This window comes from Amblyomma mixtum, chromosome 1 (assembly GCF_055824585.1).
Source record: "Amblyomma mixtum isolate Tamu chromosome 1, ASM5582458v1, whole genome shotgun sequence".
Classification (NCBI taxonomy): domain Eukaryota; kingdom Metazoa; phylum Arthropoda; class Arachnida; order Ixodida; family Ixodidae; genus Amblyomma; species Amblyomma mixtum.
The window spans coordinates 280,210,201-280,498,558 of NC_143012.1; the positions used below are offsets into that span (position 1 = coordinate 280,210,201).

General features: G+C 46.5%; 3 protein-coding genes across 7 annotated transcripts; all 3 read left to right on the top strand.

The window, feature by feature from the left end:
• The first annotated feature begins 13,699 nt into the window (after positions 1-13,699).
• LOC149371890 (uncharacterized) lies at positions 13,700-21,893 on the top strand. Its single transcript, XM_089581309.1, has 2 exons — positions 13,700-14,708; positions 18,646-21,893. Exons 1-2 carry the CDS (start codon positions 13,985-13,987, stop codon positions 21,822-21,824), a joined length of 3,903 nt encoding a protein of 1,300 aa, XP_089437435.1. The 5' UTR covers positions 13,700-13,984; the 3' UTR covers positions 21,825-21,893.
• Positions 21,894-27,740: 5,847 nt separating this feature from the next.
• Positions 27,741-224,889, top strand: LOC149371891 (uncharacterized). Of its 5 annotated transcripts, none has more exons than XR_016286939.1 (5): positions 27,745-27,976; positions 37,533-37,675; positions 45,303-45,382; positions 131,289-131,404; positions 224,720-224,889. XR_016286939.1 is itself a non-coding variant. In XM_089566209.1 (5 exons), exons 1-4 carry the CDS (start codon positions 27,942-27,944, stop codon positions 131,361-131,363), a joined length of 330 nt encoding a protein of 109 aa, XP_089422335.1. In that variant the 5' UTR covers positions 27,879-27,941; the 3' UTR covers positions 131,364-131,404; positions 224,720-224,889. The 5 variants fall into 5 exon arrangements, 4 of the variants coding, with proteins under 4 accessions (XP_089422333.1, XP_089422332.1, XP_089422334.1 ...); XM_089566209.1 differs by having other exon boundaries at positions 27,879-27,976; positions 37,536-37,675; XM_089566207.1 differs by lacking the exons at positions 131,289-131,404; positions 224,720-224,889 and adding an exon at positions 53,810-55,529 and having other exon boundaries at positions 27,741-27,976; positions 37,536-37,675.
• Positions 224,890-260,884: 35,995 nt separating this feature from the next.
• Positions 260,885-261,379, top strand: LOC149371892 (uncharacterized). Its single transcript, XM_089585422.1, has one exon. The coding sequence runs from the start codon at positions 260,885-260,887 to the stop codon at positions 261,377-261,379; it is 495 nt and encodes a 164-aa protein (XP_089441548.1).
• Positions 261,380-288,358: the final 26,979 nt, after the last annotated feature.

A 288,358-nucleotide genomic window follows, 5' to 3' on the forward strand; every position in this document is an offset into this window, starting at 1 on the left:
AAGTCATATGTGCAGAAAAATGTCTTAGAAATTCCTTCAAACACGTACTGAGATTATTTTAGAAGCCTTACAATTCCTGTGAGCGCCTTGATCATTGGAAAACAGAGCTGCTCCATCTAGAGGCTCTTGGCAGTTGTCATTTGCCATTAAGGCCCATAAACACGATGCCATAGGAAGATAAAACAGTCACATAAATGTGAAGTCTAAGGATGCCGAAAATATGGCTGCCTTGTCTCTTTCATCGTTTTAAATCCCTTAGTACCCTCGGAGCTGCATTCCACATGTTAACTAAACCATTTCATGGGCTACATTTTGTAATGATCTCTTCTTTCTTTTTTTTTTAAGACCACTCTCACTGGTTGTGGCTTTGTGGTGACTTGTGCAGTGATGACAACGTCACGCTTATATCCGCTGTGGTGATGATCAAAATGAGTTTTCCTGGTTGCCAACAAGTAACAGTATTTCAAAAGAATGTAAACTGTGGCAAAGTTGAGGCTAAAGTCACCAGCCGAGGCAGAGTTTCATCCATGGGTGCTGCTGGCCAACTGCCACCCACACTACTGAGTGGGCAAGCACGATTACACATCGTTTGGCCATGCATCAAAAAGAAAAGAAAAATTAAACTGAAGCACTGCCCTGTCCCTGGTTGTTTACACTTCCCTAACTCCCATTGCTTTCATCACAACGACACTCCTACCAAATGAAACGAAAAGTGAACAGCAACATTACAAATTGTCGCCCCATATGTCCATTTCATTGGTTTGTTTGTTTTAAGCACAACGACGCCGCTGAATACCCCGACCGCGAAGCTTTTTCGCTCGCGATTGTAAACTACTGTGGACGGCCGCTAGTTGCGTGCTCCATTCCCGTCAGATTGCCTGAAGAGGCCGAGGAGGCGGCCATAGCCTTGGCGATGGTCTCCACCTCTGTAGAAACCATCTTCAGCGACTCTAAATCGGCGATTCGTAGTTTCGCCAAAGGCCGGGTCTCCCCTGTCACCCTCTCTCTCCTCCACTCCACCAAACTTCAACTCCGCCCGATCCAATTGATCTGGGTCCCTGCGCACTCGTCGCATCCAGGCAACGAGGCGGCCCACAATTATGCCCGAGGATTCGTCGACCGGGTTGTGGTGTCGCCCGTCCTGCGGACGGCGAGGGATCGTATGGTCACATTTCATGACATAACCATGCACTACCGCTTAGGTAGACTTCTATATCCCCCCGCACATAGTTCTCTCACCAAACCCCAAGAAGTTGCGTGGAGGCAACTCCAAACGAACACCTTCCCCAACCCCGCGATATATGCCCGCATATACCCTGGGGTCTACTCCCCTTCCTGTCAAATGTGTGGCCAACATGCCACTCTATCCCACATACTCTGGGCTTTCCCTCGGGACTACCCCCCTAGAGGCTTGCAGCTCTCGAATCCAGACCAGTGGGAGGCCGCATTGCTCAGCTCCGACTCGGACACACAGATCCGGGTTGTGACAAGAGCCCTAGAAGTCGCCGAACGCCACGGGCTCGTGGCCACTTGATGGGGCTATAACCCCACACCGTCAGATACATCTGTCGACGAAAATAAAGTTTATCCTCCTCCTCCTCCTTCACTAATGTCCAGACGGACGTCCTCTCTGCCCTTGTTCGGCAACTTCTCCTGCTTTCGACACGCTAGGAGATTCGCTTTCCGGTAACTCCGCCACAATCTCAATGGGCGAGACCTCTGTTAGTGCATCGTCGGATGCTGTGACTACCTTATCCGATGGTGTAGAGGTTTTCTCAGTTGGCGAATGCGGGGCAATTCCCAATGTTACAGCAGCATTTACATCTGCCACGTACGGACTACCTTCCTCTGTGCCGCACTGGCAGCTCTGCTCTACAGCTACGCACTCTTCCTCTGCGTCACGATCTTCCGACCCTTCAGCATTTTCGAGCCACTCTAAAATGTCGGCTTTAAACTGGTACGGAAAATCGTTAAACGATGGGGTGCTATTCTCTCGCAGGTACCTTTGGCGAAGGTCCAGCGGTGACACGTTATATCTCGCCAGTAAGAAGCTTTTCAGCTCATCGTAGTCCGCCAAGCCGTCGTCCAACAGGCGCTTGACAACGTCATACGCTTCGCTGGAAAGCAGGGCTACCAACTTCTGTGCCCAACCATTCCGCTCAACGCGCTTTCTCTCGCAGACGCGCTCGAACTCCGCAAGATATTTCGCCATATCTTCGGCGATCACGAAGGGCTGCGGCCTGTCTCTCACCTGATGACCGTTGGTCTCATGCAGAGCGAACAATGTTCTATCTCTCTCATAAAAGATCTCGTGTGCTTCAAACTCCAGGTCCATCAGTTTCTTAGCGCGAGCACGTCGTTTATTCTGAAGCTGCCTCTGTTTTTCTGCCTCTTCGCGCTCAAGCTGCTCCTGTTTTTCTGCCTCCTCGCGCTCACGGCGTTTTTCGGCCTCTTCGCGCTCACGGCGTCTTTCGGCCTCCTCGCGCTCACGGCGTTCTGTGATCTCTTCCCAGGCCTCATTGGCTTCCTCAGCCGTTACATTCTCCTTTCGCATGATCTCAAGAATCGCATGCTTTCGTTTTGCGGGGCCCAAATCAATGTCCAACTCTTCACAAATTTCGATGAGTTCCTTCACTTTGAAGTTCTTCATCGCTCACAATAGCCTCTTGTAGTTTGCCCTTTTCTTAGAATTCCCTTGCCGTTCACTACTATAGCGCTACTAGTATGACACGCGCAAGTAATTCTTTCCAACACGCCTCGTTTACTCCCTCTGCACCAGCTTTCGTTTCAAAGCGCTCCGACTTGGCTCGAAACAGCAAAGCTCTCTCCAGTGCAACACACAGCCCTACTCTAAACTACAATCACGTGTGCTAGAGCAGTCTGGCGAATCGAGGGGAAAACATCAGGCACTCACCGAGCCGAGGTAGCTGACGCCGGTCGATCCCGCAGCTGCCATCCACTGTTGGGTCTTAGGCATCCCACCGCTGCCACCACTGTTGGGACTGGGAGTCCGAGCCAGGAAACGGTCGAGGCGACGGTGAGTAAAAGGACGTTTATGTACAGTATGTACAAGGGCTTTTACATGATACAAGGGCCAAGAGCACCACGGGCGAGCACAAAGAAGAAGGGCGGCCCCGGCGGCGAGCGTAGCTCCGGCGTGATGGCTCTTCTGCTGCCCGTCTGCTGCTCGGGTTGTGTTGTTGTTGTTGTGACTGAGAGAAGGATGAAGAGGAAATTGCACGGGCCTGCTACTGGCTCGAGCCAAGCCACCACCGCTGCCACGTGTAGATAGAGGAGCGTTAAAAGATCAGAGGAAAGAGAAACAGGAAAGAAAAGACGCGCGTCGCAGCAACAACTGCGTCCGCTAGAGCGGACGCTGCTCAAAAAGAAGCGGCCGAAGCCGCGCTCGCCGAAGCGAGAACAGATTTGCTCCGTTTTTATAGCCGCTGGTAACGGTTACGGCAGCCAGCCGTTCAAATCCTCCAATCACTGGCCACCGTTCAAATTAGACCAATGGTCGAGAGCCGGCGAGCGTCGGAGGAGTTCGCACCGACGGAGAGGAGGAGAGGAGGAAGGGTCCGTGTCGGTGCCGCGGCGGCGGGATGAGTCACGCTGCATGTCGCGACTTGTCCGAGAAAGTCTGGGCCTGCTTTGAGCGCCGGCGGGCGCGCAGCGCTGGTTTAGACAGGCCCGCCAGCGAAATAGGAGCTCCGGCACTACAGCACCACCGCCGCCAGACAATGCGCCACGAAGACGAGCTACTTCCGCGTGGCTCGGATGCGGGGCGCGCTCGCACGCCAGGCTCCTCCAAGTTCTCGTCCGGTGTTCAGCCGCAGGTAGCTCCAGGCTCCTTTCCATGAACAGGTCCCGCTCGTCAGGACAGGATCACTGCTCCGCAGCTTTGTCGCCCAGGTGACTGGATCAGCTTCGCTCGGTCCTTCGGAAGAGCTTGCTTCACAGCATCGGTCGTTGATCGTTCTGCAGGTTGCAAAGAACCGATCGACAACAGGCAACACCCAACACGAGCAAGTGCCTTCTGTCACCCGTCAATACACCAGACTTAAAGTCTCAAATCTCTGTTGGCTATATTTCTGTACCGTTTTTGTTCCCTTTTCTGTTGAGCGCCGGCGGGCGCGCAGCGCTGGTTTAGACAGGCCCGCCAGCGAAATAGGAGCTCCGGCACTACAGTGTGCAGATGGCCCCAAAGCACGATGTAGAGGCAGTGCCTCCTGTGTTGTTTCATTGCCTAGGAAAAGAAAAAAAAACACACAGAGCGCCACCATTGGGGCTACTACTAGGTGTCACTGCAGGGAGCTCCACCGAAACAGGGCTCTCCATTGCATATTGTGCACTTATCCATATTGTCTGCATGCAAAGCTGCATTTGTATTAGTGAGTGATGCTAGGCGTTTTGGACGTTGCTTATGCAATAATAAGGCAGAAATGGGCCCATGAATCTGTGAGGGTGAGTGGCCGTACCTAAAATTTGTTTTCTCGCTCACTGCCCGCCACCAGCGGCTGAAAATTAGAAGCTAAGCACACACATGTGCCTTGAGAAAGTTTTCATTGTAAGCACACTCTGTGCCGCAGCAAAAAAGTCCCTACGATGCTGCTGCTTCACTGTGACTCCTTGTATAAAATGGGCATACAGCATGCCTATGACACTTTCATTGTGATCCGAACAAGGAAATGCACAAGAAAATAATTTACCTTCGGCGCTTCCATGAGAATGGCTTCTTAGCAGAGTACCAATATGCTCCCTGTCTGTCGGTGATGCTGAACGCACAGTTTGCCAGAAGCAGCCTCAAGAAATTCTGAGCAATAAACTCCATCAGTGCATCTTGTCGTGATCTTCTTTGCAGTGCAATAGCTGAAACTGCATGACTAAGCAATGTTTTAAGTGGTTTTGAAGGAGTTGGATTTTCTGCAGTATTTCGTCAGAAAATTCCCTGAGAATCTTTAGAACTGACAGCATCTGCTGTGAGGGATAAAAAAGCTCGCCTCAGCCCAGGCTACATGTGAATGTTAAGAGTACTTAATTTGTCACTCAACATACCGGTGCAGTCGTCTCTGTTCATTTGTTTGCTGATGACTCTGGTAACAAAACTGCCAAAGTGTACAGCTGCTGGGATCTGTAAAGGCATGAATAAGGGCAGCATAGTTGTATCCAGCCCTTGAATCAATGAGCACCTTTTGAGAGCTGCACATCTGGGTCTGCAAGAGGCTGTATAGGAGACTATTGTTTTTATCAGTGTGGGCACCATTTGACTATATACCGGAGGCAGCTATTCCTGTCCTCAGTACGTTTTGAAACTCCGAAAGGGCAGTATGAACACCGAAGCTCTTGCTGAATCCCGACGGGGAAAAAAATGGCGCACAATTACGATTACCTGCCACCGCTGGCAGGTGGCGTGTTACGCTGCTAGCCACCCTCTTGAGATTTTCCCGTGGCAGCGACCTTCCGGCTGTCCAGTTTTTCCATCCATCCTCCACTCTTGTTGTGGCAGGTGGCGTTTCACTGTGCTACTACCTCCCATGCTTGTCAGGCGGCGTGTTACGTGGAATCCACAAACGGGCGCTGCGATTTAAAATTCGGATGCTGCCTGTTTTTCGAACTCTTCATGGCCGACGTCGGTTCGGAGAAACACGGCCTCCAGCGTATCATGGAGCCTCCCCCGACCGCGCAAGGACCGAAATGTGGACCAGAGTTTGCCAGTGCCAGTGCGCCTGGAGAACTACTCGCACTGCTCCTCTCAGCACTGGCGAGCGAATAGTTTTATGCGGCGTCGGATTCCAGCCGTTTTTTGTCGCATGCGTTCCTGTTCAGGGTAGGTGCGACCATCGGCTACGTATTTTGCTTGGAGTTCTTGCCGGACCTGCCGCACGTTAACAAGGTGACTATCAGGCGTCGGCGAGGCTATTAATAGGCCTTGATGTTACTGAGAGAAAACACATGTGGATAAAGCGTGCAGGCTGCCACAAGAACAATGCCAAACCCACAACCTAAGCAGTGGGAGGCCGTGCTGTCCAGCTCAGCCCTAGAGAGTACCAAAGGCAGCTGGTTCACCAGGCACAGCAATCGGCTAAGGCTGTAGGAGCTTTAGGCTAAGGGCCCTTCTTAGTTTTGGGGCCGCAAAGCTGTTTATTGAATGAAACATTTATCACCATGACCAGTTATGGATAAGCAGGGCAGCTTTTACGTGCCACCAGGCTTCACCATTGCTAATGCATCAACAACAACAATGCATTACGGTGTCAAAATCTAAAACACTTCCATTTAATGGCTCAAACAGCGAGATTAGCGAATTCCAGAACTGGTAGGAGTATTCTTAGGAGGCTTGGAATTAAATTTCAACCTACGAATACAGATGCCAAAGTAGGCACTCCGCGACTATAGGACGGCCCTAATAATCAAACCACTCCCCAAAAACATGCACCCCTTACACCATGAGGGTAGAAGACAAGAACGAGCCAAAGCCTCCCAGTCAAAAAAAACCATTGGAACCAATTGGATTTCCAATGGGTTCCAATTGGTTCCAATTGGACGAGTTCAGTTTCCAATTGGTTCCAATTGGAATGGTGTTCCAATTGGATGGTCCAAATGGACTAACCAATTGAACCATTTGGGTTTCCAATTGGTGAGCCCAATTGGTCTTACCCATTGCATGCAATTGGAACGCCGAACTGCACCCAATTTATCCAATGAATGTTTGCATGTTTGACGAAAAAGGTAGAACTAATATGGTACTTACAATAAGAGCTATCAACAGCTTAGCCTAATAAATTGTACTCATCACCTATATCACCACTGGAGCTGAAATTAAATTAAATATCTGCGCTCAGTTGGCAAGCGCCACCGGCCCCAGCATGAGAGCCTAATAAATTGGGTATATAAGTTGGAGCAGAAGTGTGTTCTCTGGATGTACATATTGAGCTAATGTATGCTACTAGTGCCTGAATGTGCAGTGTTGCTTGTGTGTGATGCATGTGTGTCTGTTTTGATTTCCATAAAAGCATGTTAATTTGAATTCCGTAGAAAAATGTTGATTGGTACTAGGCACAGTGTCTCCTTGCAGTCCTCATATATCAGTTTTCCTTTTGCACATTTTAAAATTGTTAAGTTGTAAAAATATTCATCCAAGATCCTAGAGCATATTATTCAAACATTTAGCTACCTTTCTCAATGAACGTGGCATATTTTGTGAATATTTTCTTGGTCAAATAACTGCCTGGCCTAATGGGTCCAATTGGCTAGTCCAGTTGGATCCAATTGGTCGGGGGCTAAAAACACAACTGGAACCAATTGGTTCCAATTGGGAAGTCCAATTGGAAGCAATGGGAGTGTCCATTTAGTTCCAATTGGAATGTCCAATTGGTTCCAATGGTTTTTTTTTACTGGGCTTACATAATAAATACAGACAGTGCGCTGGAACACTTTATGTAGATGCGGCAGAATGCAAACATACGAATGCATTTTCAATTGTGGCTGTGAACGAGAATGGTGACCACATCGTCTCGGCAACAATCAAAACGAAATCCTCTGAAACGACAGAAGAGGCGGCTATAGCCCACGCCCTAGCGCATACCCAAGCGACTCCAAAATGGGTACAAATAATTTCGCAAAAGGCCGAATTACAAACACCTCCCTTAAAATCCTTAATGCAACCAAATTCTCACCAAATTATTCCGAACTGATATGGGTCCCAGCCCATTCGGGGAATCCGGGGAACGAGGCAGCCCACAATAAAGCCCGAGGTTTCGTCGACCGGGCAGTGGTTGAGTCTGGCTCCCTGAATTTCACGAAGGACTCTATGATCACATATTATGATCATGATCTCATCAATCATTTTAAACTAGAGAGGAGAATTTTCCCCCCTCCAGACAAAAGACTTACTAAAGAACAAGAGGTTACGTGGCGTCGTCTACAGACGAGATCGATACGCACACCATCACTCCTCGCGCACATTTATCCAGATCTTAGCGACTCAAACTGTAAACACTGTAGCCAACGAGCCACCTACGATCACATCCTGTGGGACTGCAAAATAGAGCCACCTCCGGGTGATCTAGTTACAGCTCCTTCTCTCGAGCGGTGGGAGACCGTGCTGGCTAGCTCTGACCCCAGACCGCAAGTTTTGGCGGTGGAGTGGGCTGACAAAGTCGTCGAGGGCTATGTACTCTCGACCACTTAACGCGACCTCTCACCAAGCTCTTTCCGGCGAATAAAATGTTTTAAAATCAACCTCGATTTGGAATCACTTCTAAGAAATATTTCTGCTCTCAGAGCAAAGAACAACAACAACGAGTGTTGTGGATGTTCTGAGCACATTTGAGTTTTGTTGTTCGCCTCATAAAATGCCACATAGGGGTATTGACCATAACCAGGCAGTGACTACCTGTATTGCGAATTCTATGAGGCAAACATGGAATGATATAAAAAATTTGGGCTACGCAATTTCCATGACAGAGGTGGTTGAGTGTGCTAAGGGGGCCTACTAAGCTTAAAGTTATGAGGCAGTGAGTAAAAGAAAGAAAGGAAAAATTTAGCTGCGGTTCAACTGCTCTTAAACGAGGTAGAGAGCGAAAGCTATGGTGTAGCTTGGCGTTTGTAATTGTGTGTGTTCCCGACACTGGATAGGTAGCGCGCCCACCCTGCCACCCTGGCAGGTGGCAGTTAATGGTTAATCGCGAGTGTTTGCTCACACAGTGAACGCTGGGGCCTATTGCTGCAGTGGCTCGTGTCTGCTGCAACGTTGTCAACGCTAATGCATGCAGCCCACATCATTCTCTCACTACCCCACGTACCTCAAGCGCGATTAAGGCGTCCACTCACACAGGGAGGCAGCTATGCGCACTTCCGTCCCTCAAAATCATGGGATTCTAAAATGTCAACGGCATATGGCTTCAGTGCCGCGTTTCTGCCGCAAAGTTGTCAATGCCAAGAGAGAGTCGGCGTTCCTGGCCTGGTGTGCAGACGCGTGTGCGTATGGGCTCCGGCCATTTCTGCTATTTTGACCGACTTTTGACCTTCCGCCGAATCTTATTGTGTCTCCCGAAGTTCACGAAGGTTCTCGGCACCTGCCCAGCCCAATTTCGGGACCGGCACTCCGTTTTTGTGACCTGCATGGACACTTGTTTCCACCGAGTCCAGCGCCAGCCTCGCTAAGCCTACCGCCGCTGGCGATAGGCTCTGCTTCGCAGCCGGGCCCAGTGCTTCGCCAAGCATGGACGTCGTCACCGTGGAGGGGGACGATCTAGCCCCTCAAGATTATATACCCACGGACTGGACCTACGTAGCCCGCTGCTACGAACGCGGCTCCGCCGCCGCTTCATCGAAACGCACTCCCAAGCCACCGCTGACGGAGACGCCTTCCGCGTCCGCCCAGCATACCGCGTCCCAGCAGCTACCTCCCTCCACGTCACGTAAGCTACCTCGAGGTGCACCGTCACTGCCACGTCTCCCTCTTGAAGACTTTAAAGTCATCATTCGCCCTCGCGGGGGCCTCAATCTGCGTTCCTGGGGCGAGAACGCTCTTCGCAGAGCAATCACCTCAAGCCTTCGTTTGACTTACTCCGATACCGCAGAGGACCGCCTTCGGGTGAATTTCGTTCACAACACCCTCACCTTTAGCACCCCGAACCGGGACCGCGCCATCACTTACACGAAGCTACAGGAAATCATCCTGGGCCCGACAAGCTACCCAGTTGCCACCTATTTGGCCCCACCAGGCGCATACGTCCGAGGTATCATTCACCACCAGTACGTGGATGATGGTGGTGGTGGTGAAAACTTTTATTTTGTGAAAAAGAGTTTGTGAGCCACAGAGTGGCCCCGCTACATGGTCGGCGTCCCTAGTCCGGGACACCGCACGACGAGGCCCCGTCTCTCGCCCGTTTCACCAGAGCCCTTTGGGACTCAAGCGAGGAGCAGTTGAGGAGGGCAGTCTCCCATGCCTCTCTGGAAGGGGTAGGGGAAGGGGGGAGGTGGGGATTTTGAGTACATGCCCACACCATGTGGAAGATATCACAGGTCTCCCCACAGTGTGGGCATCGCCCATCCGTGTTAGGATCGTAATGTTTTATTATTGCAGGACAGAGTAGAGTACCTGTCTGCAGGCGCCTTAAAGTTCGCTCCTCCGTCTTACTCAGCCCTTTTGCAGGGGCCGGGAAAAGGCGGTGGTTGTCGCTATAATGTGTTAATATTTCCCTGAATCGCAGCAGCGGCTGGTTAGTCTCCGAGCCAGAAGAGCTGGGATGAGGAGCCCGGTGAGTAAGCGCTCGGGCAGCCGCGTCAGCGGCCTCATTACCTCGTAAGCCCTGGTGGCCAGGAGCCCAAATGATTCGTTTGGGTGTTGGATCAATGGCAGTCCGTCGTAGAATACAAGCAGCTAAGGGGGAGATCTCCCCTGCCAAGTAATGTTCACATGCTTTTCGGGAGTCCGTGATGATTATTCTCGAATTGGCGTGGGCGGCAGCAAGCGCTATCGCTACTTCCTCGGCCCGCATTGAATTCGGGGCTCGAAAGGAGAGTCCATCAACGTGCATTTCCTGGTGAACGACAGCGGCCGAGTAAAATCCCGTGGGCGATGGCCCTGCTACGTCAACGTAATATACACCGGGTCGGGAGCCGTGTTGTCTCTCAAGAGCCCGAGCCCGCGCTTGTCGTCTGTTTTCATGCATGTCGGTGTCCATGTTACGGGGGAGCGGGGAGACCCAGAGCATATGGCGCCATAGTACTGGGATACGCTCCGCCTCCTCTGGAGAGCAGTCGTGTTGGATGTGTAAGCGGTTTAGCAGGCGGCGCCCAGGAGCCGTCTGCGTGAGCCGCGTGTATTGGTTCACGAGGTGGGCCTCCCGCAGCTCCTGGTAGGAGTTTAGCACCCCCAATGCCTTGAGTTTGGTATTAGAGGTAGCCACCGGGAGATCCAGGGCTCGCTTAGTTGCCTTGCGGATGACGGCGTCTATTCGCGCTTCGTCTTGCTTAGTAGTTCGGAGATATGGCACGGCGTAGAGGATCCGGCTAGTCACGAAGGCATAGACGAGCCGAAGCGCGTCCCTGCCCCGCAGACCACCCCGCTTGTTGGAAACGCGGCGGATCATGCGCCCTACCTGTTCGCCTACTCTCTTGAGTTTCGCAATAGTGGAGTCCGGTCTGAGTCTCTGGTGAATGAAAAGGCCCAGAATACGGAGCTCCTCCACCTCTCTAATAGGACCTCCTGACAGAGAGATGTGTATTGCTGTCCTATCCTTTGGGTTCGCTCTGACATGCAGAAGCTCTGATTTCGCTGGAGCACATTGGAGCCCACAGTCATTAGCATACGCATCGACTATGGAAGCAGCCTGCTGAAGGCGGTCCTCCATGTCCCCAAGGCTCCCCTGAGTGGTCCAAATTGTAATATCATCTGCATATAACGCGTGTTGAATGCCTTCCACCTGGGCCAATTGGCTTGGGAGGCGCATCATAGCAATGTTGAACAGGAGCGGTGATAACACTGCTCCCTGAGGGGTACCCCGTGTTCCCATCATGTAAGGGCCGTATTCCTCGCCCTCAATCCGAAGAAAGGCCTGGCGATTAGACAAGAAATCTCTTACATACGCGTAGGTCCTAGCCCCACAATCGGTAGAACTCAAGTTGGCCAGGATGCTTCCGTGTTTCACATTGTCGAAAGCCCCTTTCAGATCAAGGGCGAGGATGACTTTGTCATTGTGTTGCATAGTTGTGGGTCGTATTACATCCCTGTGCAGCTGGAGAAGGACATCCTGTGCAGACATGTGAGGGCGAAACCCGAACATGGTGACTGCAAAGAAGCCCTTACTCTCCAGGTATGGAGAGAGGCGATCCCGTACCATCGTCTCCATAAGCTTGCCCGCACATGAGGTCAGTGATATGGGCCTCAGGTTGTCCGTATTCACGGCCTTAACTGTTTTAGGGTACGTGGATGAGACCCAGGAGGAAATCATGGAGTACTTGATACCCCAGAATCCAGAACACTGCATTCTCTACGCCCGCCATTTAGGGAAGACCCAATCTATTGTCATCACTTTCGCAGGGACAAAGGTCCCCCGCCAAGTCTCCTACGCAGGAAGCGCTGTGCGCTGCTACATCTTCAAGAACAAAGTGGAAGCCTGCCTTAACTGTCGCAAAACGGGACACCGAGAGGACGTTTGCCCGTCTCCCAAGCTCTCCAAGTGTCCTCACTGCGGAGTTTGCGACCCTGACGAAACCCATGAATGCACCCCCACTTGTATAGTTTGTTCTGGTCCTCACCAGACTGGTTCCTCCAAGTGTAAACGCCGCTACAAAGTGCCTGCTGCCGTACTGAAACGCCAGCTACAAGCTGACTCAGACAGTGCCTCCACCTCCCATCGTTCCCGATCCCGGACCCGTCGCCAAGGGTCTGGAAACACCTCGGCCAAAATGGATTCTAACCGCTCCTCCTCCTCTTACCGGCGCTCCAGCCGGAATCGCTCCCAGTCCTTCCCACCCCTGGACTCCAAGTCGTCTCTTCACCGAGAGCCCTCCACGAAAAACCAGGTGAGCTGGGCAGCTGCGGCTTCTCACTCTCAGCAATCTCAGACTCGTGATTCAGAGCTGCAAGCCCTGCGCGACGAGATAACAGCCCTTAAAGCTAGCAATCATAGACTCCAACAACAAAACGCTTCCTTAAAGCGTCCACCCTTTGCACCCGATCCACCACCTCAAACAAATGCCACTGTACCACTTCAACCTGTTCCTACCATCTCACCTCAGGCGCCCCCACCTACTCCCCCGCAACCTACGCAACCTACTCCCCCGCAACCCCACCTACTCCCCCGCCCCCACCTACTCCCCCGCATATTCACGCATAACATGTCTTGGTCTAAACACATTCATTACGTATGTAATAAAGCACTAAAAAAACTAGGTTATCTACGACGCACGCTACCCAATTCACCAAAAAACACAAAGCTACTGTTGTATAAATCTCTAATCCGCCCTGTTCTTGATTACGCAGCTGTAGTGTGGAACCCGTACAAGCAATTCGAAATTAACATCTTAGAAGCAGTCCAAAAGAAAGCTGTGCGTTTTATATGTCATCGTTATGATCGCGATTTCTCACCCTCTTCTACACTTCTCTCATTGAATTTAACCACGCTGACTGCCCGTCGCCACACTGAATCATTAAAATTCTTACATTGTGTTGTCAATTCCTCAGTAAGGCTCTCAGCTAACCACTACATTAACTTTGCACCATTATCATCTACAAGAAGTCATCACGAGCTTAATTTGATACCGTATTTTGCGCATGCTAATTTTTTCAAATTCAGTTTTTTTCCCCGTTCAATAGAAGCCTGGAATTCTTTACCTGGGTCCATTCGTTCTCGTCCATTTCAAAACTTTGTAACTGCCATTGAAGACGCATAATTGCTGTGTATTCTTACCCTGTTGTTAACAGTTTCTTTCTTGTTTGATATTTAATTTGTGATTTTAACTTTTGTATTTCTCACTTTGTTCATTTTGCTGCATTTTGTTTCCTTGCATTTTGTGTTTTTCCCACTCCTGCCATAGTGCATACAAATTGCGCTGCAGTATGTATAAATAAATAAAAAATAAAAATAAAAACCCAAAGATACTACCTCTAGTCCTCCCTCTAAGCGGAAAGCTACCTCCCGCTCAGAACGCTATGTTAATTTTGCCGACCTTGAGGATTTCGAGGCTCGCCTAGAGGAAAACTTACAGGCTAAAATTGATGCTAAGCTCGAAGCGAAATTTGCTGAGTTCTCCCAACAAATCCAACAGCAAATGCTCCAGTTCCAACAACAAATGCAGCAGCAAATCCAACAACAACTTAACACCCTCATGCAACAGATCCAAACACGCGTCACAGGCCTTGAAGCTAGGGGAGACGCAACGGCCGCCCTCCACACGACGCGCGTTAAACCATACGGTCGCTTGCCGCACGCTCCCACCACCCTACCCATTTTAGCTTTACCCACACTTCACCATGGCGCCCCGCCACCTACTTAATGTGTGGCAATGGAACTGCAGGGGGTTTCGCCGCAAGCGAGGCAACCTGCAGCAGTATGTCCAAAGTTCCGCCATCCCCCCTGATATCATCGCCCTTCAGGAAACTCATGGCCCAGTGAAACTATCTGGCTATAAACCATACTCCCCCCTAGATGTCACCGCTCCCGACACCGCTATTTTGGTTCAACGCAACCTGACGGCCGTCCAACACTCCTTAGACGACGTTGGGGTAGACTGCGTCTTGCTCGAACTCCTCCCTCGTAAAAGGGGCGACCAAAGCCTCTTCATTCTTAACCTTTATAGCCCTCCAAGAGACAGAAGACGCAACTTCACCACCCTTCTTTGCCGGGTCAACAGGCTTGCGCACTATTCTGGTCTCCTCATTGTAGGAGATTTCAATGCCCACCACCCCGCTTGGGGTTACCGCACCGCCAACCGAAAGGGTAACACACTGTGGTTGCGAGCACAGGAACTGGGCTTCACCCTTGTTACTGACCCTCACACTCCCACCCGCGTAGGAAACAGCGTTTCTGTTGACACTTCACCTGATCTGACATTCTGCAAAAACGTACGGTTCGATCAGTGGCTGAACACTGGGAATACCCTCGGCAGCGACCACTATCTCCTCGCGACCACCCTCAGCATGTCCCCGTTCCGCCGGAGAGGTCGCCCGTCCCTAATCACGGATTGGGACAAGTTTCGTTCCCTACGCGCTCAGAACGCCCCTACCCGGATTAATAACCTGGACGAGTGGATCTCCAAACTGCAGGCAGATGTCTCTGCTACTACTCAAGAATCACCTATCACGGCTGATCAATCCAATACAGACAGCCGTCTCCTCCACCTATGGCAGGCCCGCGAAAGCCTTCAAAACCGTTGGAAAAAACAGCGCCACAATAGAACGCTTCGGCGTAGAGTAGCTCAGATAGACAAACAGATTGAGGCGCACACTATCGCATTGACTACCCAGCAATGGGGACAAGTTTGTGACAACATGCGTGGACAGCTCGGGCTAACTCGCACCTGGCACCTTCTCCGTTACCTTTTAGACCCAGACGGTTGCAAAACATCCAAACGAGACACCATTTCCCGCATAGTCCATCAACACCCCGGCTCAGACCAGGATCTCTCGATGAACTTCGTGTACGCTATCTCAATACTACTTCCCCGGACCCTCTCCCCCCCTACATGGGCGGTGCCAACCCTGCCCTCGATCAGGAGATTTCGGAAGCTGAGGTAAGATTCGCTCTCACTCAGCTCCGTCCTAACTCTGCCCCGGGACCGGACGGCATTTCCAACAAAACTCTCCGTAATTTAGATGACCCGTCCATTGAGGCCCTCACTGCCTTTATGAATGATTGCTGGAGAGAGGGTAAAATCCCCGCAGCATGGAAACATGCACGCGTGACTTTCATACCGAAGCCAGGCAAACAACTAGCTCTCGAAAACCTCCGCCCCATCTCCCTCACTTCCTGTGCTGGGAAACTGATGGAGCACGTCATTCTCAACCGTCTCAATAATTACGTTGAAGATAACCATCTCCTACCTCGCACCATGTTTGGCTTCCGCTGAAATCTCTCTACGCAAGACATTATGATCCAGCTCTCACGAGAGATACTGTGCCCCTCTACCAGAGCGGGCACAAAGGCTATTCTAGGGCTTGATTTAACTAAAGCATTTGACAGCGTCTCGCACCGAGCTATTCTCACTAACCTCTCCCTGTTAAATCCTGGTCACCGTACCTACGAGTATATACGTACTTTCCTCTCTGGTCGTACAGCTGAACTTAGCTTTGGCTCTCTCCTCTCAGACCCTATAAACCTCGGTAGCAATGGCACCCCCCAGGGATCCGTTCTCTCCCCATTTCTTTTCAATGTCGCCTTGCTCACGCTACCTTCTAAATTAGACGCTATCCCCCGGCTATCCCATACCTTATACGCAGACGACATTACCCTCTGGGTTTCAACAGGCAACGATGCTGAGGTCGAATCCGCACTTCAACAAGCGGTCGATGTCATTGAGCGCCATGTAGCCGCAGCCGACCTCTCGTGCTCCCCTCAGAAATCCGAGCTGCTGCTCATCCGAGGTCAACCCGGCCTCCACGGCCATCCTCCCATCTGCATTACTGCTAGTGGTCAGCCCATACGCGAAGTATCCACCATTAGGGTATTGGGGCTCCTCATCCAGAGCAATCGGAAAAACACCGACACTCTAGCTAAACTTACAGTCTCTGTATCGCAGACCATTCGTCTAATTCGTCGCATTGCTAATAAACATAGAGGCATGCGGGAGGCTGACCTCCGACGTCTTGTTCAGGCGTTTGTTATCAGTCGCCTCACATATACCCTCCCTTACCTCTACCTTAGCTGCCAGGAACAGGACCGCGTTGACTGCCTTATTCGACAGGCTTACAAGGCGGGTCTTCATCTCCCCCACCGGACCCCCACGTATAAACTACTGGCATTAGAGGTCTACAACACTGTGACGGAGCTCTCGGAAGCTCATCTCACTTCTCAGTACGAGCGTCTCACTCACACCTCCACGGGACGTCACATACTCGACAAGCATGGAATACGCTTCGAAACAACCGCACCCGACAGGGTCCAGCTTCCACACCATATCCACAGTAACCTTATCGTTACCCCTCTTCCTAAAAATATGCACCCAGAGTATCATGTCGCTCGCCGCAAGCACAGGGCTAAGTCTCTGCACAAAAAATATTTAACAGATCAGACAGCAGTCTATGTCGACGCCGCTGAATACCCCGACCGCGAAGCTTTTTCGCTCGCGGTTGTAAACTACTGTGGACGGCCGCTAGTTGCGTGCTCCATTCCCGTCAGATCGCCTGAAGAGGCCGAGGAGGCGGCCATAGCCTTGGCGATGGTCTCCACCTCTGCAGAAACCATCTTCAGCGACTCTAAATCGGCGATTCGTAGTTTCGCCAAAGGCCGGGTCTCCCCTGTCACCCTCTCTCTCCTCCACTCCACCAAACTTCAACTCCGCCCGATCCAATTGATCTGGGTCCCTGCGCACTCGTCGCATCCAGGCAACGAGGCGGCCCACAATTATGCCCGAGGATTCGTCGACCGGGTTGTGGTGTCGCCCGTCCTGCGGACGGCGAGAGATCGTATGGTCACATTTCATGACATAACCATGCACTACCGCTTAGGTAGACTTCTATATCCCCCCGCACATAGTTCTCTCACCAAACCCCAAGAAGTTGCGTGGAGGCAACTCCAAACGAACACCTTCCCCAACCCCGCGATATATGCCCGCATATACCCTGGGGTCTACTCCCCTTCCTGTCAAATGTGTGGCCAACATGCCACTCTATCCCACATACTCTGGGCTTGCCCTCGGGACTACCCCCCTAGAGGCTTGCAGCTCTCGAATCCAGACCAGTGGGAGGCCGCATTGCTCAGCTCCGACTCGGACACACAGATCCGGGTTGTGACAAGAGCCCTAGAAGTCGCCGAACGCCACGGGCTCATGGCCACTTGATGGGGCTATAACCCCGCACCGTCAGATACATCTGTCGACGAAAATAAAGTTTATCCTCCTCCTCCTCCTGTCAATGCCAACGCATGCAGCGCACATCTGTCACTACCGCCACGCAGCCTAGAGCGCGACTAAGGTGTCCACTATCCCAGGGGGCCAGCTCTGCGCCTTTCCTTTGCCTTCGAAGCTCAAGGTCATTTGACGCTGAAAATAGGGGATGAACGCTGCGGCCTGTTGCTGCAGTTCCGCGTGTCTGCCGCAACGTCAACGCTAACGCAAACAGGGCACATATCTCTCACCACCCCACGTGCCTCAGAGCGCGATTAAAGCGTCCACTCACCCAGGGAGGCAGTTATGCGCACTTCCTTTCCTCAAAGATCAGAGGACTGTGCGATGTCAGTGCACGTTAAAGAACCCCAGGTGGTCGAAATTTCCGGAGCCCTTCACTACGGGGTCTCTCATAGCCTGAGTCGCTTTGGGACGTTAAACCCCATAAAGCAAACCAAACCGATTCTAAAACGTCAACGCCGACGGCCTATGGCTTCAGTGCCGCGTTTCTACCACAACATTGCCAACGCATGCAGTGCACATCTGTCATTACCGCCACGTAGATTAGAGCACAAAGGTGTCCACTGTCCCAGTGGGCCAGTTATGCGCCTTTGCTTTCGAAGCTCAAGGTCATTTGAAGCTGAAACTTTGGTCCACCGCGAAACTGACTTTACGTCGCGTAGTGAAAGTTTCGCTTGAAAAAAATTGCCGATGATTACGTTGCTTCCTAATGCGAAATTTGAGCGCAGCTCATCAGCTTTTCAAGCTTTTCGATAGATTGAGGCAAAGAATTCGAGCAAGAGTACATTTACAAAGAACTTGGTATCTTTCACATATTCCCTCTTCAAGAAACAGCAGTTCTTGATTGCCTTGAAAGAAGCTTTGTGGTCGGAGAAATAGATGGATATATGCTCGACTTGCTGCACTAATGCCTTGTTCTCAAAGACGAGGTCTGTGCATGTATTTCGCGAGGTTGTCACAGCCGTGGGAGGCGTTACGAACGACAGGAACGGGGCGTTCTCCCGCATAAGTGGCAAGAAATTCCTGTTCGTCATTATATCAAGGTCCATACCCGCTCTGCCACCTTAGCAGGTGGCAGTCAGAGCCGTCTCTGGTGGCAGTCAAAGGTTGATCGCGGGAGTTCGCTCATCGTTGTCCCGACGCACCCGACGAGAATCGGTAACTCTGTGTCCCGGGACACCACTCCGGACCTCACGTTCGTCAAGAACGACGTCCGGGGCGCGATCACCTGGCGAAACACGGGAACCGACCTCGGCAGCGACCACACCATCGTGGAAATCAGCATACCGGAACACAACGACACCAGCATCAAAACACACAGATGGGTAGACTGGGATGCCTTCCGAGACGCCAGAAGCCAGAAGACAGACGCTGACGGCGAGATCGAAGACATAGAGACGTGGACGGCCGAAATCACCAAGAGCGTACGCGACGCGACCAAAGAAATTGAAACGGACGCTGCGATTGATAAAGTGGACAGCCGGCTGGCGCATCTCATCGAAGCCAAGCAGTCGATACTCAGTCGCTGGAAGAACCAACGGCTCAACCGCAGACTCAGAAAGAAGGTGGCGGAGGTCAACCGAGCGATCGAGGAGCACTGCCGCGCTCTATGCACGCAACAGTGGAACGAGATCTGCAACGCGGCAGACGGGCAGATGCATAGCGGGAAGACGTGGAACCTGCTGCGGCACCTGCTCGACGAAACCAAGACCAAGTCGCACCAAAGGGATAGACTCGCCAAGCTCATACATCGGGCTGTCTCGGTACTGGGTGCTGATGCAGTCACCAGGCGCATCAATGACAAATACCTGCCCACTACGCCCACCGAACAACACGCGCCGTACGGCGGCCTACCCAACGCGAAGCTCGATCGTGACATCGACGTCGAGGAGGTCCGCGCGGCCCTGCACGCCCTCAACAGCCGGTCGGCAGCTGGCCCGGACCTCGTCACGAACAAGGCGCTCAAGAACCTCGACGACGGCTCGATTGAGAACCTCGCAAAATACTTCAACAAGTGCTGGAGAGCGGCCGCGCTACCAAAGCAGTGGAAGACAGCCAAGACTATCCTGATACCCAAGCCGGGGAAGCCACCGGACACGGACAACCTTCGGCCCATCTCGCTCACGTCCTGCGTGGGCAAGGTGCTGGAGCACGTCCTGCTCAACAGGTGGCAAGACTACCTGGAACGAGAGGGGCTGTATCCGGCCACGGTGATCGGCTTTAGACAGCACCTCAGCACGCAGGACGCGATGCTGCAGCTCAAATACCAAATCATAGACAATGGCGGCAGCGCCCGCGACAACAAGGCAATCCTGGGTCTCGACCTAAAGAGCGCCTTTGATAATGTGAAACACTCGGCGATTCTGTCCCAAGTCTCTAAGCTCAACATGGGCGAAAGATCCTACAACTACATCAAGGACTTCCTCACGGACAGGACCGCCCAGCTACGAGCAGGCGACCTACAAACGCAAGAGAAGAAGCTCGGGAGCACCGGCACACCGCAGGGATCGGTCATTTCGCCGATGCTGTTCAACCTGGTAATGATCGGAGTGGCCGAGAAGCTCGCGGACATCGAAGACGTCAGGCACACCATCTACGCGGACGATATCACACTGTGGGTGACCGGCGGCAGTGACGCCCACATCGAGGGCGCTCTGCAAGCAGCCGTCGACGCGATAGAAGACCACCTGGAAGGCACCGGCTTGAGATGTTCGCCGAGCAAATCGGAGCTCCTCATACTCCCACCTACCAACAATGGCAGATGCAAGACCAGACAACGCGAATGCGAAAAAATCAGAATCGTAACCAAATCCGGCAACGTGATCCCCGAGGTCAGCAAAATCAGGATCCTAGGCATGGTCATCGAAAAGCATGGAAGAAACGGCGAAACCATCGCCCGTCTCACGGCAAAAGCGGCCAACGCTATGCGACTCCTCAAAAGAGTCACTTCCCGGAAGGCTGGCATGAGAGAGGAGAGCCTAATCAGGCTCGTCCAATCCTTCATCATCAGCCACGTCGCGTACGTTGCAGCCTACCATAGATGGCTGCAACACGAACGCAACAAAATTAATGTAATCATCAGGAGAGCGTACAAGGCGGCGCTGGGCCTGTTCGAGTCCACGAGCACGACCCGCCTCTTACAACTCGGGATCCACAACACGCTCGAAGAAATAGCCGAAGCGCAACGGACCTCTCAACTGGAGCGGCTGTCCACGACCAAAGCCGGGAGGAAGATACTGGACGACCTGGGAATAGGACACTCGAACGACGCGCAGACGAAGCTCCCCATCCCCGAAGAGGTCCGACGCCAGACCAGAATCGACCCCATACCCAAGAACATGAACCCCGAGTATAACAAGGAAAGAAGAGCGGCGAGGGCCAAGGCTCTCATCGACCTGCACGCCAACGACGAGCACGCGCGGTACGTGGACGCGGCCGAATACCAACGGAACGCCTTCGCAGCGGTCGTCATACAGGCGTCGACCGGCGCCACGAGGACTGCAGCGAGCGTGAGAGGCGCCGGAGCGGAACAAGCGGAGGAGGTGGCCATCGCCCTGGCCATTGCCGACGCAGACTGCTACACGGTGCTGAGTGACTCGAGACAGGCGGTGCGAAACTTCGCCAAAGGCCAAGTCTGCAGGGAGGCCGAGCGCGTACTACGAGCGACTAAACTGCAAGACAGAAGAGTAAGAATCAAGTGGTTTCCGGCGCACGCGGGCGACGCGTCGGAACGCAGTGCGAACCACAATGAGACGGCACATGCAGCGGCGCGAGCGCTAACCAACCGCGCCCCGGCAACACACCGTCCGACGTGGTTCGGAGCCAAGGACCGCATGACCGACTACAGCGAAATCACGAAGGCCTACCGCCTGGCTCGCAGGACTCTCCCACCCCCGCACCTGAGGCTGAGTCGAGCGGAGGCGGTACTACTGAGACAGCTCCAGACCGGATCGCTACCGAGCCCGAGACTGATGCATCGCATGTACCCCGAGACCTACCCGACCGATACGTGTAGAGTCTGCCGGAGGGAGCCGGCAGATCACACGCACATCCTGTGGGACTGCATCAAAAATCCAAAGGAAGCAAGATCAGGAACAATCCCGCCGCGGCTGGAGGCAGCCGCGAAGAGCAACGACCATGACCAACACCTATGGGCCGTCCAGCAGGTCCTCGGGGCGCTCGAAAGGCAGGGATCCAGCGAGCCGGCAACGGCGAGCGGAGACCCGCGCCGAGTAACGGCAGCCTCGTAGACGACGTAGGCCCTCGTCGGGGCGCGCGAGCGTCCAACTGCAGGCACAAATAAAGTTTACTCCAATCCAATCCAATCATCGTTGTCAGCGCTAACGCATACAGCCCACACCTCTCATCTCCCCACGTACTACGTACCTAAGCGCGATTCAGGCGTCCAACCCAGGGAGCCAGTTATGCGCACTTCCTTTCCTTAAAATGATCGGAGTGTAAAACGTCAATGCCAACGTCAACGAACGCCGACGGCCTATGGTTTCAGCGCCGCGTTTCTGGCACAACGTTGTCAATGCCATCGCATCCTGCGCACATCAGTCACTACCGCCACGTAGCTTAAAGCACAATTGAGGTGTTCACAGTTCCAAGAGGACAGTTATGCGCATCCGTCTGGTTCAGGTGTCCACCGAGATGTGCGAGACAGTTACTGCTCTATTTCCTTTCCTCAAAAACACCTTTCCTCAAAAACAAATTTTCGAATTTTACCCTCTGCTTTTCAAGCTCCCGCTCTATTGGTTTCGCAGCTTAAAGCGCGTCTAAGGTGTCCACTCCTGGTTACAACGGAAAACGGCGACGCCACGAAACGCAGAAATGGGCGCCAAGGAGCTGTGCAGCTCGTTGTAGAGATTGCCGAGGTGGCAGGGTTGCAGAGTTGGGCCGACTACTAGGCCTAGCCTGGACCCATGCTAGCGGACGGAGCCGCAGCAGTGAACGCTCTCAAGACCGGAAGCCAAAGACCCTTTATTGACGCCAGCGTCTCTATTTATAGAGCTGAACCAGCGCCCTCTACATCTCCCCTTCCCGACACATTGACCCCCATCACGCACACGACAGAGCTCACTGTCACACACAGTCTGCGAGGTTCGGTCACACAGGTTCACAGGTTCAGTCTGCTCGGTGTCCTCACACGTCGGCCGGATCTTGTAGTGCGCCCAGGTGGTAACGAAGAGGGGAGAGCGTCCAGGACTTCTTCTGGCGAAGACTGAAGCATCTCACGATGAGGTGAGGGACCGTGCAACCGTCGAGGTGGTGTAGAAACAGGGCTGCTGTCAAGTGCGTTTGTCGGAGACGACAGCGTGCTTGAACCCTGAGGTTCAGTGCTTGCGCCCGAGGACTCCTCTGATGCTGCTTGAGTTTGAGTAGGCAAGGTCGAGTGCCCGTTCTCATTCCACACAAGCTCTGTCGACTGCGGAACAGAAATGTCATTGACAAAAGGCATCAAATGAATCCTGTTGCGGACTAGAACCTTAGTCGGCGTCTCCACCACATAGCAGCGCGGTCGGGCTGCTGGACTAAGTCTCGGACCCAAACACGTCTCGGACCCAAACACGATCCCCAGCTTCTAGATCTCTCTGACGACTGGCTGCATGCCTTTTGTCGTAATGCTTCTTCTGAAGCTGTCGAGCCTGCCGATCCCTGGAGTGGAAAGTCGTAGATGACGGCCATTTGAGTCTCAACTGGCACTTAGCCATTGGCAACCTTGTTCTCAATCTTCTACCTAACAATAGCTGCGCTGGGCTGTAACCAGTGACACCCGGAGTATTACGATAGGCCAACAATCCCAGAAATGGATCTGAAGACTTGGTGAAGATGTCTTTGATGGTGCGAACCATTCGCTCAACTTCACCGTTCGATTGCGGGTAATTAGGGCTTGACGTTCTATGTTCGAAACCATACTGACCCGCAAAGGAGGAAAAGAGCTTTGAAGAGAACTGAGGTCCATTGTCGCTTCTTACTAGCTTGGGTATGCCGAATCGAGCAAAGATGCTTTTGATGGCATTTATAACGTCAACAGAAGTTGTATTGTTCAGGTGAATGACATCTGGATATCTCGAGTAATAGTCGACTACCAACAGATAATCATGACCTCTGTGCTTGAACGAATCTATGCCAACCTCCTCCCATGGCATCAAAGGAGTTTTTGTAGCCATAAGTGGCTCCTGACGAGGGATTCGTGTTGAAGCACATTGTCGGCACATGAGTACCTTGTCACGGATCTGTTGAGACATGCCAAACCACCAAACAGCTTCTTGCGCCCGTTGGCGAGTTCTATTGATACCCTGGTGACCTTCATGGAGAAGTTCTAATGTCACCTTTTGGAGAGAAGCAGGGATGACAAGTCTATGGTCCTTAAAGAGAATATTATCTATGAGGGACATATCACCTCTATACTCCCAATACTTTTTCATATATTGTGGAAGCCTTTCCTTACGCGGCCAACCCTGAGTACAGTATTGAGTTAAAAGGGTACATTCTCCATCCTGCTGTTGATGGCTGCGAACATCATCAGGACTGATTAGACGAGTCTCAGTGATTGTTGAAATATGCAGCTGTAAGAATTTTTCGACCATATCCACTTGTTGGGGAGGTGAAGCTACTGGAGTGCGAGACAGCGTGTCTGCAGTAGCAAGCTGCTTGCCAGGCACATAAACAACTCGGAACTGATATCGCATCAGTTTGATACGGAACCTCTGAATCCTAGGTGGCATCATGTCAAGATCTTATTTCCCTAGAAGAGTTACTAGAGGCTGATGATCCGTTTCCACAATAAATGAGATACCACGAATGAACTGGTCAAACCGGTAAATTGCCCATGTCACTGCTAGAGCCTCTTTTTCGGTCTGGCTGTAGCGTTTTTCTGCCTCTGACAGAGCACGAGACGCAAATGCTACAGGACGTAGCTCACCAGTGGGCTGTTCTTGCAAAAGAACTGTGCCAATGCCAAAAGAGCTGGCATCACATGACAAAGTTGTGTTGTAGCTTGGATGATACTTAGCTACACACAGTGAAGACGTGAGCATTGACTTGACCTTGTTGAAAGCTAACTCTTGCATAGGACCCCAGTACCAGTCGCTATGCTTATTTAGAAGTTCTCTAATCGGTGTTGTAGCCTGTGACAGATTTGGAAGGAAGCTACCAATGTGATTCACCATACCCAGAAACCGGCGAACACTATGAACATCTGTCGGAGTTGGTAAAGAACGGATAGCTTCAAGCTTGTCAGGACTCGGAGAAATACCGTTTTCACTCACAACTACGCCTAGAAATTCTATTTGCCGTTGGCCAAAACAACATTTGTTTTTGTTCAGCTTTACACCTGCTTTGCTTAGACGATCCAGAACTTCAGATAACTTCTGGTCGTGTTCCTCTTTATCTTTCCCAAAAACCAGAATGTCATCAATCATATTAACAACATTAGATTGGCCTTCCAAGATTCTAGCCATTTCCCTTTGAAAGAATTCCGGAGCAGATGTTATTCCAAACGGTAAACGACAGTAGCAGTAACGACCAAAAGGCGTGATGAATGTAGTGAATTCCTGACAATCTTCCGAAAGACGCATTTGATGAAATCCGGCAGTGGCGTCCAGCTTTGAGAAAACTTTGGCATCACCTAGTTGTCCTAGGACCCATTCAACCGTAGGTAAAACGTGCCTTTCCCTGAGAACTTCCTTGTTAAGTTTGGTCAGATCCACACAGAGGCGGTATCCACCTGAAACTTTAGGAACTACCACCAAGCCTGCACACCATGCCGTTGGCTTGTCAATACGCCTAATAACTCCTTGTCTTTCAAGCGAGTCAAGTTCATCTTTAACCACTTTATGGAGGGGCAGGGGAATCCTACGTGGGACGCTCAAAGCAAAAGGTACAGCGTTCGGTTTTAGTCGGATAGTGTACTCCGCACCAAAAGTCCCTATGCCTTCAAAAATATCCTGCGTCGGCAACTGACCAGGAGAATGAGAAGGAGGAGCCTGACTTACTTGCGAACGTGCCAGCGTATCAATGAAATGAACAACTCCAAGAGCTGTGATGGCTGGATAACCCAGAAGTGGCGTCGACTGCGAAGGCAGGACGTAGACTCTCTGCTGCGAAGTGCGACCTTTCCATTCGAGGGTAGCTAAAAATTGACCAGCAACCCTCAACTGCCGGTTGTCTGGACCGGTGAGGCGACCCTCCGGCGCGTCCAGCCGCGACGGAATACCTGGAAAAGTGGCGGGAACCACAGTCACTTCTGCACCAGAGTCCACTTTAAATTCAAGAGGAAGTCCGTTGACCTTCACACACACGAACTTGGCGTTCTCCGTCATCTCCTTCTTGATAGGATGCACAGAAATGGAGTGCGAGTGTCTTGCGGATGAGCGTTGCTTGGAGACGCAGACGCTCTCAAAATGACCCTTCTTTTTGCAGAATCTGCATGCAGCGTTGCGCGCAGGGCAGATATCACGTGTATGAGCTTCGCGTCCGCAGAAGTTGCAGGGTTTTTCCGAAGCGTTTCGACGAGCGTCTCTCGTTATGGATTTGCGACGCGCGGTGGCGTCCACATGCACAGGCAAAGTACCGTTGTGCGCTCGTTCCTGGCTTTCCTTCTGCGCGTCCTCATACAAGCGTGCATGTAAAAGCGCCTTCTCGAGAGTCAAATCCGGCGTTCGGCAAAGCTGTTCCGAAAGCTTACTGTCGAACAGGCCAACAACGAAGCGGTCACGAACCAGCCTGTCTTCGACGCTGGAAGAGCCGTAGTTGCATTTCTTTACCATCGAACGCAGGGTGGATTAGAACGCGTCCACACTCTCGGATGGTTGTACACGCTTATGGAAGCAAAAGCTTTCATGAACTTCGTTCACAAGATGAATGAAGTGAGCCGTGAAACGTTGTTTAACTTCTGCATACGACGCGCTTTCCAGCTCGGTGAGCCCAAGAGAAGAGAGGATGCGGCGCGCTTGAACACCCATGCCATAAAGAAGTGTGCGAATCCTTACTTCGTCCGTTGCTGAAGACGCACCCGTGGCGACAGCAAAATCTTCAAATTGCTCCACCCACGATGACCAGGAGGCCGGGTCATCGAAGTCGAACGCTGGTGGTGGCGCTAGGCCAGACAAACCCGCGAATCGAGGTTGCGTCTCAGTCGAAGATGATGATGATGATGATGAAAAGCCTTTATTTAATAAAAGAGGTGAGGCTTTCTTAAAGAGCCCCGCAATGGGTGCAGTCCCTATTCCGGGACCCCATTGGTCGAAGCCGCCAGCTTAGCCCTCTTGACCAAAGCCTTTTGGGCCTGAAGGCCCGAGCAGCCAAGCAGGGCCGCCTCCCATTCCTTTCTGGTAGGGTTGGGGTGGGGGGAGAGAGCTGAGTTGCGCTGGCAAGCCCAAACCATGTGGTAGGTGTCAGCCACCTCGCCACAGTGTTTGCACCTGCCAGTGAACGCGGGATCGAAATGTTTTAATACTGCCGGGCACAGCATTGTATTAGTGAATAGTCTAAGTAGAACGCGTTCGTTTGCTTTCCCCAGTCCCTTTGCAGGGGCTGGGTACACGCGGTGCCTATCCTTATAATAAGATGTTATGTCTTTGAACGAGAGTAAAGAGCCACCTTCAGGTTTCAGGTGCTCAGGAGCCAGGAGACGACGCGTCCATGGCGCTGCAGATGGTCTTGGTCTTGAGATGGTCTTGAGATAGCCTAAAGATTTCAAAAAAAGGAAAAATCAGAATCGAAACACTTCTGACACCATGTAGAGATTGCCGAGATGGCAGGGTTGCAGAGTTGGGCCGGCTACTAGGCCTAGCCTGTACCCATGCTAGCGGACGGAGCCGCAGCAGTGAACGCTCTCAAGACCGGAAGCCAAAGACCCTTTATTGTTGTTGTTGTTGTTGTGCCTGAGAGAAGAATGAAAAGGAAATTGCATGGGCCTGCTACTGGCTCTAGCCAAGCCACCACCGCTGCCACGTGCAGATAGAGGAGAGGTAAGAGATCAGCAGAAAGTGAAAAAGGCAAGAAAAGACGCGCGTCGCAGCAACAACTGCGTCCGCCGGAGCGGACGCTGCTGAAAAAATCAGATATGCGGCCGAAGCCGCGACGCCAGCGTCTCTATTTATAGAGCTGAACCAGCGCCCTTTACACTCGTGAGTTACGTCATAATGATCACGTGTTGCTCTCTCACACGTGCCGCTGCTCCCCGCCCCACCAGTCTCGCTGAAAACTGCCACGTTGGCTGCTGCTACCTTCGTCACCAGCGCAGTATAGTGCCAGATGTTGCAGGAAGACCGAAGACATGGATTCTGAGGCCGCCGCCTCACTCCTGAAAATTAGGCTTCCCTCTCTGGCAGAGACTGAAGCGACGTCAACGCAGGCTGATGATGGCTTCGATTCCGATTTGTGTCCTGAGGAGGTGAGCTTTGACTTTCTTCCGACCACCATCAGTAATTACTGCAGACGCGATGCTTCCTGGGGGTCGCCCGGCAGCTTCTGCCAGCTAGGTTCGAAAGTAGTCACACCTGTTCCATCGGGAGCACCGATTGTGTGCAACCGCTGTGGACAAGTCAAAGACTTGTCTGAACAATTGGTTTGGTTTATTGGGGTTTAACGTCCCAAAGCAACTCGCTATGAGGGACGCCGCAGTGCTTTGGAAATTTCGACCACCTGGGGTTTCTTTAACGTGCACTGGCTTCGCACAGTACAAGGGCCTCTAGAATTTCGCCTTAATCAAAATTCCGCTGCCGCGGCGGCGTTTGAACCCGCGTCTTTCGGGTCAGCAGCCGAGCGCCGTAACCACTGAGCCACCGCGGTGCTGTCTGACCAACTACGACAGCAGCTTTGCGTTATGGGGCATGCTCGGTTGCCACGTATATTTGGCCTCTTTAGCGGATCATAGCAGATCTAGCACAGTGGTTAGGACGCTAGGCTACTGAGCCGGAGGACCTGCGTTCAATCCCGGCAGAAGCGGCCATGCTTCGATGGTGGCTAAACGCAAAACGCGTTCGTGTGCTGTGTAACGTCAGGGCACGTTAGTGGTTGAAAATCTCTGCCTCTCCCGTAACCGAGAGTAGAGTAAGCATGAAATGTTTACGGGCCTAATGTCATCTCGGTGGACACCCGAACCGCACCGTACAAGAAGGGAGGAACGCCACCACCCGTTCAGCGCGATGCCGTGCCATTTGAACGCAAGGTTTTTTGAGGAAAGGAAATGGCGCAGTAATTCTCTGCCATCTCGGTGGACACCCGAACCACACCGTAATGGAAGGGAGGAACGCCACCACCCGTTCGGCGCGATGCCTTGCCCTTTGAACGCAGCGCTTCTCCCCCGGGCCCCTGTGCGCCTGCGCGGCTTTGCTTCGATGCGCGAATCCCCTAAGAGATCACGTATGACAACGAAGTGTATCGTAGCATTTATGTGCTTTTTGCACGCGTTATTAGAAATCGGAAATATAATTCCGTGCATTATCAAACGCACAGCGACTGATATCTTCATAAACATTGAGAAGGCACTGGCAGCAGTTATTTTTTGTGACTCCTTTGGAGACCAACCGGCGCTTGCATGCCGGTCGTGTAGGAGGGCTTAGAGAGTCTCGTTAAATCTCGTTAAGTCTCGTACGGTGCCCGGATGTTCTCGTTTCAGAGCCCGGATGACTGGAATTCAGTGCCCGGATGAGTGGATTTCAGTGCCCGGATGAGTGGATTTCAGTGCCCGGATGAGTGGATTTCAATGCCCGGATGAGTGGATTTCAGTGCCCGGATGATGGCTCTCGGTCTCGGCGTGACGTCACCACACTGCCGACAACGGGGGCTAAAAGCATTTCATGCTTAAACAAACACAAACGGGAGAGAAACGAGAAACCAAAATCTCTGCCTCCCGTAACCGAGAGTAGAGTAAGCATGAAATGTTCACGGGCCTAATGTCATCTCGGTGGACACCCGAACCGCACCGTACAGGAAGGGAGGAACGCCACCACCCGTTCAGCGCGATGCCGTGCCATTTGAACGCAAGGTTTTTTGAGGAAAGGAAATGGCGCAGTAATTCTCTGCCATCTCGGTGGACACCCGAACCGCACCGTAATGGAAGGGAGGAACGCCACCACCCGTTCGGCGCGATGCTTTGCCCTTTGAACCCAGCGCTTCTCCCCCGGGCGCCTGTGCGCCTGCGCGGCTTTGCTTCGATGCGCGAAGCCCCTAAGAGATCACGTATGACAACGAAGTGTAACGTAGCATTTATGTGCTTTTTGCACGCGTTATTAGAAATCGGAACTGATAATTCCCTGCATTATCAAACGACAGCTCGACTGATATCTTGATAAACATTGAGAGGGCACTGGCAGCAGTTAGTTTTTGTGAGTCGTTTGGAGACCAACCGGCGCTTGCATGCCGGTCGCGTAGGAGGGCTTAGAGAGTCTCGTTAAATCTCGTTAAGTCTCGTACGGTGCCCGGATGTTCTCGTTTCAGAGCCCGGATGAGTGGATCTCGGTCTCGGCGTGACGTCACCACACTGCCGACAACGGGAGCTAAGAGCATTTCATGCTTAATAATCCCCAGCCCTCTATTACGGCGTTCCTCATAGCCTCAGTGGTTTCTGGGCGTTAGAACTCCGCTATTCACAGAGAGAAGCAGCAAAAAAATTTTGGAGGACGCAGTAGGACTCGGCAGCGTCTTACGGCGCTGCCAGGGAGTCCACGGGAACGCCATCGCCCGTTCGGCTCGACGGCTCTCTCGTTGGACGAATCGATTTTAAGCATGAAATGCTTTTAGCCCCCGTTGTCGGCAGTGTGGTGACGTCACGCCGAGACCGAGATCCACTCATCCGGGCATTGAAATCCACTCATCCGGGCATTGAAATCCACTCATCCGGGCATTGAAATCCACTCATCCGGGCATTGAAATCCACTCATCCGGGCACTGAAATCCAGTCATCCGGGGACTGAAATCCACTCATCCGGGCACTGAAATCCACTCATCCGGGCACTGAATTCCAGTAATCCGGGCTCTGAAACGAGAACATCCGGGCACCGTACGAGACTTAACGAGATTTAACGAGACTCTCTAAGCCCTCCTACGCGACCGGCATGCAAGCGCCGGTTGGTCTCCAAACGAGACAAAAAATAACTGCTGCCAGTGCCTTCTCAATGTTTATCAAGATATCAGTGGAGCTGTGGGTTTGATAATGCACGGAATTATAATTTCCGATTTCTAATAACGCGTGCAAAAAGCACATAAATACCACGTTACACTTCGTTCTCATACGTGATCTCTTAGGGGCTTCGCGCATCGAAGCAAAGCCGCGCAGGCGCACAGGGGCCCGGGGGAGAAGCGCTGCGTTCAATGGGCAAGACAACGCGCCGAACGGGTGGTGGCGTTCCTCCCTTCCTTTACGGTGCGGTTCGGGTGTCCACCGAGATGGCAGAGAATTACTCCGCCATTTCCTTTCCTCAAAAAAACCTTGCGTTCAAATGGCAAGGCATCGCGCCGAACGGGTGGTGGCGTTCCTCCCTTCCTGTGCGGTGCGGTTCGGGTGTCCACCGAGATGACATTAGGCCCGTAAACATTTCATGCTTACTCTACTCTCGGTTACGGGAGAGGCTAAGATTTTTTTTAAGCATGAAATGCTTTTAGCCCCCGTTGTCGGCAGTGTGGTGACGTCACGCCGAGACCGAGAGCCATCATCCGGGCACTGAAATCCGCTTATCCGGGCACTGAAATCCACTCATCCGGGCACTGAAATTCACTCATCCGGGCACTGATTTCCTGTCATCCGGGCACTGAATTCCAGTCATCCGGGCACTGAATTCCAGTCATCCGGGCTCTGAAACGAGAACATCCGGGCACCGTACGAGACTTAACGAGATTTGTTGTTGTTGTTGTGACTGAGAGAAGGATGAAGAGGAAATTGCACGGGCCTGCTACTGGCTCGAGCCAAGCCACCACCGCTGCCTCGTGCAGATAGAGGAGAGTTAAAAGATCAGAGGAAAGAGAAAAAGGACAGAAAAGACGCGCGTCGCAGCAACAACTGCGTCCGCCGGAGCGGACGCTGCTCAAAAAGAAGCGGCCGAAGCCGCGCTCGCCGAAGCGAGAACAGATACTCCTCAGGTCGAAAGCTTGAGATTTAACGAGACTCTCTAAGCCCTCCTGCGCTCTAAGCCCTCCTACGCGACCGGCATGCAAGCGCCGGTTGGTCTCCAAACGAGTCACAAAAAATTAATTACCGACGATTACGTTACTTCCTAATGCGAAATTTGAGCGCAGCAAATAAGCTGTTTCACCTTTTCGATAGATTGAGGCAAAGAAACGAGCAACACATGTATGCGCTATCACAGAATTTTTTTTTTTTCACACGTATTCCTTTAACAAAGACTCCACTAACAGTTCTTGACAGTCATGAAGGAAGCTTTGTGGTCGGAGAAATAGACTGATATATGTTCGACTTGGTACACCAATGCTTGATTCTCAAAGACGAGATCTATACAAGTGCCTCGCGAGGTTGTCACAGCCGTGGGACGCGTTACGAGCGAGAGGAACGGGATGTTCTCCCGCATAAGTGTTAGGAAATTGCTGTTTGTCTTTATGTCAACATTAAAGTCTCCCACTACTAACATCGGTGTGGATCGATGGACGGTTAATGCGAGTTGCAGGAAGTGCACGACGTCTTTCGTGAGTGCGGTAGGGGCGAAGTAGGCAGCTACTACCAGCAAGCCGTTGGGCAACTTTGCGGCGCACAGTTCGCCAACTTCATGTGACGTGCCAAACATTTCGACTGGTATTGCAGAGAGACCTGTGCGCAAGTACATAGCGACTCCCGCCGCTCTGTCGTGGTCTCTGCGAGCACCACAGCAGTATAGGAAATCTATGATTTCGAGAGGCTCTTCGGGATCCATCCAGGTTTCAGCAAAGCAAAGTACAGAGGAATGGCGCAGAATGTGATCGTGGTGTACGTCCTTGGCATGTGCGGCAAGGGAGCGTACGTTAAGAATGTGGTTGTGAATGATGAATCAAGTGCTGCCAGCGAATGACGCGTCCATTGGCTGTCTGCGTGTGTTACTGATGTGTGGTTAACATGTTAAGCTTCGCCTGTAAGAGTGGAACGCGACAGCGTCTTGCAACGCTGCCAGGGAGTCCACAGAACGCCATCGCCAATTCGGCTGTACGCCTTGCTGGACGGTAAATTTATTTTTTGAGGAAAGGAAATGTATCTCTCTCGCATATCTGGGTGGACACCTGCACCTCGCCGTAAGGGAAAGGGGGAAGATGGGAGTGAACGAAGACGCCGTATTAGCTAGACGCGCCTTTGTTCATTCCAAACCATTCAGCTGGCATTACGGAGTGGCTAGCGTGCTCGTATCGCACTCCGGAGACCCTGGTTCGATTCCCCAACTCGACCAATTTCGTTCTCGGTTTTATTGATTTATGCGGTGTAACTAGAAAGGTTAATTAGGCTATTTCATATTTATATTATTGTATTTCTATCCATCGTGTTCTGTCATTAACCTGTCAATTGTTGGAACTGTCTAGGATGTTCGACACAACGTATATGAAACGAGCAACGTCTTACTGAGTGGGGAAGTGCGTGGTGGTGGAGGGAACGCGGCTTCGTACTTATTTTTTTTTTCTGCAGCGTCTCCTTCCGCGGACGCTGTTGTCGCTGCGGCGCGCGTCTTTCTTTTCTTTTCTTTTCTTTTCTTCTGACCTCTTCATTCTCCTCTATATTAATTAGGGTAATTGATTAATTAAGCAATTAACTACACTCAGTCCAACTTAGTTGCAGCATCACTATACGATCCCTTTGATTGGTTGCATGGTTACTAGCCAAAGTACAATTGGCCCCATTTGAAATTCGCGCACTGTGACGTCACGAGCATTTCGACCAATTGAAATGCGTGACATTGGGGGCGGAGCTGGTTACGAGGCCGACGCCGACGCCGACGACGACGCGAAACCCAGGAACGGACGCCAAAGAGCTGCGCTCTAAAAATAACTGCTGCCAGTGCCTTCTCGATGTTTATCAAGATATCAGTCGCGCTGTGCGTTTGATGCTGCACGGAATTATAATTTCCGATTTCTAATAACGCGTGCAAAAAATCTCTGCCTCTCCCGTAACCGAGAGTAGAGTAAGCATGAAATGTTTACGGGCCTAATGTCATCTCGGTGGACACCCGAACCGCACCGTACAGGAAGGGAGGAACGGAGGAACGCCACCACCCGTTCGGCACGATGCCTTGCCCTTTGAACGCAGCGCTTCTCCCCCGGATCACGTACGACAACGAAGTGCAACATGCAATTTATGTGGTTTTTGCACGCGTTATTAGAAATCGGAAATTATAATTCCGTGCGTTATCAAACCCACAGCTCCACTGATATCTTGATAAACATTGAGAAGGCACTGGCAGCAGTTATTTTTTGTCTCGTTTGGAGACCAACCAGCGCTTGCATGCCGGTCGCGTAGGAGGGCTTACGGAGTCTCGTTAAATCTCGCTAAGTCTCGTACGGTGCCCGGATGTTCTCGTTTCAGAGCCCGGATGACTGGAATTCAGTGCCCGGATGAGTGGATTTCAGTGCCCGGATGACTGGATTTCAGTGCCCGGATGACTGGATTTCAGTGCCCGGATGACTGGAATTCAGCGCCCGGATGACTGGATTTCAGTGCCCGGATGACTGGATTTCAGTGCCCGGATATCTGGATTTCAGTGCCCGGATGACTGGATTTCAGTGCCCGGATGATGGCTCTCAGTCTCGGCGTGACGTCACCACACTGCCGACAACGGGGGCTAAAAGCATTTCATGCTTAAAAACACATACATTCCACAAATTTACTGTCCTCAAAAAACGTTGCGTTCAAAGGGCAAGGCATCGCGCCGAATGGGTGGTGGCGTTCCTACCTTCCTGTAAGGTGCGGCTCGGGTGTCCACCGAGATGGCAGAGAATTACTGCGTAATTTCCTTTCCTCAAAAAGCGTCGCGTTCAAAGGACAAGGCATCACGCCGAACGGATGGTGGCGTTCCGCGGACTGCCTGGCAGCGCTACAACACGCTGTCGCGTTCCACTCCTAAAGGCGAAGCTTAAGCGTCATTAATTAGCAGTTTATTATTATTTAGTCATTAATCAGTCATTACACACAAATCAGTAATTTGTCATTACTTCGTCATGAATTATGTGTGACATAATCCAGTGGTAACATCACCAGTGTCACATACGCAAAGTGGTGCTGAAAACGCTTTCGCCTCTACGCACTTCGCACAGTTTCGAACGCGCTGCATACTAGTATACATTCTTGTCAGGCCTGCGTCTCGTCGTGTCCGCGTGCGCTTCGCATTATGCCCGTAAACATTTCATGCTTACTCTACTCTCGGTTACGGGAGAGGCAGAGTTTTTTTTGGTGTGTGGAAAGGAAATTAAGCTCGAACCACGCATTATACGCAGCCGCTGATTATAGGTCGCCTGTTCGAATACCTGCCGCGACTTAGGCTCTAACAAACATTTATGCTGCACGAAACGCTGAATCGTATGACACCATCCGGAACATTCTGCGGTGAACGGTTGGCATGATACGATTTTTTTCCGACTCGTGGTGCTCACAAGTAAAAATACGACGCCGACGGCTTTTCGACCGAACGAGCACACAGTGTGCAACGAACAAGATTGGCAGGTGTGCTTGACATATATTTAGAGAGACGCTGGTGCTATAATGGGTTGAGATGTGCTTTTGCGAGATACATTGCGGTACAGGATTTGAGAGGCACTCAGACATGTTTGTAAGGGATGCTGTTACAGAATCTTTTATTGAGAAATTTTTTTAGTACGTATTAGACTTCCACCCCACAAAATCCGCATGTGGACGTGAAACCTACCGCCGCGGTGTCTCAGCGGTTAGTGCGCTCGGCTACTGAGCCGGAGTTCCCGGGTTCGAACCCGGCCACGGCTGCTCCGTTTCGATAGAGGCGAAACGCGAAGCTGCCCGTGTGCTGTGCGATGTCAGTGCTCGCTAAAAAGATCCCCAGGTGGCCGAAATTATTCCGGAACCGTCCACTACGGCACCTCTTTCTCTCTGCGCTATGTAAGTGCACGTTAGAGAACCCCAGAAGGTCGAAATTTCCTGAGCCCTACACTACGGCGTCCCTTATAGCCATAGCCGCTTTGGGACGTTAAACTCCCATGAATCAAATCAAATTTTATTTCCACCATGTGCTACAGATGGGAGTGCTACGGAAAAAAAAGCTGTCACTTGGCGGCTTGAAGAGTCCACAGCCCCATTTATAAGGCAGCGTCTAGACAGCACCAAAGAATTCACCGATAAACAAATCAAGACACTTGATGAATGCAGAAGAAAAATGAAGAGACTTGAGCAAGATAAAACAAAAACCACAATTAAAAAAAAATCAGGTTAGTCAACCAAAAAGGATGTCTTCAAGTTTAGCATTAGAACAACTAAATAAATCAACCTTTAGTGACTGATATTAGTTTAAAAGTGATGGCAGAGAATAACAAAAATGCTCCATACCATAATCCAAGCATGGAACAGCAGCCTTCTAGTTGTCTGCACGTCTAGTAGTATAACATTTCTCATTTTGTTCTAAATGTGCCGAGGCATCCAGGCTATGAAAACTATTTTTAACTTAAATTTTAAACCGAGCACTGAAACGGTAACGGTATAGCTTGTGAGCTGTAATAACATGACAACTGTAAAAAAAAAAAAAGAAATCTCCAGTGGTTGCATTATAACCATCATTGCACCCGTGGCGTAGATATCGCTTTGCATATGATATATTTTGTTTTAGAGAATGTAGTCTTGCCTCAGACAAGCTGGCAGTAGTTGACGTGTGAATAGAAAAGAGAATTATAGAGCATGTTTTAGCACAAAACATGTATCGGAGATGACCAGTTACACCTGTTATTCGAGCAAGTTTGGTTAATACTAAATAATCATAAACCTCTTAATACCACCACCAACCGCCGCAGTGGCTCAGTGGTTACGGCGCTCGCTGCTGACCCTAAAGACGCGGGTTCGATCCCTGCCGCGGCGGCCGAATTTCGATGGAAGCGAAATTCTAGAGGCCCGTGTACTGTGCGATGTCAGTGCACGTTAAAGAACCCCAGGTGGTCGAACTTTCCGGAGCCCTTCACTACGGCGTCTCTCATAGCCTGAGTCGCTTTGCTACGTTAAACCCTAAAAAATTTAGAGGGCACTGCTTAAACCGCATTGGAGTAATGCGAAAGCATTGACGCCTCCTCGCCGCCTCGGAGTACAACTTGCGATTTCACTGTGGATGAGACAACGACCTTCAGTACCTCACAAGGTCAAGCCGAACTCAATTGCGTGGTGGTATGGTCCAAGGCAGCGTGACAACATGAGCATATGACTGACCATCGACTACCTGACCTTGACCGTTGACCTTTCTTGATTTTGGCATTGACATTTGAATTTAGGCAGTGGGCGCCACGTCGACAATGACCTTCAGTTTCTCACAAAGTCAAACGGAACTTAACCGCGTGGTGGTATGGCCCAAGCTGTGGTAGCATGACCGCGTGATCATATGACTATGACCATTGGGTACTTTACCTTGACTTTGACATTTGATTTGAGACAGTGGAGACCATGCTTAACATAGCTTCCGCTCATATAATTAGGTTCAAGCCACGTTAAAGCCCAGCAATTTTATTTGGTCGACGTTTTTTTTTTGTGATTAGGCATGGTACCTCATAGATACAGACCAACTTCTCTTTGTCCCCAGTGTGCTTTCATTTAAGGACCGGAGCTCTCTATCACAGAGGCTATGCGCGGAACATAAGAAACTGGGTCGTCGTGCCATTATAGGGGAGAAAAAAAAATTGTTCCGACTAGTTATCGATGTGATCAAAAAGGTGGTACCGTTGAAAACAACGGTGATAGAAAGCTGGGGTGATTGGTTTGCGAATGAAAGCTGCCATAGGGCCGTACTTACCAACCAACCCTCTTTCTTACCATGCAGCAGTGTCACTTATTCCAACATCGATGGCGGCTCCAGTACGTCCGGCCGGTGCTGGAAGACACCATTCACGAATGCTGGGATTCCCGAGGTTACTTCGATCTGCCCAGCATACTTACAGCCCACGATTTTTTCAAGCATGACCGGTACGACTCCTCCCGGTTCTCCACCCTTGCATGTCGCGTGTGCCCCTGCGGGAGCCAGTCTACCATGGCTCTACACCTAGCCACGCACATCGGGGAAAGGCTCTGCACGAAGTGTGGGGCAGAATTCGCCAGTGCATACGTTGTCGCCGCCGACAAGTGATTTCACAGGACCGGCGGCAACTTTCAGTGCGGCTTCTGCCAAATGCTCTTCGCGCACAAGAGCGACAGCAACCAATAGATCTGCCTGGAGCTCTCCCGTCAGCCCCGTCTTGAGCGCCCGCGCTGTCCTACTACGATGCGCGGGGAATGTTAATATCGCGCCATATTTCGCTCCTTACAAATAGTGGTACGGAGCGAATTTTTTTGGTTTTTGGAATAAAAATTTAATTCTGATTACGCACTTAGTAATGCCGATGATCAGCTCTGGCTACTCCACATTGTGCTTTAGCATTTTGGCGCATTCGCTTTGAATATTGCTAACAGGCATGAGTTTTTGGTACTGGCAGGGTTACGGGTGCTTTCATCATCATCAGTCTGACTACAACCTGTGTAGGACAAAGGCCTCTCACATATCTCTCCAATTAACCCTGTCCTGTGCCAGCTGCATGCCGGCAAACTTCTTAATCTCATCCGCCTCCCTAACCGTCTACCGGCCCCTGCTACGCTTGCCTTCTCTCGGAATGCACTCCGTTACCCTTAAGGACCAGCGGTTATCTTGCCTTCGCATTACATGCCCTGTCCAAGCCGATTTCTTTCTCTTGATTTCGAATAGGATGTCATAACTCGCGTTCCCTGACATACACTGCCCGCGTCCGGTCTTTTAACGTTACACCTATCATTTTTCTTTCCATAGCTCGCTGCGTTGTCCATAAGCTGAACCCTTTTCGTCAACCTCCACGTTAACGGTGCCCCATAAGTGAGTACCGGTATGGCGCAGCTGTTGTATACTTTTGAGGGATATAGGTAAACTGCCATGAATGATCTGAGAACCGCCGTTCCCGGGTTCGAACCCGGCCGCGGAGGCCGCGTTTCGATGGAGGCGAAACGCAAAGACGCCCGTGTGCTGTGCGATGCCAGTGCACATTAAAGATCCCAGATGGGCGAAATCAGACCGGAGCCCTCCACTACACCTTTTTCTCTCCGTTCACTTCCACCTCCTCCTTCCCTTATGGCGCGGTTTAGTTGTCCACCGATATGCGAGAAAAAATGAACCACTTTTCAATTTTTTTTGAACATCTTATTTAGTGGCGCCTCCAGCACAGAGTGCAGCCAGACCTTCACGACACCCTTGAACACACTGCGGCGAAGCGCAATCGGTGGACGACTAGTGGAGGTTGCGCTTTTAGTTGGCGATGATTTGGTCTACCTACTGGGCAGCGGCGTTGCACAAGCGAAGCGAAACGGGTGCATAAAGGTTTGTTTACTAACAACGCTCGGTGTCTAAATATGGCAAGAAAATGCGGCGCAGAATGTATACAGGGCCCGAGCTGCCGCGGAAGCCACAGGGGTCCCGGACTAGACACCCCTCCTAGCTTCTAGCTTTTGTAAGCTTAAGGCATGCCCCACCACTTTTCTTTCATGTAAATAGTATTAAATACGTTTTTCACCACCGCCACTACCAAACGCCTTATAACACCGCATCTTGAGATGATTGCACGGCACTTTTTTACCCTGCACGCCTTCGCAGTAGCAGCATCTTTAGCAGTTATAAATCTGTTACAGGTGATGTCGCACATCAGTCGCTTTACGAGAGGGCCATGGATGTATGCAAGAAACGGAGCGGCGGGCTGTCAGTGAACGCTGTCATTACATATGTGGGACACAAGCCCGCCGCATTGGCGATTGTGGCTTTGGCGTTCGGCCGCATTTCGATCGAGAATGGAAAAATTTGCGGTCTCGTCGATGCCTAACTACCCCGCTGCAGTTACTCGTGTTAATTAATGTGTGACCAAATAAAAAAAAAGTGGAGCCTAGAAAAGTAGATGAAGAGAAGAGCGTGAGCAATGATACAGCAGCGTGTGTATGGGACAGCGTAAGAAATCAACCCTGTTAGCCGGTTAATTATGACGAAATAAGTTGTCTCCCAATAACTGGTCTTTCCTTGATGTACACACGCCAAACGTCCACGGAAAAGAACAGAATGCTCAAAGAGACTAAGTTGCTTTGCTACTGCTAATGAATTCTGAGCTTTCATTGCATCTAAACGCCGACCTACGCGAGAAAATTATTTTTTCTTCTCTTGGTTTTATTCCCCGTGCATGAAGGTTCTGCTGAATTTACAAACGCAGTCGATTGGGCTAGCCTTCCAATAACGTATTCAGGGAGATTGCGAGAAATAGAGTTGCTGCTGTGCTTATGGAAACGCTTTTTTCTTTTCACGCCCAAATTACTCTCTATCTCGGCTCATCGACTTGTGGGATTTCTGTCGGTGAAGTTTTACATTTGTAAGGTTTACGTTTCCCATGAGCTGAGTCGATCAATGAGTGGGACTAATTACTACGCAAGCGGAGATGATGACTAACACACTTTCATTTTTTTTTTAAACCTTGTTATCTCACGCGAACTTTGTCGCGAACGCAGAAAGCAGCTTCGGGCCGCTCGATGTCAGCATATGATCAACTTATAGTTAAATGTCTTATAAACACCTTTACATGCTCAGTTACGACCACTATGTTAACTGCTGTGACAAAGGGTGTACTGCCAACAAAAAATAATGGCCGAAATCGTGTCGCTTTGATCTGGAGCGCAGCATCTTAAGCGCGTACTGCTGCCATACCAGTGAAAATTTAACTCACAGCCACTGTATAAAGTTACTGCTCAGCACGTCAGGTTCTTAGGTCGATTAAATATTTAAGGACGTTTTTTTGTCTGCGGGGACTTTGTTTATGATTAGGTGCCAGAGTTGATGAAAGAAAACAAAACCTTATTTGTTTGCTAGAGCAACTTATATGGGTAATATTCACTGTGCAGCAAGCATTCGAAGTATTTTCGGTGTTTTGTTTTTTCCCACGTGTTGGCGCCACCTACTTTTTTTTGGTCACGTAGTGGACGCTGGTCAAGCGGGTCTCTATCGCTTTAAGGGCTGCTGAGGCATTCAGGCGCTTCCCTTTTCCTGATAGGCAGCGCGTTCAACTTGTGCCATTGGATTTGTAAGGTCCATCTCGCTATTTGCCTTAACGCTCGTTCGCTTTTCAGCGGCCCTCGCCGCGGTAGCTTAATGCTTAGTGCGCTCGGCTGCTGACCATGAGAGGCCACGTTTCAATGGAGCCGAAATGAGAAAAACATCCTTGTGTGGTGGGGTATTATTGCAGAGAACCCCAGCTGAACCAAAATATTTCGCAGCCTTCCACTCGGAACTTCTCTCTTCCTGCCTCCTCCACTCCCATACTTCTCTATCTTCAATGTGCGTTTGAAATGCACGCTGGGAAGAAAGACATTTACTGCACCTTTCCTTCCTAAAAAACGCTTTTTTTTCTTAGCGACCTTCGCTAATATTCGTGGTGGAGACAAAAGGATTAGAGGTGGTTAAGACGACGACCGGCACGAGCAAAGCAAAGTTGTCTCTACTTTTCAGAGCGAAAGCTGTACTTCACGACCGAAGCTGCGAAAGCCAGGGCCATTGCTGAAGCTTTTGCCTTGAATGAATGAATGAATTAATTAACTAATTACTGAAGGAATAAATAAATGAATAAATATATAAATATTGGCGTGACTGAGATACGAAACCGCAGCGGCGCGAACAGATCAGCTTCCTGACCACGGCACGAGAGCAGTATGCCACCGCATTTTTGTCTATTTTTTTTCAGCATGGTATTTATTACACATGTTTGTATGCAGGAGAGAGCTATATACATTATTTACAAAGTAATGAGGCAGTAGCCGAGCAAGTTGTGTGATGTGGTTTCTCTGCTATCGCCGCATTTTTTTTTTCTTTCATTATGCAGCCGATCATACCTCATGCTAAACTGCAACACACTCTCGCGCTTTACATTGCACGTTGTTGTCTTCATCAACTTCCATCGGTACGAACAGGTCAGATCAGCTTAACCTTGATCAGCACTTAACTTGCGTCGAATATCATTGCCAGACGTGCCGACGACCGAGCGAAGCAAAACCATGAGCCGGTCAGGCTAAACGCATGCTTTCACACGTATACTCGGTTTAACTACATTAAAACCAGACGATTTTTAAATTTTTTTTCTGAACTTTGCGGCACGGCTCCTCTTCTGTTGCTATGGAGGCCATTTCATAAGCGCCGAGAAATCTTTCGCGCGCATCACAGGTCGCCGCTGCCTTTGAGCGAATGAGACATCGGCACATCGGTCTGCTTTTTAATTGGTCGCGGTGGCTCATTACGCATCGTAAATTAGGCACCCATGCCTGACAGAACGGTCTCTGAGCGGCACCACGCGACCTGCAGGTCGTCGGAGCCGAGAGCTTTAATGTGCTCTTCACTGGTGTCCACGCGGGGCGCGCGTGCCTAATTGCGGAACGAGACTAATTAATTTCGCACTATCCTCCCCCCCCCCCCTCTCTTTACCCCTCTCCCCTCACCTCGAGGGAACACGCTGCCCCGCCAGAAAACCGTGCTCGCCACCGCACTACGGCAGTCACTTATGATAGCTGCTGTCGATTGCGCTCGCGCCATACTTCGGTAGATTGCGCCAAGGCGGCTCGTCCGCTCTTTGCGAGATGTTTTTGGACTGCGAACTAATGCCTAGCATAAAGTTTTTTCTGCCATAGTTTTTTATGCATAAAGACCTTTATGTATAAGAGTTTTTCTGTGCAGGGAAGTAGGAAGCAGTAGCCGTCGTCTTTGGTAGGGGGGCTTAATTTTGCCGCGCACTGAGCAAAGCAGAAATACCTCACACGTAGCGGTCATTGCCATTCTAATTCATATTATGCGTCATGCTGGCTAGTGTTACCAACCAATCATGCAATAAAGCCCCGCCTCGGTCGAGTGTAATCAGTACGGAAATCGCTTGACATCGCCAGAATGAGTTACTGACATCAGACTGACAATACTTAAACTTCAGAGCTCTGAAGCCGGAGAGCGAAGTGATACTAACACAAGTAGCGTCCTCTTCGATAAAGCTAAGGAAGCGTCCCTGCTCGGCATTTCTCTTGACCATGCGCATTTATCCGGATCCAAACAACATTCCAGTGAGAGATGCGAAGCTTGAGAATTCGCTTCATAGGACAATAAAGCAAGTTGAATATTGGTTTCTTTTTTTTTTCTTGGAAGGATGACTGCAAGCTATGGGTCTTGGTTAAGAAATGTCAAGGGCTAGTTCTAGTAATGATTTGGAGACTACGCGTAAACACATTGAAACTTATAGTCCGACGAGAGCGGCGAGATTAAATTTCGCTGCTAGAATGTTAGCAATGCACCGTGCTCGTTACCTTACGGGGTTGCGGTTAACAAGATAACATGTTTGCTTACTAACCATATAAAACAACAGCATTATTGATTTCATTGCAGTAATGAAACTTCCTACTGGACTTTTCATTCCCAGCTCCCTGCGATTTGATGATGATGAAATCGGTTGTCTTGATGGTTGATGGTTCGGACTCGCAAACAATCGCATTACTCGACGGCGGGACAAGAAGTTAAGTATATATTAACACATAAATAAACAAGAAGAAGCAAGCAAGGAGAAAAGTATTTACAAGATGACTGAACCATTGATTACACGTTTTCTTTTCTTCTTAACACAAGGTGTTATCGTCATAAATGTGACCAGATTCCACGTTGCCCTATCGGCTTCTGGGTTCCGATTCTAATACGGCGCAGAAATCACGCAATTTCGGTTTTGGAGGCACTTGTGCTTAGGCTAAACGAAACGTATTTTAAAGCGCGCGCAACCTATCGTCTTATATACGATATAAAGGCACGTCGAAATGAAACATAGAAAATGGTTCCGAATAAATCAGTTAAAAGAAGCAGTCCTTACCTGTATAATACTTCCGAAGCCGCAAAGGAGAGGTGCGATTTGAAGTTCTCAAAAATTAAAAGAAAAGTGCTAAAAAAAATTAACTCACAGAAAAAAAGACCAGAATTACTTTCCTCTTGACAAGACCAGAATTACATTCCTCTTGACATCCTGCACTACTCTCTCATTTTTGAAAACTTATTTTCATTCAAACCACTTTTTGAACCATTCAGTTTGCCCTGGTGTGCGCACTTAATTAGGCGAGTGTCGGCGACATCTGTCGGTGACTGTAGCCGAACCGCAGGCGTGACCATAGAACTTCCCCGTACAAACAGCTCTGTATTGATCGTCGCACTCTTCAGGCATTCTGGAAGGAGATAGGGATGTATCTGGCGAAAGGCGTAGTCGCGCTGCTGGTCCGTGAGCCTCCCCATCGAGACCTGCTTTAAGAAGTCGGGCTCTTAATGGACCCGACGCATCAGCACCCTTGACGGCAACTGGGCAGGCTTGCGTGAGAAATGAAAGGCGGTGTTGGTCTAACACGATGCCTCGTCGCGATCATGAAAGGAAGGCGCCTTTCATCGCACTACGGCTGGCGCAGTTATCTGCTTGGCCGTTCGCTTTTTCTTCCTATCTGAAACCGACGCCCTCCTTCACTATATTTTTTTGCGGTTGGAATCATGTTTGTACGGGTGATGTCAAGGTGTATGCTTACGACTCTCTGCGTCGTAGGTAGGCCCTTGCCTTGTATGCCTCGTACGCCATTGTGTAGTTCGAAGTGTTCAGCTGCAGATTATTGCTAAACCTTGTTTCCTTGTAGGCGACGCAAATAGCAATCTTCACCGCCTAATTTTTCTATAACACATCGGAGTCGAATATGATTGTTAACACGAACGGTATTACACTGGCTCAATCTGGTGGTGTAATAAGGGAGTAATTACTCATTGGCTTCCACCAAAGCGCAGCCATACGTCTGCAAAGGAAAGCTATACAACTTTCTCAGAAACTTCGCAGTTAAAGAGAAATTTGTCCTTTTCTGGGGTTTGAATTCGGGACCGCCGCTTCGCCGGAGCAACCAGGACTTTTTTTTCTTTCATAGTATTTATTCTACATGGCTATGAAGAGAAAGTACACATATATATATACACACACAAAAGGCGGGGCGAGAGCGAATTGATCAATGACTCGAAGTGAGAACAGTGTTACTCAAATGTTTAGCGGGTGTTTCTGAACAATGTGTCATGAAGAAACTCTTGAAATGACTTCAGACTGCATTTTCGCATCGTTTATCTTTAGATTGAAAACATATTTATTTGCTGAATATTCTTGGAACATGTGGGTGGGCCGCCTAGTCCGGTAGTCCACTGGTTATTGCTGCTGCGCTGGACCTCCCCACCAGCCAGCGCTGACGGTAAGGATCATCGCTGAGCAGAATAGCCTCCCACTGCTCCTCTTAGGGGTTTGGAATGGGGTCAACTAAGGGATTAAATTGACATGCCCACATCATGTGGTAGAGGTTAGCTACCTCTCCACAGTGTGGGCACTGCGGAGAGTATCTTTAGTTTTTTGAGCCTGTCCTTGATTAAAATGCATCATTTCCTTTTTTCTTGCATACATTTATTCAATTCCAGCTGCCCAGAAATCAACGTGGTGAAAAGTTTTCGTTATTTATCAAACTGTTTTTTTTTTTTCAGACCTCCTGGAGCTCAACGCGAACTTTGCTTGCAGTTCAAAGGATCACAGTCGGACAGCCAAGCAGTATGCGGGAACCTGGGTTAGTACCGCAGGCGGCCCGGTCACCACCTTCGTCGAACGCTTAGTTACCGTCTATCAATTCCTTCGCTGTCGATAGGACTGAGAGCAGCGAAAAGGAGCTTGCAGTGAATCATTCCGACGTTAGTGACGCCAACCACGACTAGGGATAACAAACTCAACGCTTGGCGAACGCTCGCTATCTTAGGAAGCACCACCGCATACCAGATTGTTTAGTCGGCTGGGGTCGGGTGGACCGGTCGGCCAGACGAACCCGACTCTGCCTCGGCGTCAGCCTCTTGGTAGCGACATCAGCGGTGATAGAAGTCAGAGCACTTCCTGTCTTCTCTTCTGTGTCTCGCCAACTCGGACTTTTTTTTTCTTTTCTTGCACCCGCTCGTGCTTGTCTTACGTACTGCTTCAGCCGTGCGGGGTCGCCGGAGGCCGCCGAAGGATACTGTCACATACGAGCTAATTTCTGGCCTAAGTTATCTCAAATAGGCAGGGTCGTTAATTGCGACAAACGGATTGTGAGAAGACTGCTTTCCTTTCGGCCGTGTCGTCTGTCTTGTAGGCTGAGCTGCGCTTCTTGAGCGTAGTTGTGTCGCTGAGCTTGTTAGTTAGATTAGTGGCTACAGACGCTTATTTTGTTCCTTTTACGCCCTCATCTTTTGCGCCAGGGAGCGCCCAGCCCAAAGCTGATATGTAATCCTCTTAAAGAATCTGTCTTTGTAATCCGTCTTTGGCTTTCATATGCGCACAGCTTTAGTAAAAATAAAATGGCTCTACTTTCACGCGTGTCCCTCGATGACCAAAATATGGAGCGTTGATTCAACTTGACTGCAGGTGAAGATCGTGGGTCTGAAGAAAAGATATCGACAAGAAAGCTGTTTGCGATTGAAAGTGTGTCCGCCTATTCGCATAGAACGCTACGTCAGGCAGCACTGCGCAAAATTTGAAAATATTACTCAGAAGCTGGAATTGCTTCCAAAGCTCCCAAAAGTTATTTCGGGAAATGAAATGAAACGTATAAAGAATGTTATTTTAAAAGAAAAAAATGACAATGCGACTGAAGCATCAAACGCAACGACAAAGTGCTTGACATATTAAATGCTTATGTATGCGCCGGTGACTTTGCGTATATTCTGTGCTTGTTCTGTTTAATCACCCTACTTCTTTTATATTCTTGTGGAAATGTGTTCCTTGCACTGCAATATTTGTTACCGTGTTATTTGTTTGCATTGCATTGAGCTTGATGCCCCTCCCTCCGCCTTCCTCCTGCAATGCTGAAAGGAGCAATTTTCGCTTTCTAAAATAAAAAAAAATATATATATATGCGCGTTTGCAGCGATTAACATGTATAGCTGAGTATTGACGGTTTCTCCGGCAGCGATTTTCGGAATTAAGGTAGTTGAACACTGTAGGTGTTCCCACATTATGGGACAGACGATGAGCATTGTGAGTACCACACCAGAATGCAAGGTATGCGAGAAAAGAACCTAGGATGCAGGATTTGCGGCCATTTGAGAGAAGAAAACCGACATACCTAAACAATGATAAACAGAAAGGGCAAGCGCGCGACACCCATTGCAACAGCAGTGTACAGGACGATTGCAAAATATACCTGCTGACTAGATGGTTGACTTGTTACATAGTTGAAGTTCTCACGTCGAACTACAATCTTGTAGCGAAATTCGCGTCATGGACCATTTCTAAGAAGGAAGTTGTTTTTCTGTGGCATAGGTTGCTGTCTAGTGCTTGCCACAGTTTGCGCTAGATTGTATAATTCTAAATATTTGTATAATTCGCGAAATATTCCTCTGAACCTGTCAACGCGAAGAACTTCAGAGTTATTTATTTCATTAAAAATCACCGACAAGAAAAAGTAAAGGATAAAACTGCACAAAATAGCGGTTTCTATGCCGCGTTTATGCAGAGGTAAATGAAACTTCTCTTTTTTGTGCGCAAAGTGAATTTATTTCAGTAAGGTAATGCAGAAATCAATCTTAGATTACGTTGCAGAACAGGACTTCAAATTTTGGGTACTAATAATTTTACCGTATTTTAACTTTCGCATTTTTTTTAAACCTTTAAAACTTTTTAAACCTTTTTTTAAAAGAGAATTTTAAACCTTCCGGTAACATAACATCATTGTGTCAAATCCTTGATTTTATTACACTGTAAGCAACAGCCGTATCACACCTCTTGAAAAATCGCTGCAGGGGGGGCAGGTGGGGAAAAACAAGGAAAATACTATGAAAAGTGCATACAGAACAACAAAAAAACGCGTGGCGGCCAAACCTCAGAAAACAGCGACATGAACAAATATCACCAATTCCTTTGTCACGGCCAGCCTCTCTACAAGCGTTATTTGAGCCCTGCCGGCATTATTATCTTCTTCCTATCTTACTGGTCTAATGGGAAGATGATGACCGATACATAGTAACTGCAGGCCTGGAAGTGGACGTGAGTAAAGATCCCAAACCAGTGTCAGAAATAACGAGCACTCTGCCTGCTCAGTGTTTCGCGTGATGTACGGAAGGCAGAGCGAAGTAGTATGATTCGGCGCTCAACGGAAGATGCCCGATGCGTGGCTGACTGGACGCAGTCGGGGGAAAAGCAGTGATGAGAACGACACGTGGGAGGCGCGGGAGCAGTTTAACGATCGTGCTGTTCGCAGCACGTGCCATTTCAGTCGAGGGGCGCAGTGCGATTGCCCCATAATCAAGTGTCATTGTGAGCCCAAGTCGTAGAGCTCTTCATTCCTGTCCAAGATTAACAGCTGACTGGAGGGAGGCCAACCCTACGTTGGCACGACACGCATTCTTTTAGTTTTTGCTCGTCCGCGTATAGCCTCCAAATTGCCCTGGCTATTGGGACACCTTGAGCCACAGTGCTCGGAACTGGTATGTGTCGAGACTTGCCACCCAAAGAGCCCTAAGAGGGTGACGCCAATCCTGCTGACGCGGTGTCATTACTCCTATTGCGAGATGAATGTTCCGGAGGTATCTTAAGCTGACGCAGTATAGGCGAGAGGTACTGAACAAACGTACGCGTCGTTTGCAGTAAGTTGACCATGAAGGTGAGCGAAGGCCTGATGTTATAATAGCAAGAAACTTTCAAATGCCTATATGGAGTGGTGTGCCTGTTTTGACAATAACATAATACACATATTCCTAGAGGCGGCTCCTGTTGACCCTGTATTAGGTGCGGACAATTTTGTGTTTTTTGTCACTGAGAACACGCGTTCTGAACATCCGTCCTACAAGAGCGAGGCGTGGATGACGGAGATGCGTTCGTCGTCCACGCCTTGCGCTAGTAGTGCGCAGAATTTCAGTGTTGAAAATGTGCATTATATGGCCACCTTTGATTTCCTTAAACAAAGTCTCAAATCAAGAGAGGGGGCAAAGATCATTTTTCCTGTTTAGAAATTTTTAAACTTACATTAAAGAACAAAAAAGGGCGTCTAAGGCATACAAATACTTTAAAAACAAAATAGTGGAAATAAAGGCGTCAGATTAAGGGAGATGATAAGTAGTGATAGTTTCTTTGTTATTCGGCGGTCTAGGGTCCGCTTTGCGTATAACAGCGCCTAGGTTCTGCTTACATGCATGCCCTTGCATGCAGAATTGGTTATTCTCTACAATCATAGATCGTGGGTGTGGCTTGTAATTAAAGGGTTTTAACGTTCCAATGTGACTCACGCTATGAAGGACGCCGTAGCGGAGGGTTCCGAAAAATTTCGACCACCTGTGGTTCTTGAAGGTGCACTGACACCACAGAGTGCACACGCCTCTAGCATTTCGCCTCCGTTGAAATGCTACCACCGCGGCAAGGATCGAACCCGCGCATTTCGGGTCAGCAGCCGAAAACCACAACCACTGAGCCACAGCGGCGGCTTGTTCATAGATCGTCGGGAGGCTTCATGCCACTACAGGCCCAGTGGCGTGTTGCAGCGGTTAAGCGATCCGGCTCGGTCCCAGCAAGTGGCTGTTTCAAAACACAGCCACCAGCGGTGCTTAGGAGACAGTTTTTTTTTTTCGAGCGACCTCTCTCGAGCAATCAATAATAATGAACTTTGCGACAAACCGAAAACCTCGTCAACGCTCGTGTCTGATCATACTTTTTGTGCCAGTCTTTTTTTCGCGGTGAATTTTCCAAACTTGAATCAATCATTTAACTGCCGCCTGCCATGGTGGGCAGTTTTCTCACAATGTGATGGGCAGGTCGCCACCTGCTACGGTAAGCAGGTTGTGTTGACGTCACAACTTCATGTGACCTAACTGCCACCTGCTCTTTCGTTCATAATGCCACCCACGACGCCGACGATGACAGAACGGGAGCCTTAAAGTTATCACTTAAAAAGTGTACGAACATGGCATTCTCCGGACGTCAGTTCAAAGGAACCCTTCGAACCCTTTCGATTCGAGCCCTTTCAACAAGTTCGGCCTGAAATGACACAGCTTGCGCAACTTGGTGCGGTCCGGCTGCCGCGTTTGTTTCTGAACCGTGTGATCTAAATCCTAATTGCCAGTACGGAATGTCTTCGCAAGCCATGGCTGAGCTATCTGCGTAAAGTCGCGCAGTCGACGCGAGCAAATCTCGTTAGTTCTTGGGAAGAATTTCGGGATCCTGCTACAACCCATGTTGGCCCGTAATGGGCTTTCTTCTTTCAAAGCAGGCGGTAATATCAGAAGAGCGGCGCTACTCGGATTACCGAGAAGGCTGATTAGCAGCACGTCGATCCGGCCCAATCGGTAACCTCGAACTCAAACTGGAGAGCTCGAATGAGGCTTGATGAAAGGGGTTAGTCGTTGGCGCCGTGACGACATGGAATGCCGTTCTCAGATTCGGTGCTCGTTCGAGTAGGGCTGAGGCTGTACAGGAGGGGCTTTGATATTTGGTGAATGACTGTTCGCCTTAATCAAATGTCGCTCCTTGTTTCTAACCTTTGGCAGCAGAAGGTATTTGCTTCGTCTTCGGCTGATACTCGACCATCGACGATGTAAGGCGTTTCAACGCACGTGTTCTTTTTCCCATTGCAGGCTGTGCACTGACCAAAGTGCCACACCCCATTCAGGAACAAAAAACAAGTTTGCTTGCTCAGATTGACGTAGTGGCTTATATAAGCGCGACATTCAAGACTTACGAGTTAGAAACAAAAACGAAGTGCGGAACTTTTGTGTAGCTTTTTTTGTAGATTTTTAGCCTCCACTGAAGAAATTCGTAGGATGAATTCGCGCCTCCAACGTGCCAACTTTGCTTCATTGGCAGAATCTAAGCGAGGTTAAGCTTGAGTGCAGCCATAGATTTCACGAGAAGCAAGCTGAGGGTCTCGTTTTGGTTTAGGTTTATTGTGGTTTAAAGTCCCGAAGCAACTCAGGCTGTGAGGAACGCCATTGTGAAGGGCTCCGGAAATTTCTACCACCTGGGGTTCTTTAACATGCACTGACATCACACCGCACACGGGCCTCTAGAATTTCGCCTTCATCGAAATTCGGCTGCCGCGGCCGGGATCGAACCCTCGTCTTTCGGGTCAGCAGCCGAGTGCCGTAACCATTGAGCCACCGCGGCGGGTGTGTCTCGTTTTCAAAAACCTTGCCCTTTCCGCCACATCTTCGCGCTCGCCATCTAGGTCTATTTGACTTGTAAACTCTGCCTATGAGAAGAAAAACGCAGGCACATCATTGAAGAAAAAAACACGACTTACTAAGTGTATGCACAGTTGAAAAATGTTGAAACCAACACATCGCTTGAGCTCATATTAAGTGCCTCTTGGCTTCCGTCTGGCTAAGCGGTTGTGTGTTGTGTGGTAGTTTTGCCAGAATTTTAAACTGAATAGAACCTTTATCGATGGAGTTTAAAAGACTAGGCTTTCTTCGTTTTATATAGTCTGGAAACTGAAAAACTCCAGAGAGGAAGACGTGGAAGTCAAAAGAGACTTATAGAACAGGATGATCCTATCGGCTAGAGGCATAGGGGGGATAGAGGGGCGCTAGTGCTCATGCGCATGACAATAAACGGAGGGACATTATTAGAGAGTTTCAGTATAGTGGACTTTGCGTGATTGCGAGCATTGTGAAATAGCGGGCCCAGAGTGCGCGCACCTAGAACGGTAACGAGGAATATTGTCCTGCGCCTGCCTACTGGCGTTCCGATCTTCCCCTATGCCCATAACCGATAGGGTCACCCTATTCTAAAAGTCTCTAAAAATTTTATTGTTCCATAGTCCGTTGCATGGAGCGTATTTTTTTATGACTGTGGCAGTTTCGATAAACAAAACAGCCGCTTTCATAAATGATTTTGTGGCTGAAGGACTTGCCGAATTTTTCCTTACTGACTGCTGTATTCGTTCACCTCTCCCTGAGGCTCGTTTTGTTCTTATTTTTTTGGTTGTTGAGAAAAGAGCTAAAAACATTCTCCTCCACTTCGAATATCTTGCTCCACGAGCATCTACCAAGCCATATTCCACCCGGCTGCTTAATTTTTTGGCAGATATGTGTAGAATGAAGTGGTAAGTCAAGTATACGACAGAAATTTTACCACCACCGTGATCATGGTTTCTAATAATAAAGAACGGGCCGAGCCACTGTAATTATTGATTGCAGTGCCACTATAGTAATACTAAATGTGTAGTGTTAATATATTGTGAATGCATTCTATAATCTAATTATTGTATTTGTCCTCCGTCATTTACATAGTCTTTAATCTTCGGTGGCTAGGCTCATATGTCCAGTTCTTACCTTAATTAATTCATGTGTAGTGTGCCAACTGTGACAGGTTCCGCTACCGCCATGCGCCGACACTGCGCTGCGCCTGACGACGACGAAGCTATGCGCCGACACTACGCTGCGCCTGACGACGACGAAGTTGCCCCGCTCTCTTGGTGCTGGCTACGCCCGTCTACGCTGCCAGATCCTGCACGACACGGCGAATGGTAGGAGCCAAAGACGGGGTCGAGTCAGGAACTTGGCGGGCGGGGTCTTGAAAATGGGATATGAGGGACAGCTGGCGAGCGACCTCTTCACGAACGAAGGCTTTGATTTGGTTGAGAAGAGGGGAGTCCTCAGGAGTAGTACCGCCCAGGGCCGGTGTGGAGAGGGCTTCGTCGCAGACACCGGCACGCCGTGTAGAAGCGCGCTGCTTGCGGAGCTCGTCGTAGCTCTGGAAAAGCTTAATAACCTCACTGACGGTGGTGGGATTCTTCGCGAGGAGCATCTGAAATGCGTCGTCAGCGATGCCTTTGAGGATATGGTGGATTCTGTCCGCTTCTGGCATGGCGGCGTTGACACGTTTGCAGAGGTCAACGATGTCCTCAATGCAACTTGTGAAGGTCTCGTCGGTGTGTTGAGCGCGGTCCCGTAAGCGCTGTTCGGCATGGAGCTTGCGCACCGCAGGGCGGCCAAACACTTCCGCAAAGCTCTTCTTAAATACGGGCCAAGTGGGTAGGTCCGCCTCATGGTTTCGAAACCAGAGGCTCGCCACGTCCGTGAGATAAAAGATGACGTTACTCAGCTTGATAGTGTCATCCCACTTGTTATAGCTGCTCACTCACTCATACGATGATAACCAGTCGTCAACATCTTGGTCGGCAGTCCCACTGAAGAGGGCAGGGTCACGCTGCCGGATGGCGCCAGAACAAATGACGGTGGTTGAACTGGCCGCCGGTGTTGGGGCAGTCTCATCTGGCATGGTTGACACAGGCGGCAGCGTACGGCTCCGGAGTTCCAGGTTGGTAGGGGACGTACCCAGCACCTGCACCAATTGTAGGGGTGCGTTTATTAGGCGTCCTCAAGAGAAGACCGAACCGCCGTGCAGGATCTGGCAGCGTAGACGGGCGTTGCCAGCACCAAGAGAGCGGGGCAACTTCGTCGTCGTCAGGAGCAGCGTAGTGTCGGCGCATAGCTTCGTCGTCGTCAGGCGCAGCGCAGTGTCGGCGCATGGCGGTAGCGGAACCTGTCACAGTTGGCACACTACACATCTAATAAATTTCATTTTAATGGCTACAGCCTATGACACCAAGGGCGTTTTGTACTGAAATTTATGCGAACTACCATATTATTTGCGTTTGTTCCCTAAACAGATCATTGGCGACTGCGTGTGCTTGCTGCATGTTGCCATGTACAGGTGGCCAGAGACTCCGTGAAGCCCATTTTGACACTTTTTGTCTACGGTCCTCAACGTCAGTGCATTTGAAATGAACTGGCTGAATTCAGCTCAAGCTGAAATCTATGTGCGCACATTTTGGTCGAATTTCTGCATGAAAAAGATAACTTCGCCAAAAAATATAAAACAAGAATGCTCACGTACATTCACTCTTGTATTAAACCCCTCGGTCCCTTCGTTCGTAACTCAAAGTGGGGAAGGAGCCCACTGTTTACTCTAGGAATTATTTTAAGGTCACAGCCGCTGATCAGATTCAGCGAAGGCCGCGCACGTTCTCTTTCAGGAAACGCTACGCGCCAGAGCTGTCGATCGATGGAGTGCGGCCGGCTGTGTGAGTTGGGGTGCATGGGAGGACGGTGAATCCTTTCCCGTCCCAGAAATATCGTACGAACAAACTGTCATGCCTTCCGAGGAGTTATCCAGGACACAAGTGTCTCCGGGAGAGAGTTATGTAAATCGACGTCGAGGCATGCGCGTCATTCTGGGACAGTTTGGACCAACTGGTTTTAGGAACGTGGGAGATGAACCGATTTTATTCGATCTAGATTACCAAAAAATAGGAGGAAGGTTCAAAATTTGAAATATGCCTTTAATTTTCGCCCATTGGCAACTCTGGACAAAAGAGGATATAAGGAGAGAAACGGCTCCACATAGTTAGAAAAGAAGCTACTCGAGAAGAAATAAAGGCTTATTGTAGTTATGTCTCACGTGTAAAGAAAAAACGCGTATAGAATAGAGATTAGAAAATAATCAATCAGGTAATTTGATTGAGTTAAAAAAGGATATCCATGAAACGGTCATAAAAAAGGGAGGGTAGAAATGTTTTCTACCGACTGCACGACTATCAAAAAATCTAAACAGTCTTGGTCAAATTTCACAGTAAGCAAAGAAAGCAAGTAAACAAGAAATGACAATGTAGGAAAGCCAGCATGAGCTAATTATAATTTTGACATATTAATCCTTTTCGTGCGTGGATGGCTAGGTACTATGCAGAAAACTTCAAATCTCATTGCAGCATGCTTGAATGTGAATGGCATCCATGCTTGTTTGTTCAGTAAAAAGAAACATTCTTTATAATTTCTATTTGATGGGTCGCACTCAGAAACCTGCTTTTAGGCCGAACAAATTATGCAATTCTTGCTAAAGTTCTCCGCACTCGAATTCTATTAAGGCGAAAGCCTTTAATGCCTCATACTCTCAAGAACAAGACGTTAGCAAATGTGTCCGCGTTTCGGATGCATGCCTTATATGGGTATATGTCAATCAATAGCCAATGGATACTTAATCGGGTGCAATCGAAAGACATCGGAACATGATATAAAGGGATTTCATGATTATATCATTATACTTAAAAACTAAATGACTAATTGGTAATTAGTAGTAGTTAAGAAGTGGCATGTGGGACTGTGCACTGCGCCTGTACCTTGACTAACAATAATTAATCAATGCACGAGTTAAGGTCTCGTTAACTATTACTAACCGTGCATTAACTAGTATCACGAAATGTGCAAGTCATATTTAACTATCATTAACCATCGTTAATAAATGGACAATATAAGACATTGTGTCGAACATTCTAGAGAGTTCCATCACTTGAAAGGTGAGTGACAGGACATGATGCATGGCATTAGAACAATGGTAAAGAGCAAATAGCCTAATTAACATTTCTAGTCAGGCCACATAAATAAATAAAACCGATTAGGAAATTGGTCGAGTTGGGGAATCGAACCAGGGTCTCTGGAGTGCGAGACGAGCACGCTAACCACTTCGCCATGCCAGCTGGATGGTTTGGAATGAACAAAAGCGCGTCTAGCTAATACGGCGTCTTCGTTCACTCCCAACTTCCTCCCTTCCCTTACGGCGAGGTTCAGTTCTCCATCGAGATATGCGAGAGAGATACATTACCTTTCCTAAAAAACTAATTTACCGTCGAGCAAGGCGTAGAGCCGAATTGGCGATGGCGTTCTGTGGACTCCCTGGCAGCGTTGCAAGACGCTGTCGCGTTCCACTCTTAGAGGCAAAGCTGTACTATCGCGCTCAATATGAGTTGCAACGCGCGGTCATCTACCGGGGCTCGTTCCGTGGTGTGCCTCCTCCAAACAGTCGCTGAAATTCTGGGAGAAACTGCTGTTCCAGGAAACAACAGCACCCCCGCTCAGGAAAAAGTTTCTCCCAGAATTCCGAGCGACTGTTTGGAGGAGGCACACCACGAAACGAGCCCCGGTCGAGGACCGCGCGTTGCAACTCATATTGAGCGCGATAGTACATCTTAACCACACATCCGTGACACAAGCAGCAACACTGCGCTTAAGGCTTTCGCCTCACCGCACTTTAGGTCAACAAAGTGCCCCCTGAATTTTTAAGCACAGCGGCCTGCGATATGATAGGGTAAGCGAATCAGCTTTGTCCTGGCTTGAACGACTCCTTCCAACACGGAGGCTGGCTTTAAACAACCTCGCAGCGGGCGTTCAGTCAGTCTTTCCAGAGACTTCAGAGAGAGCACCTCCCAGAAATAGAGGCCGTGACAGTGTCATCGATTCCAGCGCACTTGAAGTTAATAGAAGTTAACGCTCACAGCGCCTTAATGACGTACCTCGGCGGGCGGACTTCTAAGAACCCTTTCAGCACTTGGCTCGCAAACAATGTGAGCTGCCGCCTTTCTTTGAAGAAGCTACGCTCGTGCAGGCATTTCCTTACCAACAAAGGTGCCCTCTTCGGGCGTATTCACTCGCTTCATTGGTTTCGCTGAAGCTCGCAGCTGCCACTGCCTAAGCGTAGTTAAATGCCGTGTTGACCCGCATTGTTAGCAGCACCTTGTGAAGCTAAGAACTACTGTTAGGAGCGTCTCCAGGTTTCAGAAAGGGCCCTTTGTTTGTTTGCCCAGAACGTCCCTTTCTGTAACTTTGAAAGGAGCCTGTAATCAATTTTTGGCCTCTTCGTCCGTTGTGCCTTTTTTTTCCCCCATAGTAAATTTAGTTCCCTGTTTCTTTGTGCCCTTCTTGTCTATAGCCGGCGCGGTCCTGCTGGAGCATCTTTCGCGTCTCTGGGTATTAAATAAGAAAGGCACACATTGCGAAAGCTGTCTTGTACAGCCCACGAATTCTAACCATGCAAGCAGAAAAAAAAATGCCGCCTTTGTTATTGTCAATGACTAAAATATTAATTAGAAGTTGGAAGCGCTGTCGTAGGAGACTTCAAAGAATTAGTTGATCTGGAATAATGAAACAGCTTACGGGTCGAACTGTAGGCGGTGAGCAGCCGTCTCCTGAAACTCAAACAAAAAGCCCTGGCCGCAGGCTGCCTTATAGAAAAGGTACTCGGGCTTCACCTTGCCCGAAGCCATACTCGAACACAGCCTCGTAAGGAAGTCTTACAGAGACGCATTTAATTTAGTGCCTGGGTCGAAAAGCGACAGTGCTGTGAGGTTTCGACTGCGTAGGCAGTTGAGTAAACAATTTATATACTCTCCACGACGAAACGGAAGATTGCGAAATTGTTTCTGCCTACAACACCTAGTTTTTTTCCTCATTGTTTGTGGTGAGTCCTGGTTCGTTAATTGACAATAACACCAGTTAGTGCTTAGTCAGTGTCTCTCGTGTCCATTTATTAACCGAGTCGAGAGTCAAACCTACCTAAATAATTTTTTACTAAGCATATCAAGAGAGAGAGAGAGACTCTTTAATGAAATACAGAGAATTTATCCGGCGTTTAAAAATCGCTGGCGCTGGCATGCTACTCTGCGTAGGGAGGGGAATTTGGGAGATTAAGACAGAAGGAGAGCAGTGTGGAAGAGGTAAAAAAAAAGATAAAATGCGGCCATGAAATGGGTACTAAGGATGCAATGGCGAGTACTGATGTAACCTATGGAATGATGGAGCGCATAGTCCGACAAATGGGCTGACGAAGTTCACTGCATGAAGTGAATTTAAAGCTTATCGAGATGTCCAATGTCTTTTAAATATGTAAATAGAAAGTTCATTGCAAGTCTCTGTTGCCTAAGGCAGGCTACGGGACCTAAAACTTTGTCCATTGTTAGGGGCACTGGGCAGAGCTTCCGCATGCAATGTTCATAGTACGCACGCTCGTTAGCATACGCAGGGCACTTAAGCAAGATATGTTCCAGAGTTTCTATCGAGGCACAGTTGTCACAATGCTGACTGTTCATTTGTCCAAAACGGTATCGCAAGGCGTTTGTATATGCCGCATTCAGACGAAGTCGATGATAAAGTGTTTCCTGATGTCGAGGAATTCTGGGTGAGAGTCTTGATCTAAGATGTGGGTCGATTGAGTGAAGAAATTGGTACTGATGTGTCGGAAAACTCCAAAGCCGATACGTTTCTTCGGAAGCAAAACTTTTAGCCATTTGGGACGCATCAGACTTCGTGAAAAAGTTCGAATGTATCTCCGATGTTGATGGCCCTTACGGGCCGCTTCATCTGCTTTTTCATTAGCCTGAATGCCACAGTGAGCAGGTACCCACTGAAATGTTATGCAGTGGCCTGCCGCAATAGCTAAATGATGTAGATACCCGATGTCCAGAGAAACTGGCTGGTGATTCGTTTTCTTCAGCAGGTTGGCCAGGATATTCAGAGGTGCTTTTGAATCGGTGAAGATAACCCAACGGCCGGCGGATCGGCGCAGGATGTAAGAAACAGCTTCCTTAATGCCGTGAAGCTCAGCTGTCGTAGAGGATGTCCTCCGCTGCAGCCGGTAAGAAATGGCATGGCCTGTTGAGGGCACATAAAGGCCACAAGAAGAGGTTTCTTTAGTAGTTGAACCATCGGTGAAGATATGGGTGTGCTGCCTATATTCCTCCGTTAAGTAGGCGAGAGTAGCTTGCAGAAGCGCTGCCTGTGGCATGCGGCTCTTTGCATTCAGACCTGGAACAAACTTCTTCACCTTTAGAGGAGAGAGTGTCCATGGAGGTAAAGGCCAGAGGTAGCAGTTTCTATGGGTGATTAATAGTAGGGAGGGGCAGGAGCTGCACGGCCTGGCCAAAGCTAGATTTGCTGTGAGTTAGGTGGACACGGTGCAGGAAGTGCTTCTTCCCTTGCTGGACATGGCGGAGATGGGTACGCATGGTTTCCTGGGCGGCAATCACCTCTAGTGGGAGACATCCTGCCTCCGCTACTGTTGCTGATGCAGACGAACCCTTTGGGAGGCCAAGGCGCATTCGCAGGCAGTTTTTACGTGCGGCAACGAGAGTCTTATTGCTTATCAACGAAACAACCTGTATCATTAGAAACAATGAGCTAAAAAGTCTGCTCGTTAACTTCCTCTTTGCAACCATGGGACACCTCGTTTCAGAGGCAGTACTTAATGGCGGTAGGATGACGTCATGACCCCGTAGACCAGTCAGGGATTGTGTAGAGACGTCATTCCTATTGTACTGGGTGTTCGTTGTGGGTTGCTTGAATGACCCCCGCGAGGCCATGCGGCTGTGACGCTATCTAAGGACGAAAATTTTGCGACACGACCAGATTTTTCGTCGAGTCGGACATACACTTTCGCGTTAACATTTTATTCTCATACCTGCAGGGGTTTGCGGGAAGTCTACTCTGTATGATGAAGTCGGTGCTACATGAAACACTGTCGCTGATCCTCTCCTAGGAATAAAATTTAAATCATGGGTTTTCTATTTGATTTTTAAAGACATATTTATATCTTTTAGAGGAAATAGGAATTTTGGAAACAACCTTCTGGACCGCATTCTGTGATTGGTGCTCATGAATACCCCAGCAGCAGATTCGAAATTTAATTCCTCGGGTAGGTTCTCTTTCCATCACACCTTTTTCATGAATATTTAGGTCTCAGCCGTCCACAGATAACATATTACTCGACGGAGGCGATATGCTAGAGACCTGTGTACTGTGCGGTGCGATGTCAGTGCACGTTAAAGAACCTCAGTGTGTCGAAATTATCCGGAGTCATCCACTTCACCGTCCCTGAAAGCTTGAGTCGCTTTTGGACGTCAAACCATTAAACCAACCTTTACCGGAAATGATGTCAGTTCCGGATGGAGACGTCACTTCTTTCCAGCCAATTGCAATTAGGTTCTCGTCTTGCAAAAACCATCGGGTTTCTTCGTAACGAAGTTCTTTGTTTCCTCGAGAGGGTCGTGACGTCATCAGCACCGCGGATTTTGAAAACCCGAGGATTGAAGTTGGTTTCTGGAAGAAGTTTTCTCGGCGCTACAAAAACGAGGACACAGAAAGAAGTGCACAGGACAGCGCCCGTCCTGTATACTTCTTTCGGTGTCCTCGTTTTTGTAGTGCTGAAAAAACTTCAAGAAACCATGCTTCACCAGCTTGCCTCACAACGTGTTTAGTCGAGGAGTGAACGTTAGAGTACCTTCCATTGGATTATCATACAGAATTGTACTAACCCGACCCACTAATCCCCACAGATTCACCTAATTCAGCCCACTAATCCTCAACAATATACACTAATCCACCAACTAATTCCCACTGCACAAATTATTCCACCCATTTATCCTACTAATTCACAGTAATCCATTTACAACTTCCCACTAATTCACACATTTCATTTTATGAGGTCGGACAACTCAAATGTTGTCGTACTTTCTTCTTTAAGATCGTGGTTAAGGACGCCCCAGTTTTTTTTTTATTGCATCTTCATTGCATCTGCAAGTGAACCTTTTGCGGCCACGATTATGCTACAAGTAGACGTATGCATAATTCCAGAATGCAGAATGTTTATGGACCTTTGTTGTTCAGAAAAGAGGAAAAAGCATGGACACTAAATTATTCAGTCTTAGTTTTACTTAATAAGTGTCCTCTCGAAGGCTGAAGTTCTAGAATTCTGTTCATGATAGACAGAGTTCTGTGGAATTGTCGTTTTCTAGAAGGAAAAGCTAGCTGCTGTAAGTAAACGTAAAAAAATCTCTGCCTCTCCCGTAAACGAGAGTAGAGTAAGCATGAAATGTTTACGGGCCTAATGTCATCTCGGTGGACACCCGAACCGCACCGTACAGGAAGGGAGGAACGCCACCACCCGTTCAGCGCGATGCCTTGCCATTTGACCGCAAGGTTTTTTGAGGAAAGGAAATGGCGCAGTAATTCTCTGCCATCTCGGTGGACACCCGAACCGCACCGTAAAGGAAGGGAGGAACGCCACCACCCGTTCAGCGCGATGCCTTGCCATTTGACCGCAAGGTTTTTTGAGGAAAGGAAATGGCGCAGTAATTCTCTGCCATCTCGGTGGACACCCGAACCGCACCGTAAAGGAAGGGAGGAACGCCACCACCCGTTCGGCGCGATGCCTTGCCCTTTGAACACAGCGCTTCTCCCCCGGGCCCCTGTGCGCCTGCGCGGCTTTGCTTCGATGCGCGAAGCCCCTAAGAGATCACGTATGACAACGAAGTGTAACGTGGCATTTATGTGCTTTTTGCACGCGTTATTAGAAATCGGAAATTATAATTCCGTGCATTATCAAACCCACAGCTCCACTGATATCTTGATAAACATTGAGAAGGCACTGGCAGCAGTTATTTTTTGTCTCGTTTGGAGACCAACCGGCGCTTGCATGCCGGTCGCGTAGGAGGGCTTAGAGAGTCTCGTTAAATCTCGTTAAGTCTCGTACGGTGCCCGGATGTTCTCGTTTCAGAGCCCGGATGACTGGAATTCAGTGCCCGGATGAGTGGATTTCAGTGCCCGGATGAGTGGATTTCAGTGCCCGGATGAGTAGATTTCAGTGCCCGGATGACTGGATTTCAGTGCCCGGATGAGTGGATTTCAGTGCCCGGATGATGGCTCTCGGTCTCGGCGTGACGTCACCACACTGCCGACAACGGGGGCTAAAAGCATTTCATGCTTAAAATATTCCTGTGGGTTGCCGGTGGGGTACAGATATGTGAGTCTCCTGTATTTTTCGTTGACTGCTTGCTGTACATGGTGCCATTCTTTTGAAGCAAGCGCAGGAATTGACCAGAAAATAAGCAATAATAATAAGCTCCGATATCGTAAGATAAGACGTTAGAAAAATCTCTCTACTCTGCCTATAATATCGTCCACAATGCTGAGAACAAAACGTGAGTGTGAGAGCAGATATAAAAAAAAAGCACCAAAATACGCTGGAATCTCCCAAAACCGCCACTGAACATCAAGCTTGCTTTTCGTGCAGACAGACTGTGAACTGTAGCAGCAACTTTGGGGAACAATCCCTGCGTGGCTAATAAGTGTTATCGCGTCAGCGACTGCGGGGGCACGGGCATTGTTACCATTAGAGCACCCGCTGGGGAACTAACCACTCCGCCGAGGCTGCAGGCGCTGCGTAGCTAACTGCGAGACAGGCACATTGTGTAACGAGATTGCCACGGGTTTTTCTGCTGCTATAAATTTGCTTGCCTTTCTTGACTTCATTGTTTCTTGCGCTGGGCAGTAAAGATAACACTCCTAACGAATGTCGTGTTAGAAGGGGAGCTGGCTGAGAACAGGAATGGGCTGCAAAAAAGATTTTACCGGTAAAAACTGCTTCACCCGGACACTGACCACTGGTTACGTTATCTACCTTCTTTTGTTTTTTAGTTGGGCAGCACCAAGTAAACAGCAGCAGAAAGGTAGCATAATAGTTTTGTGCTCGAAGTCTGTGCTTTGTATTTTTTTTTTTTTGCACAAAGGCAGTCAGGACCACGCACATAGCTGTATTTCTACAAAATGAGGGATCTTGTTGCGAACAAGTTGCATCAGACCGTTACAAGGAGGCGGGTTATGGGCTGCGGTGCGCTGAGGCTGCACGCGGGTTATGAGAGAAATCGTAGAGCGGAAGGCTCCGAAATAAATTTGACTACATGGAGTTCTTTATTATGCACTAACATCGCACGGCAGACGGGTGTCCTTGCATTTTATCGCCATGGAAGTGCGGCCACTGCCATTATCTTCCGTTCCTCATAGGAATCGAAGGCCACAGCTTGAAACTTGTTTTGCACACTGACACTTTTGGTCCTCACGCTGTCAAGGCGGCACTTAATTAGAATAAAGCCTATGTTGAGCCTCACGCAATCAAGAAAAAGGCTGTTAGATCTCCTCAATTTTCCGGGAGACTAAACCAACATAGTACCTGTCCTATCATGCCAGCACTCTTGAACACGTTCACTGGGGAAAAGCAATTAGGCGACGCATTGGTTGGTATAAATTTGGATGACTGAATTTTTTTTCTCCTAATATAGTTTCGTTTACTGCTAATATCAGCTGCGACGCCTGGGCGATGAAAGCAACATCCTTGCTTAGTCCAGGAAAACTCTCTTCTCCATCGAAAACGCCGGGTACGTATCTCCCAGGGGCTTAGCGAGGCAGGTTCACTGTCAGGCCGGCTATTTTAATGGAATCCTGCAACGGACGGGCGGCCACTGGCAGGGTTGCGCTGTCATTGATCGGACCCTGTGAAATTCAGGGCTGTCCGCATGTCTTCGGTGGACTGGCCCAGCTGCCCCTTTCACCGAAGCCCCCGTGGCAGAATTAATCTAGCCGGAAGGCACGTTCTTTCACGCACGTTCTGGGCTTGGAATTTCGTGAGATATTGTCGCAGCTTGGGATTAAGCAGCGGTGCGTGGCAGCATCAAGAATGCGGGGCTTCCATCAGACTCCTTCTCATTACAAAACGACGGGTCTGTGTATTTAGGCTTGCGAGGCTGGCACTTAACAGGGGTTGTCACGTCGTACTGCTCACTTAAACACTATTACGTTTTTTTTTTCTTTAAAGCAGTATTTATATAAAGTTACAGGAAACTATGCCCAGTTCACAGGGATAACTTCCGTGAAAAACGGACTTCTGTTTTGTGTAGCTAATGTCGTAGGGATATTTTCGAAAGGCCGGTGTTAGTCATCAAAATTTCTATTTATATAGTAGGCTTATGGAATGCTGAGGAAGTCTTGGGTACGCCATAAAAAATTTTATTTCGAGCTCCTTCTTTGCATTGTTTACTACTTTTCTTTTTAGACCTACGTTGGATTCACACGTTGAAATACACACAGGAAACGGAAGGAAAGGATTGGGTGTTTTTTTTTTTTTTTTACTGTTCTCACAGTGATGCGGAAAAAAAAGCGCAACTAATTTTCGCCTGGAATATAGACTCAATACAAAACGGACGACACCTCACCTTTCTGGCAGCACAACACCGCTTGTCGTGTTGCCTTTGAATACATTGAACGCATGTCGTCGGCCTTGGTCGGCCTTGAACGTCCCGACGACACGGCTCAAGTAATAATGCAAGCTCTCAGCATATACAAGTCGACGGAAATGCTATATGGCCTCAAAGTGTAAAACTATTTCCCACAGGTGTCACTGAACAGGTCTACTGCAGTGGCAAATAGGCGGTGAAAAGAATAGTGGATCATACATTTTTGGTCTATAGAATCAAGGTTACTTGTTTATTTATTGTTGGATGTAAGCATAGGAACTGCGCATAGTCTTACCAAGTATTTTGTACGGATTCTTAAATTTCCGATTAAAATAAACTTGAAGTCAGACGATGCTACTCCTGCTTTTTTCGTGTGGCGAATAAAAATATCATGACAAAAGCATCCGCTCTCAAGCTTCACTGTAGCTTCGGGCCGACCGACAGCCGTGCTGGGCTAGCTCTAAAAATGTTTCATCAGAAACAGCGTTTTGTCGAAGCGCCATTTCTTATGGTTAGAGATGCACAAAAAAATTGGTGCCGAACCCAAGTTTGCAGCGCCTTTTTCTTCAGTTTTCCATTGACCAAACAATCAGAAAGAAAGCATGGGCGCGTCTTCAGCGCTCGTGTATTTCGAGCGCTTCGAGGATGTCCAGTAAGTTGCATTTCTCAAATTTCTGTTAGCATATGTGAAAAGAGCGTTTATTCGAACGTTGATATGATTCGAATCCACCGGATTCGCACGGGAAAAACTTTTTAAAATTTTAAATTGCAAGCTTCCTTTCTTTAAATACGTTCAACTCAGATGGAAATTTTTCTGTGGTTCTGCTCACTAAATGAAGGTGAAAGTTGGTGTAATCGAAAAAATTGCGCTGCCTGGTTACCGTGTCATTGCGCGCTGGGATTGTATATTTGAATGATATACCAGTTGGGAATGTTTTGGCTGATACCAAGCATGCAGACACGGCCTTTGCGCTTCTCAAGCGCTAAGACAGGAACAACAATAAAGAAAAACGACGCTCTTAAGTTTTGAGGATGATGCGACAGAAACTAGGCACATATTTATTTTTTGTTGGAAGGAAAGCGGGTGCACTTAAGGAATGGTGGGAAAAAGAAATGATTGCGGTGATAAAAAAAATTTTTCCAAGAAAACAAAGTAAAGAGAAAGAACGCAACGACTAGTGACAACATAGGAAGTTTAGAAACACACTTTGGAGTAGAATTTAACCAGCTCTAGCCAGGCGGTGATCACCTTTGAGACCGCGGTACCGCAAGTGAAGAAGGCTGCTCACTGAAATAAAGATAACACAGCGCTGCGTTGCATCATCCGACCAATTGAATATTGAGTGGAATACCAAACAAGAACGAGGCTGGGTTTTCACCTTCCAATATGACGAACTTTTGAGCACAGCTATCAAACGAATAATTAGCGATTTATAAGGAATGAAATGGAGATGAATGTGGGTGTACTGGGGCATGCATGCATGGAGCTATCGCCGGGTTGCCTTCGATCAGAGAGTTTGTTTACTTATTAATTACTGTAACTGTTTTTGCTCTTGAGAGTTTTTCAAAATACATATATTGGAGTGCTTGATCTGAGTTATTTATCCCTCCTGAAAGATCAGGAGCCGCAACGACCTTGCAAGGATGAACCTGCTTTCCTCTGCCTTCTGCATGACTGAAGTTTACTATCTTCGAAAGAGGGGCGGGAAACATTGCTTAGCGTTTATATTTTGCGCAGTTTCCTGTCTCGCTTGCTTGTAGTCGCTTGCACGAGAAGCCGCAGCACTTCGATCCACTCGAAGATCTAGCCGAAATGCAGGTTATGTAAATATGCGAGCAGGCATGCATACTTGTAATCTGGCCCTGGAAAAATAAAGTGAAATGTGTGGTCAACAGCAGGCCGCAACGCCAAAAGTTTGGTTTGTGGTGCTTGGCATCTAAGAGCTGCTCTCGGCTCCGAGAAGCTGGGAGACAGCAAAGCGAGCAGCGTCTTTTTGAAGTGAGACTCACGCTGGAAGAGAACCGAAAAAAGCCGTGAGAAGACTCAAAAACAACTGCCACGCGCTTGCGGGGAGAGCATTTTTTGCGTGTCAGACCGGGGCGTCGACATTTTCAGGTCGCGAGGAGCATCAAGCGGATGGCAAGTTCTTGCCATCCGCTTGCTTGCACCCGTCAGTTTGCGCTTTTTGCATGAAGAATGGTCCGCCACCGCTTTCCTTTGTGTTCACTGCAAATCTACTTGCACGAGAAAGGCTTAGTATCTGTGGTCGGCAGTAGTTGTGGCGGGCAAGTTCTCACTCCCTAATGAAGCGAATGTTAAACTTCTTACGTGGAGGACTATAAAAGAAAAGTAGCATAAAAATCAAGCCATAAAAAAAACGTTATTTTTCACCGAGTGTGTGAGTGAAAGAGCGCATAATAAAAATCAAGCCATAAAAAGACGTTCTTTTTCAACGAGTGCGTGAGGGAAGAGCGCATAATAATATGACAAAACAAGCTTTTTATTAGGATATAAGTAAAATAAAAAAGCAAACACTCCTTGCAACTAATAAGCAGGGGAAAGGGGAATCTTATTTTAATGCGATGGCAGTGAACTCCTAATAAAATGAAATAAAATTCTCCCATTGGCAGGAGGGAAGCAACGTCTCCTAACCGGAAGTGACGGCAGCAGACCTTACGTGACGTCGCTTCCGGTGAAGGCATCAGCAGCTTATAATGCTTTCGCTTTGCAACGTATATGGTAATTAGGTGTCCCTGTGAATTTTGTAAGGTGGGGTTAATTACGCAAGAAAAGAATTAACTGAGGTGGTCGTTTTAGGGGGGACATTGTACTACGCATCGTAGATGACAGAAGCCAACAGCCACAGAAACCAAGGGGCACAGGGGATTTTTTTTAATTAATTTATTTATTTTGTGGTGTTGATCAATTTAGAATATTACTGAATATGTTATCGCTTAAAGATAATTGATTAGAAAAGCAGAAGAAAAAACAACCACATGCCGCCGGTGGGATCCGAACCCACGACCTCCGAATTACGCGTCCGGTGCTCTACCTCTGAGCTACGGCGACGGCTGTCAATTATTCTGCTTTCGGGGGTATTTATGTTTTACAAGTAACCTAACCTTGAGAGTGTTCACCAGCGCCACCCACGTTCATAAGCGGCGGACGTAGAACGTCCTGAGTTACCGCAGCTGTGACGTAGAACGTCATCGAACGGAGAGGGTGGAAGCTGCGTGAGAACCCTCTTATGCTTCCTATGGCGTCAAGGCTGCCAGAATCGAGGCCCTCGCTAAGCAATTAAGCAAACAAGGGAAGGGTAATGAGGGGCTCGTTATAAATATGACAGAAGCCAACAGCCACAGAAATCAAGGGGCACAGGGGATTTTTTTTAATTAGTTTATTTATTTTGTGGTGTTGATCAATTTAGAATATTACTGAATATGTTATCGCTTAAAGATAATTGATTAGAAAAGCAGAAGAAAAAAACATGCGTAGAGAAAGAGACAAAAACATGCCGGCGGTGGGAGCCGTACTCACGTCCTGTACATGCAGAATGGGATTCTCTCACCAAGTGACAACGGCGGTGCGCTCTGGCCTTTTGGTTTTGAAGGTACAATGCGAAGGCTGTTTTCTGGTTTTTGAACACCCTGGAGAAAAAGCAAAGCTTGTATTGTCTTGATAGGCGAAAAAGGTTTCCCAGTGCATCTATTACGATATGTTACACCATCACACTTGCAAGCATTAAAACATTACAGGAAAAAATTGCCGAAAAGGTGGCTAAAATAAGTGTTGAATGCGACAGATAACAAATGCAGCTGTTTTGAGGCTCGGAACCACCTTAGCGACTTCATTGCGAACGCAGGACTGGGGCGTTGTCAATGAATACAAAGTTCAGAGGTGATGAATATTCACAGATGAAGATGAAGTTTACGCTCTGTGCTTACACCTCCCACTGAAAGGAAGTTACAATGGAGGGAGGAAAAGAACTCAGGAGAGACCGTGCATCACTTTTTTCGAAGCTCCCCCTCCCCTATCCCTACTTGGCCGCCGCCTCGGCACGCTTGCGCATGCGCAACAGACAATGTAGCAGACGACGCCGCTGCGCACAGCGTTACCATGTGCGGCGCCGTCAGCCAAAGACTCTCAGTAGTCCTTGCGAAAGCACGTGACTTAAGGTCCGGCACACTTTTTGGCGTGCAGCTCGGACAGCGAGGGTCTCTCCTGAGCTTCCATTCCTCCATGAAAGTGACTTTCCTGGTCACAGGTTTCAGTAGCTTAAACTTGGGATTAACGCCTCAAAGCTACTTAAGCTCTGAGGGACGCCGTAGAGGAGGGCTCCAGATATTTTAGACCACCAGAGGTTATTTAACGCGCACTGACATCGAACAGTGTAAGAGCGTCTATCATTTTGCCTCCAGCGAAATGCGACCGCAACGGGCGCGGTCAGATTCCAGTGATGAAGGGCCACAGGCAAAGGTTTTCAAGCGCATCACGTGCTGTATCAAGGGGCCACGATAGCGATCGTCATCAACAACAGCAGCAAGGGCGAGACGGTAGTTCATCGGCGATGTTTAATTGTTCCAGCACTGTGCAATATTTTCGCATTAGCCTGCTGTGCACACGGGTGTCCAGAGCAAAAGTTCATCGCCAAGGCTGAAATACCTGTGCAGTGGGTGGCCGGGCCAATCACCGGGTCAGTGTTTAACCGGGCCAGAGATTACTAAAACATATTGTTTTCTGAATATTGCCGCGAATCATTGCAGTGTTAGTTCATTCTTCAAAGCTACTGGCATACCGCTTTGTCGCTTTGTTTGTTTGGTGTTTGGTTTGGTTTATTGGGGTTTACTGTCCCAAAGCGAATCTGGCTGTGAGGGACGCCGTAGTGAAGGGCTCCGGAAATTTCGACCACCTGGTGTTCGTTAACGTGCACTGACATCGCACAGTACACGGACCTCTAGAATTTCGCCTCCATCGAAATTCAGCCGCAGCAGCTGGGATCAAACCGGCGTCTTTTGGGCCAGCAGCCGAGCGACGGCTGCTGAGCCACCACGGCGGGGCCGTTTGAGCCGCTTGTTAAGCATATTTAGTTCTTGTGTTACAAAGCAGTCGACTGCTTGTTTTGGCTTCTGGTATGTTTAATCAGAGATGAATACAAGACCGCCTTGAAACATCTCTATTGTGATGCCATATATACATGGTGGTGTAATATATAATATATTGTCATGCGTCTTTGTTTTGGATGCAAGATGGGACCAGATTTACCTCGATTGATCGCATCCAGGCGGAGCCGCTTCTACGTTGTTCTAGAATGTTCTAGTAACTTTGTGCGCTTTTTCTCGAAAGTTCGCCATTAGCTTGAAATTGTGCACGGCCGAGAGCGGCGGGCATTCGGTTCGACGACCACAGAGCACGTTTGTTTCTACGCTCCCACCGAGCCATACAGTTCTTTAGCGGGCGGTAATCAGCCGAAATGAAGATTTATATTTAGAAGCCATTTTCGCTGTCTTCCTGCTCTCCGGACTGCATCCACCGCACCATGACAGTATCTTCTGGTTCAAGCTGATTGTAACAAAGCTTGCGTGAGGCTTGGGCAGCATAATTTTTTATATGAAACGAAAGGTGGTTTTATTATTATTATTATTATTATTATTATTATTATTATTATTATTATTATTATTATTATTATTATTATTATTATTATTATTATTATTATTATTATTATTATTTTCGGATACTGTTAATCCTTTTAGGGATTTTTACAGGAGTTGATAGAACTACTCCTAGCACAAGTAGACAAGTAGATGTAACTAGCTTCCAAACACTTGATTTAGGAAGATTTTATTTGATAAATGATTTGTCTCGTATTCTTCTCAAGCACTTTTGTGTTTGTTGTTAATGAATGTAAACAGCTGCAATGAACGAATGTAGGTCATCATTCTTATTAGTACACCAAAATATTTTCAAGCAGCAGCGTTCTCACTACGCTTCGCAAAGAATGTTGCGCTGAGAGTTTTTGCTTAGGGCGATTCTTCTGTGTTGCATTTAATATTTTAGTCTGGCTCTTTCTCAGCAGGAAAATATTGGGACTCCAATGCAACTCCACTGTAGGTGTCTTTTTCTTTCTTGTTATGAAGCGCCTCAGTGGGAAGAACCGTCTACCTCTCTCTTCTCCATGGTTAATTAGCTCATAAACAGGCAGCACAAGAAGATGTTGGCACGCCCGACGACGTCATAGAATTGCCACGCAAGGCTGTAAGTTTTAATCAGCTGAGGAGATATGCAGTAAGAAAATTGTTGTTACCACCATTTGGACTCCGTCCTCATCGTGCCGTGGGGCACGCACGCAGTTAACAGTGCGGCGCATGAAACACTTTATTTTGATTAGAAAAAGCACCCATTTCTGCACTGCGCACCTCACACCGGAAGTAAGGAAGCGAGAACCGCGCCTTCAGGCGAATGCTGCTGCGCGCAAGTGTATGTTCATGGTTGTTTAACGCAGAGGGCAAGACCGTGCAATCTTGCTCTCCCGTTACTGAGGAACAGCGTTTCCCAGCAATTGCCAACATAGAAAGAGGGAGTCAAGGACATCCAGAGAGCTGATGGCACCCTTTAAAAAGGAACAACAGGGGGTTCTCTTGGCACGTATTACGAGCATAGGTTAAAAGGCTGCTAAATAGTGTTTTCAGAAAATAATTTCTGGATGATACCAGCCTTTGCTTGTTGAGTTTAAAAAGAAAGACATCTGCTGCGTAGCTCTCGTAAAAAGTCAGTGTGAACAAGTTTCAATACGTACACTCTTTTAAGCTGTCAGGGTCTAAATGAAATTAAGTGTTATCGGCGAACAAAGCACAACAGTACGAAAGACGGCCTCGACGCATGAACCTTCAGATTAAGGGATGCACTGTCGCAGAAAATCTCTGTAATATTTCAGAGAAGTTCATGAGCAGTGGATACCCTTGTTTTTTGAGGACAAAACATCTCATAGAATTTTTTTTTATAAATAATATAATCATATAATCATAAAGTCAATTTTTTCTCGTCTGTGTAGTTTCTTGATTGCAAATCACCTCCTTTAAGTCATAAGCACTCCTTATCCATGTTTACAAAAATAAGGTAAATGTTAAATAATTTTGAGGAAAATTCAAGAAACATAAGCGACACTCAGAAAGCCATTGATGAAGTAGGAAGCTGAATGAAAGACTCCTTCTAAATGTATATTTTCGGGCCGTGGTCGGTTACTTTGTATGCATCACTCAGAATCGATGATCGACATTTTACAGGATTAGCCGAGAAAGCGATCACTGACCGCCACGGTGGCTCAGTGGTTAGAGTGCTCGGCAGCTGAGCCGAAACATCGTGGCCTGCCGGTAGATTGGTCGTCCCGTAGGGCGTAGAGTACGTGTACCATCTCGTTGGCACCCCGTGATCTCATCGGCATTTTCCGGCCTCTTCACCGGCGTCGTTTCGGGAATTCCCTGCGGGGCCTCTCTGCGTGAAATCGCTGGTTGAATTCGCTGCCAGGACTCTGCGGAACTGCTTCAACTTCATCGCGGATCTTCTGCTTGCGTTTTTGTTCCAGCGGCGGCCGCATCCGTGCGCTTACTTCTTCCCGAGTTCCTGGCGTCCATTCTCAAGCCGTCCGTTCTCCTGTCTCGCCGCCCCGGCGAGATCACTTAAGGTGATGCTCGGGTGGCTGTCGGTTGATCACGCGGTGCCCAAACAACCTGGTCATGTAGCGCACCATCCGTTTCCCTTGCTTTCTAGCTGGTCGCGCGGGGTCTCCGGCGTGACCAAATAAGGAGGCGCCGAAACCATCACGGGATTCAGTGACGAGCGGGAAGTCATGCGATGAAGCCGCCGTACACGCTTGTAGCTGCTGAACAAACCTGGATGTTACGCGTCTGCAGCTAACATGTGTTGGAGTTCGGTATTTTGTTTGTGTATCTGTTTATGTCATTTACTGGCGCAAATGGCGTACAGTTCGTGTACCAGTGGATACTGTACGACGTCTCTTTACATGGCTCTTGTTCATGTGAAGCGCTTGAGTAGTCCCCCTCTTTCATGCTTTAAATCTAACGAAACGTAAAATTATTGCTATATTATGGACCTTTTAGGAGCAGATATGCACAGAAAGGGGAACTCAGTAAATATGCAACGAATTTGGGAGCTCCCGGCTCCTACGCAACGAAGCCTTCGGAGGGGCATAAAGTTGAGAAAATGCGTCAATCGAACATTTTCTTTCTTCAGCGCCGCAGAGATTTACGGCATCAGACGGTGTGGTCCCGAGAAATCGCTGGAACGACCAGTCGTAAACAGTGGACTGCGAAACTGCGGCTTCCTGAAAGACAGCCAAGTGCTTCCCTAGTTGGGAAAGGCTTTGCACTGCACGCGTCTTCGGAGGAGAAGAGGCAGCTGCTTTGAGTGTGAAAACTTCGGTGACATTGCCGGCAGAAGGAGTCACTTTTCCGAAGCTGTAAACACAGAGCTTTTTACGATACGGTGTAGGTATCCCCTAAAAACCAAACTCCCATTCTTCGATTTCAGGCTTTTGCCAACATATAAACTCGCAGTCGCGATTTAGGGTGGACTCACAGGAAGTTTAGGAGAGCAGTAGATAGTGAGGGTAAGCTGAGTGTCACATTTGCGCTGTGCAAAAACGCAGGCATTTTACCTAGCTGGAAACCACCAAGACCCCTTACGGAGTGGTTAAACCTATATCTCCCACATAAGGTAGCAACAATGACGCAGACTGCCAGTTGTGAGCTGTTAAGTTCGTGAATGCTTAAAGCGCGAGTTCTGTTGCCGAGAACAGCTATGTAAACACGCACTTCTGCTCATCCCAACGCATGTCTGGAATACCTGAGCAGCTCCTAATCGTACACATTAGCAGTTCGAAGAGCGGCTAAGCCGTAGGACTTAGTTCAAGTTTAAACATAAACGTATATGAGCACCGCTGAAGACTACGGGGTGACGACCCTCAAAAAAAAAAAAGTTTACAGTGCGGACCGTTTCCAGTTCCTTTAGGGTGCTAGTTAGTACATGTGACCCGATTTCGTTTCAAATCCAGGAACAGCCTACGTTTGCTGAGGCAGCATCGTATTGTGCGAGTTCGTTTTCCTTGTTAGTGCAATGGTTGCCATGCGGCGCTTTCATGCCGATACGAGAGTCATCTGACACCGTTTAGGAGACCTGCTTACGCTTTGTGTACATGGGATATATGTGCATTGTAATTGCTCTAAAAAACCCACTACTGAAGCTATGGCACAGAATTTTCAGGTCACGTTTTTAACTGACAACGACACGATTAGGCTCAGAAATCACTGACGTAGAGATGACATGTGTAGAGTATTTTCAATAAATCATTAGGGCGGCTGTTTTTCGCATAGAGGATATGTTCTGGTCTCCGAGAGCTGTGGCGTGGAAGGTCGACACACAAGACAGCTACTGCTCACGTGACCGTCTAGAATAACAGTGGATTCGCTGCACTGTGGCCTGCTGCAATCGCATGGAGCTTCCAGTGGTTTGGTATAGTTGCCTTCCATCTGAGGTCCAGCGTAAACCAAAGCAGGGAATCTATTTGAAAAACAGGCAGAAAGAGCTCAGCAATAATAAAGTTGCTCGAGCTGTGTTTCTAGATATTCAGAGGGCTTTTGTCTGCCTCAACAATTGATTACTTCACCAGCAGGCATCTTGCTATGAGTGTGTCTGGCGCAAAATCCTATGTAAAGCTTTTGGGCAGAGTTCACTGCTTTATTTTTAAAAAGATGAAAGTGCTCATTGCAGTTGCGCTGTTTATTAGGGCTAGTCAAATCGCCAGGCTTACTATTTTTACTCCTCGAAAGTAAGAGCCTTGAACTCTTATATGAAACAGCGCAAGTTGAAGTGAGACTAATGGCCGTTTGCTTGAAGGACACTCAAGGCACAAGAGCATTCTGCTGTCCTTCTCATGGGAATCAAGAGTTGGAGATATATATTTCTAATGGATATAAAAATTCCTGTGTGAGGCTCATTTTACTTGTTACTTTCTGTAGTTTCCAGTAGCGATCATATTTCAAAGTGTAGGAAGCACTGCCCCCCCCCCCCCCCCCCCCCCTTTATTTTCTCAAAGAAAGCAGTTCCTTGGGAAGCGTGCGCCAGGTTTTCTATTTTGTTTCAATGTTGAAGTTCCCTGGAGTTTGCCACTACTGGCACCATCGTTTCCGCTTCTGTCTAAACCTTTGAGCAAACAAGTTGAGAGCGATGTTGACGGCTAAGAAAACGTACTATTTCAGAAACGCCAGCGTTGGTCATCACCTTGAAATTCACCCATGAGAGCAGCAAAGTTCGTCGGGATTCAATTTACGGAGCACTGGCATTTACCGTGAAAACGCATTTCTTTAAGGACAAAAAGCAGTACACGAAAAGCCTTTTAGAGGCATTGATGGACCACTGTTCTGGTAGGTACGTCAGGTACGTCAAAACATGCGAAGTGGAAAATATTTTCCTGTGCTTTTCAGCTCAGAACTGCGTGAGCGAACGGTAGCTTTTTCTTCTACCTGAATATGGCTGCTGTCAATTTTTAGCGTTCCAAATAGGAGGGAAGGGCAGAAGCTTCGAATATCACTTAGGGTTCGAAGGAATAAGCAGGAACGTAATTTTCGTCTTTCGAACCAAGTACGCGTCTAAAATATTCCCTTAAAGCACAGACAGCTTTAATGCACATCAAAAATTACGACTGGTTGGTTAGCCTTTATTATTTATTTACTTATTAGTACCTCACAGGCCCCGCAGAGCATTGATTAAGGGGGGGGGGGGGGAATCGAAAAAAGGAATATACAGAAGGAAAAAAACCATAATATCGGTACAAGAACGCGGTACAAGTCAAGTACATGAAAGGAACACGAAATTTATACAAAACGGAGTTAAAATAACATCAGACATGAAAATAGAAAGAAAAAAAAGCGAAACACGAATATGAGAAAAAAAAAGCAACCAGGGGCAACAGAAGAAGTGGTAAATGTGAAAACAACGTTAAGAACAAATGAAACTGTCGTACATTTCGAACATCACCAGGGCAATAAATGTTTGGTTTGGTTTGGTTTGGTTTATGGGGTTTAACGTCCCAAAGCGACTAAGGCTATGAGAGACGCCGTAGTGGAGGGCTCCGGAAATTTCGACCACCTGGAGATCTTTAACGTGCACTGACATCGCACAGTACACGGGTCTCTAGAATTTCTCCTCCAAAGAAATTCAACCGTCACGGCTGGGATCGAACCCGCGTCTTTCGGGTCAGCAGCCGAGCACCATAACCACTGAGCCACCGCGGCGGGGCGTGAGTGAAAGTGTTCGAGCACTGATCAGTGTTGAAGGCAGTGATAAATGTATACATAGATGTTTTCTTAAACTCACCAGGATCAATAAAAGAGATTATGTTGCCAGGAAGATCATTCCAGAGTTTTATTGCTCTAGGTAATGTAGAGGAATTAAATGACAGGGTCTTCCTATATATCCGGTTGAAGCTGAGTTGATTATGTAAGCGTTGTGAAGAGCGGAAAGGAAATTGCAGAGGTAACAACGAAGGACGGGTGTGAAAATATTTATGGAACAAACACAGAAGTGAAATGGAGCGACGAATTTTAAGCATCTGTATGTCATTAAGGTTTTTAAGCTGGGATACACTTGCGAGGGGACTATAATTGCTAAAAGTGTACCGGGCAGCTCTGCTTTGAATGGACTCGAGCATATCTAGGAGATATATTTGATGGGGAGACCATATAGGTGAGATGAATTCCAGCTGTGGGCGAACAAAATCACATCATCACATCAAAAAGAAACATCATAAAATATGTTTCTTTTTTTCTTTTTGCTTAAAACTAACTCAACTTTACGATAAATTTGGATCCGTTGGGGACTTCTATCTTCTTGTTAAGCCTAAACGATTATAACTGACGGTGCCTTTGCTTGCTGTTTCTGTGCGAAATACTGTTTAGAAATAACGTTTCCATGCTACAGAGGGTGACTTTTCTTAACGTGTACTGATTGTATTTTAAAAACTGCAATGATAGTATGGTGCAGTCTCTGCAGGTTGATTTTACAGCAGGGCGAGCAATATGTACATAGTAGAGTTCAGTTATTGTGTTTATATAGTTAACTATAATTAGCTAATAAACTTTTTGTTACAATTTTTTGTTTGGGAAAATTATATTGAGAAATTGAAGGGCGTCAAAATGAAGGCAGCGTCTACTTTGCAACGATTGTTTATTGACAATGCGTTTCGAAGTGACGAATGTCAAAGTAACGTGTTTCAAAGCTTGTTCTCTTGGCTTTCCCATCTTGCAAAATAGTGTCGCTGCGCAGTGTCGTCGTCGAAATTATGTTGACTGCTTGTACGTCATGAGATGCACAAAAACCGCCTGCATTTGCTGAATTAGAAATGCGAAGTACACGACATTATAAATATGTAACGCACGGAAGCGAATTAGATCAATTTTCGAATGCGTAATTTTGACAATCTATATCTCGGACCGCATTGCAGTTAAGCAGAATTTAAAACTGGGCTCACCTTCAGTGTTGACGGCCTATAAATTCGCGATACAATCTTGCAGATAAAATCAAAAATAGAAAATTATTACTGATATTTAATAATTATTTGTTTAATATTGAACTCTATCATGCACATAATGTCCGCTTTCCTTCACGATCTACCTGGAAATACCCTACCGATGTAACTCTGAAAGTGCGAAAAATACAATTCAATAAATATCGAAAAGAGTTATCCGGTATAAATTGCTTATATACGACCTCCACGCAAAATTCTCAGCTCTGCAGCCCATATCGCGCCAACGCTACACGCATGCGTGCACACCGTAAATATGTTTCAAGATAAAGGAGGAAAAATACAAATACAAAAATTGTGGCGCTGCAGGTGCGGAATCTCAGGTATCTGCGCACCGGGCCTAATAGTTGTGCAAGCCTACGTCGTTAAAAACATGATTTCTTGCTCCAGCGCATCTGGTGCCCATATGAATGTTATACACGGTGTCTGCCTAAAACTTTACATAATTTTAAAAATAGGCTTTTTGAGTTAGAGGAGTGCTGTTTTAGTCGATAGCATTGTTAGCGGTGTACTACATCAGCATACAACCAAGACGTGCTAATTAGCAGGCTGGTTAACTAAACTGGTGTAGTTAACTTTCTAATCATCACTCTTAGGCTCCTTAATTATTAAGAGGCCTATAGCACGCCGCAAGTAATATTCATATCAGTTTTTAGCACTTCATAAACGTGGTTACTAGGCGCTGTGGAATTTTGGCTATTCCGACGAGTTATGAGCACTGCAGAGTTGATTTGCCTGCAAGCTCCTCGAAAGTGCATGCATTTTTTGCGCGATGTAGCCAAAGTTTGACGGGACACAGCCCGAGGATAATCGCGTCGTTGAAATTCTAAAAACCGATATAAATATTACTTACTCTGGACTACACGCCTCTCAGTAATTAAGGAGCCTAAAAGTAATAGTTAAAAAGTTAACTTTTCGATATAACAGTAATAGTTAAAAAGTTAACTTTCCGATACTAGTTAACCATACAGCTAAATAGCACGTCTTAGCTGTATTTTGAGGTACTACAGCGCTGACAATGATATGCCGGGGAAAGCGCTCTTCTAGCTCAAAACAGCCTATTTAAAAAATTGTGGAAAGTCTCAGGTGAAACACCCTGTTTATACCAGGAGTAGAAAAGGGCGCGCAGACAGAGGGCACACACAAGAAGAGGTGGTTAGCGCGCACGCACTGTTTTCTCATCATGTGCCCCCCAGTCACAATGACTCGGGGTCACCCGCGGGGTGGGTGGCAGAAACGCTGCTAGCATATCAGGTTACCAGAGAAGTACAAAATTCGTGATATCTTAATTGCAAGTAAATCTGCTCCCTATAACGAGGGCTGAAAGCACTGGCGGAACAACACGTAATGCGCTCACGCTTCTTGCAGTGGGGGTGTAAAGAAAAAAAAAACCTACCCGCTACCACGCCAACGCAGTGGGAAAAAATAAATAAATCGAAGCATTGGAGATCTCCGCTCGTTGCGCAGTGTTGCGCATATTTAAGGCATTGTACAATAAAATGGACTGCGTTCGATTGCCATTGTGATGAAACTAATATTCCAGATTGTAGGCCCAGCGGCTTCAGACTTGCGATATGGCGCAATACTAAAATTTGGCGCAACACCGCTTGCGAAAGAGGTAATTTATATAAAATTCTGCAGTCATATGCGTCAATGTCTCTAATAGCAAGTTTCTGATGGAACCTGTGCAGAAGAAGACTTTCGTTCCACACGGTATATGGGCTTTTCATGGTAAAGCGTTATCAAAAAGACAGTTCATTGGAACCATTTAATGGCTTATAGCCATCCTAACGGAGCCAGTAGCCCTTTGCGAAAGCATCCTGCATAATTAGACATTTTATTCTCTATCAGTTATGAGGCAGCTGGCTTACAGCACCTCAATTTATGTTGTTCCTTGTTATTTATTCTCTTCTACATCTAGCTTCGATGTAATTTTTTCCGTTAGAATTTGACCGTAAGCTGCGCGAAGCATTGTAAATAAATGAATAAAAATGTTAAAGAACATAACTTTTTTTGTTTTTGTCTGGCATCAAAATGTGTTTTCTGATTTCTTTTTACTAGATATGATTTGCCTACTTGTTACCATTCTAATAACTTAAGTAGATTTTAGTACGCAAGAAGACAAAATAAAAACATGCGCTCATGAACCTCCCCCCACAAGGAGAGGGTTTATGAATGCAGAGAACCGGAATCAGGGGTAAGCGATTCCTTACCCAGAAGCCTGTGTAGCTCCCGGCGACCCTATAAAGCGCCGGCGCTGAGATTGGCGTTACAGCGCGCGCTAGAAGAAAATAAAGATGGACAGCGCGTGCTCGGAGCGCACGCCCGGCACGGGCAGTTCGGAACTAGAAGCCTGCCACGCTGGTCGTCTCTCTCTGGTGCTCCGCTGCGACCCCGTAAATCTTCAACAGTGGTGACCCGGACGTGATTCGAACACGCAACCTTCTGATCTGGAGTCAGATCCTGTTTCTTCAACACCTGTTTCTTCCTCTTGTGCGGACAAATTTTGTGCTCTTCAAATATTGCTAGATGACGAAACGGGTTTACAAAACTATGTTTAAGACGTTCTTCAGAAAAGCAGTGTAGGCGTGAATTTATCGGACCCTGTAAGTGCTTCAAAAAATTTTTTTTTCGCAAAAGACGTGCCCCCAATAAGTCATGATGATGATGTCTCAGGCTTAATGGCACATACCCACGGTGGGTATACAATTGCGGCCTCTACTTTTCCGCTCACAGAGTTGTCTCCTTCTTTATAATAACCACTTCCGGCTCAAGACCATTTTACATTTGGTGGAATGTGTATTCATGCAATTACTATATTCTTTTTTTGCCTTTTAATGATTTGGCATTCTAGCTTTCGCTCACATGGTTGATTTCCTGCTGGTTTCTGCCTCGTGATTATAATAATTTATTCTGTACTGAAAATTAATTTCCTCACACTTGGCAATGTTTCGGTTCGCTGTCTCAGAAAAGGCTTTCCCAGAAAAGGCTCTGCCAGTCAGTTTATACGTTGCCACTTTTGTAGATCAATAAAACAAAAAAAACTTGAATGCTTAGTTACATCCCAAAGTTAAGCTTATCGTCTTTTTACGATGGCAACTGTATGAAGAATCTTTTGCGAGGCCGCCTATCGTTTGCTGAGGCTGAGATCGGTCACCTGATTCGCAGTTTTTCCGGTACTGTTCTGCGGTTGAACCTAATATACAGCAAATGCTTAAACATAATATCGTTCTATAGCGAGCTAAGTACTTCCTCCACGTGCACTTTTCGGAGATGGCTACGCAGTCAATCGCCATCGTAAACATCTACATTATGCATGCCTGCCACCCTAATATAATATGCCAAAAAATGCCGAGTTGCCACGGGAACGTTGTTAATCTCTCCTCGCTTCTCGTTGGCTTTAGAAAGGAATGAATCAAAATTCGAGTTCAAGCTTCCCACATCGTCGCATAAAAGTTTGACGCCGAAACTCGTGCGTCTGCCATGAGTTCGGGTCAGGTCACGTTAGGTTCATGTGGAAACCGCAGCGACGCGTAAACTTTTGATCGCTTGAAGAGGCCTGCGTTGTGCCCGCGGCTATTTCTGTCCTTTCGGTGTAGGGCGAATCAAAGCCTCGTGCTAGCAGTGCGTGGCAGGACGCTGTACTGCTGAATAATAAAGGACGAGAATGTATTCGCAAGCAAGGTGACACTGCTTAAGTGAAAAAGAGCGAGAGAGAGAGAGATACAGAGAAGCGGAAAGGCAGGGATGTTAACGAGAAAGGTTTCCGGTTGGCTACCCTGCACAGGGGAAGGGAATGAGGGGAATTAAAGAGGAAAGAGAGAAGGAACGAGAGACAAAGTCACAATCTATCAATCAAGGCAGTCTCTCGGAAAAAAAAAAAAAAACTGCCTTGTGAGCCTTGATGGTAGCAGACTGTTGTGGCCACGGACCGAGGATCTTGGCCTCTGTGAAAGGGCGAGGATCAAGGCGGTTCACAGCACAACGCAGCTTACGTCTTTCGTTAACGAAAACAGCGCACTCACACAAAAGAGTAAAAAAGAAAAATACGAGAGGCACGAATGAAGTCAGCCAGGTTTCGGCTTCGGAAATCTTGTTTGATATAACTCTCCTTTTTGTAACAGCGAGAGTGCCTGTCGTCTACGCCTGTTTCACTTGCTTTTCTCGTCCTGGAATTGTGGAAACTTTGTCATGTACTGCTCACAAGTAAACTACGTTTCAAAGTAGCACGCGGAATATCTAAAGTTCTGTGTTATGCAGAAGGATCAAGAAGTTAGCGTCCTGTCTCTCGGGTACGTGACAGAAATCCGGAAATAAGTAGTAGCATTTTCAGAAGTGCGAATCGGCGCTCTTAGAACTGCATTGCCTGGCGTACATCCAGACATATAGGCTAAAGCGCACTAGAATTCGACGCCCTGTGAGATTTTTTTTTCTCTTTTCATGAACAATAGTATGCAGCTCTGAAAGCACTCAAATAGCATCTTGTATTTCTTTCAGAAATGCATTTCTTCTTCTTCAAAAAAAAACATTCCATGTAGTTTCGAGGAATGGAGGTCGGAGTGCGCGGGATGCTTCGGAAGTCTCGTCGCAGAGCAAAGAGTTGCGTATATTTTATTCCAAGCAAGCAAAAACACTCTTTGAAACGGCACTACGCTGCTGTTTCTTAAATATACGTTCTAGACAGAAGTCTTCCAATGTCTATGTAAAAATTATGGCAGCGGCAAAAAAATTTGATAATTGTAGCACGTGATGAAAACATGTAGAATAAAAAGGCGATCTCGAGATAGAAAACTTTACGTAGCACTTGAGTAAAGTAAACTATCGACTATAAAACACGTAACACACCCTCAATGCATAACAAAAACATGATTGCATTATGACTATACATTAGATTAAGGGTTTAAAATTTTCCGGGTCACATTCAGCGATGAAGCTCTGGATATTGACGAAAACCATCGATTGGTAGGTCATGAATGAAGGAAGTATATTTTGCTCATTTACCGCTTTGGCGAAAACAAAGACACCCATTTGCTAACTTAAGTGATTTAGTTGCTTTATGTGCAGGGTGTCGAAAAGCGAACATAAATTTATCGGAATACAGAGACTCAGGCTGTATTGTCTGCCTGTAGTGTGAAAATACAAGATAAAAAACACTTCTGTGTACACATCTTTCGAACACCGTTTTTCTACCATGAGTCATATATTCTTTTTAGTCATGATGGGAATTTTGTTTCTCAAATGAAGGCATACGCAGCTAAGGGCTATGTTTTCTGCTCGTCCCAGTTTTTCATCAAGTATATTTTTAGCATTATATTCTGACCAATATTACCACAAGAATCCACAGACAGGAAGACTACTGCTTCAGTCCGAGTGAGCGTGACCAACTTCTACTTGCGCCTTTCACAAGGCATGTGTCACATCGTACCTGCTATGTGGGAAAAGTGCGCTGAAGTTTGCCGTATCGATCGCAGTGCCGTAACACGCAACCTAGCGAAAGGAGCAAGCAGTTTTTGGCGCACTCGTGCTTTTCCACGCTGACTTCCTGGGCTTATTGGCATTAGATTCCGTGCTCTGTCGAAGACACACAAGGCATGCGTCACCTGTCTGGACTATGTCGAGAGAACCTAGACAGGGAATCTTATCAACTGAACTGGGGCCTATAATAGATCAGAATGCGCTCTCGCTCTCGGGTTTCCATGACCAGTTGTTCATGGGAACCATGACGAAGAGCAGATTGTAAGGCTTGGAGGGCTGCTTTTGAATCAGTGAAAACAGACCTTTCCTGGGGTGTTTCCTTACGAATATGCTCAATGGTGACACGGATACCGGTAAGTTCTGCGCCAGTCGATGAAGTGTGGTGCGATGTTTTCACTTTCTTAAATATGGCTCTTACGGGGTTGACCACGGAGCCCGAGGAATTGGAGGGGGTCACTGAGCCGTCGGTGTATACGTGCAGTCTGAAATATTCAAGGCTGGTCTGTTTCAATGTTGCCGGCGATATATCGGTCGACTTTCTGATGCTTGGTGTGCAAAGAAGCACACGAGGTTGGTGTGGGCTCCAGAATGAAGAGGACGGTCTAGAGGCTGATGCGAATTGGGAGGGAAGAAAGTCGCGATGGGCATTAATAATTTTCGCAAAGGACGTACGCGCCGGTTAGTGGCTCAAGCAGCTGAGAGCATCAGTTTTCATTCGCCCATTAGAACACTTGTGTGCCGCCTGGGCAGTGCAGGTTACCTATAGCATCACCGTGATGCAGCCTGCTTCCGCCAGAACAGAGACGTGAGCTTAAGGTTACAAAGGAGTTAGGCGCGAGGATCACAACGAGCAATAGTGCAGCAGCCAGCTACAAGTTCAATATGTCCGTCCCTCTTGGTAGGGCTTCGCCCGAAGAATGAACGTGCACGACCGTTGCAGGGTTCATTCCATGAAATGAACGGGTTACACTGACGGGCAAAGCTACGTACCCTTTTTGCAAAAAGTAATCAAGCTACGGGGTTTATTTTGTAACCATGACACGGAGCACTGATGGGCTTCCTTTAAGCTCTAAATGTGTAAGATAAGCAAAAACTCTTGTCTTCGCCTTTCGATATCTTTGGTTCTTAGGAGTGCCGTAAGGGTTTCACAGTACGGCGGAGAAGCAAACCGCGTTGCCTGGTTACTTTTGGCAAAGGCTGTACGTCACAGCACTGATGTGGCAAACAGTCTCGTAGTATAGTAGTAACGGAGTATCGACGCAGCAATGTTTTAGAAAGTTCGCGGCTATGAAGTGGCGTCCAAATCCAAGCTTAGTCGGCTGAGTAGTAACTTATGAATCCTCGTCCGAGATAATAGCCACTCGCGTCAACCTTCTGATGACGGTAAATTGACTGGTCTTGCAAACTGCGACGCTTCTTGAGCACGCTGACTAAAGATGTCGAAGTACGTCAACAAGCAATATAGCATCCAGCGGCGTATACTTTGGTCGTCAGGTTTTTGAAACTTGACGTGCGAAGACGATTTGGAAGGGCGTTTGTCACGTCGTCTGCTGGAGCTGGAGGTGTCTGCGCTGACACGCATGCACCTGCAAATTTTGCATGTTGTTCTGCTCGCATCGATGGCTCCACAACAATGGGTAAGCCAAGGTTATACCGTGGCGTTGTCGCGAAGCGCATTGTTTGGAAGCATGGGTAGCACAATCCTGGGTAGCAACTAATTCAGCACAGAGAAGCCACGCACATCACCAGTGCAAATAGTCGCCTCACACACTGCCGTGCTCGGAGTAGAGTTGGCCAAGCACATTCGTTACTAAAGGCTGGCAGCGGGTTGGTAGTACCATATGATATTCTTTATTCATGTTGTCATATGTACCTTTTACGAGGGTGCCTGAAGGAAGGTGATTTTTTTGTAAAGTAGTGCGCCTGCCTAGTGTGAACGTATTCATGTCAAAATCATGCGCCGACCGTGAAGTATCTGGCCAAAAGCTTTTTTTTAAGTAGTGTGTCGCTGCGTCTCTTCTCAGTTCGCTCTCTCCCTCCGCTTTACTCACTGTCTTTTATGCCATTGATTTTTCCCTCTTTCCGAGTCGCACGTCCATTCGAGTTATTGGTCAAGTTAGGACCATTGACTTGAGGTGGTGCTTTACAAATAATGGGTCCTGTACTTCATCGCTATTCTCAATTTTTTTCTTTTAGTCGGAATTGTAATGTAAACACCTGTTCTTCAATTTGTCAACCCCTCTAACTATAAAGAACGCAAAATTGTGTCGATGGCAATTTGTGGAGAGCGGCGGTGTTCGCTAACTCAGGCTATAGCTGGCAGTAGCACATACTTTAGAAGTTTAGCTATCTATCGTCATTTCTTTGACAGCGACGTTCCATAGTATTGTATAAGACATCGGCAGTAGTTTTCAATCCTGAAATAAGAATCTATTTGATCTCTTCTAGAGGCTGTCTACTTTTACGCTGTCGTCTCTCTTAGGGCTAAAAGTGATCAGTCCACGTCTTTCTGTTCTTCTGGAAATTTCAGCAGCCGCTTTGAGCCACAGTTGAAAGTAAAACAGCAGCTGTCGAAAATAATGAAAGAAACCGGCTTATATTATCCTTTGTGACAGTCAAATGTAACTACTCAGTTGGCGAACAGTGCAACCCACAATAGCCAAAAGAAGGTTTCGATAAGTCAATGTGTAAAATACCAGTATTTTGAAAGTGGAAGATTGCCTTTTATATCAGAATACATTGCAGCGCTTCCTTAGACGTTGTAATAAGGGAGTAATTACTCATTGGCATCCACCCGAGCGCAGCCATACGGCTACAAAGGAAAGCTATACAGCTTTCTCAGAAACTTCGTAGTTAAAGAAAAATTCGTCCTGGTCCGGGGTTCGAACCCAGGACCTTTAGACGTTCCTTGCTTTTTTTGTTATATACAACTAAAATATGTTACAGTTGTTTGTACGCACTCTTAGTGCAAAATCTTTCTTCGGACATAATTCTAAAAAGCAGTGAGTGCTAAATTATTCTTAGAATTGGCGCATCAGAGTAAAGCAGCTGTATTTAAAAGTATTTCAAAGTACTTGATATTCTCTTTGGCAGCAGTTTTATTTATGGCAAGGGCGAAATTTCTTCCACTGATGCCGTTGTGGTGTGCGCCGGATGCAATGCATCTGTGCACGGGACATTCTTGTGCATTAGTCGCCACTGCAGCAGTGAGGAGATATATTATAACCGGTGTCTGCATTAGTGATCGCCTGAAATAAGCGAATACATTTTTTTTCATCCTTACAATAGTTTGCGCCTATAAATGCAGTGAATGTTGAACCAGCAACCTACCACAGTTACTGTGGTCTGCAGGCGTTTCATAAGATGTACAAGTCCAGGATTTGTGGGCATCAGATTCAATCGTGAGGCAACTGTGGAATATTGTAAGGTACAGTTTTATAGATACTGAACGTAATGACCCATTATTCAGATGAGTAGCAAAATTTTTATTTTAAACTTTGTCTATCGCTCACATCTAACAATTAAGGCTGCCATAGAAAATCAATGGTTAGCATTTTTTACGATAGCGAAAACGTTAACAGAAAAAAAAAATCAAGGCTGCCGAGGAGAGGTTAGTGGATGTATTGATTTTTATACTGGAATCCTACAATATATGAAAAAGTACGTTCATGAATGCGTTTGTCCAGAATATCTTGTTAGGAGAGAAAGCAATTGTATAAAAATTTTCTAGATACGGCGCTGAATTTTTCTGCGCTTAAGCTTAAAAATATTTCATATTCGCAAAAAAAACCCTCACAAAAATGAATAAAAAATAAGAAAGTTGGTTTTCAAAGCCGCGGCTCCTCATAAGCTTACTTGTTTTCTCATGCGTCTTGGCGGGACTATTGATAAACCATTTTAAATATGTATACATTTAGAAAGTGCGCTAAATGCTACGATGGGTACTCCGTGAAACTGAATACAATTTTCCGAGCTTTTTCCTTTTCAGTTGGGGAAAGGAAAACACTAAAAACCACAATTACTTATGTAGCGTTTTGCGCGTCTTACCCATTGTGTGAGAAACAAAGTGTTGAAGGAAACTCTGCGTGTGTCGATTCAGGTTACAAAAACAAGAAGCAGCTTTTGTCGCCTAGGCAGTGCAGCGAAGTCTGTCATCTCATCTTGGGTATCTTGAACATATACCATAATGGCAACGTCGATGCCCGCCTTAGAGTAGGACTGAAGCAGGTTAGCTAGAAGCATATGCGTTGGCGGAAGTTGAAAGTCTCCAATTGAGAGTTACAGCTTTGGGCAAAAATTTTTCTAGCCAGGGCGTCGACAAATAGATGTGCTGTTGTAAGAAAGAGAAAGGCAAGCAGTCAGATACGAGTGCTTTTTTCTTTGCTCTAAATCGTAATTCTCGCCCCCGCGCATAGGTGAAAAGTACGATCTTCAAGTCACGAAAAAAAAACATCGAGTCTTGAACAACCCAAGTAGTGCATATGTTGGGAATAATTTTGTGTAGGTTTACTTTGCCTTCGGAGGAATGTAGTGTAACAAGTCATAAAATGAATTGCTGAACAGGAAGAGAAAACGCCTGTCTTACCTAGATTTTAATGATTACTTGGATAACAAAAATAATGAACTGGGGAAAGCGAATACAGTAATCTGAAGGCAGCAGCTTATGCCGCAAGTGTTCTTTGGATTTATGAAAGAAAATTAGTTCCTTTTTCAGCTATCTGCGACAGTTCATACCACAATATAACTATCGTCATAGATGCTCAGCGACCATAATTCTGCACAAACTGCGGGCTTAGGACATCATTATAATTTAGGAAGCACGAAAAGATTAAGCAGGTACTGTCGAGGAAAAATGAGCGAGCACTGAAGACTTTGAGCATTGATGGAACAGCGCTAATAAGTGGCATGTTACGACGGAGCATTTACTAGGGGACAAATACAGTCGGGGACAAAAGTGTGTGGGACACGTGTTCCTCGAACGAAGCCGATAGCTGTATTTTAACCGGTGGCTAGAAACCACACTTGTGGAGAAGAAATAACAAAATTTTGACTTTCACCTCCATAAATGTGGTCGCCACTCCAGCCGCTAGCGGATAGCAGAGCTATCGGCTTCGTTTGAGGAACGCCTGGTCCACAGACTTTTGTCCCTGATTGTACCTACACTACACCACGTTCAGCAGTGCTGCCGGTGTTCTGACTACGAGCAGAGACACCGTTTGATTCGAGCGATCGTCCTCATTACTGAAAAGAATACATGCATGTTCTTCTTCGTCAAGAGATCTTTTACTTTAGCAGTAGATACAGAATACCGACAACTACCTGAAGCTTGAAATTTAGCAAGAAAGACTCCTCACAAAGCAGGGAGTTTACAGGGCATTGAAGCTCAAAAAGTTTTAAAGGCGCGATTGTGTTACTCTTCCTTTCTTTTCTCTGTCTTTGCCTTGAGCGTTATTTTTTTCTTTGGGGGGGGGGGGGGGGGGGGGGAGGGGAGAGAACAGCGATGGCATACGAAACGATCGTGCAAGAAAGACACGGTGCAAGTTTATGGCGAGCAGAAATTGGAGTAATGTGCTGTGCTTTTGCGCCATGCGGAAGTTTTCTGGGCAGCCTAGGAAAGGAATGCGCCGTTGAAAGTGGTCCTCTTGCTAGCGGCAAAAGGAAGCGCCGTAAAAACACCCGTAAATCACTGACCCCCCCCCCCCCCCCCCCCCCCCTACGGCGTACCTACTCCTCCTTGCACATTGTTGTGAGCAGCGCGCAGTGATAAAAGGCCACCTCGGGAGGAATGTTTCAGCAGCATTTTTATAGATAGACCTTTCTTATTTTGGTGATCTCTATCGTAGCGGATAACGGCAAAAAGTACACTAGATATGTATGAAGGACACAAAGAGTTAGCTTCAGTCATATCTGACACCTTCTTCTTGCCCATTGTAATTTATTTTCGGTCATTTTCGTCACAGTAAGGTAGTGAGTGTGTACTCAATGACCACAGTCACCTCAAGCCTGCAATATAAAACATTCGCACCAGCGGTTGGCAGGTTACGACATGCTGGCTATTCTATAGTCTTGCGTTTGTCTCTTGCAGCGGGTTCTGGAAGACAAAGTATACATTGAGCTGATAACATCTGAACCCCATTTCCCATGTGCAATTTATAAAACATAAAAAGTTTAGGTAATCACAGGCGCTTTAACGAAGGTCTAATTCAGGCAGCCTGAGCACGTATAGTTTTCGAATTGTACTTGCTCATTCCACTTTAATAACACGACCGTCATATATTACCACACTGTTAGCAAAAAACACCCAAAAGGGAGTAAATGCACTTTAACCAAAAATATACCCAAAAGGGGGTAAAAATGGTGGCGGCCACCCTTTTTACTCCACTTGTGAAAACATTTACTCCGTGAGTGGGGAGTAAAAAGGTGGACTGTCCTCCATTTTACTCCCATGAGGGAATAATGGAGTAAAAATAAGGATTTACCAGCATTTACTCCAGCCTAGCAAGGGAGTTAATTGTGCCAAATACTCCACCAGTGCCGAAATGGAGTAAAAAAACACCACTTTGTGTAATCCGCCCCGCCGCCTAGCGTCTCGTCTGCTTCTGGTCAGTTGTCGGATAATGGCGCTGAGTGACGACCGCCTGGTTACCATCGTCGCTGGATCTGTGCTGACTTCTGCTCCTTCACGGGCGCCTGCCGCGGTACAAGATATCGACTTGTCGCCGTTTTCCGCTATAGTACGTTACATAATTGAATTACTCCTGTGAAGCCTCCAGTGCTCTAACGATACCTGACTTTCCTTTGTGTCGCCACCCCGTTACAGCCCCTGCTTAGGCCTAATTCTCACAGGCTTTTTTCAGTGTGGTTCTCGCAATGTGTTGCAGCAGATTATGTGTTGCATGAACATGGAACTGTGATAGATCATAGTGTCAACGATGAGCTCTTGATTCAGCTCATGTGGCCACATTTTTCCTCCGCCATGTTTAAAATCCAAGCCTTAATGAAGTGAATATAAAAGCAAATACTGCCATTCCAAACTATCATCAGGTGTATTTCTATTTTTTTTTGCTCTGGTTTTCAGTCAAGTATAGCGTGGCGCATGACTCCCTTTATCTATGAACATGGCCAACTAAACGAGCTCGTAGAGCAAAAGGAGACGACAGGCAGACGATTCCTGCCGCGTACGCCACCGATGGGCTAGCAGACGGCGCAAAGAATGCGTTGCCGGCGGCCCGCAGAGCTACTGCCTGTTTCCGCTGCTGTCACTGCTGTAAGAATGAGCCTGAATAAGGATAAATAAACATGACGCCATTTTTGGGCTCCATCTCTGTGGGTAGTAAAAAATTTACACCCTTTTCACTCCAAAATAACTCCCTTTATACTCCAAAATAACTCCCTTATATAAGGGAGTAAATAAAAACACCATACGTTAGGAGTAAAAAAACTCCTTTTGGGTGTGCATTAGAGGAGAAGCCATTTACTCCCTTTTGGGTGTTTTTTTGCTAACAGTGTGGCTTGTCCTCTAACGCACACCCAAAAGGAGGTTTTTTTTCCTCCATATGTGTGGTGTTTTTTATTTACTCCCTTATATAAGGTAGTTATTAAGGAGTGAAAAGGGTGTAAATTTTTTACTCCCTTATAGAAATGGAGCCCGAAAATGGCATGATGTTTACAGTTTATTGATCCTCATTCAGGCTCATTCTTAGAGTGACAGCGGTGGAAACGGGCAGTAGCTATGCGGGCCGCCGGCAACACAACTTGGGAAACTGCGCTGCCCTAATGTAACTCCTCGTCCCGCATTCTATTCGCCGTCTGCAAGCCCAGCGGCAGCGTAGGCGGAAGAAGTCGTCTGCTTGTCATCTCCCTTTGCTATAAGAGCTCGTTTGGCTGGCCGTGTTTGTAGATAAAGGGATGTAACATTATAATCAATAGTTCAAAACTGATAAGGAGTCCCTGGGTAGTTTTCACGGTCATGCACCACGCTATATTTGACTAAAAACCAGAGCAGAAAAGTTGAAAACACACCTCATAATAGTTTGAAATGGCAGTGTTTCCTTCCATATTCACTTCATTAAGGCTTGGCTTTTCAATATGACTGAGGAAAAATGTAGCCTCATGAGCTCAATCAAGAGATCCGGGTTGACACTATGTTCTATCACAGTTCCATGTTCATGAAACACATAATCTGCTGCAATACATTGCGAGGACCACACTGAAAAAACCTGTGAGAATTAGGCCTAAGTGGGGGCTGTAACGGGGTGGCGACACAAACAAAGGAAAGTTAGGTATGGTTAGAGCACTGGAAGCTTCACAGGAGTAATTCAATTATGTAACGTACTATAGCGGAAAACGGCGACAAGTCGATATCTTGTACCGCGGCAGGCGCCCGTGAAGGAGCAGAAGTCAGCAGAGATCCAGCGACGATGGTAACCAGGCGGTCGTCACTCACCGCCATTATCCGCCAACTGACCAGAAGCAGACGAGACGCTAGGCGGCGGGGCGGATTACACAAAGTGGTGTTTTTTTACTCCATTTCGGCACTGGTGGAGTATTTGGCACAATTAACTGCCTTTCTAGACTGTAGTAAATGCTGGTAAATCCTCATTTTAACTCCATTATTCCCTCATGGGAGTAGAATGGAGGAGAGACCACCTTTTTACTCCCCAGTCATGGTGTAAATGTTTTTACAAATGGAGTAAAAAGGGTGGCCGCCACCATTTTTACTCCCTTTTGGGTATATTTTTGTTTACAGCGCAGTTGGTTTAAACATGACAGCTGTGCACAGCTGTTTGTTGGTGGTATAGCTTCAAATAAAGATAAAAATAAGCAAGAATGATGTAACTAACAGGACAGCAAACTTGTATGCTTCGATTTTAGGCCAGAAGGCTTGTTCAACGCTTTTGTCAGTCAATCTGTTCATATTCAGTTATCACCCGCATCTGACATTTTTTTGGGTTTACATTATCACTAAGTTTTGCTGCTCCGTACAAAAAAAGCTTCCACGTTAATATAAGAGATCACTCTTCCCTGAACGAAAATAACAGCTGCAGATATTCATTGATCGTTTAAATTTTAAGACACTGCTCCCCAAAAGCCATACATTCTTCCCTGCATCCTGACCCTATTTAGTCGAGCTTCAAATCAGTCATGGTGCATGAGAATGTGAGGACACAAAATCTAATTCATATGTTTAGCTGCGCAGCGCCCATCGCTGCCCTCCTCTGGAAAGCGTGTCAGGAAGAAAAATAGCTGCATGTCCAATTGTAACTGGAGTGCAGCTTCAGAGAAACTGCGTGCGTAGCTCCGCCATACCCTGCACCATAAACTATTTTGAGACGTTTGCATGCGGAGCATGCTGCATGTTTTTTATACTGCTTTTCTTTTTTATTCAGCTTTTCATTCTTCTGCATGTTGAAGCTAAAAGGAGCGGACACGCCTCTCTGCATGAGGAAGAGGCGCCGAAAAGATATCTCTTGGAAGGCGCTGACAAGGGCGCAGTAAAAAGAGAGGTGCACAAGAGTTCAATGTGGACAGTATTTACGGATACAGAAGCCTGCATCATTTGCGTCTTAAGAAGAAATGAGATGACAAAGTAGGCCTCATATTGTGTCTGCACGTGTTTACAAGCAACGCCTAACATCCCATGGTAACAAATATGCGACAACAGACTTGACAATAAAAACGCATGATATGCGTACCAAGAAAAAATACAATTCGAAGCCACCGATCGAGGAATACGCTTGAGAATTGAAACTCCTTCTTCAGTAAAGCGCTAGGAGGCACAAAAACAGCACGATTTAAAAACCATTCTTGTCGCGCCTCTAAACCGTCACCAATTTTCTCGCACTTGTGCCACATCCCCTGCTATCAATATGCAAGAAGGTGTTGTCAAATCTCAAGGAAGAGTGGTCGAAGCAGGATGCAGTGCAATGTAACCCACGTCAGAAGCGACTTCGCGGAGCCCCGAATTTCCTCGTATTTTTACCTAGTTGGCAATTGCGGCTTAACCTTTCTTAGCATAACAAAAAAGTTAATCCAAACATCATACTCGGTCCACGAAAAAGTTGTTACAGGACGCATGTGGTTTTGTTACGAAACTGGATTGCTACAACAACCATCGAGAGGTCTCAAGAAGGAATTACTGCCATGGGTAAGAATAAAACTTTAAGAACCACTGTGCTGGCGCTCCGCGCGCCTTAAAGATTAATCGAAAGCAAACACACCGAAGCTGTCTCTTCCTCAGAAGTGCCTAGAAGCGAGTGCTATGTGCCGTGATGCAAGCACTCTTGAAAAAATAACCCGCGCAATTTTTGGAAGGTAAGTCTCTTCTCCTTTTGATATATATTTCTTAGCACGCTAACCCGCTAACTTTACGTGGAGGCAATGTGGCGAAAAAACAAAGGCTCACTCGTTCACGAAGACACGTTATTAAAGTAACCAGGATAGTAGAGGAAGCACTGGGATGAGTTATGAGAAGAAGCGCATTGTTTTCATTTCTTTTCTGTTGTTTGTTTGTTTGTCTAAGTAGCAATGCCCTTGGGTAGCTGCGGCGCGCTGACAGCTGTTTATCATTGCTGTAATGGATGGGGCAGCGCTGGTGGCACGTGACAACGTCCTAATGGCTTAATTAGCTACCTCCGGCGCAAACGACCTAGGAGGACTCTCGTGGGAAGATAGGCGCAGAACGTGGAGCGGACGGGCGTATCACCCACGATAAAATGGGAGGCCAAGCGAGGCGTGCAGAGTGAAGCGCGGAAATGAGATAGATAAAAAGCGTAATCGGTGTCAGGCACAAAACAAGCACTACACCGGTGCTGGCACTCTGAGCAAAGGAAGTGGGCCGCTAATGCCACTTGGGTGTCCTTATTTATCCTTGAGCGAAAACAAAACTTTTGATTCCTTTCACGTACTTGTGTGCTTCCATGCTCGATATCAAGTGCCATTATAAAGCATGACGTCATTAGAGAGCCATAAGATTTGTAAAACCCGCGAGCGCTCCACCCTTGTTTCCGTTTCCCATAGAATGAAGTAGTTTGTTAGGGATGCCTTCTCCTGGCCAACCAGTCCCCCTATCCGTGTTGCTAAACTTGACCTTCTTGCCCTTATAGCCACTTTTAATATCACGGAAATGAAATCGGTGACCGACCTGTTTTCAGTTATCAGGCATGCCGAATATCAGGTCTTAGCGCTCTACACACTAATTCAGTAAAGTATTTCGCTATGTAAATGGCCTCCATAAGGTAAAATGGTTGCTGCATATGTGTGCCACAGTTGCAGTATGGGTTGAGCCACAATGAACAGCTCGAGATCTGTCTTCCAACCTCCGGGTGTTCTTTGACGCCTTCCGTAGTCTTACTTCAACGAGGGTTATAACTAGGGCCCGGAAATTTAGCCACTAAAGAACCCCGAAATAGGCAGGCATCTAGGCTCTAAAAAATATTGAAATAGGCGCTATAAAGCAAAAATAGGCGCTTTGAATAATACTCTTTATTCATATGTACAAGATTTATAAGTCAAACAGGAAGCGCACGCAGTCCTCAACTGAAGCAATAAAGCGCATTCTCAGGTTCTCGAACTTGAAGCTCCTTCGGCTTTCTCTAAGCATAGCTTTGTACTTTAAAAGGCTTCTTTTGACACCACATGAAGTTAGTGGCGCGAACCTAAAACATGAGAGCTGATAAAGGTTTAGGCCTTCAGGTGATGTGGCCGTATCGTCTCCGCGTAGAAAGTCTCTGATTAGGGACATTATTTCTAGGCATCTATTTTTTTTATACCAATTGTTGCAGCTTCGTAGAAGCATTAGATCCCTTTCCTTCCAGTCCCCGAAGTGCTGCTGGTACTTCTGCCACTACCTTCAACGATTCATCTATTGAGAGTCCAGCCTTTTCCAACTTTTTCATCTTTTCCGTCAATTTTGGGAAGTTTGCACTAATGTATGTGAGGTCTCTTTCCAAACTCGTCTCTTGCTGCACTTCGAGATAAACAGTTCGTTGCACTGCGTTCGAATTACAATTCGAGAAAAACGTTCGGCGAGACCCGCGCCTTTTGTGCGTGCATCGGCGCGCGCCTTTCACCGCACATAGACAGATGACTCAAAATTGAAAAACGGCACCGAGGACCAGAGTGCCGGATTTAGGCATTTATAGGCAAAAAATGCGGTTAAATAGGTAGTATTTACTAAAAAATGACAAAAAGGCAGGCAAGTGCAAAGATCTCCCGATTAGGCATTTATAAGCATGTTTAGGCAAATGCCTAAATTTCCGGGCCCTAGTTATAACACTTGGCGTCCTTGAAAAACTGGCAGTGTGAATGACACACAGGTTGAGGCCTCGGGATCAGCATTAAAAGCCGTAGGCGGTCTCTTTAAAGGACTTGCAGTTCTTTTATTATTGTGAGAGCGGTACCGTGTGGTTCTTAGGGAAGAATACTTAATTTTCTTCCGTGCAATAACCGAAGGAGGCTGTTAGGTGACCTGTAGTATTACTGTACAGTCACTGTGGCGCTAAAATGGGCCAAGTATTAGGCAACAAATAATATTCATGTCTTGCACCGTGACTACAACAAAGACGGAATGTTTCGGACACGTCTGATATGCTTTCGCTAAAATTGAAAGCCACCACTCCGTCCGGCACATGTACTTTGGTGTTATTCAAGCCGGATGCGTGCAGTGCTCGTCTCCTTGATGACTGTAGACCCGGGGCGAGTGACCCATTCATCTTAAATAAGTTTTATGAATGCTGAAATCAGGAAAAAATGAGTAACACTCGAGGTGCGTTCGGCACGGGTGAAATCATTCTACTACTATCTCATGAGAAAACAAAACGCTATTAGAGACGCTTTTCAAATGTAAACTGCGCCATAGGTGAAGCAAAAGAACAAGGTGCCGTTAGGCTCCACTTGCAGCAAAGGCGGTTATTATCTTTAATAGTTATTTCACAATGGACATCTTTCACACAGGGCTGCAAGCTTGAGGAACATGTACGCGGATTGTAATCATCTGGAATTTTTTGCTGAATGAATACAGGTTCGGCAGCTAGAAGAAGGCCCCGGAAGGCCCAGGTTCGATTCCCGGCGTCGGAACCTCCTTTTGCCTCGGATATACGGACAGGATGTACCCCTTCTCTGATTCTGTCTAAAATAAATGAAGGAATGAATAAATTTTACAGCAATGATGGTTGGTTGGTTTATGGGGTTTAACGTCCCAAAGCGACTAAGGCTATGAGAGACGCCGTAGTGGAGGGCTCCGGAAATTTCGACCACCTGGGGTTCTTTAACGTGCACTGACATCGCACAGTACACGGGCCTCTAGAATTTCTCCTCCAAAGAAATTCCAGCCGCCGCGGCCGGGATCGAACCCGCGTCTTTTGGGTCAGCAGCCGACCACCATAGCCACTGAGCCACCGCGGTGGCATTTTACAGCAATGAATAAAAAAAAATACCGACGATTACGTTACTTCCTAATGCGAAATTTGAGCGCAGCAAATAAGCTGTTTCACCTTTTCGATAGATTGAGGCAAAGAAATCGAGCAACACATGTATGCGCTATCACGGAATTAAGTTCGAGCCGGCGCTTTGACAACCGGAGACTCGCAGGAAGAGGGGGGAGGGGGGCGGCGTGTACACCCAGCGGTAAACGATGGGGGCAGAAGCGCGCGCAGCAAGCGGACAACACGATAAAGGGAGAAGGGAAGAGATAGCAGCGACTGACTGATGCCGCTGACGCCGATAGTGAGTCAACCCCAGCTGCGGAGTTGGTTTCAGGGACAACGCCGCCGATGCCGACACAAACAATATGATACCCTCGCTTCCGCAGCGCTAAGAACCAGGTCTAGCCGTGGGAAGGTGGTCACGTATTCGTCGACGTGCCGGGGCCTACGTGAAATAACCGGCGCGTCGGCAACTGAAGAGCACCCTATCCGCCACACAAGAACAGGGGGGGGGGGGGGGGACCCTTTCCTCCTCTTTCTGCATGACGGCGACGGTGTTCTATGCAGTCACGTTATCTTGACTATCTAGCGGCGTCAGCGGCATCCAGCGGTATCAGTCGGTCGCTGCTAGAGCTGGGGGGATGAAAGGGGGGCGGAGCTGGTTACGAGGCCGACGACGACGCGAAACCCAGGAACGGACGCCAAAGAGCTGCGCTCTAAAAGGCGGGCTGCATACGAGAAATAATATTCAGTTCGTGTGTATCAGTTACTACACAAAAGCATGCCCACCTATCAACGTCGCGGAGATGAGTAGTAGTTGTTGAAGTCAGTCATGATCTTACAGCATTCCTGCATGTCTGTGTCTGTCTTTCAGTCGCTATACAAAGAAACAGCGTCAAACTTCCTGTGATATCAAGCAAGAGTTAAAATGTCGAACAGTTGTCATTGCCAACCTTATTTCGCTTTCTGAAAGGAGAGGCATTGTCCGCTAATATCTGTATTCTCTTCAGTATGCAGTATATCACCAGGAAAAACAGCGCAAACTTCACAAAGGGCACAGAAAAGAAAAACTATACTCTGGCGCTAACAGTGTCTGACATATTTCTGTTATGGTAACGTAACAATTACTCACTCTTCATAGACTCCTCCAGCGCTCGTTTATTCTCTGTTCAAAATAGACTAGATTGCACGAGATGTTTCGAAATTTGGAACGTAATATTTTTTTAGAAACTTTGGCACATGTTACGCCTAAGTGTGCCTTCAACAATTTAAGTGGAAGTTTTTGACTTTACCGCAAACTCAATGACCAGTACTATTTTTCAAACAAAAGTGATTTTTCCCCAACTGCCCCTATAAAAGGACATCAACGAGCAGTCACATTCAGGCCATGATACAATGTATGTGATGCAGGTGCAAAGGGGACCTCCAAAGCTGTCGGAGCTTGTGGTATACAAGTGTCTTTAATGCGAGACAATGAGCATATAGGCGCCGGATCACACTGAACATGCGTAAGCGCAGCAAGTTTCGTTCCGGCGCTCCCGTAGATTTGAAAAGGGAAGAGACGCGGCGGATACAAAGCTGTGTTGTCCGTGCGCGTCCAAATGTAATTCTTGGCCTCGGTAACAGTGGCTTTCAGGCACAAAGAAACAAAGAAACACCGCACAAAGGAACATGCTAGGGTGCATTAAACCGTCCACGGGGGTAGAAAGACATGTACGGCGATGCGAGACGCTTAGTTCCTTCTTTGATCTAGGCAGATTCTTTACTGCTGGAGCAAGACGCTGTCGTAACACCTTGGCTTTGTCAGCGAACATTTTTGCCTCACGTGAGTTGCCATTGAAACAGCCAGCCGAACAAGGTGCCGGCGGCCCAGGAGTGACCTTGGATGTCTCGTGGTTCTAAATTTACACGATCTTTGCTGCGTATTCACGGTCTAGTGTCTATGCTAACGTACCAGTTACTTTCCATCTGTCGTACCCATGATTGGCACGTGCCGAGACATTTTGTTTTCCACTCTTTTTGATGTGCCAGCATAATATTTTTTTCATACCCACCTTGACAGCTATTTCTATTATTTTATTTCGATAGCAGTACGAATGACACATGCGAAAAATGCCACGTCCTCTGTCTGAAGCATCGGCTAAATCAGCCTCCTCACACCAGAAGTGCCACCTACCTCCCACCCAAACTTCACTCTCCATAAGCATCCCCGTCCCATCAGCTTCCACCCTCCACAAGGTCCGTTCCCACCAGGAGCCAACGCAGCAGCGGAAAAAAAAAAGCGACGGTGGTATCGAATTCAAAGACGCAATTAGATAGCTAGCTGCCGCTCTCGAGAAGCATCCCCTACTAGCCGCTCCTCTACCCCACCTCCCCTCGCTTCGTCCCTGAAAGCAGCTAAGAACAAACCGCACTTTTTTCTCGAGATAATGAGTATCTGTCTTTCTACAAAACACAGTAAAGCAAACGTTGCTGCCTTTTCAGCTATAACAAGCGTTATCGCGTGCCAACAGTATACTCTTCTTTATATAAACGTCGTTGCATAGCACGCTACTGGAGAGGAAAAGAACAGTATTTAACTTGCACTTTGGCGCGAGTTCGGGGTGTTCTAAGTGGTGATTGTTCCTCCGGGCTAGGCACGCTTTTGTCACGCTGAACCAGGAAGGGTTAGGAGTCGCACAACTGGCTCACAGACAGCGCGATCGCTCTGCCAGCCTCATAATGCTTCCAAACCAACTAAACCTTACATACCATACCATACCATACCATACCATACCATACCATACCATACCATACCATACCATACCATACCATACCATACCATACCATACCATACCATACCATACCATACCATACCATGCCATGCCATGCCATGCCATGCCATGCCATGCCATACCATACCATACCATACCATACATACCATACCATACCATACCATACCATACCATACCATACCATACCATACCATACCATACCATACCATACCATACCATACCATACCATACCATACCATACCATGATATGATGAGTGCAATTCTGACGTACAACGTGCAGCTTCAGTGGTTCAGGCCGGATCAGGTGCCGATAAGCCAATTATACATGCCGCAATGCCTTTGGCCGGGCATTGTCATGTGCGTCATCATGTCATGTGCGTCATCATGTGCGTCTTCATCATGTGCGTCAGAATGGCGGCTGCTGTCGTTTGAGAGCATACTCTCCGTTCGACAAAAAAAGATGGGGCGTCCCTTAAAACGAAGTGTGAGCATTCTTGTCTGCTAGTAGGCACGAAGCGAGCCTCAGTGAGACCGCAATTGAAACATTAAATCGTTAGGCTGCACCATAGTCCTTCAATGCTTTTATGGTCATGAAACTCCTCCGTAACACTATGGGAGAGCTTCACATGTTGACCGCGCCTTCCACGAGGCAGCGCTAAGAGTGCTATGGGGGCAACGACGCGAGGAAGCGGGCGTCTCTACGGCCGCGAGTCTACGGGCGGTGCGGTGCGGTGCGGCAGCAACTATTTTCTCTTTTCACTTTGCCTTCGTTTGCAAAACAAGTACAGTGCACGTGACGCGCAAGCCTGTGATGCTGAATACTTGCTGTCTGACGGGTTGCCGCTCCGGCTACGGAGGTACGCAGGAAAAGGCCTCGCTGTTCTGTGTGCCGAGCAGCGTAAAATATGGAAGCGGGCGATACCCCGAAAGGAAAGCGGTGGATTTAGCTTCGACTCCAAGCATGTCCGTTTCTGCGAGATGCATTTTACTCGAAAATATAAAAACAGTGGCGACGAAAAACACACACACACAGCTCAAGAACGGCTTCGTTCTTGAGCTGTGTGTGCGTGTTGTTCGGCGCTACTGTTTTTCCATTTTTGAGTACAATGAACCATCTAGCCAAAATAGAAGTTCTTCTAAACTAGAGGCATTTTGCTCCGAGGATTTAATTCAGCCTCACGACTTTAGGTTCAACGGAGAAGCAGTGTCGCCGCAAACGCGAGAAGCTGAAACTCATGCCCGGCGCCGTCCCACGGATATTCGAAGGCCTACCAGCGTACTTGAGCACGAATCTGTGACGATGTTGCGTTTCAAGCAGGCAGCTGTAGTTTTCAATGTGTTTATGGCTTTTAGTGCGAAAGCACTACTTCACGGGGTCAAATCCAACCAAGAATCCTGTGGCGTCTCTTAATTTAAGGGTGAAGAAATAAAATAAATATTGCCGCGACTGGAAATTTCGAACTCCCCATTGGCGCGAACGGATCAGCTTTGCTGGCCACTGCACGAGAGCACTGTGCTACCGCAGCAGCCGATCACGCCTCTTGTTGCTGTTGTTGTTGTTGTCTCAAAAACGATGGCACATACACATGGTGGGAGATTGGCTAGGGTTGCGTGCAACCCCAAACAGGAAAAAAACTAAACTGCAACACACTTTCGCGCTGCGCGCATTGTACACCGTCGTCTTCATCAACTTCCTCCTTCGGAACGAACAAATCAAGCCAACTTAACCCCGATCAGAGGTTAACTTGTCTAATATCGTCGCCAGACGTGCCAACTACCCAGCGAACTAAAACCATGAGCCAAACAGGCTAAACACATTCGTTGGCACGTATGCTCGGTTTATCCCCGTTAAACATCTAGCGCTTTTTATTTTTTGTACATGTTTCTCCGTGATTTCTATCATTGATCATTTTCGGTTTCTTGCGTGGCCGCTCACAGCTTGTCTCTTACTTTGGTAGCGCGAAACCAGCACATGGGCAATGAACAGCAAAAATTCACAATTTCCTTGCACTCGCCAGTGCCTCCGTAGTCACAGCGTGACAAAGTGTAAATAAATGGCTTATGTAGCAAGAGTCTTCAGCAGCTGGCTTTGCCATCTCCGAAAGTATTAGCAAAGAAAAAAAAAGAGATAGCACCATTAAACTGCCGGTGCGTTCGTCATGTGATCGCTTTTGTAGCGCTCACTCCAGCTCTTAAAATGCCGCCATAACATCTTGTTTTCAGCATCATTGAGACTGCAGTATATCTCACAAGGTAAACGCCAGCCTTAAGCAGTCTTACGCACTTAAATGAAAGCGAGGACTCGGCCGAGACAGGCACAACCCACACACATATACTACATGTTTTACTGGTCACTACACTAGATCTTCCAGACTTACATTGCAGGGACGTTGCGGTGAAAATGAATGCGCAGGCTGGACCAGTCTACAAAGATAAATTTTTTTTTTGTAAAAAGCAACGAGAGAAAGTAAGCGGATTAATTGTTTGTCAGAAAACAGCCGCTAACAAGGTTTACTAGCGGCCGTCGTCGATAGCACATGGTTTTTAGTGTCTTGATGTTGCAGCCAAGCTTTCAGGCGATAACCAGTAAAGTGGCGTCCATCCTAAGCCCAAATACCGATCCGCAAAAAGCACAGCTACCAAGCGAATATCAGCCTGTTCGCCGGAAAACAGCCGCTGCGAGCAGGGCTCGCGCAGCGACTTGTGCCCCCTCGCCGACAGCCACGCCACGAGCGGCGCGCGCTGTCCCCATATGAAACTTTGGCCGGAGTTTGGTGACCAGAAAAAAACATAAGGACTATGGCTGCACGTTACGACAGTTCTACTTTAAGCAGATATGTGTAAATCTCGACCTTAATTTTTAAAGAACATTTTTGAATCTGCACACACGATTCTTGAGCTTCTCTTCATTATTACATGCAAGCCTTTTTTTTGTCTCTTAAGACGGTTAAATAAACTTTTTGGGTTCCTGATGCAAAGCTGCTTTTTTCTCGCTTACATTTACGTATACCTTAGCAAAGTTTCTGAACAATAACGATGTCCACAGAAGGTTTCCCCTGAGAAAACATATAGGGACTAAGAAAACATATAGGGACTAAGAAAACATATAGGGATAATACTACTGCAATTTCAAGAACTCAGCGCCACCATTCACGTTAATTACCTAAGCATTAATTATTCAGTACAGACTTGTTTATTGACTCAACACAGTGAAGGACGGAGCGATATTGGCCGCTTCTCAGCTGCTCAGGAAGAAAACCAGGCATGCGCACTCAGCCACGGCTGCTCTGGTTCCTCTATTTATACTGCGAGCTGTTTCGGTTTGCACTGCGTCTTCAGTTCAGCATATTTCCGTTTCTCACACGCAAAAACAAACAGCCTGTTATTGGGCGAGTGGTGCCAGAACAGTGTCATTTGTACGGTAGATTAGAACTAAAGTCCTTTTTCTAAGTCCTAATGAAACACACGCGTTTCTTTATTCTATACGACGCATCAGCCGAGCAAAACAAATGTTTCCGCAATATCCAAGCTCTATGCGCAGTTTAGCAGTAAAACAGCCAGTGGCTGAAACGAGGAAAGTTTTGTTTCATGACATAGATGCACAATACTGTACAGCCGCTAGGCATAGGCACGCTACACTTGCACAAAAACGCGTGTCCCAAAGGAAAACCGCACCGGAAGGTTAAAGATACGTAGATTCGATTACTTTACTAAAATTAAACGTATCAAGACGTGGAGAGGCCAATGACGGTACAGGTTGCTGTTGCTCTCGTTGTTGCGACTGAAGGAAGGATGAAAAGGAAATTGCATGTGCCTGCCTACTGGCTTGTGCTGATCTACAACCACTGCCACTGGCAGATAGAGGAGGGTTCAAAGATATAAGAGGGAAGAGTGAAAGAACAGAGGCGCGTCACAACAACAGCGTCCGCCGCAGCGACGATGGTGGCTGTAGCAGATATCCCTATCCCTCAATCCCCCGTCTTGTGTCGACGGTACTGGGACCTGAAATGTATTATTTTACATTTGGTGCCTTCAATCTTTTTTCACATTTTCACGGTACAGGGACCTGAAATGTGAGAAAAAATTGAAGGCAGCAAAAGTAAAATATAACAAAGAAACAGCGAAGCGAAGAGAGGCGAGAAGAAGCATAGAGATGGAAATGAAGGAAGAAGGAAGGAAAATAAAAGAGGAAACAAAGTAATACAACAAGAAGGAAAGGAAAGCAGGGAAAGGAAAGAGGGAGAGGGAGAGAAACGAAGGAGAACTTGGGACTGTTAGAGATGGTGGTGGTGGTGAAAACATTTATTTAGAAGGGCCATGGATGAAATTGTACGCTCCTTCAGTTTGTTTGTCTCTCTTCGGCAGCACGGAAAAAATAAGGAAAATTAAAGGGATCGCTTCCGAATTCGAAATTTAGGCTCTTCTGAAAGGCCACTCTCTTTTTCACTACGGTTCAAAGAACTTTACAAGTGTGTGAAAGATAAACATCTGTACCCGGAATGACGTCGCTCGAGGAACTTTTTCCTTTTTGAGAACCTGCCACTCGAAGCTTTGAATCTACTGAGCTGCTTTTATCCCTATGAGGGTAAACACTTTCGACCTGGTAGAGCCACTTACTTTTAGTGCACTTAACATGTTTTTCTTGCGCACAATTTGATCCTTGGTGTTTCGATGGAGGCGAAACGCAAGAGGCGCCCGTGTGCTGATCGATGTCAGTGCGCGTTAAATATCCCCAGGTGGTCGAAATTATTCCGGAGACCTTCTCTACGACACTCCTTTCTCTCTTTATCCTTTCACTCCCACCTTATTTCCTTCCCTTATGGCGCGGTTCAGGTGTCCGCCGGGATATGTGAGACAGATACTGCGCCATTTCCTTTCCTGGGAAACAGTTTACCTATTTATTTTATTTATGTTTTTTGTAGCGTCACGGCGCTTTACTTTTTATTGCCTGTTTTTTTATTAATAATGGCACCGAAGCTTTTGACGAAACGAAACAAAATCTCTTTCTGGACCGGCCTACATTAACGGATGGCTTTGGCACACGATGCCTAAAATCTAATCGTAAGCAACGAACCATTGTTTTCATTTGTTTTCTCCTCGCCAGTTTTTAAATAATTCTTCCTATAACTTGAAAAAAAAAAAACAACAACTAAAGGTACTGTTTTGAAAGCCGAAAATAGGTGCTGTTTCGGAGACGGCATGCCGCACGGGAAGTCGTTATTCTCGCGTTGAAAACCTAGATGCAGATATTACCCACGGTCAGGTATAGTCTCCATGAGCTCATTTCCGATTTGTAGTCTCGTTTTCAGTGTCCTGTCTTGTTGTGAAAAGAATTTGAAGAGCTGCGATTAGGGCTAAAGTTCAACGTTCCTAATCCTATTGGATTCACCATGAGTGCTTCACTCCTTTGAATTTATTTCAGACCTCAGACGCGATATGTCTTTTGAACGACAATTCCGAATAAACGCTTACTGAAGTCTACACCTTGTGTTTATTTTTTTTTGGTGTCCTTTTATTAGTATACATTCATACATTTATTTTATTTTATTTCTTGAATCGACGTCCTCTCACTTTACGCTGAAGCGGATTTACTTTCTGCGGTAAGTTGTTGTGTGGGATCTAAAGTCAAGACCCTAATTGCTTGAGTATTTCTTTCCAGAATTTTGCAAAGATCTTTCTAATAGTCGAGCAAGTGGATCAATTATTTGACAACTGAAGACTTTTAGAAGTTCCAGTTGAAAGGTTCTTCTTCATTTGAGTTGACGGTATTGATCTCCAAGCAGATCTATAGTACTGTCTCGGAGAAAAAAAAAACTTTTATTGCGAAAGCAATACTAGTTGCACTTTTAGCCCGGCGCGTAGCAAGGCCGGTAGCTACCAAATTAGCATATTGGATTAGATTGGATTTAATTGTATTGTATAACCGATGCATCACCAAAAGTCTAACCACAAGCACCACCACCAGCTACACTACCAGCTGAACCATGGCGTAGCTACGGATATTGCTTTCGCAATTACCGGGCTTAACCAAGCTAAGTCACAGCCATTTTTTTGACGCAGTTACCAGCAAGTCAGTGAGGCGTGACTAGCCCGTCACATCTAGCAAGAAAATGTTCTCATTACGCTTCCTGTAATAGCAAGTTTGAAACCAGCATGTTGTGCAGCTTCAAAATGACAGCAAAGCGCCATGAGATAATATGGCCTCTAAGGCATTTAGGTAGACCGAAACTCGAAGCTTAGTGATGTCGCCATGGAGTTCAATGCACAGATCTGTCCGCGTTTTTTCTCCAGAAAGATGTCGTCAGAATGGTATGGAAAACTAACCTAATGCGTGTTATATTGATCGCGGCATGCTTTACGCCCTTCCATCGCAGCAGTTATTGCTTCACATTGCAAATTACCTTCCACATTTTAAAGGCTTACCTGAACACTTTTTCCTTCCTATTGGTCTGGGCCTTATGAAATAAAGCTTTTTGACTGCAAAGTAAGCGCTCGAATTCAAGGAACCTTGAAGCTTCCAGATGAAAAAAGTCGCTCGCGTCGAATGGCGCAACTCTAACTACTGCGTTATCTGTCAATGCCCACTCCTAATTTGCCGAATATTTCTTGCAGTCAGGAGAGAAGTCGCGCTCTCACAGACGGTTTGCGAAACCAGCAATTCGAAGTAAAATTTATGCATCCGAATACTTCTAGTCTTTGATTCTTAGACGAACGTAGCAGCCTTTTCATTGCCGTTTCTTCTCCGAAACATTGATGTCTAAGTTCGCGAGTGCTACAGTCGGACAAACGGCATGGCAGACCTTCCCAGAGGGGAATATTTCATATCAGGCAATTTACAATAAGCGAACTCAGTACGAGAGCCTTTGCATTTAGTGTCCCTTCGAAATACAGTCACCGCTATTTCTTGCTCCCCAGGAGAATTTCATAGCGCTTCAGACGATTTCAACGGCAACCTATGCGCCTTTGGTTTTCTATGGCTAAAAACGTGCGACAAACAGGTTTTGAAAAGTTCGTAATAAGTTGCGCTTTTCTTTTGTAGCAAAACATTTTAAGATCACGAGAAATAAAAATGCAATGCAACAGCCAATTATACGCTGTAAAAAAAAAATTACAGAAAAAGGCTACTCCAGGTTTGCTGTTAATATGCAAAGTAGAGGAGAAATAACAATAACGAATAGGCACTTCCGCAGGAGTCAAGTTCATTACGAAACCTCATGAACATGAACACGTGAAATCGTCGCTGCTGATCTCCTTGGCAGTCTCATTATATCAGCGATGTAACAAATGTGGCGCGAATTCTTCGCTTACAGAAGAGTCTTTAGGCTTCGATGACTTTAGTATTCCTTTCCTTCTTCCTTATGTGAGTGATGCGTATTCTATGCAAATTTAAAGATGCCAAGCCGCTTAGCTCAAAGGGGCTAAGGCTACCTGAAAAATATTTCGTCGAAGGAGTTGTGCCCAGGCACTGCATATAAATAATATTGCATTAATTACTGAGCCCGGAAGAAAAAAAGAAACGAAACGGAGCAGAAATCAAGTGAAGTAGAACTTGGATATGCAAAAGTGAGAAAAAGGGTGATGATCTGGCGAACCCTCCTCGTTATAAATTTTTAATGCAGAGGTCATTACGCCTCGAAGAGAGATATGCGTATATGCAGGGAGGATCAAAAGAAAAGTCATGTCCAGCCTACGGAGCAAGGGTCAAACGATGGCACTAATGACTGCGCTGGTGCTTTGGGTGTATTCTTCTAAAGGCACGTGGCGCTCATGATGCGCCTGCGGCTGGGAGGGATGGGCACTGCGGAAATTGAAGGCGCATAGCTGGAATTGCAATCTCCCCGGCGTTGGAGGTGCCATAAAAGCCAAGGGTGGAAAGTACAGTACGTGCCGCAAGTTCAACGAAGATCGGAGTGGATAGAGATCGCGATAGCCTTTGTCGTTAGTATTGTAGTTACCTGTTGCATGTTTTGTTTAGGTTCATTGGGGTTTAACGTCCCAAAGCGACTGAGGCTATGAGAGACGCCGTAGTGAAGGGCTCCGGAAATTTCGACCACCTGGGGTTCTTTAACGTGCACTGACATCGCACAGCACACGGGCCTCTAAAATTTCGCCTTCAAGAAATTCAGCCGCCGCGGCCGGGATCGAACCCGCGTCTTTAGGGTCAGCAGCCGAGCGCCGTAACCACTGAGCCACCGCGGCGGGGCTGTTGCATGTTTTGTGGAGAACGATTTGATCATTTCCATGGAAGCAAGTGCGCGAAAAAGAAATACATGATAAAATTTCCTTCATTCCGAGCACTAAAATATACATTTTACCTTTACTATTCTATACCATAAGGGAGCCCTGTGCAACAAACGAGTGCATCTCAGTGTTTCTTTCTAGGAACTGCGCCTTAAGCCTAATGAGGTTCCGCGAAAAATACGTTGCACTTGAACGCCTCTGATCTGCTTGCGCGAGTGCTTCCCTTTTTATTTAACGAGTGGAAGGAAAACTGCACAGGATAGACTATGAAAGCAGGCGCGTTGCAGGGCACTTGAATTAATTTGTGTCACCAAGTATTCCTTTTTAAATGTTGACTGTCATCAACCTACAGAATAATAATCATCACCACCCACTAAAGGTCAAATACCTTTCCAACAGGTCTGCAGTAAACCTTGTCCTGCGCCATCATTATTAATCCATCAATCCATCAAATTATCAATCCACTGACTCACAGCTTCCCGCTGCTACGTCAAGCTGCTGATCGTACTGATAAACATTTTCTGATAGTCGTTTTCGGTGTTTTCAGTCCGAATTTTGTCGCACGAAAATCGAGTCGAGGGAAGAGAGGATGGTAATCGTTTCGGTAGCGCTCCTCGTCTCAAGCATAACCAACAGCGCATGTCCGAATATAACGTGAGCTAACTACGCTACAGAGATGCCGGAATTTATCCCAAACTTCCTTGCTCTGCAACCTCAAGAGTATTCTATTTTTCTTCGTTTGCCCACTAAAAGACAGACCTGCGGTATTTTTACAAACTTGACACACTTTGTGAAGCTTGCGCGCTGAAAACGCTGCGCATTAGCATCTGCATGATTTCGTGCTAGAATTCTTGTTTCTGGAGCTTTTAGGAATCGAGAAAAATAGAGGTGAGGTGGAAAGAAAATGCAACTAGGTTAAATAGAAAAGCATTCCACCTGGTTACGACTATCCAGCTTATATCGATGTGAGCAGCGCAACATTATTTTTGTTTCTTTTTAGCATTGTACAAAAGCCTGCAAACTTCGAGGAGAACTTGTCTGAGTGCTTTCTTGCTAGGGCGGGAGCATTCTTAGCGTACATATTATGCTCACCGTTACCAATGTCATTCCTTCAACAATCTTATGTGGGAGACGTGTGCACACGTCTACACATTTTGCCTTAGACACCGCGTACCATGTGTGCAAGTCAACGTATTAAGACGCCAATGCACACTTCCGAACAAGTTGTGTTGGCCATTTTGAACCTAAAACATCCGCAAAAACTGAGCACAGGAGCAAAAATAAACTCACGAGCGCTGTGTCTCCAGCCTGTGGTCTCCTTGTGTTCCGTTTTTTTTTTACACTGTTTTTCTTTCAGAGGATTAGGGCAGCATCTGCTCGCAACTTGGCTTCCTCTTTTTTTTTTTATAATATCCGGCCTTTTTTCGCAAGCCTGCACTATAACGTGCCAGAAATAAGTACCTCCAGCTTCCATCTGCATTGAACACCCTTTCTCCACTTGTTCCTATCTCAGCGGTGTTCTTTCCATTCTGATTCCTGCGTGCTAAAGGATGTTGTGCTGTCAAGCAGAACGCCTCGGTTCGATTCGCACGTCGCATTGCTAGGTCTCGTGCTGTAGTAGTCAGTATCTTACGTTTTATTACCGAGCGTGGAACGTACGCAACTTAATTTTGTTACACATATTATAAAGATATATAGGAAACGTAACCCTTCAAGTTTCGGTAAGCTATTTTTGCAATTTAAGCCTTCTCTCCTCTAGCTACTAGCTTCAAAATAGCACGCACTAATAGAAAACACAAAATCCCTGTACAAGAAACCTGAAGAACTTTTCTGTGTGACGAAATTCTAACTGTGAGTGCAAAGGAGCGCATCTATGTCCAGGAGGCTAACGAGAAACTTCGTTTAGGTGCCTACCTACGACACCCCCTTAAGTCCAAACCGTAGCATTTCAGAAGTAAAGAAGAAAAGAAGACAGAAAGGCTGAAGTTTCCCGAAATGGGCTTCGTTAATGACCGTCTCTCACGTCGTCAGATGTCGTTCGAATCGAGCAGCCTCACTATGCCGTGTAATCCGCTGCACTTAACAAACTGGTTACGCAGTATGAAGACCGCAAAATAGTCCATAATAGATAATAAATAAGCTTTTAGTCGCCCACGCTGAAACATAATCCCTGAGAAACACGGGCGGTGCTAATAAGCGGGCAAAATTCAACCGGCGTTCGTGGCTTTCTCAATACGGGTACGAGTGTCACAGTGTATTACTCGCACTGTGTACCAGTCATGATTTTTCAGAGTTTTGAAATTTAGATGAATGGTCTATTGTGCAGAAAGTAAAAGCTTCATCGGAATTACCTCCTTATGGTCATTTTGTGAGGCCGAAAGCCTATACCAGTGACAAGAAGTCTATAAAAGTTTGTCATCCTTCTCTCTATTCACTTTCGGACATGCTCCTTGACCTTCACTTTGCCTTCGTAATGCAAAAGAGAGGTTGAGCTGGAACCGGGCAGGTTCATTATGGGGAACCATTAAGACGTTCGATGTTGTCTAGGGTTTTTTATTCATTTCTTATTTTGTGGTGCTGCTATTGTCTGCAGTGGTGTGATGAGTAGGGCTGTGCGCGGTACTTGAAGAAAGTATCTTCGACATCGATACCCGATGCCTTCCAAAACTGTTTTTGCGATGCCGATACAGGATCCTAGACTAAAATTGATTTCCGATACAGAGACTTGATACTGTATCATCGCTACAAAGATACACCACTGAAATTGCCACTGTAATGAGACGACTCGCACAATTAGTGTGAACGGCCGGTCTTTGTTCAAGCGGTGCTGTTCAGCAGGCCAGCGTTCGCAAGCGCGCTCCCGAGCTTCGTCAGCTTCGTCTTCGTCTCTTTCGTCGGCGCTAGCCGCTGGGGCAGCAAACCCCAACTCTCTTTATTACAATACCCCCGGGGTGAAAAGGCGCCATCCTGGCTGCCTAAGGGCTCGAGACGATGGCTGGGTCGTAGTAGGGCTTCAGGCGGTCTTGGTGCACAATTTCACGGCCGCGGCGGCGATTGTCAGACGAAGGCGTGAGGGGCTCGATCAGGTAGTTAACTGGGGATGTCTGCTGAACAACGCGATAGGGGCCTTGGTATTTGCTCAGCAGTTTTGTAGACTGCCCCGAGCTGGACGAGGGCACCCAAAGCCAAACCAAGGATTGAGGAGCATAAGACGGCGGCAGACCGGGGGAAGCGGCGCGGGCGCTTTTCTGACGGTGCTGGTCGTGAGAAGTAAAGGAACGGGCCAGTTGACGGCATTCTTCGGCGTACGCAGCGGCTTGAGAGACGGTGGTCAATTCGGAAGAATCGGGGCAGTAAGGGAGTATGGTGTCCATGATGGAGGAAGGCTCGCGACCATAGAGAAGAAAATACGGGGAAAAACCAGTAGTGGCTTGCGTTGCAGAATTGTAAGCGTAGGTAACGAAAGGGAGAACTCGGTCCCAGTCTGAGTGATCGGCAGAAATGTACTTGGCCATCATATCGCCGAGGGTCCGGTTAAAGCGCTCGGTCATGCCGTTGGTCTGCGGATGGTACGAAGACGTCGTGCGGTGAACGATATGACATTCCCGAAGGAGGGCTTCCACGACGCCGGACAAGAAGACGCGACCCCGATCGCTGAGCAATTCCTTAGGCGCACCGTGACGAAGAATGATGTTCTGAAGTATGAAACCGGCTACCTCAGAGGCGGTCGCAGCTGGTAACGGTGCAGTTTCCGCATAGCGCGTGAGATGATCAATGGCGACGATGATCCAGCGGTGGCCGGCGGCAGTGAAGGGAAGAGGGCCATAAAGGTCAATTCCAACACGGTCAAATGGCCGGACGGGACACAGTAAAGGTTGCAGAGGAGCAGGTGAGTGCGGTGGTGGGTTCTTGCGACGCTGACATTCCAGGCAAGAGCGTATGTACTGGCGGACAAAACGGTACATGCCCCGCCAATAATACCGAAGGCGTAGGCGGGTAAAAGTTTTTAGCAGACCGGCATGACCGCATTGCGGGTCATCATGATAACTGGCACAAATGGCGGAGCGGAGATGCCTAGGAATCACGAGCAGCCATTTGCCACCATCGGGGAGGTAGTTCCGACGGTACAGCAGCTGGTCACGCTCGACAAAGTGATGGGCTTGATGACGGAGCGCTCGAGAAGGGAGGTGCGCTGAGCGGTTGGCTAGGAAATCTAGAAGAGAAGTAATCCAAGGATCCTTGCGCTGCTCAGAAGCCATATCAATAGAGTCAAGAGAAGGTGTGAGGCCGGAAATAGATGGTGGGCCAGGCTCAGAGGTCACAGGGGAGAGAGCGTCGGCGTCGGAGTGTTTACGGCCGGAATGATAAATGACCCGAATGTCGTAATCTTGTAAACGCAGAGCCCAACGAGCGAGGCGGCCAGATGGATCTTTGAGTGACGACAGCCAACAAAGGGCATGGTGATCGGTAATGACATCGAAAGGGTGCCCATATAAGTAAGGACGAAATTTTGTGATCGCCCAAATAATCGCCAAACATTCTTTTTCTGTGACGGAATAATTAGTCTCCGCTTTTGTGAGCGCACGGCTGGCGTAAGCAACAACGTACTCATTGAAACCGGGTTACCGCTGAGCTAGAACGGCACCGAGACCAATGCCGCTGGCGTCTGTGTGCAGTTCTGTAGGCGCGGAAGGGTCGAAATGGCGCAAGATCGGAGGAGAGGTGAGGAGCTGGCGCAGCGTTGCAAAAGCTTCGGCGCATGCAGGGGACCAAGCCGACAAGTCGTTGCTACCAGCGAGAAGTTGCGTCAGCGGGGCGATAACGGCAGCAAAATTCTTGATGAACCGGCGAAAGTAGGAGCAAAGGCCAAGAAAGCTTCTGAGTTCTTTCAGGGATGTGGGCTTCGGGAAACCAGCAACTGCGCGGAGCTTGGCAGGGTCCGGGAGTACACCATCCTTGGACACGACGTGGCCTAGGATAGTCAGCTGTCGGGCGCCGAAGCGACACTTTTTCAAGTTTAGCTGCAGTCCAGCGTCACTGAGGCAGCGAAGAACACTCTCGAGGCGAAGAAGATGGGAAGGAAAATTCTGGGAGAAGATGACAACATCGTCCAAGTAGCAGAGGCAGGTCTGCCATTTAAGCCCACGGAGGATGTTGTCCATCATACGCTCAAATTTGGCAGGCGCGTTGCAGAGACCGAAGGGCATCACAATAAATTCATACAGCCCATCAGGTGTGATGAAAGCTGTTTTCGGGCGATCGACTTCGGCCATCGGCACCTGCCAGTACCCAGAGCGCAGATCCAACGAAGAAAAGTACTCTGCTCCCTGCAGGCAATCCAGCGCGTCATCTATACGAGGCAGGGGGTAGACGTCCTTCCGAGTCATTTTGTTTAGCCGGCGGTAGTCTACGCAGAATCTAATGGAGCCGTCCCTTTTCTTCACGAGCACGACCGGAGAAGCCCACGGGCTGTGAGAGGGCTGGATCACGCCGCGGTGTAGCATGTCGTTCACCTGTTCATCAATGATGCGGCGCTCGGCGGAGGAGACGCGGTAGGGGCGTTGGCGCAAGGGTCCATGGGTGCCAGTGTCGATATGGTGGCGAACCGCTGCTGCACGACCCAACGGTGCTTGAGGGGAGTCGAAGGATGCGCGGAAGCGCTGCAGCAAAGCGATGAGCTGGGCGCGGTGGTGAGGTGGTAGAGCGGCATCGACAGAATGGGAAAACATATCCGAGGAGGACGGGTCGGCGATGTCAGCGGGAGGAGTGAGGGCGTTGATGTCATGGGCGGCAGGCTCATCAAGGACAGGAGAAGCGTCGTCGAGATCGATGACATCAACTGTGCCAAGCGATTCTCCCCGAAGTAAAGTGGTGGGGAAAGGCAACGGGTTCGCGACGTACAGGGCACCACAACCACCAGAAAGTGTGAGCACGGCATGAGGGAGCATCACAGATTTTCGGTGCGCACAAAGAGGAGAGGGTGAATAAAGGACAGTAGCGTCAGAGAGGGCAGCACAAGTCAGCGTCACGAGAAAAGATGAGAAAGCTGGCACGTCGACGTCGTCAGCGGCGAGAATAGGCGCGGCGGTAACAGGGGAGGCGTCCAGAAGAGCATCACACAGCGGCGACAAATTAATTTCAGCACGTGCACAGTCAATGATGGCGTGATGCGCGGACAGAAAGTCCCACCCGAGGATGATGTCATGAGAGGAGCGGGTGAGAACGAAGAACTCAATGGTGTAGGAGAGGCCATGGATGACGAGGCGGGCAGTGCACGCTGCCAGAGGGCGAATGGGGTCAGCGCTGGCGGTGCGAAGCGAAAGGTCCGAAAGCGGCGTCATCACTTTTTTTAGTCTGCGGCACAAGTTGCGACTAATGATGGACACGGCAGCACCAGTGTCAATGAGCGCGTCAACAGTAACACCTTCAACGATCACTTCAATAACATTCGTAGGAGCGGTGATAGGGCTTGAGACGGTCGTCGACGGCGCAGTTCTTGCCTCCGGAACTGCGGCGCCTAGTTTTCCGCTTGGAGGGGTGGTGACCGGCGGCGCATAGGAGAGAGCGAACGGCGTCGAGGAGACGGCGACCGATGGCTGCGGTTGTAGGAGTCGGAGCTGGACGGGGAGGGATTCGGAGGAGGCAGAGCAGAAGAGACAGGTACGGAAGGCAACGGAACGTCGTACGTCGGCGGGCGCCCGTAGTCGTGAGAACCGGATCCGCGCGTGCGGCACCAGCGGGCCACGTGACCAGGGAGACCGCAAGCATAGCATATCGGGCGGTTATCTTGGGTACGCCACGGATTCATAGGGCGGGGACCGGTTCGAGGCAGAGGATGGTGAGTGAGTGGCAGTGCAGGGGCGAGCTGCCGCTGAGGTTACACGGTGACAGGTGGCGAATAAGCAGGCACAACTGGCTGAGGTCGTGGCCGGGCGAGTGCTTCTGCATAGGTCAGCGGTGCAGTGACCAGAGGGGGTGGATTAGTGGGCGGCAGGACCTCAGCTACCTGCTCCTGGATGACACGCTGAATAGATGGCGACAGCGATGGCGTTGGGGTGGATTGGCAGGTAACGAGCGATAATTGACGAGCGACTTCCTCCCGCACAAACTGCTTGATGTGCTGAAGAAGTGCCGGCTGATCGTGGGCAGGACTGCCTGCTGCCAAGCTCGAAATGGTGTCGTCCGAGCAATTGGTACGGCGGGTGACATGTCGCTGTTTGCGAAGCTCGTCGTAACTCTGACACAAAGACACCACGTCGGAAACGGTTTGGGGATCTTTGGACAACAACATTTGAAACGCATCGTCCTCAATCCCTTTCAGAATGTGTCGGATTTTGTCTGCTTCGCTCATAGATGGATTGAGCCGCTTACACAAATCAACGACGTCCTCGATATAGCTCGTGAAGTTCTCGCCGTTCTGCTGGGCACGACTGCGCAACCGTTGTTCAGCACGAAGTTTTCGGACAGCGGGGCGGCCGAAGACGTCAGTCAGGCTGGTTTTTAGAACCGCCCAGCTAGTAAAATCCGCTTCGTGGTTGCGGAACCACAAATTGGCGACATCGGTCAAGTAGAAGATGACATTCGTGAGCTTTACGACGTCATCCCACTTGTTGTAAGCACTCACGCGTTCGTAGGAGGCCAGCCAATCTTCTACATCGGTGTCGTCAGTGCCGCTGAAAATCGCAGGGTCGCGCTGACGGACGGCACCGGAACAGATGACAGCTGTGGGGACAGGTTGGGCCGAAGTTTCGGTTGTCGTGGTAGAGCCTGGTAGCCTGGGCATCGTGGCGTAGCTCCAGGAGAAGAGCAAGCAGCACCTCCACCAAGTGTAATGGGACGACTCGCACAATTAGTGTGAACGGCCGGTCTTTGTTCAAGCGGTGCTGTTCAGCAGGCCAGCGTTCGCAAGCGCGCTCCCGAGCTTCGTCAGCTTCGTCTTCGTCTCTTTCGTCGGCGCTAGCCGCTGGGGCAGCAAACCCCAACTCTCTTTATTACACCACTATTAATAAAGCTGGGGGTATGAATTGCTAGGCTGAGAAATGTTTCCATAGTATTTGGAATTTGTAGTTTATTTGATATAGCGCAATGCATTTTCAATGGTTTAAACGAATCCCCTAGCACGGATTTTTTAAGCTCCACTGTTGATGCAGCTGGTTTCTTTAAAACATTAGCATTGGATTGTAACCATGGTGACATTCACGCTATCGCTTCCACTACCACGCCTAGCATTTTTTTAATCTGATGTTCTTCACGCCAACTGGCTTCTGAGTACTTGACTACCTGTAAATGAACTTGTAACTTTTTCTGACGCTCTTCGTTTATTCCTGAAGTAGTTACCGGTTGCCTCTACGTTGTCGTCTGCTAAAAAGTGCAAGCGTTGTGCGCTTGGAAAAGCCGAGAAGTTATTTCCCCAGCGCTTTGTTTAACAGACAGCTGAGTTTGAACATTCTTCGTTAAAGGCTAGAAAAAAACAAAAACAAAGAATAAAGGGGCTAAAAATGTTTATTACGCAAATTATACCTTGCTAATCTCTGTTGTTTAGACGATTTTTTACTTAACGGTTGTAAGTAACAACATTTCGTCAAACTGTCAATACGAAAGAACCTTGCGATGGGGCCGTGCCTCAAGAGACCGGCCTAATGTATGACTCGCAGCACCCTCGAAATCTGTGGCGCACTTCTTTGAGTGTCGACTGCCTTTAAAATGCACGACGCATTAAAAATTGCTATCGAAAATGGTGTTGTAAATATCGCATCGAAAGTACCGATATATCGTACTTTCGTACGGTATACATCGATATACCGAATGTCGTACCGAAAGCGCCGGAGTATCGAAAATAGAAAGTACGAAATCGAAAGAGTACCGAAAGTACTCTGACACTTTATTTTTTGGCAAGAAATACCTAATGCTGGTCCACAAAAGGTATCCAAAGATAGTATCGGACATAAATTCATTTTTGAGACTGCCCATGCCTGAGAAGAAGGCAGTTGCAAAATGCGCAGTTCCCACGGGAGCCATCTCGAAGCGTTCGTTTAATTATCGCTTCGGACGCTGGACAGAGCCAGAAGCTTCAACTGTGCATTAGCTGAACATGGGACAAGACACCCAAACTGCTTCTATGCCGGGGAACCGATCAACGGTGAAACTGTGTTCTCAGGGATGCGAAAGGAGCGATCCTAGTGCAACAGAGAGCACGAAGGATGCGATCGCTTAAGGAGATAATAATTAACCGGAGAAACATAATCTGAAAATGGTTTGATTGCCCACCCTCGTCTGTGCCTCCTGAAATTCTCGGCGTATGTAATTTAATTTAAGAGTTACTTGTTTGCCCTTATTTAAAGCCAACGTTACAGTTTAACGCTGTGCGTTTCGATTGGAATACATAATCTACAATCAAGGTTAAATCTTCGCACAGTCCGCGCTCCTTTAAACTAGCCAGCGTTAAGCCTTGTGTCATGCACAATTTTTCTAATCTTTCTCGGCCGGAGACAACAGAAAGTTAGCGACTGGATTTTTTAACGCCTCATTTCAAGCTTTATTTTTTCCGTCTTTACAACTGATCGCTGCCGCCTGTAACATCCGGTTCATATCGGAGATGCAATATCTACCGCCATCTGGGGCACCGAAACAATGACCAGCCAATAACAAATCAATGTTAAAATTAAGAAACTACTAATATACGTTGATGCTCCAATAGGAGGCAAGAGACAACGCATAGTTACAGCAACTGGTAACTTTAATTCAGTCGTGCGTTGTGAATAAAGCAGCTTCACCTTCACTTCGGACTTTTCCGTGTGAACCGACCTAGTCTCTGTGAGTAATTTATTCCAGAATCCTTTACGCACTAACGCCCGTTTAACTCGTGATAAAATGCGGTCATTTCGTGCCCAGCTATCACCACCAAGCTCGGCTGGGCACTTCGTTAATTCCAGCGCCATGGCCCGTCGCAAATTAACAGCTCAGCCGCCGGTGCAGCCGGCCGATTGGTTCACAGGATACCCGGAACCGAACCCGCATGCACGCACGCAGTCGCTTTCCCGCGAGCTGAACGAACGCGCACACAGAGAAGCGGCCCTGCAGAGTGGGCCCATTGTTACAGAGGAATCGAGGAGAGAATGCTTCCCGGAGCTCAGTGACAGCGATCGGTCGAGGGATAGAGTGAGCGGGCAGAGGAGGTAAAGGGTGCAAAATATTTGGCAGAGGCGAACTTGACGGGTACTGTTCACGGTGGTTGTGCCGTTTGCTGGGGGCGCTTTGCCGCACTCGTTCATCGGCCTGTACCCCGCGGAACCGACAGCTCGCTTAATCAGTATTTTCGGGCATCGATTGTTCTGCCCTCTTTTCTGTATTGTTCCCCTTTTCCTCCTTGCTTCCCTCTCAGGAAGGCAGGCGCTCTGCAGCTATCGATCACTTCAAACACGGGAAAACATTCGGACTCTGTCTGCCGGTCGATTTGTCTTTATAGGCTGCTAATCCCCGGTTGTTGTTTCGTTCTTTGCTTTTCTGCTTTTATCCTTTCCTCTATATCGAAGTACATGCACCAACTTCTGTTCTACCTAATCGAGGTCCCATAACACGTATGCAATACTTAATGTACTTGCAACATTGAAACGGACACCGGTCTTTTCTGAGAATGACTACTTCGGCTGATGTTCATCCTTAAAGACAACAAACCAGAACTTCTGCGCGACTATTGTTTATCATACAAGCCCGTTCACTTAATGATGTCTGGATGTCTGAATTGAGATCGCGATTTGTTTATTCAGAAGAAATGTAGACATTCCACAATGGTGGCTAAGTGTTTGGAGCATCCGCCTTGTATGCGGGAGATGCAGGGTACCTGCCGATGATCCAATGGACACAAGCTTTCTCCTGGCCTGGTGCTCGGCTTCTTCTGGGTGATATGCTTTGAAAATCAGCCTCAGACCCTATCTTGTGTAGACGAAAAAATACTTGCACCCTGGCGCTTTTTGTCCAAAGCTGCCCTTGCCCCATTAAAACTCATCATCATCATCAATAAATGTATACATAAACTACAGCAAAAACAGCTGTCTGATGCCAAGTCCTGCTTCTAAAACAGCAATGAAACAACGTTGAAAGGAAAGAATGCAGCCCGTATAGAGCATGATAATCTGAAATCTTTTCCGAGCAACTCACCAAAACTGGACGATTTAATCTTAACGGAATCGGGTATTTTTTCCCTCATACTTGAAATAGATCCTAAAAAATCTAGTGGCCCTGACAACATACCAAATCCGTTTTTCAGGCGTTACGCGGAATGAATGTCAAAGTTCTTGCTACTAATTTTTGCAAAATCATTGCTAACAGGCGAAGTTCCGGAGAAATGGAAAATTGCTAAAGTTGTTCCTATACATAAATCAGGTGCCCCAACAATGCATCAAATTACCGACCAATCTCCCTTACTTGTACGGCGTGCAAAATCCTCGAACATCTAATTCTCAAGCACATTGTATCATTGTTGAAGAAAATAACTTAATTGTTCCTAACCAGCATGGATTTAGGAAAGGTTTGTCTACGACCACTCAACTGATTGAGACAGTACACGACCTAGCGCTAACAATGGATAACAATGGCCAGACCGATATCATATTTTTAGACCTGTCCAAAGCGTTCGATCGAGTTTCCCATCCTAAGCTCCTCCAGAAACTTATCCATTACCTCGGGGACAACATGATCACCAAATGGTTGCAAAGTTATCTTACAGGTAGACGGCAATATGTACATTACAAAGCACATTCTTCGAACTGCGGCGATGTGTTGTCTGGCGTCCCACAGGGTGCCGTTCTAGCACCAATCCTATTTCTTCTTTTTATCAATGATCTGCACGATAGCACTGACGTAACAATAAGAATGTTTGCAGACGACTGCATCATCTACAAAGAAATAACCTGCCGTGACGACCAGACAACTTTAAACAGTGTGCTTGACAACAAAACACAATGGTGTCAAGCATGGCAGATGGGAATTAACGTAGAAAAAACGGTTTGTATGACAGTGACGAATAAGAAAGTACCCATGAACTTCCCATATTATCTACAAGGACAGATGCTAAGGAACGTTCAAGAGTATAAATACCTAGGCATCATAATTTCGTCAGACATAAAATGGAACAAACAGGGAATATATATCGCTAATAAAGCAATGGCAGCTCTCTACTCGCTCAAGCGCTCGCTTAGATCTGCATCAGTCGATACTAAGCGCCTAGCATACACCTCACTTGTCCGCTCTATACTGGAGTATGGAATAAGATGTTGGTTCCCCTTCCGCAAAGAAAACGTAGTAAAACTGGAGCGTGTTCAAAGGAAAGCGGTTAGATTCATTTTTAACAAGTAGCGCCGTCATGACTCACCTACAGAACTATTAAGGCAAGCCAACCTTCCTACCATACAAAGTCGAGCCAGACTACTGCGCCTCAAGTTTCTTTTCCTTCTTTTTAATGGCTGCATGAAAATCGATACAAGTAAGTACTTACTGGAATCAAATACACGTAGTACCAGAACAAAACATGCTAAACATTTAACTGAATACAGATTTCACAACGACATATTCCGATACTCATTTTCCCCACAAGCGATCCGTGAGTGGAACAGCTTGGCTAGCGATGCTGTCAATTGCGCATCTCTCGAAGCTTTCATCGCTTACATATCAAGCAATGCTGTATAGTTAAGACCGGGACGCATGCGCGCTATGTTGCTTCTTGATTTGGTTGTTTGTATGTTTGTTTGATATTTGTCAAAAGATGATGCGTCTTATCATTTGCTTCTTGAATATGTACTGACTTTTTAGCTTTTTCTCTCTATTTTCTTGTGCTAAATATTCTAACCTATCATTTACTCCTCTTTATGGCCATTTTTAGCGTTTGTATAAGCGAAGATAGAATGCATATCTACTGCCTCATCAGTTCATATTGCTTTTGGCTGTGCCTACTTGAAGTTTGTTGCTTTCAATGTGTAAATGTGAGGCTAGCAGTATGTTCAAATAAATAAATAAATAAATAAATAAACAAACAAATAAATAAATAAATAAATAAATAAATAAATAAATAAATAAATAAATAAATAAATAAATAAATAAATAAATAAATAAATAAATAAATAAATAAATAAATAAATAAATAAATAAATAAATACACGCAACAGTTACGTAACTGTCACTGCGCGCTATAGTATAGAGTCCTCCCACGTTATAACAGACTCCCAACAAGCCTGCGAGACTTTCTTAATGGCAGGCTTCCCTCAAGAGCAACACAGCTACTTGGCAATCTCAGCCAAACACAGACTAACATGGACACCTCGTCACGAAGGACTAGCTGGAAATGAGGTAGCCAACGATCTAGCCCGAGATTTAACCCACCGGGCGGATCCTCATCCCTACCCCACGCCCATGCCTAGCACCTATGGTGACAGATTAGAACATATTCGGCTGGAGCGCAGAAAATACCCACCCCCTCACATAAAACTAGACTCCTCCGCAGCCATAGACTGGAGGAAAATTCAGACCAACACTTTCCCTAACTTGTTCATCCTACACAAGATTAGCCCCACTCAATATCAGAATACATGCCCTTGGTGTGGAGCTTGCCCTACGCTCTACCACATATCGTGGGAATGCACAACGAAACCAAAACACTTAACTGTATCCAACCCGACATATGAGCAGTGGGAGGTGGCCCTGATCAGCGAGACCCTGGATCAGCAACTTAAGTTGGTTCAGCAAGTCCGTCAGTCAGCTAAAGCCAGTGGCGCCTTGGACTAGGGGTGCCACCCAAGTCGCTCGAGCAACCTTCCTCATTTTAAATAAAAGTTTTTTTTCTCTCTCTCTCTCTCTATAGTATATCTACGCTATTTACGCAGTGCCTGCCAAACGAATAAATTTGTAGTGCACAGGGGAGCCTAGAAAGAATAGCAAGGCCGCCCGTTCTGCTGCAGAGAACGCGCTCTAGAAATGAAAAGTTAAGCTGAGAGCTATTAAACGTATGAATAAAATTTAAATTTCTTAAGCCTTGCAATTACCTTTCATAATTCTGCTGCCCCAATGACCACTTCAACAGCCCTTCACTATAGTATACATTTTAGAAGCTAGCTGGTGTAAAAAAAAGGCAGTGTAGAGGGTAATGGCTTCTCGAGCCCCGCAAACATTACCACCTGATGATGTAGGGTAAGCATCGCGTACAACAAAAGATAAGCACGCATGTCCAACCCATATTCTCTGCGAGTAAAGATGACTTCAAACCCTGGGTTCTAACAATACGGTGCTGTAATATAGCACTTAGTAAGTAACTGAAACAAAATCTGTGTCTTTGACATGTGCTTCCACAAGTTTAGTGTCTGCCCGCTATTTTTTTTTTCAAGGATATTTCCCGTTACAAAATACTTCCTTTGTCTAAGTACTCAGAATGCCAATTAATTCAGTACTGCCCAGAATTTCTCACAGTCGATAAAAACCATGGCGGACTGAAACAGTCCTGTATTAAAAGCCTTCGCGTTCGCACTGATCGAGGCATCTGTGGGGGCATTTGGCCCCGCACTTTTCACGGCGGCAGGTTGAGGTTGCGGCGAAAGGTTGAAGTACAGGATAAAGTTGATTACTTTTTTATACACAGGACATGACCACATAGATTATCGCATCATCAGGCACAATGAGCAAAATCTAAGATAAAGTAATGACAGGCTCCCAAGCGACTATTGTGGGTGTGCAAAGAGAAACCAGAGCTTGTCCTTAGCTAGCAATACCACTCCTTAGTCAAATAATTTCTCCGTTTGACCTAATTCAACTTATTCGACCAGCTTCATTCCTTCAAGAGAGCTGGGAAGCAAAAGAAAGAAAAGTGACGCTTGTTTTACTCATGCCGCTATACAGGGTGTTTCATCTAATACTTTACACAATTTTTAAAAATGAACTTTTTCAGTTAGAGGAACGCTTTTATCGGCATAATATTATCAGTAGTAAAGTACATCAGAACACAGCTAAGTCGTGCTAACTAGCAGTGTGGTTAACTAATATTGAATAGTTAACTTTTGAGCTATTGCTGTTAAGCTCCTTAATTACTGAGAGGCGTGTAGCCCACCGCAAGTAGATCCATATCAGTTTTTAAAATTTCGAAAAGGAGATTACCCTCGGCGCTGTGGCCTAGCAAATTTTAATTATTTTGACGAGTCCCGTGCACTGGAGATGTTGCTTAGCCGAGGGTAACTGTGTTTTCGAAATTTAGAAAAACTGCTATGGATATATCTTACGGTGAGTTACACACCTCTCAGTAATTAAGAACTACAACTGTAATAGTTAAAAAGTTCTATTCAGTGTTAGTTAAACAGACTGTTAGTTGGCCCGTCCTAACTATACTCTGATGTACTTCACCCCTGACAATGCTGGGACAAAAAAAAAAAGCCCTGTTTTAACTCAGAAAGCCTATTTCTAAAATTTGTGTAAAGTCCCAGGTGAAACACTCTGGATAAAAACTTTTTAAAGCAATGGCGAAAGGGAACAAGGGGAGGTTGTAGATTCCTTAGAAATATTTCAACAAGCCCAAGTTTCCGTGGCTTTTTAGACTCAGTAAACAGCGATTGTTTCCTGTGTCAACTGCTTTGGCACGGTTCGGAGACGCGCCAAAGTTTCCAAGCCGACAACTTTGCCTGCTCTTGACTGGAGACGGGAAACCCGCGGCAGCTTTGATCATAGGAAAACGTCTACACGGAAGTCGACTTTACGCCCAAGCGCACGCAGTAAATAAGTAGCAAGGACTAGTGCGGGCCCACACAGCCTTTATGCTACACCGTTCTCTACCCGCACTGTCCGTGTTTGAGACTCCTGTTTGCTAGGAGAAATAGGAGGGGTTCAAAACTTTTGACTCGTTCCAAGCTGCATGCTCAGTTTCATTGGCACTGCGGACTCTCCACAAGAAAGCGTCTTGTTATTCCCCCAGCATAGCTGAAAGTTTCGCTTAACATGCGATTCGAAAACCAGATGCGAAAACTTGCGAAGAGAGAAAACAGCTCCCCGCCTCTTTGTTTTTATCTAATTACACTCGGTTCATCATACCGTTTTGCACTGGCAACCCGTCACTGTCGTGTCGCGATGCGAGTGATGCATCGAGCTCTAAAGACGCTGAAACGCGGGCTATGTAAGCACCCTATCTCCACGAGCGCCTTTCTATGCCGGCAGAGTTGACAGCCGGGGACAATAATCTACGGCACACCTCGGTGGTGAGAGCGGTAGACGGAGCGTTACGGGACAGAGAACATTCTCTTATCAGAGCGACATCACTTTCTAGTGGGCTTTTCCTCTCCTTCTTTTCTTCGTCTTCGATCATTGTTGTCTGGTCTCAGCAGCCAGTCTCTGAACAGACTGACCTTTCGGTTTCAGTCTGTTCAGGAGCTTCGCTGTGACGACCAGGTAGGTTCGAACCCACAAAGCGTGAAATAGTCGGCCAGCGCACTTCGATGCATGATGCAATGCTTCGAGACTGCTAGCGCAGAGCTCATTGCGCATCTTCTGCGTAACATATTTTTCTCAGTTTAGAATCCGCGAACTGGAGTAAACTCATTCCACAACACTGCAGTTGACCAGGGGCTTAATGAGTGTTAATACAGCCTAATCTACTAAACGCAGCTCCTAATCTTTTACCTGCGCTGTTTAAAAAAAAAAAAAGAGAGGTCGTTTTCGCTTGCTGCGTGCAAATACTCAATTTTCCAAACTGAATCGAATGCGAACACTACAGGTTTGCCACTGAAGCAAATATGAATCGGATACTGAGAAAATCTAGTCAGTTATGAATCGAATATTCACACGAATATTCGCGACTAGTGAAAATATTTCCAGAAGACGAACAATATTGGAAAACAGTGTAGTGCGTCTGCAGCACGGCATGGCGCTGTAACTTATTTTGTTATAGCTCTAGATATCAAAGTCATTAACTATATGACTACCATGTGACAATTTTAAGATAATCGCCTTTTGCTGCTGATGACGAGGAATAATGTAGAGCCCCAACTTAGCAGATCAGAGGGTCGAGAGCTACGTACCAGGTGACACCTCCGAGGTCGGGTATCAAAGCATGGCTTGCAAGACTTGCCTGAGCATCTCCAAATGTTCGATGCAATGCATGAGTAATCTTAGCGTCTCTACACGGATGAGCCGAGTCGCAAAACTGAATGCTCCATGCCGCTGAGACCGATCACGGCAGCTTGCTGTGCGACGTCAGAGAGAGCCTGTTTTCGAAACAGTCGTCCAAGAAAACCACGGAGTCCATTATTCGAAATCGTACTGTTATTCGATAACTTTTCAAGAATCTGGGAGCAAAGTCGGTTTGTTTGAAATAATTATGAACGTGCACTATTCGATTCGTTCAGTGAATTGAATAGGATGATATTCGACGCGCTATTAAAAAGTGTTGAATATTTGTATGAAATTAGGCTTTCACGTATGCGTCCTCATGTTTAGTATGAGCTTTCTCTGTGTTTTCCTGCTTGTCAATCGATCAATAATTTCACAGTGCTTATCCCAGCGCAGATTGTCGCTTGATTATCATGGTGTATACCAGAATGCAAGCCATACCCAACAATTCTAGGCAAAAGCATTTTCGAGCTAGAAAGAGTTTAGGAGCGAAGTTTTTTCGTATACTGTAAGATTTGACTATAACAATCAATATATTCGCAGATCTCCTGTCTACAGTCTTGCATTCTTTTTTTTTCTATTAATGTTTTTGATATCGTCAATAGCGGTCCCCATTGGTTTTCTGTGGCAGTCTTAACTGCTAGATGCAAGCCATAAAAACACTACAAAGCAAGATTTTGCTGCATATCGGAAGAATGAATCAGTATCTTCAACGTTTGCATGTCAGTACCTTTGTGGTTTCCAACATTTAAAATTTTATCCTAAGAATGTTGGACATTACATGAGTTGCATCGATCTACCATTGCCCTGTAGTAAAAAAAAAGAGAGCAGACTGCGAACCACGCATATGTAATGCATAATGTTCCACTGTCTACTCTCTGCCCGAGATTCCCGTAGCGCTAAATGCGCTCGCTCTCTTTGAAGGAATCGATATGAATATCAAAATATGGGAAAAGTCCAAGGATGACTAGAGTTCAGCTTTCTTAGATACTGTTAGGAACATATTAACGGAAACGCTCTAATCTTCCGACGGGTTGGAAAATTTTGCTTTTAATGTTTGTCCTGCGCTCGCAACGAGTAGTTAAGACTGCCAAAGGAATCCAATAAGAGGCGTTTTTGAAAATAATCAGCTGAAAACTACAAGCGTCATGAAGGAAGACTTGCTAGTATATTGATTGTTATGATGGAAATTTCGAATAAGCGAAAGAAATTGTGTCCATAAACAACGTTCCGTCGAAAAAATTAGCTTGTCCAAATTTTCTGGGCATGTGTTTTATTTTAAGCTATCAACTTATAGAAATAAAGCACACGTGCAAGTCATACCAAATAAACCAATGCCAGCTGCCTCCCCCATTGCACCGATTGGCGTCCATGTAGTGACGTGGCCCAAAGCTTTTTCATATGCTGCTGAATGAATTTCATGTAGGCGATCGCCGCAATTCGCATGCATTTTATCTAGAAGAACTCAACATTTGGCCATGTTGACAACGATGGAAGCTGAATAAAGCATAAAGCACGCAGCATCATGCATGGTACTTATAAAGCATGCTGTACTGTTGCATTTTATACTGTCAGAAATAAAAATGTTTAATAAAGTTCAACCTCGTAATAACGAACTCGAAGGGGCTGCGCGATTTCTTCGTTATAGCCGTTCCCTCGTTATAGCGGCACTCGACCTCGGTTGTGATTGTCGCAGGCCGACTAGTTTACCTGCCACAGTTTACAACACGGAGGAAAACGTATACGGGCACAGGGCACCAAAAATGACCACCGAGCTCTACCACGTGACAGAATATCTGGACGCTAACTGATCACGTCAACCTTACCAATGCATGCACGTGTCATCCTCAGCAGCCATTGGCTTCAGAGGATAGTTTTCGGGCCTTGGAGGAATAATGCCGTAGAGAACAGGGAGAGAACTACTTGGAATATTTAACTGAGCCTTCAAGATGAGGAAAAGAGAGAGCGCTGGCAATTTCTTGGTGAGCGCCAACTTTGTCTGGGTTTGCCCCACAGCTCACGAGCATGTAGGCAAGCGCACTTGTTTGCTTTGCTGAAGTGTCTTGAGGAAATGCGCAGGCTAGACCGAATGCTTTGATGAGGCCGCCTTCTGGTCTATGGAAATTGTTTCGTGCTTTCTTTTCGCGCTGCTTGGCCCTGAAACCAGCAGAAGCTCGACACTGTCATGCGCGCTGTCAAACCATCTTAACCATGCGACCATGCCTCGAGAACAAAAACTAAATGGTTTTGTTTAGTTTGGTTTATGAGGGGTTTAGCTTTTCAAAGTGACTCAGGCTATGAGGGACGCCGTACTGAAGGACTCTGGAAATTTCGACCACTTCGGGTTCTTTAACGTGCACTGACATCGCACAGTACGCGGGCCTCTAGAATTTCACCTACATCGAAATTAGACCGCCGCAGCCGGGATCGAACTCGCTTCTTTCGTGTCAGCAGCCGAGCGCTATAACCATTGAGCTACCGAGGCGACCTAAAAACTGAGTGGTACATGGATCGACAGAACAAGAGCGCTCTCGCAGTGTGACGTGTGCAGCGAGGTGGTTGAAGAACAGGGGAACTTCAGCGACGTTGGAAACTGTCGACGGGCACGTCTTAACGGCCCGGATACTCAACGCGTAAGAGAGTTCGTGCAGATACACCCTGGGGCAGGAACTCGGACAATGAGCATCCATGCTTTTGACTGCTATTTGGAACTTTACTTTCCTTTTTTTTCATGGCGCTTTATCATACGTTTATTGTTTCTTTCCTGAAAAATAAAAAGAAGCACGTTCAAGGCGCACAATCGAAATAGTCTCGGCAAGAAGTTACGAACGGCTATCAGCACAATTTTTTTATGCGTTTGAGTGTATTATGCCAAACGAAAATTCTCGCTCTTGATTACCGAAAACTAATCCTGTAGGAAGTTCCTGCGCCGACTGCTTAACAACTTTAGCGTTGCCTTGTGTATGGTGGTAAACAAACTGCAGAATCTGATTTTATAAATTGTGCGCGTATGTGTAGAAAGCCAGGTCTTCAAATATGCCGGGTATTAAGTAGTAGCTTTCTACGTCACGCTTTTTATCATTGCCGAAAACATTAAAAAAAATCAAACAACCGCAGGCGTGGCACCCGATCACTCTGCTTAACGCAGATTACAAGATCATGGCGTCTCTGCTGGCCAAAAGGTTGAACAAGGTTGTAGCGGTGCTCGTAAGCCCTGCGCAGACCTGCAGCTGCCCGGACCTGCAGCTGCCCGGACGCTCGGTTTTCTCTTCTCTCGCACTAACGCGTGACTTGTTCACGTTCACTTCAAGAACAGGAATACCGGGTTGTGTTGTCTCACCCGATCAGGCGAAAGCCTTTGATCGTGCCGAGCACAGCTACCTTTTCGGCGTCCTCGGGGTTTTCGGCTTTCCGCCGGAGTTCGTGGAGCGTCTAGAACAGCTGTACTCTGGCCTTACAGCTCGTTTGTTGTTTAATGGCTCATTGAGCGACACCTCTAGCATAGAACGCGGCATTAGACAGGGCAATCTCCTGTCGCCAATGTTTATGTTTACACCCGCTCCTGCGTCGCATAGCAGCTAGTCCATCGGTGCGCGGTTTCCCTTTGCCGGGCCAAGGTCAGGTGAAGGTGTCCGCGCACGATGACGACGTGTCCCTGTTTTTGCGGGACGAGGACAGTTACGTAGCGCTCTTACGGTTTTTTTTCGAATTACAACGAGCTGTCCGATGCCCTGCTTAACAGGGGCAAGAGCCAAGCCGTGCGCTTCGGGGCTTTTTCGTCACACCTGCTTGGCGATGTATAGTGGGTGTCGGCGGTTAAGGTCCTAGGAGTAGTGTTCCTCTCCTCAGGGGAGGTAGCCCGCGAAACGTGGAACGAGTTGAGAGCGACCGCAGAGCAGCGTCTGGCAGTAGCAGCGCGTTTTCGCCTGTTGCTGTCGGAGCGAGCATTTACCATCAAATCTTCGGTGTGCGGGAAGCTCTATTACATCGATCGCGTCGCATGCCCGCGGCGCACTTTAACGCGTCGCTTGGCCACACTTTGTGGCAGTTTTTCCTGGGCAGGAAAGACGGAAAACGTCGCTCGCGCGCTCTGGCACCTTCCCACGCGCATGGGCGGGTTTAGCCTACCCAACCTGCGCACAATGTGCAGCGTGCTCGCTCTCCGAGGTGTCCACGACCTGGTCAACGCCCCTGACTACCCAGGGAGAGGTCTTCTTGCCTACGTCCTCGGGACGTCGCGGCGCCACTTTTTTGGTCACCTTGTAGATCCTTCAGCCGAACAGCAGCCGGGGTTCTTCCGGCATGTCTGCCGGACGGCCGAGTCTCTCACCGGTACCCTGCCCGAGGTCGACGTCTCTCAGACGCAGGCCTGCCGCATTTGCGAGCTCCTTGCCACCCAGGAGGTTACAATTAATTAGCTAGAGCGGAGCAGGCGGGTGCGGTGGCGAGATTTGACGCCTCACACGCTTCCACCGCACGTCCGCGACTTCGGCTGCCTGCGAGGCTGGAGGGACTTGCCTACGGGAGTCCGCGTCGCAGCGTGGGGCATCGCACCCTCTTCGCGGTGTCCGCAGTGCGGCGAGACCGAGACTTTCGAGCACGCCATGTTTGAGTGGGTAATGGCAAGAACGTTTTGGCGACTTATGTCACGTATGTTTTTGTTTCTCTCGACGTCCGCACAAGGCCGCGCGATACGCTTGTGCGGCTATTATTGTGTGTAGGCGCCTTTGTTTTGTGGCGCCACAGAGGCGCCGCTTCCTTACAGGGCCGACCTCAGCGGGCCATGTTCCCGATGCTGCAGCGAGTGCGAGCACTCCTGTACCAGCAGGCGTGCTTAGACAGAGTTACGCTGCCGGAAGAAGAGTTCCTGCGCCGGTGGAACACCCGCTTCATCTTCGCGAGCAGGGGCCGTGTGACGGTGCGACTTCTGCCATATTGAGTGTCGCGCGTCAGATTAGTGCGCGATGTTTGTGCGCGGAATCGGTGGGTGGTCTTCCTACCACGTGCTTGCCCCGCCCGTACGGACCCTCTTGGACTCTTGTACTTTGGACACTTTGTGTTTTGGACACTTACGTTGCTTGTGATTGTATGTGTGCGCATCGGGCGACATCTTTCGCCGTAATGTGTTTTCTGTTTTGTAGAGGGACGGCTGTGCCTTTTATGCTCCTCGGTCCAAATAAACTTCTCTTCAGAAACCGTAACTAATATTACCCAGCTGGCATGATTGCAATACAAAACAAAACATTCGAAGCCCAGACAGATAGTTTATTCTTCACACCAAAGTCCTTTGAAAGAGAACTCCATCCTTAAAAGCAAACCTATACCAAAATAATTAGACTCCATTGCGATTCTGAAGAGCAGACAATTTGCTTCTCGAAGTGGTGATGCGAGAACGAGCAACACTAAGCACAACAAGAAGAGAAGAAAGGAGGGACTTTGACTATGTCACTTAAAATCCCCCTCCCCCCCACTTTCCCCGCCTTCGAGATTTCATCGGAAGCTTATTTCTTCCATCGTACTGCGTATGGCGAGTTGCTTCCTGTTAAACTCGCATTCATTATCGTTAATCAAGAGTTGTCTGTCGCCAAGGACTTTTTCCACCAAAGAAAGAAAAGCTACATACAGTTATTCTCTCCAGAGCGTTGTAAATATCCCCCGTGTGCGGCGTCGTTCAAACCGGAAATATTTGCTAGAGTGGGCTGGGAAACCGAAAGAAACGTCGCCGCATCGAGTAAAATTGTAAGCAAAACCGTATGGAGGAAAATAATGATAATTTTATCAAAGCGTGCACGATGGCTTTGTCTCGAAGGAGCGTGGGTGATTAGTGGTCTAAAAATGAGATTTTACTGAGAACTACTTCTCTTCGCCAGGCTCCTACGGTGTATTAATGGCTTCAACATATTTAAGCCTCACAAGATGTTGTTATTGTTCTTCTTACCATCGACAACGCACCGATAATACCAAAATAAGTAGCTTACTATGAAGTCACTCAAAAAGGCAGCGACTGTCTTGATACACAGCTTACTATGTGTCAGAGATTTGGCCCCAAAAGCGAAAAAAACTAAGCAGTTGTAATGTTTCTAATGAGTGAGTGATATCGCGCGTAAGGAAAGTAATTCTTTTGAGCTGCCAGTCTAATTGCTTTCTTAGGCGATGGGCTGCACAGTCCACGAACTGGTTCGTTTCAGCTGCAGGCAACAAATTTGTCATTCTTATACAATCAAAACAAAAGCAATTGGATCAGGCTCACGCCGAGGAGGCGAGATGCTTGTGATCATAAGTTTGGGACCCATTGATTCTTGGTGCATAGTCCGCCACAAATGCAGGTGCTCTGATCTGCTATCTGATCTACCTGTTTACTATATGTGACACCGATTTCTATACAAATATATGTTTGGTCTTCCATGCAAGAGCGCCCAAGCTCAGTCACTCTTTAAGCGAGACCACTGCGCACCTAGCTGTCAAACATAATTGCAACGCTTGACCTGTGTTCTCAAAGGCGGAGAGTGATCAGCGCAATCACTTAATCAGTGACTCAGGGGGAGCAATTACCGACTGGAAACTGCAACACTAATCCCGCCTGTAAGTTCCCACAATCACCTGCTTTTCAAAGGTAGTTAAGCTCGGCTTGTGGCTGACTGCCAGAGCCGATACATTGTACAGCAACAAATATCGATGTGGCAGCCGAATCACTGCTTACTGAGGAGCCAATCTCCTTAAATGAGATTATGCTGTCTTTTTGCTGCGGTAAAATAAAGTGATCGCAGTAGTTCGTAGCTCTTTTGTTAGCGTGTGGAAGCTCGAATATCTTAACTGATGCAATAATTTAATAACTCGAAACAGTGTGCAAGTAAACTAACGAGGGCCATTAAAGGTTCACCTTAGTCAACTAAGAAAACCCCTGTGTCTCGTGCCATTATCCATTAGACGCTGCCGAATGCTTACACAAATTGCGATTTGCAGGATGCTTGGTTTCGTTTGGTTTATGGGGGTTTAACGTCCCAGAGCGACTCAGGCTATGAAGGACGCCGTAGTGAAGGGCTTCGGAAATTTTTACCACCTAGGGTTCTTTAACATGCACTGACATCGCACAGCACACGGGCTTCTAGCATTTCGCTTCCATCGAATTTCGGCCGCCGCGGCCGGAATCGAACCCGCGTTTTCCGGGTCAGCAGCCGAACGCCGTAACCACTGAGCCACCGCGGCGGGGGTAATTTGCAGGATGCAGAAAGCTCGAGTGCACTGTAGGTAGAACATGAGTTCGCTTAATCTGCGTCATTGACCGCATGGTTTCCGCGTGCATGACTGCTCGTTAGCGGTAAGATTAGCTCCCGCGTTATTCATTCAACCAGACAAAACCTAGCAGCTTGCTCAAGCCCACCTTTCAAGCCTCTAGCCTTCACCACCATTCGTTGCACGTGTGAATTGGAACAACCGTGCTTCGACGCTGAGCAAATACTGGCTGCGTTGACTCACTGGCTATGGCCTTCGGATACTGATCCCGACACCCCGGAATCGAGTGCCGGTCACCTCAACCGCATTCTGATCAAGGCGAAATACAAAGGTCTACCGTGTGCTGTGTAGTGCTGGGGAAGGTTAGAAAATCCCAGATGGCTGCAATTAATCGCGAGCCCATCATTTCGACGACTGTACTGAGTACGCTTCGCTCATTTAACTACACAAATTATTATTTTTTACTGGTTTGAAGACAGGAATTCGTTTTTTGCGTAATGGTGGGTCTCGTCCTTTACAATGCTAAAAAAAAAGAGCCCGTCTCTTTTTAGAACCAACTGCACCTGAAGAGAAGCATGGGCATTGCGACATCCTTCCTCAACTTTCCTTACATAGATGAGAAACTGACAATTTCTTTTTTCGTTGACAAAACGAAGGAGGTAACGTGAACACAAGGCAAGACGCGAATGCTCGATCAGCATTGAAGGCTGCTTCCGGACCGCCTGCCATGCTTTTTTGTCTTGTGCAGCAGCAATTCAGAATGGAACATAATGGCTGCCCAGGATTAGAGGACTGCAATATACGGAAAGCTTGTCTTGGCTGAAAGAACAAGGAAGAAAGCGCGACAAGTGATTGCTGGCATGGGTAAGTAAATGTTATGAGAAAAGTAGGTGCATGGTTACTAGCGTAGCAAGGGCTAAGCCAGTCTCTTTATGAGCCCTAAACAGCTGCGCCCATCCGCTATTCTTGAATTGGTTGCGTAGTACTTTAACGTAACAAACTAGTTGCGCTTGTATTCCCGAAGCGTTTTCACACTTATATCTTTTTATTTTTTTATGCACCAGCTATTCAGTAGTAGTAGCAGTTGTCGTGACCATTCAACTCCCAAGGTCTCGTGACCAGCATGACCTATGTCTCGCGCTGCGCGCTAACTTCGTTGTCATGAGATGGAGCGCGAGGTCGTAGCATGACAGCTCCAGACACCTTTAATCATCTCTGAAGATAACACCCTCGAATAACTGCGTGAAGCAGCGTCATGAACACCTGTGTAGTAGCTGCCACAGCAGTTATAACAAAGCGGTCAGAGACGACATGTCACATAAGTGGCGTTGCGGCCGCACCGTAGATGCAGCCGAGGCGGCGCGTCATGCTCCCAGCGCTTCACGTATGCTCGAAGTAAGAGCCACGACTGTGCCTGGGGTGGAACAGAAAAAGAACGCTTTTGTTTGTTTCCTCGATTTGTGTTCCGTTTTATTTGTTCTGAGTTTCTATTATGTTGATGGGGGCCGACTAGACAAAACCATCGTGCTGTTGCAAGATACTCTATCTGGACCAAGACATTTCCCACACCATAAAGAACTCGTTACAAGCCTCCCAAAAGGAAAATACAAACATCGCATACACATGCGTGCAAGCAACATTCAAAGCAAACGCAGTAATTGCAGAAGCATCATCTGGACCAGCTAACGCTGCTAAACCGCATGAACACAGATGTAATAGCTATTAGGCGCTCCTATACGCCAATCGTCAATATGACAAGTGCTTCACATAGAAAAACGCACATATTTTCAATGATTAGAAATAGTCCAAACTTCTCTTAGAGAGATATCTAACAAAATTCAACTCATTAATATAAGGCTCGCCGAGCGCATTCATGTTTCAAGAAAAGAAAAAGCTGCTGTGACCTGCGATGTGACAGATGGTTGCCTAGCAGTTTTTCAAGGGGAAAAATTAATCTCGAAAATAATCATGAGAAATAGTATTTGCGTGTGGCGATATGTAATGAATTCGATGTACCGAAACAAACATTGAAAATGACGAAACGGGTGATGAAGTTCTCTCGGGAGTCTCAGTTTCGGTGCTGCTGAAATATATTTCGGTGCACTGAGCTTGACATAAAGCAATCGTCATGAAGGTAGCCTAATTAATATAGAACACGGTCTGAAGCTGTGGAAATTAAATGCAAAAGCGAAGCGTAATCAACGTCTCAGGTTAAGCGGAAATTGAACTTTCGCTTTGACCTCTCCGCTTGTATTTCCGAAATGACATTTTCGTACCCTATGATTTCTGCGAGCTCAGTCGAGCTTGTGTCAAGCTTTGTAAAGAAATTGTTTTGCCTTTTTTGAAGAGTAAATATAATGGTTTTGCAAGCGCTGTACGGCGTCCGCTGTAATGAAAAATGAACAATGTTATTCGCAAGCGCATTTAAGCACATTGCCTTACTTGGCTACTCAAAGTATTTGTTCTCCTATATAATATTCGTAATCCAGGCACTGTGCAACAAAATACCAAGAAAAAATTGCCTAAACTATATATATTTGTTTTGCCGATGCGTTCATTAAACGAGTTTTGCCATTGTTTCCTAACCAATCTCGGTTCATTACGCTAAGAATTCATACACTGGAAGGCCCGAGATAAGAAAATTTTCAAGGCGTGATCACTTTTGCTTTCGGCTAAGAGGCGTGTTGTGATATAATCAAATGGAGAAGTTAACAAAATGTATCCCTTCCAGCTTCGAGATATTTTAAAAACTACTAATAAGCGCTAGTGACCAGCTCTAAGAAAGTCGTTTCAGTAGCTTTGATCTTTCCGATGAGCAGCCTAGCAGCGCTAAAAAGGCAGGAAGTAGAATAAGTTAGAAATTTCGGCGTCCTGCATGGTAGCTCGCAGCTCGGCTCCAGGACTTTGATAAAGCGAGAAGCCTTAAAAAACGTCAGTGGGAAACTTGGGCGAGCTTCGTGTTCTAATTGACGTTGCAGCTTAAGGCAGCTTAAGGGAAGGCGAAACAACAAATGAATTCTTGAAATGTGAGGGTATCTTACTAGGCGGAATAGAGCATGTTTGTGAGTAACGAAGAATAGAATACAAGGCAGTGGAACCCATGGCTGCCGTCTTGAAACACCCCGGCGCTCGTTTCACTTCTCGAAACAAACTTCGTCATCCTCTAATGAAGATTGTCACAACACCTAATTAAATATTACCCTCAAACCCACTTGAGGGTGCGGCCTCATGCGGCCAGAAAAGTCTGCTTGCCCGGTTCAGCAACACCACTCTCTCGAGTACGCCTCATATCTTGAATTTTTTTTTCATCGCCTTGATTAGCTTATAATAGTTACATCACAGTGAAATTCGTTGCGAGTGGAAGTATGCTTTAAAACATCTACTTCAACGCCAGGTCTTTTTTTCAGTTGCAGTTAATTCAAAGACCTCGAAGCTGTATTCAAAGTTGCGGCAAGGAAAGGATCATGCGTTGCGAAAGAGGCTGTGCAGTTTCCACGGCGTGGTTTAGCAATGACAGATGAGTATAATTTGATGAAAAATTCGCACATTGTGCTGAAAATTAGTGCAGTGCGTTCAATCACATGTTGCTGACGTGAGGAGCAGCCTCTTGTGCCGCATTGGGCGCGCGCATGAAGCTGATACTTCCCTCTTTCCCACTGAACAATTACTAAAAACGGAAATATAGTATTTTTACGGTGTAGATGTTGCTTTTATATGCTTTTTTTATTTTCCCAAGGAGTTCCTCGTGTCTCAGGAGCCAGATTCGAAAGAAGAGAAGACATTTTTTTTTTAGCGAAAACGCACAGTCTCGGTGAGAATTCCGCTCTTGCTCAAGCTGAGGTCAAACATGTCCTCGGAGATGAACATTATGTTCACAGCGCTTGCGGTCGATGAAGGATGACTGCACTCAATTGATCAAGTCTTGCTATCAGCGGTTGCAATTGCCGCTGCTGTCCTAGAAACCTTCAGGTAGCATGGACGCAGAGGCGAGAGTATTCGCTTCTCTTGTACCCCACGTGGTTACTCAGAAAAGTTCAGCTTTTCTTTTCTGGGATTGGTGTATAAAACGTTCACAGCTCCTTCTTCACTTGAAGATGAGGTTTTGGCAAGGAATCCTTCGCCACAAATAATCATGCGTTGGAATCATGGAAAGTGCGGCGCTTGGGTCGAGCCTCCATTGTATCTCGTAACTGTAACCAGGGGTTGTGTGTTGTAACGACTCGTTTCAAAATTTATATTAAAGCGAAAGCCTTTAATGGCTGATGCTCGCGGTGCCCGTCCGTACGCTGGAATAGTGCCAGCTGTGGCCTCTCCTTCTCGCAGCGGCGCAACCTCCTCCCCTCCTTAGCAACCGGCGCGCCGGGGGGGGGGGGCGCAGCTGTGCATAGCAACCGTGACATCACACAGTAGCGGTAGAACGAGCGCGCGTCGGCGGTGGCAGCTGCACCGCCGCTCCTTCGCCAGTCGTCTCGTTGCAGTCGAGTGAGTGAGACGCATGGCTCCGAAGCGGCCCAGTGATTCCGCGCCAAGCGGTTCAGGGAAGCCGCAGTGGGTTGACCACAAGGCTTTCGCCAAGCACACTTCCTAATTTCCAAAGTGTCTTCGGTAATTTTTTTGTCTCTCTTGTCACTGGTTCGACCCGTATTCTGTGTCATTGCAGGCGATTGACACCACTAGTCTGGCTCTCTTTCATACCCCATAAACCACAGTTGCTATTAGTAGAGAAGCAACTAATTGAATCGGGGAAATAAATATCCAAAATGTAACCTTTGGCAAAAATTATATCGTTATTCGCTTAGATGGAACTAGAAAACTAATTAGGAATTTAGGAGTCAGTATGAGGAGATCTGTTGAGTGAGGAATAAAACAATTTCTATTCGCCACAGGCCCTCCATTCGTCATTTGTTTAAAGGTTTGTGCAAAAACTGTGAACGGAAAGCTTTCGCAAGATTAACAAAACAGTTGGAGAAACGAAGCTTCGTGGCTGCATGCAGTAAGGAAATATAGCTTATCAGCTCTAGTCACATTTATTTTGTGCTGTATAGTTTGAGTATTCTTTTAATGCAAGAAGAAAGGCATGCTGCAGAATGCGATTGCAAATGTTTCGCAGTTTTTTTAGCTCTACAAAGAACTTTTATTTTCCACTTTGCTCGACACAGAAGATGGAAATGACATTAATCAGGGGCGTTAATTGGCGCCGGCGGAGGAAGAGAAGGGAATCGCTTGAGATTATTCAGTACAAGATCGCGCTAATCATTGGCATCATAAATATTTTTCGTTCTGGTAGGCGCAAAGGTCCCTACGCTTGTGAATCGTTTGCTAACACCAAACTCTCATTCAACCGAAAACTGCTTTGCTTTCGTGCCGTGGTACGGATGATGAGTACTGGTGCTTGGACGTAAAGAAACGCCTGCATAGACCAGCCATACAAAACAGTTTTTAGAGATCGGTTTGGTTTTTGTAATATGAGGTTTAAGGTCCCAAAGCGACTCAATTAGCAGCGCCGTAGTGAGGGCTGGGGATAAATTCGATGGCCTGTGGTTCTTTAACGTGCACTGACATCGAGCAGTACACGAGTCTGTAGATAATTTCGCCCTCATCGAAATGCGACCACTGCGGCCGGTGACAAAGTTGATCTATAAATGAACGTTATAGACAATGAGCAAGGTTATTAAATTTCTTACTACTGCTCTGTACGTAAGCCCAGGCTTTAACTCTCTGACCCCTTAACTCCTGCTGGTAATTACCACTCGACTAGTTCATTAAAAAACCGCAACACAAGACTAATCTAAAGCACACACACCAAGCCGGTGGCCACAAGTTAGATAGCTTTTCCGCGCACGAGGGCGTAGCAATGACGACATCCTTCCTGAAATCGGACGTAGCCTCGTCAGTAGCTAATGCTAGCACAATGCTTTGCCAGCAAGTCGGTACAGGCAGCATATATAGCATTCCCTCTTCTACAAGTGCGAGGCCAGCGAAGCTCGCTCGCCGCACAAAACACGTCATGCACCAGGCTGAAACGGCAGCCGTTTCCTTCGCTGCGTGTCTTAAAAGAGAGTTCATTCTGTAATTAAGATGCCGTGTGACTCGAGGCCACTTTTTGCACGCTCTACATAGCAAACCATTACGAGGCGAATTGAACGCATCTGGAGAGAATAGTGGGAAAAGTTGTTTGCCCTGAACCAATACCCTGGCGCACTTCCCGTCGGCCCATCTATTGCAGCAGCCTAACTTAGGTGACGGAACAATACTGGGTGCATCGAGAACAGAGTTTGCGGCCTTAAACGTAGCGCCGCTATCTTGCTGTCCACTACTTCAACGACAAAGTACTGAACCACGCCTTTACTAGTATGAGTGACAGCTGTTTCTTTGTACTGAAAGTCTGTGTGCACTAACTAAGATATGCTTAGGTAGTGCCATGCGCGTGGCTTGCGGGCTTAAACAAAGGGCAGCAGGGGGCTAAATACGTTCGTAACGCGGCTTTCCGCTGCGCGGCACTCGGTTCGCTCCTTACAGCCAGGCACTGGCGACCTGCAAATACAACACTGTCGACGGCTCCGCAAAGATGGAAGGAAGCTAGGCCCGAAACGCTGGCGCCTTAAGTTCATTAGCGAGTTATCTGTCAAGCACTCGTTCTTCTTTCTTCCTTTGCGTGGATAATTAATTTATCCTAATTGAACGTCCGCCCAAGCCAGCGAAGAGCGCGACTCGAAGGGAACTGCATGCGCTGAGAGCCACGCCTCGCCGATCCTGCATTGTCCTCTGCCGCTTTCGTGTACGCAGGTATGCAACTGCTGTCGGCTGGTTTGTGCCATGCCGAGCGTGCTTTCTATCTTTGATTTACCTAGCTTAACTTCGTCAGCTTCCAATCAGCCGCCCCAGCGACCATATCCGCCTTGGTTACTTGCCTTCGGCTGTACACACAAGGCATTGCCGTGCTTCGTGGATTTGAATGCAGACAATGAAGTCGCATTCCTTCTTACACGGGTCACTGCAACCCCTCTGTGCACTACTTGAATCCTGTTTGATATCTCTTCCTTTAAAATTAGGTATACTTTCTTAAAACCTGTTTTACAACTTGCTTCCACTGTGATAAACTGTTAAAGAAACAGGTGTCTTGCCTTTAGATGTAGCGGAAATGGCGACAGATGATTTGCGAGTATGAAATTGTTGAACAAAGACGCGAAAAAGAAATTCAGATTCTGATTTATTGTTCGTCATGAAAGCTTCCTTCGCGCAGAAGAAACACAATACGAAATGTGCCTTTGCGAGTGTCGCACGTGAGCTGTTAACATCATGAAGGTTGGGACCAATGCATACCTTCCAATTAACAAGCCGCTTTCTTATCAATCAGAAATCAACATGTTGCACGGAGCAAGGCTCTTCGTTGCAAAGTGTCTTCAAATATGTGGCTCTAAAAGACGCAAACGTGACGAGAACAATGATTCCTTGCGTTCAGTTTTATTTGATATTTATTCGCATCCACATGTTGTAATCAATGGTTACTGCCACTGCGGTAACTCAGTGGTTATGGCGCTCGGCTGCTGACCCGAAACACGCGGGTTCAATTCCAGCCGCGGCGGTCGGATTTCGATGAAGGCGACATTCTAGAGGCCTGTGTGCTGTGCGATGTCAGTGCACGTTAAAGAGCCCCAGGTGGTCGAAATTTCCGGAGCCCTTCACTACAGCGTCTCTCATAGCCTGAGTCCCTTTTGAGACGTTAAACCCCCATAAATTATAAATATTAATAAATGGCGATCAGGAAATGAAAGACGGGGTAACCGTCTCAGTTTTCGGTGGGCTCCGAAACTGCTTCGTGAAGGTTACAATAAAACTTCGGTTGGGCCAAGCTGGCACATGTTACTGTTAAGGTGAAGGATGCGCAAACAAAGGACGAGCCACAACGAAGAGACACAGATACGTAAACTGGAAGGTTAGGCAGCCATTAATAAATATAATCAGCACAAAAAATTCGATTTACAGCTAGCATTAAAATTTTCGGTCTAAAAATAAAAAAAAATTACGGATTATTACCGTACTCTTTAAAGTTACCGGACGCTCCCGCCCCAGTTAAGAGCCATTGGTTTCTGGGAGTAATCATCGACCGAAATCTATCATGGACCCCTCATATCTCATACATGAAAAAGAGACTGGCAGCGATTTCTCACGTTCTCGTCTTTCTTGGGGGAAAGTTGTGGGGAGCGTCGGTGCGGTCGATGATGCAGCTCTACAACGCCTTATTCATGGGATTTCTTCGCTACTGCCTCTCTGCACTTGGAAACATTCTAAAATCAAACATACGAAGTCTGCAAAGCGCTAAAGCTCAAGCTCTCCGGACTTGCTTAGGATTGCCGAAATGTGCCTCTACGGCCGGATCTGTACTCATCGCCCAGGAGCATCCAATCCCTACTTACTTAACAGTTGACGCACTGAGGGCACATTTCCGACACATCTCCCGGGTTTTCTCTCAGCAACTTGCCAGTCTTCCTATTACCAGGCCGCGCACATCGTTTACAGACATCATTGACGCACATCGCGCCATTCTGCCGTCCCAGTTTACACCCGCCTCTAGACCGTCCTCGCCACTTTGGAGCCTGCACAATCCCCGTGTGCTTCTTTCGATACCTGGCATCCGGAAGAAGATAGACTCATCGCCGACAGAACTACAACAAGTCACCCTTGAATATTTACATGAGCACCATGCAAACCGGGTGCACGTTTACACCGACGGCTCAGTCAACCCTATGTCTTCTTCTGGCTCCGTCGTCATACCCGCAAGCACTACAGAAATTAGAGTTAGGACAGGTCACCGCACTTCTTCGACGGGTGCAGAACTCACCGCTCTTCGTGTCGCCATTGAATACATCAGTCAGCAGCGCCCTCAGCGGTGGTCTGTATTCACCGATTCGAAAGCTGCCCTCCAAGGCTTACAAGCTGCTCTTCGCCGTGGAGCCCATGAACAACTGGTCGCAGAAATTCGACAGCTACATCACTCTGCCATCAACAAAGGACATGACATTATCTACCAATGGCTACCGGGGCACAGCGGCATAGCAGGTAATCACCGCGCGTATGAGGTCGTGCGAACTGCTCACGACGACGGAGATTTTGTGTCGATCCACATTTCGAGATCCGACGCAGCGAGCAGGCTTCGCGCACTTGCGCGGGACACCAGGCTTGCCGCGTGGAATTCCGGCCAATTTTGCAATTCCCGTTTAATATCTTTGTACCCAGGTCTGAAGCTCCGGCTACCATCAGGCCTACCACGACGAGAAGAAACTTTGCTGTATCGCCGCTGGCTTGGTGTATGCTTTCACCAACCATTACTCATTCTTAATCGGTATGGCTGATAGCCCTGCATGTGCCATCTGCGGGCATGAGGAGACTGTAACCCACATTATTTGGGACTGCCCTGCTTACACCGTCGAAAGGCAGTCTCTCAGCCGTGCGCTGGAGCGCCGAGATCCACGCCCACTGACGGAAATGAAGATTCTCGGCCACTGGCCTCGGCGGTCGTCGGCGGAGAAGGCCTCCAAGGCACTGCTCCGCTTCTTGAGAACTACTGGCCTGCACGATAATCTGTGACTTCAACGAACACTGATGTTATAGAGTGACTTCAGTTTACTGTTACTCCCCTTTCTCTTTATTTTGTTTATCCCCTCCCTCCTTTCCCCCCGTGTAGGGTAGCAAACCGATTATTCTTTCGGTTAACCTCCCTGCCTTTCCTCTTCTGCCTCCTCTTCCTCCTCCTTCCGCCCCAGTTTTTTTTCCTCCATGCTTTCATCTATCCCACAAGTCGGAGTCGGAGTGGGATTGCCCGCGCACCGAGTTGGTGCCATGACGTCACTCATATACATGTCCCATCTATCGGCGCAATGCGCGCACCTTGCTCGGAGACGCCTTGAGGACGTTATCTCTTTAGGACCATCTCTCGGCCTCAAGAGCAAAAACACCAGTGGCGGACGGAATTTCACCTGATGGAGCTAGTAATGCTTTCACATTAAAAGTGCCTCCGGAGTGTGTTAAACCATTAGCAGTACAAATCTGTGGGCCGCGCGGCTCGTCTCAGTGTTTTTACTAACAAAACACGTTTTCGGCGTCCAAAGAAACGGTGTAGATAATAAATACCAGATCAAATAGATGATGAAGTTCTCTAGCCACTGTCTGTGGTTAAAAACAAATGACGTTTCGAGAGTGCTACGGCTCCCTTGTTCACTAATTAGTGACCATCTTCATCTGCAATGATTCCTAAGCAGGTTAGATCAAATCATCGACCACGTCTAACAGAGTCGAGCTCGAATATATCAAGCCCGGATATTTTGAATTATTGGCTATATCAAATACGCAGACCATCCTAATTGAAATATTTTGTAAAAGAATAAGAAAATAGTATATCGAACTAAAATTTCGGTGCTCGTGTATGTTCGCAGTGCCCCTGCAATTGGCGGTATTCATAACGGCGCTCTTCGAACATTTTTGGGACGCGGAAATGATCTGGCTATGCTGCCTTCGGCACCTGCTGGCAACAATAGCGTTGTGAATGCGTGTGACAAAGTGAACGGGTGGTGCTTTACGGTGGTTTTCGCTGTCTCGCATCAATTATTCACGCTACATGGCTGTCATGCGAATACGCCAACCTAACTGAAGCCTGAAGTTCTTCGCTCGCTTCATTGCCAAATGCGTTGTGGTAATCAACGAGTACCTTAATATTAATGAGCGATTATTGTACTTACAGCGCACTGTTACTAGGAAAAGACATCTTAAGAAGGATAGTGGCCAGTTCCAAGGAAGCTTCCGGGGCGGATGCGAACCAGCTTAGACTACCTGCTTGCCGGCGAGCAGCACATCGCTGCAAGAAGCGCGTCACTAGCGTGGTAGAAGTGCATTTCTGTTTCTAGGTTACAGGAAGCATATGTTTTTCCACGTTTTATATATCGAATTATTGATATATCCAACTATTTCGCGATTTGCTTCTAGTTCGATATATCTAGGTTGGGCGGTACTTTCTGTTCCAGAGCCATAACCTTGGAAATGCAAATAACTTGAGAAATCTCAGGCATGACGTTCAGCATCATAATTTCATTCTCGGCCATCTTACAGTTACATTGCTTTTAATCCTTCAAATAGTTAGGCGAGGATTCCATTTCTATTATTATTATTACGTAAAAGTTATATAGTTAAACAACGATGTCAAAATAATCAACTGCGGCCAGGTTAAGTTTTGCGCCCCAATATACGCCTACGCACAAATTATATAGGCGTTAATCAAAACCGCTCATTATTTCCAGTTGTCTTAGAAATACGAGCTTCGCACACTCTTCGTTTGTTGCACGAAAAAAAGTGTGTGCGGGGGGCGGGGTCGACAGCCACGCGCGGGGTGTGAGGGAGGGTGCCGGTTCCGCGCATTGATGGAACAGCATCACGCAAAGCCTCTGCTGCTGGCGCTCCGCCAAAGGGCAAAGGTTGAGGCTTCACGCATACTTCGGGTTTTTGAGCTTTCCATGTGAGGTAGCGCTTTCACGCTAAAAGCTGCCCTCGTCGCAAATTCCCGCGAGAGCATTGGGCAGTCGTGACGACAACGAGCATAACAAACAATGGGCATCCACATCCGACTTCTAGCAAAAATTAAGGTTGAACTGCACATCAGCGAAGACAAACGTGCGTTTCACTAGGAACAGGCAGTACGAGAAAGTACGTCTGTAAAACAAAACAAAGCTATGAGACTAGCTCTGGCTCGCAGCACGTAATGCTTTCAATGCATAAAACATATGCAACATCGCCAAGATCCAGGGATAAGGAGACTGGAAAGAACAAAAATTACAAAGGGCATTCAGTTCCCGATTCCGAAGAGTATAGCACAGAGTGATATCTCATGATATCTCAAGACAACAGATGTCGCTGACACGCTTGTTCTCACGGCGAATGGTTTCAAAAGCCCCAATACCTCTTGTTCACGGGACACTGAAGGCGTGTGAAACACCGTCTATTCTTTTTTGCGGTGCATAACGAAGCTATTTCCTTCTTTCTTTCGCTTTCTTTTCATTTAGTTCTTCGCTGTTAATGTAAAAATTATCGTCTTTTTTCAGCTCTCATATGCACCTCTCCAATAACTTCTTCGCAGGACTTCTCCTGTACGAATACAGCGGAACGGCTACATCACAGTATGCACTCACCCGTTTTGTTCAACACTTTCTTTTTTAAAAGTTATTTCAACAAGACCTAAACCGATCCCATGGTTATGCTGGTTTCAGGAGGCAATGGCTACAGTCATAGTCCCTGAAGATATTTGGTCTGAATCAAAAAGAACACGCCACTGAGGTGTTATTTATATTTTCTTTTTCTCACATAATATCAGCGTCCTACGTTTTGGCAGATCCAGAGCGTAGTAAAAAACGACGTCTTCGTTGCGAAGCTATGTGTTCCCAGCTATGTACAGCTATGCGAAAAAACAAGCATTTTTTTTTCGAGAAGACGGGATGTGAGTCGTCTTCTAAAGCATAAAGCGTCTACGAAGTTCGGCAAGATTGTTCACATCAGTTTTAAACTCATGAGTCACGCGCGCATTTCGTCATTGACAGAGTTATTCAGGGGCCTTATATTAAAATAGAAAAGTTGTTCTCTCCACTGTTATTCAGATACTTGAAAGCACTTGCAAGCATCAGTAAACGTAAGACTGGCGCAACACGCACAGATTCTACAACCGAGAATTCTCTGGCCTATCTACGCCAGAGAATTGCGGCGCATGAAATTAAAGGAACGAATGATTCCTACACATTATAGAGATTTTACAGTTCCATTGTTTGTTTTCTGAGGAGCACCCGTGCGATGGAAAAATCGGCAGAGAAAGCTCACGAAAGCCGTTGTAGTTCTTTTTCTTCTCCGAAAACGCATGCACAAGGAACAAACAAGTAAGCTTTTCTCGTTTCCTTCTCGCAGATCCCGATAAATGTTGGGTAAATATAGTGTTTTAGCCCTTCTTTTATCGATACCCAACCATGACGCAATTACTACTATGCATGGGTGCCGAGAGAGCACCTTCATAAGCCGGAATGTACAGATGTTAGCAACACTTGGCGCGTGGAAGAAATTGAATAGACTGGTAGATGTTTTTTAGTTTTTCAAAGCTTCGTTATTCCAAAAGTGTTTTTACACTGACCGCTTTCTGTCTGTAATATAGCTACCATAAGCTGTCGCAAATATTTCAATGCACTGCAGCACACCGGCTAACCTGTGAAATGGGCTCATAGAGAAAAAGCCTGAAAACACTGGACTTGCAGAAGCAAAACAAAAGTGAAAAGCATATTAATAAAGATGCAAGATCGGCAGAGAATAAAGGAAAATTCAGAGTCATTCCGACTAAGCGCAGGTTAACGTATGGCAGACAAGCGGCCGGAGCTAGGAAATGAGAGCACCAATGATGATTCCATCGAGGCCTCAACTTTGGCTCTTGTGTCATGAATAACTCGCCAATGTTTTTACCAGCTCAAATGCGCTTTCCTTCTGGCTCTGTGATGCTGGGGTTAGGCGAAATTTTTTTTAAATTTCTGGTTCACTTGGCTTCATGCTTTGGCGAAATTTTTGCTTGCTTGTGCAGTCGACAAAGTTATTTGCGTTTTTAACCAACGCTCTTGTGCGCCTGTCTTTACACAAACGAGTACAACTTTTGATAAGCGTTATATTGGTAGTAGAAATATTGCTGTTCCCTGAGATTATCATGAGCCGATCAGATAATGACCAGGGCAGTAAATGAAGTTCCATGTATTAATAAAAATATGCAGCACTGTGAGCTGAGAAAACGCATGTGCTTGCCTTCTAGTTTGGACAAGAAATTAATTTAAAAAATACTTGCGATGAAACCAGACATTCACATGCTTAGAGAGAACGGTGTGAAAGTGAACAAGGTCTTGTTCAAAGCAGCGAGAAAGCATGATTGGTTTGGTTTTATGGGGTTTAACGTCCCAAAGCGACTAAGGCTATGAGAGACGCTGTAGTGGAGGGCTCCGGAAATTTCGACCACCTGGGGTTCTTTAACGTGCACTGACATCGCACAGTACACGGGCCTCTAAATTTCTCCTCCAAAGAAATTCCAGCCGCCGCGGCCGGGATCGAGCCCGCGTCTTTCGGGTCAGCAGCCGAGCACCATAACCACTAAGCCACCGTTGCGGGGCAAGGACATCAAACTATACAGCCGATGGAAGCCTCGTATGTGCGGTTTTTCATGCAATTCGCCTTGCATTTCATACCGCTGTAAACTTGATAGCAAAAGTGATCCAACGATTTGTCATTCTCTTTTCGAAAAGAATTCTAAACTTTCGTCGCTACGAAACTATTCTGCGCTGACGACACACTCGTTTATGCACGGCGCTGACGCGAGAAGAATATCATGGCTGCTCAAATTAGCGTCAGGCCGCTCTTGACGTGCCGTGGCAAGAAGTACCGGTACATCCATTCGGAGCTGAATTTCATAACAAAAAAAAAAAAAAAAACCTCGTACCTAAATTTTAGCAAGAAGTTTTAATGTTTTAGAAACATCTGTCTTCAGCTCTAAACAAAAAGCTCTAGATGTTCTGCTGTGCACCAGAATGCGTCGACTCTCACACGTGGTGAGAAACGAAATGCTCAGATGGTTGCCACATGAATCGAAAGCTCGTAAGCCAGCCAGGTGCTATTCTGACGGCGTCATGACTGCGCAACATATTGTAACCTTGCCGAATACAAGTCCTTAATTGACGTCCTTGTCCTTACATCACCCTTTTCCTTCCACTTTGCACTCCCTCTTCCCTTCCTACAGCGCATGTAGCGAACCAGGGCACTCTTATAATTTCCTTAACTGCCTCTCTTGCACATCGTCTCTGTCTTCAACTGTCAGTTACACACAGAGGCCTATGCGACCTGCCTCATAGTGGAGGGCTAGGAGTAGATTTCAACCGCTCAGGGTATTTTAACTTACAGCTGGATTCCGTAACATGCACAGGTGCCTTTGTTTGCTTGTCACCTTTGTCGACATGTAGCCGCGACTGCCGGCAACAAACACATGAACCTGCGGTTACTAAGTGAACATCGTAGCAAGTCTTCTATCTCCGGTGGGATAGAAGAGAGGTAAAAGCGTTGGCTGTAAACCTGCGCGAGCTGTCTACCCAAAGCTTTGGAATCAAAGCTGAACCCAGATCCGCCTCGCATGTGACAAATAAGGCTAATGGCGACGGTACGTACATTTCAATACAATACGGCGGCTTTTTGCAAGACCGACTTATTCTGCCATAAAAAGGAGCCATCGCCATAATTTTGTAAACTCAGGGACTGTTTCTTGTTTTGAGTGGAAGCGTGCAATATTACAGTTTACTATCAAACTATAGCTGCAACAATATTTTGTGGCAGGCTCCTGTAAGCACCCGCTACCGTCTCTTCGTATTGAAGTCGGCGTGCGCAGTGGGCAATAAGGTATTAGGTCCCTTCGAGAGTTACGTACCATGTGACCATTAAAATTATATAATTCTGAAAGAGCCTCGTGGATGATCCGAAGACAAGCATCGATTCATTACGCCTTCTACATCTTTGCTTCCATTGTCGCATCTACGTCGTCGTAATAAAGCAACAGACAATCTAGCCTATGGTTAACGTGTTTCGTGAAGCATGCAAGAAGGAGTCATGAAAGTATTATACTCCGGCGCAAGCTTATAAATACCGCTTCCAGGCCGCAGCAAGGAGTAGGATTGTCGTTGTAATCAGATACAAAGATCGTACGCGGATGCAGGCACCCTAAGTGGGTCCCACAGGCCCTTGACAGTGAGATAGCTAAGTATCTTATTTCCTTCTCTCGTTTATGCACGGAAAGAAGGAAACAGAACGGTTGCTTAGAGGCCCACCAGAAGAGTGCTTCTTCCAGCACGTGCGATGTGTAAGGAAAGGCGCAGCAAGCGATTCTCAAGCGCGCCTGGTAAGCTGCAGCACGGAGCGCAGTCTCGTACTATTACAACTTTTTTTTATTTATTGCATTCTGCTCACTCGCATTGGCACCCTCTGGGTAATGAAGGAAGATAATGAAATAATACGAACCCCTGGCGCACGCACTCGCCGAGTTGTTCCGGTCAGCCTTGCGCTTCTGCTCAGGCGAACGAGACGGTTAAGGGGACGCGGCTCGCTACGGCGCAACTGTACCAAGAGGGGCAGGGAGCGCGGCGCTGGAAAGAACTCTTAATGAAGGTGAGCGCCACGCAGATTTCTCGCCGCGAGCTCCTTCCATTAGGCCTTGCGCAGCTGGTCTCGTTTTGCCCTGAAATATGGTTCAGGTTTGGGAACCTCCGATCTGCACCTTGCAATCAGCCGAGGTCTCCGCCGTTTCTGTCGTTTCGGCCAGCCCTATCCCCAATCTTCTAATGCTGCGTGCATGGCTGCGCCTCTTCTGGGCTCCTTATTTTACCTTGCTTCTCGTTTCCTTAAATTCTTCCCGTCGTCTTTGTCACTGAATCTTCTATGCCATTCACTTTTAGAGCCCACGAGGGGCTGGGGGTTTAATCATTTATCAGTTTCAATTATTAAGAACGTGCGGTTAGCCAGGACATCCCTAAATGTTTTAATTTATTCCAGAGCATCAAGGAGCTTAACAGAAAGAACTATTTCCTACACGAGTACAGGAAACACAGCTGCTTCACGGAAGAACTGTCAGAGAAATGCACCGTTAATCTTTTTGAGGATTGAATCTACATTATTCACGCTAGCCAGTGATTTGAATGACGACGAATAAATTAAGAAAACCTCATATGGCTCCTCTTGATCAGAAATGCGCAAATTGCGCGCATAAGCTTTTGCTTTCTTTCGGCCTTTTTTGACACTTTGGTTTAAATGTAAGTTACGCTTAAGAGTTCCCCCTTACTTGGCTAGTTGTTACTTATGCAGAGTCACCCTAAGCACTCCTCTGGTGCAGTTCGGGCCATTGACCACCCTGCAACCGTGACAAAAACAGTGCCGTCCTGATAAATAATTGCCGCAGGCTTGCAACGCGTGTCCTCGTTATAAGCCGCGTACTTATTTATTCCACGGCGTCAGGAGGAGTTCATTAAAAAAGGCGATCACAAGCAGGCGCAATGGCCATAGCATTAAGCGTAAAAGGCATCTGCACTCTAAGTTGGGTTAATATGCTTAATAATGAGCCGCATTGGGAGTTGAAAGGTGAGAAACTCTTTAATGACTAATACGTTCTTCGTGAAGTTAATATGCTACGCTGTCTCTAAGTAAGTAGCAGTCTGAGCCCCTTTATAATAGAGCTAGTTGGAGAGCTTTTCTTGCCTCATAGTCGTTGTTTTCTCTGCCTTCAAATTGATGAACATGTTCGAAAAGTGAATAGCTAGAGCGTAATCATAGGGCTGCTGCAAAGATGGTTGTAAGGGTTTGTGGGAACGAAGTAATGATTCGGCAAGACTCGTCCCCGAAGAGCGCGTCCCTCTCCAGCGTAATCAAGCTGGTACGACGTGAATGGGTTATTTCACGATTGCAGGAGAAGGAATGAAAATGGCGTTTAACATGAATCAACATGCCTTATCTTGGTATGCTCTCTGATTTTACTGTTCAAAAATTTTGAGCCTCCACTGGTCTTATGTTACTGAGCTCTAAAAACCTCTCTGTTTACCACATAATCCCGGTAAAGCGATACGCACGCGAGGTGCACGAGAAATGGCGCGCTTAGTATCAGCTTTGCGTGTTATTTGCAGTGTATTTAAATCGGCATTTAGTATTTGGTAAATCACTATTTAATAAATGTATTTAGTTTGTCTTGCCCTACAGCTTGGACCCAGTATTTTCTCCATAGAAAACAAAAACCAACATAAGTGACAATAGCCTCAGAATGAGTACTATGAACTAAATTCTTGAATCGTGTGAACAAGTTGATTCAGAGACTCTAAGCTTAGAGGCACATTATCTTGGGTGTTACAAGGGGCGGAAATGTAAGGCTTGCCAGGAGTTTGGAAGAGGGCACGTTGAACTGTAGTTAGTGCAACGCGAATTAGCCACTGTTTTTCAAGCGTGTAAACCGGTCCTGAGGATTTGGCCGCGAAATTGATGGGTGAGTTTCATGAAATCTCTAAGCTGTGGGGATTTCTGAAAATTTTCAAATATTTCATTTCCCGAATCGCCGCAATGAAAGCGATAATAGGATTAAGATCACCGTTTTATTTCGAAGCTAGGGAAAGAAAGAAGAAGAAGAAACACGGTGCGCCTTTCTAAAACGTATTAGAGGAAAAATAAATAAATGATCAGGCGGAAAATTAAGCTCGACAATATGCATACTTCAGTATTTTGTGCCTGTACTGTAATGCATGAGCGCATGCTTCGCAGACTTGCGACAGCGTCGCATCGAGCTTATTAGATCGGATTTAGCTTCTGGTATATACTTTTTCGAGCGCTGGTTCTCCGCGCAGAAAAAAAAAGACAACAACAGATAGAACAGTGCCGATAAACGCTGCTTTCATACGAAAAGCAGAGCCGAAGGCTGACCTCGGCGCCCAGCCTTTGCATTCAGTGGCAGCGGTCACTGTATACGCATCTCTCCCGGCCGGACCGCGCATACAGGCCGGACCATATAAGGCGGAAGCTGCGTGCCGATCGCAGCTGCCGAGGACAACTCCGGCCGCCTGACAAATCGCCCCGGCCGGTGGTCACATCGGCAAGAAAGTAAACACACTTACGTGAAAAATAGTGGCCGCTATCGTAAACCTGCTGGAAAGGGTGGAAGGTAGGTACTGGTGTGGAGGATGGAGAGGAACGCCGGAGGGACAGTAACGTTTCGACCCTGCTGTCGTTCGGTGTGGACACCAATGCATAGCGCTACGTTCCTCTCGGCTCCTGTTTTTGTTTAATCTTTTTTTAGTCTGTTTTCTTTAGTCAGACAAAGTTGTAGGAAGCAAATTTGGGCACGCATTCGACTGATGGCCAGCCTAGGTGGAAGCAACACAACGTTACTTTCTGGTATTGTAAAAACTCCAGAGAATGCTGAAGCCTTGTGATGCCATCGCTTTAGCTTAGTGCGGCGAAGCAGTCTGAGCCCACGAAAAACAAAATGAAGGGCGTTTTAGCTTGGCTAGGCTAAATGAAACATAGATGCGCTAGCACCAGTTGTAGTGCTTAGTTTAACTTGACTATTCGCGAAAGCTTTGAGTGGGGTCCTTAATTATGCCGCACTAAAAGTAGAGAGGACGCATAAGCTTCGTCTTATGTGTATGACGCGACAGCCTTAGTGGGTTAATGCCCATGTACGCGAAATCGGTGATTCTCTACTTAACATTAATGGATCGCTGGGAACTCTCGTACCACTCCTGGCACAGCAGCGCAGTGGTTAAGCGATGCCCCACTGCCTTGCAAAGGCAGGTGCTGAAATCGGCGGGGCTTGTGCGACTCAGCTTGCTCTTTCCGAGCAACCGCTGACGCCCAGTCATTGATTTAGCTGCCACCTGCGACGCTGGGCAGTTTGCTGACAATTAGATGGGCAGATCACATGAAAAGGTCCCGTGACGTAGGTGGTCCACGTACAGCACAGCCACCCAGCTCACCGAGGTCGCAGAGGGACCGGACCAACAGCGGCGAAATCTGCGAGTGGGGGTTGTCCATTGAAAGTGCGCATATATAGCAGGCACGGTTTTAGTGCGGAAGCACTGCTTCACGAGGTCTAGCCGGATCGCCGAGTGTGTGTGAAGCTTGCCCTTGAAGGTGCGTTTACAAAATCTAGCATAGCAACAGTCCATGCAGAAATAAAATAAATATTGCCGGGAGTGGGTGTCGAACCCACGGAGGCGCGAACAGATAATCTTTGCTGGCCCCTACACAATGGCACTATGTTATTGCCACAGACGATCCTACCTCGGGTTAAGCTGCAACACACTCTCGCGCTGTGCATTGCATGTCGTCACCTTCATCAACTTTCATCTGCTGCGCGAACAGATCAGGTAACTTTGACCTCGATCAGAGACATTAACCTGAGTCTAACATCATCGCCACACGTGCCGCCGACACGTCACAGCGAAAACACGAGCCAAACTGGCTAAAGACATCCTTTCGCAGGTTTACTGAGTTTAGCTGCGTTAAAACCCGAATTTTTTTTTTTTTTTTTTGCGAAACGAGAATGCAAGATGCATATCTTAGTGTGTGACCACGTTGTTGTTTTACTTCAACGTTAAGGTTGCGGCACAAAATCGAACCCAGCCCCTCGTTTTCATTTCGATAGTTAAAACTTGTAGCCGTGAAAATAATGGTCATGCGCAAAATTATTAACCTTGTGAACGGATGCTTATTTCCCAGCCGGAGTTCCCGCAACACGCGAGAGCCCCATGGTAAGCAATTGTTTCGCGCTTCTTTTTCAAGGCAAACTCGTCTTAGGGTTTCTGGTTTTGCCACAGCGCAGCTAGTTCCTGCGGTGAAGTGGATATGATAGCACGGCGTAACGCAAACGAGATGGCTGCCATTATGCGGTGTATAGCAACGAGAAGCGTTCTGGAGATATCACGTTACTTTAAACCCGTAAAGATGGATTTATATATTACTGATATTTGCGATGAGTGATGAAATGTTCGTTTGTGGCAGGCGGCACAGTTTTTTGAACAATTTTCATTCAATCCAGTTACGGACTTTACTAGTAGTACGTAATGCGGTCGACTCCATTTGAATTAGAGGATGTTAAGCGGATTCTGCCGCTCTGTCACTATCCCCATCATTCGCAACGTCGTTCAGCACGAACTTTAATTATGCGCACGACATCGCTTCCTTTATTCTTCTGTCATATCACCGTGACACAGAGTATAGTTACACATAATCTCCTTTCAAAATACCGTACTTTTAGTATAAGTACATTCCGTGTGTGTACTAAACACTCCTGGTTGTGAGATATCGAATGATAAAAATGAAAAGTTGGCGTTGGCGAAGTTGACAAACGAGTTCAGAGGCACAACTACCTCAAGACAGGAGACCCATCTAACATGGCAGGCAGCACCGACAGCGGGCCGAGTGTGTTTTTCCAATCATACGCTGGAAGAAGATTGCTGCCTTATTAAGACTACAGCGGATCGGAATTCACCGACGCGGCAATATCCAACGACGTGCTTTGGAAACACCGGCCGGCGAAGGAAGGAGAATGTAAAGAAAAAGCGAACATTGATGGTTGTAAGAGGAAAGATGGCATTAAAAGGAGAAAAGATTTTTGTGGACGAGGCAAAGAGATACAATGCAAGAGCTATAACGCTTGTTGCTCATGTTACATCCAGCCATTGGGGCGTTGAGGATGAGTCCGTTTCTGTCCGTCGATACTGGCGACAGAATAGCCAATTGGGGACTGCATGCTGCGAGGATCCCAAGATTATAACGAGCGCTCGCAAGTTGATGAGTGGGTAATCTGTAGTCACGGTTGGTCGCGCTTATCTCTGTCTCATTCATCGAAACAGTTGTTACTTTGAACCTTTCAATCAAACATACCTACGAGAGAGAAAGAGAGAAAAAAGGCATGTACACAATAGCTGTGTAATTGCCTCTACCTGCTATAGGGCAATCTCAAATTTGTACTAACACCATATTTTTGTTTATCCGCTACTTGCAGGAGGAAGCCTAAGGGAAGTTTTTCTACTGTTGAGCGCAGGCAGTACTACACTTGAATTGGAATTAGGGTGGGGTAGGGGGGGGGGGGGGGGGGGAGGAGCCTATCAGTTCACAAAGATACCTAATTAGGAAGGTTTGCGTCAGAAAATCTTTCTGAAATAAAATTGAGCGCCAGCAGATGAAAATAAACCACTAGTCTATTACAGGCACGGAAAATAACAGATAGGATAAGTGGCTAAAAAAGGCTGTTTGCCTGTAGTTTCAAATATTTTTTGCTGGTGTAGAGAACAGAGTTAAGCTTGTGTTTAATTGTCTCAGCAATAGTAGTCCCAACAGGAAAAAAGTCGGCGGCGTGTGTGTTAAACACCCCAATCAGGTCTATGAGAAAAAGAGGAATCATACGAAGGCGCGATGAGTGAATACCTTCAATGAGGACTCTGAACGTTGAACAAAGTGAAATCTGCCATACCAAAATTTTCTGCTCATGTTTCCAAATTACTTATTTCAAGTAAAGCATACAGATGTGAATAGAATCGCTCGTATAACGACAAAAGTTGTCATGAAAGCGGTTTTATTTGAGTGTTTGAAGTAGCACTTGCAGATATAGGTCTACCTACATTATCACAAAGACGTCAAAGCACGGAGTTTTTAAGGCACAGTCCAACGCCTGTTTTCAGTTAGAACTGCAGCGATTTAGCCCAGGAGTCATTTCAGCATGCTGTTTCGTTCGCTGTATTTTAAAAGCTAGCTGGAGAATGTCCCTTGCCTTAGGATCATTTGTTAGCAGGCTGACTATTCGCACTTTAGCCACTCCTGCACAATGATCCTGAAATTATTAGCAATCGCACAAATTCGCCATATTACGACGAAACTTCTGGTGTGGTTGTCCGAAAAAGAACTACATACTCCGATAATTGCAGGCTAGGATATCAGGCTGTTCAGTCCAGGATTTTTTTTTTCAAAAACTAATCTGCATGAAGCGCGCGCAAAGTTGCTGGCAAACACCAAAGACTGGCACCTGATTATTAAAGCGCCTCACATTGAGTTCGATGCCCTCGTGCCTCTGTAGAATTGCTTCGAGAAAAGATTCAGAGGGCGGAAGCCTGCATTAGCCTAAATTAAGCAAGTCAAGCAAAACGGCCTCCCTATTCATCGGAGTGTCATGCCCCCTTACGGTTGTCTCAAAGTGTGCCACGCGTTGCATGTTTATTTTTCTTTTTGCTGAACTATTTGCTCTAACTTCATTTCGTAATGCAAATGGTGGCATGCAGTCCGGATACCCGAGCGTTGAAAATGATGCTTGAGAATCGCCCGCCCCAATAAGGTTCTCTCAGCTGCGACTTTCTTGAGCGAAACTATAGCCTCTTGCATTTAACATATATCGGAAAAAAAAATAGCGTACTCATTCGGATAAAAGTTTCTTTTTGTTTATTCTTTGCCCTTCTTCAAAAATGAGCTCGTTGACCGCAGTCAGCCCTTTGGCTTGAATATGCAGTAAGAGAGTAAAAGACAGTTTTTCACACATGTGTTATAGTTGCGCTTAGTTTGTTTAAGCGTTACGTATTCTATTCTCAGTGATGATACTCGAAAGTTCTAATGGAAGTTGGATACGCTGCTGAGATGGAAGCGTGAAATTTTAAGCAAGCAGTGAGATGAGCTTCATGCTTGTTAAAGGATGTAGCGCACGCGACCGCCTTGTGCATGCACCTACGTATAAAGCGAAGCGCTGTTCTTTTAACCCTTAATTTTAACCAACTGCTACGTCTTCTGCAGTTCTCGCGAAAAGGCGTCAACCATACTTCATGTTTTACACTGTACCCTGATTCCGTCGCAGTAATATTTTCGCAGATTCTATATATTATATTTACAGCAAAAAATGACTCTATATTACTGAAGATATCCCGAGAAAGACGAGAATGGGCTCTGCAAGTGAATAAATTTACATTTGAACGCGGGAATTATCAGACGAGCATTATTCAGGCAAGAGAAAAATAAAGAAAATAAAAATAGGTGTGATGAACAAAGAAAGAAGGTAAAAGCAACACAGCTCAATGGTCGCTGGGCTGCGGGGAAGCTTCCACCGCATCGGCTAAGAAAAGAACGAAAGGGAAGAGCGAAGCTTTTGTGGCCCTGCGGCGTTAGGCTGACTCAATTTGCTTCCTACACCTGTTGCCGGGACGCCCGTCTTCCTCACCGCACAAAGCGGGTACCATGCGGCCAGCTGCCGCCCGCTAGATTACCTACAGGCGTAGAAAACACGATAGCTTAAGAAGCACCATCAATGAAAGGTTGATTAAATGCGATGGAACGCGGCAAATCACGGGGACTACGATGAACTTTATGTTGTGCCTATTGGAAAGGATAAAAAAATCATACTGGGGAGCATGTGAAGAACTTCCCATTTCAGAAATACAGCGCAGTGTCAATGAGACGAAGCAGAGTTGCTAGCAGGATACTAGTTTCGTAGTCCGTTCTCATAAAACAAAAAGAGTGGTGATGAACAGTGTGCGTCAACGTGTGCGCCAGAAACAAAAAGGCAACCGAACCAGTGGCAGATGTCGACGACGCGGAGACGTTGGCAGCATCCGCCGACCTTTCCCGCTTGAGGTACTCTGCCATACTGCCGCCTCAACTGTGGTCGCGCCGCACGCGAGCTCTCCTTTTCAATCCTCCGACATGTCAAGCATGCGACACAGCTGGCGAAGCGAGCGGAGGCGAGCGCGACGACGACGCAAGCGGTGTGACGTCATACCAAACGGCGGCGGTGGCTCCGCGGCGAGGCGCGCGGTGTGACGTCATGCCAGATGGCGCGGTGGTTGCCAGGCAACGGCTCAAGGTCGGTCTCTGTGCCTCCTGGGAGCACCGCAACAGCGAAACCGGAAGTTCATGATTAATGTAGCTTTCGCTACAAAATGCCCAACGTACCATTAGGTACTGCCAATTTTTGTAAGAACTAGAGGGTGCTTATATCAAGCTAGTACATTTCCAAATGAACACATCTTCTCTTTGGTAATAGTAACAACGAATCTTTGCTACGTTATAAGTGTACGCGTTAATGTATATTTTAGAGGCGTGATAGTTCGTTATTTTTTTTTAGGAAAGGAAATGACGTGTTAACTTCTTTAATTCATAGTGCACATCGACTACGCCCTGAAGGAAATGATGGAGGGAGTGAAAGAAAACAGAGAGGTAGAGGTGCCTTAGTGAAGGGCTCTGGAATAATTTCGACCACCTGCGGTCCTTTAATGTTCCATCGGGGGCAGATGTAAAAGTCTCCACTCCTCCATGTTCCGGTACGTGCTACTATAACAAAAAATAAAATAAAAGGCTCCTTCAAGTACCTATATTGTCATTAATTCTAGGGTCAGCGATGACAAGCATATCATGACATTGCATACTTTGAAGATTTGTTCACAATTTGTCCTTGTGCAGTTATCTCTATAATACGAAAGGTGCTTTAGTCAACACTATCACAAAAAAGTTGCAGAACCTCGCCCCATGTGTGGTATAAGACCTCCGGAGGGGTTCCTTATTAACCCATGTTTTGTTATTTTGACCGTACTAACTATATACGAAGTATACCCAACACAATGAAGCCAAAAAATCTTACGCCAAGAAAATGTCTGTAGCGAAAACCAAATATAAAGGACACTGCGCGGGGTGAATTACGACGCCTAGTGCCACAAAAAGATCAAAGTACGCATAGTAATTCAAACTGCTCTGTGATCGCCAGGGCCTTTTTTTGCTCAGCAGGATGCTCCACCAATTATGTAGCATCGGCTTTCGCTTCTTTCCGGAACTTCAATGACAGTGCCATTGCCAGGAAGAAATCCAGCAGCTGTTGATACGTAGTGCATTCCATCACGATGGAAGACACCTGGAGGCGTGTGAAAGGGAAGCCCGCTGTGGAGGTCATTCGCAAGCAGCAGGGTTATCTTATCCACCGGATACATCTCCATACTCTGAGCACACATAAGGACCTCCACAGCGTGAGCCGATCGATAGACCGCTCTTAGGATGAGGAAGTCCTCCTCTCTGCAGAGCACGTTTCTCTGACAGACGCCACCAGATGTCGCTGTCATTTGCCTAATTGCGTTGGAACAGGAGGACTGTAAAGCAGCCTGCCTAAAAGAGCGCTCTGATTTGAGATCGGCCTAAAACCGAGAGAGTGGGTGAGGATTTTCACACTACCGCATTTCTTTTCTTTGTTCCGAGCTACCTAATTAATGGGTCTTTCTTATTCAAGTGTCTCTGGTTCGGCGTAGTGTGTTTTGGTCGCCAGAGGCCGCTTTTGCTTTGGATCTAGGCTGAACCGCCTGAATGGAGCCCAGAGTGCGACTGCTTTGTTCGGGCCTTTTGCTATCTGCCGCTAAGTAGTAGTATTAATGGCGAGAAGGGAATGCGGTTTTCAGTGTCGCCACAACTCCAAGACGAGCTTTCAGTCTTTGGGCGATGTTTCTTGTATCCTGGTCTTATTGTATCCTGTATCCTGTATTTGCCGTGTGCACCTAGTGCTAATCTTCCAACAGCTTTCTGATTTACGTCTAATCTCGACTAAACTTCGGCCCTTAAGCACAGAACCGCATTCTCGAAAGTAAGCCCCGGCACCATTCTTCCTTTCCAAATGCCTCTCAGTACTTCATATTTGTTGTACCCCTATAATGCCCATGTTTCATTATCCCGGCGTCTCTCCGTCCTTTAGCCTTAAGAGACTGTTCATGCTTCTTCGTGTATATCTGTTCTTCGTCAAGCCATATCTCAAGGTAATTGTATTCAGCCACTTTGGGTATTTTTTGGCCTTGTATTGTAAGCCCCTGATCAGTTGTAACTTTGAAAATCATCACATCTGACTTAGTTGCGCTAAAACTGAATCCTAGAGTGCCTACTTCGTCTCCACAACAATTAATTAAAGTTTGTAAATCTTCCTGGCTATCTGCTAACAGTACAATATCGTCCGCATACATTAAACCCGAGAGCCGCTGCTCAACTACACTTCTGCCTAATCTGTACGACAGATCATAACCTAGTCTTGTAGCCTTCTTTCCATATTTTTCACATAAAGCATGAACGGCAGCAGTGATAGAGGACAACCTTGCCTTAATCAAAGGACCCTTCTAAGCCTGCCCTCTCGCGTCTGGCAGCGGGCAACATAGGTTGTAGCACGGTCACAGTGCCGCGGAGAGTTGCCTGACACCCCTCCTTGGGATTCAGTTTGCCCCCCCCCCCCCCCCCCCCCCCCCTTCCCTTCCCTTCCCCTCTTGGATGTTTTCACAGATAGCATGGCGGGGAGGGAGGGGGGTGTCTTCACATGTGGGCGGCGTTTTGGGCCGGTGGGTTCGGTATGTCGGGTAGTTCCGTCGGCTGCAGTTCGACGTGTCGGGTAGTCGGGTGCGTGGAAGGGCGGGGGAGAAACTCTATGTTGGTTCGAGTCTGGCAGGCTGGGGTATTGCCGAGCGATGTCAACCATGAACTCGCAATCGACGGAAAAAAGCAGACATAGAGTTTTGAAGCACAATGACCAGAGGATGAGAGTTGAGAGACATCTCGCACCTCCAACAAATGTTACGTGACAGCCAGCAAAAGAATGAGACGTGGTGGCGGATGCAAAAAGATGATTTAATGGCTGGTGGCCTAGCGCTAGCACCCCGTCCTGCGGCACTGCGAGCTTCACCCTCTTCGTGACAAAGTTGCGCGATAAAATCTCTTCATTACAGGACCCCGTTCTTCTTGTTCTGGGATTTATGTCTGATAGTAATATACCGGGTGTTTTTTTTTTAGAAGGTCCAAAATTTTTAAAGAAAGGTAAATTTCTTTAGATTTATTTTAACCCTGGGGCTATATGAGGGCTTCGGCAGACGCCAGGTAAGAGGCAAACTACTTTAATTAGTTCGCTGATTAACTGAATACGTTAATTAACTTTTATAATTTTTATTTTAGCGGATATGTTGTATTACCAGAATTGGAGATCGTCTTCCAAACAGTCTAGCCAAGAAAAAAGATTTTCATGAAAAAATTTTTTGCGCGCGTAACGAAGCGCGAAAAAGTCACCCTGGTAGGCAGCTTCACATTGTAACACAACGTCTGTGAGCGCCTACGACGTAGCTCGCTCCGCCCTGCGCTTTGGGTCAATGCGTTTTTGTTCCAACGCGGCATTCCGTGAGGCCGCGGAGCGAAGCGAAACAAGCATTGATAGCGCAGGCCGCCCGTCCGGGCTTCAGGTGACATCAGCCGTGTGACGCAAAGCGCAGGGCGGAGCGAACTACGTCAGAGGCGCTCACTGCTGCTGAGTTACGGTGTGAAGATGCCTACCAGGGTGACTTTTTCGCGCCTCGTAACGTGCGTGAAGAATTTTTAATTAAAATTGTTTTTTCTCGGTTGGACTGTTTGGAGGACGGTCTCCAATTCTGCGAATACAACATAACCCCTAAAATGAAAATTAGAAAAGTTTATTAACATATTTAGTTAATCAGTGAACTAATTAAAGCAGTTTTCCTCTTGCCTGGCGTCTGCCGTAGCCTCCAGTATAGCCCCACTGCTAAAATAAATCTGAAGCAATTTACCTCTCTTTAAAAATTTTGGACCTTCTAAAAAAAACACCCGGTATATCCGGTATCTTGAAGTAGAAATGTTATAGCGCAAACAAAGACACGGACAAGAGAGACGAAACACACACACAAGCGCTAACTGTCAACTACGATGAACTATGTAAGATCAACTACCAACTCGCCCAACAGGAAGTTTTAATGAATTTTAATATATCCGGCGTACTGCAAGGTCGGAACAGATACACCATGCACGTCGCTCTCGTTTTCCTTTGCTTATCTTTCCTAGTTTCTCATTAACGCTGCAAATTTTGCACTCACGATGAGCCAGCCAGCCCGATCTACTGTTCTCTAGCAGCAACTTTTTTCTGCAGAGGCATCTTTTCTTGACTATCAGTTTTGTTAATGCATCAAGAACGAGAATTGTTGAGCATAGTTTTGCGTACATTATCTATGAGAGTTGAACTTCTGAGGAAAGCTGTCCAGCTATAACGAATTTCTAAGCATAAAACAAGCTTGCATAGACTCCGTCACAGAAAACACCTTTATTGATCGGTTGAAATAAATGATAGCGACAGAAAGCATGGATCTCTTGCTTCGGTGGGCTGAATTACTCCGGTCCAGAGAGCGAATAATTTGGCTGTCAAGGAAGCGTTCGCGCCAAAAGGGGATGTTTCAGTCGGGCGGATCGAAACTCTCGTTTGTACAAGCTCGAGGCTGATGTCATTAGTAATATTACCAGGCTAATTTTTTCTTGCGAAAAGGAGAAAGTGTGAAGGCACACAATAAAAGAGAACGCAGTCGTGTTTCAGATAGACGGAGGTGTTGAAGCTTTAGGGGCCTTATGTCAAGTCAGCCGCTATCGGCACTAAGTGGTTTTTGATTCCATTTTTCTATTTCCGCATCCAGATAGCACTGATTATTGCCCATCAGAGCATTCTGTCTTCATTAAGAGGTTCGTTATCGACAGCGAAAACGGCTGCTTAGTGAAGTCAGTACGAAGACCAGTGACCCTTTTATACCCTATAACCACATGTTTTCTCACTTAATATTTTTGTACTTTGTCGAATTATTACGAAAGTGAATGTCCGCTAAACATTACGATAACAGCGATTTGCAAAAGGTGTTGAAACCATACATCACGGATGCATCAACGTGTAATCTGATCTATATTCTGTCTTTTTCCAAGCACGTTATGAAGATTATATTTATATTATATTTATATTAGATTATATTACGTGCATGCCTGTACGACGACCCCGAGAGAAAGCTTTTCGAAGTTATTCACGATGGCGGATGAAACGCTGTTTGATATGGAAGCAGTATTCAGTAGAAATGGAAATGCTCGGCACGACCGTCCAACAGGCTGCAGTGTTTTCGTAGGGACGTAACAAAGGTATCCTGCAAAAGTGTGAAACAAAAGTCGAGAGAGAAAGATAGTACTTTTTTTTTTTTACAACGTCGTCTAACGTTGAGCGGCATTGGTGGAAAAACATATCTAGTAGGCTTAGCTGTCCTCACTGTTCTTTTATATTAAAATACGCATATATCGATGCAGCGAATTGCTCTTTACGTGGTGGAGGCTCAGGTTTAAGTTTCACCAGAGAGATGATTATGCTGTGCATATTGATGCAAAACAATAGAAACACAAGAGGCAGTGTTTTCTTACGTATTCACTGAATAGAAATGCGGAAAGGTTATCATTATGTCATGCAATCAGAGTGTCCACGTTGAATTAGAGCCTTTTTTGTTCATTTATTAGCCCTGTCGCTGGAAAAGTCCGTTGTAGCTACCACAGAATGGTAAGGTCTCGCATTAGCTTAGATTTGAAAAGGGAACGCAGGAAATTAGTGAAGCGGAAGTCTATTAACGAGTTAGCATTAAGAGGGAAAGTAGAGCAATTCAGGATTTTGCTGCAGAACAGATTTTCCGCTTTAACTTAAGATGACGACCATAATGTTGAAACGATGAACAATCGTCTCACAGATATCATAACGGAGTGCGCCGTAGAAGTAGGTGGTAGGATGGTTCGATAGGATACCGGGAAGCTATCTCAGGAGACTAAAAATCTGATCAAGAAACGGCAAACCATGAGGAAGTCTAACTCCATAGATAGAATAGAACTAGTACAGCTGCCGAAGTTAATAAATAAGCGCAAGGTAGCCGACATCTGGAAGTTTAAGATGGAGAAAATCGAGCATGCACTAAAGAGTAGAGGCAGCCTAAAAGCACTGAAGAGAAAACTAGGCATGGGTAAAAACCAGATGTATGCGATAAGAGACAAAGAGGGCAATTTCATTAGCAATATGGATCAGATAGTTAAAGTGGCCGAAGAGTTTTACGCAAATCTATACAGTAGCGATTGTAATCAGAATGTTACTGAGAGAGGCAGTAGAACACAGCAATAGGAGATCCCGCCAGTAAAGAAGAAGAAAGTAAAGAAAGCTTTAGGAGCAATGCAGAAGGGGAAAGCAGCTGGTGAGGATCAGATAACAGCAGAAGATTTGTTGAAGGATGGAGGAGAGATTGTGCTCGAAAAACTAGCCACCCTGTATAAGCAATGCCTTGTGACCTCGAGCGTACCTAGAGCTTGGAAAAACGCTAACATGATCTTAATTCATAAGAGAGGAGACGTCAAGGATTTGAAGAATTACAGACTGATCTGCTTATTGTCTGTTGCCTACAAGGCCTTTACTAAGGTAATCGCTAATAGGGTCAGGACAACCTTAGACTTCAATCAACCAAATGACCAAGCAGGCTTTCGTAAAGGATACTCGACAATACACCATATTCACGCATTCAACCAGGTGATAGAGAAATGCGCAGAATATAACCAGCCCCTATATATAGCGTTCATTGACTACGAGAAAGCATTCGACTCAGTAGAAACCTCAGCAGTCATGCAGGCATTGCGGAACCAAGGTGTAGAACAGTGTTATGTGAAAATATTGGAAGATATTTATAACGATTGCACAGCTACCATAGTTCTACATAACGTCAGCAATAAAATTCCAATACGGAAAGGTGTCAGGCAGAGAGACACGATCTCGCCAATGCTCTTCACTGCCTGCTTACAGGAGGTATTCCGGGGACTGGAATGGGAATAGTTGGGGATAAGAGTTAATGGAGAATACCTGAGTAATTTGCGATTCGCTGAGGACATTGCCTTGCTAAGTCACTCAGGACATGAACTGCAAAACATGATCAATTAATTAGAAAGGCAGAGAAGAACGGTGGGGATAAAAATTAACATGCAGAAAACCAAAGTAATGTTCAACAGCCTAGCAAGGGAACAGCAGTTCGCAATTAGTAGCGAGTTGCTGGAAGTTGTAGGAGAATATGTCTACTTAGGGCAGTTAGTGACCACAGATACGGGTCATTGGAGGGAAATAACCAAAAGAATAAGAATGGGGTGGAGCGCATATGGCAGGTTATCTCAGAACATAAATGGCAGTTTACCCATATCCCTCAAGAGAAAAGTATACAACAGCAGTATCTTACCGGTACTCACCTATGGGGCAGAAATATGGAGGCTAACAAAGAGGGCTCAGCTTAAGCTAAAGAAAGCGCTGCGAGCTATGGAAAGAAAAAATGATAACGTGTAATGTTAAGAGATCGGAAGCGGGCGGAGTGGGTGAGAGACAAACGCGCGTTAATGATATCCTAGTTGAAATCAAGAGGAAGAAATGGGCTTGGGCAGGGCATGAAATGTGAAGGCAAGATGACCGCTGGTCCTTAAGTGTAACGGAGTGGATTCCAAGAGAAGGCAAGCGTAGCAGGGGGTGGCAGAAAATTACGTGGGCGGATGAGATTAAGACATATGTGTGAATACGGTGGCCGCGGCTGGCGAAGGACAGGGTTAATTGGAGAGACATGGGAAAGGCCTTTGCCCTGCTGTGGGCGTAGTCAGGCTGATGATGATAATGAAATTGCTGGCTAACTCCTAATCTTCTTCACATTGCGGACTTCCTCCAATAGGCACTCCGCCACAACCATGGGCAGGAAGCTAGGAAAAACTGCATCTAACTCTTTCGCCACCCGCAACTGCACACTTTCAATCATCTCATGTTTGCACGCCCTACCAAGCGCGTTCTTAAGCTCCATTTTTGCTATTCCACGCTTGAAAAACTTTGAACGTGCCGAGGAGTACCGCAAAAACAAAACCACAAAAACAAGGAAAGTCGTCTAAGTTCTAATCATTCAGTGGAGAGGCCAGAGCTGCGTCAGCGAGCCATCTGTTAAACTGCTTGTCAAAGAAATACGCTAACTCTCCTTTTGACTAGTTCGACGCACCTGCAGTGATTGCACCTTCTGTATCGGGATTGTCTATAGTGTTTTGCGTTTATGTTGTTTTCACACTTTTCCAGCTGCCTATATTTAGCTTCTGGCGGAATAAAAACGAGTTGCTAGTCAGCGCGTTGTGCCGTCGTTTTCTATGTCGTTCCCTGTTTCTGCACTGTTTTTCCTTGAATCTTACTTGTATACGCATAAGATAAAAGTAAAATACCTTGCAAGAGGCTTAAAATTGGCTCCTTATGATCGATGTTGCTGGTTTTATATAAAGGGGTTGATGCTCCAAAGCAACCCAGATCATGAGGGACGCCATAGTGGAGGGCTCCAGATAAGTTCACTTCACTTCACTTCACTTCACTTCACTTCACTTCACTTCACTTCACTTCACTTTAATACCTTAAAGACCCTCGTTAGAGGGTATTACATAAGGGGTGGGGCACACAGAAATGAAAAACAGAATGACTAACAAATAAGTTGAAAGTTATACAAATATAAGATTATCACTGAGCAAGTACACGCGTGATTTCTTCGATGAACAATGATTGGCATGTGATAGCAGCAAGTTCTCGGGGAAGGCCGTTCCAGTCGTTCGCGGTCCGGGGGAAGAATGATGAAGAAAATGTAGTGGTGCGGGCGCGAGGTCGTGACACTTGCTGCTGATGGCCGGTGCGGAGGGAGATGCGTGGTGGTGGTGCGCAGATGTAGGGTTCCTGTCGTAGCTCAGAGTAAAAAAACTTGTGAAACAAACATAAACTAGCAATGCAGCGGCGATGAGCAAGGGTAGGTAGGCTGGACTGTGATTTGAGGGATGATATGCTGATATCAAAAGAATACGATGAATGAATGAATCTAGTTGCTCGGTTTTGAACTGCTTCAATTGAATTACAGAGATATGCTTGCTTTGGAGACCAGATGGGAGATGCGTATTCTAATTTTGATCTGACTAATGATTTGTATGCGAGGAGCTTGACATGCTGAGGTGCAGAGCGTAGGTGACGCTTTAAGAATCCTAGTGTTCTGTTGGCGGATGATATGATGTTTGAAATATGCGTATTCCATGTAAGATCATGACAAATATGGACACCAAGGTATTTGTATGATTGGACAAGATCGAGAGGAACGTTAGATATGCTGTGTTGGAACAGAAGAGGGTAACGGCGACGATGGAACGACATATATTTGCATTTACTTGTGTTAAGTGTCATTAGCCATTCACTGCACCAGTCTTGCACATGAGTTAAATTATTTTGAAGGGATTGTTGGTCGAAGGTGTTAGTGACTGTTCTGTAAATAACACAATCATCAGCAAACATCCGAATATGGCAATCTAATTTCTCAGGTAGGTCGTTAATATAAATTAGAAACAAGAGTGGCCCAAGGACGGATCCTTGGGGCACGCCTGAGGAGACTGGTAGGAGGTCAGACATTTGGTTATTGACAACGACTGATTGGAAGCGGTGAGTTAAGAATTCTTTTATCCATGCTAGTATGTCGGGATGCAAGTTTAGGCGAGAGAGTTTCAGAAATAAGTGGTTATGAGGTACCTTGTCAAATGCTTTAGCGAAGTCGAGAAAAATTGCGTCAGTTTGGAGGTTAGCATCAAGGTTGGCATGCAAGTCATGAACGAAAAGTGCTAGTTGACTTTCACATGAGTATCCTTTGCGAAATCCGTGCTGCGATGAGTGAAAAAAATTATTTGAATCCAGAAAGTGCATTGTTAAAGAATAAATGACGTGTTCCATGAGTTTACATGGTATGCTGGTGAGTGATATGGGTCGGTAATTAAGTGGTGAATCTTTGTTACCCGACTTGTGAACCGGAACGACCTTCCCCACTTTCCAGTCATGGGGTATAACACCTGTAGAAAGAGACTGTGAGAACAGCAGGCATAAAAATTTGGCAGAAGTAAGGTTAACGTTTTTTAGTACCTTGGTGTTGATTTCGTCAAAGCCGGCAGATGATGACAGTTTTAGTTTATCTATGAGACATGATATGCCGGCCTCAGAGAAAGTAACGGCTGGCATTAAACTTCTTTGGTCATTTGCTATCTTGAGGGGGGGGCGGTTCCTGTTCGTGAGTGAATACAGATGCGAAAGCAGAATTAAATATGTTAGCACACTCGACATCGGAAAAAGCACGCCCGGAATCATCAGTTAAGGTAATAGTGCGTATAGATTGCGGATTTAAAAGCTGCCAGAATTTAGTCGGGTTATCTTTAAGTATGTTGGGTAGGTCAGTATGATAAAATGAGCGTTTAGCGTTTTTTACTGTGACCAGGTATGTCTTTTCGGCAGCGTAATATTTTTCCCATGCGTAGTCATTTCCAGTCTGTTTAGCACTGCGGAACAAGCGTTTCTTTTTGTTTTCTAGTCTTCCTAGAGCCTTGGTAAACCATGGTTTCTGTTTGGTTGCACGGAAGCTGCATTTGGGAACATATTTGTTAGTAAGTTCGTTAATTTTATGAATAAACATCGACCAATTTTCGTGGATGGTTTGTTCCGGGAAAGAGTGCTGAAAAAATGGGAAATACCCTTCCAACGCCCTGTTTATAGCCTCATAGTTACCTTTGTTATAAAGGGTGATTGTTTTTTTGGAAGTTTCTTTTATTGTTGGAGTGAAGGTAAATGACGCATGTATGACTTTGTGATCACTAATTTCCCGGAGATAAGTAATGGAGTTGAGGCATTCGGGGTGGCTAGATAGTATAAGGTCAAGAATGTTTGCGGTGTCTCCGGCGATGCGTGTAGGCTGGGTTACTAATTGGGTAAGATTAAAATTTAAGCACACATCCACAAACTCCTGCGATTCATGCTGTCTAAAGATAGGCTGATAAGGGTTATTCCAATCTATGTCAGGATAGTTAAAGTCTCCAAAAAGGAGCACGTGTGCATTAGGGTGTTTTGTTGTAAGTTGGTTCAGAACGTTGTGCAGCTTTCGAGGGAATTCGGGGTTATTGTGGGGGGGCCTATAGCAAACACCAATTAGTATAGACACTGGCGTGGCGCGACAAAGCAGCCATAATATTTCGAGGTCAGATTGGATGTTAATGTGGGAACACTGTAGTTGACTGCTGGTAGCGATAAGGACGCCTCCTCCTTGGGGGCCTTTGCGATCGGCACGGAAAAGGTTAAAATTAGGTAAGTTGCACAGAACTTCAGTGTCGCCCACATTATCGGTCAGCCAAGTCTCTGTCAACACAAGCAGGTTAGATTCTGTTGAAGATACAAGGCTGGATACACTATCGCGCTTTGAAAGCAGACTGCGTATATTAGTATAGATAACCGAAAAAGAAATATCCTGTCGAGGGGAGGTATGGCGAGGATTAGATAAATGACGACTTTGCGGTGAGCGCTATGCTATTTCTTTCACCATTTCGGTGGCAGCATCAAAAGTGTAGCGTTTTTTGCCGAGAAATAGGGTCTTGTACCGCAAAGAAAACGGTCCGGTTTCTGCTCTTGCAAATGCGACAAGATGTTTGCGGGCTTTTTGGACAGAGCGGGTAAAATCTTCTCCAATGCTATAGTTCGTGTCCTTCAGCATAGGACCTTTGGAAAGTATAGTTTCTTTGGTTTTGAAGGAGACGAATTTTGCTATAATTGGCCGTTGGCGGTCCTCGTTATGGCGTCCCAAGCGATGGGCACGCTCTATCTGACTGGGCTCTAAGGTTAACTTTAACTTATCCTGACAGTGCTTAATTATTATTTCTTCAGATTCAATGAATGATTCGCGCGGATTGGAATCTGGAAGGCCATAGAATATCAGGTTGTTGCGGCGTGATCTGTTTTCTGTGTCGTCTATTCGGGCCTCAAGGTTAGTAACAAGAGCTGCCGTCCCGGCGGCAATGGAATTGACGGATTCTAGATCAGATTTTAGGGTAGCAATGTCCTGAAAGAGGCTTTCCAGGTCTGCTAGGCGTTTGCTCAGGTCGGAAATGGTTTGGTCGACAGAACGCATCTGACCTTTAAGGTCCTGTACATCCGCGATTATTTGGCCTTGACCGGCTGACAACTTCTTGAGTTCAGCAAGAACACTATCAAGTTTGTCCGGACCAGGGTTCATCTCAACATCTCCGGACAAAAGAAGAAGAGATTTTACAACAGAAAAGCATTCACCAGCAATAGAAATGCAACACTGCAGGCTCGGCAGCTGTACCAGGCAACGGTCACTACACTTTTTAGAAAAAGGCAGTATGATGGACTAACCTGCGTAGCGAAAACCAGTGGATGAGGAGGCTGCGACATGGCACAGCTACCGAGCCCACAGAGCGCGGGCGGAAGGCGGTGCTCTTTATATGTTGACAGGGTCGATGTTGTCGCTGGCGGTTGCGCTTGCCATCCGATGTCGAGGGTCCAGGAAGGGAGTGCTCTTTTCACCGACGCATCTGCGCTGTTCAAACCGAATGGTCCGTTGTACCCGGCGCAGAACGGCTGCTCTGGGTCTGGTAGAACAAGCCACGAAGTGTCGAAGATGGCTGGGAAGATGTAGGCAAAGGCAGGCGCGAGCACCTGCGTAGCGAAAACCAGTGGATGAGGACATGGGCGTCCGGAGGGGGGGGGGCAAGGGGGGGCGGCTGCACCCCCCTGGAAAATCACTCCCTCGAACCGTGAGTGATGGCCGCACGCCAGGGGCCGTGGTGGACTCAGCCAAAAGGGTAAAAGCAGCCCCGCTTCCACGCTTTGGGTCACATCTGCGAAATGCCGCGTCCGGGCACGCTTCTTTACGCCGTTTTCAAACCACGCCATCGTTAGCTCTGTTGAAGGCCGACCTGTTGCAGACATACAGCAGCACCGGCGAGCATGTGTTTCAAGCCGTCTTGAAATGGGTGCCTGTTTCTTTGATCTCTAGACAGATAGCGACACGGAGGCAGACAGTGCACAGTGCATCTTGTTTTCGCCTTCGTTATGCCGGCCACCGATGAATTCTTCAGGAGGGAAAGACAAATCAGCCGTGTCCACCCCCTCTTTGTCGGGCTGCTCAGGGGCAAGCGGGCGATCAGTTGGCGCCGCCGCCGCTCGCTGTGTCTCCGATCCACGGGAGAGCGCAGTGCGGTAGAAGCGCCGCTATCAGAATCTTCGGCAAAGGGGATTAGCATCTTTTGTTCACGGCGACGCAGTCTCCAGAGGCGCCCCCACACCAGCGTCCCTTGCGTCTTCTCCGAAAACCAGCGCCTTTGGTCAACGCAGCCCGATGGCGCCTGCCTGGCTCGCCTGTCACCTCTGGCTGGGCCTCAAATGACAACAGCGCCCGTGTACTGTGCGAGGTCAGTGCCCGGTAAAGAGACCCAGGTGGTCGACATTATCCGGAACTCTGTACTACTCCGTTCCTCATAACCTGAATCGTTTTGGGGCTCTGAACCCCATAAAAACACACAAAACAAATTTTCCTACCGGAGTGGCGAGTGTCCCTTCCCCTTGGAAGTCGCACGGAAGTAAGCCCTTGCACGTGTGCGCGCTTCTGTATTTGTGCTTCGGTGTTTTTAGTGGCCGTTTGTCAACGAAGCTGAGAACAACCAAGACAGTGGACGAGAAAACGACGAGCGGCGAGCAGTGTGCGTGCGGTTGCTCGACTGTGCGGATGCGCGAGCAAGATGGGGCGAGGTGTATGAAGCTGCGAGCGTGCATTTATCTTGTAAATAAGTTTTCGTTTTATGTATAGACATCTTTTGTTTTCAACGTACGCGTTCAACCGTTTTTCCAATCAATGTGTGTGATGAGTGTGCACCGAGAGCGTGTAATGAAGCACAGAAATGAATTTGTCACCCGTGTAATCACGCAATTCGCCCAGAAAAATCCGAGGAGTCTACAGTTACTGTTCAAGGAAGACTGACTGAGTGACTGTAGTTGCGTGTTTGTGACCATATTGTGCTGTGTGCTAGTCATCAATCCGGCTGAGTCGAGAACCCGTATGCAGCAATACTGAGCACTCTTCTCCACGAAGTGACAGTATATTTTTGGATTTTTTATTAATTTTAATTGTTTCTTCGTTGATAAACTGCAATGTATCTCTCCTAGCCACGCTTTAATTTGCTGTTTGTAATTTTTATTTCATGTATGTATTTCACTTATTTTTTATTTATATATAAATAAATAAATTAATTCCGCAAATAGTGCCTTTTTGCTACGAACATGCCCCCCCCCCCCCCCCCCCTCCGGCGCCAACAACCAATGGGGCCCCCCCCTGCAAAAAATTCTGCGGACGCCCTTGGATGAGGAGGCTGCGACATGGCACAGCTACCGAGCCCACAGAGCGCGGGCGGAAGGCGGTGCTCTTTATATGTTGACAGGGTCGATGTTGTCGCTGGCGGTTGCGCTTGCCATCCGATGTCGAGGGTCCAGGAAGGGAGTGCTCTTTTCACCGACGCATCTGCGCTGTTCAAACCGAATGGTCCGTTGTACCCGGCGCAGAACGGCTGCTCTGGGTCTGGTAGAACAAGCCACGAAGTGTCGAAGATGGCTGGGAAGATGTAGGCAAAGGCAGGCGCGAGCACCTGCGTAGCGAAAACCAGTGGATGAGGAGGCTGCGACATGGCACAGCTACCGAGCCCACCAAGTTCGAGCACATGGGATTTTTTCCTGGATACGCGGACGTCGCATAGTACACGGGCTCTGCATTTAACCTCCATCGTAATGCTACAGGCGTGGTCGGGACCGAACCCGCGCCTTTCGGGTAAGCAGCCGAGCTCTATAACCACAGACCCACCCCCGCTGCTTCGACAAATGCTGAGTAGAAAGTGCATACGATTTCTGGTGAACGGCGTAGTTAAACGATTTTTATTTTCTTCTGTATATCATATAATACTAGTTAAACAGCCATGGTAGGGGCATTTAATTTTTTTATTTTGCAGCAAACCATCAAGATTTCTTTGAGTCACCTCTCTACGCAGCTGTGAGGACCTTATTTGGCAAAAAGGGAGACGAATGGGATCGCTTCTAACTGTGCGGAGGGCGAAAAGGACTTTTCAGAATTTATAAGCGTACATCATGACTGGAGTCTGCTCGTCCACTAGCGTAGGTACTGCATCTGGACCGGGTCGTTAGCATCGATCTTTGGACACCCGAAGTCAGCGCGGCGTCAGGTCCCCGGACGTTATACACAGATTGCTGTTTCATATTTACTTTCCGAAACAAAGTCGCGAAAAGGAGGAAGAGAAACAGTTCATGCTGCCGCGATTGCAGACATCCTTTTACATTCAGTATTATAGGAGCAGCTCCCCAATCATTCTTCACGTAATAATTGTTCCACCCGAAATCTCTTCCCTGGTCGACTGCTTCAAAAAGCTTTTGAGGCGAAGTAGAAAGCGAGAGGTTTATTTATCAGGAGAAGCAGAGTAGCCGTTCTGGTTCTTCATTTTTTTCTCAGTTCTCATCAGCAAAGCATGCTTGTTAGGCGGTCCCTTTAGAGATCTGTTTAGCTTGGGCGATAACTTTGTTTCGTTTTGTTGTGTAGAGACTAAATGGCTCGCGTGCTCATCAAACAATGTAGCTAAGCGCTACCCCGCAAATGGGATAGTTACGACTGGATATAGTTACAAGGTGGCAATGCGGTACCCCTAAATTGTTCCTTCCTGAATTTTGACCAGGTAGATCAAGGGGCCAGCGTGCAGTACTTCCGGTCGTTAGTGCCTTCATGCTATACCCCGTCAGCATATAGTCGCTCGAATAAGAAGAATCATTACACATCTACTTGAGGGCTGAGTGGAGCAGGCATATAAAGCTAGCATCTTGCTCAAGGAAACGCCGAATCGAGAACCATGGAATACACTGCTAAGCTCTGTGTTTCAAAAACTGCGTTAGAAGATATTAAAACATATTCCCAAGCATCAGGTTGATGAACGTATCATTTTGTGTATCATATGACGCCAGTACAAATCGCTGAAGGCAGCTCAAGAGCGTAAGTTGACCGCAATTTCAGCAAAGAAAAGGAATTGCGGTAACCCTCTGCGTTAGATTCCTGTAAGCTAAGCGGTTCTATACGTCTATTAAACTTTTCAGTTTTTTTATTGCAGAAAATTGACGCATTTGTCTTTAACTGATACTGAACCATCATATGTATATAAAAACTTCAGACGTGTTTTACTGCCAATAACACCATATTTCGGCGCGTCTCGCAAAGTCCTTGAATTAGTCTGTAAGGGGCTTTTAAGGACACTGGTAGCATCCTCCCAATCCTATCATTTCAAAAGTTTAAAAGCGACGTCGGAAACTTTCTATCGTACCCTGGTTTCAGATTTAAGCATTGAACAAAAGCTGTTCTCAAAGAAACTCAGCATTTCATAAATTCCATGTTATCATATGCATTTTGGAAGAGAATTACGCGTCGTAAAACATTTGTGTTTTCGAAGGAGGTACTTTAATCACTATATCCTCATAGTCTAATTAAGTTATACTATCATAACTTGGACTACTGCACTTCTCCGCTCAAAATGGTGCCCTTCTCTAGCTGCTTGCGGTCTTTTAAAGCAGATAATTTCTGAATCCTCAGGAAGAAGCAAAGAAAATTTGTTTTTCTTACGATTACATTATGTTGCCAGTAGAGTAATTGAGTTTTAAAGCCTAGAATATGTCCACAGGAATCATAACGTGTCATATGGTGTGAAGAAGATGAGACATGTAATTGAATTTCAAAAACTTGTTCGAATTGTTTTGTTTCCAAAAGTGCAGGAGCTTTTCATATCTCATGTCTCGCTGAATTTCTTTCAGGATTCTGCCCTATCCCGCCGCCTTTCCGTAGATGTTATCTCCGCAAAGAGTTTGCATAGCGCAAAACCCATTTAATTGTGGAGTTGAACCAAAAGCACGTAAAAAGAGAAAAGATAGAAATGATGAGGTAGTGCAGTGCCACCGATAGAGAACTAGAATTAGAAACATCTTCAGTAAAGTGGAAGAATTGCGAAAACAAAAAAATGGTGAGTAAGTTTATTTTTTAGCGGGACCATCTACCTGATGTTCTTGAAGGCAAATAAGTACTGCCGTTTCAAAACCTAGTACAACGAGATTGTTTGCAGTAACAAACAAACAAAACTTTGGCTTTTGATTTGCCGTTACGCGCTCTGTTCTGTTCATATTCTGTCTTCATCATATTTATCATCGTCATAAGTATGACAACTTCCACTGTAGGGCGAAGGCCTCTCCCGTATCTCTTCAACTAACACTGTCCTGCGCCAGCCGCGGCTAAACTATACCCGCAAACCTTAATCTCATCCGCTCATTTACTGTTCTGCCGCCTCGCGCTACGCTTGCCTGCTCTTGAAATCAGTTTAATCTCCTATCATTTTATTATATTTTTCATGGTTTACCGATCCATGTGGTACCTGGCGAAACCGCAGCCTCATATACAAAATAAAGAAAAACGAAGCAGGAGGAGCAAGAATGTCTTTTAAACTGTTCTAAAGAAATTTACTTTTCTTCACACTGCGGCGCTTACTACAGCATGTTTTTCTTGTGGCACAATGCAATACTTGAAAATCAGCCGCTGTCCGGGGGTCATTTTCAATCTTGAAATTAATATCAGTGAACACATGAAATGTGCTCTTGCACGGATTCCTGAAAAATGCAAACAACAATTGCTTATTCTTGCAAAACTTGTTTTACGCTCGATTTTTTGTTAGCCAGTGCATCCTTTGTTGTTATTTACATTGCGACTGTTGCGGTTTGGAATGTATGTTCTCGTGCATTGGTTGTTTACGCGAGGATACATATAAAAATACTTTCATGACAATGCCCCTCAGTGTTTATCACTTTAGGGGGCGGCTTTCACCTTAGGCTCACATGAATGTGCGGCATGCACAGATCTTACGGGCATAGCTTTGTAAGAGTGGTTAAGATTCATCGAAATGGTATTTCACAGGACAAGAAACTTGCAGGACCAACGGTCCAAGAAAGGTACGACGACACACCACCGCCAGAGACTAAGTTGTCTGGGTCGTGTGCTTTTAGGGGGGAGGGGAATCTTGTCCTTTTCTTTCTTGTGCCTCCTGCTGCGCGCTGATTCTTTTCATGGGATAGAATTTAGGTTGTCCCCTTGTAAAAAAAAAAAAATTCTGCAACGAAATTTCCTGATTAGTCGAGAGGGTGATGACTTAATCAGCAACATCAAATCTGAAAATCTCAGTGATGCAATGGTCGGTTACTTCTATTCAATTATCATATCATCACCATCATCATCAGCCTGACTGCACCCACTGCAGGGCAAATGCCTCTCCCATGTCTCTCCAATTAACCCTGTCCTTTGTCAGTGGCGGCCTATGTATCGCCGCAAACTTCTTAATCTCATCCGCCCACCTAACTTTCTGCCGTCCCCTGCTACGCTTACCCTCTCTTGGAATCCACTCTGTTACCCTTAAGGACCAGCGGTTATCTTGCCTTCGCATTACATGCCCTGCCCAAGCCCATTTCGTCCTCTTCATTTCAACTAAGATGTCATTATCCCGCGTTTGTTCCTTTACCCACTCCGCCCTCTTCCGATCTCTTAACGTTACACCTATCATTTTCCTTTCCATAGCTCGCTGCGTTGTTCTTACCAACGATTATCATATAGGGTTAAACTAACTCGACTCACTCTTCCACCTTAACCCACCTACTAATCTCCACTATACTATCTTAGTCCACCGAGTAATTCCCACCAAATCTACATTATACATCCACAAATATACCTTAATCTGCCAATTAATCCCCATTAATCAGCCTTAATTCATTTTCTGCGTTGGGCAAACTTCCGAAAAAAGGGGGGTCCTTCGAAAAATTTTGGAGTGGGCCAACTTCCAAAGACTACCGAATTTTCTTTAACAATGTGGGTTAGAAGGCCTTAAGTTTTTGTGAAGACAGTTTAGCATCGCCGGAAACTCACAGCTACGCCTTGTGTGCCGAACGTCACAAGAAGAGCTACTGTAGTCGCGACTTCCGCAGTTAAATTTTCTTCTCCTGCACGCTCTTCTTCGCGAACTGTCATGCAACTGCATATGGGGAAGCACTGCTACTCTGCATTGGCGGAAGGCGTTAGGAGTTTTCTCCCGTACAGGTCATCACCCATATGACTGCACCAGAATACGTCTGCTCCTAGCTTGAATCAGCAGTTTAGTTTTGTTCAGGCACCGCAACTGTGGGAAGAAGCACGTGCATTCAAGCTGCTGCTTTCGGGGTAGCTATCACCCAAATTTCCTCCATTTCGCAAATACAAGATGCGGCAACCCCATCCTCGTTAATGTTAACAGCCCCTGTGAGTACGCAGTTGGATCTCTCACGAAATCCTTTTGCGAAGAAGCCACTAATTAGGCGGAGACATTCCACCCGAACGGGACCCGGCTTGGCGCCAATTACAGCCACAGTCTCCTTCCTCTTTCCGGCTCTGCACTCTAAGGTCCAACCAATTCTACGAGGCTGCTGGACGCACACTAATCAGTCCCGTTGGGGATCGGTGCACGTGAAGGTCTCCGGCCATTAACGCCTTCCGACCGAGCAAGAAGCGGGCCCACTAAGCGCCCACTCCTGTTGTGGGTGCCCAGCCCGTCCGAGATCGCTCTTCGGTGGTAACGAGGTCGCCGAACACAGTGGAGCTCGTGCACAGATATTGCGCCAAAAAGCAACGCGGAGATTGCACCTCGGCAATAAGTATTCCAATCTCGTTCTAGAGAAGTACAGCTCGGCGGCAAAGCAGTATGTGCGCAACTTGCAACACTTTGAAAGCGTAGTGGCTTCTTTACGGCAAGCTGCCCTCGCCGTTATCGGATTTCGAAATTGAAGTGCGTCGTTTAAGTTCGGGAATGGTTTAGACTTAGGACGGAATCGGTGCTAAACGATGTTCTGGTCGCGAACTTTTTCACGCTAAGCTTACAAAAAAGCAAAATCAAAATGTCAGTGGAAATGGTTAAATATTCCAGCATAAAATTTCAAGTACTTGCAATAATTTAAAGTCATTGTTCTCTTAGTTCTGTCGCTATATTTGTCTTAACTCCGATAATTTCTGAGAGCAAAGCGCTTTAGAAAGGTAAACTACTGGTTCATCTGGGGCCGTAAAATGGCAACCACATCAAAGAATGCAAAACCTACACATCTCATGCAAATTAATCGGGAGTCCTTCGCTACGACTCTCTCCATTTCTCTCGTGTAGCTCCCATACGGTAAAGTCGACATAATATACAATAGACTGTTGCCCTTCTAACAACCACAGCATTTAAAGGCACAGGCTTCATTCCTAAGCCTTTCACTCCAGAAAGCCGAGCAGCAGTCTGAAGAATAGGCTTCTAGCCATTAGAAAAAATAGGACCTCTTACTCAATGCCCGAATGTCTTCCGTCTCTGTGAGGTATCTTAAAGAAATATATAAAAATCAATTCTGCATTTCTCCTACTGAAACGTCAGCAATACCGAAAATACAACGGTTTATTTTATTCTTACCACTCGTATTATCCACGGCTCCAGCTCCTGTATTGGACGCATTCCTGGCAAGTCAAGTATACTGCGAGGTTACTGTATTCAGAGACCATTTTTCGCCATGTAGTTACAAAAGTGTTTTGGCATGCATCTCATTTACTTTAATGGTTCAGTAGCTCGATTACAGAGTAGTATTGCAAATGCGCATATATATTTCCGGTAACATAAAAGTAAGGTTAGAATAGTTAATTTTCTAATCAAAAATATTTTCCCGAATCGAAATAAAGCGTAGCATGTTTGCTACCAGTGTTCAAATGCGCATGCTCTTCACTTAAAATGAGCTTTGCGAGCCTCTTTTCTTGGATATCTTTAGTTTCTATTGCATGTTTAAGCATGCCGTTAATGCCGTACTATTGCATACGCGAAATATAAAGCAGGACAAAGCGGAACAATAACTTTCTTTTAAAATTATACACACAGCCAGCGCTTGTCCTAGAGTTTATTGATTAATGATCAGTAATTATTGATCATAATCACAAAGTCGGATTTGTGTCATGCAACGCGAAAGGCATCTCGCAGTGATTTCTGCCGCGAACCTCTCGTGACTTGAACCATCTTCCCGCAGATGTTGATGACATTGAAAATTATGAGCAGTTCCGCGTAGCACTAGCCGTCATGATATATTCAGGTGCTGTGTAACATTAATATAATTTTTCTGTCTCTTTTTGTATATTCTACCACTCCCCCTCTTTAATGACACTGGCCCTGAGGGGTAATGTAAATAAAATAAAAAATATATAATAAAATAAAGGTATTGAACCTGCTTTTTCACAAGCGCTCAATGTAATTCGAAAAAAAAAAAAACACGATGCAGACTTTAGGGTTATAACTTTCTTCGCTGGCCCTCTCGGAGCTCAGCTTTAAAAGCTGTTTGTCCTGTCAGGGGCTCTTTTATGGTCCGTTAGGGGAGAGCCTTCTAATACAAACAGTCGTTCGGACATCCGACAAGTCTTGCAATGGTAACAGCACACAGAGCCGAAAAGTTCTTTCTAACTGAAACGAAAAGAAAAACTAAACGTGTTGTGTTAAGCATTGTTTGCATTGCATGGAATGAGCGTCGGCACACGTGCGCCATCGTAAATAGCGAGGCGGGATGAGCACTGGGCGTTAATTAGTAAAGGGGCACTTACTGCGGCTGTAAACGGCTCAAGCCTGAATACAAAGCGGGAGTACCACCGTCATAAAAATGCGCACTCGCACCTACGCTTACGTCGATGTTTACACCAAGTGTCCAAGCCAGCTAATCTTCTCTTACGGTATTCATCGAGATCAAAATGAACACGGTCGAAGCCTCTTATCTGGGCACATACAGCAACAGCCTGACGACAGTTGGTCGCATCCGACAAACACGACTGGTTAGGTGACCTAAAGTTCTAACCACTTCTGACATAATGTTTCTGGTCATAAAAGAACGTTTACTCATTTTCTTCCTTACACTTCAGTGCTGATCATAGCTGATGGTATTTTTTCTTTTCGTTGAGAAAACAACTTTTTAAACAAAACCTAGTTAAGTTATAGTCATTGACGCTAGCAACAGACAAAAACGCGCGCTACGATTACACATAAAATCCACAGTTGAGTATAAAGAAAAAAATTATAGTCCTGAAAATTGTTTCCAGCACATATTTCCTCATTTCTTTCGAATGAATTCGGGCATATTCCTGCACCGTCACAATGCTGAAGTTTAGTTTAACGGTTTTAAGTATTGATGCCTGGAGAAGGCAGTTTCATTTTTTTTTTCTCCGCTGATTGCGAGAAAACACAGTCCCCGCCTTCAAATGATGCCACGGAAGGGAAAACCTTTCCCGTCGAGGAAATTAATTTCCCGAGCTATATGCTTTTTAATAAACATTGTTGAGAGCACAAAGCACGCCTGATAAAGAAGGGTAAAAAGTTTGGCAAAATTCTGGCAAAAATTTTTAAAATTTAAAAACTTGAAAGGCACTGTTATGGAAATATTGAAGACAATGGTCCATTATTCTCATATGTACCAAAATATTTCTTTAAAGTGTTTTCATCGATCGCATCGAGCAGTTAAGACTGCCATAGAAAACCAATGGAGAACGCTTTTGATGATAGCAGAAACGTTAATAGAAAAAGAAATAAAAGACTACCGTCGGGTGGTTTTGCGATTATATTGATTGTTATAGAGAAATCTTAAGTTGTATGAAAAAATTGCGTTCATAAACGGTTTCCCGCTCAGAAATGTTTTTTTTTTTTCTAGAATTGCCGGGTAGGAGCAATAACTGCTATTCATTTACAGACAATTGCGGCTTGATTTATCAATCCGATAAGTTAAACCTGACATGCAAACTAACCTGTTTCAGCCATCGCGAATAGGAGCAGAACAGTGTTAAGTAATTTTGGTAAATTACTGCTCAGCAAAGCGTCACTAATCTGAATGAAACCGGCTGTAGCCGAAGGCTTCTAAACATTAGGTTGCAGTGCACGTGAAAAAGCATCATGTAATCTCAAGGCAGGGGTGTTCAGGTATCTCGCCTCTACCAAACTGGAGTAGCCAAGACCTGGACCGAACTCGCGTTCTTGGCAGCAGCCGAATATTACGATCACTGAGCCTCAGTGGCAGGTTGGCAGAAAAAAAAAAAACGTCTATCTAAGAGGTTAAAATACCTATTTTTATCTGCCCGGTAAAGGTAAAGGACCGACGGAGAGTAACTCATAGGCCTCTGGTCTAGAAGAAATTTTTGGGAGTTGTAGAGATTTATTACGTACAAACGCTTTCCAGAGGACTTATCAGGCGAAACCCCGAGCGGAACCCGACAGTCGGCCGCGAATGCCAATACAGGGCCGATGTTCAGATTGGATGTATGAGCGAGATAGCAGAGGTACATGTAACTACTTCGTATTTGTTCGCGGGAAAGGATAATAACTGCGTGGCTTTGTTTAACAAATAGATTTGAGTTTCGTAACAAACTTTTTGGCTTAATAATACCTTTCATAACAGTGTTATGTTCATTAATGCATAGTAGTACGGTTCTCCCATGGATGACTCGTCTAAAGGGGAACGAAATATTGCAGAAACAGCTCTTTATCTAAACATTTATTCTTTCTCTGTATTTTGTACCGGAATGTCCGGTAACGCGGCTCGGCTTTCGGTCCTCTCTTTGGAACCTTTTGAATTTGTCGAAGTGCGACGATTACATACTAGACATGCAATGATTAAAAGCCTTGAAGGGCTGCGAACACCTGGCCTTGCAGGAAAGTCCGGATGTGTTGGACAGTTCCTCTTCGCGGATGGACGCAGATTGATGATTGATGCACAGATCGATGTGATTCGGGGAAAGCGATTACCTGAACAGGAGCTTTGTGCGCATCTATGTGTGTTACAGTTGATACTTGTTCGATATCCAGGCCAGAGTGGGCTGCGTGGTTTGTTCTTTGCCACAGAAGCGATCGATAGCAGGCCACGCTGCTCTGTGAGGAACAGGCGGGCGATCGCCACGTCGACCCTTCCGGGAAAGCTTCGCTCTCGAGAGTGACCTATCCTGCCCACTCAAATGAAGAGTGCGATGTGCGTGTTTAGTGAAGGCAAAGGCCGACGTTAGGATTTTTTTATGCCTCCTACTCATTGCATTCGAGCCCTGTTGGGTTTGGAGAGGAAAGCGCGATGATGAGGTGGCGTCCTGAGCCAATGATAGGGCTCCAGCTTTTTTTCGAGGGTATCCAACACGAGGAAAGCAGTTGAAATACGTGGTTTGACATATACGAAATTCTTAGTTATCTATGGTCACTTTTTTTTTTGTTTTTGCCTGTAAACGCATTTACATCCGAGCGAAAAAGCAGGTATCCCAGCATATTGTACATTGCAGTTGTTTCATCAAAAATATTAAGACACATATGACAGAAGAAGTATAAGCATTAAAGCATGAAGGAGCTAGACACCGCAGCGGACACGGACAGAGAAAGAAGACGACACAGGGCGGTACCTTAGAGGTGTGTCGTCTTCTTTCTCTGTCCCGTGTCCGCTGCGGTGTCTAGCTCCTTCATGTCTCACCAACTGGCCTACACATCTACCCTCCTAAGCATTAAAGCATATTGAATTTTTTTTTTAAAGTGTGAATAAGTGGTAAAGATTTTTTTTAGTATTCATTGTTTCCTTTTATCGTAAATGGTACATTTTTCTTTTTTGTTCAGCAATAGTGCGTTTTGAGCTCAAACTAGACAAATTGGCGACGAGAGGCGTTTCTTCTAGCTTAGACAGAGAACCAGAACTGTAGCAGCTACGCAGATCATCCGCATAGCATGAGATTCGCAAAGTCACACGTCTGAGCGCATTGAAGCTCGCGCCGGACAGTATTCTCTTGCCAGATATGTACACTTATGTATATCTGGAGGGCATTTTCACGTCACGCACGTTTGAGTAAACGCGTCAGAAATTTACTCTTTACAGACTGAACAAGACTCCATCACAGACGCTGGACAATGCTGGCGATAAAACTGGGAAGGCGAGCAGCGTCGTGAATTACATTCTCTCCTGTCTCTCCGTAATGCATGTCATTATCATTAGTTTTAATTGAGAAAGCTAATAGTGATGCTGATAAAAGTGCAATCGGGAGAACTTGTTCGTGAGTTTTCGTCCATAAAGCTTGGTCTTGATATAGCTGCTTTCGAAAGAACAGAATTGTGCGTGTCCATCCTCACCCTTTCCCCACGTTAAAACATTAAGTTGGGCTAGTTGGTAACAGCTTGAAGGAATCATATCCTTAGAGGTAAGAAACAAACACAACGCCAAGACGCCTGCCCTATGTGTGTGTGTGTGTCTTGGTTTTGTGTCTGTTTCTTACCGCTAAGAATATGATTCCTTCAAGCCTTTACCCACACCCTGTTTTTTTCCTTGCTGTGTACGGCGTTGTCTAGAAGGCTGCATGCATCAAGTGTACGAACATTTTTTTTATTGGTATCAGAGAGAACGGGCGCCCATAGCCATTTGGGCTTATTTCTTGCTCATCTCTGCAAAGTCTCCTTCTCCAGAGCATAACACTTTTGACGCTTGGGAATAAAGGGCATGAAAAATGATGACGTTTTCTCTAGTACCCACGCATATAACGGTGAACAAAAGAGTGGTCGTTTCTCTTCTCCACTTGTTGTGCAACTTGAGGACTACTTTACAACGCCAGCATTGTGAAACATCGACCAGCGCATGGTGCCATTCTTTAAAAATGGTTTTTCGCGGTAACCGATCCAGAGCCCCCAAATTTCAAAACTGTTGCACAAGTAAAATTTATCGTAACGTCGGTTTTGAAACAGGTTATACATTTCAGGTGCTTCTCTCGGGAGTACTGATTTTTTTTGATGAGCACTTTTCTGCCATTTCTTCTTTGCACCTTTAGTTTTCTCCGGCGCGTTGCGCGAATATTGTTTGTCTCTCAATATGTGGTTTATTAGTGCACGAATATTAAAAATCCTTGGATATCGAATCTAATATCTCCACATTCAATTGGCTGTGTGAATAGGATATTGCATATTCACAATGGTTAGAAATAACCTTAGTACGATGTGAAGCTTTCGAATAGTTTTCGAATAACATACACAGAGTTCTAACTGAGCACACTAGTTTTCTTCGACGGCTGTTTCAAAGAGCGGGCCCACTTCCCAAGTCGCACAGCATACTGTCGCGATTGGGCAGTGCGTTCAGAGCCGCGACGCAGTTAATTCGTCCGGCGGAGTTCATTATGCTCAAGCATTATGGCCCTCAAGAGTGGCGGTTGCAGCAGAGGTCAGCTAGGGTCAGCAAACCCTGCTTCGTGCCAGATATCGGTTGCCATGGTTCATAACCCTCGTCCCTCTCGTCAACTGATGCTTGGAGCTAGTGTATTCTTCAACGTGATCGGTAGCAACAGGCAATTTTCCCAGGCGCATGAAAATAACAGTCACAGAGTTACTACAATGGCTTTGAGCTGCATGCCTCATAGTGCCGGGCAGCGTATTCGCCAACTGCAGCCTGTACAGCCACATGGCTTGAAACCACGGTGAATTGATCACGGTGACTGAAGATTGTCACAACGGCTTACCTAAAAGGGATAATAAATCCTCTTAAACGGCGTTATATGCCACTAAGCATCACGATTTGCGACCTAAAAGGGAAAAAATTGAAAAAAAAAATGAAATTAAAAAAACAATAAAATTACAGTACAGAGAGCGGAGTCGAACGGCCGACCTTCCATACGCAACACGTGCCTCTAGTCCACTGCGCCATAGCGGCGATGTCAAGCCGCCGTTCTGAATGAATATTTATAACCAGCCTTAATGTGGCTGCTACCTGCCAGTGGGCGGCGCTGTCATCGCTGGCTGTACCGGCTGCATTTGGCGAACACGCTGCCGGGCAGTGTTGCATCTTTCAACAGCTACAGCTTGAACTCCGCTAGTTGACACGCTGCCGCTAGTTCGTTGCAGTGTGTCATGGATATTGGTTTTGTACCAATATGCGTGCAAGTAACGAATAATCAGAGAAATATTTCACACGTATTCCATTACCCACCCAGGCTGGACTATTTATATTCGATTTGGTTTCAAAAAGTATTATTCGCGCTTCCCTAATGGTGTTGAATAGGTAAGCTTTCAACATGCGGCTGCAGTCGTTCAGCACATTATGAGACATGACAAAACTTGATCACATTTTCTTGCATTGGGGATCTGTGAGCACAGCTCGTTTTCTCGAAGGCTTACCCTGTTCTTTTATTTAATTTGAAAGCATGATGTCTATTCGATATTAATTAAATGAGAAATCATTGGCGCAAAATAGCCTTTATATATTCCATTAAAATAGCCACACTGTAGAAAATGCGAACCTGGCGTAAGAGTGCCATAATAATGCTATTCTATATCGGTATTGGACTTGACTCGGACAATACCGTGATGATAGTGACATCGGTGTTCTCTGTTTTTTGAGACTTTCGGAGCCAGAAACTTTTTAATGTGTCGGTTTGGACCACGCATTCGTAATAGTATTTGCTACTGACATCGAGCTGCGTTTCTACTGCTTTTACTAGTAGTTTTCACTGAACTACTAACTTACGAAGCAAGCAGCTTGGAGGCCCGCATCATGCATGGGGCCACACTTACAAACACAGCAGCTCTCATTTTTTGTTACCTTTTCCGGGGCTTCAGGTTAGGTCAGGTGTGGTTAATTAAAGCTTTTAGGCTTCCACGCACATTTGAGAATGCGAGGACGACCGCGCACTGGATCCGCGCCTCCCGTCCTTCCGGTGCGGGGAACGCAAGTACTGTTTTCACTGCGAGCTCTGGGAGGCAATATTCCTGAATAATGAAACAGCAGGAAGCTCTTGCATGCAGGCGCACACCTACAGGCCCTGCGTAAGTGAAATAATGAGTTGTAAAGTGCACGTGGGTGTTTCGCGAACAAAATCGAGTTACAGTTGGCTCCTTTTTTAACCATTTGTAGCCTGAATTAGTTGAGTCGTGCATTCGCCCCCGGAATTGTACGGTGCCCAAGTTAGCAAAACTCTTCTGGATACTGTTCAATAATCAGGAACAATTTAAAAGATAAAAAACTACATTTATCCCGTTTACTTATCACTGCCGACGTTAGTGTCTCGTGCCTCTAATAAGTGGCTTTTCGCAAAACTAGTCGATCGATCCTTTAGACGACGGAAAGTGCGTTTAGAACGATGTGCCCAAGCTTTTTATGACGCAACGGAAAAGGGGCCTTGAGGCTCAACGATATGCTGCCAGGTTCTTTTGAAATGGAAGATTGAAATGCGGTTCTAGAGTGCAAGGGTGCGCACGCTGGAGCCGCAGTTTTAACCCGATCATGATCTTCCGTGAAAGGCAGCAGCAGGGCTTTCTTCTGAGGCACGTAGCCTTTCCTTCATCGCGTTTTGGAGGGGGAACTGTAAAAACAGCGTTGGGCATTTTTAGCACACGTGGCATGGAAGGCTGTGTTGTAAGCCAAACGCTCGGAATATACGTGTCAAGCATTGGTCGGTTTAAGCTGGTATTACTACCAGGCGCAGTAGCTGAGTGGTTCTGGAGTTCGGCTACTGATCCGGAGGTCCTGGAAGTAAATACTGGACGTGGCAGCTGCATTTCAGTGAACACGAAATGCAATAAAGCCTGTGTGTGGTGCAATGTCAGTGCTTGTTAGGAATCCCCCTAAGGTCTGAACCCAGAGGCATCCACTGCGGCGTACCTCAAAGCTCACGTGTCTGTTGGAACATTAAACCTCACAAGTTACAACCCCAAGTTTTACCGTTTCATGTTGTTGTGAAAGGCGGCATTGTTAATCTGTTGCGATAGATAACTGTTTTCAGTCCCGGTAGTGCGCCGGATGATGTTCAGAGCCAAAAAGTAAAATACTGAACCACGTTCCTGACCACTCTATTTTGATGTGCAGCAAGGTTTTCGTTAGTTAGGATTGGCGCAAAACCTAGGTCGCAGTTTAGCCTCTAAGTGTTTTATTTACTTACCAAAAGAATGGCTATTATGCTAGACGAAGTTTACAAGAGCACCGAGGAAAAATCCCTGCAAATTTATTGTTATTAAGGATCAATTGTGCGGCTATTTTAGGCCATGCGGATGTTTTTCCTGGAGGAAGACTTTTTTTGGCTGGAGAAACTGCGTGACAAAATGTCTACAAACTTTATTGAAACCCCGGACATCTATACCAAAACAGACTCTTGAACCACAATTTTGAAGTTACTAGAGATGTAACCTAGCGTCAAGAATCTGCCCTCCGCCTACCCCCTCCCCGCCCCCCCCCCGCCCCCCCCCCCCCCCCAAAAAAAATATTGCCTTATCGCAAGTTATTAGAAAACTCAGCAGGTCACGGCGATATCTGCATTTCCTTTCCTCGTCTTTTAGAGCTTATATAGCTTCATTTTTACTGAAAGTAGCATAATTTTATGCAGAACGCGATGATCTTCCAATATAGGGTTCCATTAAGAAGAAAAACAATAAAACTTGGTCAGGCAAGCGCTCTAAGTTCGGGGAAAAGGTTATAGAGGATAAAGTTAGGACATGCTAACAGAAAGCAAACAAGCTTAAAATACATTTTGTTTACAGTAATAATCTACTACACGACAAACCAACTTGATGTCTTCAGCAAAGAGCTGTGCTATATGTACAACTGCGCTGTATGTAGTACAAAACGAGGTATCGTGGTGTGAGCATTAGCACTTCAGTTCACTAGTAAACAAGCTTGTGAATCTCCTTCTTGACTGACTTAACCCTTTTGTTGAAATGAAAGGTAGAGCATATTCTTTAGTTCCAAGTTTTTGCTAACTGCATATGTAAACTATATTATTCGAGAACCTTTATTTCTTTACAGGCACCGCAAGAAAACATTTGTACCGAAAATTGCAGTGGTTCGCGACGACCGCTGAATTAAATATGTGTTGCCAGACTCGCCTTCGTTAAAACACGCAAAACGACACTGGTTCCTAAGATAGCCCGAGACAACCACAGCTGAATTATTCGTTACGCGTTGAAACGTTTCGATGTCGGGATGGTCGGCGCGAAGTGAGATTGCACCCCCCCTTTTTTTTGATGCTATAAGCTTTCAATCTGCTCTCATCCATGCAATCATTCAGTGGTTCTCCCGCCGCGATAGCGTCCCGTTCTGGCTCAGCGATTCCCTCCAGTAATTAGCGAGACAGAAAACTTGCTGAGGGTTTTAATTAATGCATGACGGCTGTCAGTACAACTCCAAATTAATTGTTTTCTTGAAATAGGAGCTACTCGGAAACAAGCAATCAAGAACACGCAAGAGTTTCGCAGGACGACAAGTATGCTTGCAAAAAATGGTTTCCACGACCCAACGCTTCCGTAGCGCCCGCCTGTAGTGCAGATCTGCATTATGGTACCTGCCACTCCGTTACCGCACTAAAGGGTAGGAAGACGAGAGCTATGCATTCGTCTTGTTTCATTATTTGGCTTGCGAGCAAATTTATTAGTGCAATAATATACCATCTGGTGGTCTTTTCGCAGCTCCATTAATTAAATTTGTTATTGTGAGGAAACTGATTTCAACACTAACGCTTTCAACTAGGATCATACGACCCTTATTCCCTCATGACCTTGAGATCTGCAGTGACCAACATACATGCGCATAGTTCCCGAAAGAAGGCTGTTTGTGCAGCCGGAGACATAACAGATGACACAGACCGGTAATAAGTGTCGAGGTCTCTGCCCTACGGAGACAATACTTAATTCAGAAAGTCTTAAAAGATACTGTAAACCATTTGAATAGCGTGCATGCCAGCTGAGTCATCTATTTAACAAGTGATACCATGATACTGCCTCACAATCAAACGAGAAACGATCTCAAAGCACATTGGGATGAATATCTACATACTGCACCGAAACTCTGTCTGCGTTCCTTGTTCTTTGTTTGTATTCATTGTTGATAGACGGCGCCACTCGGAACTCGGCTACGAGAAGAGATCCTCATCACGAAAAGCGACAAGATATTTAGGGAGGGGTTGTGAGCGCACGCAACCTTATATTGCTCTCCAGATTGTTGTCGAAGGTTTAGGCAGCTTGTCTTGAAAGTTCGTTCTCACCTGTAAAAGAAGCACAGCCGACCGCCAAGCACATATGCTTCTGTCATGCCCAACATTATTGGACAAAAATTTTGAACACTTAAATATTATAAGGTACTATTATGTAAATATTGAACGTAATGATCGTAATGGTTATCAAAATTTTTCTTTTAAAGTTTTTCCATCGCTCGCGCCTAGCTGTTAACATTGCCATAGGAAATCAATGGGAAACATTTTTGACAATAGCAAAAATCTTAACATAAAAAAAAACGCCAGCCTACAGGCGGGAGGTCTGCGGGTGTATTGACTGTATAGTGAAATCTTGCAATGTATGAAAAAAATTGCGTGGATAAACTTTTCCCTTTGAAAAATTCGTTAGCCCAGAATTGCTAGGTACGTTGCGCCGCCGAGTTGGTTTTGTTCGCGGACACAAATTTGCCCAATAAACAATAAACATTTCTACTTAAACTACAATTTGTGTGGGTTGTCTCCATCTGGGTCTGTGCTGCAATCACAGGCACATGAATATGAACAGGCAGAAAGTGTGTGGGGATAGATACCGGAATACGTGTAGTTTACGCGATTAATTTGAACGCATGATAGCTCAAGATTACGCCTATCCCCTGACCCTCATTTTCTTTGTGACAGTGAAGTTTTACCACCCTTACCACCACCGGCTAATATCGCGAATGCTAATCTTGCTGCTAATAAACGGCCTACTAATGCTTCTAATAGTGCTAGTAAAATACACGTGTACTATTTGCTTTCGCAAAGCTTGATCTCATTTCTCTGCAATAGTGAATGAAAGTGTTACATTCCTACGGCACTTAATGTAACTTTTAAAATTTCTTTTTTCCGGATGTAACTAATAGTTCGCTGAAACCACTACATATAGGTGGACCAGTGACCATATCCTCAAAATAATAAGCTCGAAGCAAGCGGACTATATTTTCTCTCGCCTGCTGCCGCAGGAGTGATACGCCCGACCGTCTGCTCCGGCTGAATATAGTCCTACCAGCAACCAGCGCATATTCCAAGATCACTCCGCGTATTATTCCACTGACGAGAGAGAGACACACCGCCATAGATAGGCAAAGATGGCACTCGGCACGAGCTTTACGCAATGGAAACAACTTTGTTTGACTCCTCCTACTCTCCACGATCAGTTAAAAAGAAAGCTGCCGCCGGCATACTTAGTCCAACGTAATAAGAAAATCGGCTACACAGAACAATCCTTCGAAGTTTCTTAGAATGTTCGGAATGTGTAGATTGTGTTCCCGTGTTAAAAAGACGAACTCAAAATTCTCTTTAGAGCACCTTTAATGCAGGTTTCAAATCCTAAATTGAGGACGGCGAGGACGAATAGGTTATTAATATTTTGGTGGCTGTTGTCTTTATTTCCTTCCTGGTAGCTTTTTAAATGCCGCAATTTAAAACCTCTTCAAAAAGGCCGACTGAAAGCCCGAGCATATGAGCTTTCAGGAAATCATTGCAAGTGCGATACAGGAAATATATGTAAGCCATCGGAAAGACACTTTTTATTGAAGTTACAGCGAGGAACCTATTAAAGAAAACACTTTGGCAGCGGAGTGAATTGCGAAAATGTCGTTTTTATTTTTTTTTTACATAACATAAGGGAGCTCGTTCTTATCTTAACTTTTCAGGAGCATTGTTGAAAAAGGTGACGAAGTAAAGTAATGCGTATGCAAGAAGAAACATGCTCTAATTCCCTCGAGATGAGATAGCTTTCTGTTCAGCTACAGCTAAGAACTTCTGATTCATTGCCCATTACTGCTGAGCGAAAATTTTACAGGCAGCAAGAAAAAGCGAAAAATATTTTAGCAGAAAATTGAAGAAGGATAGAAAAGGTTGATTTATGCAATTAGACGGATGGCATTGCCAGTACAATGACTACCCAATCATTGGTGACGTTCATTGTAAAAGTAACTGCAGCCTCTCCTTTTTAAAGCTAACATGCATGGTGTTTTTTGCCTACCACCCAACAAAGTAACTCTTTTTTTCATGAGGCAGGAACGAGCACAACATGTGTCGGCCCGGTTAAAAAGTTGCGCAAAGAGGAGAATATTGTAATACTGGCCACCTTTAGCGAACTTTCATGAAGGCCAGCAAGAAATAAAATAACTTTTTGCCTTATTTATATTCCTAAGAGGATAAAATTAAGAAGCATTTTATTTTAAATGGTGGTTCAGGCCTAATATGCAAGCAAATACAAACACAGAACATATTCTGGAGACATGTACAACGAGGCAAAACAGTTAAGCAACAGTTAAGCAACCGAAGTCTAAGCTCATAGAAATAACAGGAAGCTTAAAACAAACTAGCTTTCAATTTGAGCATCCTGACGGTCTTGTCGCACCACTTTACGTATTTTTGTTGATTTAATACGGGCAGTGCTGCAGCACTAGTGACCAAAAAAAGCCTCAGGGCGTTTGCTACTCCTCCACGTGCCTACTTTACTCCGTCCGGTAACCAAAACGATTTAGATTATTGTAATATCTAGCATTGTAAACTCTCCAGAAAAGTGCATAGCTACGTATCGTGGTACCGAGGTTTCTAAGAATTTGTACGAACAAGCGTCGTTTTTACAGTGACTGATCCTGCACAATAAATGGCGCACTTCTCTGCCATAGTAATATGATTCACTCGTACTTAGTATTATTCCCTGTTAGTATTATTTACTAAGAAGCGGCACTGTGAAACGTTTTTCTTGTAGCATATTTGGATTTATCGAGCTTTGGCTTGCTGGGTGTTTTGTCGTTAACCGCACTTGTACGTTTTTGTTCACTTTTGTAAAAAATGGCTGAGGCTTAACTTGGCTAAGCCTGGAGAATGCGAAGCATCATCGTGTCGCGTAATTTGGAGGCGCACAACCACGGCGACGGCGCGAGGTGGGCCCCCGTTTCTCCACTGTCGTGACGTCATCAAGTCACGTGGTGTGACGTCATGTATCACGTGATTTGGAGGCGCACAACCACAGCGACGGCGCGAGGTGGGCCCCCGTTTCTCCACTGCCGTGACGTCATCGTGTGACGTGGTGTGACGTCATGTATCACGTGATTTGGAGGCGCACAACCACAGCGACGGCGCGAGGTGGGCCCCCGTTTCTCCACTGTCGTGACGTCATCGTGTCACGTGGTGTGACGTCATGTATCACGTGGTTTGGAGGCGCACAACCACAGCGACGGCGCGAGGTGGGCCCCCGTTTCTCCACTGTCGTGACGTCATCGTGTCACGTGGTGTGACGTCATGTATCACGTGATTTGGAGGCGCACAACCACAGCGACGGCGCGAGGTGGGCCACCGTTTATCCACTGTCGTGACGTCATCGTGTCACGTGGTGTGACGTCATGTATCACGTGGTTTGGAGGCGCACAACCACAGCGACGGCGCGAGGTGGGCGCCTGTTTCTCCACTGTCGTGACGTCATCGTGTCACGTGGTGTGGCGTCATGTATCACGTGATTTGGAGGCGCATAACCACGGTGAAGGGCTGAAGTGGTAGCTAAAGTAGTATGCTTCGCATAAAAAGAAGGGGCCGGAGCCATGCTCTCGCAGCAACTTGCGTGTTATATAGCTTCCATTACTTCGGAAACAAGAAGGGAACACCATATAACAGTATTGTAATCGAGCGGGGATTGCACTGTGCGCGAAGACTGAATTCCATAAACTTGCCCATGTGCTCAAGGGGCACTCCCGCTATTCTCTTGAGCCTCATAAGAGATGTAGCATGGCAACTTGCATTAGTTATTTGGCTCAGCATCCATGGTTGCGGTATTATGTACTTCAGCAATGCTGCTCCTTTTTCCTAGAGCGAATTCATTTTTTGCAAGCTTTCGGGCACCGCTTCTTGTAATGGTAGATATGCGTGCCCTTCTCTTCGCTGCCTTCAGGCTAATAACAACCTGTACACTGAAAAACGAATCAACTGTAATAATAACATTGATAACGATACTTCATCCTTCTTTCGAGTAGCCTGTTCTTCTAAAGAGCAGTGTTTCAGTGGAGGCGAGGCGTTGTTGGCACCCTTGCTGCGGCCGGTGAATGGTGTTAGACTTAGTGTATTTGTTGAACTTCAACAACGGCTGGAGGAGTTGGTTCTGAATCATCTTAAAAGCAATCTTTGTTGGAGTTTTCTTCAGCCTTTTTCCTTCAATAAAAGTCGAGTTGTTAGTCCAATCTTGTCTTGCATTTTTTTTCTCCCGTGCTGCGTCTTTTGGTCGGTTTTAAGGTGATCTCGGTTGAACAACAGGTCCAACTATTCGGTTCAAGATACGTGTTTATGTCGGCTGATGAGACTGTTCAAGAAAATTATGTCATATGGTTCGTTATCATGTCGAGTAACTGCAAGGTATCGCACACGGTGAGAATTTAAAACAGTCTGCCTTAGTGTCCTTTACAGGACGACCAAAAACAAAATTGCGTCTTTGCAGTTTACGAAACAGTGTTCAGTGACTGCATGTTCAGCGCACCGTAGACGGTTCACAGATGATACCGAAATATTTTTCTTATAAAGCTACCTATGAACAGGTAGAACTTTGCGGTGTAATTTATAGAATAACGTTTTGGTGCAATGAAAAATTGGTATTTTGTGTACTCGCGTTAACACAGCGTCACCTTTGAGACCATAGAAGAATTAATGATACGGTAGCGGTGAAACGAACACCCTTATCGATTTCTTGTTTAGATTCTTGCAGAAAATAAAACACAAGTACGCATCGGAAATCCGAGCTGCCAAAAAACATACCGAAGCATAAATTTCCTGCATAAATCCTAGTAGTGAGGGGAGTCAGTAATATTTGAAGAAGCCACTAAGGTGGGTAGAAGACTGACGAAGTTAACCTGCTTAAATACTTTAGTGACCGGATGGGAACAAGTATCAAAAAAAGAAAAGGTAAACGAAATGTCTCCGATGCAGGGGCAGTAAGCTGAATCTCCCAGCAGAAACAGGCCTGAAAATGGTATTTTCGCCGCATTGACTCAAAACTGAATTACCGAAGGAGCTTTGCTAATATTAGGTGAAAATGCTAGATATAATATCTAGTGAAGTAGAAAACCTGGAGTGCATTGTACATTTTTGTGGCCATAAAGATGCTAAAGGCCGAGGCTGGACCAAAATCGAAAGTATCAGCATAACACTCAGTGGCCAGAACCATCTCGATCCAGTGGTGCACACTTCGCATGAGTGCTTGAAAAGGGGCTCCAAGGTTTATTTAAGCCTTGATGCATACGAAGAAACGGCTTAGTCGAGCTTAAAGAAATGATGCTGTCGCTTTGGGAGGAACAATTCTTCCTAAATGCGCAATGAACGTAAATTGTACCGTCATACGCTCGTGCAGCAAACGCGGCACAGCACTTTGGGGCACTTTATGTTGTCGTATGTAATTAATGCTGAAGGCTTTGTATGTGTCGCACGCACAAAAGAAACAAGGGCAGTTTTGGTGCGCGGAGCGGGAAATAACGCTGCGCCCATATCTTGCAGGAGAATACAAACATACTGCGCAACAACCGTCCTTAATGTCCGAGAGTGTTTGTTTTGCTCTGCCTCGCAGCTGGTCTTCCTAATTGAATCACACGCATGGCTTGGTTTTTCTTGAAGTTAACGTCAGACGAAGCTGTACCACCAGAGTTCTCATCACAATTTCCTCAATGGTCACTTAAACCGGCTTCCTTGGTTACATTTGTTAGGAAATGAGTACAGATGTTTGGTCTCCAGCTCGTACTGCTTCTATTTTCCTTTCTGTGTTTTCTGTGAAGTAGTTTATGAATTCTGCAAGCTTAACTTTTGTCTTTGAAGGTTTTGTTGTTCTTACACTTCAAGTTTTGCATCGTGCACCACGGTGAATTTCACAAGGAGTGCACGCAAGGATTTCAATCAGATGAGGCATCTGCCCGTTCCGCCATGAAGTGACGCGTCTTGCATAAGGAGACGTTGCTTTGGGTTCAAGCCTGAATTAGGTTTATTCTTACAGACAATGGCATCACGGGCACGAAGTTTCATGCTTCTCTTCTTCCTTTTAGGGGTGCCTAGTCAAGCAGTTGAAGAAAGGGCAAAGTAAAGTAAGTAAAGCCGAAAGTTGGGAGAATTGGCGAACGTTCATGATGTAAAATATAGCACGAAAGAAGCGTGTTTCCTTCCCACTATTTTTTCACATCACAAAAGAAATTAGCCGACCTCAAATGAAAGAAAAATTTTTGTGGCACAAACATCGAAAATCATGAATATGGTGAGCTTATTAGAGAATATAAGATTCCAAAAGGTGTTTACATGGTCACTCGGTTGTTTCCTATAAACTCTTTGTGTCACTTGTCGATTTTTCGGGATAAAAATTTACGAAGCTTTCTTTTCATATAGCATATAATGTTTTAGTGTTTCATATTGCGTTTTAAACCTTATAGTGTTTTATATTGCAACAAACATATGCCCTTGACACTTTGGTAGATGTAAAACTACAAAAACTGTGCTGCTGAAATTTTCATCAATATTGCAATATATTTAAACCTTAGCTGCCGCATGTCATGATCAGGGCGCATTTTTAGCTTCTGTAAGCTAGCAGAGCACAGCTCGCGACAGATGAGGCACTTTCGGCAATAGCGTGAATGTACGCACTAGTAAAAGCTGTTCGAATTCGGCTCTGTTCTCCCTAAATGAGCGGCCATGTATAGATAGTAGACCACACGAAGAACAAACTAGCCCAGACCAAGATCCTCATTGAACACAAGGGATATTCAAAATGAACTCATTTTAATACGTTAAATCTACCGGCGATGTCACTTTGAGCGTACGAGTCAACTTCAAAAAGTTCTGTCTGAGCCATAATATTTAAGTGTAACCTTTAAAAGTTTAAGCCTTCAGGCAATTAAGACGACGTCGCTAAACGCGCTTACCGCTTCCTCCACCCGATGAAGCACAAGCGGGTGCCAAATGACAGCTGACCGGGGCCTATTATTGGCCTTAACATAGCGACCTCACAACTAATAGGTGTAACTTCTCAAACCTAGCCGAAATGCGAAATTCAACGGTGGCTGCGTGTCCTTGCGAGTCTTATGGCCCGCAACGAGCCAACCTTGTTGTGTAGTGATCTACAAAGCCCTGGTTTGTGCTGCGGTGGACCCTGCCAGATAGGACCCTTCCATGATAGGCCGACAAGGGACGTTCGTGATAAGGTGTACATCGGTGAAAGGCTGCATGTCTATCCTTGCCTTCCAATTCTGAATTTTTGCTGTAGTGCTAATGACAATGTCGTAAGAATTAGGTGGGTGTTCGTTCGGCTGGCTTCGATAACGCGGCTGTCAAAGGTAATTTTTTCGCCCACCGGTTGATTAAGCATGGTCGAGAGTTAAGGACAGTAGAGACATTTAGAATAGGTGTTGCCGCCAAAGATTGCAGGCACCAAGAAAATAGCGGGCCGTAATGATTACCAGCGCTTGCACCTCTGACATTTAGTATTGGGGTTTACTCTTGCGAGCGGCACCAGGTTTGCGTTGGTCAACTACAGCGCCATTGCAGCAAAAAAAGCTAAAGTACAAAAATAAAGAGATAAAAATGAGTTTGTTTCCTACATCTGGCTACTTTCCAGGAGCAATAAATTCACAAGCAAAAATCGAAGCAAGCGCAATATAGAAGAAATAATGGAGTAAAAAAAAAACAAAACTCATGGGGGTGAGTCCGGCGGTCACCTTGAAGTCTAGTCATGCAAAGTAAAAAGAAGAAAGCCAGATTCCCACGTTAACATGCCACATGATAGCGTCCGGTGATATCTGTCTTCGCTGCGAACGCGGGGACCAGCGCGGCAGACTGACTGTAGACGCCCGCGCCGTAAGCTTCGGAGGCGCGCGCACTAAAGCGTATCGACACCAAACTTTAGGGATGGAATGGAGCAAATTATTGTGAGAAAACATTGTTAAAGTCGGAATCTCTGTTCACGAATCTAGCCCGAACCAAGGGGATCCTATTTTCTCGACGTTAGTGTTTTTCCTTACGCATTTATAATATAAATTGAGAGGCAGACTCATTACAAACCATCTAAACCGCCTCTGCATACTCCTCAATATAAATACATCTTACTGGCTCGTCAACGGCTTGCAAACGAAAAAAAATACTTTACAGACGCAACATACTGGCCGTGTTTCAAGACACACAGAAAGAATGCCATGTACGAAAGTGGAAAACTGCATTTTTTTTCGAGGCAATTTTTACTATATTTTCTCTTATTTAGTGCCGGTATGCAAATTACGAATGAATAAGCGTTCATGTCACGGCAGAAGCCGGGTTTTCCCACTGAATTATACAGTGTACTGCAATGGAAGTCTTTCTTGTAATTGCAATACTGAGATTAGGTAACCCGTGAGGCAAGTGCTTCCATTGTTCAGTTTCTTAATATTTATGACATCATTGCTCTAAATAAAATTTGTGCCTTCAATTAGAAAATTATGACGATAATATAGGAGGGAAGCCACAGAGCTATGTACATGAAATAGTCAGCTGAACTCTGAAAAGAATATCAATATTGCTGTAAAACGCCCAGAAGAATAAAATCACGCACCGAAGACCACAAGACATTCCGAAATCGCAGGAGTTTGTACAGCATACGCCTTCATTTCCTGCGTAGTCTGGGTCGTGCATAGGCGGGTCAGTATTAATGGTATTGCGAAAGAAGTACTAACATCATCCCCATGGTTTGGAAATAACAGCCAGCATTACACAAAGCACGCAAAAGATCCGGTGTCGAAACATAGGAGCGATAGATAAGTGAACGGGGACGTTCAAGTTCCGTTGAGAGTTAAAGTGAGACACAAGCTAAGCTTTTATTTGTGTTCCGGAGCGCGTTCTAATCTTCGCAACGCTAGTTTCGAAATACCTCTGACGTTTGTTCAGCATTGAAGCGAGGGCATTCAATGCACTTCTTCATTTGAACTACTTTTGATTTCTTCTGTTGGAAATGATGAATGATTTGCTATAAAGAAAGCATTTTAATTATAATAAACACATTTGCTGGGAAGGCAGCCATCTGGCATCAAGTTTAAGCAAAGAGGCTTCCTTGTTTGAAACGGCACTTTTCTGCTTCTACACAGTCACTGAAGTTGGGGGCCGCGGCGGTGGCTCAGTGGTTATAGTCCTCGGCTAGTGAGTGACCCGAAAGGCGCGGATTCGGTGAGAGTCGCGGCGGTCGAATTGCGATTGAGGAGGGATTTTACATGTCCGTGTAGTGTGCGATGTCAGTGCACGTTAAAGAACCCCAGGTGGTTGAAATTTCCGAAGCCCTTCACTACAGCGTCCCTCAGAGCCTGAGTGGCTCTAGGACGTTAAATCACTATAAACCACTAACAAGAGAGGGCGCAAATTTTTAAACCACATGGCATGCGTAAGACACGTCACCATCATGATTACTCTATATCTTCCTACTCTGTTCGCTCGAACAGATTTCAGTTTTCCTCATATCTCAGAGCAATAAAAGATTTAAACAGCTGGCGAGAAAATGTGTTAAAAAATGAGAATTTGGGAGTTAGCGGATTATTTAAAATATTTTCGGTTTTCAACTTGCACTCGCTGATTTTAGCTGCGCATAGTCTTTCTGTTCCTGTTCGAACGGCATACAATGTACGCCATAAAAGGCGCTAAATATATCAAACTTTTCTTGCATTCGCCGACTTCATCATTCATGTTACGAGAATTGAAAAAAAAAATGGCTGAGGCTTAACTTGGTTAAGCCTGGAGAATGCGAAGCATCATCGTGTCGTGTAATTTGGAGGCGCAGAACCACAGCGACGGCGCGAGGTGGGCCCCCGTTTCTCTACTGTCATGACGTCATCGTGTCACGTGGTGTGACGTCATGTATCACGTGATTTGGAGGCGCACAACCACAGCGACGGCGCGAGGTGGGCCCCCGTTTCTCCACTGTCGTGACGTCATCGTGTCACGTGGTGTGACGTCATGTATCACGTGATTTGGAGGCGCACAACCACGGTGAAGGACTGAAGTGGTAGCTAAAGTAGTATGCTTCGCAAAAAAGTTATTTGTTTTTGCCCTCCTTTTGGACCGAACAATTATTCTCCGCAGTATGGTATAAGTAAAAAAGTATGAAATAAATATTCTACTTTGTCATCTCTTTTTCAACTGAGAGGATAAAAGTTGTTGTTATGTAGGCAATTAGAGAGGCCAATATGCTCGGTAAAAACATTTTCATCGTCTTTGTACCCCTTGCCCGGATCGTTCATGTGGAGAACAACTAAAACAAAGGTATGAGGAAAAGGAAGCAGGGAAAGGGTTACATTAACGATTATTACTTTATTTCGTGCAGTTACGCTGACAACTAAACGAAAACGTTCTTCTAGAATAATGTGTTAACCTTCTGCCTGCACACCTCGAAAAAATGTCTTTAAGCCATAGGGATTACTGCTCAGACGTGTTGCGATGTATTCACGATACCTGTCCAGCCCTTTGGTCTTAAAGGATGCGGTGATTGCTCCACTCGTATAACCAGACCATGTGGCCAAAGACTTTTCGCAAACACTGTACTACAAAGAATGAAGCTCAGTGAGGAAGAAAATAATAAGCCTATACATATTTCAGCTCTGAAATGTTAAAATTTCCGTTTTTTGATAGAAATACGGTGATTTCCAACTGATCTCTGTTTTTCTCTGACTATTCGTGTGCTGAGTAGGGTGTCAACCTCACTGCGTTTTAATTTTGCTAGGAGCAGTTTTTGGTGCTAAAGGACCACTATATAAAGCAAGTCGTTTCGATGTTATGTGGCGTGAATATTTAGAAATTTAAAAAAAGTTCCACTGATATGAAAAAGACAAACTAACCTTGGTTTTGCTAGTCTTCAAATCACAAATATATGCAACTTTTTAAACAGTGTGTGGTGTACAGAAAGGTTGGGTCAAGGTGCGCAACTCTTTTTGGCAAAATTACTTCGACAGCACTTGAATATGTGATCCTCGCGGCTCAGAAAAATCTCAACTTCTTTCGGATGCGTAAACTAAGATTGGTGGTCGTCTGCCCAGGAAGTCTTCGACTTCATTTTTTAAATACTCTGTTTGCACATGTTTGTTTTTCGGTTTTATTTTGCCTCAAGCCTGGTGCCTGGTGTCAGGGACTTTTCGCGTTAGCTGCTTGAAGCGTTGAAGCGCCTTCAAGTGAAACGCTCTTAGAGAAGCCAAGCACAGCCGCGGTTTCCGCATTGCAAGCGAGGTGTCGTGTGCACTTCCTCGTAGTTCATTTTTCTTGTTAAAGCAGCCTGCCCTCACTCAGGCATGCAGCGGAGAAACTTGTTTTAAAAGATTGTAAAAAAGGAAAACGAAACGAGCAAGGAATGGATAAGTTCCAAGCAGTAAGTTTCACATGCATGATGCTTACGAAGATCGCGGTATGGAGTGAAAAGCAAATAAAGCATATATGGGCATATGTTGAAATTGATGATTTGAGGTGAGTAAAAAAAAGTGGCCCTCGCGAAGAAGGCTTAGGATTTTTTTAGTAGACTTGAGCCGGTGCAACCCCTCTAGCGCACGATAGAACATGTGACTACGTTTAGGTTGTGTTGATTTAGTTTTACTGAATTCATATTCCTGTCTACAGGAGTCCACCAGGGGAAGCGCTACCTCATATAAAGACATGACGTCGCCGCAACGCCGGCGTACAAAAATACACGATGAAAAATTACGCGTTGGACCTGTTTATTTATATTACTTTGCCAGGTTTGCACATTTTACTCTTGCATAAGTTTATAGTCAGTCGAGCAAAAATGCGGGAGTTGCGTGGGCCCTGTATTTACCTCACAACTCTGTCCTGACCACGCTCACCCGTTGCAGTACGGAAGAAAGTTGGACGCACTGCTTGGCCTTCAGTGACTTTTTTTTCCCTTCTTGCCGTATTGCGGGCTCCGGAGCCACCGCCAGCTGACTTCGAGTCGGTTTTGCCTATTCAAGCTTCCTCGTGAAAGCTTCCCCTCCACGGTTTTCTCTATCGTTTTCTCCTGTTCAGCTGCCTTTTTTCCATGAGAAGATCTGCTCCCCTTGCTTGTTCCTAAAACCCAGCAGCCGAGGACTGTCCTGTGATGAAAAAAAAGGAAAAAGTAGATGATGCCATTTTTTGATACTTTACTGGAAAGTACTGAAAAGTGCTACAAATATTCTTTGTTTTTGCTTCTGGTTCTCTCATTCTAGCACAGGAGCACAGGAGACGTGACGAAATGCTTAGAAAAACACACTCCTTGTATCTCCATAGAGAACCATTCACGCCGTTTCTTTCTTGAGTCGCTTTGAAGGTCATCACCAAGCCGCTTTAAGTGTATGTGTCGAGGTCATGGCGTAAGGCAGAGAAGAGATTGTCTTGTATGTGTAAACACGAGCCAGAACCAATTCAAGAAAGGAAAATAAAATTTGTAAAGTTAAACACGAGCAAAAAGAAGAGCCCGACATCGAGAAATGGAGTGACGAAGCGAAAGTAAGCGCCTCTGCAAGGTTTGCTTTGTTGTTTGCTTTGTTTGTTTTGAAAATAAACCGCAGAAAAAGAGGAGTAGTATTTTATAAAAGCCATGCTTCTTAGGCTAGAGCATGAGTACTTTTTTGTTTGAACGCGATAGAGGTAAAGGCCCCGTTGTACAGAAAATCCGGTGTCGGTGTCAGCGTCGGCGTTTTGTACGAAAAACATGACTCTGGCAAAGAGCTCGACCTAGGAGGCAGGTGGGCAACCTAGGTCTCGTGACCTTGCGACGTCATCGCAACCTAGCCACCGGAGAGTAAGCAAACTGCCCACTGTGGCAGGGGAAGTTAAATTTATGATTGGTCGCTGGGGGAGACGAACCTGGTACGCACAAGGCCTACCGCTGGGATCACCTGCCATCGCAGGGTAATGGCATGTGCTTGCTTAACCAATTGCGCAACGTTTAAGTGTAACGTGTTACTTTGTTTCGAAATCAAAGTTTCTGAAATGCTTTGCTTTCGACGTGATCTGTGTGGGCGTTCCCGCTTGAATGAGCCGGGAAAGTACCCCAAAGTATTCGAGACAATCCGTTCCTTCAAGTGCATTTTTAAGGCGGAAGCCTTTAATGTCTCATCGTTGTAAGCAGCAGTTGTCGACAGAAAATGCCACGCTTTTCAACTGGTGGAAACGGTGGTGACGTCACAGTGCGCGAATTTCAAACGGGGCCAATCGCACTTTGGCTAGTAACCATGCAACCAATTGAAGGGATCGTATAGTGATGCTCCAAGTAAGTGGGACGGAGCTTAGTTAATTGCTTAATTACCCAATTAGCCTAATTAGCTGTACTAGGCAGGCCATATAAATAAAGAAAACCGATTAAGAAATTGGTCGAGCTCAGGAATCGAACCCCGGTCTTCGGCGTGAGAGACGAGCATGCTATCCACTCCGCCATGCCAGCTCGATGGTTTGGAATGAACAAAGGCGCGTCTAGTGAATACGGTGTCTTCACTCACTCTCATCCTCCTCCATTCCCTTCCGGCGAGGTTTAGGTGTCCACCGACAAATGAGAGACAGGTACATTTCCTTTCCTGAAAAACCAATTTACCGACGAGCGAGGCGTAGAACCGAATGGGCGATGGCGTTCTATGGACTCCTTGGCAGCGTTGCAAGACGCTGTCGCATTCCACTCAGGGGCGAAGCTTAACATCTTAACCACACATCAGTGACCACACTTTAGGTCAAAAAAGTGCCCCCTGGATTTTGACGGGTGTCCACCGAGATATGTGAGACAGTTACTGCGTAATTTCCTTTCCTCAAACACAATTTTCATTTTCTTCATTACGGCTCCTCTTTATCTATATTCTTTCACTCCCACTTCCTCCCTTCCTCTACGGTGCGGTTCAGGTGTCCACCGAGATGACAGAGAATTACTGCGCCATTTCCTTTCCTCAAAAAGCGTTGCGTTCAAAGGGCAAGGCATCGCGCCGAACGGGTGGTGGCGTTCTGTGGACTCTCTGGCAGCGCTACAACGCGCTGTCGCGTTCCACTCCTAAAGCCGAAGCTTGAGCGTCATTAATTAGCAGTTGATTAGTATTCAGACATTAATCAGTAATTAACAATTAATTAGTGATTTGCCATCACTTAGTAATTATATGTGATACCACCAGTGCCACAGAAACAGCGAAGGTGGTGCGGAAAACGCTTCCGCCTCTACCCACTTTAGAGAGTCAAAGTGCCCCCTGAACTTTTTGTTAATTGTTGTACACATCACAAGGCTTGCTATAGAGCGTGGAAAAGATCATAAGCTTTGTTTTTTTTTTCTAATTAACGTGCATTGGTCATAACTGGAACCACTCATTGTGCGCGGGGATCTCGGCTCTCTCATAAGTTGCTAGGACTGCGCGTGCGCCACTCAGGCTGTAGGGCACAGCGTAGTCTTCGTACGCGGTGCGTTGGCCTCGCGGTCAGGGGAAGCCCTCGCTATCCGAGCTGTGCGCCAAAAAGTGTGCCGGAAATCACATGCTTTCGCAAGGACTACTGGGAGTCTTGGGCCGACGGCGCAGCCAATGGTAACGCTGGGCGCAGCGGCGTCGTCTGCTGCATTGTCTGCTGCGCGTGCGCAAGTGCGCCAAGACGGCGGCCAAGTATGGGGGGTGTTGGCCTGAAAAAATGTGCCGTACGCGGGCTTGGACTACCAAGGGATTAAGAAGACGCTATTGTTGACGCATGCGCTGCTGCGGCCGCACCCTACCGCGTAGCCACCAGGCGGCAGGCGAAAAGGTTGGCCACAGTGCGTATAGGTTGACCTCCCTGTTTTTCCTTCGGTTTGCCTGCGGTTCAGTGTCGTGTTCACCCTGAGTTCTGGCGCCAAAATCACCCACGGCGCTCCGACAGCGGGAGCTAAAACGGTTTCATGCTTAATAACCGCATCAAGGATGCATCTATCTGCCTATTAATTACCCATTTAACGAAGAGTTTTACCTTAGATGGTCTTTGAAATACAGCATGATTATTATAAATTTTAAATAGTAAAATCTCCAAATCAGATCCTTGTGGCACTTGCAATGTGGCGTGAACTGTTGGATTTATGCTCTATTTCTGATGTGTTGTGAGGGATTGCTGAAGGAGTCTTCGAAGCAACGGTTCATGCCTCGGTGAAATCGAAGGTTGTTAGCTTTCTTCGTCACTCTTTTATAAAGTGCGCTGTCGAAATGTTTAAGAAGTTAATAAACACTGCGTCAGTATGCATTAATTATACACTGAATAATGAAGACCTGGTACGAACGAATAAGTGTGTTTTATAAGACTTCTTTTCTCTAAAGCCATGCTGCCTGGCACTGACCAAGTTTATGCGGTTTAGGTAAGTTCTTATGCGCGAATGAAGAATATGTTCCCGCAGCTTGCAACAAATTCATCTTACTGATATCTGGCGATCATTTTCCGGAAGCGTGCTACCATGGTAAACAAAAAATTGACAAAAAAATTACGAGGAACTTTAGCGGCTAAAGTGCTGAAAGGCGAAAGCCTGAGTGCTGCATTCTGCTACGTGATTGTTCACTGCACATTTTGTTGGTGCATTAATTAACTGACAATTAATGACGCTTAAGCTTCGCCTTTACAAGTGGAACGCGACAGCGTGTTGTAGCGCTGCCACGGAGTCCAAAGAACGCCACCACGTGTTCGGCGCAGTGCGTTGCCCTTCGAACGCAACGCTTTTTGAGGAAAGGAAATGGCGCTGTAATTCTCTGTCATCTCGGTAGACACCTGAGCCGCACCGTACAGGAAAGGAGGAAGTGTGAGTGAAAGAAGAAAGAGGGGCCGTAATGAAGAAAATGAAAATTGTATTTGAGGAAAGGAAATTACGCATTAACTGTCTCACATATCTGAGTAGACACTAGTCGAAAATTGTATTTGAGGAAAGGAAGTTGCGCAGTAACTGTCTCACATATTTCGGTGGACACCCGTCAAAATTCGCGCGCGGTGACGTCACGACAATTGGGACCAATCTGAAACGCGGACAATTACGCCTTGCTCGTCGGTAAATTGGTTTCTGAGGAAAGGAAATCTGTCTCTCATATCTCAGTGCACACCTAAACCTCACCGTAACGGGAAGGGAGGAACATGGGAGTGAACGAAGACACCGTATTCACTAGACGCACCTTTGTTCATTCCAAACCATCGTGCTGGCATGGCGGAGTGGAAGCGTGCTCGACTCGCACTCCGGAGACCGGGGTTCGATTCCCAAGCTCGGCAAATTTCTTACTTGGTTTTATTTATTTATCTGCTCGGACTAGAAAGGTTAATTAGACTAATTAGTTAAGTAAGCAATTAACTAAACTCAAACTTACTTGGAGCATCACTATAAGACCCCTTTAATTGGTTGCATGGTTAGTAGCCAAAGTACAATTGGCCCCGATTGAAATTCGCGCACTGTGACGTGACGACCGTTTCGACCAACTGAAAAGCGTGACATTCTCTGTCGACAGCTCCTGCTTACAACGATGAGGCATTAAAGGCTTCCGCCTTAACCCTTTGTTGCATGCTGTCCACTGTAGTGGACAAATTTCTGCGATTTTTAGAGCAAGTTCAGTGCACGCCAGGTGCTCCTGTGAATGCTGGTCACTACAGTGGACAAAAAAGGTTCGTTTTGGATGCGCTAGATGGCGCCACCGTACTGCGGCTGCCTCAAACATTTGCTACGAAGATGGCTGCCCCCTGCTCGAGCGGGTAAGTGACGTTTGTCTTCACTTTTTGGCTTACCATTCGCACATTTCCCTAATTTGCGATGTATAATTATGCGGAAACAAGAAAAGAGATACTGTTAGGTACGCGCCATTGATATTACGGCTGAGTAAAACATAGGTCGGTTTTTCGAACAACTTCTTTCAAATGTCCACTGTGGTGGACACCATGCATGGCGGGAAAACGACATGCCCATGTGAGGCTTTTACGTAAGGGTTTACTGTTGCTGCTCAGATTTGAGTGAATTATTTATTATGTTCTATATAGTTTTTAACGCAGCTTTACTTTGTTCTCACTAGGAGGATTCCGGCTTCAAAGAAGAAATTAACCGATGCGGAAATCGATAAACTATTGGATGTCCCGTTGCCACGGGACCAGGTGAATGCGCTACTTGGAGAAGACTTGCCATCTGGTAGTGACGATGATCGCCTTGACAGTGAAGATGATGGTCAGAACGAAGTAGAAGTGGACAGATGGAGTGATATAACCGATAGCAATGCGAGTGAGGAGGAAGACCTTCACACTGACAGCGATGCTTGTAAAAGTTAGGCGGTTTGACCGAAAACAAAAAAAAAACACGTTGAGGTCGAAAGCCCTGCACTAATCGCAAGGTACAATGAAAATATGGGCGACGTCGACAAGTGCGACATGCTGCTTTCTATGTACCGGATCCACCTCAAGACAAAAAAATGGTACACAAGAGTAATTTTTCACCTGACCGATTTGGCTGTCGTAAACGCATGGCTGCTATACCGCTGTGTTGCAGCAGAGTGCAAGATGCAGCTAAGCCACTTCAAGTTATCGGTGGCGATAGCGCTGATCAAGGCAGAATCAAGGACCACGGTTGATGAAACTGATTTTTCTAATGCACTAGCATGCTCAGCCGCAGCGAAACGAAGGCCGCCTGCGAAAGCAAGCTCGGTGCCCTCAGACGTGCGGTACGACAACGTAAGCCACTTCCCCCGCCAGCAAACGTGTGCAGCACAAATGTACAAAATGGATGGCTGCAAGCGGAAGACGACATACCTCTGCGGGAAGTGCAAAGCGTTCTTGTGTATTGACGGCAAAAGTGACTGTTTTTTTTATTTCATAATGAAGAGTAAAGTGCCCTTTTGTTATTGGAAGAACTTTGCCTGGCAGAAAAGGCAAACATAGACATTTTTACTTTCCCTTACCGGAGCTGGTATTCATGTTGTCCACTCTAGCGGACATTCTGTATCTTCCAAAATAAAGATTTGAAGGAGATGAAAAAATTTTTCCCGTTTTTTCTGATGCAGAAAGACACGAAACAAGAAAAAAATCACAGTTCGCGCACGTAATTATTCCGCATGCAACAAAGGGTTAATAGTCATGCGGAATACCTCACGTATCTAAACACTTCTGAAATATGACGGCTTGTAGGGCAGCCGACACGCATCTGGTAATTTTTAAAAGCTTAGTGTTGCTACCGTGTTGACCAGGCCTACAATTAAGCGCTAATCGGTGAATTACACGGGTAACACCGATTTCGCTAAAGAAGACCTGCTGTTACATTCGAAGAAAAAACGTCTTCAAAGCTTCAGGAAAATTCTTAAGCATTGATTCGCTTGCAAAGCCTTTTGTAAAAGCCATGTTAAATAAATCGGGGATTGTTTTAAGAGATACCGTTTTCCAGCCCGCATTCTTCAATATTGAAATCTGGTGGATAAAGTCTTTGTTAATCACTTGCCAGAATTTTATAGGGTTGTTTCTTAAGAAATTTGATAAACAGGGGTAAAAAAATGTATTTAGCCTGGACGATTTCAGTCACAGCAGCTACGTCTTTGCACTTTTGTCAGGGGTTGTCCCAGTTAACTTCATCTGCTTTACAGCACACCCGTTTCTTTTTATTAAGACATCTTTTATATCTTGTGTGAACAAGGGGGCACCAGTTCTTGATTTGATTTATATATTTGGAATGCGGACACGTGAAATATACTTCAGCTTATCGCAAAATTGTAGCCGATATATTTTAGTTCATCATAAACATCTGAAAGGTGCGTGCAGAAATTAGCGCACAATGCCATAAATTGCGATCATTTGTTTATTTTCACGTCTAGGGTGGTTTAGTGTGCGTCCGGTTGTAGTCTCTGTGATAGGAATACATAAAGCTGGTGACTTGCGGAAAAGTCTGCAGTTGCTTATTTTGCTGAGTGCGTAAGTTCGAAAACGTGAAGCAAGGTTAGTAAATAGTAAGTCTGAAACTTCATTACCTCAGGTAGGCTCCTGTACCAGTGGAATAAGATAAAACCTGGCCATTGCATTTAGTAGGCGGCAACATTCATAGCGACTGGACCCGGAACTGAGAGAGGGTGTCACCCAGTTATTAGCAGGAAAAATGAAGTGGCAGCCTAATATTACAAAGCTTTAGGGCGCGTCGTGACAATGATTGATGAAATCAAGGGTCGAATTTTGTAACGATCCATTCCATTTTCCATTTAGAAAGCAACAACGGTGGGAAAGCAAACCGCCAGTTAAAGCAGAGCCAGTTTGGCCGAGGCGCCGCCACTGGCAGCCTTCCGCTGATGCATCCCGCATGAGGCACACGAATGAACCAATTCGTCGAACAAACGACGGCGAATTTCTTTGGAGAGACTGGATTATTAGCGGCTATAAACTCGCCGTACGTGCCGTTGTCTCCGCCATTAGTGGGCTTCGGTGCTAGCCTGCCAGTGCAACATGGGCTGGAGACGCATTAATGCATTGAAGTGTCATCATGGGCATGTGTCTACCGTGACGAACGTGGCTTCTTTTCTGACGACCTACGTCAATGGGTGCAGCGACCAACGGCAGAGGACGAAATGGAATTGAGAAGAAATGGTTAACTAAACACCAATTTCTGCCCTCTTTTCCTGTGTGACCTAAACCTTGCACTTTTCTTCCGCCAAACAGGAGCCATTTGGTGGAATCTAGGCTGAATGGGTGTCCGCCGTGAGGCCGCCAAGCTCTTAGCGGCCGTCGTCAAATTTTGGCAGCATCAGTGTCTCGCAGAGGCAGTCAGAATGTATACCTGGGGCTTGCGAAGATGATGCGACGCGTTTGATGTATTCGAAATCGGCGTTGCAGGCAAGTTTGCATGTAACACAGATTATATTTTTCCCACCTGATTTAGGGCCTGAATTCGAGCTACCTTTACTGTGGGGCATTTTCTTTCTTGTATCGTCATAGTGTGAAGCAACAGTGAAGCATTAGGAAGATAAAGCCCAGTGGTTCATATTTTCGCATTTCCGCGACCTGTCATAATAGGTTTTCGTAGGGTACAGGGTATATTATACTGCCCGGAGGACAGAATATTCGGCTGGAAGTGTAGGAGGAGGGATGTACGCTCAAAAGGTTATGGTTGGTTTCTACTCAGCGGCATATAGATCCCGCATTTCACTATTAAGAATGTTTGTAATTCTACACGCCAATCAAAAATTATGTTCTATGACTTGATTTACAATTTGTCCCAAAAGGCTCCCGATATAAGCTGCAGCAGTAACCGCAACCAAAACCAAGCAGGTTTCGTGTACACTTAGAGGCATCACGACCGACGATGTTAACTCAGAATAATGGGTTCCCTTTACTGTGCAAAAGCAATCTATTGCAGGCCATCATATCAACTGTGGGAACACTAGCTAGGTAGATATTGTTTTTCCAACAGGACAAGACAGCGAAGGACACAACTTGTAGGCACTTTTGCATTGCGTAAATCTGAGGATTGCGAGGGCTGAACACAGTTCCACAGAGATGAGCCCTTACCTCTGTCTGCGTCCATCAGGGAATCTTTTGCATTTTCTTCGCGAGCGAAGCACATGTGGTTGTCTCATGTGAAGAAGAAACTTCCAGTGCGATACCTATTAGATGTAATTCTCCCACCCGCTTTTGTGCGCACACTCGCTTTTCGTACATTTTTTTTCCTTTTCGCTCTCCCCCCTCCGCTATTCACCATATATGCAAGGTAGCAAACCTGATCTGACCGCAGATAACACTTCTGCCTTTTCTTTTCAGCGCTCTTATCTCTTCATCGCTTACTATCTTAAGGCGAAAACACACAAAAAGAAGAATCTCTGACTTTCTGGAATCCTCTGGTATCACTCCTCCGCAGAAACGGTCACCACCTTCACCCTCCAGTGATCGTTGTTTAGTTTCCGCTGTAATCCCTTTGCCAAGGGCGCTAAGGCGATAAGTACGGAAGCTTCTTTTTATTTTCAAGCGAGCTAGTTCATGCCAAAGCTTGTTGCTGGTACGCAGCCGAAAAACGAGTGCTACTGTTTCTAATGCTCGTCGTTGCAAGTATTAACGGCTTCACTTGCCTCGTGTGCTCTATCGCGTACACGCCATCTGGGTTAAGGCAGCTTGTACAGGCTATAGTGAGAGTTTACGCATGTGTTCAACGCGCCTGGGGCAAGCGAGAAACCATCGATAGCCGCCGCACGTCTTCTGAATATTGGCACTGGAGAAGATGCTGTATTTGATTCGCAAGATAACGGCATCTTGGAGGCAGACAAGGACTCGGCGACTCTGTGTTCAGTTCGCCTTACCCTTGCCGCCGCACTCCATTGATCGCCCCGTTCCCCTGCTCAGGGAGGGCCAAGACTTGAGACGTGCCTTGCTTTCGAAGCGTGTGATTAGTGCTCAAGGGTTTTTTTGCCTAAGACATATGGGGCAAACATTTCAAGATTCTCCTTGCAAGCAACACAGTCCTGTTAGTAATTTGTTCACTGCCAGGAGCTACTTGAAGCGGAATTGCGTAGTATCTTGAGCTTGTGTGCTCTCACTTCGAAAAATGGAGCACCGCTATTGATTTTCAACTTTGTTGATCAGGTTGACTCACCTAAGTACTAAAGAATAACGTTTACAAGAAATGCTCTTTTGAAACACTTGAAAAAGGGGTCACTAGACGCTAAGGTTGGCGACCCCATATAGAAAACTAATTAGGTTTGGAGTTTGCCTTTATATCGTACTCGCTTGATTATCACAAGTTATTAAGGGTAATACTTACCCAAGGCTGATGTTCTGAGGAACTTCCTGCTGTCCTGAATTGCTACTGCAGCCTTAATTATGAATAAAAAAGAGCGCTGGCGCGTTGTGTAAAACCTCAGTCAGCAGCCGACTGATATAAATGTTGTCATGTTCTTATGAAGCAAGCAGTGGCAATGCCTGTTTGCATCGATTTATGGCGGTCCCTTATAGATATTTCTGACTCAATGTACAGTCGGGGACAAAAGTTCCCGGACCACGTGTTCCTCTAACGAAGCCGATAGCTCTGCTATTAGTCGGTGGCTGGAGACCACACTTGTGGAGATGAAAGTTAAATTTTTGTTCTTTCATCTCCACAAGTGCGGTCTCCAGCCACTGTCTGATAGTAGAGCTATAAGCTTTGTTTGAGCAACACGTGGTCCGGTGACTGTTGTCCCCGAATGTACACCAGTGATCACCTCAGTCTCCTCACCTCAGATCACCTCAGCCCTCAGGCACGGTAACCGAACGTCAGGTGCATGAAAAAACTAACTATTGTCATATAGATCCTCCGAATCACAGCTGAAGTGCCAATCGTGTGCAGTGTTCCAGCCCTTAACACAGAATAAATTTGCACAAAATAATTTGCGGAAAGTGTTTCCTCAGTAAAATACATTCTTTTTCCTCAAGAAATGCCATTGTAGGTTGCTTTAACTCAGACGCGACCGCTTACTGACGTCCTCGCTTTCTCAATTATTATTATTTTGGCATTTAAATGTATGATTTCTATTACCTCAACTTGACCACTGGTGGATCTGCTTTTTCATGAGCGTTTCTTCCTGCGATGAACCCAACAAAAGTCCTGAAATGAAAGACACTTGGCCTTCTTGAGAAACCGCAAGCATTCTTCGCGTTTGCCTCCTCTCGTTCTTTCTGGGGCATCGACGCGGACCGCGTTTTTGCAGGACCTTGACCGAGAAAACACTCCAACGAATATTGCCCCCATCGTAGAGCCTCGGACCATACCAGTGACGGCCGGCATGGCGCAAAGTGTTTGTTTACTCGAAGGACGTGCTTTGATTGCCTGTAATAAAGTGGTGGCACGATGTTGGCTATCGTTGGCTGTAGAGCGGTCTCTCAGAAGCGGTAACAGATTTTCGCACGGAAGACAGTATCTCTCGTCGACTGTCCTGCTCAGTTAGCTTCTTCGTTATATTGTCTCTTGCATTAACTTGAATTCGCTTGATACGGACAGTGTAACGCAAGGGAAATTGTTTGCCGAGTGATACGCGCAGCACTGTAATTATGTTTGTATGAAACGCAGCGCTGGCTCCAGCGTGCTCAGCCCTAATCTTTGAAACGTGCCATGTGTGCAGCGATTTTTACAAGCTGAGCCACTTTTAATTTTCTTTCTCTTTGCATATTCTGTTCCGAATTCTGTTTCGGTTGATTGTCTTTTACTTTATTAGAGATTTCTCCTGCAACACCTTTGGGCTACAAGTTGGGAAGTAAGATTCAGCATATAAAATATTGAAAGAAAAGGCTTAGGGTGACTGTTTGCCATTCTCTTACATAAGCACAGGTGTATTTAAGCCTATTAATAAGCCCTTCAGTGGCGAGTAAGCACTGTGCTTCCCCTTGGTGTCTGTGTTTGTAACGCTTGTGTTATTATGTTTGATACAGCCTTGATACAGCTGTAACAACTCTGTTGACCTTTATCATGGATAATAGGAAGTTGGCCAAAAGAGGAAAGGCAGCATGGTACGTAGTCACGGTGTGTGACGCAGTGGCAAAGCCGATTGGCTCTATGCTACTGTGCACATGAGCTCGAACGAACGGTTTCCAACCATAGCTGCTGATTTCTATGAATACCATTACAGAAGTATGTTTGTTGTGGGTCTCCACCATGCTAACGACATCTTGTCAGTAAAAATTATTACAGAACCCTAAACTGTGGCTTACCTTGAATACCATCTTGTAGATTTCGTGCGGCAATATTTGCAAATATAACGAAATAAAATAACAATCATAGAAAGTAAAAGCAGTTATAGCTAACTGGACGGCAGAACTATGCGAAAAGGAGGAAATGAGCCAGTTGTGAAGATACAGAGTGCGTTGCGGCGACAAAGTAAAATGAGCGAACAAGCAAACGAGCGAAAGAATAATATTTTTTATTACCGATTGCCTTCTTTATGCATATTAGGGCCTTCAATACTAGTAGTACTAGAATGCACAGTGGAACTCTATCATGTACGGCGTAGCGTAACTGAGCTCCAATTCTCTACTGTTAAGAGCGAAGTTCTTACGACGTGTCCATATAAAAAAAGTTAGGGTGGGCACTGGGGTCCTTCCATGCTCTGGAAACGAAAGCGCCCTTCCAAATAAAGGTAATCGACCTATAAGCCTTTACAATAAAGGCTTTTACCATAAGGCCTTAAATGAATTATTGCCATTGTCATTAATGACCCTCATCATTATTTTGTAACATCCTTTATCATTTAAAAACTGCCGCTACTATACGTGCGCATGAACTCTGTCGTCTTTCTTTTGGTTCGTTTGTTTACTTTTGTGTTTATTCTTGTGTTAGGGTGTTTTCATTTGGAGCTTCTGTCGCCGTTTTCAGGCTTTCGCTTTGTTATTATTTTTCTGTTCACTCTCACGCTTTTCTCTGAAGCGGAGGCATTGTTGACAGGTGTTTCTTTTTATCGCCTTGCATTGATTGTCCTGATCGTTGTTCTCTCTGTGAAAATGGTAGTACTTTGTGTATGTGTTTGTATCGTGTATTAGCCCCAAGATCATAGGGTTGTTCCTGGGCCCAGAAAATAAAGATTGAATGATGATTGATTAATTGAGAACTATCACTTACTTCTACTCTTTCGTCTAATTCCTTTGCTTAGTTGCCTGTGATCATCCATTCCTATCTTACGTTCTACTGCTGACATCACTCGACACCATGGCGACGTTATTAGGGTTTTCGGACCACTGCTGCTGGATAACAGCGCCACCGCTGCCGGATTTCGTTGCCGATAAGCAATATAAAGCTTTTGAATAAAAAAAAAAATGAGTAATTCAGGAAACCAGCCAAGACAGAGACAACGTGCATCTGCGGCGAGAAGGAAAAAGTTAAGAATAAATGCAAGAATAGCATTTTTGCATGCGAAATTGAGCAGTGTTTGCAGATAATTCTTCTTCCAAGTAACTTGATGGGTACAGGCGTGGTTAGGTTTATATTTTCTTTATTCCTACAAAAAAAAAAGAATGGACGTTCACTATAGCGAGAAGACAAGTGCTTATTGTAGTGTCTTCCGTTAGAAGCAAAAGAAGGTGAATTTCACTAGTGTGTACGTGTTGAAACCAACAATTTACAGGTTGAAGAGGACTAGAGCAGGCAAGCAGAGAATGACATTGAGATATTAATAAACGAGTAAGCGAGAATAAATTAGACTCCGCGATTCGGGTACTGATTTCCACGGCAGATGTCTGGACACGCCGTGGGACAATGGAAGCCTATCTATATTTAATGGTAGCGGCGCGTGTCTTTGGTTAACCGCATAGTATGCATCGTGTGATTGCAAGAAGGTGCTTTAGTGCTCTTTCAAGGTTAATGTGCACACCTACAAGAGTAAAAAGTTTGCTAAAGAGTCCACTTTCTGTGGTACCTGCAATTGACGCAGACTCATAAGTATACTCTACCACAGTTTGCACGGAGAAGCTCAAAGCTACCAAGAATGCACCAAATTACGCAAAGTTAACAATATAAACTAACGAAGCTGCTCGTTTAAACTATACTACTGAAAATTCTGAAGAACTGCTGCAATTACCTCGCGACGGCACGCCGATAAGCTGCGTGAGAAGCGGCAGTAGCCGTTGGCTGCTGTGTTGCTACTGAAACCATAGAACTGTTCCAGCTGAAAAAAAAAATAAACAAACGTCGCATTGAAGCATCTGTACTAAAAAGGATGCATTGAAGTATACAATAGCATGGTAATATGCCTCACCAAAAAGAATTTTCAAAGCGTGAAAATCTCAAGCCTGTTTCGAATAGTGTAATGCCAGCTTACCGCATGAACAGGCACTGCGGGAAGGAATCCTGGCTCACGTGTCCTGTAAACCCAAGAAGGACATTTCCGCAATGTACCAAAATTTTCTATGCGCAAATTGCTATGCACAAGCATCAAGACGACCCTCGCAGCAACGTACAGTCATTACTGACTGTCTTTTGTAGAAGTCAATTCATACTTTATCAGAATGTGAGTGTAGGTATGGTGCCAACGCGAGCTAGCCCCTGTAGCTTCCCACAAATTCAAGTCTGAAGAGCCCTAGCTGCCGTCTATATTACATGCGTAGAGTATAACACAATTAACTTGGAATATGTCACTGGTAATGTTCCATTTACTCAATCTTATGCTACCCTGATTTAGGCATTCTGCCCTCTGAGTTCGCTCATGCAGCCTGCAGGTATAGAATGCAGTATTACTACTTGCCTCCGTAGTAGTCATTATTCTTTGCATAATTTTTTAAGTCAGTCGGGTATGTCTTCGGTAAGATTAAGTGCATAACAATATGTTCGCATGGCTACCAGGTTACTAACCGGGGTCGTTTTAACACATAATGAATCTCGTTTCGTTTGCACTCAAGACTAATAGGAACTGGACATTGCCGTTTAAGTAGCACTAGCCCATAAAAAAACGTTGAAGTATTCTTCCGCCCATGTGGACCGCAGCACACAATATCTAAAGGGCCAAAAATTTTAGCCGCTAGCCACTAAACGTTGGTTGCTGCGTGGAACTACCTCCTCACAGCAAAACTACTATGCTCAAAAGTTAAACTCAGTCACAAAAATTACATCTATGAATTTTTTAACACCATTTACAAACGCAGAGTTGGTGCTTCCAGCGGAAGTGTTTTTTTTTCTTTTGTGCTACCATCACACTGGTGTCAGTGACAAAGCTGGCATATGAACATTCTCGGCCGTGTGAGTGGGTGCCGGCAAGCGGAGCCTCATGAATATTTGCACTGCATATTTCACAAATTTTGCAGGCTTTAACGCAAGCACGAAATGCGTTGCCTTAAATCAACTAAATTCTTATTGAAAAGTATTTGAAAAATATTTTATTTGAAGTGTCTACACATACACTTCAGAAAGGAGGCCAAAAGGCGTGGTGCCTGACGAGGGCCTTCCTCCCTGGGGTATAAGCAAATTGCATTCAGCATATATACACACAAAATAAACAAATACAATAAATGTAGCGGTCACCATTATACTTGTTGGCATGTTAAAAAACAAAACAAAAAACTGTACAGAAATGGTACAGTAGCTTCATAGGTGTTGAGATGCATGCTGTTGGATTACAGGGAGATATAAAAAAAGGAAAAAAAATATTTATAATCATATTAACTGCTATCAATTTACAGTATGTTACAGGATGTACCGGAAGGTCACGCAGTCAACAGTGCAATCACTTTTCTTTTGTATATTTTTCGACTTCTTCATTGATAGAGGAGGTCATGAAAATTTGTTTTCATTCAGAAAGGTAGTCATTTGGTATCTAATCATTTTGAACCCGTAATTTGTTCTCGCTTTTGGTGCTCTCATTGTCATGTGCCGAAGGTGATATGGGTTTTTTGGTAGCTCTGGTGTTGCAAACAACTGAGGTTCAAGAAGGATTCTGTTATACGTCTCAAGCGCTAGCCGAACAGTTTTTAACTGAAAAATTGCCAATATCCCCAAGCTGTCCCACTACGTGTTCGTGCTATCTAAGTAACCTAGATTAGCAAAACAAGGCATTTAAATTAGTCTGCGTTGAGTCTCCCCATGTCAGCAAACAAGAGTGAAGATGCGAATGAATTAAACAGAAATAAAGTTACTTTTTGAGCCATATTAGTAATAGAAGCCTAAATTTCTTTCGAAGGCCCACTGATCGCGAAATTTTTTTTCTTACTTCATTAATATGGTCAGTCCACAGATAGGTATTCATTGAATATAATTGCAAGGAATTTTTATGACTGTACGCGTTATAAAACATTTGAATTGTATAATATGATTGGCTCATCATCTATGACTATTTTTAGCCCTCAATATTACATACTTCGTCTTCGTGATGTTTAATTCTAACCTGTTGGCCTGCAGCCACAATGCAAGGTTTTCTAACCAGAGATTTGCTCTACATTCTATTGCTTGTAAACTCGCGTCATTAAAGAAAATATTTGTGTCGACCGCGTATAAAACTGTTGTGGAGCAAGGAAGAATATTAACAATATCATTTATGTGAACTAGGAATAGAATGGGACCCAGTATTCAGCCCTGTGGAACACCAGAGCGTATAAGGCCGTAGCTAGAAGGTATGTTGTTGATCACTGTGTATTGTACTCTGGATGATAAGTCGCTCTGAATAAGACTAAGCGCGGAGCCTCGTATCCCATAGAATTGTAATTTGCGTAGTAAAATTTCGTGCCAGACCGAGTTGGCTTTTCTATTGTCTTGGCACATTTATTCGTGATTTTTTTTATCACACTCTGGGTACGAAGATCGCCTTTTTTGCGCGATTGATGAGGCACTACAACCCGCAATAAATTAAATTTTACGCGCCGTAACTTCAGTGAGCTTTTTTTCTGCGTGCTTCCTGGCTTTTCTTAAGCACACTAATAATAAGTCTCTTATTACCAGATTTATGAAGCGACAGCCTCAGTCAACGAACAGCTAATTGATGCTACCTTCTGGAGCTCATTCGCGATAATGAGTTTTAAATCTATCATGGCAGTTTAAGCCGATCAAAGCTTTCGCACTCTCTGTGACCTGGATTACCCCAGCCCTGCTTTGATAAGCAATAAAACTTTATTGCCTCTATAAGCTTTGTCATTGATCTGAAAGTTTTGTTTAAGAAACTTACTAGCGAGTTGCTTTGAGAAGATTAGAAATGAGTGATTGTTTTTATGCGAAGCATACTACTTTAGCTACCACTTCAGCCCTTCACCGTGGTTATGCGCCTCCAAATCACGTGATACATGACGTCACACCACGTGACACGATGACGTCACGACAGTAGCGAAACGGGGGCCCACCTCGCGCCGTCGCTGTGGTTGTGCGCCTCCAAATCACGTGATACATAACGTCACACCACGTGACACGATGAAGTCACGACAGTGGAGAAACGGGGGCCCACCTCGCGCTGTCGCTGTGGTTGTGCGCCTCCAAATCACGTGATACATGACGTCACACCACGTGACACGATGACGTTACGACAGTGGAGAAACGGGGGCCCACCTCGCGCCGTCGCTGTGGTTGTGCGCCTCCAAATCACGTAACACGATGATGCCACACCACGTGACTTGTTGACGTCCCGGCAGTGGAGAAACGGGGGCCCACCTCGCGCCGTCGCTGTGGTTGTGCGCCTCCAAATTACGCGACACGTCTCCCCTCGCTGCCAAAATTTTAAGACAAGTGACATTGAATAGAACAATCAATATAATCTGGACCCCCGCGCACGAATCTGTCCGTGGCAACGAGGCGGCCCACGAGGTGGCTCGAGATCTCTACCACCGAGCTGCACACGACGGTCCACCGCTCGCAGATCACGGGAGAGAAGGGCGACTAATTTCCTGTCAGGAAGTTACAGAATATTATAGACAACATCGCAGGTACTTTCCCCCGCCTAGCATAACACTCAACAATCAACAGGCGTTGGCGTGGAGGCGTCTACAAACCCACACCCAATTCTATGCAAACATATAATTCCTGAAATAGAAGACGATAAATGCAAGAAGTGCGGAGCGAGAGGGTCCCTCGACCACATAATATGGGAGTGTAGCCAATCCCCAGGCAGGGCAAAGAACATTAATAGTAGAGACGCCTGGGAGACCTTGCTCCGGAGCTCGGACCCTTAGCTCCAGCTCACCGCCGTCCGACTGGCTGAAGAGGCCGCCGGGATACAAGAGATCCCGGCCAGCATCTGACGCGACTACCCCATGCGGCCGGATCTCTCCTGATCCTCCTCCCTCAACTGAGGGTATGGGACAGGGGAGGTCTGGGTAAGGTAGTCTCATTCTGTTGGACAATAGATGTTTTTCACTCACTCACGATGATGCTTCGCATTCTCCAGGCTTAACCAAGTTAAGCCTCAGCCATTTTTTATTGTTGTGTTATTTTGCCCTCTACGAGAAAGTTATTTACGTTGTTTCTGTATTTAACATAACCGTCCTGGGTCCTGCTGCCTCGAAAGCTACAGGCTCTGTACCGGTATATTGGTGTTTTCCTTTCTGATAAACTCTTCGTATACTGCTTAGAGTATCCAGATGAGTCTAATTATTTTTCTATGCTTAGTTAATGACCTGTCCATTTCCTGAATGAAATTTTTCCCAATGACTGCTTTTGTCTTTCAAGTGAGGTCGTAAACTTTTACTGTGCACCTTTATATACTCGAAGTAATGTACATAAGAGCTATACACTACACATTCTATCAAACAAAAATATGTAAGCTGCACTTTGAATTCGAATGTCTCAGCATTTTTCAACTTCTCGTAATCCAGCTACAGGATAAAGCACTAGAACTGGTGTAACTTTGAAAAGTGTTAACTATACAGGCTGCTTTCTCATTCCGTTCATGGTTGAAACAGAGAGAGAAAAACACAAGGCAAAGGAAAGAACACGCACACACAACACAAACAAGTGCTGCAGCGCTTGTGTTGCACAATTACTCCGCTATTGTGTGTTGTTTGTCATGTGCTCTTCTCGCGCTGTTTTAACCATGGATCACAACCAATTGGCCCCGATCGCAGCATTAATACACATTCCAGAACAGAAAGACTACGCCAACTACGCTTACAACTGACTGACGTGCAAAACCACCTGCAAATTGCCCAACTCCTTACAACTCAACAAGTGAATTCCCGAACGCTCACGTATGCGCTCCCGCTATTCACAAGGGGATAATTAAACACTCTCCGACAATATCGCTTAACTTGGCAAATCAACCATAAGCTTTTGTTTGTGAAGTGTTAGCGTTAATCGAAGTAATAAACAGCTGACGACGCTGTCACTGGTAACTTCAGTGCAATCTTTGGGAGCACACCCCGTATTTTTTCCTTTCCCTTTAGCAGACAAGGCACTGATCGCTTTCTTCAAGAATCTAAGTCCCGATGCTGCTTTGTTAACACATTCGAAGAGGTTTCTACTTCGACTTCGAAGAAATCGTCTGCATGTTAGTGCTGATATATGTGCATATCACTATGTGCATATCACTATGTGCATATCACTATGTGCATATCGCTGTGCGTATTACGAAATGTGCGTATCTCTATGTTCCTGTTTGCAACAGTCATACTCTTGTAACTTTGCTAAACCTTTGTTACTTTTTTAATCGCAGGCCGCCTCATCTTTCTTTGCACTCAAGTAATATAGCATTAGTTAAGTAACGAAATGCTGATATCTAAAAGAAAGCGAGACTAAGCGAAAACGGCCCTAGTTCACCACGTTACTACTGCCCTAGGTTTCATATCTGTCGCGGAACTTCACTTTTTTACTGCCTGCTCAGCAAGCGAGTGGTTGAGACTGAAAAGAGTGAACAAACAGCACTGATACACCTGTCTGCAAGAAATTACATAACAAGCAGTTGAATAAGATTAGATATTACGCAACTGTTTGCGTACACTTTAGGGTGAAATGTTTTTTCGCAGCATATTAAGCCTTCTAGTTTCCATCGGAGGGTTTCAGGAGTGAGTCAGGTGGGCGCATCCGATCAGGAAGTTTGCGAGCATAAAGTTGCCGCAGCTGCCAATGAAGAGGTCTATTATTTGGGATGAATATCACGATGACGATGGAAGGATGATGACGAGTTTCAAGTGCACTAGGGGTTTTTGAATTAAGGAGGTAAAATGAGAAGGGGCTTAAGCTCGCAATGTATTTGCAAACAAAATGCATTCGCCTGTCTAAGAAAAAAAAAAATTGCTCCCTGGCGCCAGAAAGCGAAAATCGGCCCGCTTGACAAAGTTAAGCAAAAGTTCTTTCTAAAACACCATAAAGGCTAAAAAAATGCGTGGTTCATAATCTTTTTCTGGAAATATATTTCATACAAGCCACCTGTGTGTTCAAGTCACAAAAAACTTGTCTTTTAGTTGCTGTTCAGTGTTCGTCCGTCAAAATATTACTCTAAAAAATTCAGGGGGGCACTTAGTTGACCTAAAGTGCGGTGAGGCGAAAGCCTTAAGCGCGGTGTTGCTGCTTGTGTCACTGATGTGTGGTTAAGATTTAAGCTGTGCACAGCAGCCTTGACGTCACACAGTAGCGGTAGAATTAGCGCGCGCGCGCGCGGTGGCGGTGGCAGCTACACCGAAGCTCCTTCGCCAAACTTCTCGTTGCTGTGGAGTGAGTGAGACGCATGGCTCCGAAGCGGCCCAGACGCATGGCGGGGAAGCGGCAGTCTCCCACAGCTGCGAAACCAATAGAGCGGGGGCTTGGAAAACAGAGGGTCAAATTTATAAATTGGTTTTTGAGGCAAGGAAATGCGCAGTACCTGTCTCACACATCTCGGTGGACACCTGAACCAGACGGAAGGCGCATAACCGCCCTCTTCGAACAGTGGACACCTCAATCGTGCTTTAAGCTACGTAGCGGTAGTGACAGATGTGCGCTGCATGCTTTGGCAATGGCAACGTTGTGCCAGAAACGCTGCCACCTGCCAGGGTGGTGGTGGTGGTGGTGGTGGTGAAAACATTTATTTCGAATGAACTGGAGGTATGTTTGGATCAGCCCGTAAGGGACCGATCCTTACAAACACTAGGTGGAGGTCCCTAGTATGGGACCCCAGTGGCGGTTGCCGCCGCCCGGGCGCGCCCGACTAAGGCTTGTTGGGCCTGTAAGTCGTGGCAGCCGAGCAGGGTCGCCTCCCAGTCCTCCCGGGTTGGGTTGGGGATGGGGGGAATAGCGGGGTTGGAGGGGCAGGCCCACACCATGTGATAGGTGTCAGAAGACACTGCACTACAGTGTGGGCAGCTGCCGCTAAAGGAGGGGTCAAAATGTTTTAGCGCTGCCGGGCACAGCAAAGTATTGGTGAGAAGGCGGAGAAGGAGCCGCTCATCCGCCTTCTTCAGGCCTTTACATGGGCTAGGGTAAAGGCGATGACAATTTTGATAATATGTTGTAATATCTTTGAATGTATAGACCGGATTAAAATCGGGTTCCCGATCGGATGGGGAGGAGAAAACAGCCCGGTGAGAGAGCGCGCGGGCGGCTGCGTCTGCTGCCTCGTTTCCTGCCAACCCCTGATGAGCAGGGGCCCATATGAGGTAACGGTGTGCGGGGTCCGTATCCCGTATGCAATTTTGATATATTCGATAGGCTAGGAAGGGAGTGCAGCCTTGTTCGACGTTCCGACAGGCCCCTCGCGAGTCGGTGATTATGTATTTTGAATTGGAATGTGAGGCCGCGAGAGCAATCGCGACCTCTTCTGCTTGTGTTGCACTGCGAGCTCTAAAAGTTAGGCCGTTAACTGTGTTGCTGTTGTGAACTACCGCGGCCGTGTACCATCCCCCATGGTGAGGGCCGGAGGCGTCCACGTAGTATACACCTGTTTTGTTGCCATAATATCGGGCTAGCGCTTCCGCTCGTGCCAGGCGCCGACCATTATGGTCTTCATGTGACATGTTTGCTGGAAGAGGCCGCACGTGGAGGGCACGTCTCCACAGTTCCGGGATGCGAAACCTGTCTTCCATTGGAGGGGTGTGTTGGATATGGAGTCGAGCAAGAAGGCGGCGACCCGACTCCGTTAGCGACAAGCGCGTGTACTGGTTTGTAAGGTGCGCCTCCTGGAGCTCCCGGAAAGTATTCACCACCCCAAGAGCCATAAGCCGGCTGTTTGAAGTAGTGATAGGGAGGTCAAGGGCACGTTTAACAATTTTGCGAAGGATGACCTCAAGGGCGTCCTCCTCTTGTTTCCGTAGGTGGAGATAAGGAGTCGAATAGAGAATTCGACTAGTTACGAAGGCGTTTGCCAGCCGCAAGGCATCTTTACTTCGTAACCCACCGCGTTTGTTGGAAACCCGGCGGACCATGCGGCCCACCTGGTCCCCCACCTTACGGAGTTTGGCCAATGTAGTGTCTGACCGCCTGTGTTTGTGGATGTAGAGTCCGAGTACCCGTATCTCATCACTTTCGCGTATGGGACCACTCTCAAGAGAGAGAGATATTTTAGTTGTGCACTTCTGTGAGGGGCGGAGGTGCACAAATTCCGATTTTTGAGGGGAACATTGAAGACCGCAGCGGCGGGCGTAGCGGTCTACTATCGTCGCCGCTGTTTGCAGGCTGGTTTCAATGTCTCCTGTGCTGCCCTGCGTGGCCCACAGAGTGATGTCATCAGCGTACAGGGCGTGCTGCACGCCGGCGACACCACTCAGCTGGGCCGGCAGGTGCATCATGGCCAGATTGAAGAGCAGCGGGGAAAGTACCGCGCCTTGAGGGGTTCCCCGCGTGCCGAGTAGGTAAGGACCATGGTCTCTATCTTGAATTCGAATGTAGGATTGACGATCGATTAAAAATTGGCTTATGTATTGGAATGTGTTGAGGCCACAGTCGGTGTGACTTAGGTTAGTGAGTATGATCTCATGTGTTACATTGTCAAATGCCCCTTTAAGATCCAAGGCGAGTACTACCCGGTCATTATGGGGGCATTCGAGGGGGTCAAGGACTTCCCGATTGAGTTGCAGGAGGACATCCTGTGCGGATCTGTGTGGGCGGAATCCGAACATGGTGCTCGCAAAGACTTGTTTGTGTTCAAGATATGTAGATAACCGATCCCGCACCATCGTCTCCATTAGTTTGCCCACGCATGAGGTGAGAGAGATAGGGCGGAGGTTATCTGTGTCAATTGGTTTGCCAGCTTTAGGAATAAATGTGACCAAAGCCGTTTTCCATTCGATTGGCAGGGGGGTGTCCCCGCGCCAAATCGCATTTACGTATTCCAGGAGGGACTGGTATGCCAAGTCGGGAAGGTTCGTCAAAAGCTTGACGGTGACCTTATCCCGTCCTGGCGCAGTGCCCCGTTTCATTTTGGCGAGAGCCGCCCGCAGATCATGGAGCTGGAAAGGTTGATCCAGCTCCGTGTTCTCTCTGCCTGCATAAGAGTACGCAGATCCACGGGGGTCTTGGGCTGTACACAGATACTGGTCCCGAAGTTTCTGTGCCAGTTGAGTCGTGTTGCCAGGAAAAGCGTGCAGTGCTCGCTGCAAATGTTTTTGTGTTTCGGATCGTGTTTGGGTTGGGTCGATTAGGGCTCGAAAGAGACGCCACGTGTTTCGGCTGGACATTTGTCGCGCGGCCGTGTTGCATCTATCTACCCAGTTGGAGTCGGCGAGTTGGGCCGCGTACTCTGCCGCTTTCTGGGTAAGCTCGGCAATTCGAGCTTTAAGCTTTCTATTGTGTTTCTGCCGTCGCCAACGGCGGACGAGGCTGCGACGGGCTTCCCAGAGGTGTAGAAGGTGGTTATCCACGTCCGTGACCGCCTCTGAGAGCTGGATGTGTGTTTCATGCGAGGAAAGGTGTGCCAGCAGCTGTTGGGACCATGCTGTGTAGCCTTGCGCGGAAATGGGTGTATTATCAAGTGAGTTAAAATTTTGCCTGAATTTCGTCCAATCTGGGATATGGGCTTGTGTTCTTGGACGCTTGAGGGGGCGTGTGCGTAGTGTAGTGTTAATGATGCAGTGGTCGCTACCGAGGGTCTCCTCGGTGTTGAGCCAGTCTGCGTGTCGTATGTTGCGAGTGAAGGTTAAGTCCGGACACGTATCCCGTGTCACGGAATTTCCTAGCCGGGTTGGGTGGACAGGGTCCGTGTGGAGGGTGAGGCCCAACGTGGACGCAAGCTCCGCCAGCTTACGCCCGCGCGACTCCTCCTTGCGATACCCCCACTGCTGACTGGGAGCGTTAAAGTCGCCCACAATCAGCAGGGGATCGCGGCCCGCTACTCTTAGCGCGCGGCTAAAGAGGTCCGCAAAAGTCACTCGCTTTAGTTTGGGAGAGCAGTACACGTTGAGTATATGCAACGGTGGGTCCCTGCGGCGGACTGGTAGGAGGGTCACCATTACATAAGAGTACTCTAGTTGGAGGTCGAGATCCACTAGGTTGGCTGTGTAGTCTTTGTGAACGAGAAGACAAGACGCGGGGTCCTGTTGGAACGTCGTGTAATTTGAAATTGTGGCGCCCAGGCCTGGCTCTTGGAGGGCAACCACGGCTGGTAAGGACTCGAAAGTTTCAAGGTAGAGGCGGAAATTGGCCCGCTTAGTGCGGTCCTTAAAGCCTCTACAGTTCCACTGTGTTATTGAAGTTGACACGGCCGAATTGGATATGGCGGAACTCCTTTGATTAAGGTGTCTCGCCATGATTTAAAATTCTTGGGGGGGAGGAGGAGGGATTGGCTGCCTCAGAGCCAGCTACTTGCGCCATCAAGGGGGTGATGACGGAAGGAGCGGGGCAGCTGTCCTCATTGTCCGAATCAATAATCAGACGGTTGAATTTTGAAGGACGGGATACGTCCCTAATGGGCCCCGTCCGACGGAGGAGGCGGGGGTTGTCCAATATGTGTTTTGATACTACCGCGGGGATGGCAGATTTGACCTTGGTCAAAATTTGGTCCATGGCGGTCTCGATCATAGATCGTAATTTAGAGGTTAAGCGCTCCTCCATCGCGGAGATGGCTGTCACGAGGGCAGGCGAGATCTCCGCGTCGCTCTCCATTGCGTCCGAGTTCTGCGGGCTCGGAGCGGCGGACGCCAATTTTGATTCTAAATTTTGAATTTTGTTGAGCAATAGCTCATTCTGTGCCCGGAGCACGTCGATCTGTTTTTTGTATTCCGCATCGAGTGCGGAGACGGTAACTGGGGAGGAGGGGGAATGGGAGGAGGAGGAGGCGATCTCAGCCCAGCTGCTCACCTGTTGTTTGCCGTGTTGAGACGCTGATGCCCGGGCGCCGGCAAGGCCATTTGTCTTGAGCGCCGGGAAGTGGCCAGCGTCCCTGCCGCTGGGCGGTGGCGGTGGGGGCGTAGTCTTGTTCCCGGGTGGTGACTTCACCGAGGATGATGATGATGACGTTTTGTTGTCGATGCCGTCAGCTCCACGCGGCGTTCCGCCACCGGCACCTGAATTGGGATGACTTGCCTGCCGGCCAGGTCGCTGTTTTCCAGGGAGCTCTGGGCGCCTAGTCTTGCGGCCGGGCACCTTGAGCTGCCTGAATTTCCCCGTGCAGTCCCGGGAGTTGGTGGCGTGGGCTTGCCCACAGACTGCACAGGACGGTGTGCACTCATGCGGTGTCTTCACCCCGTCGACGGTCGACACCGCACTGCCACAAAGGCCACACTTTTGATCCGGGCAGGGGCATGTGTCCGCTCGGTGTCCCACGGTGCCGCACCGCACGCAGGCCGGGATTGTTTTCTTATATGTACGCACAAGGGTGACTTCCGAGTTGTAATGAACGTATCGCGGCACCACTTTGCCCACGAAGGTGAGCACCGCGACGTCTGATTTTCCAAGCTTGCGGATATCGGCAAGCTCTCCAGCACGCCACTGGATCTTATTTTGCAGGGACTCACTGGTCTCGTGCTTGGCCACGGTGATGACGCCGCGGCACACGTCACCAGTGAGCTTCAACTGGCCGTACATAGAGAGCTGGCCTTTCGGTGTTGTTAGTTCGAAGTCCCGCAATAGCTTGTCTGCGACGTGCGGCTCTCGGGTGCCTGCCACGATCAGGTTTTGCTCCCATGTGGGGAGCAGGCTGAGCGATGCTGCGGCCTTGGCGCCCATGTAGGCCGCGAACGCTGCTCCCAGCTCACCATGTTGAAAGACATCCTTCAGAGCGACGGTCACCCGGGGCTTCAGGATGATAACGATGTCTTCGGGATGAAGCCGCGGCAGCGGCTTTGGTTTCCAAGCAGGTCCCTGGGGCCCACCGTGAAGCGCTGCAGCGCGCGCAGCAGCGTTGTGCCGTGTTGAGCGGCCTGGCGACGTGGCGTCCGCTTTCTTGGAAGCGTTCCGCTTGCGGGAGCGGCGTTCCACTAGCTTGAATAACTTCAAGTTCTCGATGGGCGCAGAGGCCGGGCTATCAGGCGCTGGATTTGCTGGAACCTCGGACCAGGCCATGGCGTCCGGGTCGTAGCCACGTTGCAGGTTTGGCGAAGCCATCTTGCCGCGGGTGGGCGACTCACTTACGGCCGGGCGCCGCCGTAGGCGCTAGGCCCAGCGCCGCCGCCACGACACCTAAGTGAAGATCGGCCCTAAAAGGCCTAAATTTTGCCCCACCTGTGTGCGAGAGGTATGCACAGGTAGCTGACGACTTCGGGAAGCCAGACACGGCTGTGTTGACGGGGTTGCGGTCGAAGATACGTGGCTCCAGCCGAAAATTGGCGGAGCCGATGCACCGACGCTCTCTCGCTCCGCGCGCTCACAGCGCCCCCCGTGGTGGTGGTGGTGAAAACTTTTAATTACTGAAATAGAGCTTGGGAGCCACAGAGTGGCCCCGCTACATGGTCGGCGTCACTAGTCCGGGACACCGCATGACAATGCCCCGTCTCTCGCCCGTTTCACCAGAGCCCTTTGGGACTCAAGCGAGGAGCAGTTGAGAAGGGCATGTCTCCCATGCCTCTCTGGAAGGGGTAGGGGAAGGGGGGAGGTGGGGATTTTGAGTACATGCCCACACCATGTGGAAGATATCACAGGTCTCCCCACAGTGCGGGCATCGCCCATCCGTGTTAGGATCGTAATGCTTCAAGATTGCAGGACAGAGTAGAGTACCTGTCTGCAGGCGCCTTAAAGTTCGCTCCTCGTCTTACTCAGCCCCTTTGCAGGGGCCGGGAAAAGGCGGTGGATGTCGCTATAATGCAGAGTGGGTGGGGACTTTAATTTAGATATAAGGACAATCGGGAATTTTTTACCACTTCTGCGGGAGAACATTCTGACTTTATAATTATGTGCAAGACGCAAATTATTTTTCTGTTTTATGAACAGTTAGTTGTCTTTCAGGCCTAGAATATACAAAAGTCATTTTTTAATGAGTGCAGTAATAACCAACAATTATCAGCTCTTGTGCGGAAAGTTGTTCTCTTTCGTATTGCTCACTACTGTGCTCATATTTTGGGTTTATCTCTACCATGACTTGCATCTTCTAATGCTGCTGTCTCGCTCTGTTCTCAATTGCAGGTTCTCAACTCACGTCAGCTACATGATCTAGCTTTACGAGCCGTCAAAGCGAATGCGAAGCGCCGACGCCGCCAGCACTGTGCTGTGCCTAACACCGAAGTGAAAGAGAAGCGGAGCTTTTGCAAAGTCACGGTACATAAAATGAAACGCTGTGCACAATTTAAGCATTACCTTGTGTTGTGATCGTCCTGTGATCATCCTGTGATCATCCTGTGATCATCCTGTGATCATCCTTTCTTCAGCTGCACAAAATGCATTGGCAAGGAGCTCTATTAAAAGACACAATGGACAAAGCTTCGTTAAAACAAATAAAAGAAACAGGTGCGACGTATACTTGGCTTCACCATGCAAATTTTCTAGCAGATATACTTTCACCGGTGTAATTTGTGTAACTACTTGAAGGTGCGCACGAAAAGATGAATTTTAATGGGTGAATTCCTAAATTCAGATCGATGAGGTGGACTGAATTCAATTCCTGTGTGCCGATGAAAAGGACACGACGGACATAAAACGCATCCGCGCAATTGTGAAAGTTATACTTGCTGAAAATAAATAAACACGTGAGATAATATAGGCAACCTAATAGTGTTGAATGGAGTAAAAAGTGCCTGAGTTGATATTCAGCTGACTTACGTGTGGAATTTTTATCCTTCGTATCTTCCAAATATCTGAATGAAGCGTTCAGCATATCTTACTTTTTCCCCTCCTGTAAAAATCTCTTTAGATGGCATAACCAAAATTGAATGACACATCAACGATACGCTTGTAGCGTTTAGTAGAAACAGGCTTGGAGTGTGTACTCAAAGATTAGAAGACCAATTTTTTTATGTTTTGTGCACACAGGAGCATAATGCTGCTCAATGACGTTCAAGGGATTCCCAAGGCAAACGAACTTTATAATCGTCTCTGCCCCTATTTTCCCTGCTACAGATAATGAACGGGGCCATTTGCTAGTGACAGTGAAAGCTTAGGAGCAGAATATTGTTGGCTCTCTCATTATCATAAAGAAGGGAGCATTATATATCATACAGTTTTTTGAAAACATTGGATAGTTTTTGCCTCTGTCAGTCTCGTCCGCTCTTTTTGCAAAGTGCAAGCTGATGTGAGGAAATAAAGAAAGGAGCCTTTAATATAAGCTAATTACTACTGTAATTATCGCAGATAGCAGGGGCCGGCAAAATGAGCCCTTTGGCAAACATTTCTGTAGACAGCAGTAGAAGCTAATTTGTCATCATTAGCTCTGGAAGTTAATCCACATATTTTTTGCAGAATGATTGTTCTGTTTTGCTTGCTAAAGGCTGGTCGAGAGCCCATTTATCGTTATAACTGAAGCAGACAACATGACTATGTGATATTAGTTTGCTACTGGTAAATGCAGCTTCGGCAGAATCACAACGAGTAGAGGCTGCTTTGTTTCCTTGACACCAATTTTTAACACATATACAGGTGGCTTCTACAGCGTACACACCTGTTAGATTTATATTACCTTTAATGAAACGAAGTGTTACCCTTCAATCTTGATCTTAAACATTATAATTTTTGCTTTTTTCAACCCACTAAGTGAAAGAATCAGTTGAATGATGCTGCAGGTATACATAAGGATAATTTGCATCAAAACTTAAGGAGAACGTTTGTACATTTTAGCTGGTCGCGAAGAAGAAACGAGGGTTCTGGAGAGCGGCGGGGGGGGGGGGGGGGGGGGGGAGGGGCATTCGTTAAACATAAAAAAAAACTTCACTTCATCATTCATCATCATCATTTATTTTATCCTTAAAGGCCTCTGTTGAGGCATTACATAAGGGGGGGGACAAAGCAAATGCAACTGAGAATAATACGTTAATACAACAAAACATAATGCAATACAATAAAATGAAAAACGATACATCACAATACAACGTTGGTCAATAATGAAGGGCGCAGGGCTGAATTAGGCGGTAACAACAACAACAACAACAAGAAAAAGAATAAGTGTAACTGGGGGAAGTTTGAGCAGTGTCTTTTATTCAGTACAGTGATTAATTAATGCCTGTCGAAATTTAGTAGCGTCGCGCTCGTTAACAATGTAGTCGGGTAGCAGGTTCCAGTTTTCTATTGCAGTTGGAAGAAAAGATTTATTAAATGCCAAGGTCGATCCATGTATACGTTGAATGCTGAGGAGGTTAAACAGGCGGCGCGATGTTCTGATGGGAGCTAGTAATAATGTGTCACGAAGATCAGGAAAATTGTAATATAACTTATGAAAGAGGCAGAGTCGTGCGCTTTCCGTCGGAGCTCTAGTGACGGGATGTTAAGTGAAGATTTAATACTGGTGATACTGCTGTGTCTATTGTAATTTGAGGATGTAAAACGGGCTGCTCGGTTTTGAACGGCTTCTAAGGTGTTAATTAAGTATGCTTGGTGAGGATTCCATATAGCCGCTGCATAATCAAGTATGGTACGGGTGAATGTTTCGTATGCTAATTTTCGAACAGAAGGAGGGGCTAGGTACAGGGATCTTCGGATGAGGCCAAGTGATTTTGATGCTCTAGATGCTAGATATAAGATGTGTTCCGACCAGGTTAATTTGCTGGAGATAGTGATTCCAAGGTACCGATATGATTGGACTTGGGTTACCGTGTTTGACAGGAGTGAATATGCAGATCTGATGTTAGAACGTTTTCGCGATACTTGCATGAATTGGCACTTTGAGACATTCAGCTGCATAAGCCAGTCGGAACACCACCGTTCTATTATGTGTAAGTCATTCTGAAGCGATAGTTGATCCCTGTTAGTGACAATGCGACGATAAAGGATGCAATCATCCGCAAAAAGCCGAATAGTGGATGAAACACCGGAAGGAAGGTCATTAATGAAGATTAGAAAAAGAAGTGGGCCAAGAACGGAACCTTGGGGAACGCCAGAGATAACATTAGTAGTGCCTGAAGGATGATTGTCGATTACTGTGTATTGGGAGCGACCTGTTAAAAAGCAATGTATCCATGATAAAACGAGAGGATCAATGGACAGTCCGGAGAGTTTAGACATGAGGCGAAGATGGGGCACGCGATCGAAGGCTTTAGAAAAATCTAAAAAGATAATGTCAGTTTGGAATGAAGAGTCCATATTTAAGTGGAGGTCAGTGGTAAATTCAAATAGCTGAGTTTCACACGAAAGACCGGAACGAAAACCATGCTGCTTAGTAAAAAAGAAATTGTTCTGATCGAGGTGTGATGCGACATGTGAATATATGACGTGCTCTAGAAGCTTGCAGGCAATGCATGTAAGAGAGATTGGGCGATAATTGGAGGGATCTGATCTTTAAACACCGGCACAACTTTGCTTATTTTCCAATCTTTCGGAAGCAAACCCGTAGACAATGACTGCTCGAAAATGACTTGAAGGAATAGGCTAGAACTTTCCTTAGCGCTCTTAAGAAATTTTGCAGGAATTCCGTCAGGGCCTGGTGCTTTCGACGTTTTAAGCCCATCAATTATTTTTACAATGCCTTCCGCTGCAATGTGAATGGGGGGCATTTGGGGAAATTTTGAATTGGGAACTGGTGGTATATTTTGAGGGGGCTCATGGGTGAACACCGATGAAAAATATGAATTCATTGTATCTGAGCGGAGTTCTGTGGGAACAGATGCACCACGTTCGTCAAACAAGGTGATATCTCGTGAACGGTGAGTGTGTGGTGCCAGTATGGACCAAAAGTTCTTTGGGTTATTACGAATAATGTTCTTCAAGTCCTGATGAAAGAATTTATTTTTACTGTGTCGTAATAACCGTGTATATTGGTGAAGACATGCCAGGTATTTTTGCCATTTAGAAGCGAAAGTAGAATTTTTCGCTTCACGGTAGAGGCGTTTCTTTTTATTCGATAGTCTTCTTAGTGCGTTGGAATACCACGGTTTCCTAGCATCACCGCGAATACGTATGAGGGGAACGTAAGCATCAATAAGCGATAAAATTTTATTTTTATAGAGCAGCCAGTTTTGATCTATTGTTCGAGTAGGAGAAGAATTTAGGAAGTACGGAAAATACTTATTAAGCTCGGAATTAATCTTAGCGAAATCGGCTCTTTTGTAACTACGGATGTATTTTATTGACGGTTGTTTCATGGGGATTGGAATAGAAAGATCACACAACAGCAATTTATGATCACTGAGGAAATCAACACATGACAGTGACTGGATAAAATCTGGATTTGATACCAGGATAAGGTCAAGAATATTAGTGCCCCGGGTTGCTATTTTAACTGTTTGCATGAGGTTAAATGTGAGTACCATGTCAAGAAATTCGTTGTACTGACGAGAAGGTGCATACAGATTGTTCCAGTCAATGTCTGGGAAGTTGAAATCCCCACAGACCACATGTTCAGCATTTGGAAAGCGAAAATGCAAGTTTCAAAGGACACTGCAAAGATCGTCAACAAAGGTACTATCGGAATCAGGCGCACGGTAGCAAGCAGTGAGGATAACAGTGCTAGAAGGTAGAGATATTCGGACGCATGTTATTTCGTGGCTACAAGTAATCTTGACTGGAAATGAAGGTATACTAGATTTTACAAAAACCAGCACTCCGCCTCCTCTGCGCCCAACCCTATCAAGCCTATGAATAGTGAATAAGTTTTCATCGTCAAGTAACTCGCTGTTATCAACGTCAGAATTCAGCCACGATTCCGTGAAAATGGCAATGTCGGTGTCGTTGTCATGAAGGAGGGTTTCAATGGCCTCTTTTTTGGATAAATAACTGCAGATGTTTGTGTACATTACTGACATGACCTTATGAGCAGGTATTCTATTCCGGCCAGACTGTTGGTGAGGGGGAGTGGAAAATGGAAGCGTAGCCGTCGGCAGTGAGCGCTATGATTTGACCTCTAAAACAGAATCGGATTCGGTATCATAGATAAATTGCTTTTCATCGATGATAAGTTTGTCGAAACGCATCTTGAAGTTTCTGTTACATTCCTTGCCAAAAGCGTACAATTTCTGGCGGGCTAATCGGACTCGGGCTGAGTAGTCTTCACGTATTGCATAGGTTGAATTTTTGAGCTGCGGTATAGCTGACAAAATTTTGGTCTTATCTTTAAAATGAGAAAACTTAGCAATAATTGGACGGTTCTTTCCAGGCTTGAAACGGCCCAGTCTGTGAGCGCGTTCAATCGCGGTGTCACTGATACTGATGTCTAGTTCCTGTGAACAGAGTGATATTATATGCTGTTCTGACTGTGTCCATGTTTCGTCACTGGCATCTGGAATCCCAAAGAATATTAGATTAGATCGGCGAAGTCGATTTTCCGCGTCATCACATTTGTCGTTTAGCTGTTTAATGTGCGTGGTCAATTTCGCGATTGAATCTGAGTCTGCCCTGCTTGACTTCGGATTTTCAACGCTTTTTTCCAGTGCGTCTACGCGCAAAGAAAGGTCGTTTACAAGTTTGTCAAATTTCGTTTGAGCTGTGCGGATGAGCGTAAGCTCTGCGAGTACGGAGTTCTGGGTGGCTTCTAATCGTGCTATTGCGTTGGCAATAGTTTCAAGTGTGACATCTGCATGACTGTCGACAGGTCCGGGATTCAGTTCGACATCGCCTGACATAATAAGCTGTAAGTAGAAAATACACGCGTTGAGCGAACACATGCATGCGCAGCGTAATATCCTACGACAGGCGTCGCGAATGCCAGGGGGGCACGACACCGCTATAACGAACGGATCACTAGTGCAAACGCAAGTAGCGTGCGGTAAGTAACTGACCTGCATCAGAAAGGGTATTTTCGTGACCAAGTTCACGAAACCACTTCACATTCCTAATTAGTGAGGTTTTGCTACCAAATGTCTAATTTTATTTTTTGTTACAGGTCATGTATTCGATTATTGGTTTCATTTTGCGCTCATTTTGCATGATCACTTTACAGATTGCATAATGCTAGGCTGTCTAATCAAATATTATACATTTCATTGCACGTCATTTTTTTTACAAAGAACTCACACTATATTAAAAAAGGACAATAAATTTTGGATATGTGTTCCTTTTTTATTTCCTTTCCGTTGCGCAGTTATTCGATATTTCACCCAATATTCAAGCCCATCTTTCTTCATATTCTTATTAAAGTCTTGTAAAAATATTTCAGTTATTAGCTCTGTTATCTTACTCTTGTTAATATTGTTACGTGGCGGCCAGCCGAAGAATGAGACGTGGTGAACCATGAGCAAGAGATGATTTAATGGCCGCTGGCCTAGCGCGAGCGCTCCGTCCCGCGCCACTGCCAGCTTCGTCTTCGTCACACTACCCGCGGCCTCCGAGCGATCGTCCCGATCGGTGACGAACAGACGGCGGAATGGCGATGGTCTTGAGTGGGGGGTTGAACAGTATGTAGAAGATGGTGCAGTGCTGGCCGCCACGATGAGAAAGATGAGAGAATGAGTCCCGGTCCACGAAGCATCCGGGCCGTAGGGTGCCAGGAGCTGACGGCCGAGGTCTCTGGACGCACCGAACGGCAGAGGCAGGGGGACGGTGTTTTCACGTTTGGGTCTTGGGTCGGTGGGGTCTTGGGTCGGTGGGGTCTTGGGTCCGTCGGGTCTTGGGTCGTCGTGTAGTGTGGTCCGGGCGGGGGACGGGGCTGGGGTGAGCGTCGAGGTCGGTTCAGGTCGGGCGGGCTGGGGCACGGCCGTGCGGCGCTGACCAGGTACTCACGGCCGACGTCCACGGCAGGCCCAGGACGCCGAAGCTCCGTGAGCAGGATGGCGATGAAGGGACCCCAGCACCTCACACCAAATGTTACATGGCGGCCAGCCGAAGAATGAGACGTGGTGAACCATGAGCAAGAGATGATTTAATGGCCACTGGCCTAGCGCGAGCGCTCCGTCCCGCGCCACTGCCAGCTTTGTCTTCGTCACAATATTATCAGGTTAATTTTTATTGCAATGTAAGATGATTTATACTTCAAGGCATGCTTATCTATTTGTAATCGAAATATTTTCCCCTCCAAACTGTTATTGCACACAGGATCCTCAAACCGGCAGCTTTTATTGCATCCTTGTGCGAAATATTTTCATGAATTATTAATTTTAAACGTAGTGTTCATACGAACCTCCTATACATGAATCTAGTGATGTCTTCAGCTATTGTTTTATCGAAAATAACAAAAATTTTATATTTGAAACTTGTGAGGCCTATGGGTTTCGCAACTTTGTCGCTTTGAAGACGGCTCTCCTTGACGTGACACGCCCATTTTTGCAGACTGTCTACCCGCTCCGTGAAAAATAGTTGGGTGAATCACGCCAGTTGTTCGATCAGTCTACTCTGAGGTTGAAGGTGTGGTCTTGTCGCTTCTCTAAAAGAGCGCAAAAAAATGTCACACCGCGTTCTTCTTTGTTTGGGTAGGTGGAAGGAAGTGGGTGAGCATTTTCCTTTTCTGTTTTAAATAAGCGCCAATACTTTTGAAAATTGCTCGAGCGAAAGAAAAAACGCGACGTCATCGGACAGGCTGTGCGAAGTAGCCTCTGAGGATTGGCGTATGCCTGGAGCACTGGTGGAGCAAAACCACTCGACACCAGCATGACCCCACCGTCTGCTTCCACCTCTACGCCGGGCAGCGATGAGGAAACAGGTATGCCGAAGGCTTCTTCTACAGGGCTCCGTGTTCCAATGTGTTATGCAAACTTTATCCTGGGCAAACATGAGTCGTGCGTTACTGTACCCAGCGCGACTGAACCCCCGCTATCTCTCCTCAGAGGAGTTGCCTTCGTCTGCTTTATTTACAAGCGTGTACGCCAACCATGTGCAGTGTTTTAACCCCTGGAAAAGTAAATTCAGTTGGTTGTTGTGAGGACTTCCAGTACCGTTAGCAATTTATCGAAACGTAGAGTTGAATACAGTTAGAAAATAGAGTTGAGAATAGTATAGGGCAGCTGTAAAGTCTGGCATTAAAACTACTGTTGAGAAAATTAATCAACGTGACAAGAGCATAATGTCTTTTACCGGAAAGAATTCGTTATTAGCACGTTAATGACTTGATTTCTTCTCTTATTTTCTTTCCGTAGAAAATACGGAAGGTGGAGGCGCTACGACGCAAGCAGAAGGGTAGGAAGAAAAGCCTTTGATGTTACACGCTCAGTTAGCCCGGCCATCCAATTTACACACCTTCAACGCTCCTTTGATTTTTTTTTTTTTGGCGAAGAACACTGACATAAGATTCGAAACCACTGAACTGTTTGTTTTTTTTGCGCTTCACCCCTTTTAAAGTCTTCCCTTCTTTAGCACCTGTGGTACGTATTGTTCATTTCCCTTTCTTTTGAGTAGTTATGCTTTATTTACTTTTAGTTTTTGCATGGTACCACAGGTATTAAACTATCGTTTATATGCGTATCCCATTTTCCTGTTGCTGTTGATATGTTTGTATGCACCGTTTTTCGCCTGCCTACACCACGGCCAAGGAGAGAAACCCACAAAAGCACATCTTGACATGGCTTTAAGCCCTCGCTGTGTCGCCGTGAGAAAATAAACGGAAGTTCACAAAAAGAGACATGCAGAAAACACCGAGACTCGCGTCTATTATTCTGTGGTCTCTTTACTATGCGTTATATATATACGCCACGTCTATTAGCAAGCTTTTCAGTGCCACCTTACTAAACTGATTTGAACTAAAAATAAAGGATCCTACATTTGGTCTCTTCTAATTTTGTGCCAGCTAGGCAAAGAAGTTTAACCACAAATATATACAAAGAAGAAATCTCGGTGAAGTTTTCTTTGTGCTTTGTTCCTTTCGCGTTAATGTATTTTTATATAGGATGCAATGCCTCTTCGTAAACTGCTTGCTGTACTCTTCATGCCCAATTTAACAAGAAACTTTGGGTTTTTGTCGAACGTAGCTCAATCTTTAGCTGCCCACCGTGTTGAGACTTTTATTCTCTGAAGTTAATTTTCTGGGAAAAGCTACGCTCGCTGTGTACCCGTCTCAAAGAAAACATTAGCGACCATGAGCTTACGACCCTCACGGGGGGTTTAAATAATCGGCAGTAATGAGTTAAATTACTGCTTGCCCTAACACTATATTCTCATTGTAAGATTGAAAAGACTGTATACAGCTATGACTCTTAACTTTTATTTTGGAAAACGTGTACAGGAGAGACTACTGATTTCAAACATTTCCATGTAACGAGCCTTCCCTTAGGCATTAAGCAGGTTGTTTTGAATTAGGCACAAATGTATTCACAGCCAGTACTCCGATGCACTGCCGTCGCTGTTTCAGTGGGTTCGCATCGCGAAGATTTTAGGCCGAGACCCAACACAACGAGGGCATTGACGGGAAAACCCTGAAGGAAATAGGCGCGCACTGTCCGCCTTCAGCAAGGGTGCTGATCCAATCGCGGCTTCAAGCCACAGGGGACTCATTCGCTACGCACGCGTGCTTGCAAGTGAAGACATTGATTTCCGTCGCCAGCCTATATAGTTCGCTGGCCGAAATGCTCCGCAGTACATTATAATATCCGCGGTCACTGCGAAGAATACGACCTCATTTCCTGCCTTTTCCCGTTCATTGCTGCTGTCTACGGCGCCGAAGCAAGAGCGTCGGAGGTTCATGGGGGCTTGGTTGTTGAATCAATTTCTACGGAATAGGGCACTAAGAAGAAGTTGTGTTCGAACAAGCCTGCCTAGTTTTTCTTTCCCTTCTATCAATGATTGCACGTTTGTTCGTGACTCAGAAAGCTACTGTTGTGGTTGCTACTTTCTGTAAATCTAACTGGTGCTGAATGCTCAACGTACAATATCGACACAGTAGCGAGTAAGCATTGCATGTATTACCATTCGTTTCACCATCTTTAACTATATTAGTTTGTTCGTGTTGTCAGTGCCGTTTAAACAACTCAAAGGTATAGTATACAGAGTGCGTTTGATTTGTAGATAGGGGCTCCCGGCCCAGAGTAAAGGTACATGGTAGGAATATTATATATAGGCATAGATATAAGGTAAGTTACAGTATTGAGCATGCAGCTAGACAACATACAAACAATCGCAGTACTCATGGTATTGATGACCATGATGGGCCGCCGATTTTTATTGCAAAGGTTTTACGTTCGCAGCAGCTTCTCGAACCTGGATTTGCAAGAAAAATAACTACGCCTGCTGAACAATACGCTGCTGAACATCACGCTGTGGAACATCACGCTGTTGACGGAAAAACATATATTTTCGACCAGGTGAGCCAAAATGTCATTTTACGACCTGCATAGCTACGGGATAAAGCACACCAGAAATTAAAACCTAGCTGTCTTTCAGTTCTATACGCCAGTATTAGAAGCATCATCCAAAGCGTGATTCTCTTATCAGCCTCATTAACACCACCGATAGTAATACTGTTGTATTAACTGAAACATGGTTAAACTCTTCAGTTTCCAATTCCGAATTACTTTCTCCCTTAACTAACTTTGATGTATTCCGGCGTGATCGTTCTGGTAAATGTGGTGGCGGTGTCCTTATCGCCGCACATAGCAACCTACAGTGCACTAGCCTCGACATCTCCTTCCCACTTGAGGCTGTTTTTATCTCCTGTTCCGCTCCTTTCCCAACCACAACTATAGCAGCATTTTACCGACCGCCAGATGCTGACAGTTCCTTCAATGCGCATTTTCATAACGCACTCGAGGACTTAACTAGGTTACGCCCCATGCCACGATAATAATTGTTGGAGATTTCAACTTCCCCGCTATAACCTGGACGGATATGACGCTAACAACAGCGAAACAGAGTTGTGAAAGTGATTTTGTAAATTCATGTCTCACATTTGGTTTATCGCAAATGGTACACTTCGCAACCAGGCAAACGCGTACATCAGCTAACATTCTCGACATCATCCTCACGTCACACCCAGATAACTTCTTGTCGGTTTCGCAGCTTTCCATGCTTAGCGACCATGTAACGATTCATGCAACTTATGAATGCCACATTCCACATTCCGATAAAATTAAGAAGAAAGTTGCCTTGTGCGATAAAGCCGATTATGGAAAAATTAATGAAGCACTCTGTGAGTTTTGTAACTGGTTCCTAATCGACTTCCACCAGCGCTCCGTTGACACCAACTGGAAACTTTTTAGGAACAAAATGCAAGCTCTTATCCGTGCACATGTGCCTACTGTCACAATAGCCGAGAAAACACAATCCCCATGGTTTGATAATACTCTGAGCCGTCTGTATAAGAGGAAAAAACGATTATTCCGCCGTGCGAAAGGGTCTTGTAATACAGGAGCTTGGAACAAGTATTATGATGCCGAAAAAAACATTTGACTCCTTGGCAAAAAAAAGAAAACGATCTTTTTATTCATCTACCCTGCCTTCAATGCTACGTAATAACCCCCAAAAATTCTGGAAACTTATTAACCCCACTTATTCCAAGCCCTTGTCTCTGCTCGACCATGATGGAACCTCTGTACCAGACCAGGACGCTGCCCGAGTTTTGAATTCAACATTCTGCTCTGTGTTTACGCGTGAAACCCGATACCACCTTACCAGTTTTTCCGTGTATTGATCACCCTTTAATGCCTGGGAAAAAAAGAAATGAAGGTGCGCAGTGGTGCGTGCGCACCACTGCGCACTTCGCATATTTGAACCTCGCGGAATCCTGAAACTTATTGAATCACTCAAACTTACTTCTTCTGCTGGTGTTGATGGAATTAATGCCAAAATATTAGTTAATACCAAGCACCTCTCCAGTATCATTCTAGCTCATATCTTCCAACAGTCCCTTTCTTCAAGCACTATTCCACAGGATTGGAAGGTAGGCAAGGTCATTCCAGTCCCGAAAAAAGGCCCTTCACAGTCACCCAGTAATTATCGTCCTATATCTCTCACTTGTGTTTGTTCTAAACTAATGGAACATGCAATTCACTCGCATGTCGTAAACTTTCTATTATCTAATAATTTCTTTCATCCCAACCAACATGGGTTTCGTAAGGGTCGCTCTTGTGACACTCAGCTAGCGTTATTCATTGATGATCTTAGTTCTAGCGTCGATAATAACATTCCCGTTGATGTCATATTTGTAGACTTTGAAAAGGCTTTTGACAAGGTTCCTAACAAACGGCTCTTTTTTAAAACTTTCGTGTCTTAACCTTGATATGCGCATATATGAATGGATATGTGATTTCTTAACTAACCGCCAGCAGTTTGTGTATGTTAACAATACCGCCTCTTCCAGGTCTCCCGTACTTTCAGGTGTGCCTCAGGGTACTGTCCTTGGTCCTCTACTCTTTCTAATATATATAAATGACATTGCTTCAACCATCTTATCTTCCATTCGCCTATTTGCCGAAGATTGCATTATTTACCGTCCTATTAACAATCAAGCCGATGCTCATGCCCTCCAAACTGACCTCTCACACATAGAAACTTGGTGCAAAACATGGTTAATGTCCTTGAATGTGAAAAAAACTTCGTTAATTTCTTTTCATCGGCGACGCACTTACCCACCTCCTTGCTACGTACTTTGCGGTTCCTTTTTTTCTCCGACATCAACATGTAAGTACCTGGGAATTAACATATCGCATGATCTTTCTTGGTCCACCCATATCACTGCCATTACTAATGAAGCTAATTGTGTCCTGTCTTACTTACGACGTAATTTGTCAGTAGCTTCTTCGTCTATTAAAACTCTCGCCTACATAACGTTGGTTCGTCCCAAGCTGGAATATGCATGCGCAGTTTGGGACCCTCACATTTCTTATCTAACTAAAGCACTTGAATCAGTGCAAAACCGTGCAGCTAGATTCATCCATTCCGACTACTCTTATCATTCTAGTGTGACTGCCATGAAGTGAAGAGCTAACCTGCCTGACCTCGAGCTGCGACGCAAAATCTGCCGACTAATTCTTTTCCACAAGTTTTATCATTCATCCCTTGCAGATCTAAAACCAGCTCATCACGTGTCTCCTCGCACCAGTCACAGCAAAGCCGTTTATCCCCTCCGCGCACGCACCCCTGCGCACCTTCATTCCTTCTTTTCCCAGCCTGCAGTAGACTGAAATGGCCTGCCTGCCGATGCCGCACTCTACACCAGCCCCGTCCATTTTAAAAAAAGCCATTGAAAATGTTCTGTTTTAAATCCCATGTCATTCATTTCAGATTCATTTTGTGTATTGTTTCCCCTCATGTAATACCCCTATTCAGGGGCATTTGAGGTGTACAAGAAATAAATAAATAAATAAAAGCAGTGTTCACAAAAAAATTAGTTACACGTTATAATCTTTCCAGTTATTTATTAGTGCGCAAGTGATAATTTGGCCACTCAACGAACTACAAGACGTCGACGACATAAAAGTTGACTGCTCCAAAGAAGAATCGTTCATTTTCCTTAATATAGAGATACAAAGGAAGATCACACTGCATAATCTTGACTAATCACTTCGCAAAACATTTGCATTACCCCCCTGTGAGCAACTACCTGATAATTCTGCCCAATACAAGAAAGGTGCTATCGTTTTATACTTCTACATTTCTGAAGAGAAGGCACATTTCGAAGATCACCAGCATTATAACTACTGTCATTTTTTCCATCGCTAGGCTGCAAGAGTCAAGGCCATTGTACAGGAGTTACCTTTACACCTATTCCCCAATAGAGAAGGGTTCTGTTGAGCGAAAAGTATCCGTCAGGCGTGCAATCATAAACAAAAGTTTGCGGGATACAAAATTCGCGGGAGAAAATATATGCTGCAAGGTCAAGCGCAGTACATCACTTAAATTCATAGGAACATAAGCAGACGTACGTGCTTCATCTGCTGCCAAAATATAATCATCCTGTCTATAGTGAGGCAACGCATAAATAATGTTTATTTTTTTTCGCAAATCCACATCCCGCAAACTTTTGTCCATGACTGTACATGTACTCTACATGGCACGTGCTCTACATAAGCTCTCAGACTCTTTGAAGATGAGCGACCATCGTTGCTTGCTTTCTGACTTTTCGGTGCCCAACGTTCTCTGTATCACTAGTCTAGAAGCCAACTTAAAGGGCAGGACCAAAATGTGGACGCCAGAGAGGCCAACGCCATCAAGTGGCACAGCACTCTCGAGCCTCAGACCACAGGGTCAGAAAACCAGGTCCACTAAAGCGCCCAGGAAGGGGTTTAGGGAATCTGGCGCGTCGAGAAGTCGTGGCGAGCTGAGCCGTGGAAAAGCCATCAGAGAGGCACACCCGAACACGCTATCCAGGAAGGCACGCCGGGCTTAGTGCTGCCACGGTACGATCGAATCTTGAACCGGGCAAGCCTCCATCGTAGTATCGTCCACGGATACCTCCGTTAGACGCCGCCCGCTAACTCTACTCCCCCCCCCCCCCCCCCCCCTTTTCTACCACCCCTCCCATCCTTCCTGAGCCACCACTGTGACATTTGCCCACTGCCGCGTTAGTTTCCTGCTCTGTGCGAAGGTGAGAGCGGGACCAGATTTTCGGCACAGCAACCGAGAGCATACTGCGAATCGCAAGTCACGCGTTAAGTAAATGGCATTCGCGAAAAGAGCCCGCGCCTCCGGTGGTCCGAGAGCTCTGAACGCACAGGCACGCCGCCTGTGCTGCCAAAGTCGCGCCGGTCCACCGGAGAAAGAGCCCTTCCTGCTTACATGTCCGTAAAACGAAGCAGCGATTCCGTGTCCTGCAGGAGTGATATACGAGAAATGGCGCCTCCTGCGACCCTTTCGGACACTTCTGCCGGTGCTCTAGTCGGCGGATATTTCCTGCCAAAATGCGCGGAAACTATGCCACCGTAGTTGTCCCTTTCACCCGTTCCCTGCTATACCCCTAGTAGACATCTCTCGGAGGTCGCCCTGCTCTCGCCCCTTCCCTTCAACGTCTCCAAAAACCTTCTTCTCTTTCTCTATTCTTTGCCTGAAGTCATATTTCAGTGTATTAGAGCGAAGAGCTCTCAAAGGACGTTTTCGCTCTGGTGCTTTGGCCGTGTTTCCTCTTCGCGAGCGAAATAGCCTATAAACGACGTCCCGGTCGCGTTGGGCGCGTAATGGCACAAGCGGTCGCGTTGTACCAGGTGTTTTATGTTGCTTCAATTTTCCACGATGTTATTTTATTTCCTGTCGTTGTTCTGGTCGTTTGAGTGGTAGCCTGTTATATAAAAATTTGCCTTTTCTCGGGGACAGTGGAAGGCAAAACCGATAGAGGACCTATCGCACTGCGCGCATTCAAATACTGGGCCTTGGGGTATGCAAGATGTTCTGGCAGAAGCTGAGCTCGAGATTAAGAGTCAATCCCCAATCGAGTCAATCGAGACCCCAGTCAATCCTGTTTTTAGCTGCTTCTTTAGACCTGAAGAATTGGATCGTTTCGTTCACGGGAAGAAAATCTGGGTCACTCGATGGCACTAGACGCTTTCCTCGTGCCCTGGGTGGCAGCAGAAAGAAGTGATAATCGGACCTTCCTGCATGCGTGTGTATTGCGTTGGCATTTCCTCTAATAGGACTGACTTCTCCGCGGCACGACCAAAATATGTATCTACTGTGGTACCAATATTATTCTGAAACAATATGGCTAGAAGCCGCACTCGCCTTTCCAATGATGATACAACTGTATTGATTTTGCTTCTACAGGCCATAAACATAAAAACCAAAGAACAAGCTCACTGTGAATTAGCTCATAACTGCGAACAAGCTGAGAGCTGTGAACAAGCTCACTTGAGAAGGTGCGTAAAATATTTTCTGCCTTCTTTTTTTTTCATCTAGATTATTGTTTAGCCCCGCCGCGGTGGCTCAGAGGTTACGGCGCTCGGCTGCTGACCCGAAAGACGCGGGTTCGATCCCGGCCGCGGCGGCTGAATTTCTTGAAGGCGAAGTTCTAGAGGGCCGTGTGCTGTCCGATGTCCGTGCACGTTAAAGAACCCCAGGTGGTCGAAATTTTCCGGAGCCCTTCACTACGGCGTCTCTCATAGCCTCAGTCGCTTTCGGACGTTAAACCCCAATAAACCAAACCAAACCAAACCAAACCATATTATTGTTTAGTACACTTTGTTCAGGCGGCATCAAAAATGCGTCTGGTAAACACTGAGCACACTGGCAGATTCGTTAACGAATTGCGTTTACAACATGACTCAGTTTACAAGATCACTGAATCGACAAACCTTTCTGGAATTTTGCCGACAACTTTTCTTGACTCTGCAGAGTATGTTGATCAACAAGGAGTAAAAAAGTACAATTTATTGAAGAAAACGTCCAAACTCTAAACACAAATACGCCTATTTGGGAGTAAAAAGGATGTAAGATGTCCTTCACCGCACGTCTTTTATAAACAGAATTTCGCTAGAGGAGAGTTTACTCCCCTTTCACTCCTTTCCGTTTAGAGTGTAATACAGCCTGTGAACAAAAATTGTGGCACGCAGAATAGGCAGGCCCGAATTACTTTCGTTCTGTTCCTACTCTGACAACTTAATTCAATCAGGAAAAATTAAAATTTCAATGAAAATTGGTTCCTGCGGAAAGAAATGGTGAAATGTATGTCTCGCATCTCGTCGGACACCCGAGCCGCGCCCCAAGGAAAGGGAAAAAGGAGGTAGTGAGGGCATAAAGGAAGAAAGAGATGCCCCAGTGGAGGGCTCCCTAATAATTTCGACCACCTGTGCATCTTTAACGCGCACATGCATCGCACAGATTAAGGGTGCCTTTTGAGTTTCGCCGCATGCGAAATGCGGCCGCCGAGGCCGGATCTGAACCCGGGAACTCTGGCTCTGTACTGTTCTCCTTAACGACTGAGGATTTCGAGCTTCAGGAGTGCCGTAAATATTTCGCTGTGCTTTTCGGAAACAAACGGTGCGAAGATGTTTCTTACATGACCTTTTGTCAATGTACGATTGCACCTGAGTTGAAACGTTGCTGTACTTCACTTCGCTTACGTTACAGCTTGCAAGGAAACCATTATAAAAAGCACTATTTTTTTCCTTCGACTCTCTTTTTACCTCTGATCCGCTTTGTGCTCCTCTACGCTCAAATGAGGCAACTAAAGCGGAACAGTACAGGCAACTTACAAAAGCTAAGACTCCATTAGGAACTGACGAATGAAAGAGCTGACGCTCCGTCAACTACGACTTCTTTAACGACAACAAGCCGTGTACATTAACCCACAACACCAGCGAGATCGTCACTAAGAGCGAGCAAAGACGTGCATACAGGGTGTTTCACCTAAGACTTTCTGCAATTTTCAAAAATAAGCTATTTGAATCAGATGCGCGCTTTTTCTGGCATAGCATTGTTAGTGGTGTAGTACATCATAATGTACCTAAGACGTGCTAACTAGCAGGCTTGTTAACCAATATTTAATAGTTAACTTTTAAACTATTACCATTGGGCTCCTTAATTATTGAGAGGCATGCAGCCCACCGTAAGTGATGTCCATATCCGTTTTTAGAATTTCGAGAACGCGATTATCCTCGACGCTGTGGCCCAACAAATTTGCGCCTACATCGCGCCAAAATACATGCGGTTTGAGAAGCTTGCAGGCAAAGCAACCTCTCCAGTGCACGTAACTCGTCGAAACAGTCAAAATTTGTTGGGCCACAGCGCCGAGGATAATCGAGTTCTCGAAATTCTAAAAACGGATATGGACATCACTTACGGTGGGCTACATGCCTCTCAATAATTAAGGAGCCCAACGGTAATAGTTTAAAAGTTAACTATTAAATATTGGTTAACAAGCCTGCTAGTTAGCACGTCTTAGATGCATTATGATGTACTACACCACTGACAATGCTATGCCAGAAAAAGCGCGCATCTAATTCAAATAGTTTATTTTTAAAAATTGCAGAAAGTCTTAGGTGAAACACCCTGTATATTCGGAAAGATTATAACATAAGCAAGCACGCACCTCGAAAGCACACACGTCTCTGTCATTTCCATGCTCCCAGCAGCTTCTGCGCTTTGGCGCTGCGTAAGGAAGCTCCTGTAACCGCATTAACGAAGCGAGAACATTTTGCGATCCTGCATCTGTATACTTTATCCCATTTCGCGCATGCAGTCGTGTGCGTTACACACATGCTATCAACTTCGGCGGCGCCCGCTACTAAAAGTGCGCCGGTGGCCCACGATCGTTGCATACAACGGGACTTGCAGGGTGGTGCGAAGTGAAGGCAGCGCAAGCATACAGGGCAGCGTGCTTTAGCGACGTTGGTAGCGACCGGAATCGATGCATCGACATAGTTTTCCCGACCTCTGGGAAGCGGTAAGCGCCAGGCGAGTAACCGGAACCTGCACCCCTAGCACGTCATTGTCGTGCATGCATATATAAACACATCTCTCAAGGTGGTAATACTGCGAGCACAAAGGCGGAGATTGTCACCGTTTCCCTTCTCCCTTCTTACCCTTCTCCCCTTCTCGCTTCGACCCTTCATGGTCTGCATGATGTAACGGTATATTATAATCAGCGACCCGTCGCTCCTGCGCTGAACTGAAGGCGATGCCACGAACGAGGTACTCCCGCTGTTGTGTTGGCTTGTGGGCGAACGGTGTTCACCTCCACAGCGCAGTGACCCTTTTTTGCTTGTATAGCTGCCTACGGTTATTGTCGTTCTCGAGACGACGACCAGTTAAGTGCCGAACAATGTGCCAACCCAAGCTCCTTGCATGGACGCCTCTATAACAGCGATCCCGGTTTGGCTGCGTCGAAGCGAAAGACACTGAGTCTAAACAACTTTGTGTCCGCATAATCCCAGTTTGTTTTCTGTGTCGTGATGATGATGATGTCCTAAGGCTTAATGGCACATACCCACGGCGGGGGATTGGCCAGGGTGCACGCTGTTTCTTCTTTACCCTTTCTTCTTTCTTGCCCTATCGTTTTTCCTTTTTCTATTATTCTTGCCGAGCTTCTATGAAAAGTTGTCGCTTCAGCAATGTGTAGTGCTCTTAAAATGCTATCTTTTTTTTTTTATGCAGGGCTTATCTTATTTTCCCATGGGCTTTGCGGTCTTCTCTATAAAAAAGTTACATTTAATTTCTGCAGATATAAAATCAACCTCCGCACGTCAAACCTGCACGTTACCACTCTCTATTCCAAAACGGGATAGTGTCATTGCTTGCTATCTATCAGCAATGACGTTATAAGTGATAGCCTCCCAAGAGAATGGATCATGGAAACAACAATTAAAAAACTGACTGAGCTCAACTACGGCTTGGTTAAAACATTCAGCGAGAGCTTTCGTATTACTACATTTCCTACCCCTTGTTCTTTCCTTCTTTCGTTATCATCTTCCTCTTTCTCTTAATCATTGTCTACTTTTTTGTTGCGTTTTGGCCTGGCCTCTTCTTTTCTTTTATTATTCGTTTTTGTTGTTTCCTTGCTCTCTCTTCTCTTTCATGGCTTGGCCTTATTCACCGTATCTTATTTTTTTCTGCTGCTTCCTTTTCTCTTATTCTTATTCTGTCTTTTGGCCTTGTTTTGAGCACGGCTGGCGGCAAATTTGGTTCTTCAAGTAGAACGCTGTTGGCACAGATCTCTCGTTACCTACACAGCAGACACGATAAAGCGAGACAAGAACCAAGTCACAGCTGAAGAAACCAAAAGAAAAACTAAAAATAGAAACTATAAACCGCGAGGTTCAAGAAGGAAATCTCGATTTGTTTGCGTGAGTCTGTTGTTCGCGCTCTACCCGACCCTATTTTCTCAGAGCGCTGAGAGGGAGAAAGTGCTCCTACAGTATTCGTGGTGTTGTGTATAGGACGACGGAGGAGGAGGAGGCGCCCCCTTCAGACTGTCCGGCCGGGACGAGTGAGCCGAGCAGGCGTAGCAATTCTAATTCGACGTGAACGACTACGAGAGTGGGACGCGCTTTCTTTTGTCATCCGGTACCTGTACATGCCCGGCAAGGGTTTCGTTGTAGGCGTCAATCTCCATCACAAGCATGCATTTTGTTTCTGTGATAAGCAGTGTTTCCCCATTGTGCTGGTTTCCTCTGTCTGGCGCTTTGGTTTTGTTTGTGTTTGTTCACCTCCTTACTATTTCTGCACCGAATCCGGCTGGCCCCGGAGGATCCGGAGACATCCTGCATTCAGTGCAGGCCTTGCAAGAATGCACCGAGTGAAAGCGCTTTCCTTCAAAAACCCGAGCAAAGTGGAAAGCTTCTACTTACATCTGTGTGTAGTTTTAAAAGATGTGTCTTAAAAAGGTCAAAATGCACATGGTTGAATCGCAACTTGTGTTCAGAGAGAGGTAGCGTGCCCCTTCTTTTGCTGCAAATTCTTTCTCACTTCTTTCTAAACTAGGGGCAAGTACTCGGGATATAAGGTTTTTTATATCACTTGAACTATCTCAGTTTTCTTTCACCGAGGGCATATTCTTTAAGAACCAAGATGTTACGCAGTCTTTAACTATGTATATTGTTAACTGTGACTTAAGCTGGTCTCAGTAAAGCAATTTTTGGCTTTACCAAACTTCAAACTTCATTTTATTTTACAAATGTGCATACAGTCTTTAGGATGAGCCACAGGCCAAAAGCTAAAGAAAATAGCTTGAAAATGCCTGTGGCTCATCTAAGAGCTGGACATCGAACGCAGCGTCTGTCACCCACTGAGGATCACGAAAAATATGTTTAGTTCTCCTGACTAAATAGGGAAGATCTCGTACTTTTCCCATTAAAGGAAGAACCAGTACGTTGGTGGAGGTGGGCGACCCATAGTATCTGGTGTCGTACAGCCGCTCTTGAACTCACCGTTTGCAGCTAGCCGCGCTGCCTCTGCCGCGAAATGTTCTCTGTCTTTTCTGCGAGTGCACAAAACTGAAAAAAAAAACCAAACTGTCTCCAGAAAAAGCAGAAGCGAGTGCAGCAGTATTGCTCCAGCTCATCTGTGTCGCTCTCACTTTCTGAAAGCAAAAAAATTGAAAGGACATTTATGTTTGTTGATGAACCGCTTACTTGCCGCATGTTTATGAAAACATTCATCTTAATGACACTGCCCATTGTTTAATATTGCTATCTCAGTGACTCAGAGCGAATTATTTATTTATTTATTTATTTACACAGTACTGCTAGCCTCTAGGTGAGGCTGTAAGCAGGAGCGGGAGAAGAAAAAAAACATAAGTGACATGCGCAAAACAAATCAAGGCACAACACGCTGCCTTCACAACAAATGAGATTCACTTACGAGCAAAAATAGATGTTGCCAAGTTGCGTGCAGAAACACAAAGCAATCGCAAGAACACTCATTAATCGTCAGTTACAACTTGACAGCGTTTATAAATGCTTCAGTAGAAGGGCATTCTACAATCCTGGCCGGAAGCTGGTTCCACTCACGGACCGTTTTCGGAAAAAAGAAACAGTTAGCGAAGGTTTGAGTGTGACAGGAATAATCTTTAAGTTTTTTGCTATGATGCGATCGGGTGGTTCGTCGGTGTACAGGCTCTATGTACTCGTGTTTTCGGATACCTAGTTTATCATGAAGCAGCAAGTGCTTGTATTTTAATCGATAATACTGACGCCGTTTTTGTAAATTGTCTAAACCTGCCTTTTTTACTAGAGCACTCGCGGAAGTACGCCAGCTATATGATCGGTATATAAACCTCGCTGCTTTCTTTTGCACAGATTCGAGCTTGTCTATGTTGCCACGAGTGTGCGGGTCCCAAGCAATTGATCCATATACTAGTACTGGTCGAACTAAGGTTTTGTACGCTGTTAGTTTAACTTCGTTTGTACATTGTCGCAGAGTTCTTCTTTAATAACCTAATTTCCGCATGGCTCTCTTCACAATATCCGATATATGTTCATTCCACCTTAGATCCGATGTTATGGTTATGCCTAGGTATGTATAGTTGTTTAGTACTGCGAGAGTGCTGCTGCCTATGGAATATGAGAAATTTAATGGTTGCCTCTTGCGTGTTACGGTCATCGCAACAAACTTTTTCGTGTTTATTGACATCTGTCAATCTGAGCACCAGGTTGCAATCCTTGCTAAGGCACTATTAAGTAGAGCCTGATCGCTGGAGTTGTGAATTTCGTGATAGATTATGCAGTCACCGGCGTATAGCTCGATTTTAGCTAGAGATATTTAGCTAAAGATAATGTTTACATAATGAACACTGGGGGGTTCCTCGCGCATCTGCTAGCAAGCAAATTCATTCAAAAGAATTTAAGATTGAACTTTCCATTTATTTAGTGCCGTAATTTAACATAATCGCCAAATTGAAGCAACACATTTCTCAAAATAAGAAAGGAGTCAATTATCTGGGCGCGCGAAGCGGGCTTTATTCTGTTAGCATTTGGTAAAGTACGCAAGCAACGATAACTGCCTGCAACCTTGTAAAAATCATGCGCTGTAACGTTAACTGCAACAAGTACCGTTGTGATTTACTGCTTCGAGTGCACCGATTCTTATTTACAGTGCAATCAGTAACACAACATTAAAAAAAAATATGCGCATTACTGATTGAGGTCAGCGTTCGCCCACTGAAAAGGCCCCTGCTGAAGTGTCCCTTTTTATTTACTTTATCAGTTCTCGTGTACATAAAATAGTATCCCTTTTGTACGGTTCCCATGCTTTTATACAAAGCCACCGCAAGTTTAATTTCTCAGTTTTGTTTTTAGTACATCCAAACTAGAACAACCAGGTTAGCATATCAGATATCCGTCGGGAAGTATATTGTTGCGGGAAAGAATATATTTGCAGATATTTACAAATAGACAAGAACAGCTGCGAGCGGCACCGAGAACACAGTCCGAACTTCGTTGTCGTCTTCTACTCTTCGCACTCGTGCCATCGCTCTTTGTCGTCGTCGTCTACCCGCATCAGGACCCCCGGCTGCTGAAACGCCGTCTCGGCGTTAGGGCGGCGACGTATGAGCGTCGTGAAAAGGTTTAAGGCGACAGACGTGGACGATGTCGGTGGTGGCGCCAGAGGACGATGGCGAGGTTTCAAGGGGAGCAATTTCATAGTTCACGTCGGTAACACGGCGCACGACACGGTAAGGGCCACGGTAGTGCGAAATGAGCTTCTCGGAGAGACCGACGCTGCGAGAGGGCGTCCAGAGAAGGACGAGTGATCCTGGGGTAAATTCGACGGCCTGGTGACGGCGGGCATAGGCTGACTTCTGGAAAACTTGAGAAGCTTGGAGCCTACTACGTGCTATTTGGCGCGCCAGCGTGGCCTGGGAGATGGCGTCCCGAGCGTAAGCAGTGGTGGGGGCTGAAGAAGGCGGCAAGAGTGTGTCCAAATGCAAGGTAGGATGCCTACCAAACAAAAGGTAGAAAGGAGAATAGCCTGTTCTGTCATGAAGGGAAGAGTTATATGCAAATTTCACATAAGGCAAGGCTGCGTCCCAATCTCGGTGGTCTGGCGATACGTACATGGCTAACATGTCGGTGAGCGTGCGGTTGAACCTTTCCGTAAGCCCATTGGTCTGTGGGTGGTAAGCTGTCGCGAGCTGGTGCTGCGTGTCACACGAACGAAGAATGTCGTGAACTACTCTGGATAGAAAATAACGACCGCGGTCGGTGAGCAGTTGACGAGGGCGCCGTGGTGAAGGATGGCGTCTTGCAGAAGAAAATCGGCAACATCGGTAGCGCAGCTGGACGGCAAAGCACGCGTGATGGCGTACCGAGTCGTATAATCAGTTGCGACAGCGGTGCACTTGTTGCCGGAGAGGGACGTCGGAAAAGGGCCAAGAAGGTCGAGGCCAACACGGTGAAAAGGTTCCGGAGGTATGTCGATGGGTTGCAGAAGACCGGCAGGCAAAGTGGAGGGCCTTTTCCGACGTTGACACAGGTCGCAAGCGGCCACGTAACGCTTGACGGAACGATAGAGACCGGGCCAAAAGAAGCGATGCCGCACCCGAGCGTACGTGCGGGACACGCCAAGGTGACAGGCTGTCGGCAGATCGTGCAGTTCTTCAAGGACAGAAGAGCGTAGACGTTGGGGTATCACGAGCAGGAGCGGAGGGCCATCGGAGCGCAGGTTTCGGCGACGTGGAGAGAAGTACGAAGGTCGTCCAGGAGCAATCGCAGTGATTTTGGGGGGGTGGTGAAGACCGTACAGGGCTGACGGGCTGGAAACCAAGGTTTTGCAAGCTCTTGGCGGACAACAGCTTGTACCAGAGAGATGGTAGGCAAGCGGTTGTCGCCAGCATGTAGATGCAGGGGGGCAGGGGACATAGCTTCGAGCTCGCGTCGGATGATGCGGGTCACATTTTCTGGGGGCGCTGGAGTTTCCCGGTGTTGCAGGTCTTCACATGAAGAAGTCGCAGCCGTGTTGGGGAGGCGTGTGTACGGCTGGCTAATACGCCTGCTTTTGGCTTCCTCGAAGCGTCGACATTCCTTAATAATTCCGTCGACTGTAGTGCAGTTCTTGTATATGAGCAAGTTGAAGGCATCGTCGGCGATTCCCTTCAACACGTGGCTGACTTTGTCAGACTCGGGCATGTTGGCGTCAACTTTGTGACAGAGGGCCAGCACATCTTGAATGTACGACACATAGGACTCCGTAGATGTTTGAGCTCGGGAGGCGAGGTTTCTTAGCGGCAAGCGTTCGGCCGAGCGGCCGTCCAAACAATTCGCGGAGTTTCTCTTTGCACACGTCCCAGCTGGTCAGATGGTCTTCGTGCGTCTCATAACAGACCCGGGCGGTGTCTTTTAGATAGAATATTACATTTGCGAGCATAAGGGTCGGATCCCAGCGGTTGTAGGTACTCACTCGCTCGTACATGTTGATCCAGTCGTCGACGTCAGTGTTGTCGGTACCAGAAAATGTCCCAGGGTCACGAGGGGGAGAAAGAACGAGTGATGTCATAGCCGGGGCTGAGGTTTGCTGGGCGGCGTCTTGGGTCATGATGAGTGCAGGCAACTGGCGGCCGCTGCGGAGCTCCGTCGTCGGTAGACGTAGGAGAAATCCGCACCTCCACCAAATATGTTGCGGGAAAGAATATATTTACAGATATTTACAAATAGACAAGAACAGCTGCGAGCGGCACCTAGAACTTCTTCTTCTTCTTCTTCTTCACCTCTTTATAATGGCACATACCCACGTGGGGGGATTGGCCAAGGTGTAGTGGTATACATAAGAAAATTTTCATAGGATTAAACGTGAATTTTGAGAACATAGTCCGAACTTCGTTGTCGTCTTCTACTCTTCGCACTCGTGCAATCACTCTTTGTCGTCGTCGTCTACCCGCATCAAAATGTATGTAAAAAGTTTGCATTAGTTTGTTTTTATTTCAACTGGCCCACTAGAAATGTGATTTTAAACAGTATACCGAGAGCAGCCCAGAGTTAGCAGAGACAGAGGAAGAAAAGCATGAGAAAGGGCTTAGAGGGAGAAACACAGGTTCACTAAAAATTCGTCAATGCTCAGAGAAACAAAAAATAGATAAGGTAAGTGCAACCTCTACACTGAGGCGGCGATCGGAGTTGAACTGAAGAAGAGACAGGCGTTCCTTCACTTCAGCCATCTTCGTCGGCGCAGTATTTGAGTTCGTCTCCTATGATGACAAATAGCAAACGGGCTCCGATACCATGTGCTTCAAAAGCGTGTGTTAAGGATGGGTGTGAGTCCAGTGGCGAGAAGATGATTTGCTTTACGAAGAAGCTAAAGTAGGGAGAGGCTAATGCCCAGCCGAAAATTATTAGAAGAAATAAAGCTACAAATTTCTTCGAAAATCTAAAGGGCTACAGCCCAGTCGAAAATTCTAACAAAACAAAGAAGCTATAAATTGCCTCGAAAATCTTAAGTATCAAAAAACTAATGATTCCTCTCCTTTAAAGACGTGTAAATAAGGCAATGAAAAAAAATAGAAATAGAGAACGAAGAGCAGCAGCTCCACGAGAATGGGAAACAGGGAAGCCGTAACACGTATGACGTAGGTGAGCAGCGCACTGCGACCTATGTGACAGCCGTATAGTAGCGCTTGGTCTTTTTAAACCTGTCCTGCTTAGTTCCCGTTTTGTGGGGAAGAGAATGACACAAGTGAAGAAGGTCCGTTCAGATTCTCTCGATACGCTACCCAGGAATTAAACGTGGCACAAATGCGCATGATCGCATGCGCGAAACTCTGCATGACCGATTCCCACGTGATACCTTCACGTGTTGAATATTTGGAACCGAAACAGTCAGCGCTCTCAAATAAAATATTGCTAATAGCCGACCAACTAGCTCGAACCATTTGCCAATGAAGTATTAGCTGAGCTCAAAACGACTCGTACCAGCATACCGCAGTTTGTAAGGCGGATGCGGTGGTCTGCATAAAATATTTCTTCACATTCATCATGTTACATGGTTCTTGAACTCTTCATATAAATAACTTCGTTTACAGTAATATACAAGAGTCAATTTTATCCTGCGTTTCTTTTTCCCACAGTTCTACACTTTTCAGAATGAAGTTAAAAAATGTTTCGAAGGCATTTTTGCAACAACTAAAATGCTTCAAAGACAAAAGTATCTATTTTTGCGAAAAACAACAAAAAAGCAGCTAATGGTACTTCATAGCACCATTAGCTTCTTTTTTGTTGGCCTTGTTGGCAGCGTTGTGGTCGTTTGGCGCTGAGGTGGATATGAATTGGTGAGGAGACCAGTGACACCTATGGTCGCCAAGCTTACAGGCAGAACAACGTCAGGCATAATAACCAACAAGGTTAGTTATTGTGATAACAAGACTTCTACGTTTACTTAAGCGGCTGAGTAATTAAAAGCATTGGATGCAGGAGAAGCGTAGCCGTGCTTCCATTCTCTTCTCCGATGCCATACTAGGCCTGGTATGATCTTAAGCCACCAACTGTGACGAATGACAGGGTGTCTATTTCTAGATCAACACCACCGTCGTACTTTTGTGACGGTGGAGAGCACTTCAAGCAAAGTGCTTCATATGTGTGTCGCACAGCACTAACCGTCGCGTGACAGCCCTCACCCCATCAGAAAACTTTTTCACAACGAAACCGAGTAAACTGCTTGGCGGAAAAACTTTCTTGCAACCATTTTGATCGGGATCCAGATCTCTTGTCAAAAAACTCAAACGGAAGAAGAGAGATTGGGGAAGGCAGTCGCACTTGTGACGGTAGAGGCGTTTGTTGTTGTGGCAGCATAAATTTTGCGTCTAGGTCCCCGAATATCAGGATGGAAACGGCGATGTGCAAATGTCGACGCAGCTGCGCAGGCATCACGCCGCATCGACTAAGCCACCTCTTCCCTCTAGTGCCCAAATCACTTTGGGAGCCCTGGGATCGATGCTAACGACTCTGGGGCCAGATGCAATATGTACGCCAACCAGCTAAGCAGTTCGGCATCTTGGATTGCAGTTTCAAAGGGTCTTTTGCGCTTCAGACATTGCGTGGCAGACCGACTTGGCTGTTCTTTGCTAAAAGAGTCTACAGTCACAGGATAGAGTTATGAACAAGACGTGTGCTTTCTGTACGGATATGAAATGCCATGGCTTTAAAGCTCAGTGGGAAAATCAGAACAACTGATATTTTCATACTTGCAATAAGAAAGGAGTTGATAGTTTGCAATGTCACACGCTTTGGAAGAAGAACGGAACAATATTTATAACGTTCTCTACAACTTTCATTCCTAGACTGTTTATTTGGGTTGCTGGACTTGGGAAGTAAATAAGTTACATACAGACCAAGCAGTATTCTTTGCCGCGTTTTACATAGCCGCTTTGCCCGTAATAAACTATAAATTTGTACGGCGTGCATGGGTTTAATTAAGCTGCGAAGAACTGCCGCGTTAGCATCGGTAATACAACTATATGTGCAACGTTGGGGAAAAAATGAGCTAACTGCACTTTTCAGGTGTTTTAAGTAGAAAACAAAAAATATTCTTATCAGGAATCTCCTCTTTTTGTCCTTATGATAAACGTAAGTGGTTAGAACTGTAGGTTAGTAGTAGTAGTACAAGACCTTTATTCGGCCGTAATTTACAGGCCGAGCATGTTGACCGCCTGGGCGACAAAAAGTCGCTGTTCTTCTTCCCCTTCAGCGCCGAGCCAGTCGAGCCAGGTGGTGAGTGATAGAGAGGGTGGGGGTAGAAACCCGACTGCTGAGCAGCCGGGCAATAGAAGAGGCAATGGGCCAGGTCCGCTTTACGTAACTCAACGTTAAAGTTGAATGCATTGTTTTGGATTTGCTGAAACACTGAGTGTACCACAAGTATCTTCGGTAGCCCTGGATGCGAAGCTTTGGTGGTTTATTAGGTCGTTGCAGCTACATTGTTAGCCCGTCAGATTAAACCCACCAGCTTTTCATAGGCGCGCAATATTTCTGTTCTACTTCATTGCTATTTTAGCCTTATTTCCTATGTGAGGTAGTAGCGGGCTGTCTCGGGCAGCCAGGTACAAAGATAAAGCGACCTTACAGCAAAAATGGAGCTGTACCTTGTATTATCCAATTCTGGCCCAATCTTGAGCCAAACATGTCCGTTAGTCCAAAGCTGGGCAGACGCGGGGTGTGTCTCGATTTTCCTGAAGCTAGCAACGTTGATTGAACAGAGACTAAATTGAAAGCATATCTCCCGTCACCAAGTACATTACTCTTACACCCGCTAATTTTGATCTTCGTTCTTTAAAGTCTTATATCCCTCTCCTAGGAGTTACCGAGTTAGGTAGGGAGAATTTGATGGTTTTCTATTTTGCCTGAGCCACACTGACTTCTCTTTACTCACCAAACTTTCTCATTCCGTTCGCTTGTTCGCGTAAGTGCTTAACTACGCGAATGCAGGAAGCAAAAGGAAGATATTCTATTAACACTGAGGCGCAGCTGGTAATTAAAACGAAAGTTTAAACTAGCTAAACAACTTTCCACCACATAGCCTCAAAAATATTCCCGTAACCAGAGAGCAGTTCGATTTAAGTCTTCCCCCCGCAAACCCGGAATGACATTCCATTCCCATTTGGATTTTTCGCCTCGCCAGATACATCTACTAGCAAAACCGTCGCTTCACACATGGCCGCTATTCTGATGGCTCCACACAGCGCTTTCATTGCTCGCTGGTATTATTTCCTTATCTGGACTCGTTCCGCTATTTTAAGGAGCAAAATTGTCTTGATAGATTATGTCCGTTTTGTGGCGGTGCCACCAGGCAATCATGGGTCAATGTTTGCCTCTTTGTGGGCTTTTATGACACGAAACACTTTGGCGACTTACTCTATGAGATTTGAATAATTGGAAGTATTTCCCTTTTGTCTCAGATGGTGTGTTAATATTGTCAGAGTCGTCCAGATTAGAGTGGGCGCGTTCTGGTGTCCGATATCTTCGCTTCTGCTCAAGTCCCCCCGGGGATTCAGGAGATAACTATGGGTATTGACCAAATCGTTAGATCTGTAATAGAAACACTAGTTTGCTCTTATGATTTTGTTGTATTGTTATCTTATTTGTTGTATCCTTTGTATGATTCCTAATGGATGATGCATAAGGTCCTGGAAAGTTTTATTTTTTTCAAGATTAGTGTAGCGAATTATTTTAGTGCTGTCGTAGAAAAATGCGAAAAAGAAAAAAAATGGAATACAGACGCCTTTGTGTGGAATAAATACCCACACGAAAAAAATGAGCGGTGTTGCTGAAGCTATGATTTATTATATCAAAAAGAAAGGTAGAACTCTAACCTTAGTTCTAATGATTTTGTATAACTTATTATATTTCTCACTGGTTATAGTTCAACTCCGCAGTATAAATCATTCAGAAAGTAGCAAAAGGCACAACCACTGGCTTGCAGCTCAAAAAAAAAAAACAACATCGAATGCAGTGAAACCAGTAAGAAAGGATACAGCAGGTTGCCTGAAGATAGTATTTAGCAGCGACCGTAAGCAAGTTAATTAAGACCAGGTAGTCTAGCCTTCAATGGAAAGCCCTGATTTAGAAGTATAAAGGGCAAAATGCCAAAAAGGAATGACTGCGCGCAGAGAGAAAGCTGCTTTGCGACCAGTAATGAATTCTGTGCTCACATTGGTTCCAGATGTTTACTTATGCAGGAAGGGTCGTCGTCATCATCATCATCAGCCTGACTACGCCCACTGCAGGGCAAAGGCCTCTCCCATGTCTCTCCTATTAACCCTGTCCTTCGCCATTTGCGGCCACCGTATTTCCGCAAACTTCTTAATCTCATTCGCCCACAGAATTTTCTTCCGCCTTGTGCTACGCTTGCCTTCTCTTGGAATCCATTCCGTTGCCCTTAAGGACCAGCGATTATCTTGCCTTCGCATTACATGCCCTGCCCAAGCCCCCTTCTTCCTCTTGATTTCGACTAGGATGCCATTAACTCGCGTTTGTTCTCTCACCCACTCCACGCGCTTCTGATCTCTTAACACTACACCTATCGTTTTTCTTTCCATACGTTTCTTTAACTTTTCTTTGTTTCAGGTGTTTTCAGGTACCCTTTATTGCAGAAACCACACTAGTATCCCGCCAATGACGTTGTCGAGGACAGTGCGAGGGGAAGAGTTGCCCGTGTCATTGAAAGACTTGTTTTTAGAGCCAAAATGCTCACTGTCTCGTCACAAATGATTTCGCTCTGCGCAGTTGTACATTTTTTCATTTATCTTCCCCATTTCAGCCGATTAAGAAGTGGGGCTAGTTACCTACTGGCGAATGTAATGATTGCCGCAATATGTTTTTATGAAACCTTTTTTTTTCTCTGTCGACTTTAGTAAGGAAAGCAAGCCAGATGGCCGGGCGTTCGCTGTGAGCAGTGGCTGATTCATTTATTTTAAATGTTTTTATCATGTCATCATTTGCTTAGCCACGACGGCTACAATGACTGATGCCTTATGCGGTGTGTTCCCGAAAAAAAAAAGTTGGCAGTGGTTTAGCTCTGGTTAAACATGGAGGATTGCGAAAGCAACGAGGAGAGGGAGAGAGGCGATGGAGAGCGTCCGGCAGCGGCGGCGGCACGCTAGCTATACGCCGCCCATGTGCATGCGCAACTGGCGAGCGCGGCGGTGGCACTTCTGAGTCACTCGTGCAGCGACGGCGGCGGCGCGCCAGCTGTGCGCTGTGTGACGTCACTGCTCCTCGCGTATGCGCAGTATGGCCTTTCGTCAGCTCCGCGAAATGGCTCGGTGACTCGCGTAGTGTTGCTTTCGCAAAAAAAGACGAAATTCAGTTGAATTTATAAAGACCTCATCACCTGATACATCTACTGTAGCCATAGCAGAAAATATACCTCACAACCACTGCTCAACTTTAGTGTTCAGTAGCTCGTATTATTGAGCCGATGAATTGCTTAACGAGAATTTTGCGAAGTATTGAAACACTTCATAAAGCGGAATGCAACTATAGTAGCCAAAGAAACCTCGATAGGCCCAATATATTGTGCAGCAAGCAGTCGAATCCTTCTGTGGGTTCTGTTGTACTCCAGCGCGGTGAATAAATTATTCCTGCTCACACAAGATGTCTATCGAGAGCATATCACTCCCTCATTTACGCATTAACGCACGAGTGTTACTAATCCGCTTTGCCTCAACCGAGAAGCGTGTGAGCTTGTCGCCAAATGCTGCACTAGGCTTACATTAGGACGAATGTGCATGCAGATCCATCTGCTCATGTATGCACAGCGTTTAATGTCATATCCAATGCGCATTGTGGTACAGCATATGCACCGACGTGCTCGAACGCCTACGAAAAATGCGTAGCTTCCCAAATGAGTCTGATAATGTGTTTAAAACACCGTAGACTATAGCAGGTGGTTGTACTCTGAGCTTGCCTATTTGCAATGCTTCTGCAAGCGTGTTATTTCACTCTCGGAAACAGGAAAAGGGGTCGCACCGACAAGTTTTTAGGCGTGACTCTTTGAGCTATTATATCAGCATTATTTATCATGGACTTAAGTGGTCTTCATAAAGACGTATGCATGCTTGAACGATACGTGTGCGAACAATCAGCATTACTGCCCTTTTTATCTGCAATGGGTGCAGCCTAGGCGCTGAAAAGATTTTAGGCTCGCAGCGCAGTTTAGGCAAGAAACGTATAAAAACTAAGAACTAAAAGGGACCCGACTGATTCAGCGGCTGTTAGGATGAAACTCATGGACTACGAAACAAGGCCTGATTAGTTTCTTTATATAGCCTTTTACAGTATTGTAAGCGCGAGAAAACATGAATCTCGAATGCTAGTTATTACTTTGAAGTAGTAAGACAGCACCATGACTGTTCCGAAAGCTTGTGGAGCAGGTTTCCCAGCCAAGCATACTCTTACATCAATGCTACAAACGCCACTATAGTAGGATACAGTTCACAAAAGCAGCAGTTGCTAACACTGGGCTGCGGTCCACGGAGTCCTGTATAACTCCGCTGGCCAATCGCAACCGTAAACTAAATCAGATTTTTAATGTCTAAGTATATCAAACAATCCACGTATCAAAATTCTAGTGGTCATAATTTTTTGCGTGTGATAAGCTTCTTGTTTAGGTAAGAAGGAACCTTTAAGTAGTGGACTCCTTTTTCGTCGTGGAGGAATTCTCTGCGCAGAGGCTGAATATGGGTGGAGCTTCACTGCAATCCGACTATACTCTTATATCTTTAAGTTTTTCGTTAGTAGTCGACAGCGTAAATAATCATGGTTCATAAGTACTTTCCTGTTCAAGTGAACAAAAATTCATGAGTGCTTTCCGTTTGCAAAAATTTCATCCAGAACTTTAAGAGGCGAGAAGATTTGTTCAGCTAGAAAAGGGTTTCATATGCGGTCAGTATTAGAGAAAGGCAGTGTTCGTCATTACTCACCGTCGATGAAAAACCTCCCACCCTAATTTGCGGCTTCCTCTCACACGGAAGGCTACCTATAATCATTACTAAAGGAAAAAAAAGGGGGGGAGGGTGTACTGCGGTACAGGACTAGAAAAAAGAACTAAATCGGTAGGGTAAAAGCCCCGAAAACGCACATCGGCTGTGAGGGTCGCCGTAGTGGACGGCTCCAAATTAATTTGTTCATCTGTGTTTTTAAGGAACAATCCCAACAGACTTCAATCGAGCCCCTTGTTGCGTTTCGCCGAGTCTGGACTTGGAACACGGCTAAAAAAATATGATGAGCTGTTTTCGCCTAGTCATGGGCGGCCTGGCAGTACTTGAAGAAGTTCCGCCTCTTAGGGGCTTATATTCCAGTCCTATATTATGTTCGACACGAAACCGTCATCCTTCCTCAGAAGACGAAAGATCTGATTAAGAAACGGGAAAGCATGTAAGCCTCTAAGCCAAAACACAGAATAAAGCTGGCATAGCTATCAAAGCTATTCAGTAAGCTCAAGTTGACGAAGATAGAGAAGTTAAATATGTAGAGAATCGGGCATGCTCAAAAACCGGAGGTAGCTTAAATGCGAGGAAGAGGAAACTAGGCTTAGGCAAAAATCAGATGTATGCGTTAATAGACAAACAGGGCAATGATGTTAGCATTACGGATGAGATAGTTAAACTAGCCGAAGAGGTTTACACAAAGCTATACAGCAGCCAGTGTAATAAGAATGTTAATGAGAGAGGCGGTAAAGAACAGAAATGGGTCGTACCGCCAGTAACGAGAGAGGAAGTAAAGAAAGCGTTTAGAGCAATGCAAAGGAGGAATGCAGCTGGTGAGGATAACCGCAGATCTGTTGAAATACGCTGGGAAATAGCGTTAGAAATGCTAACCCCCCTGTGCAGTGCCTTATGACCACGAGTGTACCAGAAGCTTCGAAAAACGCTAACATGATCTTAATGCACAAGAAAGAGGACGCCAAGCACTTAAAAAATACAGTCCGACCAGTTTACTGTTCGTTGCCCGCAAGGCATTTAATAAGGTAATCTCTAATAGAGTAATAAAAAATTAAAACTTCAATCAGTCATATGATCAGGCAGGCTTTCGTAAAGGCTACTAGAAAATTGAGCATATTCAAGCTGTCAATGCGTAGAATGTAACCAAACATATACATCCCCTTCATGGATAACGATAAAGCATATGACTCAGTCGAAACATCACCAGTCATGAAGCATTATGGCATCAGAGTGTAGACGGGCCTTACGTAAAATTACTGGAAGATATCTGTAACGGTTGCACAGCCGCCATAGTCCTCCATATAGTCAGAAATAAAATTACAATAAGGAAGGGTGTCAGGCATAGAGACACGACCTCGCGAAGCCTAGTCACCGTCTGTTTGTAGAAGGTATTCAGAGGCTTGATTAGGTGATTAGGAGCAGCTGGATATATGAGTTAATAGAGGATATCTCAGTAATCTACGGTTCCGTGATGACATTGCCTTGCTGTCACTTATCTTTGCATATTTGCCAATAACTTCCCAAATGCCATTCGCTGCGGCTCTGGTCAGTGCAAGAAATTGGGGCAATGTAGACGTCATGAAGTTCCCGTACTGCTGGTTTATGTGCCGTATGGACCTTCACCACCTAGTTTGGCATATTTTCAGAGTTCCGAAAGGGACGCCACAACCTCGTCGCCAATCATGGTTTTCCCGCCGGAAAAGAAAAAGAAATAACATTTCACAGAGGGCTTTCACGACGGGAACCAAAGCGAAAGGTAACTAGAAGGTAACCAATTTGTTTAGTCCGTGAAGCTTAAGAGATACAAAAACTGCAATAAAAAAGTAATAATGAAAAAATTCAGGGGGCACTTTGACTGTCTAAAGTGGGTAGAGGCGGAAGCGTTTTCCGCACTACCTTCGCTGTTTCTGTGGCACTGGTGGCGTCACATATAATTGAGTACTAATTACTAAGTGATGACAAATCACTAATTAATGGTTAATTACTGATTAATGCCTGGATACTAATTAACTGCTAATTAATGACGCTTAAGCTTCGCCTTTAGGAGTGGAACGCGACAGCGCGTTGTAGCGCTGCCAGGGAGTCCACGGAACCCCACCACCCGTTTCGGCGGATGCCTTGCCCTTTGAACGCAACGCTTTTTGAGGAAAGGATATGGCGCAGTAATAGACCCTTTACAAAAGTTAGCGCCATCTAGTGAGAAAAACATGAACAGCGCACGGCGGCCATGTTTGGTTCAGTCCGTCCGCGCCTCCCGTAGTACTCCGAGGACAGTTCACTGTAAGAGTACGCGCCAACGTGAGCCCTCGTGGAACTCGTGCACGCGCAGCGAGCTTCATTGGAATTCCCGCAAGCGATTGCGTCATTTGTTGGCATCACAACAGTCGGTGCTAGCACCAAGCCCCATTCGGAATGCCAGCATGTTGCTGCGTTCCTTTCTGCAGCCAGCGCAGCGTCGTAGACGCGCACGGAAACAAGGTGTGTATACGACCGTTCGTTTGCATTCTTGATCGGCTTTACGAGTGTCACTTGCAGCATGTCAGGCATTACGGCATGTACCTCTGACTGGGAGATAGCTCATAGAACGCGATCGCGATCACCTGGAACAGCGAGGTTGTTTTGTGTGCAATGGAGCCTTGTGAACTTCACGAAAGCTTGTGCTGAGATGGAAAATGACACTGGAGAAGGAGCAATATATGTGTAACGAACGCTAAAGCTCGAATAGATTCGTTGGAGCCTTTTGTACGCGGATTGCATTCGCCATTCTCTATTTGACTTCTTACAAGGGCATGATTACCGAAGCTAGTTTTCAAACCATTGTGTGAAATGGCAGTGCATTGTGCAGATGGCAAAATGGTTGCCTAGGGCGCCCAAGCTGCCTGTTTCACGCTACAAAAGCGCCTGCCAAAGCCGCGACGTCCTGTAAAGCAGGAAAAGATGGGGCATCACACGTGTAGCGTCATGCTCACATCCAGCCCGTTTCAAAAGATGTTATCGCCTGATGACGCGTGCGAAGTCCGGTACGCGTCCAGAGCGCGCAGCTCAGGTTTGTAGTCTGTGCCTATGAATACTTGCCAGCTCGATCCACAAAATAACGAAGCTTGCGTTTCACTCTAGTGGGTTTTCTCGAATCCCATGATGGTTTCTTAGTTGACAGCCACCTGAAAAGTCAGTTGGTTTTGTAAAGATGACGATTTCATGTTTATTTCCTGATAACGGATAACGGAGAGAACATAAGGACATGGTCCGCGCAACAGTCGAGGCCTGTACAGCAATCAACACCATCCAGAATGGGCAGGCCTAAAAGCCTCACTGTAGAAAATGAATTTTTTTTATTCCTAGTCAGACTGCGCCTAGGACTTTTTGAGAAGGATTTAGCTGACAGGTTCTACATTTCCATCGCCACAGTGTCAAGAATCTGCATGACGTGGACAAGTTACAGTTTCATACACCTGACTCGCATGCCTCTGTGGCTATCAAAAACAGAAGCCCAAGAGGAGATGCCTTCAGTTTTCAAAGCAAAGCACGGTTCCACAAGAATTATTCTGGATTCTACAGAAATCAGGTGCCAAACATCTAGTTCACTAGCCCTACAATCAGCAGCATATTCCACATACAAGTCGACGAACACATTTAAAGGCCTGATAGGAATCTCACCAGACGGCACAGTGACCTTTGTGTCCAACCTTTTCCCAGGCTCTATATCTGACAAAGAATGTGTTCGACAGAGTGGCTTCTTGAACTTTCCTTTTGACCGAGGTGATGTCGTCATGGCGGACAAAGGATTTCGGATCAGCGATTTGCTAGTCGACATTGGGGTAGGACTGAACACTCCGCCTTTTCTTACAAGAAACCAGTTCAGTGAAGAGGAGGTACAGGAAACCCAGGAAATTGCCTCTCTGCGCATACATGTTGAAAGGCGCATCCAGCGCATAAAAAACTTTCACATATTTGACAGGCCAATCCCGCTCTCTCTGGGACCAGTCATAAATTAAATGTGGGTAGTGTGTACACTTCTGACAAATTTCCAGTCTCCAGAGCAGTTTGTAACTGCGCTCGGCAGCACGGCCGGAGGGCCCCGCCACGCCTAGGCTCTCAAAATATGCCTCTAGCCGTCGCTGGCAGAAACCGTCAGGGACAAAAGAGAGGTCCCTAGACCAGAAAAGGACTTCGCTTGACACTGAAAATCCGTTCCACGCACAGTACACTTGGCGACAACGTTACAAGCACGGACACAACGGCGGGCACTGACGGACGGGCACGGAGCGGACGGACGAAGCGATCCAAATATGGCCGCCACCGCGGGGTCAGGCGAGGTCAGCGCGCCTGTCACTGTTGCCAGACCTACTTCGGTTCTACGCCTCGCTCGTCGGTAAATTGGTTTTTGAGGAAAGGAAATGTATCCGTCTCTCATTTGTCGGTGGACACCTAAACCTCGCCGGAAAGGAATGGAGGAGGATGAGAGTGAGTGAAGACACCGTATTCACTAGACGCGCCTTTGTTCATTCCAAACCATCGAGCTGGCATGTCTGCTTCTGGCTGCCCTGCTAGACGGACGCAGAAATGGCTCGCTCCGGGCGAGGTGTCGCAACGGCCTTTGTTGGTCGGGATGAATCGGTGTCTGGACCACCTCCTGGTTATCGCTTTCTGCTACCGTCACTGCCGGCTGACGAAGGTATGCGTTTGTGTGTTTTCTTGCACGGTGATACCTCGAAGCGTCCGTATCGAATAGAGGACTTTCGTCAACCATTAGAAGATGCCGGCGTCCTTAGGGATGTCAGCGGCATTGGCGCTTACCAGATGAGCCACCTCTGGCTCGTGAGGTTCCGCACCCAGGAGGCGAAGGACACTGTACTTGCGGCCGGGGGCCTGAGTGTGAAAGGCGGTTACTGTGCCATTATTGATCCCTGTCGAAAGGAGATCAAGGTGAAGATTCACTGGGTGCCATTTCACATACCCAGTGAGACCCTACGGAAGGCCCTGAGCGAGTTTGGGGAAGTGATGGAAATTCAGCATGAGGAATGGAGTGTTCCAGGATTTGAATCGGCAGAGTCGACAACACGTGTCGCTCGAATGGTGCTTAAAGAGGGAGTCACGGCGGAAGAGCTACCGCATCTTTTCAAATTCTACGGGGGCTCCGTCCTTGTGGTTGTGCCCGGTAGGGCGCCTGTTTGTCTCCGATGTCGCAGACGCGGGCATATCCGCCGCGACTGCCAGACGCCTCGCTGCACTAAGTGCCGAGCCTTTGGTCATGTCCGTGAGGACTGCATACGTACGTACGCCAGTGTGATAGGGGCGGCCTCAGAGGACTGTGATAATAAAGAGGATATCATGGACGTTGAGGAAGCTGAAACGGCGGCCCCTGATGACCGTCCAAAGAAGAGTGCGTCTGGGGAACAGGGAAGCGTCTCCAACGGAAACATGGAAACTTCGAGCAAGACGCCGAACAAACAACGAGCTTTGAGCAACGCGACTGAAACGCCGCCGATGAGTGACCAGGCGTCTGCCATGAACGCCGAAGCGGAGCCAGTCGAGGATGAAAGGGCATCACATGACACCTTCGGTCCGGCTAAGCGTGCCAAGACGGTGTTGCCGTCCCCTTCACAACCTTCCACCGAGGTCAGGTCGCAACGCCTTGAGCGCCAGTGGCTCAGACCCACCGGGGCCAAGGGGAAGTATGTGTCTGAGTGTCGTTCATCGTCCGCGTCTCCCGTGCGCAGCGCAAGGAGCGCTGATTAATCGCCCCTTCTCGGAGGGTAAGGCGTACGCCTGGTAAGGGACTTGTACCTTTTTGTGCTCAGGATTTTCATCATGGCTTGTCTTCCGTCAAATTTAAAATGCGGCACGTTAAACGTGCGTGGACTAGCAGCTAGACGTAAACAATGTCAGCTAAGGCGCCTGCTTTATGAGAAAGACCTGGACATTCTTGCAGTACAAGAAACAAAGGTAGAGAGTGCGAGCGCGACAGACGCTATGGTTGCGCAGTTCAAGCCGCGATATAACGTGCGTGCTAGTCATGCAGTGGGGACATCAGCGGGCTGTGTTCTGTTAATTAAGAACAGTCTTAATATCGAGGAACAAGCAGTGGTGTATTGCACGAGGGGAAGGTTTGTGCTCTGTGATCTGTTGTACGGGGAGGAATATTTGAGAGTTATCTGTGTGTATGCTCCTACGAAACCCCGTGAACGACTTTTGTTTTTCCAGGAACTATGTGCGTATCTGGAATGCAATAGACTTGTCATTCTTTTAGGGGATTTCAATTGTGTTCTCAGTGCAGATGACCGATCAGGCTCAACAGTCACCGAAAGCGAAAGTGCTGTTTTCTTGAAAGAAAACATTGAAAAGTATTCACTTCAAGACGTAGCCCAGTTTGCAAAGGGCGGAATGAGGCGTCATTATACACATTTTCAAGGGTGTAGTCATGCTAGGCTAGATAGAGCTTACGTTTCCCTTGAGCTGGCGGCAATTTGCGATAACTACATCGTCGAACCGGTTACGTTTAGCGATCACTGTTGTGTCATATTCACCATTGGCAGGAATGTGACACCTCAAGCGAAATTCAGCTGGGACTTGTGGAAACTGAATGCAAAGTTACTAAAGGACGATTCGTTTGTTTTAGAAACAAAGAACGTGTTAGAAGAAGTTCGGTTGAATTATGGAAAAAGTTGGGCAGAAAAGTGGGAGGAATTCAAAATTGATGTCAAAATGAGGGCTATTGAAAGGTCCGTAGAAATCAAGCACGCTGAGAAAGCGAAACAGAAGAACCTAAAACAGATGTTGAAAGAATTAATTACAGAGGAAAATAGAGCTCCGGGACTATACAGTGACCTTATCAGCGAAGTTAAAGCAAAGCTTGAGGTTATCGATGCGACATTGTTTCAGGGAGCTGCAATTCGTGCACGAGCAGATCGCTTGCTGGCAGATGATATGCCCAGTAGGCGAAATTTGACGACAGAAAAAAGATACGCTAGAAGAAAAGATATCGTAGAAATTGAAAACAAAGGCATTCTGACAGACAATACCCAGGCGATAAGGGAGGCTTTCAGTGAGCATTACCGTGATTTGTTCGCTTCCAAATCGGCAGATGTACAGGCCTTTCAGGATGAATTTTTAAGTCTATTACCCCGACTGACCAGTGAAGACACTGACATCCTGTCTGCCGACTTATCAACAGCGGAATTGGAATGCGCTATTGATGAGCTTCACTTGGGGAAATCGCCAGCTACTGACGGGATAACAGCAGAATTTTATAAGGCGTTCAAAAGTGAAACTGCTCTCATTTTGCAACGCGTTTATGAAGAGTCATTTAGAACTGGTATTTTACCACCGTCGTTTTCTCGTGCACATACAGTACTTATACCGAAAACTGACAATCCTGCTCAGCTTAAGCAAGTTACAGGTTATCGGCCGATAACGCTTACTAATGTTGATTATAAAATTTTTATGAAAGTATTAGCCAAACGTTTACAATCAGTTATGGAAATCTTGGTTGGCCCCCACCAGACGTGTGGAATTCAAGGGCGGACCATCTTCACGAATGTTCATGTCACTCGGAGTATACTGGAATGCTGTGACGCTGACTTTAGGCGAGTCGCAATGTTGCAAATTGATTTAGAGAAGGCATTTGACCGTGTATGTCATGACATTCTTTTTAAAATCCTTGAACATGTCTGTGTTGGAGAAGTTATTTTAAAAGGGGTTAAAATGGCCTATAGCAACTGTACCACGAATCTGGTTGTTAACCGAGAGCTCACAGACAGAATTGCCGTTAGAGCATCCGTGCGGCAAGGCTGCCCAATGTCACCGCTACTTTTCGCTCTGTACCTGGAGCCACTTTGCCGAAATGTAATAAATAACAGCTGTATTCGTGGTTTCGAACTGGAAGCATGTGAAATTAAAGTATTGGCTTATGCCGATGATGTGGCAGTTTTCTGTAGTGACCACAGAAGCATAGAACATGCGATGTCGGTTGTTCGTAGATTTTGTGATGTAACCAATAGCGTTGTTAACCTGGACAAGTGTGCGGGCCTTTGGCATGGGAATTGGGCATCAGCGCCTTTGTTTCATGCAAGTGTAAAATGGTCACATGTTCCTTCCAAATACCTAGGTGTACCTCTTGACAAGTATCGAGATAACGATGACTTTTGGAAGGAGAAAATTCAAGAACTCTCCACGCGTGCACAGAAATGGTCAGGGAAGGAACTGTCTGTATTCACGCGCGCAAACATATGCAATGTATATCTGGTTTCAAAAGTGTGCTATTTGTTGCAGGTCCTTTCATGCTCTCGACTTAGCATTCAAAAGTTTCATCGTCTCTTCGCAGTTTTTGTTTGGCAGTCCTCATGGGAGAGGACTAAACGTGATAATTTATTTCTGCGTTTGAGAAAAGGGGGTCTTTCCTTGCCACACTTGTACCTGAGGCAGGTGGTGTCAAGATTTCTGTTTCTTCGAGATCAACGCGACCCTTTCCTGCGGACATTTATTCAAGTGAGGCTTTCTTCGGCTTTGCCAAACTATGTTATTTCCAGTGTGGACGGGATGAGATACAGTGCAAGTAGGTTTTTGAAAGAAGTGGTCTTTGCTTTCCGGTTTCTGAATGCGCGCTTCAGTTTGGAATATCTTTCTAATGTCACGCGTAAGAAATTGTTAAAAGATTTGCTCGACTCTGTCTTCCCGGAGCCAATCTATCGATCTATGTATAGTGGAGGCCAAGCAGGAAATGTTTTAAAAAGAGTACGAAAAATGTTGGTGCCAGCGGGTGTGAAGACGTTCTTCTTCAAGTTACACACTGGGACGTTGCCGGTTAAAACATGGATGGAGGAAAAGGGATTGTTTCTACCATGGGGTACTGACTGCTTGTTGTGTCGCAAACCAGAGTCAATAGAACACGTTTTTATTGATTGCTGGGATGCGCTGCTCTTTTGGGACGTGCTCCAGCGTACAATAAAGAAAGACTTACCCCTAACGCCGTATGGGATACGATTCCTGGACATAGAGCCGGATCTTTATAAATATGATGTAATTTTCCTGCTTGGCCTGCACAGTATTTGGCGAAGCAGGATGGCTGTACGACACTGTGATGAAGATGCGCGTTCTGTCCGCGATTACTTCAAAGAAAGCATATTTAAGCTACGTGAAGTGTACAAGGAGCTATGTTTTGGAGATGAAGTTATCGAGTTGATGGGAGAGTTGTGTTCCCTGAGACAGTTTTGATTTTCTCACGCGAGTGAAACACATGTCTGTTCTTGTTGTTTGAGTGTGCAGCGCAGAACATCTGTTTATGATCTGTTGTAATCTGTCAAAACAGGCAATAAAGACAAAAAAAAGAGCTGGCATGGCGGAGTGGATAGCATGCTCGTCTCTCACGCCGAAGACCGGGGTTCGATTCCTCGACCAATTTCTTAATCGGTTTTATTTATTTATATGGCCTGACTAGTAAAGCTAATTAGGCTAATTGGGCAATTAAGCAATTAACTAAGCTCAGTCCCACTTACTTGGAGCATCACTATACGATCCCTTCAATTGGTTGCATGGTTACTAGCCAAAGTACAATTGGCCCCGTTTGAAATTCCCGCACTTTGACGTCACGACCGTTTCCACCAATTGAAAAGCGTGACATTTTCTGTCGACAACTGCTGCTTACAACGATGAGACATTAAAGGCTTCCGCCTTAAAAATCAAGGAAGAAAGCAAAAAATGAAGAAATAAGAAAAACGTGGCTTTACAAGTTTTTACATCATATTCGCCTTTATGCGGTGAGGTGGTATGAAGGGTAGCGTTTATTTTTTGTTATTTCTGAACCTTGAGGCACATCTCCTCTGCCGATGCTTTAGAAGTGATTTGATATGCCCTGACAAATCTCTGCCGCGCGTATTGCCTGTCTTCGCTGCCTTTGCGAGAATGACATACTGCCGCGTTGGTCTGCTCTTTAATTGTTCGTGCAGGCTCATTACCCATTCAAATTAGTCGCTCGCCTCCAACCGGCGAGGCGGTCTTGATCAGGGTGGATGTTTGGGCGAGTTGGTTGCTCATGATGAAAAACTGTAGCGCTCGAGACGAGGACACAACGAAGACGACAACACAGGCGGTCTCTATGAGGGTTGCCTCGAGAGTCCCAGCTCGTCGAAGCCGAAAGCTTCAATGTGGTTCTCATTGCTGCCTGTGCCTAATTGCGGAACAAGCCTCATAAATTTCGGTCTCCTCCACGCAGCTCCCCCCCCCCCCCCCCCCAACCGCCCAACCTCTCGTCTCCTTGATCTACTCCGCTGCCTCTCCAAGATACTTTGGTCGTCGCGGGCTCTTCGCAGTCACATATGGCAGCTGATGCCAGTGGCGTTCGCGTCACTCATCGGGAAACAGTGGTGGAAGGCTCGTCGGGCTATGGGAGATTTTGGCGGCGCGAGTTTATGCCCAGCATATATTTGTTTATAGCAATGAAGGGGTGGAACAGAAGCTATCTTTGTTGTTGAATGGGCTCAACTTGTGCACTGAAGAAGAAAGAAACATCGAATTTCTTGCAACGACTTTCATCCCGATAATTAAAATTCTTCGAGGTGCTTCTGCTTCCAATCAAATGAGCTAATAAAGAGGACCCCTTAATTTTAATTTTATTTTTTTTAATTTCTTTATGTTCGCGGAGTGAAGATCGGCAGCTATAATGAGAGTTGAAACTCAAATGCAATTGAGTTTATTTGACAAAATATTAATTATCCGCCTTTTTGGTCTAGTTTTTGAAGCAGCGATAATGAATATTAGAGCTCATTTTTATCGGTTTCATGTAAGGCTCTTATATTGAGCATAATTTCGTTAAACATTACAGGGAATACCGTTTTCAGCGAGAAATTGCGGTGAAAATCGCGCATTTTTCTTTTTTTTTGTGCAGAAACACTACTACCCGGAATATAACAAAAAACCTCACACTCATGCCCTCACGGCACGGTGAGGGTGTCAACCGAGAAATTAAAATTACGGCGCCTTTTATTTCGTGAAAACTATTTTTTTTTTCAACACGATGTTGCCACCATCGACAAACAAGCTCGACTTCATCGTGGAACTTTATAACAAGTGCCGTTCAACCTAGACGGACCCTGGAAGGAGTCCTCTAGCTCTTACACAGCGCTAAGAGGGCTAGAAACAAGCGGCCTTCCTCTGCAGAGGCTGGATCATCATCATCAGCAGCAGCATCATCAGCCTGATTACTCCCATTGCAGGGCAAAGGCCTCTCCCATGCCTCTACCATTTTCCCTGTCCTTTGCCAGTTGCGGCCACCGTATCCGTGCAAAGTTCTTAATCTCATTCACCTACGTAATTTTCTGGGTACCTAAGAGGCTGGGTACCTGCGCCTAAATGCTTCGAGGGACGCTTAAGCCTCAGCGTGCGCGTCTGTGGTCTGGTTATGCGGGCGATATGGGCGATCGAATGTAAGCTTTGCCTTATTCTTAAATTTAACCCCTGAGAGGTTAGTGAAATCCAATTATGCACCTAAGTTATGTCATCAGTGGGACCTAAAGTGAGGGGGTGTCAACCTGAGGAACCTAATGACCTAAAATACATCGAAAAATTTTTTTGGCACTTTGCTAGCGTGACTGTGCTTATTAGAAAATATAGTCAGTAGTACTTGTTGACCACACTTTTTGGTTGAATTCTTTCAGAGCACGTTCGGTTCGAGATAATCGCCGCAAATGTTTCCGCTGATTTCGCGTAATTACGCTGCAAAGCGGCGGCCCTCGGCGCGAAATTCTCCACTAAAGTGATGCAGGTGTTGAGTTGGGTGTTTCTTTCTTTTTTTGTTTTTCATGGGGTTTTACGTCCGCGACTTAGGCGATGAGAGACGCCATAGTGAAGAGCCCCGGAAATTTACACCACCTGGGGTTCTTTAACGCGCACTGACATCGCACAGTACACGGGCCTCTATAATTTCGTCTCCATCGAAATTCGACCACTGCAGCCGGGATCAAACCAGTGTCTTTCGGGTCAGCTGCTCAGCGCCATTAATACTGAGCCACCGCGGCGGCGTATTGGGCGTTTCTTTCAATTCGACAGTTCAAAGTTAAATTGAGAAGGAAACAGTCATCAGCTTGGCCGCTCCCTCAACGCTGTTCGAAGATGAAACAACGCGTCATGCCGGGAGATGTTTCGCGCCGATCGTCATCGCCTTGCATGCGCAATTATTTGTATTGAGCTGAAAATTTGGAAGTGATTACCTCGGAACTCATGCGTGCTAGGAGAATTCTGCGAAATGCAATATTTCAAGGATACGACTGCCTCTGTTTCCAATGTAAACATTTACTCCTAATACAGTGACTAGAAAGTTCATTAATGGAATTTGAGTTATGCGCCTGACGAAGACAATTATCATCTCACTCCTCGCCCCTCTGGGCGTGTAATATGTGGAGTTAACGTACGTCTTATGGCTTAACTTTAAGAAACTTGTAAAGTTCATTTTGACCACTCTGTACAGTAGTGATAAAGAAAAAAGCCTAGTAGCAGTCTGGCAATAGGTGCACTCGGCGACTTTGCCGTGAAGGAAGGAGTAAGACAGGAAGTTCATGATACAGAATAACTCAGTGAATCAAACGTGCGCCTCTCGTAGAAAAAAAAATATTTCTTTAAAAGACCCATGTCCAAGTCCATATACTTGAGCGATAGTTAAGATTTCTCCCCCAAGACAATAAGCAGGGGCTGCAGGAGACTGCCCCGTGAAGATGCCGTTTTGCAGAGGTGAGCAACCCGGGCCTCCCACGTGGTACGTGTCGAGACAGTGAGCACGACATTGTTTTGGGCTGGCTCTTGGACAGTTCCAGTATGTGTGGACAAGCGCCCCACACAATTGGCAGTGGAGGGTATTGGTCCCTGTTATATTTTGTGTATTTTGAGCAGGGTAAAATAATTAGCTAATGAATGCGTTCGTGCTTGTCTTAGAAGCTCTGTGTGCTTTCGAGGTCGGGCGTTGGATGGCCTATGGAGTTCTCGTCTTGTTATGCGGACAGCTTTGAGGTAGGCCCTTCGCTCTTTATGGCGTACAGCCCTCTCCAACAATGGAAAGTACGATGCAAAACAGAAAACGGCGCCTGTGTTGTGCAATTTAAATGCTAGTAGCGATGTAGGAATCCCAGGTGGCTGATTTTTATCCTGAGCCCTCCACTAAGGTACTTCTTTTTGTATTCCTTCTTTCGTTCTCTCCCTCGTTTCGAAGATTGAAAAGAGCGCTAACAGCGCACAAAGTACAAAAAAAATTACCGAAGACACTTAGGAATTTGTAAAATGTGCTTGGCGGAAGCCTCTTCCGTTCTGCCTCCTTTGCTTTCGCATCTGGTGACACGTTCAGTGGTCGCATGCGCATTCGCTCCTTGTTCTTCTGGCGTTTTTTGTTGGGGGAATTCGGCGTCCGCTGCCGCTTCCCCGAACCGTTTGGCGCGGAATCATGGGGCCGCATCGCAGCCATGCGTCTCACTCACTCGACTGCAATGAGACGTCTAGCAAAGGAGCGGCGGTGCAGCTGCCACCACCGACGCGCGCGCTCTACGCTACTGTGTGACGTCACGGTTGCTATGCACAGCTGCACCCACCACCGGTGCGCCGGTTGCTAAGGAGGGGAGGAGGTTGCGCCGCTGGGCGGTGGAGAGGCCATAATTGGCACGATTCCAGCGCACTGACGAACACCGCGAGTATGAGCCATAAAAGGCTTTCGCCTTAATAATGGAAAAACGAGACACTAGTCCCTCGGTGGGGCGTTTTCATGGATTTTGAACTCCGTTGAACAGCCAACTAGCTGGGATGTGTTATTCAACTCCCTCCCTTCTGTCACACGTTGGCTGAGGTATACACCGAACGCGTGTTCACACCCACAACTACGCACAGGACGGAAACTTTCCTCTTTAGAGGTGATGCCCTAAAACTTAGGTCTTTATTAAGCATTGTGCCCCCTAGAACATCAACAGTCAGCATTGCCTATTTTCTAAACGATGTTGTGGCTGTAAGAAATCTAAACAAGCATCTTAAAACATGGAGATTGATGTGCACAGGCTCTGGCTGAACGAGTTGTCTGTATTTCAGCGAACAAATTATCGCTCTCAGTGCGGACAGATATCTAGCCACTCTGTATTATTCGGATACTTCTGCTGCACCATCGCCCTGCTCTTACTTATTGAGCTGTTGGTTGTTGGGAGGTTAGCTTATTTTAAACTTTCTGTATACTACTGTTTTTCATTCCTGGTCTTTCTCCACAATGCATCGGTATCTTTGTTCGTCGGCGAACCCTCTCCGACGGCATTGCCGTCAATATTTGTTCACTCACTGTGCACCAGGATTTTTATTCAATTCTTTGAATGATAACGGGCGTGGCAGCTGACGGCGCTACGCAAACTTTGTCCCGTAGCAGAGACATTAGTGACACGGCATTCTTTGGTCACACGTATGTCACAAAATGACGCATCCAGAGGTCGCCATGCCTTATGATGGCATCCTGTAATGGCGCGCATTCTCGGCTTTCTCGGCAGTCACAGTGGCAGCTGCTTCTGCGCATGGTGCGTCATTGTCTCAATCACCAGCCGCTGCGCCTTTGTGGGGCTAACTCAGGACCTGGCGGTGCCTGGGCCCATATATTCCCATTATCGTACAGTCGGGGACAAAAGTCTCCGGACCACGTGTTCCTATAACGAAGCCGATAGCTCTGCTATTAGTCGGCGGTTGGAGACCACACTTGTGGAGGTGAAAGTTAATTTTTTGTTCTTTCATCTCCACAAGTGCGGTCTCCAGCCGCTGTCTGATAGTAGAGCTATAAACTTCGTTTGAAGAACACGTGGTCCGGAGACTTTTGCCCCTGACTGTACACTTCTGGCCGTTTGGGTGCCCAGCCGACAAGAAAGTACTGCGTATTTTCGTTTGCGTTTGTTAAGAAAACGGTTTCATTTATCTTGGTGCCTTTTTTCCCTCTTAATTTGATTTAGTGTACAAAGGTTTTGATATTAGACTGCCACTTTAGGGTATGTTGGGGTGTTTGGGATGAGACGGGAAATTTATTAGTCGAAAGAAGACACTAAGAAAGCCCTCCTGAAGTTACGTTACTACGGTCGAGATGAGGACGTACGGCTTTCTCCAAAAGGAAAGAAAAGAACGAATTGGCTTCTAAACTGGGTAATGGAGATCTTGTGACCTCCGTGGACGCTTTACCTTGCAGCGAGGTGAAGACGAAAGTTCCTCTCACCATAAAAATATTTGTAACTCTGGCTATGCATAACGAGCCTCCGACCAATGGGCTCTCAAACGTTGTCGAGGGCTGCACGTCACGTACTGTGCACATGTGCTGGGATAAAGGCTTCAAGCACCAGAATACTAAAGGAAGTTGCCTCACACCTACAGCCGGAAACCTGTTCTAGAGGATAACGCATAAGAATATAAGCCTAAGCTTGAAGGTTTCCACATGACAGTAACTTTTATGATTGCAGTCTCCATGACCACAAAAGTTATAAGTAGCTCCAACTGCAGTACATAACTAGCCTCGAAAAATGCTGTACAGTCGCGGGTAAAAAAGATTAGCACACATGACGGAACACCAGAGCGCCGGAATGACAACGCGTGGCGCTGCGGGTGGCGAAGAGGCTGATAACGAGAGTGCCGGGCCGTTCCCATTCTACAGTATTAGGGGGGTTCAGCGGACTGCCACGGACAGCAAAGTTACTGGCTAAAAGCAGCGCTATCATCTATTGTTCCCGCGAGTTCTTTTTGATAGACCATCGCGGACATAAAAAAAAAAAAACAGTAATAGAAAAGAAGCCATCTTAGCTCATGATAACCGAACCAAAATAAATGCCGCAAGCACAGTCATGTAGGGTCGGCACTTCAACGCTCGGGCGGTGCGCGCGTGATCAAGCTTACTTCATGCCGTCCCCCCCCCCCCCCCCCCCCCCCCCCTACGCTGCAAACATGAAAACGGCCCGTTAGGCAGGTCTGCGTACCGCAGCGCCGCGTGGTGAGATATACGAATTCTAATCGCCAATGATCTGTGCTAATATTTTTTTGCCCGCGACTGTACGACGAGTTTTCGAACAAAAAAAAAAAGAAATAAGAGGCGTTGCACGAGTTGTATTAGAACGAATATAGCCACCACTGGCCGCCGGTCGAAGCCAACCGGCGCTCAAAGCGGCGTAATGCAAACTCATCTCGCTGCCCTACGAGCGTCGGCAACATGCTCGGTGCAGGCGCGAACCACCGCGAACCGGTCTGATGCGACGAATCAGTAGCTTCGCAGAGTGGAGCGCATGGTGCAATCTTGGAGCATCGTTGTATCAGCAGTCTCGGCAGGAGCCGGGGCCTTCTGACCATGACGTAACAACAGTGGTGGCAACGGTGGATAGCTCAGACGGCACAGCAGCCACGTCTGGCCCACAGTAAGTGTACCAAGTGTACTACAGTCTTTATGGAAAGTATACAACCCAAGAGGTTTTGCTTCTGGCCTAAGTGACGGGTGAGCGCCTGCAGTCCATTTGCGCGGAGCGCGAAAACGCGCTCAATCGGAGGGTCGCTTAATCGAAGCGGAATTCACAGTGACTTTGTTGAATTCCCTGAATTGCTCAGCTAATCCTGTTCCTATTTTCGGGCCTCCTCGCAATGAAAGCAAGTAGGCAAGGAGCGCCGGAGTATTCACTCGCGCAGCCACTTAATTCTAGAACTTGCACCTAAACAACACCCATTGAAAGCGCTTCACCTTACGGAATAAATTAAGGCCCGATTTCGGTCTGCATTCTCGCATGTCATCCCTCACAAAGGAAATGAGGTCCAAAAGTTGGCGGACAGGATCCTGTTTATACTTTATGTTTTTCTCTGCCTAATAAAAAAGCCTACTCTCGGAATGTTTAACAAGCTCTCGTGCGATGAATCAGTGCGGTTTGCATACCGCATCTATCGGCTGTTTCTTTCTACACATTCGAATTACGGATCAGTGCAGTTCCATCAACGGACGTCGCAGTAGAGATAATTGTTGGCGAGCTTTCAACTTTCGCTTTTGTGCCTGTGCTCGCACTCTAAAATGCGCGCTGTCATGTCCATCGGAAGGCGAGAAGAACGCGTGCCTGACGCAGCGAGTAAAACAAAAATCGCTAAGAACTGGCGCAGGTTGCCGATAAACAAGCCTTCAGGACCAGCACGGCATTTCGAAGCTGCGTTAACGTTGTTTGCTTGGCAGTCCTATAAGAAATAGAGTGCAGCAAGAGGATGCCCGCTCGCTTTTTTGATATGTCGACCGCGACGGCCTACGCACGAGAGCGAAAATGCGCCGCGAGCCTCCTTAAATAGCAAGCTGTTCGCTCGTTTGAGCCTTAAGGGCAATTCTGTGGGTCGTTCACTTTTTTGTCGAAGCTACATACTTATGTACCGTTTAAACCTACCACAACGAGCCTGTCCTTTCTATCACTGAAGCGCAATATTCGTGATCAGCAAAATTCAGAGGCAATGCCACTTAAGTAGCGCTTTCTATATTGTCGCGTAGTAGTGACTGCAGTTCGGCGAGCAGGAAAACAGCGAGAATGGCTCCCAAACGAACCAGTTTGTTTGGGCTGGCTTGCGCCCGTAAAGAACTGAATGACTCGGCGGCATCGTAGCAACAGGAAGGTTCAGCGGTCGTCGAACAGAGCGTCCGCCACTCTCGGCCGCGCTCAATTTAAAGCTGATAGCGAAGTTTCGAGATACGGCGTACACAGTTACTACAACATTCTGGAACAACGTTGAACCGGGTCCGCATGGATGCTATCAATCGAGATAAATCTGGTCGCATCTGGCGACAAAAACAAGGTGATAAAGCCGCGTGCCGGCAGCTTCGAAGAATGAACACCACTAAGGTGCGCGGCATTACTCCCCTCTCAAAGTATCGACCCGATGCTTTAAAACAAAAAAAGACTAGAAACAAATAGGAGGGATTGTGCAAAAATAAACACAGCGTCCTTTAGCGCGCATAATAGGGCTTTAGACGGACGACATGGACAACTTCTGGGCGTACGTGGCGTCGCGGGATGCAGTCATTTCTTCAGGTACGACTTCATAGCCCAGTTCACCTAGCCGATGAAGAACCTTGTACGGGCCGAAATAGCGGCGCAAAAGCTTTTCACTCAGTCCGCGACGGCGAATCGGCGTCCAAACCCAGACTCAGTCTGCTGGCTTGTATTCCGCTTTGCGTCTTCCTAGGTTGAAGCGTCTGGGGTCGGTCCGCCGCTGGTCTTTGATCCGTAATCGGGCAAGTCTTCGGGTTTCTTCTGCGTGCTGAAGGTAGGCGGCGACGTCGACGTTGACTTCTTCAGCAACGTTAGGCAGCATGGCGTCTAGCGTAGTCGTAGCCTCCCTGCCGTGCACAAGCCTATAAGGTGTCATCTGGATTGTCCCCTCAGCTGCGGTGTTGTAGGTGAAGACGATGTAGGGCAGGATGAGGCCCTAGGTCTTGCGTTCGGTATCGACATATATGGAGAGCATGTCAGCGAAGGTTTTGTTCAGGTGTTTTGTCAGTCTGGTGGTCTGCTGATGGCGTGCAGTTGATCTCCGGCGGTCTGTTTGGCTGTAGCGCAGGATGGCTTGCGTCGGTTGCGCCGTGGACGCTGTTCCTCTGTCCGTGATGAGCACATTGTGGGCGCCGTGTCATGGAAGAATAGACTCCACAAACAATTTGGCTACTTATACTGCTGTTAGGGTTCGCTACGTCTTTTGCCTCGGTGTAGCGGGTCAGGCAGCCGGTCGCTATGATAACGCACTTATTTCCAGACGCTGACACCGGGAAAGGGCCAAGCAGGTCCATGCCGGTCTGCTGCAAGGGCCTTACCTGGAGTTCAGTAGGGTCCAGAAAGCCTTCTGGTCGGTTGGGAGGGATCTATCGTCGCTGAAAATCTCGGCATGCTTTCGCATAACGTACGACATCGGCACACATTCGTGGTCAGTAGTACTTGTCTTGAATGCGGCGGAGGTAGCGAGAAGACCCGAGATGTCCAGCTGTCGGCTAGTCGTGCGAAGCCTGTAGAACATCTTCGCGGTGACTTGATGGTAAAACAAGGAAATAGGCTGTTTTGTTCACCGCGAAGTTCTTCTTCATGAGGACATCATTCTGTACACAGAGCGAAGACAATCCTCTCTTGAACGAGGCGGGGGGCGAAGAAACCTTGCCTTCCAAGTACTCGATGAGATGTTTTAGGTCGGTGTCCGAGCGCTGCTGCTGTGCAAATGAGAAACCGATGGGACGACCAAGAAAAACTACGGTACGCCTTTTGCATCCTGAATGGCCCAACCAAAACTTGGTACGAGAGTCACGAGGCTTACCTGCGAACGTGGAAAGAATTTAGGAAAGAAGTCGTGAAAACATTCACAAGAATTGTCTGCAAAGATAAAGGTCGAATTACTGCTCGGGGCGGGCATCCACCTGCTAAATGAGACCGTCCTAGTCTACGTGTCGAAGAGACGTGCCGTCTGTTCCGACGCGCTGAGCCTCATCTGACGAAGGAGATGTGCTTTTGACGCGGGGTGTTAGAAGAATTTCTTAGGGGATTCGTTCGAAACCGACCCGAGACCGTTGCCGAGTTCACAAACGAAGCGTCTACGATCGAGGAGACCCTCGACATCAGGGCTGGGCATTACGACCGGACACCACCAACCTTCTTCATGGGCTATGCAGACAGCTCAACGACCACCGCTGACAGCCTACGGGACATCATCCGTGAGATCGTCCGCGAAGAGCTGAGGCGAATGCTGCCATCCTCCCCCATATGCAAGCAGTGACTCTTATGGATGTGGTATGGGAAGAAGTGCAACAGGCACTTGGCACCCCGACTCCTACTCCGACGACAACAGAACCCCAGGACATGACATATACCACCGCACTACGCAGTCCTGCGCCCCGACGAGACCCGCCAGGCCCTCTTCGACGGCAACCAGCTCTACAAGAACGACGCCCCCTAGCTCACGCACGCCCACCTTACGAGCGACGCAGTGGCTATAGAAAATGCGACGAGTGGAGGGCTCCCGTCAACCGGCCACTGTGTTTCCATTGTGGCTATGCAGGCCAAATACCTCGTTATTGCCCGTACAGATGCATCGGCCTGCGCGGTTTCGCCATCGGCGCCTCACGACTGCTACCCAACCCAAGAAATCGACAACTACCGGCGCAGAAAGGACTACGTGTCGTCAAGCTGTCTCTCCCCCTCCCCATCGCCGTCCATCACAATCTTTTGCGTCACCGGGCCGCAGCTACGTAGCAGCTGTTCGTGGAAGGTCCCCCAGCCCCCGCAGGGGAAACTAAAGAAAGTAATCTATGAAGATGAGGTCGCTCACCAGCGAAACGACGAAGATCCTCTAGTGACCACGCCGCATGAAGACACTGTACCCGCTAGGACGACGCCGCACAGAAACACGAGCTCGACCACGACGCGATCGCACTTCAGAATGAACAAACACTACAAAGATTCGCTGCAATATTGATAAATATGTGAACGAAACTGCATTTTGTGAAAGGTCTTTGTGAACGGTCAGTGTGGCGACAAGTTTCGCTCTGTGTATCAGCATGCAAGCTGAGGTCAACCGCCCGTCTTCCGTGGTCGACTGCTGACGTGGCAACTTCCGCTTTCACTCTGCAGCATGGTCACATGGGAGTGACCACCGTCGTGCGGAAGCCGTGCATTGCTTCACACAGCATGTAGAGCCTACGCGCAAAGTTTGCTGCGATAGCGATTGCGAGACCTGGTAAATAACGAAACGCCTCGCATGCGTTAACTCACCCGCTCAGATAATCTAGTGTTGCGTTCGGCGTGGAAGCGAAGAGCAGTCTCTTGCTGCATTTCCGGCAAAAAAAAGCTGTGTCCGGCGGAAATGCTTTGGCAAAATGGCCGGCACCTTAGCGAGGGTGCAGTGATAATACCTCGACAACAGGAACGCGCCGTCTGATAGCGCTAAGAAGCAGTTCTGCGGCCTTTCGCATGGTCTCCACTTTTGCTCACGCTGTCTCGCCAGTTTTTAGAGGAAGCGTTAACGTTCAACACCTTTACGTCAACACATTCTTTGTCCCTGACATAAAAAGCAGCAACTGAACAGTTTTTTACCGCAGAAAAGAAAAAAGCTTTGACTTTTTTGATTGTAAAGGTTTATTTCTGTGCCGGATTTAGAGTTTCTACAATAAGAATAGGAATTGAAGCTACAAGGCAATATACCTTGTGGGCTCTTACTTTTAAGAATAACTCAGTCTGTTAATAATGCTTGGTTTGGTTTGGTTTGGTTTATGGGGTTTAACGTCCCAAAGCGACTGAGGCTATGAGAGACGCCGTAGTGAAGGGCTCCGGAAATTTCGACCACCTGGGGTTCTTTAACGTGCACTGACATCGCACAGTACACGGGCCTCTAGAATTTCTCCTCCAAAGAAATTCCAGCCGCCGCGGCCGGGATCGAACCCGCGTCTTTCGGGTCAGCAGCCGAGCACCATAGCCACTGAGCCACCGCGGCGGCTGTTAATAATGCGTAATGACAAAACCTCAGTCGCAATACACACGTCATGTTTACAGTATTTGTGCACTCAGTAGGAAATAGTTCAAGGGGGACGAGAGATTAAAATAATAGTAATCACAAGATGAACATTGCTGCTCAGTTCTACCTGTTACTGTCCTGGAATAGACAACCCTTGTATAGCGCTTTTATAAAAATTTAGCTGCGCGATTTTACTCACGCAAGATAAAATATTCTTGCCAGATTTATGAGATATTTATAAGATTTATGAGATGCTGGTGGCGGTCGGTGGATGGACGGTGGAATGTTAGCGACTCGAGTCGACGTGCTTTATCGGGGCAGGTGGGCCGACGACACGGCGACCGGAACGGAGCTCCGGGGTGCTAGGAAGAACTACAGGGGACCAAGAGGCAGCACCACCAAGTGTGAGATTCAGAACGCCAGGAGCAGGTAGTAATTGCATTTACGACTGAAGGTGAGGTTCGCGCACAATGCTTCCAATACATGTTTCGAATACGGTTTATTCGAGATGAAATATCAATAAATGAACACAGGGCTTAGACAGGAGATACGTTCTGTCCAGTCTTCCTTAATAATTTTGCGGAGTAAAATACCGAAGCGTTGGCACTCTGTGTCACTACCTACATCGTCGCCACAATTTTTTGGCGGCCTGCCTCTAGAATAAACCATATGATTTTGTTGTTTGAACTAATCGTACAGCACTTGATTTATAGAAGGTCGCTGGGGGAATGTATTCTGTACACTTTCTTCGGCAGATGCCCTTTCATCGCTGTTTGTTTTTCACTTTCCCATAAGTTCAAAGTACTCTTCGGAAAGCGGTTTCATGTTCTGAGTCGGCCAGCCTGGACGCGGGAACCAATGGCATTACCGAAGCCAAATTTATCCTAGCCTAGATCGATTGATGAGCTAACGTTCTCCTTTCCCTTGCTGATTCTGAGCCGGAACAGCGAAGCAACGAACTGAGACAATTCGTGATAGGAGGGTTAAAAAAAATGAAAAATTTCAGAAAAATACTGCCTTTTCTGCTTTTTCTCGAGGGTTGGAAAAGAGGGAAAAAAAATTCGGACCTGTTCAAGAGGGCTCATAAATGAGGTATTGAATAAATATTCCAGTGAACAGTGATACTCTGATATACCTCTGCGTCGAACAAAATATATCTTAAGTGCTTTCGTATAGTGTCGTGTTTCGGTCACAAAATAATTTGGAGCTGTGTCGCATAAACGCCGCGAAACCAGAATTGGCGAACTAACGGCACACAACAATATGTTCGCGGTCTATCAACAGTTTGTTCTTGCCGACGCATGAATTCTGAGGAAACAAAGTTTGTATGTGCGTGCGTAATTAGTGCCCAGAAAGAAACAGTTGGAAGTCAAGCTCACGTTTCTGCTCGCCCTATCTTGTCCTGTCCGGTTTTGACGCTTTTTTTATGTGCTATGAACAACCAACTCGCGCAGTAAGCCTCGATTCTGGGGTTCAGCCATAACATTACGCTTACCCGTCGTCCGTACAGGTCTGAACGGCAAATTTGCGCTGTTATGTTCTAAAGGAGAATGTACCTACATGTGATGAGCATTCTAAATATGAAGTTTTAATCAGCAGCTACTTTCTCGCTACAGCGTGTCTATGCCGAAAGAAAAAAAAGCTTGTTGTACTTTCTAGTCCTGGCAGCATTACACTACTTGCTATTTCTACTTTTTTTACAAAAACCTTCATAGCCGCAAAGTGGCAAGCGCGATGATAATATAAAAAAAACTGCGATATTATCTGAATAACCTATTGCATTGCAATATTGGAGACACCATGTGAGTGTGCTTCATATATTTAAAATTTTTTCCTAGTGTTCGTCACATCCCACTATCTTCTTCAGCCTCCGAAAGCAGCACGCTAAGTGCAATTCACGGTAGCTCGAATGCTTCGAAGCCATCAAGCCTTTATCACTTCTCAGCAACAAGACTGTCCCACAGCTGTGTAATGTTTGAGTCAACTCCTCGTCAGGTGTCTTCTAGAATTCTGGTGTATTCTTTTCAATAGATATTTAAAAAAAATGCACTGACCGACTTGTCTGTGAGTTGCATTCTTTGCCTTGGTGCAGTCATCTTTAGACTACATACTCCCGGATCTCGCAACTTAACCAGCCTGGCTTCTGGAGAGGCGTAACCCGACGAGATCATCGAAACAGCCTCGTATAGAGACTGAAACAGATGAATCTTTGGTGGTTACTTCTCGTAACTGTCTGTAATGGCACAGTAACTGTCTCATTTCTCGGTGGACACCTCAACTACGTCGTAATTAAAGGGAGAAAGGTGGGAATAAAAGAAGAAAGAGCTAAAGAAGTGCCGTAATGGCGGGCTCCGGAATAATTTCGACTGCGTGGGGATCTTTAACGCGCACTGACACTGACATATGCAATTACACGCACGGTGCTCGGAAGTGCTGTGACAGGGCGCGTTCAGATGCAAAAAAAATGGTGAGGAAGGCGTGAAGGGTGTGGCTACTTTAGTGTGGTACGGAAAGCGCACACACCCCGCCCAAGAGCGGGGGAAGAGGAAAAGGCAGGGCAGCGTAGTTGACTCGGAAGCTCCGGTGGCTTTAGCCCATTCTCCACTTCAGGAAGGCGAGCGGCAGCAGTGCTTAGAGGTGTACTGTGACGTGGCGTGATATAGACGATGCCTATTTCGAGAAGAGGGCTAGCACATTATAAAGCATATCCCACACTACTAAATATTTACTGCTAAACATTTCATGCTTACGTCTACTCTCGGGGACGGGAGAGACTGAAATATTTTCGTCTTCACATATGCGGTACTGAGGATTTCTCAACAGCGCCTGCCATATTTCGCTCTAGTATCCGCCCAAAATCATACAGTTTTTATAGACACAGCTCACCACGTTAAATATTAGTTCATGAAGTGGCCAAGATTGATGAGAATTCCTCGTTTAATTGCAAGCGGACGTTATTCATTACTGACAAAAAGGCAAACAAGGCGAGCAGCGCAAACAAAGGAAGAAGTGAAAACGTCCTTTACTGAATTCATTTCAACTGGGGAAGTGTTTTCCTTAAAAAAAATATTGTAGTCTTTAATCTACCAGCTCCCATCTCTGTGCACAACAACATCTGTGTGCTATATGAGCGTTTCAATCGCCTATTGCACTCATTGAAATGTCAACTAGGAATCGTGAAAGTAACCCATACACTACAGGGCACAACCAAGTTAACGGTGCTCCCCCCCAAAAAAACGAGACGGAAGCGTGAGTTTAACCAATACTTTTTTCGTTAATTGCTCCGACTCTGCCTGGGTGCCATTGCGCTAGCTTTTGCACTTGACCGTATGGGCACATGAGAACTGATTGCAAAAATGAGGCGAGAGCGAGACTTGGTTTTAAGGTGGTGTGGAATAATATTACCAAGCGCAAGATAGCGGCAATAACTTTACGTTAGCTCTGCGAAGGAGCTACCAGACGGCTGTACGACCATCTCGATTTTTTGCAGCAAGGTGAAATTTCGGTTTGCCTGCCACTTTAGGGCCTCTTGGTAAAGTCATCCATACAGATATTTATGAGATCATTAAATACGCGATGGATAGCAGAGAAAGCAGACTACCCAAGAAAAGATTCGTTCTGCGTTTACTTTATGTAAGTAATACAACAAACACCAATTACTCTGCTAACCGGCTTTACTAGACTTCCGTCTTTTATCGCGGCCGCGCGGTGCTGAATAATGAGCAAATATGCCACAAAGGTCGTAATCCATCGCATAACCGTTGTTTTTCTTGTTAAATATGTGCCACGTTCAGAGAAGAACCAAGAATAAACGCAGGCGGACTCAGAGCCTAGTTTGAGCGCCATCTGTTGGCGTATAATTTAAGTTTAAAAAGAATTTCTTGTGTTGAAGAGGAAAGCGATGAGAGGAGGGGATGTTTATTTTTCTTTTAATTCGAAGCACTAACGGTGAGCCCTGAGCAAAGGGGTCATGAAATAAAACGCACTTGGGCATAGCAAGCCAGAAGTGCTCGTTACGTTAAAAATGCAAAAAAAACAACAATGAAAGGCAGAAAAGAACATGACTAAACTTGTATTCAGGCTGTGCCGCCAGTTTAAAGGACGTGCTCAAACTCGCTTCGAGCAACTTGTTATCTGAAAGAATCGAAAACCGACTACATAGATGAGGAAGCTGAAAACGGAAATGGGACTGAAGTTTGTTCGAGGTCCGAAGCAGGTGCCACGGTGCACTGTTCGCAAGGCGATGCTAGGAAGTCGGGAGAAAGCGGCTTTCCTTCCTCCGTTGGGGTCTTCATGCTCTTTTATTCGTGGCTTCACTTTTTAGCTGTTAGAGGTTTTTGAGATGGAGTCGTATTTCTGACCCTAACGACACTTCGTTTTCACTCATGCGGCCGCCATTCGGGCCGATTTATCATGCGCCTGATGCCGTGCCGGGCAGCCGGTATCGGCCGGCGCTGTGCTCCGCGAGGTTTCCACGCTGCTGCCACGCTGCTCGTGCAACGGGCAGAAATGTGGATGCTGTACCCGCTCTCATCGCGGGTTGTGAACCTTCAGTGCTTTTTGTTTTAGAGCGAAAGCTCTAGTCCTCCAGTACAAAGCTGAAGGTCATCTGGCTATGAAATTTCACCTCCAAACCCGAAGAAGCGGAGGCATGGCTCCTACGTCACGCCACGTGACTCGCCACCCCTCGCTATAGCTGCGCGCCTTAAACCGACGGCGCTCGCTTACCTCGCAACTATCGAATCACGTGACTCGCTGTGCCTCGCCACAGCTGGGTATGCGGAGCCGACGGCGAGCTCGCAACTGCCGGAAATTGCGTGAAGCGCCGTTCGAGCAAAACCTGCCGCAGAGCAGCCAACTCACTAGCAGTAATCGAAGTGCAGTGACTGAGTATCGCCGAGGTTGTGGTGCGCATTGATGGTATCCAAACGCCAACTGCTGATGAGACGGGCTTGACAGTGCCACAGGTGTGGATGGGGTGGTGTGCACTGTAGTATGAAGAAATTTGGTTAAAGGCAAAATATTTTAGTGCTGGACCAAAGGTGTTGGCTTTCCTCTTGATGCCATGTATAGTCGTTATAGTTATCCTGATTTGCCATGCGCCAAACTTCCAGGATGGTGAAGACGTGGCAGATAACTGGTAATGCGAAGTGAGAAGACAGTAGGCTTCGTTTATGCAGCGATAGCAGTGTCTGTGCCCTTTGTGTCTTCAAAATGTTGCCTCATGGCCTTTACAATGGCACAATGAAGACAGCGCTAACCTTGATATCAATGACAGGAAGGGCTGCCAACCCCGTCGGAGAGCTCTTTTTCTACTGCAGGCTTACCGGCATGGCACGATATCTCACCGGCAGCCAACCCGGGCGGCCTGTTAAACGTGAACGGAAGGTTATGCGTTATGTGATGGCGAACGAAAGGATTCGTGCCTGTGAAGTAATACGCAAAGAGAAACCCGGGCCACTGAAGGGACTTAGGCTATCGCGTCATATAAGGCGAAGCGGAAGTATCTTCTCAAGCTTTTTTCCCCTCTTAATGCTTTCCATTTACGCAAAACAGAAGCTGAAGGCGCTGCCACAAACTGGCCTCACATTAGATGCCCATGCAAAAAATATATGCAGTTGTCGAGGCATCCCATATGTTAACCCACGAAAATCAGTTAATACAAATTTTATTACAACAATGTTCAATGAAATACAGTGTTGACGAATCGACTAATCGATCATTTTTTGGAGGCGAAACTTTTGTAAAGTATTTGCGCCTCATAAATATGAAAACTCAAGGTGCGGATAATCTAGAGGTGGAAAATTTTCTTACCCCATGTGGGTTCATGATATTTTATCTATTGTGTACAAACAGGAAATAGATGAAACCTCGATTACCTCAGGGAAGTATCTTTTTTTCGTCTTTTTTTTTTCAGTACGGAGTTTACGTGAGAGACAAGCAAAAGGGCGAATATATGGTTGATAGGATATCTTTTTTTAGTTTCATGCTTTACACCACCAAGGTGGCCGGTTATCACGCATCACGATTTGTCGTCTGACTGAATGGCTGTGACGAAAATGCTCTCCCCAGTTTGCGTAACAGTTCGTAGTCGACTGAGTACAGATATGTATTGGTGGTTTTTGTGATGTGGAAAGTAAATGCAGGATATTCATCATCACTACATGAGACGGCATCACATGTTTCACGAAAGGCTGGGTTCTGTAGACTGCACCACATAGTTTTTAAACTTAATGGCTGTTAATAGAACGCACTTCGAGCTGTAAAAAATTTGTATATTTCCAATTGACTGTTGAACAGTATGAAGAGAACATACCTTATAGTAGTGTTTTTTTTTTACATTTTTTTCTTTACAATTTATTATTATTGACGACTTCTTTTAAGAACAGTTTTTCTCGGTAACTAAAGTGCCGATATTAACAAGGCACGACTGTAGTTCGTAAACGAGCGTAGGTGTATCTTACCGGTACTACCTATGGGGCAGAAACGTGGAGGCTAACAAAGAGGGTTCTGCTTGAGTTAAGGACAACACAGCTATCTATGGAAAGAAAAGTGATAAGTGTAACGTTAAGAGATCGGAAGCAGGCGTAGTGGGTGAGGAAACAAACGCGGGTTAATGACATCCTAGTTGATATCAAGAGGAAGAAATGGGCTTGGGAAGGGCATGTATAGCGAAGGCAAGATAACCGATGGTGTTTAAGGGAAACGGAGTGGATTCCAAGAGAGGGCAAACGTAGCAGAGGGCGCCAGAAAGTTAGGTGGGCGGATGAGATTAAGAAGTGTGTGGGGATACGGTGGTCACAACTGGCAAAGGACAGGGTTAATTGTAGAGACATGGGAGAGGCCTTTGCCCTGCAATGGGAGTAGTCACACTGATGATGATGATGACGTACCTGTTTATGAAAATTGCCTCATCTGGGCTATAAGGTCAAGGTTTTTTTACTAAGAGCACCATGCATAGTCCTTGCACCCAATAAAGATACAATGTGTGGTGTGCGATTCCTCCATCTTGAATTTCGGATATCTGCTTTCCTCAGTTCACAAAAACGTTCAGGAAGCTAACTTTAGAACGGCCATGACTAGGTCTGCCAAGAAATCGCGGTTTTACTTTGCAGCCTCTAGTCACGACGTTTTTGTCCGTACTTGAGAAAATAGTAGTGCTCTGAGCGTGCATTTGAGCTACAAAGTGAAACCGAAGTTATTGGCTCTAAGCCTCTTTATCTTACAGCGGCGACCATATTGATGCAGACTGAGTGACGTCATGTCATGACAGCGCCGTTGACTTCTGCAGAGTTGCTGCGCTCATGGTCGGTGCGTACCATAGCGTGCGCCTACTCGAGTCCACGAGCCTTCGATGTCTTTGTCGCTCCGTCGCTTTGTCGCCCGCATCGTCTCTCCAAATTCCCCCCTTCACCACTGCGCACCCCTAGCTCGACCGAAGAACGACGCACTCCCCTACGCTCTTTATGCGCGAACAAGCACGTGGCCGTCGGCTTAGGTAGTGCGCGAAAGTTGCCTGTCTGCCATTTGGTTCAGGAAAACTGTTAAAAAGTAAATTACAAATTACTCCCTGCTCCAACTGAGTTCATATTTTGACCACTTGTTCCTAGATGCACAGCGAGCAGCCTATAATAAAGAGCTGGTGTCTGAAAAATGGTCTCACGACCTCTCTTATTGCGCAAAGAAGGGTTCGTGTATGCCAGCAAGACTTGCGCTGCGTCGAAACTTCCCTGTGGCTAACTGAGACGTTGCCCGTTTCTCAGCTGCACTCAGTTCTGGCGTGTATTTTCGGCAAGGCACGCGTACCACTGGGATCGAAGAGGTCTTCGAGCTCACAACTATCTCCTGTCAGCTTTCCTGGAGCACTGATTAAAGCCGACTTCCTTTCGAAACACCGCTCTATGCCTCCTCTGACCGACGCAAATAGGCAAGAGCATTATGCCTGGTGAGGCACGAACTGAAATGGCAGGACTGCGGGTAAAAGGCGAATGACAAAAAGGCGAACAACTTACAAATAAAACATTGATTTTTAAAGCTATCACTTTGCTTGATATTGTTTTGCTGCTTTGCAGATGTAGTCTCAAAGAACTTGCATTGTCTCTTTGGCTGTCACGAAATACACGCATTTTATTTTCTCATTACAAACATATTGAAAAAGTAAGAATGGCGTACGAAGGTCTACAGAACGATAGATAGGAATGCCTTTTGACAGCCATGAGAGTCAGGCCTTGCTTTTCCGTGCCGTATCAGTTTTGGCCTCTATAGTCAGATACAACTTAAGTCTGCAGTGAAGCTCCGCCTACATTCAGCCTCCGCGCACAGAATTCCTCCGCGACGAAAAAGTAGTCCGCTGCTGAAACATTTTTGTTGCGTAATCAAGCAGCCTGCCACATGAAAAAAATGATCAGCTCTAGAATTTTAATAGGCGGATTGTACGATATAGTCAAATATTAAAAAGCTTATTTCCTTTACTGTTGCGATTGGCTGGCGGAGTGATACAAGACGCCGCGGACCGTAGCCCAGTGTTAGCAACTGCTGTTTTCTTAAGTTGTATCATACTATAACTTCTTATCAGTATCTCGCTTCTGGCGAAACGCTCCAGGCGCTTTGAGAAATGTCAAATGAACTTAGGTAATGTGGAACCGCGACAATAAAGCTTGCGAGAGAAACTCTTTGCGGCGTGATTCACGCCGCGAGACAGAAGAGGGAACAAATTAAGACGGCCCTTTGACAGGGCACATGTGCATGGAAATTATCGCTGGTGTTGCACAGTAGCATGCGCAGAGAAATTCCACGTGGGAGGTATGATTCATCCTGCTGCGACAATAGGACGCTGATCTCGCTACTGACTTTGGGAACGCCAGAAAAAGTTCGAAATAGGCCAGTGAAACACGTTTAACTCCACCGTTTTGAAAGCTGCAGTTCATATGCCTGCTGCTGCTGACTTGTAGGGATGGTGGGGCCCCTCAGGCAACGTATAATTCGCTGATTTTTTCTCGCCCCCCCCCTCCCAGTTTGTATGCACGCAAAACGAAATAGTTATTGATTGATTGACTGATTAATTGATTGATTAATTCCAGAGTCGAAGCCCAGCGCCACCTCCACTGGGCACTATGTGTTATGTATGGAGTCGCCTACGGTCCGAGTACCGCAATAGCTGCACTCAAGACTGGCATTACGGGGAAGCGTAACCGTCCGCAAATTTTCTTATCAAGATTTTACAGGGCACCAAAGACTCTATATTTCGTCGGCTTCTGCTGAAACTTCAACCACTTTACACAGTAAAATAAAGGCCATTGAGTCCTTGCCTCCATTGTTCAAATCGGATCCTGCCACTTATATTTCCTATCAGTCACCGGATGGTTTCCTGGGATGAAGAGTACGTGAAAGGCTTGACACGGCACACAAAAGAATAACGAAGAAGCAGACTTCAGTAGGTCGCTTTGCAGAAATTAAAACGCGAAGAATTTAGTGCAGTAATAATCACACGC

Bases quoted from the DNA above. Each gene is read 5' to 3' on its own strand.
- LOC149371892 (XM_089585422.1), top strand. From the start codon at position 260,885: ATGCCTTCAGTTTTCAAAGCAAAGCACGGTTCCACAAGAATTATTCTG.
- LOC149371890 (XM_089581309.1), top strand. From the start codon at position 13,985: ATGGCGCCCCGCCACCTACTTAATGTGTGGCAATGGAACTGCAGGGGG. The intron at 14,709-18,645 runs GTTCCCTACGCG...CCACCTTAGCAG, and splicing joins CACGGATTGGGACAAGTTTC to GTGGCAGTCAGAGCCGTCTC.
- LOC149371891 (XM_089566206.1), top strand. From the start codon at position 27,860: ATGGATTCTGAGGCCGCCGCCTCACTCCTGAAAATTAGGCTTCCCTCT. The intron at 27,977-37,532 runs GTGAGCTTTGAC...CTTACCATGCAG, and splicing joins CCGATTTGTGTCCTGAGGAG to CAGTGTCACTTATTCCAACA. The intron at 45,383-53,809 runs GTTAGTACCGCA...GTTCTCTTTCAG, and splicing joins AGCAGTATGCGGGAACCTGG to GAAACGCTACGCGCCAGAGC.